General features: G+C 37.7%; 8 protein-coding genes across 18 annotated transcripts; 3 read left to right on the top strand and 5 right to left on the bottom strand.

Moving 5' to 3' along the window:
• Positions 1-22,270: 22,270 nt before the first annotated feature.
• On the top strand, positions 22,271-79,647 carry LOC133520379 (V-type proton ATPase 116 kDa subunit a 1-like). 5 transcript variants are annotated; one of them, XM_061854761.1, is made up of 14 exons: positions 22,271-22,423; positions 39,340-39,473; positions 55,202-55,369; positions 56,401-56,727; positions 59,395-59,571; positions 64,917-65,129; positions 67,542-67,692; positions 68,588-68,961; positions 69,696-69,805; positions 70,133-70,260; positions 70,814-71,031; positions 72,943-73,114; positions 74,623-74,791; positions 75,557-79,647. In XM_061854761.1, the coding sequence occupies exons 2-14, from the start codon at positions 39,357-39,359 to the stop codon at positions 75,699-75,701; spliced, it is 2,469 nt and encodes an 822-aa protein (XP_061710745.1). In that variant the 5' UTR covers positions 22,271-22,423; positions 39,340-39,356; the 3' UTR covers positions 75,702-79,647. The 5 variants fall into 5 exon arrangements, with proteins under 5 accessions (XP_061710745.1, XP_061710746.1, XP_061710747.1 ...); XM_061854762.1 differs by lacking the exon at positions 22,271-22,423 and adding an exon at positions 22,541-22,700; XM_061854763.1 differs by lacking the exon at positions 22,271-22,423 and adding an exon at positions 22,841-22,861.
• Positions 79,648-80,863: 1,216 nt separating this feature from the next.
• On the bottom strand, positions 80,864-104,088 carry LOC133520383 (katanin p60 ATPase-containing subunit A1-like). Of its 4 annotated transcripts, none has more exons than XM_061854774.1 (8): positions 103,535-104,088; positions 86,398-86,609; positions 85,051-85,373; positions 82,855-83,034; positions 82,430-82,572; positions 81,972-82,081; positions 81,490-81,616; positions 80,864-81,339 (listed from the first exon to the last, which is right to left on the bottom strand). In XM_061854774.1, the coding sequence occupies exons 1-8, from the start codon at positions 103,681-103,683 to the stop codon at positions 81,141-81,143; spliced, it is 1,443 nt and encodes a 480-aa protein (XP_061710758.1). In that variant the 5' UTR covers positions 103,684-104,088; the 3' UTR covers positions 80,864-81,140. The 4 variants fall into 4 exon arrangements, with proteins under 4 accessions (XP_061710758.1, XP_061710756.1, XP_061710757.1 ...); XM_061854772.1 differs by having other exon boundaries at positions 85,051-85,535; positions 103,535-104,082; XM_061854773.1 differs by lacking the exon at positions 103,535-104,088 and adding an exon at positions 87,401-87,763 and having other exon boundaries at positions 85,051-85,535.
• Positions 104,089-108,930: 4,842 nt separating this feature from the next.
• LOC133520381 (venom allergen 3-like) lies at positions 108,931-115,942 on the bottom strand. Of its 2 annotated transcripts, XM_061854766.1 has the most exons (11): positions 115,175-115,942; positions 114,581-114,730; positions 114,061-114,157; positions 113,803-113,917; positions 113,305-113,389; positions 112,749-112,905; positions 111,817-112,236; positions 111,592-111,735; positions 111,245-111,460; positions 110,744-110,820; positions 108,931-110,402 (listed from the first exon to the last, which is right to left on the bottom strand). In XM_061854766.1, the coding sequence occupies exons 1-11, from the start codon at positions 115,298-115,300 to the stop codon at positions 110,124-110,126; spliced, it is 1,866 nt and encodes a 621-aa protein (XP_061710750.1). In that variant the 5' UTR covers positions 115,301-115,942; the 3' UTR covers positions 108,931-110,123. The 2 variants fall into 2 exon arrangements, with proteins under 2 accessions (XP_061710750.1, XP_061710752.1); XM_061854768.1 differs by lacking the exons at positions 111,245-111,460; positions 111,592-111,735; positions 111,817-112,236 and having other exon boundaries at positions 115,175-115,924.
• Positions 115,943-116,042: 100 nt separating this feature from the next.
• LOC133520385 (nuclear envelope integral membrane protein) lies at positions 116,043-133,631 on the top strand. The gene is made up of 8 exons (XM_061854776.1): positions 116,043-116,360; positions 116,659-116,780; positions 117,578-117,791; positions 119,259-119,425; positions 120,385-120,600; positions 121,786-121,910; positions 124,841-125,002; positions 131,686-133,631. Exons 1-8 carry the CDS (start codon positions 116,285-116,287, stop codon positions 131,849-131,851), a joined length of 1,248 nt encoding a protein of 415 aa, XP_061710760.1. The 5' UTR covers positions 116,043-116,284; the 3' UTR covers positions 131,852-133,631.
• Positions 133,632-134,592: 961 nt separating this feature from the next.
• Positions 134,593-141,220, bottom strand: LOC133520387 (ras suppressor protein 1). Its single transcript, XM_061854777.1, has 4 exons — positions 141,040-141,220; positions 139,738-140,111; positions 138,673-138,787; positions 134,593-136,398 (listed from the first exon to the last, which is right to left on the bottom strand). Exons 1-4 carry the CDS (start codon positions 141,188-141,190, stop codon positions 136,178-136,180), a joined length of 861 nt encoding a protein of 286 aa, XP_061710761.1. The 5' UTR covers positions 141,191-141,220; the 3' UTR covers positions 134,593-136,177.
• Positions 141,221-141,648: 428 nt separating this feature from the next.
• On the top strand, positions 141,649-168,418 carry LOC133520382 (sphingosine-1-phosphate lyase). 3 transcript variants are annotated; one of them, XM_061854770.1, is made up of 13 exons: positions 141,649-141,771; positions 142,722-142,859; positions 149,124-149,255; positions 150,793-150,876; positions 152,983-153,050; positions 153,984-154,124; positions 156,046-156,279; positions 157,431-157,640; positions 158,551-158,671; positions 162,382-162,499; positions 164,730-164,876; positions 165,559-165,679; positions 166,706-168,418. In XM_061854770.1, the coding sequence occupies exons 2-13, from the start codon at positions 142,724-142,726 to the stop codon at positions 166,817-166,819; spliced, it is 1,626 nt and encodes a 541-aa protein (XP_061710754.1). In that variant the 5' UTR covers positions 141,649-141,771; positions 142,722-142,723; the 3' UTR covers positions 166,820-168,418. The 3 variants fall into 3 exon arrangements, with proteins under 3 accessions (XP_061710754.1, XP_061710753.1, XP_061710755.1); XM_061854769.1 differs by lacking the exon at positions 141,649-141,771 and adding an exon at positions 141,788-142,036; XM_061854771.1 differs by lacking the exon at positions 141,649-141,771 and adding an exon at positions 142,109-142,230.
• Positions 168,419-171,879: 3,461 nt separating this feature from the next.
• LOC133520377 (dynein regulatory complex protein 11-like) lies at positions 171,880-192,015 on the bottom strand. Its single transcript, XM_061854759.1, has 20 exons — positions 191,866-192,015; positions 191,500-191,666; positions 190,490-190,701; positions 190,109-190,292; positions 189,887-190,012; positions 189,708-189,819; positions 189,483-189,631; positions 189,187-189,346; positions 188,760-188,927; positions 188,328-188,476; positions 187,758-187,920; positions 187,459-187,562; positions 186,446-186,591; positions 185,855-186,012; positions 184,219-184,324; positions 182,597-182,717; positions 181,500-181,605; positions 174,191-174,204; positions 173,108-173,177; positions 171,880-172,072 (listed from the first exon to the last, which is right to left on the bottom strand). Exons 1-20 carry the CDS (start codon positions 191,947-191,949, stop codon positions 171,932-171,934), a joined length of 2,640 nt encoding a protein of 879 aa, XP_061710743.1. The 5' UTR covers positions 191,950-192,015; the 3' UTR covers positions 171,880-171,931.
• Positions 192,016-202,981: 10,966 nt separating this feature from the next.
• LOC133520368 (uncharacterized) lies at positions 202,982-204,697 on the bottom strand. The gene is made up of 2 exons (XM_061854748.1): positions 203,445-204,697; positions 202,982-203,375 (listed from the first exon to the last, which is right to left on the bottom strand). Exons 1-2 carry the CDS (start codon positions 203,825-203,827, stop codon positions 203,006-203,008), a joined length of 753 nt encoding a protein of 250 aa, XP_061710732.1. The 5' UTR covers positions 203,828-204,697; the 3' UTR covers positions 202,982-203,005.
• Between the last annotated feature and the right edge of the window lie 48,694 nt (positions 204,698-253,391).

Below are 253,391 nucleotides of genomic sequence, written 5' to 3'. Positions count from 1 at the left end.
GTTACGTTGTATTGGCTTTCAAATGAAAAGTATAATAGGGGTGTATAAAGTTGTTCCACGCACATTGTCACGGGTTTAAAAAAACGTTTTGTCATATACTTTATTAAGGGATTATTGGTTGATAGCTGTACTACGACCTTATTAAAAGGTACGAAATGCTATTTTTCGTTGGCCAATATATAATATGAAAGGGTTTTATGGTAGTTTCAAAAATGTCAGCTGCGTACACGGATCGTACGATGACCCCTTGGGTTGATTTCTGGAACATTTCTTACACTTTCTTTTTAATAAAAGATTATTAGTTGTTGATCAACAATGTTGACTAGAAACATACTAGTGGTAGATGCAGCTGATAAAATAGCGTGTCGTTGGCAGGATTGGTCCTTAGGATCAAAGGATGGATTTAAGACAGATTTAGCTGCCCCATAATGTGGCATTGGATGGAGCAGGTCAGATCTACTTTGACCTGCGTCAAGTAGGTCTGATTGGCATAACCTTTTGTAAATAATATAGCTTTTAAGTTAGACTTCTGAACTAGAGATATATTTAATTTAATTTTAATTTAATTTAAGAAGTGGAGCCACCAAGATTTTGTATGGAAAATTGGGGGGCTTTTAAGTTTGGTAGTATATTCATTTCTTCTTCTTCTTCCTCGCGTTGTTCCGGCGTTTTTGCCACGGCTCATGGGAGCCTGGGGTCCGCTTGGCAACTAATCCTTATAATTGGCGTTGGCTCTACTTTTTGTCCAACTCTAACCTTAATTGACCGAAGAACTAGCGGAGGTTTCTCTTTTAATTCTAATTTTTTTTGCTTTCGTATTTCCGGATGATGCCCTCTACAGGTTGCAATTCTTATCTTAACCGATTCTCGTGAAATTTTGTGACTAGATTCTATGATTAAATAGTTTTTGGTTTTTTTAAGCAGAAATTTCATAAAGGACTTAAGCGCCAATAGTGTATATAGCACTTAAGACCATTGTGATTTAACCGTGTTAACGACTCCACGAACTAAATATTTTTCATTTTTACATTTTCTAAGATTGACGCGACGTCTACAGGTCACAGAGCCACTAGTTGTATTTAGGTATAAATTATTCCCCTAATTCAGGGGTTCCCAATCTTTTTCATCATGCGGCGCAGTTACAAGTTTAGTATTTTGCAACGGCGCCCTTGTAAATTTAAAATCACGGTCGAAAAAGAGTGACACGACGCTATATTATTTACCGATGCGAGCGCTCAAATAGGTACCCGCGAATATTTGTGGTTTCAGATAATGATAGAACTCACGGCGCCCCTCTTTACTTTCTACGGCGCACCAGGGCGCCGCGGCGCACACTTTGGGAACCCCTGCCCTAATTATTGGCACTTTTATTATTTCGAGTAGTAAAAAAAGACAAGGGATTAAATAAATTTTCGCCGAACACGTCAACGGACAACCCTAGCAGCAGATGAAGTTATCGAAACCAGAGATTTAGATGGCGTAGACACCGCACGTATTCTCAAGTTATATGAAAACTTCACGGTTGCAATACGACAAATACTAACAAGAGTTCGAATAATATTCATCATTATTATATTTATAGTATGTATTCTATAAATATGTGGTAGTTTATATGTTGATATTATTTATTTATGTAGTTTATAAGTATGGTTTGCTTTTTTATTCATGTAATTTTTTTTGTCTTATCAATTCTAGGTATCTCTGTTTGGCCCTATGGTTGACTGGTAGAGAATGCCATTTGGCATTAAGTCCGCCATTTGTACATTGTTGTACTTATATATTTTGTACAATAAAGTTTATAAATTTAAATAAATACGCCGAGATCTGACAAATGTTCATCGAACTGTTTAAGTAGAATAGAATTGAATATATTTTATTTAAGTATATTGATTGTATATCGTCCTAAAACAAATGAGTTACACTTACAATTAGATGAGCTAAACAATGATAGGTACATTTCTATGCAAGTCAATACAGGTCTATATAACTGTAAGGGTGTCATTAAAGGGTTAAGTTCGCATTGCTGGCAAGAGCTTTCTTTACACAAAAAAAAGTACTAAATAACTTAGTTAAGAATGAATTGGCTGAAAGATTTTTTGTTGGAAACTGAAAATCAGCAGTCTCGCTGAGTTTCATCCGTTTTACAGCAAAATATTTCTATTTTTGTATAATAAAATAAATTAATAAATACTTGGGGACAATCATACACAGATCGATGCATGCACTTAATTTTTGTGTTGGTAACTAAATATCTTTTTACTTTATTTTATATTTATTTTAAATGTTTAGATACAAAGAATTAATATTTTTTCATCATACTTGCTCAAAAAAGATCTTTTATGCAGATGTACTGAAGGACAAGGCCTATATTGTTTCCGCGGGAGTTATAAATAGCGAAAAAAGCTATAACTTCCTAGGGAGTTACAGATTCTTTTTTTAATTATGTCACTAATTCATACAAACCAAGCAGCGTAATAGTACATTGTGCAACGAGGGGGGTAAGTGAAATTGCTCTATTTTATTAATTTAATAGCCGTTTAAAATATTTTTATATGATTTTCAATCGTGGCTGAATGCCGAATAGGTGTGTGCCTTCGTTCGGACGAATGTTTGAAATATCACCGTATTTGAGAATTATTTCGCTTAAAGCTTAGTTTTTTCTTCGCAAGTGTGATGAAAAACATTGTGTGTAACTCTGGAGGTAAGAATATTGCAAACTCGGGTTGTTAGTTTTAGTAATTACCACCCGGGCTTCCAAAATTTAACTTACCCCCCCTCATTGCACTATATACTATTACATCCTGTGCGTGATCCAAAATTCTCTGTGTTTAAGGCAAAAATAGAGCAAACATTTTAAATGTATACAATATTTAATAACATTGTTACTTTTACTTGTTTCACATTAGAGGGGTTGTTACATCTATTATTTCATCGGACCCTTTCTGATATCTTGCTGGCCAGAAAAACAAATACTTTTTTGTCCCTCTCCGCAAAACGTGATCTAATTAAGCTTTTTGCCAAAATTTTCCTTTTTGATGCAAGCTATTATCGCTCACTGCACGTTTTTTTCAACAGGCAACTAATAATCATTCCAGACAATTCTAACAAATCCAAAAACAATAACGTTTGCCTTGTTTTACCACAAAGTTTATATGGCTACCTGCTGTGTCTATCATGAAATCAGCTCGGTCGTATCAAAATCTTACATTGTAATTGTCAAACTTACATATATATGTGAAGTTTTATCTCAATCAAACAATATGAATACACAAAAAAAAAACATAATAAACTTAATACTAGATTACAGGACGATATTATAATAATTACTAATTACACAATTAAAGAAAAATGAAATTAAGACATTAACAACGAAACATTTTTGACTAAACTAAAACTAGAAATTTAGCTACTAAAGAGTTCATGACATTAGGTACGTACTACTAACCTAACCAAAATAACACCCTACACTAGAAATTCACCCCACGACCCCCCGACGCAAAAGTACCCATGACACTTGCCGCGTTGCCACGTTGAACGGCTATGGATAATCTTTGCATCAGATAATTGTTTTTCGATCTTGCAAAATTTGACCCGATCATTACAAATATTGCAAGTTAAGTAAATAAAAGCATGTTATACAAAGGATATGGTATATGTAATGTTTTAATTTATAAAATGATAGATAAAATAACAAAACCCATAAACTATGACTAAAATTCAGCATGAACTAAATAAATTAAAACTAATAAAATCAATAAATAATCTATCTTAGGTCCCCTAGGTCTGTCCCCTGCGGAAGGGTGCCCATATGGCTGGCCACATTTCCACGCTGAATAGCTTTGCCTATTCTTTGGCATAGGAATGAGCCAGGACGCCCGTAGTCTCAATCAGCCTTGTAATACTTAAGCTTAACCCCTTCACACTGCGAACAAACGTAGTCTATTCCTCCTAAGTCTATCAAACGAAACCATCCGTCAATTGCGCGTCGCCTTCAATTTGCCTTCTTGTCGGTTTCCCGCCACCCCTAGAGCCTTGACGGAAATGTAGCTACAAGTCTATATCGTCACGTTACCGTCACGTTGTCGTTACGTCACACACGTTTGTGTATGGAATTAGCCTTCTCGTAGATTTCCCGCCTCTCCTAGAGCCTTGACGGAAATATACGGTAACAGTCGTAAGTCGTTACGTTACCGTCACGTTTCAGATCGATACATGGATGACGACCGATCTGGCCTAGTGGGTAGTGACCCTGCCTATGAAGCCGATGGTTCCGGGTTCAAATCCTGGTAAGGGCATTTATTCGTGTGATGAGCATGGATATTTGTTCCTGGGTCATGGGTGTTTTCTATGTATTTAAGTATTTAACAATATTTATATATTATATATATCGTTGTCTAAGTACCCTCAACATAAGCCTTATTGAGCTTACTGTGGAACTTAGTAAAATTGTGTAATAATGTCCTATGTCCTATAAATAAAAACTTTATTGCGTAATTTATCAGAACCAAAAATGATGAACTTGTAATAAAAATACGACTTTGGACTTTGGTAAACAAATGATTTAATATATAACAAAAGAACTGGGTTTTTTTTTGTCATTACTCAGCATGTGCTGCAGCATTTCCCGCCACCCCTAGAGCCTTGAAAGAAATATACGAGTCGTAAGTCGTTACGTTATCGTCACGTTGTCGCTACTTCACACTTGTGTACATGCTATTATTTACCTTCTCGAGGGTTCACGCCACCCCTAGATCCTTTAAGGAATGTGCGAGTCTGTATCGTCACGTTGTCGTCACACGTGTCTGTATGTGCAATTAGCCTTCTTGTGCGTTTCCCGCCACTCCTAGACCCTTGACGGAAGTATACAAGTATCTAGCGTCATTTTACCTTCACGTTGTCGTTACGTCACACGTGTCTGTGTGTGCAATTAGCCTTCTTGTGTTTATCGTCACTCCTAGAACCTTGACGGAAGTATACAACTCTGTAGCGTCACGTTACCGTCACGTTGTCGTCACGTCATACGTATCTGTATATGCAATTAGCCTTCTTGTGTATTTGCCGCCACTCCTAGAACCTTGACAGAAGTATACAAGTCTGTATCGTCACGTTACCGTCACGTTGTCGTTGCGTCACACGTGTCTGTGTGTGCAATTAGCCTTCTTGTGGATTTCCCGCCCCTACCCCTATACCCTTGACGGAAATATACGAGTCGTAAAGACTGTGTCGTCATTTTATTAACCTGATGTCGTTACATCACGTTAATTCGCAAAATGAAATCAGAGCCCCTAGTGTACATTTATTCGATAGCGAAACGTGACGTACGCGTTTGCGTTAAGTGTCATTTTGTATGGGATTTTGAGTTTCGAAAACGTCCCGCTTGGCGCGCTGTTTCTAAATCCCATACAAAATGAGACTTAACGTTAACGCGTACGTCACGTTTCGCTATCGAATAAATGTACACTAGGGGTACAGGTTCGAAAACAGGCGATTAACTAAAAGTTTATATTATTTTCTACTTTTCGTTTGTGACGTTCTCAGCGTTAAGGGACCTTATTCTCGATATGGACTTATTGATATTCCGGTCCATTCCCATAGTCCACATACACTAAGCTAACGATCCATGCAAAAATGATGTATGTAATTAATTGTATTTTCACTTCTCATGGTCGTAAAATTACATATTATGCTCTAGAGCATAAAGCAAAATAATCTATTACGATCCTTATTAACTTAGCAATAAAGTTCAAAATCTGACTTACAAACTGCCAGCCATGCAGTGTTTTAACTCAGGCATAAATGTCAATTTTTATCCTTCGACAATATACCTAATATAAATTGCTTATAGAAGTAGATCGCATTATGCCCTTGTCGTACAATCTACTATTTTTAGGGTTCCGTAGCTCGAAAGGAAAAAACGGAGCCCTTATAGGATCACTTTGTTGTCCGTCCGTCCGTCTGTCTGTCTGTCAAGAACCTTTTCCTCAGGAACGAGTGGAGGTATTAAGCTGGAATTTATATCAAATAGGTACTCAGGTCTACTGTCCCTTGGAGCTGTGAAAAAATCAAACTTCTAAGCCAACGCAATCAAAAGATACAGCCGTTTATACCGCAAATTTCCGCAAATTTTCGACACTCGCAAGGGAATCAAAAGCTACTTCCCGTGAACTCAGATTCTTGAAATTTGGTACGAAGCAACGTCTTATGTTTATGTTTATTATAGCACAGATAAAGGAAAAATTGTGAAAGCCGCAAATTTTTGTACGGAACTCTGTGCGCGAGTCCGTCTCGCACTTGACAGGTTTTTTTTTAATAGGTACCTATATGAAAGTCACAACTGCAAAAAAACCCATTTTGTGGAAATTTTATATAAATTGACACACTCTTAAACAAACTTTATTTTCACTAGACTTAAATCGACCGGGATGTAAACCGTGATTACCTTTTATATTGTTTTTATTGAGTTCCCGATATTTCGACGCAGTTTCACGCATCTTGTTCACGGGTAACTGGAGATAGCGGGTGGGTGTCAAAGTTGTGTAGACCGCGCTCGGTCTACCCTCATACGTGCGCGTCGGCTGCGTTCATCACAGTTTATATCCCGGTCGATTTAAGTGTAGTGAAACTAACCGTGAATCATTCAAAACTGTTAAACTTTATTCTAGTAAGTTTGTTATTTCTGTACCCCTAGTGTAAATATTTTCGACAGCGAAACGTGACGTATGCGTTTGCGTTAAGTGTCATTTTGTATGAGATTTTTGACTTTCCAAAACGTCCCGCTTGGCGCGCTGTTCAAAAACCCATACAAAATGAGACTTAACGCAAACGCGTACGTCACGTTTCGCTATGGACTAAATTTACACTAGGGGTACAGTTAGTTACAATACAGAGTTGTCACGTATTATTTCGTTTTCGCCACGTTGTCGTTACACAACATTTATAAGCGAAAATATACTGTGATCACGTTGATCACGTTGTCGTTACGTTATTGTCACGTTGTCGTGGCGTTATGTGTGCAAAATTAAACCTGGAGCCCAATTCAGATTGAACAACTTGTTCCGGTTTTTGATAACAAACAAGCATACGGCCCGCCTGATGGTAAGCAGTCACCGTAGCGTATGGACGCCTGGTTTTGATAGTCGATCGTCTTGGTCATCTTACGCACGACTTCCACTTCATTTCGCATCCACCAATCAGTGTGAGCGATCTTCAAGTTTGTATGAAAACATTCAAAACCGTATTTGTTAAGAGCGATTCCTAGCAACTTTTCAAATCTCGAATTTTTTTGATTTGAAAATGCGACATTACGAAATTGCGACATTGTTATATCGTTGATGTCGCTGGAAGTACGAGTATCAATTTCCTTGATAAAATGACGTTTGTCACCGCACTACTGCCGCGACTATGACGGTCAATCCGTTCTCATTTCATCAAAGAAATTGACAGATACATCGGAAACATCGACCGCACTAATATCGCAACAGTAATGCAGTTGAAGGTGACCCCGAATGTTACCTTTAGGGAAGCCGATGGGACCGTGCGAAGTGCATGGTGGGGGTTAGTAAAGCGATCACAGCGCATAAGGTGGTAAAAATTTGAACTAACTGCGGATAGCGTTCTTAACATTCCGTACAATTATATGGCTCGAAATGAAACTTTGATTTACGATTAATCCTAAAATATTGATTTAAATTGTATGGTGTAAGGGACCATTGTAAGCTGTATGAAATGCTTAATATAACTAACGTATTTATTTTAATAATTGTTAATAATGTATCCATGTAAATAGCTTTGCAAATGCCACGTATTACGTGATCTTTTTCTAGAAGTTACGAATATGTATAGTATGTTATCCTTAAAAGATAGACATTTAACATCGGGGACTTTTTTATAGACCTATGAATGAGAAACAACCCCACCATACATTGTGTTGTTATAGCTCAAACGGATTAGGCAGCGTTTTCGATTAAGAGCCCTTAATCCTTGGAGCGTTCTCCGATTTCACGAAATAACGCTCGATAGATGGCGTTGGCGCTCGGTACGCGAGCGCCGGCAACGCGACGCGCGTTTCAATGCAGACTAGAATAATCTTGATAGTTTTCAATATAATTTCAAGCAACATTAATTTTAGTGTCATATGATATCATATGGGCACTCTTTATTTTATTGTATATGCACAGTAGTTTTTTTTTTATGTACACTACTACTAAGTGTACATACTACAGAGTGTACTATAACCCTTGCTCTTTATTCTGTCTCTTTCACACCAATGGAAAATGAAGAAGTTACTAAATGACTGCAGGTATAAATAAAGTATATTAGTGCGATAGAGAGACAGATAGTGTTTCGTTGTCGTATCGTAAACGATTGGCATGTTGGCCACACACTTGCTTAGTGCCTAGCCAAAATACCAATCGTTTGCGTATATTAGTGCGATACAGAGAGAGTAGTGTTTCGTTGTCGTATCGTAAACGATTGGCATGTTGGCTACGCACCCATGATACCTAGCCAAGAAGCCAATCGATTGCGCATATTAGTGCGATAGAGAGACAGATAGTGTTTCCTTGTCGTATCGTAAACGTTTGGCATGTTGGCTACGCACCCATGCTGCCCAGCCAAGATGCCAATCGTTTGTGCATATTAGTACGAGAGAGAGACAGATAGTGTTTCGTTGTCGTATCGATTGGCATGGTGGCTACGCACCCATGCTGCGTAGTCAAGATGCCAATCGTTTGCGCACATTAGTGCTATAGAGTTTCAGTGTTATTTGAAATCACGTTAGGGTTTGTATTATTATTTTTGACCCGAATGAAGTCCATCCAGGTTCTTATGATGGAGTCAGGAGTTGGTCACCAGAACTCCTAATCTACTCATTATAATTCCATCGTGCTTGGGCTCAAAAGATTTGCCCTGACGAACACCATCGATCTAGATGAGGTCCAGGGTCTCATGACGGAGTCAGGAGTTGGTCACCAGAACTCCCCAGAACTCCTAATCTACTCATCATAACTCCATCGAGTTTGGGCTCAATAGATTTACCCTGATGAGCACCATCAATCTAGATGAATTCCAGGGTCTCATGATGAAGTCAGGAGTAGGTCACTAGAACTCCTAATCTACTCATTATAATTCCATCGTATTCGAGCTCAATAGATTTGCCCTGACGAGTACCATCGATCTAAATGAAGTCCAGGGTCTCATGATGGAGTCAGGTCTTGGTCACCAGAACTCCTAATCTACTCATTATAATTCCATCGTGTTTGGGCTCAAAAGATTTGCCCTGACGAGTACCATCGATCTAGATGAAGTCCAGGGTCTCATGATGGAGTCAGGAGTTGGTCACCATAATTCCTAATCTACTCATCATAACTCCATCGTGTTTGGGCTCAATAGATTTGCCCTCACGAGCACCATCAATCTAGATGATGTTCAGGGTCTCATGATGGAGTCAGGAGTTGGTCACTAGAACTCCTAATCTACTCATTATAATTCCATCGTGATTGGGCTCAAAAGATTTGCCCTGACGAGTACCATCGATCTAGATGAAGTCCAGGGTCTCATGATGGAGTCAGGAGTTGGTCACCAGAACTCCTAATCTACTCATTATAATTCCATCGTGTTTGGGCTCAAAAGATTTGCCCTGACGAGTACCATCGATCTAGATGAAGTCCAGGGTCTCATGATGGAGTCAGGAGTTGGTCACCATAATTCCTAATCTACTCATCATAACTCTATCGTGTTTGGGCTCAATAGATTTGCCCTCACGAGCACCATCAATCTAGATGATGTTCAGGGTCTCATGATGGAGTCAGGAGTTGGTCACTAGAACTCCTAATCTACTCATTATAATTCCATCGTGTTTGGGCTCAAAAGATTTGCCCTGACGAGTACCATCGATCTAGATGAAGTCCAGGGTCTCATGATGGAGTCAGGAGTTGGTCACCATAATTCCTAATCTACTCATCATAACTCCATCGTGTTTGGGCTCAATAGATTTGCCCTCGCGAGCACCATCAATCTAGATGATGTTCAGGGTCTCATGATGGAGTCAGGAGTTGGTCACTAGAACTCCTAATCTACTCATTATAATTCCATCGTGTTTGGGATCAAAAGATTTGCCCTGACGAGTACCATCGATCTAGATGAAGTCCAGGGTCTCATGATGGAGTCAGGAGTTGGTCTCCAGAACTCGTAATCTATTTATCATAACTCCATCGTGTTTGGGCTCAATAGATTTACTCCGACAAGCACCATCAAATTACCATTATGATGAATAGATTAGGAGTTCTGGTGACCAACTACTGAGTCCATCATGAGACCCTCGACTTAATCTAGATCGATGGTACTCGTCAGGGCAAATCTTTTGAGCCCAAACACGATGGAGTTATGATGAATAGACTAGGAGTTCTGGTGATCAACTCCTGAGTCCATCATGAGACCCTGGACCTGATCTAGATTGATGGTGCTCGTCAGGGCAACTCTATTGAGCCCATACACGATGGAGTTATGATGAGTAGATTAGGAGTTCTGGTGACCAACTCCTGACTCCATCATGAGACCCTGGACCTCATCTAGATCGCTGGTGCTCGTCAGGGCAAATCTATTGAGCCCAAACACGATGGAGTTATGATGAGTAGATTAGGAGTTCTGGTGACCAACTCCTGACTCCATCATGAGACCCTGGACCTCATCTAGATCGATGGTGCTCATCAGGGCAAATCTTTTGAGCCCAAACACGTTGGAATTATAATGAGTAGATTAGGAGTTCTAGTGACCAACTCCTGACTCCATCATGAGACCCTGGACTTTATCTAGATTGATGATGCTCGTCAGGGCAAATCTATTGAGCCCGAACACGATGAGGTTATGATGAGTAGATTAGGAGTTCTGGTGACCAACTCCTGACTCCATCATGAGACCCTGGGCCTCATCTAGATCGATGGTGTTCATCAGGGCAAATCTATTGAGCCCAAACACGATGGAGTTATGATGAGTAGATTAGGAGTTCTGGTAACCAGCTCCTGACTCCATCATGAGACCCTGGACCTCATCTAGATTGATGGTGCTCGTCAGGGCAACTCTATTGAACCCAAACACGATGGAGTTATGATGAGTAGATTAGGAGTTCTGGTGACCAGCTCCTGACTCCATCATGAGACCCTGGACCTCATCGAGATTGAAGGTGCTCGTCAGGGCAACTCTATTGAGCCCAAACACGATGGAGTTATGATGAGTAGAGTAGGAGTTCTGGTGACCAACTCCTGACTCCATCATGAGACCCTGGACCTCATCTAGATCGATGGTGCTCATCAGGGCAAATCTTTTGAGCCCAAACACGTTGGAATTATAATGAGTAGATTAGGAGTTCTAGTGACCAACTCCTGACTCCATCATGAGACCCTGGACCTCATCTAGATTGAAGGTGCTCATCAGGGCAACTCTGTTGAGCCCAAACACGATGGAATTATAATGAGTAGATTAGGAGTTCTAGTGACCAACTCCTGATTCCATCATGAGACCCTGGACCTCATCTAGATCGATGGTGTTCGTCAGGGCAAATCTTTTGAGCCCAAACACGATGGGATTATAATTAGTAGATTAGGAGTTCTGGTGTCCAACTCCTGACTCCATCATGAGAACTTGGACTTCATCCGGGTCAAAAATAATAATGCAAACCCTAACGTAATTTCAAGTGAAAATGCGTTTTTCAGAAAATCGCAGCCAAATAACACTAGACCTTACTCATAGTGTTGTGTTCCTGCCGGTGAGTAAGGTTGCCAGAGCTCAACGAGGGGTGGGAGGGGGTTAGGGTCGGCAACGCGCATGTAACTCCTCTGGAGTTGCAGGCGTGCATATGCGGGCCGTATGCTTGTTTGCCACCGACTTAGTATTAAAAAAAAAGTAACACTGAAAAGTGAAAATCCATCAATAAGCGAGTCTGTTAGGCATACTGTAAAAAATTAACTTTTATTAAGATTTTGTAAAGAGATGTGCCGACTACGGTTTTGGCCGACTAGCCGACTAGCCGACTAGTCGGCAGTCAGGTGGCCGACTAGTCGGCCGACTAGTCGGCGTAGCCGACTATGGTCTTCGCCTAAGTTCGGGCGTAATCGGGAACGTTCGGGTCGCCTGATTCGCTGCCGCACGTGGTTGCGTTTTCATGTTTTGACTAGTTTTGTTTACCTTTCCGATTCACTTGTTGCTCCGGTGTGTTATTATTAGAAAAACATACAAAACGAATCGTAATTGTTGTTTAAAAGTTTAAATAAACAAGTAGTGATCTTTATAAACATTATGTCTAAAAGAAAATCACGCGTGTGGACATTTTTTGACGATGTTGAAGGTGATTCAAGTAAAGTAATCAATGCCAAGTACTTATTTCGTGAGGTGGACTGGTACCAATCGGCAAACACTTCGAGTATGGTGGTTTTTTATTTTATTTCCTTATTTTTTTGGAAGATCTAGGCAGCCGACTATTCGGCTCATTTTGCCGACTAGTCGCCGACTATAAATGTAGCCGGATAGTCGGCTTTCCCGACTAGTCGGCGACTAGTCGGCACATCTCATTCCAAATCATTACAAATTGTAATCGTAGTATATATCACTTCTCGGAACTCCGTAGCTGATTACGATCGCAACGAATGCCTGACAATCGAGCACAGGTCCGTCCTCTAAGCGCGCTCCGCGCGGACTGAGAGCGGGGCGTCGCTGCTGCGTGATTTATACGTGTTTAAAAAATATATAAATTTACGGCAATGTAGGTCCCATAGTTACGATTTTTTTTTAATAGGTTAACATAAAGTTACAGTTTGCTATAATATTATTTTTAAAGCAAAATATGCGTACAATTTGCGGAAATAAAATATAATAAAACCCTGTTTTCGCCAAAAAAATGAAGAAAACTCGGAAGGTATTTTATCAGTTTTTTCAAATGAAGCTTCGATTGTTAATCATTCCAGCCCCTCGTACGAGATATGTTGAATCAAATTGTAGTCATTCATGTACCAAATGATTCTTGTTTATAGCAAAATTGAGAACCGAAACGCCACATCTCACTGCAAAATTTGGAAAAGACTCCCAAAAAACCTCATTAAAAAAGAGGTTTAAAAGAGAAAATGAAAATTTGAACTGTTGGAGCCCCTAGTTTAGGAAACGATTATTTAAGTACGTTATCAGTTTTTGAATAAATACTAATAGTTACGTCGTAATCTTGAATGAAAAAGGAAGCATTTTACAAAATACGCTCGTCTGTAGGAATAAGGACTCTTAAAGCTCCTAGCCAGCGTGATTTTTTCCGACAACTTCGTTATATTTCAAACAATTTACACAAAACCTTAACAAGTTATATACTTAAGCCTTCCTCAAGAATCACTCTATTGATAGATGAAAGTCGTATGAAAATCCGTTCAGTAGTTTTTAGTTTTGGAGTAGTTTTATAAGATGTAGTGAATTGACGTTTTCCCCTAGACTTGCGGACACTAGGTTGCGTGACAGGCGTGCATTAGCAATAATTCCAAAATTGCTAAACACTGCTAATTTTTTTTCACAATCTATACTAGAAATTATTTGAGATGAACATACTTGACAGTAATTTTCATGCAAATTTGAATCTTCTCGTCTAGATAACAGGTCAAAAGTTTATAACTTAATCACTCAGCAATATTATCTGAAATGAAACTTTGTATAAAGATTAAATTAAATACAGGTGGGGGACATTTTTATTTGCATTATTAAGAGTATGAGCTTATTTAAGGGCCCATCAACGTGCTCACTAGCGCCACTGCTAAATAATTGTTTTTATTTAAATTTAACGATAGATATTTTAAAAAAAGGGGGCCGCTACGTACTGTATTTCGTATTTAAATACCTTTTGAATACATCGTTCGATTTCGATTTCATCATTTGGTTCGTCAATCTATGCGTCCAAATTTACAACGGCCGCTTTTGTTTTGAATTCATAGATTGATGAATCCAGCAACATAGAAACTAGTTTGATGTATTCAAAAGGTACTTAAATACAAAATACAGTACGTAGCGGCCCCCTTTTTAGGGTTCCGTAGCCAAATGGCATAAAACGGAACCCTTATAGTTTCGCCATGTCCGTCTGTCTGTCTGTCTGTCTGTCTGTCTGTCCGAGGCTTTGCTCCGTGGTCGTTAGTGTTAGAAAGCTGAAATTTGGCATGAATATATAAATCAATAAAGCCGACAAAGTCGTACAATAAAATCTAAAAATTTAATTTTTTTTAGGGTACCTCCCCTACATGTAAAGTGGGGGTGAATTTTTTTTTCGCTTCAACCCTAGAGTGTTTTCGAGAAACATTTTTTGATAAAGTGATTATATTCGGAGATAATCGCTCCGAAAGAAAAAAAAATGTGTCCCCCCCCCTCTAACTTTTGAACCATAGGTCCAAAAAATATGAAAAAAATCGTGGAAGTAGAGCTTAAGAAAGACATTAAATGAAAACTATAGCGGACATGATCAGTTTAGCTGTTTTTGAGTTATCGCAAAAAGTTTTCCCTTCATAGTAAAAAGACTTACCTACTTTAATTAGGTACTGATTATGCAAATTTGCCTATTTGTTTAACTCGGGTGAAAGGTACCGTTTCATCCCTTGGTTAACAATTTACTATACTTTAAGCTCCAGTTTAGCTTATTGTGACGGAAGAGTAACTACGGAACCCTACACTGAGCGTGGCCCGACATGCTCTTGGCTGGTTATTTAAATACCTATCGTCAAATATAAACAATCACAATTATTTTCCAGTGGCGCTAGTGAGCACGTCGAAGGGCTCTTGCAAAAGTTGTCCCTAAAAAAAACTGCACCAAATATAAGCAATTTAGTACAGTAATTAGGTTACGATTTATGGTGGACAGACAAATATTTTAATTGACCTAATTTCTAAGAGCTACACACACTCCCATTTCAAAAAAAAATCTAAAAGTCAAAATCGAACCTGTGTAAGACTGTGCAGACAGCGCCATCTATTATGAAATGTACAAACCACTGAAGCGTTTCACGCGCTTATTGTGGATTGTAACCTCCGTGGAGTTTATGTCGCTGTTCTAGTTTCTGCCGTAAAGTGTAGATGGCGCAAAAATACTTTTTATAAAATTCGTACGCCTCTGCTGTAAATAACTTATAATTAGGTATTTTATGCCTTCGACTTGGTCTAATAAAACGTTAATAACTAGAAAAACATATACATTTTATTTACTAAATCATCCATTCCTGATATTTACGTACTAAAATGCATACATTTTACTATTACAACGAAATAATTTATACACACAAGAATTTATAGGTACCTATGTACGCATCAAGTACTTAATGTCAGCTTGGCTTGGCAATCAGCGCTGGTCTTTCATAGGGCCAATCTGTTTACCCGAAATAATTGCAGGTTGTTCAGCTATTCTCAGTGTGGATACTCTGGATTGTACTAGATTCCCCTGGTTCCAGTAGCTAAGGCAATGGTTTCATTTGCTAAATCCAGTTAGACGTTAGACGTGACTATGGAAGGTAGAGGCAAGGAAAAAAATCTCCGTATATCAAAAAGTGTCTGACAAAAAACCATAAACAGGTGACGCTACAGTACCTAGAATACTTGAGAAAATAATCTAATCATAGACAGCGCACTTCACTCCGTCAATAACGCCTAAGTTCTTAGCTACTCTAGCGCTACTCTGGAGAGATTTGGAACTATTATTTATAGCTGACAGCTGGACACTTTTGCAACAATTCTGCCTAAGGAGTTTCTGTTCCTTGCCTCTGCCTTCCATACACGTGACCTTAATAATCAGTCTGACATTACAACCTATATTTAGGGTTGTCATACGTCCCGTATTTACGGGACAGTCACCGTATTTAAGTGTCGCGTCCCGTATTTTTTTACTTGATAAAATCCGGATGCATACGGCAGACGTGTCCGGCCCAATCCAGTTAATGACCAAGTTTGGGCGCCGTAAGTTACAATAGGCAGAATACACATGTATAATAAAATATAAAAATAAAAAAGCCTTTAATTCCACTCTAATAACAATGATTAATAAATATATATCTCTAGCTTACATACTTATTTTTTTTTATTAACTTAATTTAACTACTAACTAGCACTATGATTAGTGGACCTCTTCGCGAGTAAAGGCCTCCCCCAGCCGCCGCCATTCTGAGCGGTCCTGCGCTACATCTTGCCATTTGTGCGGTATGATGTTGGTGACGTCATCGACCCATCTTGTGGTTGGTCTGCCAGATTTTCTTTTTCCATGTGGCCCTTTCCAAAGTGTTACACGTTTGGTCCATTTTTTACACATGTATAGGTGGGCCAAATTGGCTACCGCGAATGGACACCGCAGCTTAGCCGGGGCAGAGGCAGACCAAAAAAGAGATGGCGGGATGACCTCAACGCTTTTTGCAGCGACTGGCGGGAGCCTGCACCAAACCGTGATTACTGGCGGAAGAAAGGGGAAGCTTTTGCCCAGCAGTGGGACACAATTAGGCTATTTAAATAAAAACGCATGACGTTCGCGGCCGCTTTAGTGTCGCGATAAAGAGGAAACAGTATAGTTCGTGTCATCCAGGATGACGCGCAGATCTGCCCAATCTAACCTTTAATAATATGACAATACGAGTCAAGACACGCGTCTTCGTGAATGACACGATCTAAAGTGGTTATTGTTCCATATAAACATTCTCGACATTTCCGTCTGTTTTTTTATCTAAAATAAATGAACTAAAAATAGGCCTAAAGCTTCCTACGTTACTAAGAAAACTATCAATACATAGAAATATAAATTACGCAATTATAAATTACCGGTTTAGTTGTGTACTACATGCAAGTAAGGTAAGAAAACATACAAAACTATGAAAAATATGACTGGAACCAATTTTTGAACCGCTTGTAAAATGTTCTATGTTAAACAAATGTTGTCCTAAAATTTAACTTTTACCCTAAAAACGGCTTTAAATATGTTAAATTAACAATAGTTATTTTAACACAAAATTTATCACCAAACAAACACGAGGAAACTACTAATCCACTCAAACATTTAATAATTGCATTATGAACTTCGAGGTAAATGTTAATCTTACAATAAAATTGCTTTGAAATATTAGAAATATGCTATATAGGCCTGGATACAAACTTTCTAAATGCCTCAAAATGGTGTTACATTCCTATATAAGTAACTCCCAATAGTTTATTTTCGGTTAGTACCGGTTGTAGCACATCACTATTTATAAGACGTAAAAAAACTAGCAACACATGAAATGTCATTTTAGTCTACGGGATAAAAAAATAGACGTCCCATAATTGGCAACATCGCCATCAAAAAGGCGTTTTGTACAAGTAACAATAAAAAAATGTTTTTTTTTGTAAGTGGCTTTAACTCTAAAATTAAGCGAATTTTAAAAAAGTTTATAGGACACTTTAGTCTTTAAATATGATCAGGAATATACTGTTTAAATATCTCGCAATGCTCACGGGCACCGAGAAAAGCGTTTTTAGGGTTCCGTAGCCAAATGGCAAAAAACGGAACCCTTATAGATTCGTCATGTCCTGTCCGATTATGTCACAGCCACTTTTTTCCGAAACTATAAGAGCTATACTGTTCAAACTTGGTAAGTAGATGTATTCTATGAACCGCATTAAGATTTTTACACAAAAATAGAAAAAAAACAATAAATTTCGGGGGTTCCCCATACTTAGAACTGAAACTCGAAAAATCTTTTTTCATCAAACCCATACGTGTGGGGTATCTATGGATAGGTCTTTAAAAAGATATGAATTGTTTGCGCGAGAGACACTTCCAAAGTGGTAAAATGTGTCCCCCCCCCCCGTCCCCCCCCCGTAACTTCTAACATAACAGAATGAAAAATATAAAAAAAATGTATGATATACATTGCCATGCAAACTTCCACCAAAAATTGGTTTGAACGAGATCTAGTAAGTAGTTTTTTTTTTTATATGTCATAAAATTATAAAAAAAATTTTTTTTTGATCAAACCCATACGTGTTTGTCTATGGATAGGTCTTCAAAAATGATATTTAATTTAGGTTTCTAATATTATTTTTTTCTAAACTGAATAGTTTGCGCGAGAGACACTTCCAAAGTAAAAAAATGTGTGTCCCCCCCCCCCTCCCCCTTGTAACTTCTAAAATAACAGAATGAAAAATCTGAAAAAAATATATGATATATATTACTATGCAAACTTCCACGGAAAATTGGATTGAACGAGATCTAGTAAGCAGTTTTTTTTAATACGTCATAAAATTTAAAAAAAAAAATTTTTTCATCAAACCCATACGTGTGGGGTTCTATGGATAGGTCTTCAAAAATGATATTTAAGTTCCTAATATCATTTTTTTCTAACCTGAATAGTTTGCGCGAGAGACGCTTCCAATATAAAAAAATATATGATATACATTACCATGCAAACTTCTACCGAAACTTGGTTTGAACGAGATCTAGTGAGTAGTTTTTTTTAATACGTCATAAATGGTACGGAACCCTTCATGGGCGAGTCCGACTCGCACTTGGCCGCTTTTTTATGTTTGTGTATGTTAGGATGGGTCCTACCCATACATAATTATATCCCATACATAGGATCAAGGATCGTACAGTCAAGGTATTAAATATCGACTCGGACAAAGTGCCAAAAATATGTACACACTACTTTAATATATAGGCAATAAGATCGTGTATACATATTTTTGGAACTTTGTCCGTGTCGATATTTAATACCTTGACTGTACCTACTAATCCTGCAACGCGTATGGGCATTTTGCGGCATAGTTGACCCCCGGTCTAATTTGGTTTTGATGTTCATTTATTTTATGAACTCCAGAGGGAAGCTTTGCGATCTTAGCGAAATAACGGTACTTTTTCTATGAAATTCCATTTCGGGAGAAAACATTTTCCACCAACTAAATCTTAACAAATCACTTTGTTTTGATGTCGATCGCTTCAACATTATATATTCTAGATGTATAAGTTTCGCTTTAAAAAAAAAAAATTGCAAATTTTGAAAAAAAAAAAATATATAAACCTACCTTTTCATTGTATCAATAACATACTAAAAATCACGGAGAATGGAAAATATTTAGAAGGGGAAAAGCGTTTTCTCTTTTTGTATGAACGATGTGGATACTTCCCTCTTAACGTACCTACTCAAAGAAGTTTTTGGCCCTACATGTATAAATTATATGAACTCCATATTATCCTGGACAGTGCCATATAAATAAATAAATAAATATTATTATAGGACATTATTACACAAATTGACTAAGTCCCACAGTAAGCTCAATAAGGCTTGTGTTGTAGGTACCTAGACAACGATATATATAATATATTATAATTATATATACTTAAATACATAGAAACACCCATGACTCAGAAACAAATATCCGTGTTCATCACACAAATATATGCTCAGCTCAGGATTTGAACCCGGGACCGTCAGCTTCATAGGCAGGGTCACTACCCACTAGGCCAGACCGGTCGTCTCCATATATTATCCCAGGTTCTATTCGTACTAATCCAGCGACGCATATGAGCGTTCTGCGGCATGGTGCATTGACCCCCGGTCAAAGGGTAGCACGCTAACCTGGCGTGCCTCGCTCTAGGCTTATTATTAGAACTGCTAGAAAAACACTGCATAATCTAGATTCTTAACTTTGTATTACCACTTAGAGCGAAGCCTTATTTGAAATATTTAATAGCTTTTCTAGTTTTACAAGCTTTTTAACTTGCCCTGTGGGTTAATGTGACGATCGGTCTGGCCTAATGGGTATTGGCTCTGCATATGAAGCCGATGGTCCTGGGTTCTAATCCCGGTAAGGACATTTATTTGTGTGATGAGCACAGGTATGTGTTCCTGAGTCATGGATGTTTTCTATGTAGGTATTTAAGTATTTGTATATTATATATATCGTTGTCTGAGTACCCACAACACAAGCCTTCTTGAGCTTACCGTGGGACTTAGTCAATCTGTGTAAGAATGTCCCTATAATATTTATTTATTTATTTTATTTAAGTTATTGTGGGTCAAATCTTGAAAGTTTTTGGAAAGGAGCTAAAATTTTGCATACCTACATATGTAAAACACATGACTATGCAATATTATGATGACATGAATCTGATATATCTGTGATAAACCAGGGATCGGAACCGGTTTTTTGCAAAAACATCGAAATAACCATATATATTTCGGTTTATTTTATACTCAAAATATAGGACTCAGTTGTGTTTTTAGATAACGACTTCGTATTATTAGATTGCCCGATTAGGAATGAAATAATTAACAAAGAACGAAAAAATACCGTTTTCGTTCCCATACAAAAAATACCGGTTTCCGATCTCTGGATAAAACATCGAAAACGAATTGTATCGCTTTTCAGTGAAGGAAAACATAGTGAGGAAACCGGACTAATCGCAATAAGGCCTAGTTTACCCTTTGGGTTGGAAGGTTAGATGGTATTCGCTTTCGAAAAAACTAGTGCATACGCCAATTCTAGGGATTAGTTGCCAAGCGGAACCCAGGCTCCAATGAGGAGAGTATAAGCAGAGCTCACGTGTATTTTTTCATAGTGAACGAAACTAAGAAAAACAATCTACCACATACTTGTTCTCGGTTTCGTTAAACATAAATCTTCACTTGGCACTTCAAAATAGCGAGTATAAACAAGATTTACTCTATACAATACTATTTATATTAGAATTACGTCGAATGAAAAAATAAAATAAAAATACACGTGAGGTGGGGGAGGAGGGGTTAGCCAAGAACCTCACCAAATATCACCAAGGGGGAGGGGGGGTCAAAAAAGTAGCCGAAAAAACCTCGCGTGATTTGTGCACAAGCCCTAATCAGAATTCGATACCGAATATGCCCTTATAGGGAACCCATTATTTTTGTTACACCCTGTTTTAAAAAATGACGTAGATAATCCATATTGTAATATTTTACACCAAATATTATATTGAAAAAAACCAGCATCATACTTAATTTATTTTTAATCTATAGATAGACAACAATGAAACATTTGTAGTCTTTCCTAATCATTATCTGAAAATTTGTCTAAAAGCGATCACTTTTCGGAAATAATTGACAGTAATTCCTAATAAATCTATCAAAAGCCCAATGAACCACGCTGAATCTATTATTTTTACGAATAGATAATGCAAATAGGAGCGTTCCATATTTTTATACTGTAAGTACGACCCCACTCCTACAAACCGTTTTATAAATTAAGGTGCGACTGTTTTATGCCTAAGCTTCGCTATGCGTCCGCTAGCTGGCGCTGGGCGCGGGTGCACGGAGCGGGCCAGACCAGACTGGTGCGTTGCGTTGCGTCGCGTCGTTGTTCTTGTTGGCTGATATCGTTATTTTTAACCCCCGGCGCAAATACCGATTTCGATGCGGTTTTTTACGATAAAGCGAGTTTTTTTTTGCGGTAGTTCTAACTTTAATTGATAGAAATCGGTCCTGCAGTTTCAAGGGTATCAGCTCTTTTCCAAAATGATGTATGGTATGGATTTTTTTTCTGGTATATAGCGAAGAGAGTTTTTATATTTTTGTAATTTAATAGTTATTAATAGTAAAATATAGCAGCACGTTTAACCATTGTCCACAGTCCGGTAGTCGATAGTTTAGCATTACAACCATACGGTTGTAATGCTTAAATTTAAGTACAAGCCTGCTTATTCATAGTTTTTACGAGTCTCGGGTGAACAGCCACATCTTTGAATCACAATAAGTACTTCTTCATGAAATGAGTATGGAAATATTTTTATCCTTTCTTAATAAATACAAATATCAACTTGGATGTCATGTTGACATTTGTGTTTGTCCAACAATGACACAAATTTTAACTGAAATAATCTTGAGGAGCGTAGATAGATAGGTATATACATATTTAATTATTTTTGCATATTAGCGCATTCATTTTCTTCCCATAAAAAAAAATACCTTGCATGAAACTGAGTCGAACTGCGTAAAAAAATTTTGGGGATCATTCACACTTGTTCACAACAATTCACAATTTTAACTGCGCCAAAATTATTTCCATATAAAAATCCCTATTAATCTTCAATTATTTCAGATTGACCCATAATGTCTTAATCCTAATATATAAATAAAACAGCATAAGTACGTTTATTATACATGCAATCGATTTTTCCATTGAAAGCAATAAAATTGCATGTTTATGACCTCAGATCAGCACCCTGGTGATTTACCAATAAATAATTTAAATTAACAGTGCATAATTTTGATTTAAAATAGACACAAATCGTTGCACTATAATCTCGCGAGCGTACCAACCCCGGTTCACAGCGCGGCACACCACAGTTCGCCGCGCCGCCGCGACCGCGACGCCCGTGCGTGCCAGTTACTCGCACCACTACTCGACTCGCGCGACACTTATGCCATAAGTGAGTATACAGTGACAAGTTGACAACCATAGTGCGAAAAAAGTTGAATATCGAAAACGGCCGCGAATTCGAAACAAAAGCGCGTTCCAAATTTAAACCGTTGGATTTGAAATGATTACTCGTGTAACGTAATAGAGAATTATTCCGATTCAAGATAATCGAAATGGAATGCATTAGCGCAAAATACTAATAGGTTCCTCTAAAGTGTTTTCGTCAATCAAGCTTTCCGATAATTGTGTATTTAAATATTATCAAACAGTATTTGGATGACGTCCAGGTACGAAAATACAATACCTAACTGTCTCGGCGCTCGTCTGGGTTAAATAGTTCATCCGGGAGACCTAAGATTAGGACCAGAACAAGCTGGATGTCCTGTTGTCGTAAATATCACTTAAACCTAGGTCAATTATCGTCCTATTTCTATCTCGTTCTGGTCAGGTGAGTGCGAGAGGGATAAATTGGGGATAAGTGGGCTGCCAAGTGCTTTGCAACAAATGTGTGGTATGTGTTCTCATTCTTTCGCATAGTTGCATCTCTGTCGGCCTGAGAATGAATAATATTGTTATGTCTAGGTATCTATTTGTAGTAGAGTTGGGCCGAATATGGAGTTTGCCGAATACGAATATTCGGCCGAATGTTGGGTCCTAAAATCGAAATATCCTTCATTTCATTCAACATGTCTTATCATGTGTTTTAATGACAATGGGAAAACGTAACCATGGTTGCATTTTTATCGCTTGTCACTATACCTGGCACTTTCGCACTTACATACTTGTTAGAACGAGACAGGCTATAGCGACCGTGCTACAACTGCTGTGGAAGAGACCTTTCTTGAAAAGTTCTGATGGAGCTTACATATTACATCAGTATTGCAAAGAGACAAACAATAAAAATATTTACCGAATATTCGGCACTTTTACCGAATAATTCGGCCGAATACGAACATTGGAAAATTTGCCGAATATCGAATAATTACCATATATTCGGCCCATTTTTCGGCACTGTGATCATATTTGATTTATTTTTAAGCTATAGAAAAAGTTTATATAGAACAATGTAGAACTATAATACCAAGTGTAGCCTGAAACTGGACCTCCTCTGGCCAAATGACCACCTTGTAATTGTTTAACCTCCTAAGACCCTGAGTACCTACAAATTTTTGTACATATTTCAAACTCTATTTTGATCTTATATTATGTAACTAAGGGTTCCAATTTCAAAAACAAAACAATTGCTTCTGGGTCTCAGGAGGTAAGTATGAGTAAATAAGTAAGTAAATATTTTTTTTACCATACCAATTGGTAAAAGCCCTCTTGATTGTTCAAAAACGAATGAGAAAGTTGCATTTTACCCACATATTGGGCAAAGTAATCAGATGCAAATTTTGAGTTATTTCCTTATGTTAGGTTAGCTGGTGGAATTGACTTTTAAATGATACATTTAAATAAACGCTATATTTATTAACAATACTCATACTCATACTCAATAACAATATACATAATGGATATATATACAGATGATTACTATAACTAGCTTATATCTAAAATAGGCCCTTGAGGCATTGTACCAAGGATGCTGGCGGCATTTCCTCGTTGTATCGCAATACTGATACGTTGAGCGAGGAAGCCGCCAGCTCTTTGGTCACCAGTTACGTCAACCAGACGTTTCGTGATTTCTCCAAAAAACTTGTGCGCGCTGGGACCCCATGGACCTAGAGTTTCAACGGTACTCAACAACGGTTTCATTGGTCTCTCTCTCTCTCTCTCTCTCTCTCTCTTTCTCTCTCTATACATTTAATAATTTTTATATAACGTTCATATGGATTTCATTTGGTTTGTGTTTTTTGGTATGTCATACTTAGTATTTTCCTCGCGTTGGTGTGGTGAAAAATTCTTTTAAAACAAATAACTCTTACCTGTTGCACCAATAATTATAAATTTATTCTACATATTAATTTTATAGGAAAATAGAACCAGGTAACAACAGGCGGTCTTATCGCTAAAAAGCGAACTCCTCCAGTCAACCTTTGGGTAGCAGGAAATGTAGAACTCATACAAAAATATATATTTGTGTAAGTATAGTATCATAGTAGTCTCAACTTGTGTCTATTTCCATATCAACTCTTTACAATCCTGCACCAAACTAACTATTTCTGTTTAGCCCAATGGTTGACTGGTAGAGAATGCCTCAAGGCGTTAAGTCCGCCATTTGTACTCTTTTTGTAAATTTGTGCAATAAAGTTTAAACAAACAAACAAAAGTCAACAGGCAGTGCAAGGATTAATATATTACATTTCTCTAATTAATACCCTAAACAGAGTAATTAATGTGCTTATCTACAAAATTGAACCTTGACATTTTAATATCGTACGTGGTCTGTCTAAGATAAAAAGTTCATCGGGCACTGATAATTCTTTGTTGTGTATTCACGTTTTAAGACGTTTGTTAATAAAAAAACAAGTTTTTGGCAAAATGTTAAAATGTGATAATAATACTCGACGTGTGACAAATACCGGGGCTAATTCGAGTTTGTTATTCGATCTATTTCCGATATGATACTGATCTGTCTGTGTCAAAAGTGACTTTTTGGTTGAAGAAATATCAGTTTTAGATGTTTACAAAAATGGGAATACCATTTTGGAGAACAATCTTTATCACGGGATGTAAGAATATAAGATCAATTTAACAGCCGTTTAAAATATTTTTACATAATTTTCAATCGTGGCTGAATGCCGAATAGGTCTGTGCCTTCGATGCCTCACCTGCCAAGAAATTACAAAATGGCGGACGAATGTTTGATATGTCACCGCATTTAAGAATTATTTCGCTTAAAATTTAGATTTTTCTTCCCAAGTGTGATGAAAAACATTGTGTGTAACTCCGGGGGTAAGAATATTGCAAACTCGGCTCTTTAATTCCCTCCAGCCTCCGGCTGTCGAGAATTACCACCGTATCCAAAATTTCACTTACCCCCCCTCGTTGCACAATGTACTATAGTCACCGGCAATACTTTACGGGGTGAATATATAGGTCATACTGAGACTGATACCACGAAATCGCGAAAAAAAAACTCTCCCATAGAAAATGTCAAGGTCAGAGCCAAAATGTATGAAACTGTAAATTTTTTTCGCGTTTTCGGGGTTGGTCCCATAGTAAAAGTTGGTCAGTATGACCTACATCATCCCGTAAATTATTATAGGCGTTTGTACTCCTAACTCTTTCAAAAAGGGCGATCATTACTTTAGGAGGATTGACTGAAGATAGACAACCAGTCACAAATAAAGCCAATGTATTCAAAATAATCTCAAACCCTTATATACAATCCCTATAAACATTTCGATAGCGTGATGTAGAAATCGCCGCTCCCGGTACAGCGCCATCTCACGGGATATTTGGTAACAGTTTATAATAAAGAACTTGACAAAAGTATGGACGCGAACAATAGGTGACTAAATAAGATCCCGTAGTATTCCTTTTCTCCATATTGCTCCATGATGGGAAGACAAACAAAAATGACAAAATTAAGAATAGGGAGGAACGATTATCATCAGCTCCTTGTACTTTACGGTTATAATTGTTATAAATACCACCATAGTGTTCGTAAAAGACAAAACTCCATAGAAGTCAATATGGTATACCATAGTCGTGCCATTCACGAAGACGCGTGGCTTAACTCCTATTGTCATGTTATTAAAGGTAAGATTTAATAAATCTACGCGTCAACGTGGATGTATGATTCTGCTGACGTCAGAACTCTCGGATTGACACTGTTGACAGTTAGGCGATAAACAACAAATGACAAATGTCAGTTGACAGTTCGTATCTTCTACGTGTGTATGTAGTTATGTGTCAAACCGTAAACTGTGACGTCACACAATTTTCAAAGAGCGTTTTGGGCGCGAAAACTACTAAAACCTCTAGTTAACAAAAAAACTTTAAAAACTGTATATTATGCCTATGTTCAAAGTGTACTAACTTATGCGATTACTATTTGGGGAAATGCAGTAGATGTAAACCGGGTATTAATTTTACAAAAACGCTCGATTAGAATAATATGCGGGGTAAATTGGCGCACATCTGCGAGGACCTACTTTGTGAAGCTTGAGATAATGACGGTCATATCATTGTTTATATACAACTCTGTGTTGGAAATTCACAAGAATGCAAGCACTTTACTTAAGCGTTCGGATTGTCACAATTATAATACAAGGAACAGTAGTAAACTAATACTTCCATCACTTAGATTAAAAAAGTGTCAAAAACAGGGAATTTTCATTAAAATAAAGCTATTTAATAAACTGCCCACAAATGTCACAGATTTACCTTATAATGTATTCAAAAACACGGTCAAGACTTTTTTTCAAAACCATGCCTTCTATTCGATTACTGAATATTTATCATTACAAAATATTTTAATTGAAGCAAATTGTAAATAGATTTTTAATATTATTAATCGTATTTACTTCGTATAGTAAATTCATAGTGTAGAATATTGTGAAATACTGACTTACCATGTAATGATCATGTTACATTATGGTTAATAAATAAACTAAAACTAAAACTAAAAACATCTGTCAAAATATATTTTGTTAATTTAACATATTTAAAGCCGTTTTTAGTATAAAAGTTGAATTTTAGAGCAACTTTTAGGTAATATAGAACGTAATACAAGCGTTTCAAAAAATTGGAAACAACCCTATTATATTAATGTCCCGCCCATGTGCGAGATCAATAAGTGCGAGCGGGACAGCAATATAATTATGCGTGTGTGAGAGAGATAGGAAATGGCTGGTCATTGCACGAAATTCTGCTTAGCGTTTAGCGTCCTTATTTTAAGAAAAAAAATCCATTGCGCTTATTCTATTTGACAGTTGACAGATTTCATCCATGCCATTCTGGTTTGCTAATTATGAATGTCAGCGTTTTATAAATACCAAATGCAAATATATTTTTTTACGAGTTGACATTCAAAGACTTTTTTAAGCATTTATTTACATACCAGAAGCGAGACATTACAGAGGCAGTTAAAATAGACAGGTTTTTAGCATATTTAAAACCTAGTAAGGTAGAAGTACTAGTGCTCGACGCTGCACTAGTACTCGACATGGGCACTTTATGTCAAAGTGACAAGGATTAAGTTCGAATACAGAAAAATCTTCGTTGTTCAAATTTAACCTATATTTCCATGAAATAAAGTGCCCATGTCGGTGACTAGTGCAGCGTCGAGCACTAGTACTTCTACCTTATTAAAATGAAATTCGAATTGTTTGTAAAAAGTTCGAATAATGGCACCGGATGTCATAATTCGTTTGTGTGATATTTTTCTTTGGTTAGGTATGGACGTTTACTATATATGACTACTAATCTTGATTATTTAGGGGCTACGTCTATCGGATTATCCTTTAATAAATTAACTGTTTATGCAGCTACCTTATACATACATCACTAATTATCTTCGTTATTTACCGTAAAAAAAAATGCATGTGGCTTTTAATATTAAAAGCAATAATTTATGGGATGAATATTTAAACCATACTGAGCAACTTTTACTATGGCGTCCAACCTCGCACTCGCGATTTTTTTTTTATTTATTTATTTAGAACACAAACAGTCACATATACAAATGGATTTGAAGTACAATGTAGAGTACTGAACATACTTAAGAATCATAGACCTGGAGGTTCATTATTAAGTACATAATGTTAACATACATACTAACAGCATAAAGAAAATGAAATCATGAGCCATACTTAAATTCTTAAATGTACTGTCCCAGCCAAAATCCATGGGAGAATCTTTTTTTTTCGCGATTTTGGGGTTGGATTCATAGTAAAAGTTGCTCAGTATTATAACCTTTGTATAGATTCACCTCGTACATGAATGCAGGTGAAATTAACAACCTGTACCCCTAGTGTAAATTTAGTCGATAGCGAAACGTGACGTACGCGTTTGCGTTAAGTCTCATTTTGTATGGGTTTTTGAGCAGCGCGCCAAGCGGGACGTTTTGGAAAGTCAAAAATCTCATACAAAATGACACTTAACGCAAACGCGTACGTCACGTTTCGCTGTCGAAAATATTTACACTAGGGGTACTGTTAGTTAGTTTGTTCGTTAGGCATTTTCCGCAAATCGACAACCATTGTGCCTATTTTGCGTGAAAACGAGGTAGCACTACTCTAGCCACCCCAGCTCCTCCAAGAAACCTAGCAGTGTCTTCAGGTTGCCTTTAGTATGCACGGAGTCCGTAGATTTTTGTTCCTGTATACCTTTGTTTACAGTCTAGAAGAATATGTTTCGCTGTTGCCTCTTCCACACACGCTCTGCACATGGAGCTGTCCGTTTTACCCATATTATGTACATAGGTGTTTATTTAATGTGTTATGTCCAGTGATCGGATTTTCCGGTGCAACACCGTGGGATACCAAGTAGAAAACGTAATATGGATATAACCAAAGATCCCGGATTTCGTTTGAAAAAAATTATATCGATATGATAAGTATACTTAGATAATGTAATAGTTTTGGTATTTTTTTATTATATGCATATTATAAAAAACCTATAACTAAGAGTTAAGATGAATAAAGAATATACTAACGCTTATTATTTGCACAATACACATACATTTATTTTCCGAAAATATTTGTTTTACGCGACAAAATGTTACTAAAATTTACTGAATGTAATATAGCCAGTAACTTATTCTACAATATAAGTTGTGGAATCCCGGGGTATATCCATATTAGCATAATGTTTGAGGTCATTCACCCCGTGTTGCACCGGGAAATCCGATCCCTGGTTATGTCCTGTAATTAACAATGTTTACTAACTACTATTCTCAGATATACAGCGTGTGGCTGTTAATATTAAACACATGCTGCACCTTAGGATAGTAGTATATTTAAGACTTGGCCCAGTTATTAGTGTTCAATGTAAGATCAAAACACTTCAATCGTACAGTAGCATCTAACGCGATGGATTATCAGTAGCAGTATATTATGATGTATTACAATATTGATTACAAATACGAGTAGGTACAAATCATTTATTAATAGCTATTTATAGCCATCGAAGGTGTTATCATTAAATAAGTAATAATAATAAGGCAGATGCTTCAAGGCGGTGATCTTGAACACGGCGCGGATAGTCCGGCGGTTCCTCTCTCTGCAGCCCTGACCACCGGCAGCTTGGGCCCTGCCCCGCTGCTGGCGGCACCCTAGTATAATGTGTTTTTATATTTTACTTTTATATACATATTGTAAAAAGCATAGCCTAAGAAAAAAGATAAACAAAGAAATTAAAAAAAAGAAAAACTGTTGTGTTATCATTAGTTACGTTATTTAGGAACGGGCACAGCTTGGCTGGCTTAAGATCTATCCAGCGGCGTAGAAGGTAAATTATAATTAGGGTGTGATTAGCTAAAACATGCATACTTTTAACATAACATATTATTTTAATTTATCAATCAATCAAACAAATATTTATTCAGCAAATAGGCCACAAGGGCCCTTTTACATGTCACATTTTTAACATCAATAAACAAAATACAATCATAAATATGGAATATATGAAATATTAGATACTTTTACAGTACATATGGGGCTACTTTATAGCACTAGTGCGAGAAGTAGCATATTACGTTACTGTGTCGAACATTTAAAGGGCCATATGTACTGTAAAACGTTGTACGATACATGTGCGAATAGGTAATTCGCAACTCGTGTCGATTTAAAACACTCCCTTCGGTCGTGTTTTAATTTATCGCCACTCGTTTCGAATTTCCTATTTTTCGCACTTGTATCGTAATGTACTATATTAGACATGTTATACAGTCTAAATGTCGAATTACACAAAAAACCATGATAAAAAATAATACAAGTAACAAATAAGTACTATTTTTTTTTTAGAGATGTGAATGTCTCTAAGTTTCAGAGATAAAATATAATTTAAAAAAAAACCGGTCAAGTGCGAGTTCGTTTACCTCGCGCACCGAGGGTTCCGTACAAACTCTCGATTTTCTCATGAAAGACTTTTGACCAGAAGTATACAATTAGTATAATTGTGTACAGCGCCATCTATGGGCGAATTGGCTAACTAATTTGTGCGATCTGTATGTATGTTGGTTTTTTAGGGATAGTTCTTTATCAAGTGAACCGATTTCACTAATTTTTATTTCGTTTGAAAGATGGTGCCTTTAGTGTAACTTCATAGGAATTTCAACTATAATAAACACCCGCAAACGGAATTAAATTGCAAATTAAATTACACAATCTTTTTTTGTTAATTAAAAAATTAATTATCAAGATAGAGGTCTGATTTTATTTTTCCTGTAATCTTTATGTAAAAAAACATAATTTTTCGTTCGTAAACTTCGGAGATAAGGGGGGAATGGTATTTTTTTTTTCACATTTCCTTCATAAGTCAAATTTGTTTCACTATGAAAAAGAAATAAAAAAATGTTTTGTAATGTTCAATTTGAGCTCTTTCAAATGATACCCCACTTGGCCTAGTAACTAGACTTTGAAATTTTGCCCCCTCTTTATATTGGGAATTTTCCATAATTAATACAAATAAAATAAAATAAATACACTTCCAATATGTCTGGGTTAACGTTGTTAATTACTATTCCAAATTTCAAATCAATAGCTTAAGTACTTCTCGAGATATTTAGCAATGTGACAGACGGACGGACGGACGGACAAAGTCGCACCATAAGGGTTCCTTTTGTACCTTTTTGGTACGGAACCCTAAAAAGCAATCATTAAATTATCCTTAGAGATGTAAAATGCTGGCGGCACCCTAGCCTAGGTTAGGTTTTTTAATAATCATAATCATAATCATAATAATTTATTTATAAAACCAATTTATACGTCATAACACAACACAAACACATAACATGTTTATATGTATTTTGTCCTTGTATTTTACTTATATATCCATAATTATTATAAATACATTGTTACATATAAAAATACGCAATGTAGGAGGACTATATCTAATCACGCATAAAATCCCTCTAAGATTAATTACATTGCACGAATTTGAATGGAGCAAAGTGAAGGGGTTGTCATTACAAATACAAACGTCCAAGTTTGACATTTTGATGCCATAGCCACACTTAGTCACTGCGAATGCCATGCAGAGTTAGCTTGGTCTGACTCTAACATAGTTCGTGTAATCCACAATGACGTGCAGATTTATCAGATGTAACCTTTAATAACATGGCAATATAATTCAAGACGCGTCTTCGTGAATCACACGATCTAGGTTTAGCCGTAATACATATAATACTCGTAGCCATTGGGAAATAAATAGGATTAACGGCCCGATTCGAAGAATGATTAAGACACGTTTAAGATCTTGGAAAGATCTTTAAAAGATCAATAACTAAACGATATGTCAAAATTTTATTTTGATTCCACTGTGATCCCAATAAGATCTATCTACGATATTTCTAACGTCAAAGTGACATTGGTCGCCCGAATCGAGCTGCTTCTGTCAATTATACGACATACAAACGATATCTAGATGAGAACTTATCTAAACCAGAACTTATCGTTATCGTATCTCATTCTTCGAATCGGGCCGAAAGTCATTCTTTCTATAGGTCCGTGTCAAAATGTGACTTATGTGTTCTATCATATCGTCATTAATTCGATATCGGGGGGATAATAAATAGTGGGTTGAAAACTTGACTCGTAGCAAAACACTTCAATTATTACATTATGAAGTTAACTACCTACGCGAAGGATTATCATAGGTAATATACAAATATATTACGCACCTATATTACGGCGGACACTGATTATTATTGTTTACATGTGTTTGTACATGACTTTTTAAGTGGTGATTGTACACAGAAAGACCCAATGTAGGGAGACTGTGGGTATAATATTAATAAAGATGACTAATTCAACTGCTGGTGATGAAAGGAGTATTTTCCTTTAGCGGACTAATTTCACAATTAGGTAATTAGCCAATAAAAGATCGACTGTACCTATACAATATATATAACACAATATTAAGCACACAGAGTTTGAGTAAAAAAAAGTAACGAAAGCGGACAAATATTTCTCGAGTTATTGATTATTAAAACTCAATATCCGCCATCTTGGATTAGCGGCCATTTTTGTTAGCTACCATTTTTAGATGGCACTCATGGCTTTTTAACATCATAATAAATAAATAAAAATAAAATAAATAAATATTGTAGGTCATTATTGCACTAATTGACTAAGTCCCACAGTAAGCGCAATAAGACTTGTGTTGAGGGTACTTAGACAACGATATATATAATATATACATATTTTATAAATACTAAAATACATAGAAAACATCCATGACTCAGGAACAAATATTCGTGCTCATCACACGAATAAATGCCCTTACCAGGATTTGAATCCGGGACCATCGGCTTCATAAGCAGGGTCACTATACTCACTAGGCCAAACCGGTCATCAAAATAACCCTATCTAACTGCTGTGAAAAGGAAATTTGGTACCGCCAAATTATACCGAAATTTTGCTTGGCCCGTGGAAATACTCGTATTTACTTCCTCAGGTTAACGATTAATCATTCAGTGGCAAAGTAGTCCAAGTTTCTTGTCATACAATAAATTATTGTTTCCTGTCAATTCAAAACAAAGGTAGCATTCGGTCTTGCAATATATTAATAGAAACATATGAAACGAGATGCGTATCAGTTGTATGTATCATACAAAAGTGGCAATTTTCGATTCAAAGTAAGTGGTATCTAAAGTATGAAGTTATATATTTTGTAATTTAGAGAGAGGAAAATGAATTGTTGGCATTTTTACGTTTTTCATTCCTTCGTTCATAATAGATAGTACCTATTTATTCAAAAAACGATCGCTTCAACGTGTATTTTGCTCATAATTAAAATCTCAGCAAATGAAAAATCGGTAATTAAACTCTTTGATAGAAATTTCAACAGGAAGTTCTCCAGAAGCCAATATAAACTGAGAGGTCATTCACCTATTACCCGTATAATTTGGGCCGTTAATAATTTTTTGGCAGCCAAGGCCATTTGACCTTGACTGAGACATTGAATTTGGAAAGAGTTATGTGATTGGGTGGCAATTTGATTTGTAGGTGACCGACGCACGTTTGGCTGGATTTTAAAACGTTTGGGCCCAATGCCTCCCCGTTGTCTGTTCTCAGTACAAAATTAATACTCAAGCCGTAGCCATTTAGGTGGTGGGCAAGCTTTATATGTGTGCATTTTAGGGACATGGACTTGTCGATTGGCGACACAGCGGAACGGAATAGCGATTAATTGAAGCTTCGATATATTCACTAAAAATTAACACCATAGAAATGCTAATGGATAATGAATACTTTATGATATAATAGAATAACTCAATGATTGCGGAAAATATATTTTAGTTGGTTTTGGCCGGTGTCCCATGGGATTTCCGCCGTTGAGTATTGTAATATCGAACTCACAAAATCATACTGGCTAATAAAAATATATAAATATGTGTTATAATGGTTATCTGTTCATTTTAGGTAGTTGAAATCCTTTTAAGTAAAATTCAAATTGTAAATAATGCCGATAGTTTATCCATCTGTCTTATCGATATGGCCACAACTTTTGGTTACTCATAGTACATAATAGGCTGTGTGTGTGTGGCTACGGTGACAGCTGGCTTAGACTCCATCTTTAGGAATATTATATCTATGTTTTGGCCAGAAATAACAGATTTAGTTTCGACTATTAACCATTGAACTATTTAATAAAAACTCAATGCTATGAGCACTCATTGGACTATAATTACTACGCTCTTATAGTGCAGTAAGTTCATGTTCTTCTCTCACTCTTACTGAGCTTAAGTGTGAGCGAGATGGGAGTGCGTGCCCGGGAGCGCGGATATCATGTTTTATTTTTATTTCAATTTATTTTTTTGTGTGTTTTAAAAATAATAAAAAACAAGCGCTGAGTTCCCTGAAGCATAATATTGCTCATTTTTAGAAATAAATAACAAAATAAATAAATATTACAGGACATTATTACACAAATTGACTCTAGTCCCACAGTAACCTCAATTTAAAAGTTCGCTTTAAAAGTAATCCCATACATCTTATTAGAGAGATTTATGTTAAATTGTTTAATGGCGGTTTCGATGTAATTCTAAAGGTTTTTAATTAGGTATGCAAATTGCGATACAAAAGCGGGACATGCTAAACAAACGTGTAAATCTGATAGGTAGTTAATTAATTCGTTTACGATTTTATTTGCCTTTGATAACACTAATAATGTACCTAATTAACTTGGTAAATTGTTTTTAAGTCCAATTGGCTAGTTTTTTGTAAATAATGTAAATGGACCTTGGTTTTCCAGAGGATCAAATGTCTATATAGGAGTCATGGCATTTAAGCAACGCAAAGGTCAGAAATGAGAGTTAAAGTCTGACGCTCGCACTCGACGATTGAAACGCCTCTAACGAAATGATATTGTAATGTGACTTCACATTACATTGGTCTGTCCTATTTTGACCCTGAAATATTGCATTTATGTATATAGTTGTTATACAATTTATTTTTCAATAAAATGTAAGGTTTCTTTTAAAGTTTGGAGCCTTGTATTTTTTTACAATCTCAATATGTCATTTAGCTTAATTTTGTTATAATATTCAACATGTGTCAAGTACCCAATTAGAAGTCAAATTTTAATATTTTTTGACTTGTTTAAATTCACTTTTAGTACTTATTGTACCAATAGGAAAATTACAATACCTACAATACATATTTTACTGCTCAACGTGACTATGTATCCTAATGTATCCAAATTCAAGGGCATTGTTTTATAACTTTTTTTTTATACTACGTCGGTGGCAAACAAGCATACGGCCCGCCTGATGGTAAGCAGTCTCCGTAGCCTATGTACGCCTGCAACTCTAGAGGAGTTACATGCGCGTTGCCGACCCTAAACCCGCCCCCCCCCCCCTCCTTGAGCTCTGGCAACCTTACTCACCGGCAGGAACACAACACTATGAGTAGGGTCTAGTGTTATTTGGCTGTGGTTTTCTGTAAGGTGGAGGTACTTCCCCAGTTGGGCTCTGCTCTAGATCTGGAATGACATCCACTGGATGTGCCCTACCACACAAAGCGAGATGAAATTCACAATGCCCATACCTCTCTTTACCTTATTCCTATGGCCCCATTCTATATAGTTCAGATCGTCATCGATCTTCATAAGTACATAGGGTACCTACCAAATTTGAGCCCGATCGAACTTCATGAAAAGTTTCTAACAGCCCGATTCGAAGAATGATTAAGACACGTTTAAGATCTTGGAAAGATCGATAACTGAACGACATGTCAAAATTGACGTTTATTTCGATTCCGCTGTAGTCCCAATAGGATCTATCTACGATATTTCTAACGTCAAAGTGACATTGGCTGCCCGAATCGACATGCGTCTGTAAATTACACGACATACAAACGATATCTAAATGAGAACTTATCGTTACCTTCGAATCGGGCCGTAACTTAGGCTTCGGTCGTTCTCATCTTGGGTGTGAACGACTTAGGCCTTAGCTTTTCAAGCTTTCCACACACAATAACAAACCCACATAAACCATAGCAAGTGAGAAGAGCTCTTAAGTACCTAACAAACGAACACCTTAAAAATATCCAAATAACTAAGCACTTTCTTTATTTTACTACCCACAATTAAACACATTAACTGACGGCACAAGGTCGAAATTACAATAACCGCGATTGATGGTTTTCTTAAGCCAGTGTTTAATTATTATGAGCTGACAAACTTTAACAGTTGGCGAGTTGTCGTTCTGAGAAGTTCATGCGAGTTGAGAGACGTGTTCTTGGTAATTAAATTGTTTATTTACAATATAAACATTGTTCGATGTGATGACAACAAATTAATATATTTGACATTTGTATTAAATAGTATTTTGTACAGTACGAGATTGAAAAGCTTAATTATATCACTATTGTATACAATACTTTTTCTAAGAGTCATTTAAAATAATAGTTTACATAAAACCAAAATAATTAATGAATATTGGTACTTACCAATATTCATTAATTATTTTGGTTTTTGGTGTTATCTCAGTAGACAAAAATGTAGTACAAAAGACATAATCGCGCGACTATTTATTCTCGCCCCACGCAATTATAGTTTGGTATATATATAGCCTTTAGACGGACCGAATATTTGACATTTTAAATTATTATTATATGAATACATTTCTTTTTTTCTCTCTTTTTCTTTTTTTTTTCTCTTATTCATATTCATATATAGATACACAGGCTTACTAGATATACAGGCCATGTAGATGATTTTAAGATCCTATCAGAAGAAGCAGTCGCGTACCTAGGAAGGGCGAAATTCTAATTATAAGCTTATCTATGTAATCCAGTGACATAGATATGCCATACGATAATAAACAATTCATATATATATATATATTTATATATATATATATATATATATATATATATATATATATATATATATATATATATCTTTTTTTTGTGTGCCCGTTTGCCAGGTGGCAAAGGCCTCCTCCAATCTTTTCCATTCTGGTCTTTCTGTGGCCACTCTACCCCAAGTTATTCACATCAGGCAGGTCACATGATTAGAGGAAAAGACAAATGGAGCAAACTAGTCACGCAATGGTACCCAAGGGATGGAAACAGGAAGGAAACTAGACCAAAGAGAAGGTGGGAAGACGACATAAGACAGGTCACGGGAAATAAATAGTTTGTAATAGTTTTCTCTGATGTATTGTCTGTTGGTGATCCTAAATAAATTTAAAAAAAAAACCCCGAAAACACAAAAATCTGTCTCAAACATTTCGGTGACTATATCAATGTGTCTATGACACAGCAGATTTTTTTTCGCGATTTTCGAAAAGGTGTTCTTTAGGACACACTCAACCTCTCAGAGTCAGAGTCAGAGTATGGTCAGACATAAAAACCGGCCAAGTGCGAGTCGGACTCGCGCACCGAGGGGTTCTGTACAAACCTGTAGGTATATATTATTATATTATGTAAATAAAAATTTAAAGTTTTCGCAATTTTTCCTTTATCTGTGCTATAATACGTTGCTTCGTACCAAATTTCAAGATTCTGAGTTCACGGGAAGTACCCTGTAGGCTTTGATTCCCTTACGAGTGTCGAAAATTTGCGGAAATTTGCGGCATAAACGGCATAAATCTTTTGATTGCGTTGGCTTAGAAGTAAGTTTGATTTTTTAACAGCTCCAAGGGACAGTACACCTGAGTATTTGATATAAAGCTTGATACCTCCACGCGTTCCTGAGAAAAAGGGTCTTGAAAGACAGACAGATGGACGGACGGACGGACGACAAAGTGATGCTATAAGGGTTCCGTTTTTTCCTTTCGAGGTACGGAATCCTAAAAAAAAACACCCAGCTGATGGGGCCCATTTCTCGTACGGTATTAGTCTAATATTATTAATGTGTTGCCATGGTAACCCATACGATTTGGCAGTTCGTAGAATAATAATATTAGTCTAATATCGTCCGAGAAATGGGCCCCTGCTGCTTTGTTTATAAATACTATACGTATATAAATACCTTCCTACATTCTCTCAATAAGTAGGTACCTAGCAAAGTATGAATTGTCTAAGCTTCCTACGCCACATGTTAAAACATTCAGTTTCCGACATTGTTCCGTATGCTTACGCATTATTTTCGAATCTATCATCGCATATTTCTATATGTTTATTTTTTTCGAATAAAATACAGCCGTGTTTTCCCAAAAACTCGTATTACTTACATTACAACTCTTTGCAAATGCAATGGGGTTGGCTTGTGGAAGTGTTTTACAAATAGTGCTAGCATAGGTTACCTGACAACCTACCTTTTGGACCCGGGTACGTTCTTAAACTACGTCCAAAAGAGAGGTATGGGCATTGTGAATGTCATCTCGCTTTGTGTGGTAGGGCACAGCACGGCGGATGTCATTCCAGATCTAGAGCAGAGCCCAACTGGGGAAGTACCTCCACCTTACAGAAAACCGCAGCCAAATAACACTAAACCCTACTCATAGTGTTGTGTTCCTGCCGGTAAGTAAGGTTGCCAGAGCTCAACGAGGGGGGCGGCAACGCGCACGTAAACGGGCAACGGGCCGTATGCTTGTTTGCCACCGACGTAGTATATAAAAAAAAACCGTATGAAAAGTTTCCCTGTTTCAAATTCGTGTTTTTATTTATTTCATTGTATGGGTGCTAGCTCTTTAAGCTAAATCCTTTAGAACTAAACTAGGAACCTGAAAAACCTATGTCAGTTACTAGCGCCACTGATTGACGTAGCCAGAATTCATCTTACGGTTTTTAGTCCATATGCGCGACATATTTCTTATTAATTAATTAATAAGAGGTTAATATGAATTGTCATTGCCATTAATATTTTTAGCTATTAAGATCGTTGACATTTAATATATTTTTGATTTAAATACCTATCTGATAAAGTTATTTATAACTTAGTATTTATTATGCAAATATTTTTGTATGTATTATTATTATTTTTTTTTGATTTTGACATTCGACAATACGTAGGTTGGCCCTAGCTGTGTATACATTGACATCTCTTTTTTGCGTGACATTGTTTTATTTATTAATTTCACATTTTTTTAATTCTGTTCTAAAATTGAGTTGACGATCTTTAACCTCTTGTGTAAAATACTGTGTCTTTTTCCTTAAGAAATAAATATATCTAATCTAATCATATAATGTTCGTATGACGACTGCAAAATCTGCAATAGCGTACTAACGATAGTTATAGTGTTATAATGATTTATTATAGAGCTATACGGAGATTTGAATTTGATTGACGTAGCCAAGAGCTCAATAACAGCCTAGTACGTTGCGTGCGTTGAATGAAAATACTTGAACCGCATTTGTTTTCCAGGTCAATAAACTTCAACCATGGGGGACATGTTCAGGAGCGAAGAGATGGTGCTATGCCAGCTCTTCGTGCAGCCCGAGGCTGCATACGTCTCCATGTATGAGCTAGGGGAGGCCGGGATCGCGCAGTTTAGAGACGTGAGTAATACTAATACAACAGCTGTTGATGATAAGGAGCGAAGAAATGGTGCTATGCCAGCTCTTCGTGCAGCCCGAGGCCGCATACGCCGTGTACGAGCTAGGGGAGGCGGGATCGCGCAGTTTAGAGACGTGAGTAATACTAGTACATCTGTTGTTGATGTTCAGGAGCGAAGAGATGGTACTATGCCAGCTCTTCGTGCAACCCGAGGCCGCATATGTCTCCATGTACGAGCTAGGGTAGGCCGGGATCACGCAGTTTAGAGACGTAGTAATACTAATACAACAGCTGTTGATGATCAGGAGCGAAGAAATGGTGCTATGCCAGCTCTTCGTACAACCCGAGGCCGCAAACATCTCCGCAGTACGCTACTCCATGTAAGCTGACGTGCTTAGGCAACATTAGTAGAATTTAGAGGTATAACCTAAGCAAACTGTTAGATAAATACTATTTGGCAATGATTACCTAGAACAAAAATAATTCGGAGCAAAATGAGCCATTTTTGCAACAAGAAAGCAATCGTATACAAAAGATCTCACTACTTAAATAAGTCAAAGTGCATCAAGGGACTACCAAGTAAAAAAAAGCGGCCAAGTGCGAGTCGGACTCGCGCATGAAGGGTTCCGTACCATTTATGACGTATTAAAAAAAAATCTACTTACTAGATCTCGTTCAACATTTTACCACTTTGGACACACATTTTACCACTTTGGAAGTGTCTCTCGCGCAAACTATTCAGTTTAGAAAAAAATGATATTAGAAACCTCAATATCATTTTTGAAGACCTTGGGTTTGATGAAAAAAATTTTTTTTTTAATTTTATGACGTATTAAAAAAAAACTACTTACTCGATCTCGTTCAAACCAATTTTCGGTGGAAGTTTGCATGGCAATGTATATCATATATTTTTATTCGATTTATCATTCTGTTATTTTAGAAGTTACGGGGGGGGGGGCCGGACACACATTTTACCACCACTTACATTTTTCCGGTTCCGTTTTTTGCCATTTGGCTACGGAACCCTAAAAATGAAAGCACTTTACACTGATTTAATTTATAATGACATTTTAAGAATAGAATAGAATAGAATTTGTTTTATTCATAAACACACAAACAGTAATAGACATACATAAAAGAGAACATTTTACGGAATGGTGGCCGCTTTCGGATGAAAGAAGCCCCTGGCGTCCGTTGGCTCGTTGGGTGGACGACATTCGGAAAATTGCGGGACACTTCTGGATGCGATTAGCTCAGGATCGGGACAAGTGGCGTACTGGAAGAGAGGCCTATGCTCAGCAGTGGGCGATAAAAGGCTGATATGATGATGATGATAGTGAGAGTAAAGTGTCACGAAATAGCCTCATCTCAGCATGTTGCTGGCGACTTCCAGCGCTGAACTTCCGATCATCTTGAGACCATCGAGTGCGAAATAATCACGGAAGGTAACAGACAAAAAGAAAGAAACATAAAATAAACATGACGAACATACTTAACACTAAGTTGAAATAAAATTGCACGGACAAAACGAACGTACCGGTCTGTACCGGTCCGGTCGGATCGTATCGTGGCGCGGCATTAAGCGTGCATAACTAGCGCCAGGCGGTAGCTACACGAATTAAATCCAATTTTCATTAGAGATTATATCACAGAATTTTATTTGATAGACCAGACTTCCCGAGAGTCCATCGCACCGGCTTCAACAGAACAAAGTGAGCGAGTGTCATGATAAAAATCATATTTTAATAGAAATATGAAATTACCATGTTTTGTCATTCCGAAAGCCACGCAGAGTTAGCGTGGTCGGACTCTAGCGCAGCTTGTCGAATTGTAAACCAGGGTGCGTAGCCAACATGCCAATCGTTTACGCACTGCTGCACTAATATGGAAGAGTATACAGGCATTGGCATCTTATTTACGCACCCAGATGAATGTTACTGCGCCCTACATCTGACAATACTCGTGACGTAAGCAACCTAATTGCCAGCTGCTCAAGAATCTTCAATTTAAACTAAACATCTTCAATGGCTTTCTTCGTCATTTTTTATCTGTCTAAAAATACGGACAGTTGAATAGTCTACTTATTCGAATATCGATCTTATTCTAAGTATGTTAAGGTTGGTTTTTGGTATTTTGAAAGTGATACGCCGGTCGAATGGTATCAGTTAGTGATGACCTTTGCTCCCGATAGCAGTTATTGTGTTTATCTGGATAAATATTAGGTTAAATAGTTATGTAAATGAATACAGAACCCCTAGTGTAAATTTATTCGATAGCGTGACGTGACGTACGCGTTTGCGTTAAGTCTCATTTTGTGTGGGATTTAGAAACAGCGCGCCAAGCGGGACGTTTTGGAAACTCATAATCCCATACAAATGAGGCTTAACGCAAACGCGTTCTTCACGTCACGCTATCGAATAGATTTACACTAGGGGTACTGATGGTACTAGTGGTACGCCGAAAAAACGCTGCGAATTGTGTTAAAAGCATGAAAATCAGTGCGATTGATGTTTAAGCCATTTGAGTCTTGAATCAGACCCGTAGAACCAAATAGAAATGGAGAGGAGTTATGACGTCATCTGTTTTTGTATGATAAAAAAAAATGTTCAGAAATCTATCGTGTGTGGTATCGAATGAAAGGGCTTTTTGAGCTTATTCTAAAAATATATCACATTAACACTCACTTCTTTTACTTTTATTAAAATAAATAAATAAAAATAATTTTCAAAACATACTAAGTTTGGTGTCTAATCTAAGCCGGTACGAGTATTTTATGTGTAGGTATAATTACCTCTCTTATACGATTTTTTCTTTTATTTTACCTCTGTAGCTCGAAATATCTTTAAGACAAATAAAAACCTATACTTAAGTAAGAACTTAAGAACCTCTCTAAGTGCATAGCCTCTATAAGACGAAACCTCGTTAACACGAACTTTTGCACATTTCTCTTCAGATGTGTGCTATCGAGGTTCTGTATAATTAGGACATGAAACCTAAATGAACGCCGTAATTTACTGTTAAAGGCCGCTGAAAGTGCCGCAAAGGTCAACGTGCCATCGTTAGTGTCTAAACTCGGGTACAAAATGTGATTTGGAGGTCTGCAGTTGTAGATAGTTGTGAGACAGCTTAGTCGTTGGACTAAAGTTAACTGATAAGCAGGCTTCGGAGTATTTTTAGTCATATTCATACCACAAAGTAAATAGCGGCGGCGCCGGTGCAGAGAGTTCGCTCAGTACAAAGTGCCATTTTCGCCGCACGCACACAGACGTGACATTTACGCACACAGACGTTACATTTACAGGCGTTCTCGGGCACTCTCGGGCAGAGCTTAGTTGGGTTGGGCTGTGCGCGCGTTGCTCACTTGACGTCCCCGCCGCTACGTAGATACCTACTGTCATGTACGTCAAAATGCAGTCTCTAAGGAATGTAAACATGATAAGATGTATGTATAAACGAATCGATGTATGTATGTCTGAAAACTTATATTACCTACTCCTTTTTAAAATTTGAAATTAATACAGAAGCAACCCTAGTGAGTTGGGCAAGTTTAGGTATGTATTTTCAAGCACGGCGGGAACGTACCTTCTGTTTATTTTTTATTTTGTGTTCATACTCACCCTGATTAATTTAATTCATAAAATAAGTAATAACTATGAAAAAATACACCATCATCCTCATTGACGAATAACAAATAAATAATACCTATGCAGGTACTACCAATAAATCCATAGAACAATCAATATCTACAGAGCACGTAACTATAGGAATGAGTTTGGGTGACTATGTATAGTTCTATATTGCAACAATATAGTATGTACTCTAGGTTCTTAAATAAAATTTTGGAGCGATGAGACTGCAATATACTCGTAGGTAATATTAATTATATTTTTATAATGTACAATTTAATTCGTATCGTGAGGAAACCTGCACACATCTGCGAAGAAATTCAAAGGTGTATGTGAAGTCCCCAATCCGCATTGGGCTAGCGTGGGGACCATAGCCCGAGCCCTCTTGCACATGAGAGGAGGCCTGTGCCCAGCAGTGGGACGTATATAGGCTGAATTATTAATATTATTATTATTTACAATTTAATTACATATATGTAAACAAGTTTTACATATAAGTAGTCAGAATATTTTAAAACGATCCGGACGAACTTAATCAATGAGGATGAGTATGACTTTCATTTTAATGTTAACAACGACTCCATAGCTCACTTTAGTCTTACTATGCTAAAAATACTAACGACCAAGTTAAATAAACAAATAATAAATAAATAAATATTAAAAGACATTATTACACAAATTGATTAAGTCCCACAATAAGGCTTGTATTGAGGGTACTTAGACAACGATATATATATAATATAAATATTTATAAATACTTAAATACATAGAAAACACCCATGACTCAGGAACAAATATCCATGCTCATCACACGAATAAATAAATGCCCTTACCAGGATTTGTACCCGGGACCATCAGCTTCGTAGGCAGGGTCACTACCCCCTAGGCCAAACCGGTCGTCAAGTTAAATGTCACCAAGTTAAATGGCCGTTTTGTTTCTTTATTTTTCAAAATCTTCACCTTCTTAATTTAAATTTTACCGAATCCAAACAAGCAATGCAAAAGCCACAGACTAACCACAATAAAACACAGTCTCAAATCAGAGCTGCGGCCCAAAAATACGAAATATGCGTCAATCGATATGACAGGTCACGGCATGGACGCTCCCAGCAGCACGCAACCGCGTAATAATCAGGTCTTGGCCTTTTTGCAGATTGAGATATGACCTGGCTAAAATGTGGTGTGACAATGGCCAGCAAACTTTTTTTATACCACGTTGATTGCAAACAAGCATACGGCCCGCCTGATGGCAAGCAGTCGCCGTAGCCTATTTACGCCCGCAACACCAGAGATATTACATGCGCGTTGCCGACCCTTTAAAAACCTGTACACTCCTTTTTTGAAGAACCCCATACTGTAGGCCCTCGGGAAACCTCGGTAAGGAGCTCATTCCACAGCCGAAGCGATCGTGGGATGAAATGAAACTGTTTTTGGCGTACATTTCATTTTTGGTACAAGCTTTTATCGCTGACTGTACTTTTCTTTCCACAGGCAACTAATATTCATCGAGTCAATTCTAACAAACAAACACAGTTGTTTGTTAGAATGTTGTTTTTATCACAGAGTTCCCATGGTCACCTCCTGTCCCCATCATTAGGCCAACTCCATGTCATCATAATATTAAATTGTCATCCGATTTACTGATGTATACAATCAGTTCAATCGGAAATCGGGAATTGGGTCAAATTTAGCTTCCAATATTTGACCCACACTAACTAACAGCTTGTTATGATGGTGGCACTTGCAGACAAGCGTCATGATGACGGTGTCTGCTTCTGAATTGGTGTGTGAATTGCGCTTGATGTCAAATTGACTTTTTTTATCCATCATACGCCTGGGTGCCTAGACAAGGTGCCAAACGTTAACGCTGCGAGTCCAAGTAAGTAAATAATCGCTGCAGGGTAGATGTTTGCGTATCGCTGCGAGCGTGGCAAACCATTCGCCGCGCTCGCGCAGCGGTGGACTCTATTGCCTTACCTAGGCAATAAGGGTGATGAAATTTTGACTAAAATACAAATATCTCAGTTCTGCAATGGAATTCGACTTGGTGCCCATAGAATTAAATTATGAAGATTTAAATACCTATTTAATAGCCCTACGCTCATGTTTGTTGGTTTTGGGTCCATTTTGACCCATGGTCTGTTCATGTCATTTTAGAATGTGGTTTCAAGCGACAGAACTAACTTCGGTTGTATGTTGGCTAGGTTCATGTGAGTCTTAACAAGTGTTCGTATGGTGAATTACATGTATTACTTTTTTTTTTCCTCCATAAAAAAATGTATTACTTAATTATTTGGATGTTTTGACCTTGGTACCTCATTTCAAAGTAGTGAAGTAATGACGTCACTCGAAAAACCCAATCAATACACAAATCCAATAAACAATTTGCATAATGTCTAGAATAAAACCCCTGTCAAAGTAATATTAGCATTCGTATTCCCCCAGACACGCACTTGGCCCATTTTTCGTGGGACACGTGCGTGTCCAGAAATAGATGGGGTAATGTCACAGCATATGGTATGGGTGTTTAGTGCGTTGAACTCTGGTGTTTTCGAGATTCAAAGGGTCAAAGGTTTGGTGAAGAAGTGATTGTTACAAAATTACTCAAACTACTTTTTAAAGGTAGGGGTGCTTAACTGCTTAGTGCGTTGAACTCTGGTGTTTTCGAGATTCAGAGGGTCAAAGGTTTGGTGAAGAAGTGATTGTTACTTTTTAAATATTATAGGACATTATTACACTAATTGATCCAACAGTAAGTTTTGTGTTGTGGGTACTTAGACAAAGATATATATATAATATAAATACTTTAATAAATAGAAAACACCCGTGAATCAGGAACGGAACGGAAAAATCAGGAAAGGAGCACGGAAATCCGTGCTCATCACATAAATAAATGGCCATCGGCCATCAGCAGGGCCAAACAGGTCGTCAAGCAGTAAATTTTATTAATTTTTTTGTTATGGGACGGCAGTGTTTCTTGGGAAATGTCACAGCATAATGGGTGTTTTAGTGCATTGAACCCTGGTGTTTTTGAGATTCGAAGGGTCAAAGGTTTGGTGAAGAAGTTACTGTTACAAAATTACTTGAACTACTTTTATTATTATAAACAGTAAATTTTATTAAAATAGTTGTAAGGGGAGAGAAGTGTTTCTTGGGAAATGTCACACCATAATGGGTGTTTTACTGCGTTGAACTCTGGTATTTTCGAAATTCGAAGGGTCAAACGTTTGGGTGAAGAAGTGTATTTCAAGATGGAGTTCGTGGTCGTTAAGGCTGCAGTGAAAATTGGCAATACCAACATGTCCACCAGAAACATCTACTACTATAAACTTAGCTTATTTGAAAGTGCTTGTTACTAGGACTACATGAATAATAGTAGATTATACAACTAGGGGAATCCCGCGACCCGTTTCATTCTAGGCAATATTTTAGGTCTTTTTACCGCATTTTTTTCAAGACTAAAGAAAATCGTACTCGGGCCCGCGCAGCCAGCTGCAGCAGTGGCATTTTGTATGGCAGTTTTGGACTTTATTGATAAGTCAATAATGGTGGTAAAAGATGATTTTACTTTATGCTCTAGACCATAAAAAGCAACTTTTTGCCGCTTACACGCAACATAAACCTCAATTTTACGAGCATGAGTGAGTGAAAGGAATGTTTTTGAAGAAGTAATAATGTACCATTTTAACCAGCTTTGAAAAGAAGATTTTTGATTCGTTGCGATACTTTTAACTGCCCTCCGATTTCTCGAACACGGCTAGACCCATTAGGTATTTTTTTGAGCATCTTTGGATCTGTTGATAGGGTTCTAGAGTAGTCTAAAGAATTATTAAAGTATGATAGGCACATTCATAGATATTTGTCAATTTTTTGTAAAAGGAAGCAGTGTATTTTCTGTAGCAATAATTATAGCTCTAGTTTTAAGTAGTTTAGTTAATTAAAGCATAGCCGCGTGGGTTACAACGGAAGAACAGCGAGCTTTGCCAGCTACATGCTGAGTTGCGACCCTTTTATGGCATTTTGCGCTAAATGTTATACATTGTATTGTCAACATCACGTTTTGTCATAAATAAATGTATTTTCTTTCATTATTTCGATACCCCATTCGGTAAAGCCTGCTGAGTGGGTAAACAATAGCATCATAAACAGTTTTGTGAAGTCTTTTCGTTTTCGTTTAAAATCATTTTGGTTTCCATGCTCATTACTTTCGTGTTATAACGTAGAATTAGAGTACGTTTACAAACAATTCGAAGCAACCAGCTGTGTCATGTCATGCGTGACGAGCGAAGATTACTGAGCTTTTTCATAATTAACGACGCAACGGTGGCAATGCTTCAAGTGTCCGTTGAGACTAACCTCGTTGAGAACATGCTATCATTAAACAAGTTGGAATTTGCTCCATTAGATATTTTTTTATACTTTTTAGGGTTCCGTACCCAAAGGGTCAAACAGGACCCTATTACTGAGACTTCGCTGTCCGTCCGTCCGTCCGTCACCAGGCTGTATCTCATGAACCGTGATAGCTAGACAGTTGAAATTTTCACAGATGATGTATTTCTGTTGCCGCTATAACAACAAATACTAAAAACAGAATAAAATAAATATTTAAGGGGGGCTCCCATACAACTAACATATTTTTTTTGCAGTTTTTATAAATAATGGTACGGAACCCTTCGTGCGCGAGTCCGACTCACACTTGCCCGGTTTTTTAATAAATTGGTTCAGGCTTACATCAATGGGTTCAAGTCGGTAAAACTCCTTGAGTTTGGACTTGGAGGAATTAACAACTGAAGACGCCTTGTCTGTAAGTAATTTTCTGTACAAAACAGTCTGCCGATTTTTGCGGAGGAGGGACACGTCAAATGTATGGCTATTTGTATGTACTACGTAACGTATAAATAGCCATGTCAGATAAACATCAGTCCATACAATAAATATGACCATTGGCCGAGCTTTTCAACAGAGGGGTAAGCTTTAAAATAATTCTACGGATTACACTCTCCGAAACATGTCGCGCGAGTGAGTAAAATACGTGAGTGTAATCCGTAAAATTATTTAAAATTAGGGATCAGCTCTTAAAGGCGACTCCAGTTGTTAAATCCTCCAAGCTCCTGGATACCCCTGTTCCTTTTTATAGCTGATTATTATTATCAAAAATACAAAACCCTAAGTCCCAATCAAAAGTTCAGAACAAGCTCTTGGAACCATCGATTGCCATTAAAAGCAACGTGCCCTTTCAGAGCCCATTCTGACCGAAACGCTGAATAAAAGATCACCTTGAATTACCAAGGCAGTCCAGTTACTAGGTACTTGATTAAAATGGAATTAGCAGAATAGGTTTGTTGACAACTTTTGTAACAAGCATTAGTGCAGTTTAAACTTAGGGTTTGCTAACCACTTAAACCCATTTCACCCCTATTGGGATACCCTTCTCCAATTTAGGAGGGATTTAAATCTTCTCGAGCACTGGTGTTAGGGTTAGTGGTGTAGCTTTATTTGACGACCATGATAAGCGCATTGCAATATGCCTAATTGGAAAACTACCTATCTTTATCTAAGAGGAATTTATATCCAAACTTATAAACTTTCACATTCATAACATTTTTGACGACCGGTCTGGCCTAGTGGGTAGTGACCCTGCCTACGAAGCTGATGGTCCCGGGTTCAATTCCTGGTAAGGGCATTTATTCGTGTGATGAGCATGGATATTTGTTCCTGAGTCATGGGTGTTTTCTATGTATTTAAGTATTTATAAATATTTATATATTATATATATATCGTTGTCTAAGTACCCTCAACACAAGCCTTATTGAGCTTACTGTGGGACTTAGTCAATTTGTGTAATAAAGTCCTATAATATTTATTTATTATTTTATTTTAAAACGTGACACTAACGTTCTTTAAGGCGCACATTGCTCAACATATTTCGCTCCATAGCGAGGAGCTTCAACATTACTATCCTGCGGCCAAAAATATCGTGCCGTTGAGGCCATAATAGCAAACTTTACCACATTATCGATGAAATTATCTATGTAATTGTAATTATTAGATAATTTCACGGAAATATATAACTAGACACTAGTTCGTGTCATTCACGATGACGCGCAGATTTGTCAAATGTAACCTTTAACTACATGACAATAAAAGTCAAGGCACGCGTCTTCACGAATGACACGATCTATATTGGAATTAGTCAAAAGCATCAAATCTACTAATTCATTGATAACCATTTACCATTTGTCCCTGTCCGTCATTTTGACATTTCTGTTTGTTAGAAAGAGACAAAATTTAACAAAAAATTGAAAGATGGAGAAGATACATAGTAAGTAAGTAAATATTCTATATTTCTCCAATAACAATATATTTTACATGTAAACTTACAATGAAAATTAAGAATAAAACTATAACTATGAATTATATGAATAAAGGGGTTAATGTATAAACCTATTTCATTCTACAACACGAATGTGAGGGTGCGCCCGGCCAGCCTTCCTCTAATATTATATTCGTACAAATATTTTGCCATATTCACTGAACCCTTTTAGCCTAGTTGAGGAAATTTCCCGCTATCTGGCAATCTGGCGAAGTGACATGTTAATGTTTTTGTGTGACGTAACATGTTTTTAGTATATTTTTAGGCCAGCAACCCACTTAAAAACGGGTGTTTTTCACGTAAATCGTTGTAAAATGAATTCTTCTTCACCCATTGTTGACTAATTTCGTTTGGCATAAGATATATATAGCTTGGGAAAAGTTGCTTTCGTATATTTGTACAGACGTTCCATTCTATCATACTCGTAGATCTATCAAGTCGCGTGAATGTGTGCAGGCATCCCATACCCTGTGTTTTTTACAAGCTTTTATTTAACTTGCCCTGTTAGTATACAGGGCGTCCCACGGCTTTGCCACATGGAGGGGAAGTACCTTAAATACTGCAGATAGGAAAGTTCACTGAAGGAAGACTTCATTTTTATTTTTAAAACAATACGAACTGCATTCAAAGATTTTTTTAAAAATTGCCTGTCTGAACCGGGAACCGAACCCGCTAAACGTGGTAACAAAAAACGTGTAATTTTTCTGTACTGATCGAAACCCTCAATCGTAGGAATTTATGTCTTCTAAATAACGTAGCATTTTAAATAAAAAAAGACTAGACATTTTCACATTTAATAAAATCATATTGATACAATTGTTCTCTTCTATGTCCGCCATCACGACGTTCAGCCAACGCAGAAAGACCTAAAGATTGCTACTTAATTAAAATTTTGGCAATCGTATTGTGGTCTAACTGTACTCTCTTTTCCACAAGCAACTACTCATCGAGACAATTCTATAAACCCCAAACACAATTAGGTTGCGTTGTTTTATCTCAGAGTTCCTATGGCTTCCTCCTGTCTCCATCATCAGATCAGCTTGATGACACCATAATATTTCATTATCACACGACGTACATATGTATGCAAAGTTCTTGCGTCATCGGAAACCGGGAAGCGGGTCAAATTTAACTTGCAAGATTTGTCCCATACATACTAACAGGGCAAGTTAAATAAAAGCTTGTAAAAAGCGCTACAACTTTTCAAAAACCCCGTTCTCTGAGCCTGCTGTACCTTAAGTTGTAGGTATTATAACACTTCATAAAACAACTGGTAACCTAGAACCAGAAGAACACTAATACAAACCTAGCCTACACCAGTGTTTATTAGTGGTCTAGATCATTTGTCCTAATGGAGGGGCCAGACCATAGCTGTAGCATAGTTGCTATGGCCTGGCCCCTCAATAAGGACAAGTGCTCACACGATCCGACGCCGTATTTTAATCAATTTAAAACGTCAAGATAATTTATGACATGAGCACACGCTTGCACGTTAGGGAGCAGTTACACTTACATTAAAATTTTCAATAACGTTAAATAAAATGTCAAAACCATTTATGCCTTTGCTTTAACGACCTTTGAAGACGAATTTTGAAGTTCCGTATTTTTGACCATAGGTATTGCGTTCTTGTAACAATGGCTGTTGTAACAAACTGGAAAGGAACTAAAAATGAAGGCAGCGTTGTAAAAGGTCTGGCTGTTCCACGGTTGACAATTTTGATGAAGTTGATGCTATTTTATCCTATTGTTTTGGGAATCTTTGATTCATCTTGAGGATCTTTTGTGTAATTGCCACCTCAAGAGCTACCTTATTGTGCCTAATCAAGAACTTTTTCGACCATCTCCATCTGTCAGATGATAGAGCTAAAGGGCAGCTCTTTGACTTCCTTCGGTTCCAGATAGCCTGATCCAAGATCTTTCATTCTGTGCTTGGCGAGGGCTTGCCATTCTGAACGCTAAATCACCATTACTATTTCAATGTATTCGATATTGTTGTAATCATATCAGTAGCCTTCTCCAACTCTCTCCACAGCCCTCAGTGTATAGAAACTGCAGATAGTTGGCGATCGGGAGCCTTCTTCTTCTACGGTCTCTTGTTCGCGGTCGTCTCTGGCTGTTGACACTCGTCGAGAGCCTCTTCCGAGAGTCTCGGCAAAAAGCGACCCAATCGGAGAAGAGCGAGATGTGACGAGTAAAAGTAATACTAATGCATTGTCGGCTTGTCTTGAGGTCTCTAGATGAGAGTGTAGCGAGCATCAAGAACTTTTTTCTGTCCCAGTGGCCGTCTTCAAACAAACTCAGTATAAAACGCTTGTATCAACATCGCCTTACCGCCTGTTCTCGCCTATGAAAATATTGTTTTAATTGAAATGACAATGGACCGCGTCATCCAGTCACGAGGGCACTCATACACGCCATAATAACCTTACTGCCTATTGAACAGTCACCGAATTTGCCTGAGCATACGTCGGTAAAACATCCGAAATTAAACTTTAAACTGTTGAACATAGGACCTTAGTCATCCGCATTTATAATTTGGTGCTATGTTACATGATATACAGCTGAATTATTGGATTTTGATCCTTAATATTTGTTGGGTAAAGTCGTTCTCAAGTACATAAATAATGTCAATCTAATTTCATGTCGCATACGGCCAAGCTGTTTTAATTTGATCCTTAATCCACTAGTAATGAGGTACATATTACTGGTGTTGTAAATATGGCATGATGGTTCACTTCATGTGAATGATCATGTTGGTGTAACTGATAGTCGGGAGTTAATGAATGGCGAATTCGTCATGTCAGAGGTTAAAGTGTTATGTTATTGTTTAGAGGGGAATGTAATGAGTAAGTGCATTTTCAACCTACAATACTGACATTTTCAATTACTTTTGACTTTTGGTTGACTGATACGGTATGGTTTATCGCCATACCTAATAATAAAATAAGTGCGTTTGGTTTCAAACTAAAAGTTTTCAGTAAACGGGAAACAAAAATCAATTTTAAAATGTTATTATAAACGAATAATAAAATAAATTCACGAACCAATATGCCTTCACCGAATATTGTTTTCTGAGAGAAACTACATATATCATTGTAATGTGTGCTTGTAATAGTTGAAAAGTTCCCCAGATTCCCGGATCAGATGATCAGATCCTGACCCAGTAGCAATGGAACTAACAAATAAGAAGTTTATTAAATAGCCGTCATCATGAAATCGAGGAAAATTCATTAAAAATATCCCGACGAATTACAAAACTCCCCCTTCTTAACCTGAAAGCCGATAAAAACGTCACAAGGAAACTGTTACCTTGACCTTTAGTTCAGGTATCCAATCAGTTCCCGATCTTCAGAAAAAAATAACACTAAATTTTTACTGTTCCCTTTGTCTAAACACCTCAGTTAAGTCCTTAGCATTTCGATATTTTTGTATATCCCAGTTCCTGATCTTCAGAAAAAAAGTAACACTAAAATTCTACTGTGCACTCTTTCTAAACACCTTCCCAGTTAACGCTTTCGATATTTCGATATATCCCTGATTATGACCAGAATATGATCGACAGAGGAGCAATAAAACTGGAGGAGACTCAATAACAGCGTGACCAATTGATGAGAGCTAATTTTAGACGAGGTGCGGCGTGCAATAAAACATTCCATATTTATCGCTTTCCGCGCCTATCGATGGAATAACTTATGAGTGTTATGACAGGAGAGTCCCACTTGTTCAAGGACGCCTCAAGTCCTAAAATCAGTAGCTACTTAGTAGTGCTTCAAGTCTACTTTGTTGTACCTATAATATACCTGTACTTTGCTACAAAGCTGGATTTAGGCACAGTTATTGGCGAACTCTTTTTTATAACTTGCCTGATATCACTAAGCCCTATAATATTATTTCAGAAGGGCTTTTACTTCTATAATGTTCTGAAGACTGGGAAATAAAAACACATGATCTTGAAATCATTTACGCTTGTGAGGTCTTACTACATATTAGTATTATAATAGTTAAGTATCCTGCAGCCGTCCTGTGTGCTTGTCTTGTAGCAAACTATAAGACTGCTCTATAAAAAATAATGTTTTAGCTTGTCGAACGCTGTTATAAGTTAAAGAATCTACAACAATGCTTTTATAAGAACGGTATTAGTAGATAATTACTAATAATATCTTTACTTTGCTTGTTGGGACCTGTCTCGACTTTAGTACACGCTGGGCTCGCTGTTTCGTCCGATATAGTTAGTTAGTGTTACATTCCTTCGACATCTCCTAGCGGTGGTATTTCCAAAAGTAAACTACCTAACTAATCCTTGTCAATCTCTAGGGCTTGCATGCCACATTTTAGTAAAATGGGATCATGAACCAAGAAAAAATCATATACAGGCAGAAGTTACTTTTGCATTTACAATACATATTAGTATCAGTTTTGGGGATGCAAAACAGTAACTAAAAGTGCATCAAAAACGATTCGATTTTAAAACCCACACTTCACAAGTCCTTGGTGTGGTAACTATTATACCATTGGATATTTTTTGCAGTAAAAATTATAGATTTCGGCTTTTTTCTCAATGATATAATATTGTACAAGAGACATTATATATTTACTTATATAAATATTATATATAATTTTTCAGGTAAGGTTATGATGGGTAAAAATAATATAATTTATTTTTTTCGGGGCTCGAGGAAGTATGAGAATTCCCTTCAAGTGTTTCTCTTGCCACAATGTTCAAGTCTTAAAATTTGCTTACAATAGATTTAAATATAAAATGTAAATAAATAATAAATACATATAAATATTTGGGGTAAATCTTACACAGAACGACCTAGGCCCAAACTAAGCAAAACTTGTACTATGGGTTCTAGGCGACGATACACATGCGTATATAGATAAATAGATACTTACATACATAGAACACACCCACGACTCAGGAACAAATATCTGTGTTCAGCACACAAATAAATATCCTTACCGGGGTTTGAACCCGGGACCATCGGCTTCATAGGCAGGGTCTCTATCCACTAGGCCACACGGATCGTCAAATGTTGATCCGTATTTTTCTTGGGTATTTTGTAAGTACCTATTGTCAATATTAGGCCAGATTCTTCTTTCGTTTTATTACACTGTACCTGTGTTGGCGAGTTGACGTCGACATAAACGCGCCTGGTGCCGCAAAACGGCGTTGCCTCGTCCCTGATGGCCGTCTCCGTTACAGATGTCAAATTAGCCGCATCCTGGATATGCTGACACGAATACACAATGACTCCAATAAACCACTGTTACACTCATAAACTACGCATGTACTTTTAGATGTCCGTGATTTTAAACATAAATACTTGACAATACTTGATTATCATTAATTGATGTGAAGGTACATGAATTTAAACTTAGTGTACCGATTTAGCTGAATTAGCTTCGGAGTTTGTTCTCGAAATTAGAAGCAGGTTGAAATAAGAAAGAGCAGAGATAACAAATTTCCTGTGTTTTTTGTCAGGTTTCTTAGATCCAGTCAGAGAAAACTTGAAAAGAACACTTTTTCTAAAACTTTAAATAAGCCTTTCTGTTTCTGCTAGAGTTAGAAACCTCAAATTAGAACGAAAACCCCGTAGGTAAATAATCGTTCTAAAATTAAAATGGCGCTGACAGTAATATCATATTCAAATCGTATTATTTTGAGTGCTTCCTTTCCACACAACAATACCTAACATGCCAAATTAACAGTGTATTTTTTTATCCGCAGCTGAACCCCCACGTAAATGACTTCCAACGTCGCTACGTCACAGAAGTACGGCGTTGCAGTGAAATGGAACGGAAGCTGCGATGGGTCGGCTCTCAGCTACCAGAACCCCCTCCACCACCTAAACCTGGGCCTAGGAACTTGACTCCAAGGGAAATTAACATACTTGAGGTAACCGTATAAACTATTCAGTATCAACTAGCCTTAGGTGAAAGACTTCTGGCTACGCCATAAATGTACGGGGTTGCAGTGAAATGGAACGCAGGCTGTGATAGATGGGCTTACAACCTATCACGGGTCACTTCACCATCTAAATCAACCTAACCGTATACATCCATAATGCTCCGTTATCCTCACGTAAATTACTTTGTATCACGTCGTGTAAGTCCAATAGTGAATCCTGTTACCAATACTTAAGTGTGGAAAGCAGACCTGGTAGCCTAGCCAAGATGTTTATAGTACGAGTATAGTCTCGTAATCAAATTGTATTTTTATACTTTCTTGTTTAATACATGTTAATTATAAGATGTAATGTTTTGAAAAGATGTGCCCCGCCGTTCTTGCCGGTCCATATTGGGATAGCCTCCTTCAATTGAGGGGGAATTTAAATCTTCTCGGGTCAGAGGTGTAGGGTTAGAGCTGGTGTAGCTTTATTTGACGTTCATGAGCGCATTGTAATATGCCTATTTGAATAATAAAATATCTTTATCTTTATGTCGATCGTTTGCGCCGTAGCGAATGTCACTCTATGACACATATACAGAAGAGTGTTAGAAAGACATTACCGTTTCTTTCGCTATGGTGGAAACGAGTGGCATCTTTGCTACCCCCTCTGGTAGGAGACATATTCTGTATAGTATAGTGACCGTCTCCGTATACCCTACACGAAGCGGTAAGCAATGAGAAACATTGCTGGACTATGTGGAGGGTATATTAATGACTAAGTACTACAACCTCCCAAAAAGCCTCCCCGCATTTGATTATAACGGCTGTGACGCGATATAATGTCATTATTTTTACCTCATCCGACGTTTTAGCTGGGTTGCACCAGCTGTGGTCACAGATGACGATGACGACGACGGATGACGGATGACCACAGCTGGTTCAACGCGGCTTAAACGTCGTATGAAAATATATCGCGTTAAACCCGTCATAATCACCAAATATAATGCATGTTGACTATAAAAATGTTTCTCTTCCAGGAAAGAATCGACTACATCGAATCAGAAATCCAAGAGATCACCCGCAACGCCCAAAACCTAAAAACCGACTACCTCTCCCTCATCGAGCTGAAACTCCTCATCGAGAAGATGCAAACCTTCTTTCAAGACCACAGTGCCCAGAGGAAGATATCAGCTTCAGTCCAGATATATAATGGAGAGGGTGTGTTGGCCCATCTTGGGTTTATAGCGGGAGTAGTCGCGACGCACAGAGTGCACTCGTTTGAGAGGATGTTATGGAGGATCTCGCATGGAAATATTTTCTTTAAGCAAGCACATATTGAGCAGCCGCTTAGGGACCCAGTAACGGTGAGTTGACTTTTGGTTTTGTAGTTTGTTTAATCTAGTAATGGTTAAATCCGTTAACCAATTGCAACCTAACACACATGACAGATGAAACAGGGAAAGAATTCAATTATTTGTAGTTTTTTGACTGCTTAATAGCAGTACCTAACACAACCAGCTTATGCTGTTTATGATTTGAGTAGCATTCGCGTCACCACAAGGGACCAACTTAATGCGACTAATAAAATAAAAAACCGGCCAAGAGCATGTCGGGCAACGCTCAGTGTAGGGTTCCGTAGTTACTCTTCCGTCACAATAAGCTAAACTGGAGCTTAAAGTATAGTAAATTGTTAACCAAGGGATGAAACGGTACCTTTCACCCGAGTTGACAAATAGGCAAATTTGCATAATCAGTACATAATTAAAGTAAGTCTTTTTACTATGAAGGAAAAACTTTTTGCGATAACTCAAAAACAGCTAAACTGATCATATCCGCTATAGTTTTCATTTAATGTCTTTCTTAAGCTTTACTTCCACGATTTTTTTCATTTTCAGATTTTATTGTACGACTTTGTCGGATTTATTGATTTATATATCCATGCCAAATTTCAGCTTTCTAGCACTAACGACCACGGAGCAAAGCCTCGGACAGACAGACAGACAGACAGACGGACATAGCGAAACTATAAGGGTTCCTAGTTGACTACGGAACCCTAAAAAACACGATATTACAATGGCTTGCTCGGACGACTTTTGAAGCTTGTTTTTCTTATTTAATAACCACGACATTGCTTGACACTTCATATGACCAAAACAAAAAGAAAATAACTCACTTTCTGTCATTCATATAAGACTTCTACACAACTATCCCGTTCGGTCTCGGTTGCCAAGTTTTTAAATCACATTAGTGTGGGTTGGAAAGTTTTTTGCATAATGAAAACTAATTAGTTTTTTCTTACTTTTTAGTGCCATAAAATTAAAAATCAAGCTCTTCACAAAAAATTGGGTGCTTCAGAGTATGCCGCACATATAACGTTACTATGAAGGAAGGGGTACCTTCTAAAAATCAATACTTTTGTTTGACATGTAATTAACACACACCTCTGCATTTTGAGCCGCGTGGCAATAATGTTAAAAGCAATATGAAATTTCGTGTTTTTTTTTACATCAATGTTCGAGATTCGTATCAGGTTCGAAACTACTGCGATTAAAACACAATCAAAGTCAATCAGAAATTGTACACGTCAAATGTGCTTCAACTATATATACTATTACTATATATATAGCTGATACTATACTCATACTCCTTTAAATAAATAAAATAAACATTATTACACAAATTGACTAAGTCCCACAGTAAGCTCAATAAGGCTTGTATTGAGGGTACTTAGACAACGATATATATAACATATAAATATTTATAAATACTTAAATATATAGAGAACACCCATGACTCAGGAACAAATATCCATGCTAATCACACGAATAAATGCCCTTACCAGGATTTGAACCCGGGACCATCAGCTTCGTAGGCAGGGTCTACCCACTAGGCCAAACCGGTCGTCTGTCGTTCTTTATTGATAAAGTTACAACTTTTACACGTCAAAAGGGTAATTAATATTCACAGAATTAGGTTGATATCAATTGAATTATTGATAATATAGCGAATTCATTGATAAGTAAAAATATCACTGCTAAACATTTCGAATTGCATGCGATTAAAAGTTTTAATAACACATATCACAAATTGCTGTTTATTTCTAACTCCTCTATAACTACCATCAGTTATAATGACGTAGAACTCAGGACGTTAACCTGAGCGTTATTATTGATTTTTTGAGTTATATCGTTAGCTTTACAAGCTAGAATCTTTATGCCTTTAACTACTTGTAAAACGCTTTATTGTGTTGCGAATCACTGGGTTGGACTGAAATGGATTCCGGATGGTAATTTTATGGGAATAAAAATAAAATCTTTGTTTACACTTTCAGACACACTTCTCAAGTACTTCTTAAAGTCTTCCTTATTCATAATACTTAACACATCTCTATTATTTAATTTATAATGTTTTACTTTCTTTATAAACTGATGTGTCAACGAGATAAAAAAGGGCACATTATTAATGGTTGTTTTAGGCTTGATGGACGTTACCTATTACGATGAAGCTTAATGTAATGACATTATTATTGACAATATACTCGCAGAAACTGGAATGATACTAAGAAAATGATATTAAATTTCGAACGAAATGAAGAAACGGCAATATTACAGGTCATTCATGTCATTCTTAATAATAGTGTCGTGTCTTCCCAAAAATTAGGTAGGGACTTGATTTTTACCATGTGAGACGGTATCCCGACTAAGGTACCTACGCCTAAGAAGGCCCGGTTCTTAAGCTTGCTACTTTCATAATTTCATACTTTTATAAGAAATGTGAATGGGTTTTAATTTTGCACCAATGTTCGCTACTTTTGCTAGTACCGTACCTAGTCGCATCCGGTGCAAAAGTGACCATAATGCTTGCGGGATTACGACGCTGTATGGCAATGGACAGCCTTTGCAGTAGAACCCCAGTTCATATTAAAAAAAATAATAACAAAAGGTGGGCCTTCGTAAGCGCAAGTACCTTAACCAAGAATACTTTAATCGCTGCCTTGCTTCAATTAACTTAATATTATTTCTCATCCCCAGGGTCACGAGCTCCAAAAGACAGTGTTTGTGGTGTTCTTCCACGGCGAACAGATCAAGCTCCGAGTGAAGAAAGTCTGCCACGGCTTCCAAGCGACGCTCTACCCTTGCCCTGCCACGTATAAGGAGCAACTGGATATGCTGGCTGGAGTAGCCACTAGGATACAAGATCTAGACTTGGTAAGATAATGATTACTCCAATAGTGAGCCGAAACTGTTCAGCTCCAAATTAAGGTCTCCCACGGCTTCCAAGCAACGCTCTATTGTTGCCCTGCCACGTTCAAGAAGCAACTGGATATGCTAGCTGGAGAAGCAGATAGGATACAGGACTTAGACTTGGTAAGAGAACATTTGTTCTTTTCTCCAGAAACTTCCTGCCTCACGCGAAAAAAATGCTAGACAACCAGTTGAGGCATAGATAGAAGGAACTCCTAATAAGGCCATTAGAATATGTGACTAGGTAGATTAGGTAAAATAAAATGTTACTTCCTGTTCATTATGGTGTTTCCCGGTCGTATCTTAAATCAATAGTTTATAAGGTGTTTTATTTTCATAGCTCAAGATACTTAGAAAAGTTGGTACAAAGCCATTTCTATGGACGCTTCGCCACTATTCAGTATTCAGTCATTTATTGCCCTCATAGGTACATTAAGGTGATCCATAAGAATTCTGATCAGCTATGAACCCTGTAAGGGCACTGCAAAACGTAACTTACGGACTAGTAATAAGTAGCTATGAATCACTATTAAACGTTACTTACTTACTTACTCCGTTGGCTCAGCGACCCAAAATGAGACTTGGCCTCTGACACAAGACCTCTTGCCAATTGTCGACTCGAAGCTCGCGCAGATCCGCCTCCACCATGTCGCTCCAGCTATTAAACGTTACATTACAAAAAATATTTTATCTACACACATATCATAAATCCTCTATGATGCCTTCAAAATCCGTAAATAATCTACTACTAATCCGTAAATAATTTACTATCTAGTAAGGCTGCCTTCGACTGAGATTGAGATGTGTGAAAATGAGAGGAGAGGTGCGGGAATCTACCAATAAGCATTGGTTGGTTCTCCGCTGGATTCCTCTCATCTAAGTTTACACGCAGAAAACCGCAGCCAAAGAACACTGGATCCTACTCATAATGTTGTGTTCCTGCCAGTAAGTCAGGTTGCCAGAGCTCAACCAGGGTGCGGAGTATTAGGGTCGCAGGCTACCGAGACTGCTTACCATCAGACGGGTCGTATTCTAGTTTAGCCTAACTAAACCACTAACAGCACAGCTAAACATATTCAATTATTGACTGATGTAAGCAAGAGAGCTTGGCATGTGACTGAAGTAGGTACATACGTCATACAAATATTACCAACGTATTACTTAACTTAATAGTGCAATCGTCTCGGTCGATGTAGACAAAACAATTCATAATAGCAAATATAATATAATATTTCTGATAATCCGCACACTTATAATGTCGATAAAGAACAAACGTAACACAAGCGTATCATAATAATACTATAGTAGATTGCGTTAAAATCGTAAATTACGTACTGGTTTTCTAAACAAATACCGGAACTGGGAATTCCCTGTTCTCGTCAGACAAACTCGATACCCGTAGCATTCCCAATTCATGAACCGTGATAGTTAGACAGTTGAAATTTTCACAGATGTATTTCTGTTGCCGCTATAACAACGAATAGGTACTATAAAGTACGGAGCCCTCGGTGGGCGAGTCCGATTCGCACTTCTCCGGTTTTTAAGTTTATCGCTAACATACAGACAGACACGGCGGGGAACTTTGTTTTATAAGTGTGTATTGATAGTAGGAGTAGGTGATCTCCTGGAAAAGAGTTATAAATTTATCATACTCCATACTATATGGCTATTATTTTATATATCTTATTGTATAATAGATGCAAGATTCCAGAGAGTCTGGAAAGCGGTTGCATTTCGTGTAGAAATATAGATGCAATTCACATTTGTAATTCAAATAGCACTCTACATGATAGACTAAACAACAATGAGTGGCTCTCGCAGAATTTTACCTACTGCACTAACATTATTTCGTGTAACAATTATTTCGGTTCGATTTTCTATCGATCAAACTTTTTATAAATAATCGTGTACTTAACCATTTATAGGGTAACCGCTATATGCTGACACATGTCAGAAAAAAATATACGTTTGTGAAAATGCATATTAGAAAGGTTTTTTATTTTTTGTTTATTGACTTGAATATTCTGCGCACTAGGGATGTTACTCTGTCGACACACAACACTAACGATATTCGATTTTTCGACTGTCGATATTCGTTCTCGCTTACATATACTAATGATTGGATCCCATGTGGATGAGATCCCCAAACCCTCGTCCCGATTGAAATTGCAATGTTTTTTGATTACAATGGCTTCCCGTACTTTTCTGCTGTAGAACTAGCGATCCGTGGAAAGGGTTTTAGGGTTATGCAGCTCGATCCAGTGGTTTGGTCCTGACTCCAGTAAATACTCAACCACAGCAGACTTGTTCACCTGACGATTTTTGATAGCTGTGATGTTCCTTAACTCTTTCTGCTACGGTGCGCTTTGTTTCCCCGATATAGGAACTACCACAACTGCAATCAATTTTATAAACGCCAGGTGACTGAGAAGGAACAACGTCCTTTGGCGACGTTAGGCCTGCCACTTTGGATAAAGGGGGTTCCCGTTTGTGTTAGTTAATAATGTGTAAAAATCCTGAAAGTTTAAACCATCAGTGTTGTGTCACCCTACCCGTTTTAAAAAGACTATAGTAATAAATTTAGTTTCACCGAGGCAGGCAATATACTAGCTAGCAACATTAAATTCTACCTGTAAATGATTTAATTGAAAAGCCAGTGCATATATTTCTCCTGAAATGGCAAAACATTAATCATTGACCAAACGACCACTCAAGACTCAAGAAAGCATTGTACTCGTCTTTCTCTTATCTACATGAAGTCTCCAATAAGCCTTATCGGCTCTTTCGCAATAATCCTTTCATTGCTTCTGAGGAATTGTAATGTGGAGTCGATGTTATTTGAGACATTAAGGCCGATTCTATCTTAACAATTTGATATGGTTTTAATGTCAGTTACGTCAGATACGATCTTGAGTCATTGAGCTTGACTAACTCGACTTATTCCCTAGAAGGGACACAGGTCGTCCACAGTGCGCCGCCATCTGGATCGGTCTTGAGCTTCGTGCTTGAGTTCGCTCCAAGTCTTCCCAATAGCTTCCGCCTCTGCAATAATGGTTCGGCGTCAGGTCTGGTTTGGACCGCAACGTTGCCTCTTTCCTTGAGGATTACGGTCTAGGACTTGCCTCACAATAATAAGTGCGAGTGATAGAACGATTGTAGGGGGCAAGATGCCAATCGTTTGCGCCGTAGCGTAAACTACCGTTTATTCTAATGTTATTGTCTCCGATACCCAAAGGTTGTCTGGAAGCGATAAGACCGCCTGTTTTTACCTCTATCCAATTGTCTTTTTTTTTTGTTTCTGTATATTTACTGTAAACTATGGGAGCTGTGCATTGTATTGTTTTGTCCCTATAGTTATGCCGTTCTGGAGAATGTTCTCCGTTTTGTATGGGGAATGTTCTCACGCGAGAATAGTAAATAGAGAATATTCTCGAAAACGGCCCAACTATATTTGTCCCTCTATCATTCTTCCATATTAGTTCGACAAAGAAATATTAGCGTTTCGTTCACTACGGCGCAAACAATGGCATCCAGATTTCATTTTGCTAGCCTGTTTCCTGTATTTAGCATATGACTAGATAGATTATGCCATAAAGAAAATTAATAGACTAATAAAATAAAAATTGCACCCATACGTAAATAAGAAGAAAACAGAAGAAGTTAAGACAGAATCAGCCTCTGTGTGGAGGGTTTATCATCGAGTTATCTTGGAATGCAGCGTGTCACGACATAACATTTAAATGTCTTTATGATATTTGCTTACCTGGAAATATACAAGTACCTACCTAGTTTTGAGAGGCATTTAGATTTCGTTGTAGTGTAGTATCCTACCACAGATCTTCTAAGTATTACAAGTTTGCTTATAAGTGAATAAATAAATAGTATACGGACTTTTTACACAAATCAAAATTCGTTGGCTAGTCTAAAAGATATAATTAAAAGTATGTTGTTTTAATATATGAGTACAGATATCAGTTACTTTTTCTATCAGATTCAAAAATTTGCATTAAGTAGCTATATTTATATCAGTTAACATAATTTATAATTTATGAACCTCCAGGTCTTTTTGTTGTGGTACATCGTTTGTATTGCATTGTTGATATGTTTATACGACTGTTTGGTTTCTAAATAAATTAAAAAAAAAAAAAAAATCAACACATCTTCCTGTGCGACTATTCGCACAGGAAGCTCAATAAGGCTTGTGTTGTGGGTGGTAGACGACGTGTATAATAACTACTCATATACATAGAAAACTTCCATAACTCAGTAAATATCACAAATAAACAAATAAATGCCTAACCAGGACTCGAACATGGGACCTCCTGCTTTGTAGGCAGGATCACTAATACAGACAAGGCTAGGAGGCCTATCAAATATCAAAAGTCCGACCAAAATCGTAACGATTTCAAGTGCCATGAATCATTGAATTCAGAAATAATATTTTACTTCGTAAATTATTTACTTATTGTTTCCTGGATTGGATGTCCTTGGATTAGGGCCTTGTATTTCGCCTAAGGTTCCATCTGCCTGGTTTACAATATCTCTATTAAACTTTGTTCCGTTTTTCTTCATAGGGTTTTGTTTTATTGATAAGGTACATTAAACAGCAGGCATGTGCAGATTACCTACCAGTATTTTGGTTGTTTGCGGTATGGTGATCCGTCAAAAACTGATAAAATGGACATATATGCTTGCATTGAATACACACGTAATTGCTTGCTTAATTATTTTGACACTTGGAGAGACTTTACACTTCCAAATCTTATTAGTATTAGTACTCTGACATTGGGGACCTTTTAGATCTCCAGATTTAATGTGTTTTTAACCATAGAGACTACATCTCTATTGTATTGTAGTAATTATTTATTTTAAGATTATTATAATGCAATGTTAACCCAGGTATTGGCTGTTGTATTTAATTTTATAAATGTTGTTATGTATTTTTCATGTCACTATATGATGTTACTATAAATGTTGTATTGACTTGTAAAAGAGCCCTTGAGGCCTACTTGCAGAATAAATTTTAGATTTTGAATTTTGAATTTGAATATACATTAAAAATAACAGAGGTGTATATGATTGATATAATGCGTTGTTAAGCGTTATGAGTGGATTGTTAAATAATAATAATAATAATAATAAATTCTTTATTTCAAGTTTAAAAACTCATACAATACAATTAAATAAATAAAACAATAAAACAATAATATTAAAGTTAAAGTTGAAAAGCAAAGACAAACATTATCAAACCCATCGTAAATAATCAATTCGACGTCGTATTTTCCCTAACTTTTTTTAAATAATTCCAGGTGCTACAACAAACAGAAAACCACCGTCGCCTGGTCCTCCAGAATATCGCTCGGGACATCAGTACATGGATGGTAGCAGTTCGCAAGGAGAAGGCCATCTATCATACGCTCAACATGTTCAGTATGGATATCGTCAAGAAATGCCTCATAGCGGAGTGTTGGGTTCCAAGGAGAGATCTTGGTACGCTGCAGAAAGCCTTAGATGATGGTGTGGTGAGTCAGTTTTATTTTTGATCTTTGAAAAAAGCCATTTATTGCACAATCCCACAATAAACTGAGTCATCAGCACCTTGATGATCGCAGTACGTAAATAGAAGACCATCTACTAGGTACCACACCCTGGACGTGAACATGCTGAGCATCGGCATCAGCAAGGAGTCCCTCACATTACAGCGGTTCCGCGGCCGGCTCCTTGACACAGCGGGGTAACGAAATGGACGCAGCCATGATAATGTGTTTCTTCTAGTTTTTAAGATATATTTCATTCATCTATTGGCCTGTAATAACTATTACAAAGAACAAAGATTTTTCATTCATTTATTAATTATCATTTAGATTATGGAGTGGTAAATTTCTACACCTAGGAAGGGAAAAGGGAAATTAAGAAGGTACTTATCTTTTTTTCATCGCGTTGTCCCGGCATATTGCCACGGCTCATGGGAGCCTGGGGTCCGCTTGACAACTAATCCCAAGATTTAGAGTAGGCACTTGTTTTTACGAAAGCGACTGCCATCGGACCTTCCAACCCAGAGGGTAAAACTAGGCCTTGTGGGGATTAGTCCGGTTTACTCACGATGTTTTCCTTCACCGAAAAGCGACTGGTAAATATCAAATGATATTTCGTACATAAGTTCCGAAAAACTCATTGGTACGAGCCAGGGTTTGATCCCGCGACCTCCGGAAGAAGGTACTTATCTACGTAGATATAACTAAACAAAATGCGTCAAAAGGTGATCTAGCTGCGCTTTAGGTGACGTAGGTTTTTATTGAAATAAACCTATCGAGATGTACAGTCAGCATCAAAAGTAGCGAATGAAACAACGCACCAAAAGTATCTGATATTCCGGATAACTTACTAATATAGATAAATCTCTAAAATTCACGGACAGTATGTCTTTTACTGACTATTGTTCTGCATGTAGAAGTATCACTTTGTGTTAAGCTGTCACAGAATGCTTCAATACCTTACAGGAAATCCGTGGATTTGTGTCTATTTATAATGAATTTAAGAGAGGTATGGGCATTGTGAATGTCATCTCGCTTTGTGTGGTAGGGCACAGCACAGCGGATGTCATTCCAGATCTAGAGCAGAGCGCAACTGGGGAAGTATCTCCACCTTGCAGAAAACCGCAGCCAAATAACACTAGACCCTACTCATAGTGTTGTGTTCCTGCCGGTGAGTAAGGTTGCCAATGTTGCTCAACGAGGGGGAGGGGGGTTTAGGGTCGGCAACGCGCATGTAATTCCTCTGGAGTTGCAGGCGTACATAGGAACATAGGCTACGGAAACTGCTTACCATCAGGCGGGCCGTATGCTTGTTTGCCACCGACGTCGTATTAAAAAAAAAAACAAAAGGTCGGCTGTCTAATATATCCAGATAGAATGTACAGTTATGCTTGCTTACACAACTATGGCAAAAGGATTCAACGTAGTTACATTGACTGCAAAATTTTTATAAAAGTAACAAAATATACACATATTTATGTAAATTTACAAAAACGCTAAAATAACTTTTCTTATATTTTAATAAAATGCCTTTTTACGAAGCTGCAAGTTCCTAGCTTAAAATAAAACTTTCGTCACTTTTCTTTTATAATAACTTTCAACCATATTCAAACTTTCGTCCCCTTTTCATCCCCTTAGAGGTTGAATTTTTCAACATCGCTTCTTATTTCTTATAGTAGGTTCCCTAACATAAGTATCCACTTTTCTATACGACTAGTAAGGTAGAAGTACTAGTGCTCGACGCTGCACTAGTACTCGACATGGGCACTTTATGTCAAAGTGACAAGGATTAAGTTCGAATACAGAAAAATCTTCGTTGTTCAAATTTAACCTATATTTCCATGAAATAAAGTGCCCATGTCGATGACTCGTGCAGCGTCGAGCACTAGTACTTCTACCTTATGGTTACTTAAGTTGGGGCACCTTATAAATAAATAAATAAATATTATAGGACATTATTACACAAATTGACTAAGTCCCACAGTAAGCTCAATAAGGCTTGTGTTGAGAGTACTTAGACAACGACATATATAATATATAAATATTTATAAATACTTAAATACATAGAAAACACCCATGACTCAGGAACAAATATCCATGCTCATCACACGAATACATGCCCTTACCAGGATTTGAACCCGGGACCATCACCTTCGTAGGCAGGGTCACTGCCCACTAGGCCAAACCGGTCGTCAAAACCGTATACACATTATAATTGTATACTGATGTGCCAAATTCAAGCTTCCTAGCTTTTGTAGTTTAGACACAGGTTTTGGCTCCACGTTGATGAGTCATTTAGTCAGTCAGTCAGGACACACGCATTTAATTAGATATATTAACTCACCTTTTCTTGTGTTTGCTGATAGTTCTGAGGTTTAATATTATTTATTTTTTCCTCAGAGAGCTACGGGCAGCCTTATCCCCTCAATCATGCACCACGTACCCACAGTAGAGGTCCCGCCCACTTATAACCGCACCAATAAGTTCACTGCCGGCTTCCAGACCCTCATTGATTCCTATGGAATTGCGAGCTACAGGGAAGTCAACCCAGGTAACAAGACATGATAATTTACAAACTTTACACATTTTCTTTTTACTCAACATCACTCCAGACACACACACACACACACATATTTTGAATATTTTGAAGCTTATGTCGATTTAGTTTTGACAACAATTAAATACATTAAATATTCCAATATTTCAATTATTATAAAGACACGAAATTAAACGCCAACGTAGTTATGCTATCAACAACGTTTGGTACTAATAAAAAAGCGGCCAAGTGCGAGTCGGACTCGCCCATGGTTCCGTACCATTTATGACGTATTAAAAAAACTACTTACTAGATCTCGTTCAAACTAATTTTCGGTGGAAGTTTGCATGGTAATGTACATCATATTTTTTTTTAGATTTTTCATTCTGTTATTTTAGAAGTTACAGGGGGGGGGGGACATTTTTAGGGTTCCGTAGCCAAATGGCAAAAAACGGAACCCTTATAGATTCGTCATGTCCGTCTGTCTGTCCGATTATGTCACCGCCACTTTTTTCCGAAACTATAAGAGCTATACTGTTCAAACTTGGTAAGTAGATGTATTCTATGAACCGCATTACGATTTTTACACAAAAATACAAAAAAAAAAACAATAAATTTTGGGGGTTCCCCATACTTAGAACTGAAACTCAAAAAATATTAGGATAGGTCTTCAAAAATGATATTTAGGTGTCTAATATAATTTTTTTCTTAACTGAATAGTATGCGCGAGAGACACTTCCAAGGTGTAGGGTCCTTAAGCTTAGGAGAATATTAAGTAAATAACAAAAACGTATATATATTGACGAAGCCTGCGTTGTGGATCTTGCCTCTGTCTTGATATGATTTTAAATGTGTTTTTAATAAATGGTGTTTGAAATGAATAACAAAAAAATCTACATTTTCTTTCCAGCTCTATACACGATCATAACATTCCCTTTTCTCTTCGCCGTGATGTTCGGCGACTTCGGCCACGGCATCATCATGACCGCCTTTGCAGCCACCCTCGTCATCATGGAAAAGCGCTTCCTCAAAGTCAAGAGCGACAACGAAATCTGGAACATCTTCTTTGCTGGCCGCTACATTATCCTCTTAATGGGGATATTCTCCATGTACACTGGTTTAATATACAACGATATGTTCTCGAAAAGTTTGAATATTTTTGGGAGTAGTTGGATAAATTTGTATGATGAAGAGACCCTGAATTCATCTCATGCGTTTAATTTGGAGCCGGCGGAAGCGTATGTGCAAGTGCCGTATCCATTTGGATTGGATCCAGTGTGGCAAGTGAGTTTTCTTAATCTATTTTTTTTTTTATTATATACACCGTGGGCCAATTAAACCCGACAGATTTCAAAGGTGTATTCTTGACCGCATTTAGAGACTAAAATGTCATAGAATGTTTTCTGAAATCGGTGTTGTTTTAGAGATAATGACAATTTGTGTGAAAATTTGTCTCTTTTATAACTTAGTCAAAAACGCCTTTTTAGCTGTGACGCTGCCACTATGTGACTTGGTTTAGACATACCTACTGACAGATATTAAAGTTTTAAATTAAACTCGCAATTTTCGTCTGTAAATAAAAAAAAAAAATTTTACTTATTCGTTGTAATGATTTTTTTTCACCAAGGTGTAAAAATAAATAACGTGTCGTGTGCAGAAAACGCAAAAGCATTTTTTTTTTCGGCAAAAATTTTTTTTGGCGAATTTGGCCAAAACTCATATAAATTTTTTTGGTCCTTATGACCTCAGGAATGCGTGGTTAAAATCTGTCGGGTTTAATTGGCCCACGGTGTATTATACCCAATTGGATATTAATATATGAGATTATCCTGAAAAGTAACTGTTCAAATAGATAGGTACGTGTCATTAAGGTTGAATCAAAGGATCAGGTATGGTAAGGGTTGTTGTGGATCTCGGCAATTGGTGATCAATCATTAAGTAACCATTGTTTCTAATAAGTAACACATTATGTATTTCTATTAATTTGAATAATATTTAATTTGGTTTTTATTTTCCAGTTTGCAGAGAATAACATAATATTCCTAAACTCATTCAAGATGAAACTATCAATCATATTTGGAGTGATACATATGGCGTTCGGTGTAACAATGAGTGTGGTAAACTTCAAGTAATTACTGTATTCATAGAAAACTAGACCAAATATGCTCGAAATTCTCTTAGAAGCCCTACATCTTATTATAATTTTTGAGGTTGGCATTGAAATTGACGTTAAATTTGGACTATTTGTCTACTTCATGTTGTTTGTAAATTAATAGATATAAATGGTCATCATTCAAAAGCAGATAAAATAATTGATTCGAATGTCATTGATTTTTTTTATAGTGTTATTACTGTAAATATGAAAATGGTATTCAAAGAGCATTTTGAGTGTAGTAAAAATGTAATTAATACTTTGAACATGACAGCAGAAGTAATGAATGTTTTCATTCAACAGCTTCCTGAGAAAGCAGCAGATGATATACTTGCAGTACATACCGCAGATACTGTTTTTGTTGCTGCTGTTCTGGTATCTTTGTATACTGATGTTCATGAAGTGGACGATGTATTCGGCAATTGCGCCAGGTACGTAAAAATCTTTGAATTATAATATTAGTTAATTATGAGAAACAAAACAATACTAGAATTCATAAATGGAAATAAAATAAATGACTAGGTAGTTAAATTTTTGTACCAGGAAAAGATAACCTTGACCATCATGTCATGATTGATCAAAAAAAGATTAATCTTGATATTATTCAGGCTCGCTCGAATTTTATCCTTATTTAACAGGCCGCCATTTTAGTAGTTATTGAAACTAAGATATTATTCGGAAATTTTCTCAATTTTGACTCTGATATGATGGAATTACGAATGACTTCCGGAATTATTCGACATTCTTAATTAACCGAAAGGTTACAAGTGAATTCAGACGGTACCAGCGTTACTGCTTTGCGTTCAATTGAATCGCAATGCTGCCGCCTGCATTGCTGCAGAAAATAACGAAATTAATGTCGATTCTTGGATTTTCATTAGAATCCGAATGTGACCTGAATAACACATACACACACCCACGGACACACACTGAAGACCTTACCAATTTTTCTTATAGTGTCTGTAACACTTTGATATTTTCCAGACCCCGCCTACAACACGCACTGCGCGCCCTCAGTCCTCATCCTCTTCATCAACATGATGCTCATGACGGAGACAGTGGCCAAGCCGCCATGTAAAGCGTACATATTCCCCGGGCAGGGCGCGCTGCAGTCCACGTTCATTGCTATTGCTCTGCTGTGTGTACCCGTCATGTTGTTCGGGAAGCCGATCTACCATATCATGGCGGAGAGGAAACGAAGGGTGAGTAAGCTGCAAAGTGCTCGCGTATCCACCTTTTGTGACATTTTCTGTAAAAGTAGTATGCAGCACCCAAGCATATGCCGCCAAAGAAAGATGCATACCACCACGACCAGCAGAGTGTTTGTGGTGTTTATACTTTTAACCACCTCGGCGCTGTTGCTGGAGCCCCCGGCAGCATTCTGGGCGAAGACAACCTCTTGTTTTGTTTACGTTGACCCCATCTTGTTTCATAATTTTGATTGTTCACTGCGTAATGTTTAGTCCTTGATAAATGAATTTAAAACTTTCGCGCGGTAGTCACGGTCGCGGTAGGCAGCGCGCAAAGCGCTGCGATGGCAGGATCGCCAGGTGAGGAGTGGTGTCAATTGAGACAACTTGTTGGTTGGAAGTATAGTTTAATAATGAAATATGATCCTTAACCTACGGAATATATATAGAAAGATTATGTGAAGGTGTGTATAACGTATAGTGCACACCACAAGAGATAACTGATCCCCTGCAAACTAGTATGAAGTTATATGCAGGGAGGGTCAGTTATCTCTGTAGTTTACTATACATGGTTTAATATTCATCGTCATCAAACGTTCCCTAAATATTGATGATCGTGATAATTCCTTCTCTTCTAGATGTTGCACCTTAGGGTCATGTATCTTGTTAAGTGCAATTCTAATTGGATGTCCTTTGCCTTGAGCGCTGCCTCTGGCTTTAAATTTATCTATCATTATGTGTATGTTGACGACCGGTTTGGCCTAGTGTGTAGTGACCCTGCCTACGAAGCTGATGGTCCCGGGTTCAAATCCTGGTAAGGGCATTTATTCGTGCGATGAGCATGGATATTTGTTCCGGAGTCATGGGTGTTTTCTATGTATTTAAGTATTTATAAATATTTATATATTATATATATCGTTGTCTAAGTACCCTCAACACAAGCCTTATTGAGCTTACTGTGGGACTTAGTCAATTTGTGTAATAATGTCCTATAATATTTATTTATTTATTTATTTATGTGACCGCGGCCGATGAAACGTCCCACTTTCTCGCTTGCCATAAGGACGAGACTTTCTTGTATCTTTATACGAATAACCTGACAAGGCGTCTAGAAAGCGACAAAGTGGGACGTTTTGCCGGCTCCGGTCACATATACAAAGTGGGACGTTTTGCCGGCTCCGGTCACATATCTTTTTTGTCTAAGTCTAAGCTATCTGGAGAACGTTATTACATAAATGGGAACAAGGAGACGGAAATATTATGATGTTACTACTTGTGTTCATTTTCCCCTAAGAAATCGAAATTTGACTACCAGTCGCAACATCGTCTCTTATCGCACAAGTATCCATAGTGTAGCCATAAGAGTCATTACACTTTTTAAAGCAAAATTGCTTATGAGAAGTATGTACTTAATCATTTTAACACGTTCACTGTCCGTGCCCCGTATATGGATCACGGCAAGCCTCAATAACAAAGTCGTAAGGTTAACAATTCAGCTTTTTTATTTTTATACTACGTCGGTGGCAAACAAGCATACGGCCTGCCTGATGGTAAGCAGTCTCCGTAGCCTATGTACACCTGCAACTCCAGAGGAGTTACATGCGCGTTGCCGACCCTAACCCCACCCCCCTCGTTGAGCTCTGGCAACCTTACTCACCGGCAGGAACACAACACAATGAGTATATAGGGTCAAGTGTTATTTGGCTGCGGTTTTCTGTAAGGTGGAGGTACTTCCCCAGTTGGGCTCTGCTCTAGATCTGGAATGACATCTGCTGTGCTGTGCCCTACCACACAAGGCGAGATGACATTCACATTGCCCATACCTCTCTTTAAAACACTTGGGACAGTGAATGTGTTAAGAATTGTCAGTTTAGTGTAAATGATTGTATTTCAGGCATTTGAAATCTACGTAAATGTTTTCAGAAATATCAGCAAGGCGTGGAAAGCGGAGAAGCTACAGAGACGGACCCCCATGACGGAGGCATGGGCGAGATGCTGATCACGCAGGCCATACACACCATCGAGTACGTGCTGGGCACCGTGTCCCACACGGCCTCGTACCTGCGGTTGTGGGCGCTCTCACTCGCGCATGCACGTAAGTTACCATAAACGCTACTGCAAATATGTGGACAAGTTTTTCCTATGTAAAACCTACTAGGTACTACTGTGACGCAACGACCTGAAGTACACCAGGCCACTGTTTCTGACCAGTCGACTAAGCGGACACCGTCGAGACCGCTTAGCTATTTTTACGGGGGTCTATTGTTTCCCATAAAGTTTTATGTCACAATGTAGTAATCCTGCGGAGTTAACGATTTTATTATTTAAAATTAACATATTATAAGTATACTTGTTTTATTGTTGTTTTGCACTGCCCAATAGCCTATTTCTTGCCACCGGTTCGCTATCTGAAGGTTGTCTGGAAGAGATCGCTTTATAGCGATAAGTCCGCCTGTTGTTACCTACTAATTTAAGTCCTGTCTTTGTTTGTAATATGAGATTTTCTTTAGTAGTGCACAATAAAGAATTTTATTATTATTATTATTATAATGTATTGTTTGTCTGCATTTTCGTTAGCCATAATTTGTTTTTTCTCAGAAACGCGTAACTTTTCAGGATTGCCATAAAACAAACCTAACCTAGATTACGTTAGGTTAGCCTATCTATCTATAGGATAACCTTACGGAAATTTTGAGAAGTTAACGGTTTCAGAATTATGACTAATGATAATCTGACAATCTATGTTATCATGCCTTTAAATAATTATGTCAAACACCCTTCCCCCGTCTTTTTGCACTTCGTCACTCCATGCGGCCATGCGGTCTTCACAACGAGTATTTCACTTGACACCAAACGTGTTAATAATAGGTATTGTAAAGTTCTATGATAGCAGGCATAGCAGGATGATGAGTGATGTGACATCTTTTCACTCATCTTCAAGAGTAAAAGTTAAGTAAATAATGAAGACGACATGACTTAATTTAGTTTTAAGCTGATGCAAAGACTCGCGATGACTAGTGAGGTGTACTTACAGAGGCACTAGTAAATATAGTGAGACATTTTATAGTACATTGTGCAACGAGGGGGGTAAGTGAAATTTTGGATACGAGAGTGATTATCAAAGACCCGAGTTTACAATATTCTTACCCCCGGAGTTACACACAATGTTTTTCATCACACTTGCGAAGAAAAAACTAAATTATAACGAAATAATTCTTAAATACGGTGACATATCAAACATTCGTCCGCCATTTTGTAATTTCTTGACAGGTTAGTATTTAGTGTCGAAGGCACAGACCTCTTCGGCATTCAGCCACGATTAATAATTATGTAAAAATATTTTAAACGGCTGTTAAATTAATCGAATTATTTAATTTTAAACATAAACAAAAATATTAAATTATAAACGTCAGTATTTTAAAAGTAAAACTCATTTATGCTACTTGGTTTGTATGAAACATAATTTAAAAAAAAGAGCTTTTTTTTTCACAATCCATAACTCCCGCGGGAACATAATAGGCCTTTGTCCTTCAGTACACCTGCATGAAATAAGAACTTTTTCGAGCAAGTGTGATGAAAAAAAATTTTTTTTTTTTTTTGCAGAGCTCTCAGCAGTCTTGTGGCAGCGAGTGCTAGTAAACGGGCTGGGAAGCTTCCCCGTGAGGGGCTTCGTCATGTACTTCGTGTTTGCCATTTGGGCGTTCTTCACGCTCGCCATCCTAGTGCTCATGGAGGGGCTTTCGGCGTTTCTGCACACACTGCGGTTGCATTGGTATGGAATATTGATATTGATATGATATGATATGATTGATATGAAAAGAAATATTTCTGTATCTGTTTGTTCATTTTGTTAGTCGTTTATTTATATATTATGGTTTTGTGTGTATTTGTTTCTAATTGTATGTCAATTTTTATTGCAAATATAATAAATTTTATTATTAATTCTACTTAAGGCGAAGTTATTTCCAAAGGCCTTATTGTTTTCTATCACGTAAGTGTACGGTCTGCTCGGGTAATTCTAATATGAACTCTGATATGATAAAAATATGATCGATTTTCGGAATGACCTACCCGACGTTTGGAGGAGATTTGGAATTACCTCACTGCCGTACTCTTCTTCTTTGGACAATGACAGTTCCTTGAAAAACCTCAAAACTACATTTGCAGCAAAAGTTTGACATATGAGCATTTTTCCAACTAGCGATTTTCTGGATAATTGACGTTTTTTGCAGTGATGCAAGACACGCCTACATCAGAAGGCCCGAAGGCCTACTACGAAACGGGAAAATCGAAATTCATTCATTCATTATCTGCCTCTATCTCTCTCACTCTTGCATATTGGAACGATAATAGCACCAGCGGGCAGACCAGCTTAGTTCCCGCACCTAAGCAATATTATAATATAATGCAGTCGTTGTGGTCGAAATCAGCTAGAATAAGAGAAAGAGACAACGCTGGTGCAATTTGAATCCGAATCTAACTTTAAAAGAAACGTACGCTTTTTTGGGTAATACCCTAAATCGCTTTCTCTTCCCAGGGTGGAGTTCATGAGTAAGTTCTACGAAGGGCAGGGCTACCCATTCATGCCGTTCTCTTTCTCCGCCATCTTGGAGACCGAGGACGACGAGATGGGGCAGGCGGCCGCCGCGCCGCCCGACTCCCCCGCCGCCGCCGGCCGCTAGCGCCCCGCTCGCAGGCGCCGGCCAGCTCAGCTGGAGATATGTGAACATTGTCAAAATACAGACTAGGACCACAGATTCAAATACTAAGTACCTATAATAAATCTCATGTTTGACAGTGAATCACGTACGGAACCACTCATTATAAAAAAGCTTCCATTAACTATCTTCTTCCAAAACATTTAAAAAAAACTTCGATGAGACTATTCTTTGAATTTAGTAATTCTATGGCTTAATATTTCTGTAAATGGAAGAAAATACTCAGACTAACCTAACGAAATAAAACACGTTGTGGTATTTAATTTACTGCACTATAGTTGATGATTCTTCTAGCGTATAAGACGCATGACGTCTTCTCTTTCTTGATTAAACTATGACTTAATGACAGCTTGAAGCACACCCCGGACATTCGGATAAAATGTACCGTACGGTTAACTGACAAATCGAGATTCATGTAGGTATTCTCTGTCACTCCAATAATTGTGGAGCGAAAAAGGAAACGACGAGCGTCAAAAATTTCAATGTTCGCGAGTTGTATCAGTTTTTAGTTAAGTATGATTTTGGTTCGTTTTCTCGTTCCGTCGTTGGATATTTGTTTATATTAGCGTTGTGTGGTCCATCCATACATATCTTCTTGTACAGAAGACATATCGAGTTCACATATTTTGAGGTCTTTTTTGAGAAATTGAAAGCTGACCGGCTAGTAATAAGCATATCGCTTGTAAAAGACTTTCTTATATAATAAGTTCTTCAAAACACCGTCATCACACAACGAAGTAACCGCATATTATGGGTCAATATAATGCTCGATTTTAAAGATCACAAAATACTTGATAAAATTGTTAGGATTCTAGTGATATAAATGATGTTAAATTGTGAATTCATGTACCTGCACCAAATAAGGCCCATCGGTATATTTATTTTTTATTGTTATTATGTTTAATATGAACTTGCAGTGTTGTCTATGGTACTAGCGGACGTGGACACAAAATTTGAACCTTATAAAAGTATGAAATTTTGGAAGTTAGCACGCTTCAGAACCGGGCCTTATTTTGTGCATGTAATTTATATGCATTATGTGAATACTGATACAGATTGAACATAAACAAATGTTTGTGAGCATATTAGTGTGTATGACAATGTGTGACATGGTCAATAAACTCAAAAACATAATATATAACAGATCCCAGTACAATTTCATTCAAATCCGGAGAACTTTTTATCATATCTCACTTCAACATAGGGAAAGGGTCTTGAACGAGAACCTCTTCAATTGTTGGTTCATCTATTAGTATCTATATTGCTCGATTTACCTCGTACGGCCCAAACACTCCTTTAAAATTTAAATAGGTGCTTAGAACCTTTCATAAACAAACATTTATCTTGTTTCGTTGTTTTCTCATACAAATTAAATTCATCCTAATTTACTATACAAGGTTCAAATTAAAAAGAGATTTGTTTTGTATGGTGGGCTTTACGAGGTTAAGCAAGTGTGATAAATGAATTATAGATGGGGTTAGCGTTAGGACCCTAAACGCAAACATGCAATTTAATGTGCTGTATTTAACCTTTTCGCCGTCACGTCATCAAAGTATCATTAACGCCAAGCCACAAATTGCACGTAAACCTGTATAACATATCACGCCGTGGCACGTGGGGCACGAAATGGGACATATATGGGGCTTTATAGCAGGTCAGTGGCGGCAAAAAGGTTAAACATACGCAGATAAATAAAATAGTCAATAGAACAAAGTGAGGGAATGTCATGTACGTCATATTTTCATACCAATTTGACATTAGGTAATGATGACATTTAGAAGTAGAATTTTTGCCATATCGTGTTGTTTCAAATGCCATGCAAAATTATCTTAGTCCGAATCTACAATACTTAATTTGAAAGATTTTGTTTGAACGGAAATCATGAAATGACACCATTAATTTTAAGCAAAGTAATTATTGAAAAGACCTTTTTTACTTCTAGACTTAGTGATTCAACGTCTGAACAAATATTGCGAGTTGATTATATGATTAATATATTTTAATTATAAGCTAATATCGACGATATAAGAAATATAATATAAGATATTATCTTAGAATATCGTAAGTTAAGAAAGTTTGTTATTTTTGTTCAAATCTATTTTCTCGTTCGAAACCAAAGATTTAATGATGATTTTATATTTTAAATTTTTTCCTGTATTTTTAGTGCCTTTCGATAAAATATATATTATATGTAATAATGGAGAATTCATTTGGTTGAATAAGTATTCAGGGGCCTTATTTTGAATTTATATGATCTATCTAAGATCAGAAATTGTAACATATTAAATAAATTCTAAAGTATGTACTATACACCGTGATTTTATTGAATTCCGTTAACTTCTGGGTATCGGTAAATACGTGTAAGAAAACCAAATGGCATAGTTATTTTTTTTTTATTGTTTTATTTTTATAAAAAGTAATTAAATGTTGCATATAGCGTTATTGTAATACGGGCATGACATTAAACTAAACGAAACAATTGAAAACTGTGACATATCAATGTCATTCTGAACATGAATCGTACGAGATAGTATTTACGTTTAGTAATATTAACTCATACTTAACACTAATCAGTATGTAAACAGGCCCTAAGCCAAGTGTACATGTTCGTAAGGGCCTTATAAGATAAAAATCAAATATTGATTATCTCCGAAATGGAGTTAATTAGAATACCGGTGTCTTTGACAAAGTTACTTAATTTAAGCTCAGGGATGCACCCTTGAAATTAACTGAATTAAAAAAAACACGGTGTAGAATAAATTAAATTATCACTTGCCTCTTATATGTTTTCCGACTATAGCAAAATAAAAATGTAGGGTTAAAAGAACCCGCCGCCAAAAAACCGCCTCCATACAATCGAAGATACGCTCTCATTTTAAGCTTATAAATCCCACAGAGTAATGTTGCTGCTTTGAATTTGGAAGCTTTTATTTAATTATAGTTCAAAATTAGATTTGAATTTGTCATCAGGACTTACGAGACGCTGAAATAACATAAACATTAAAATTATATCGCCAGGTCTAGTCCAAAACTCACTGATTAATATCACAAGTTATAGTTAAAAGCCATAGTGAACCTTGCTAGCACCAAAATAAGGTTAATTATTGTTTAGTAATTGGTGAGTTTTGTTTGTCACCTGATGATATATTAGTACCTACATTATATATTAAGGGCGGTAAACAAGAATTTACGAACTAGTGTGAATTGAAGCCCGAAGCCGAGGATTTAATACCACGAATTCGTAATTCCTTTACCGCCCGTGGCACACACAATGTTTTTCATCACACTTGTGAGGGAAAAACTGTCTAATTTCGGACGTACCTACGTCTCCTACTCCTACCTTTCACGAACAATTGTGATGAAAAATATTATAAGTGTATCGATATTATTTATATACACGTTATCCGGGATAAGTTTTTGTTGCGAAAGTTAAAAAACAAAGTAAATATAGTGAGTATACGTTTTGTGTGCGCAATTTCTACTCGCTTGTATGGTAGGCGGTTTTATTTGACTCGTAAGGTAACATCCTAAAGCGCGCGGTTGTTTATAAATGCGACACATGCAGCGTTGAACGCAAGCGATCACGGAATTGTACGGAATGCAAGAAAAATGACAATGCGCTTACCGCGTGAAACAATATACGGTCATTAGATTATCTGATTTTAGATGGGCGTGCGTCAAACGCATCGCGTATCGCGTATGACGCTACGTTTGTCGCAAAAAAACCGCGCGCATAAACTTATATTTAAAATAAAAGAGGTTTAAACAAACGACAAACTCTTTACGGATTTTATTTAAAGTTTCATCTACAGTTTAATAGCACATAACGTGACACATCAAATACTTTTACAGACGATACTAAATCACTTATACATTTCACGAATCCATCAATAAACAAAATTTATACATACTTTTTGTTTTATTTAAATAATCACTTACCTTAGAAATAAGGCTTAACCTTTCTGAAACTAGGCATTTATGTACATATGAAGACATTTTTATATCGATATCATATGATGCCCATGTGCACCAAAGGGTTAAGCGTTATATTTGCTTAAATAAATATATTTTTTGTCCCCTTGAAACGAGTATATCAAAAGACGATTAAGAGTAATAATAATATCTAAATATAGTTGAAGTTGACTTTTTCAAAAGTTAAAAAGATTGGTTTTTTGTCGTAGTGTCTCAACTATAATCTGGCAAGCCTTTTTCGTTAATAGAAAAAGGCCACAAATTTAAAAAATGTAGACGCTCAAACTCAAACTTGAATTTCGCGGCTTTTTTACTGACAAAGTGGGTTTTCTAGTGTATACATATCGATAGTTCCACTGACTGTTCGAAAAAAATCAGAATAAAACCGGTAGATAAAAACCAACTGCACTGTACATTCTAAATATCAACTCTCATCTCTAGAATTATACTAGAGAAGCGTTATTCAATATCGCGTTTATGGTACATTCCATTTTTTACAACTTATCCACAGTTATATTGGTGAGCAATAAAGAATATTTCTATTGTATTGTATAAAAGGCATATTATTTTATTTTATTGATCACATCGGATCCAATAATAGGTACAAACTTTAAAAAGACAAATGAATAATAAAACGTATAGAGTGGTGCAAAATATCGAGGGCTTAATTTTTTGAAGTAATACGGTTAGTTATGGTATGGCAATACTGTATGGTGCCATCCTCTCGTTTAAAAGTTATGAATCGTTTACGCAAAACACTATTTGCGCATCCTATTATTTCCTTGCGCAGGCGATGGCTAATTATATTTTCCCGCAGTTGATACAGCTACTGCAGCATGTTTGTTAATTTCTTTGCAATTTCTGCCTCCAAATTAAGTTACTATTGGTCATCCTCTAAATTTAGCTGACTAACTTCTAACTTATTTCCTAATTGTCCATTCAGTCTAGCCTAGGCACCATCTGCGTACATTTCACTACATATATATTTAATTAAATAAATTATTACCTAAATCAGATTCTGCCTGTAGCCAATATATTTAAGAGACCTACGCTTTATTCATAGATTAGAACAAGACAACATATATGTCAAGTATCAAACTTGATCATTCTAAAGTTTACCGTAAAAAAACTCGCAATCATCAACAAAACACTAATCAATTTTACAAAAGTATTTATTTCAATAATGTAAAAAACTTTACCAACTTTTTCTTACAAGATCAACTGCTAATAGTCTATTTTTAAATATAGATTTGACTTTTCTACAACGTTTCATCAACGATCAGGACTTCAAGTTGAATCATATTTCATTTTGTAAATATTCTAAGACCAACTGTATAAACATTGGAGTCTAACACCTAACTGTTAGACAAAGACAGATGGTGCCTAAGTCCTGAGCTTCATGAGCAGCGCGTGGAGCGCGCCAGCCCTATGCTAGGAGCATCCATGGCGTTGCATCCATCCAGTGTACCTAGCCACATCGGCCTGAGAGACCGTACGGCGGGTTTTCTCTGTAGCGGCTACTAGATCTTCTTTGGAGACGGGAGCTTCGAGCTCAGAGCGTTTGAGGTGGCGGATCTGGTCGGGGGACTTGCCGGCGATCTTGCGGCGCATTGTCATCATGGCTGCGTCCCTAGAAATGGTAAAAATTTAGAGTTTGTACAGAGGCCTTTACGAATTAGGCAGCTACCCTCCAACTTGGCAGCTAGTTCCGCTAGATCCACGTTAGGATCTAGCGCCACATGTCCTAAGTTCAACTTTTGTTTAATTAATCTAATCGTACCTGCAGAGGTTGCAGATGTCTGATCCGCTGTAGCCTTCAAGTTTAGTAGCCAGTTCCGCGAGGTCCACGTCAGGATCCAGCGCTACCTCCCGCAAGTTCAATTTCAGTAGTTTCACGCGTGTGCTCTCTGCAAGGGCATCACATGTTATCAAAAAATATTCTATACTTAGACGAACGATACCACACAAGTACAATTCGAATCTGAGGTTCAAGGGAGCGAAATATCACTCCTACCTCACGCCATACCCCATCTTACCAGCTCACACAATCCCGCTTCCTCACGGCGCAAGCCCCCGAACCCATTGTTTTTTTATTCGACAATTATTTAAGTGCTACCGCTAGCGCTCGCGATTTATGATATTTCCATATCAGATTTTGTCTAAATTAGTTCAGCGGTTTAAGTGTAAAGAGATAACAGACAGATGGATGGAAATTAGTACTGACTGAATTGTAAAAAAATAAGACAAGAAAGGTACCCATACCATCAGGTAGTCCAATATAGATCCTCTTCTCAAACCTTCTACGGAAAGCCTCGTCGATGTCCCAGGGATGGTTCGTGGCTGCGAGCACCATGATGATCTTATCTCGGTGGCTGAAACATACCAATACCTCGTAGCAAGCTACAGGCTACATGTAGGTCTCTTTTCAAGAAACTACATTTATTCTTGTACAAAAGTTGCGAAAAGTATGGTACCTACTTATAATAAAGTCAGTCTAGTAAGTAATTTAGCATTTGTAGTTAAATCAAAGCCCATTCCTTCTAACCCAACAGACGAAATTTCTCGTAAGTACGAAGCCAATTAGTGTTAAGTGACGAAAGATCCTGAAGTGGCCTGTTCAATTGTCTTCAAATTCAGTATGCATAAACTTTTATTTGACATCCAGTTGGCACTGGCAGACTGGCCAATTGGTACCAGAGCTTTCTGTAAACCACACTTACAAGGCAGCAGCGAGTCCATCCATCTGTATCAGCAGTTCAGCTTTAAACCGACGCGAGGCCTCGTGTTCTGAATCTGCACCCCGCACCGCGCACAGGGAGTCGACTTCATCCAGGAATATCGTGCTTGGGGCGTGGAAAGCAGCCTGTAAACAAAAAAAAGCAAGTTTTTAATGTATTTACAGCCGAAACATTATGACCGCCTTTTTAAAATTCAACTCCTCAGAAAATTATAGAATTTGTCTAACAAAAACTATCTTTTTGGACACAAATGGGACATAAGAAATAGATTGGACTAACTCGAGTCGAGCAGGAGTCGGACCAGCTTCTTACGAATCTCCACGATACTTGAACGCTAATGATACATTAAGGAAGTTAGCAGTTCAAGCTCATTACAACATTCACGCTGATAATTATTATTAACTTACCATGTCGAACAGTAGTCGGACCAATTTTTCCGAATCTCCACGATATTTTGAAGTGAGTGTTGCAGACGATACGTTGAAGAAGGTAGTTCGGCATTCGGTAGCTACCGCCCTTGCGAGCAACGTTTTGCCAGTACCCGGTGGTCCAGTCAGCAATACTCCTTTCCATGGTCGCCGAATACCCTGGATTAATTAATATAAGTAGTAAATTGACCTAATAATGATCAACTAAAAAAGTTGTTAACATATTGGTCTTTAAACCACAGGGAACTTTTTCGTGAAGGTTGCAAAAGGTTGCTAACAAAAAGAACTGGTTTTTGCATTGCAGCGATTTTTAAGAGATAGTTAAGATATATACAATATGTATATATCTATATAGCCACCAAGTGGATGCCGGTAGAGGGACGTGGACGGGGCAGGCCCAGGCGGAGATGGCGGGATGACCTGGACACTCAAACAGGCTAAAAAAAAAACAATTTATCTTAACTAGCGCCCTGCGCAACAGTTAACATATTCCACTCGGCATATTGATGGTTAAAATGTAGAATATTTACTCTTAAGGCTATAAAAGTGTTGCCGTATTTTCTTGGTCTAGCATTTCTATTAGAATAAGGCGCACAGCACATAAATATTCACATGAATTAGAGCCTTATAATCATTATGCCAGGCTCTCTAATAGCCAATAATTAAGTGACATTGAAAATATTATAGTCACGCAAAAAAAAATACTCGTTCTAAAACCTATATTCTGCATTCAAAGGCTGCTTCGGTTAGTTTCATAACTAAACTAAAAGATTTCGATAGTATTTCTTCCATCAAATAACCAAAATAAATCAACTTAAGTTAGACAAGACAATCAAGTCCTAGAACATTTCCGACAATAGTAACCGATTTTTCTTATTTTCAATGTTTATGTCATTTTCAATGGGTGAATGGGTAAACCCGAGCCAACTCAGGCACGATACCATCTATCACGCAAATCTCCAATTTACCGGAAAGTAGGCTAAGATTGCTGTTTCTTTGGGTCATTACGAAATTACGAGTGTGCCACTTTTATACGACAAAAGTGAAGTCCTCAGATAACTCCAAATCGGAACTAATGTATAATTATGGAAAAGTGTTTTTATCTAACACAATATTTACAAAACACTAAATACAATATATGTGTTGATAATTTTAATTTAGCTCCTTGTTCAAGAGACCTTGAAACGTATTCGTGCAGACCAGAAAATCAAAATTAATCTTGTATTAACCCTTTACCAGGCCAAGGGATATATTTCACCCACATCTTATATCGGTTACCGTAGTCAGGTTTTAACTCCAAACCACCTACAAAATATTTTGTCAATCCCTGAAAATATTATTTTATGATCTTCATTCACAACACGCTTCTAAATTGCGTAATATATCTTTGGCAGCCGTTTAAATTCACTTGAACGCTAATTTCAGTAAACTACGGATAAATTCGAACACTTTTCATAATTTCTATGAAACAGAAGTACATAGGTCGAACAATTTTTTGATATTTTGTAGATTTTGAGTGTTGAAAGCTAATGTAATCGGAAACATTGCTAAATATTCATGCATTATTGTGTATGACCAGAATTAGGATGTGGGTTGACATTATCCCATAGCCTTATTAGAGTTTAACTATGTGGGAGCTATATTTCCCATGGCCCGGTAAATTGTCTTGTCATGTCATAAAAACTCACGTAAGTAAGTGATTTTTTTTCAGTGATTGATATAATGTTTCGTAGGAGATTTGGAGTTAAACCTTGACTATTATAACCGATATAAGATGTGGGTGGAATATATCCCTTGGCCTGATCAAGAATATAATAAGACAAAATCTAGTATGACAGTTCATTACTTAGACAGGCGATGGGATAACCTTAACCCACATTTTTATTTCTGGTTTAAAGGAAGATCTCCGACGTTCATAAATACATTTTTTACAAGGCGTTCAATACGGTTGCAACAGCATATAAAGTACGTATTAAGACACGCTGGTTCTTCGGGGCCTGGTAAAGGGTTAAGCAGAAAGGTCGACAAACGATACCGCAATAAAGTTCGTTTAAGTATCGTTTAGAAATAAACGGATAGTGAGAAATTCACCATCAATTTATTTCAAAACATTAAGGAAATTAGAGCTTACATTTTATTTTATTTATTAGCGTACTTTATAGTTTTTGAGCTTACCTTAAAGTAATCAGGCATTACAAGCGGCAAAACCATTGCCTCCTGCAGAACAGATTTGGCATCATCCAAGCCAATGACATCCCTCCAACGCACGTCAGGATTCTTCTGAAGTATATCCCTTTCCAAGGTTTCTACAAGATGCAGCTCATACCCCGTCGCGTCGAAAACTTTCTCATCCTTCTCTAGAATCGTTACATCCCCCCCTTCATTTGGTACATCGTGTTTTCTGATCATAGGCTTGATGGGTACCAGCTGTCTTACTCTTGAGGTCTTCGGCATTCTTTCAACGGATCGTGTCTTCCGCCCGCTGCTTACAGATGATGCTGTGGATGTTTTTCTAGTAGTAATTATAGAGGGTAATGTTGGTTGAAGGTCTGGGTCCCTTCGGCGTAATGTGCCGGCCCATCTTTCTGTGGTGGGGTCTACCTGTTTGGTCTGATCCATGGGCTGCTCTTGGAACGTGTTGACGTTCGTTGGTCTTACCACTGCAACAAAGTGTCAGATAAGTTGTCGTTATAGCCAAAACATGCATTCTTATGTTACAAATAGTCAAGGAATTTTCGCATCTTATCTATGTGAGAGTGGTAAGACCGTCAGAATTTTACAAGTCTAAATCTTTGCTGAGTCTCCGACATTATTACAAGATATATTAACTGCTCGATTTGTTTCTATCCATTTTCCCAGGATCCCCTACGCAATAACACCCACCACCTGTAACTAAAGGAGGACCCACGACAAGTGTTTGTTGAGCATAGTTGTAAATAAAAAACAGATCGAAACATATCAAGCGAAATACGATATAATAACATAATATAGTATCGTATAATTGACCATCTTATACATTTTGAATGAAAAAATGGGTAAATTACCTTAAAACGTACCACAATCCTTGCTGACAAAAAAATGTTAGGTATTTAAGATAAATTGAGTACGAGGTAGAAAAACGATCAGATTGCAGGGATCAAAAAGGAAATATCAGAAGAAGAAAAAAACAAAGATGGAACTCAGTAATGAGGAAAGCGTTCTTGTCCGATGGAGCCCGAAGCGCAAGCGAAACGTCTCCATTTCAGTTCGGGTAAAAATGCTTTCGTAAGGTCAATATGGCTAAATCCGACATAGGGTCAGTTCCGTACATGATCTTTTTTTTTCAAACAATAGCATACAATTGATAATGTCATCCACTAAGCAGCGAATGCTTTTAGTTTCATAGAAATATACCTACGCTTGTGTACGGAACCAGTCGACGTCGTCGACGAGTAGATTTTTTATTTATTTAGTTATTGGAAATATTTGAAAATGGCGGAGCCATGGAGTTCGAGATCTACAGCTCACAAATCTAGTAAACACCTTGTGTAGGCGGATGCCTAGTCCCAGTAGCAGCGTGTGTATCAGATTGTCCAGCCCGCTGTCTCCGCGTATCACTCCTCTCTGTCCTAAGACCGTCTCTAGGAGGTTCCTTATCGCGCCGAGTGCTCATGCGGGCGAAGCCGAAGGGCTGGAGGCTCTCGTGCATCATGCGGTCCATCATGCGGGCCATATGGTGGAAGCTGGATGATGGGCTGCGAAGCAAATAAAATAACATGACTGTTGGACCCGGGTACGTCCTTAAACTACGTCCAAAAGAGAGGTATGGGCATTGTGAATATCATCTCGCTTTGTGTGGTAGGGAACAGCACAGCGGGTGTCATTCTAGATCTAGAGCAGAGCCCAACTGGGGAAGTACTTCTACCTTACAGAAAACCGCAGCCAAATAACACTAGACCCTACTCATAGTGTTGTGTTCCTGCCGGTGAATACGCTTGCAACGAGGGTGCAGAACTGCAGAGTGTTAGGGTCGCGCATGTAACTCCTCTGGAATTGCAAGCGTACATAGACTACGGAGACTGCAGATGCAGACTGCTTACCATCAGGCGGACCGTATGCCTGTTTGCCACCGACGTAGTATAAAAAAAAAATACTGGTTTGTGATGCGCTTGTAAAACTTGTGGTTGAGTTCGTATAATTCTGCTTAGCCGGCAGCGTGGTTGGGTAAAAATGTATATTCTAAGAACTATAGGATGCTATACAATTTTTCCAAGCCAATAGCTTCAGCAATGTAATCAAAAAATATCTACATACATACCTCAGCCTGCACTTTAGGACACCAGAAGTAATATTTTACTAATTAAAATCGACTATGTGAGGTGTGTAAGAGTATTGTATTGTATTGTAAGATCGAGGATCATTATCGTTATAATTAGTTGGTAACCTATTCCACAAATCCACGCAACGCAAACTTGACAAATCATTCTTAGAAATCAGTTGTAGTTAATCTTCTTACTGTTAGAAATATTGTAACAGACCCCCTTACCTGTGTGGTTCATGTTCAAAGTACTGCCTCAACCCCCTGACATTGGGGTACAAGAAGTCACCGAAACCAAAATCCATCGCCGTTTTCCAAATCCTGCGGAATCTTGCTAAATTCATCGGAGAGACGTGAGAGCTACATTCAGTTTTGTCATGAAATCATTGCTTTGGTCAACTTTGGTTATTGTACGAATAAGCTGGGTGTGTTTGACAGTTTTGTTTGACGGCGGTTGCCTTGGCAACGGTGTTGCGGAAACGCTCCTTGACGTTGACCGTTGCGTACGGCAATAATCACTTTACCACCCTTTATGGCTTTTTTAATGAATTTATACTTTATTTCTAGAGGCATAAGAATGGTAAAAATGTTGAAGAATTAAGGTGGTTTTGTAGTAAGGAGGTCCTTGACTGGACTAGTTACGGAAAAGTAGGTGAGCATAATTTATCAGATCATCATTAGTTCATTACCGTTTGATTTCTTGTTCAGCGATATACTCTTTGGTTAGTTAAACGTATGGTAACCTGCTTCAAATGATCGTTTCAAGTATATATTCTTTTCAATTTACACGTAAACCTTAATTTTTAAGCTAATAGTAATACTCTGGATTTTTCACTATACCCAGCAGATAGGACCGATACAGACGGAATGCAACTTGATGGCAACTGCACGCCGACTGCACGCCAACTGCAACATCGAACCACGTTAGCGTAATCAGAGTCTAATACTTGTTTGGCTTTATTTTTTTGCGGTGACATAATAAGAACAATATTCTGGTTTTTATCACAAAGCCCAGTATTTATTACATCTCTAAAGCCTAGTCCATTTTCTTACATTACATCAAATCCCGTTCAATCTGTTAATTGGGCTACCTTGAGAGAAGGATGGAGATCGGAACGTAAAAAAGGGTACTTGGGTCGCCTAGCAGAAGGACGTCCTATCGGACGCCCCAGGTATCGCTGAAGCGACATGGCGGAGGCGGATCTGCGCGAACTTCGAGTACACAATAGGGTTGTTTCCATCTACAAATCTTAGGGCAGAATTGTATTCCAATGAATTCTTTTGGATCATAAGAAAATTATAAACTACTTTTAGGGAACCTGTAATGACCATATTTTTGTAAATATTTAATTTAAAATATCTTTTGGCACACGTCACGTGACCAAGCTCGAAACGTCATTGAAGATTCTGATGACGTCACAACTCTCGGATTGACACTATTGACAGTTAGGCGATTAACAACAAATGACAAATGTCAGTTGACAGTTCGTATCTTCTACGTGCGTATGTAGTTATGTGTCAAACCGTAAACTGTGACGTCACACAATTTTCAAAGAGCGTTTTGGGCGCGAAAGCATCTGCCAAAATATATTTTGTTAATTTAACATATTTAAAGCCGTTTTTAGTATAAAAGTTGAATTTTAGGGCAACTTTTAGTTAATATAGAACGTAATACGAGCGTTTCAAAAAATTGGAAACAACCCTATTGGCGAGAAGTCGCACAGGATCGAGAAAAGTGGCAAGTCTCATTTTGGGTCGCTGAGCCAACGTGTAAGTAGTAAGAACTTTTCTTCTTCCTCCTTCCCTTATACCACCTATGTGGTGTCGGGTCTCCTTGTCAATTTGCGCCAGGACGGTCGGTTCTGGGTTGTCTGTTCTTCGATGTTCATGTTGTAAGTAGTAAGAACATCAAACCTCAATAATCTTACAACGGGCAAAGGCAGTATGTATGCTCGGTATACACCTTACATTGCATGAAATTATCTTGGCGCTCTTAATAAGGCCCAGCAAGTTAGAGTTCTTTTCTCACTCTCACTTAGCGTAAACGAGAGCGAGGTGGAATTGATTGTGGTTATGTTGTTTTTTAATTTTAATTTATTGTACGTTTAAATTAAAAAAAGTAATCAATACATTCTCTCACACATGATATTGCCAATTTTTAGAAACAATTTTCATATTTTTAGCTTTTGTGCTTAAATTGTTAGCTACATATTTTGAAAGTGCATTTTAGACCTGAGATAATACCTATGTTCGTAATTTTTTTATATCGCGCGAAAGTGAAAAACTCTGGATTCAAATCGACACAGTCCCTCGAGAAAGGCCTCAAGATTGCTTATTAAGTTAATGGCAGGCGTATTGTAATCCAAAAAAGTGGCTGTGACATAATCGGACAGACAGACGGACATGACGAATCTATAAGGGTTGCGTTTTTTGCCATTTGGCTACGGAACCCTAAAAAGTGCTATGACTTTTTAAAAATTCCATTCTTGAACTGCACCTTGAATATATAAAGTTGGAGCTCGGTCGGCTCGGTATTCCGGCGTTCAACAATCCGGAAAGACATTTGAAATGCAACTCAGGTGACCCTCAGGCAGTTTACGAAGCCAAACGCCGGAATACAGAGTATTCAGAGCATTTGAAACATACATACATATCTATACATATATAATCACGCCTATGTCCTGGAGGGGTACGTAAAGAACACGGATTTCCACTTGCTACGATCCTTCGCTAAGATCTTTCGCTTCCTTCACTTTCATAACATTCCTCATACACGCTCGCCGGTTTAGGGTGCTCTTGACCTGGCCTTTCTTCAGGATTTCCCCGATTTGCGTTTAATACGTTGAATATTTTTATATAAAGATTTTATTTCCCATACAAATCCAATTCCGCAGTTCCCAAATCGCCAGGGGGAATTTTTTTCAAGGGGAATTTCCCTATTAATTACCGAGCCGCTACTGTACCTATACCGATTGGACCCGGGTACGTCCTTAAACTACGTGCAAAAGAGAGGTATGGGCATTGTGAATGTCATCTCGGTTTGTGTGGTAGAGCACAGCACAGCGGATGTCATTCCAGATCTAGAGCAGAGCCCAACTGGGGAAGTAAAACCTTACATAAACCTTACAGAAAACCGTAGCCAAATAACACTAGACCCTACTCAGTGTTGTGTTCCTGCCGGTGAGTAAGGTTGCCAGAGCTCAACGAGGGGGGGTTTAGGGTCGGCAACGCGCATGTAACCCCTCTGGAGTTGCAGGCGTACAGAAGTTACGGAGACTGCTTACCATCAGGCATACGGCCCGCCTGTTTATTTGCCACCGACGTAGTATAAATAAAAAACCTATACGTTCTAAAAGTACCTACAACCGCCGATCAAAGGTAAAAGAGTATTGTCACCAAAAGCCTAAAATTAAAAAGCTATTGAACACCTAACCTTTGAAGCAAACAAAGGGTAAATTCAAGGCTCACTTCTAGGTCAACTGGCAAGGGACATTCGATTATAGCCCTAATGACCATTCGGTCATTGTAACCCATGTGTGTCAAAGGTTGTCGAAATTTATTCGGGATGCCTTTGATTATCTTTGCTGACACCGTTCCGTAAACGTATCGTAGGGAAAGCTATGAGTCATTGATGATCGAATCAAATAAATTGTTGTGATAAAAATTTGGAATGCTTGGAGTTAATATTGGGGATTAGGGGTTGCTTGGGGATGGGGTGGGAGGAGGTTACCCAAGCTGCCCAGGACCGGAGTCAGTGGAAGAAAATGGTTCGAGCCCTACACCCCAGCAAGGGGTAACAGGATGAAAAGAAGAAGAAGAGTTATTAATTTGTGGCTGTTTAAATTCTGAATTAGTTTTATGACTTCAAGATAGCTTGTTAAGTACTGCATTGGTCATACATAGGTCAGACTTAGCTTCCTTAGCATCGTCATCTCGAGTGAAGTCCTGTTCCGGGGCCATTTAGAGGGTAAGGCTTGAAAAAGCTCGGGGTGCTCAACAAATCGAGACAGTATTTCACGCCGGCCCTACTCCTACAGCTTTATAAGGCTCAGGTTAGACCACATATGGAATACTATTCTCATCATTGGGCAGGGGCACCCCCGTACCAGCTTCTCCCTCTGAACCGCATCCATCGGAGAGCGACTCGAATTGTCTGGAGTCAGCATATTTCAGACCGGCTTGATCCTTGACGCTGCGTAGAGATATCGCCACGCTCTGCATTTTCTATCGCAGGTACTACCAGTGTACCTATAACGGGAAGTGCTCCGAGACATTGTTCGGATTAATTCCTGCCGCTTCTTTCCGCCATCTCTCTACACGAAAACATTTCCATCTTCACCACTTAGATGGTTGGCATCAGTCCTCAACTGTGCATTTATCCAGAAACTTTCTCCTTCGCACAGCTTGTGGAATAAACTGTTACCTGCGGCATTTCCAGCAGATCGATACGACCTTCAAACCTTCAAGGACAAAGGTTACTCTCATCTCAAAGACTGACAACGTACCCTAAGGGGTTGTAACCTCTGGTGTTGCAGGTGTCCATGGGCAACGGTAATCGCTTACTATCAAGCGATTTGTCTGCTCGTTTGCCTCCTATATCTTCAAAAAAAAGAAAATGTTTCAATAATTGTCTACGTCTGATGGTAACTACATAGAATTAAACTGTGCGGTTTCAGAAGGATTTCCTTCTGCAAACGCTACGACTGTTTTATGCCAAGGTTTTCCTAAAGCACTACGGTATGGGGTACTTCAAGAAAGTAGTGTACCTACCTACTGATATTAAAGGATCAAAAAACCAGCTATGATAGGCTATCCATCAGGCTAGCCATATGCTTGATTGCCATCATCGTAATTTTAAAAAAATGGCCTTTGACAAGGTCTACCAAGCTTAAAGAACTTGAACATACCCAATATTTGATCTTTGTTTTAAAACTTTTATTAATGTGTAAATATTACACTGTATTTGTAACACTCAAGTCTCATACCAGCATACAAGTATGGCTAAGGGACAGAGGAATACATCCAGAATTAACATCAACGTCCTTAACTTTTAGGAATGGGAGAGACTAATCTGTATCATGTCGTACTCCCTTTCATGACACATGAAATCATCTGATCATGACGCCCCTAGAGTTGATCAAAGACACCTAGTCTTTCTAAGATTGTATTTACTTGAGAAATTGGGACAGGTTCTTAGGTACCACGTCACGGGTAGCCTAGAAGTCGATGGTGTTAGCCACGAACGCTGAAAATGCCGGTCCACCCTCCGCCACTGCATCTTTTTCTTAAAAGGACCCGGTCTTGGACCCGGGTACGTCCTTAAACTACGTCCAAAAGAGAGGTATGGGCATTGCGAATGTCATCTCGCTTTGTGTGGTAGGGCACAACCAGAGGATGTCATTCCAGATCTAGAGCAGAGCCCAACCTTACAGAACAGCAGCCAAATAACACTAGTCCCTACTCATAGTGTTGTGTTCCTGTCGGTGAGTAAGGTTGCCAGAGCTCAACGTGGGGGAGCGGGTTTAGGGTCAGCAACGCGCATGTAACTCCTCTGGAGTTGCTCTACTCATGTATATTTTAGAAACATTCCTTCATTCAGTTAGTTTTCCTTTTGAATTTAAGGGCATTTCCGTAAACCTAGTCGGTAACTTATTATATGTATGTATATCACTAATTCACTATACACATATAAAACACATTACCTAATTACTTTTATATTTTTAAACACTGAAGGGCCTATAAATTAAAGTACAAAAAAAACCTACGCTAATATGCCAAAAATAATTATTTCATGACAAAAATTCATTACAACATTTTGGAAGAGCTGGTACTCTTCAAACTAGTAGTTCGATGTTTATCAAACATAGCCAGGAAACCGCAACGAAAATCTAGAGAGACCACCGAAACGTTAGAGAGCTACGATGCCACAGACAGACAGACATTGACGTCAATAACATCCCTCTTTTTGCATCAGAGGTTAAAATGCACTAAACATAATCCAATCTCCACACATCCAATAAAACCATATGTAACCCCAAGCCTCATAAGTACATACGACTTTTTGACTTTACAATGTATGTCCTTCCTTGAAGCCATCGATTGTATTAGCTATGAATGAACAGTGCAATGAACTCCGTACAACGACCTTTGGCACACATATCGTGTAAACAGCCGGATGAGGTAATAGGCGATCAGTAGGTCTTCAGGGTGTCTATTTAATTAGCATTGAATTAACGGCATAAAAAAGTGCATAAGTAACTGAGTTTGTAACTGGTTATGAGAAAAGAGTAAATTTTCTTATTTTGTACCTGGTTACCTGGTTACATACGCGGCCGAAAGGATTTTCACCATTTCTCGTAATATCAAACAATTTCATGAAATATGTTGATAGTGGCGCAAACAATAAAAAAACCTTACATTTGACCGAAATATATTTCCACTCAGCATTTTTTTTTTTTTTTTTTTTTATGGTAGAGGAGGCAAACGAGCAGACGGATCACCTGATGGTAAGCGATTACCGCCGCCCATGGACACCTGCAACACCAGAGGGGTTGTAAGTGCGTTGCCGGCCTTTAAGATGGGAGTACGCTCTTTTCTTGAAGGTTTGAAGGTCGTATCGGTCCGGAAATTTCACCAAAAATCAATGTTACTATTCAATAACCCTTCAATAGTAAAGGCTATTAAGGTCATCACGAGTTGTTGTGCCCATAACACTACAAAAGGGAACCCTTTACCGCATATGCAACCATATATCGCAGTTACAATATTCAACTCTATTGACAGCTAGTAAAGTTCAAATGCGTTAAGGGGTTAACTGTACCCTTAGTGTAAATTTATTCGATAGCGAAGTCTCATTTTGTATGGGATTTAGAAACAGCGCGCCAAGCGGGACGTTTTGGAAACTCAAAATCCCATACAAAATGAGACTTAACGCAAACGCGTACGTCACATTTCGCTATCGAATAAATGTACACTAGGGGTACTGGTTGCTTATGGACACTAGGTATAACACAATCGAAATAAATCAAATCGTAAAGTCCAACTAATAACCGAACAATGTCTTGTACTAACCGTACACTATCTTGTATGTATTATTATATACAAGACAAGACAGTGTACGGTTAGTACAAACCTATTATAGCTTTCAATACCTTGACACCGGCTATAAATTAGCCATTTTAAACCATAAAAAATATTTTATTTCACGTCACGATACCCTACGTGCTTAATTTTATAATATTTCAAGTACATATATGTATTAGAGATTAAATTTCATTTGTTTAGGAGTACAGTGTATCCCCCCGCGGGTTGCCCACCTTGTCGTGGTGGAGGGGCTTAGTAGCCGTGGCTTGGTCACCCACGGTGAAGCGAAGACGCAACCAGGGCCGGCCTGTTTGAGGTGCGGGCTGGCCCGAGGAGGACGCTCCAAGTGGGCTTGGTGAGCCCGCTTGTGACGCGTTGGAGGTGGACCGTCGAGGAAGAGGAGTGTCGGTATTGCGGTGAGCCGTTCTCCCTATCCTCGACGGCCGAGGTGGGATCGCAGGGGAAGAGGCGTGATGGTATCACGATGCGCCACTCTCCCTATCCCCTGCGACCTTGGCGGGGCCGTTCCGCAGTAACGGCGTTGGTGGGACTGCAGAGGAAGAGGAGTGTCGGTGTTACGGTGTGCCGTTCTCCCTGTCCTCTGCAGCCGAGTTGTGGTTTGCGGCAGAACCATGGACCTCATCTGTCGCCGGGCGCTGGGAGTTTTCTGGCGCCCGTGGCCTCCTTGTGGCGGGCTCGGGGGGGTCCGCTACACTGCAGGACGGAGGCCGAGGAGGAAGGCGCGTCGAACCTTCTGGCGCACCTAGCGTGAAAGGCCTTCGGGCATCCGCGAAGGAGCCGCTCGCGGGCGGCTGCCGCCGGTGGGGTCGCGGATGAGTACGCAAGTGTTCCCGTAACCCCACCAATAAGGCGGCGAGGTGGCATATGGGGGGTTTTTAGTGGGTATACCGTCGGCCTCATTAGCCTAGACGGGAGTCCCACATAACCACTCGGGTCACCCCCCGCACCCGGGTGGTATGCGTAATGCATTTTCCCCCCTAGAAAAAAAAAAAAATTAAAAACTGCTATCTCCATAACTTCGCACTAGAATACTTGGTCTTGTAAACTTTAAAATCGAATATCTCAAAACTGTACCTTTTCATGGTGAATTTTCAAAAACCATAAAAAAAAATACTGCATTTAGAGACCTGATTCTTTATGGATATAAAAGAGCATGTTTTTAACTATATGCTGGTAGCTACAATTTAATACCGACAGTAAGTTACCTGTTGATTTGATTGAGAATGACACAAATAGTCCCACTGGACTGAAGCCATTTAATTTTTAAAAACTGAACTGAACTGAAACTCGTTGGCTTATTAGTCGCTCATGGTCGCACCTAATATGCGCCCTAAAAATATACAATTCGAACACCCACTGGTCGATATTATCTACGACCTTTAGTTTAATAAACCAATTGTTTATTTAAGCATATTTATATAATCTTGCGTAACGCATTAAATAGCTATAAAAACAGAAGTGTCAATCAACTAAAACAAGTGAATAACGAGACAACGCAATTGCCAATGTCCATTAAACTTGACATCCATCCCACGGGACAATTATTCTACCATTAAATCAAAAAGTCGTATCTCATTAGGAATATCGTTTGTACATACGACCTTTTGAAACAACAGAGATTACGTCCGTCAAAAGGCTGAAGACGTTAAGGTTTTGAACAACGTTTCAATGCAAATGAGACTCAATGTAAACGCCTTAAGGTTTATTTTTCTGGAGTCTGGTCCAATTGTCTGAATGATGCAGCAGTGGGCGTAAAGGACGTCTGCTACGAATTAAAATGTGACCTAATTTCAAGGTATAAGGTATATAATTCCTTATCAGCATTTCGAGATCTGGTTGTAACAAGGAACTTTATAAGAAGCGATTTTTGCCAATTGAATTTACTCACGATATAATTTGCAATGGAATAAAGGAATATAGCGTGTGCACTTACGATGATTGACAAAGTTAATTCCATGAAATTACATTCCTTTTTCGTATTTCCCTTGGGAAATACGAGCATTGTTTTGTTATTTATTTCTTGTTTAGTTAATGTAACTATGCAGAAATATACATCAGAATATGAAATGATGTAATTAAAATTAAAAGGAGTGGGTACCCTTTCATAATCCGGTTCGAAGGACCAAAAATATAATGAAAACCAATTGTTTGTAAATAAGCCCCCTTTCATAAAACTTAGCCAACCTTTATTCAATAATGTCTCTTTCTAACAAATACATACTTATGTCAAAATGACAGATAGGGACAAACGATTGTTGGATTTGAAAAATGTTTATGAGTAACGCCATTGAACATAAGTCTAACCACGCAGCTAGACTATATGATGCTCCCACATTGACTGTTATATCATAAATAAACATTTGGGGACAATTTTACAAAGATCCCTACTCATAGTGTTGTGTTCATGCCGGTGAGTAAGGTTGCCAGAGCTCAACGAGGGGCGGGAGGGGGTTTGGGTCGACAACGCGTATGTAACTCATCTGGAGTTGCAGGCAGGGATCGGAATCGGTTTTTTAGAAAAACTTTGAAATAAACATATATTTCGGTTTATTTTATACTCCAAATATAGGACTCGGTTGTGTTTTTAGATAACGACTTCGTATTATGAGATTGTCCAATTAGAAATGAAATAATTAACAAAGAACGAAAAAATACCGTTTTCGTTCCCATACAAAAAATACCGGTTTCCGATCCCTGGTTGCAGGCGTACATAGGCTGCACGCGGTCGAATGCTGATAGCGACCCTGCGGCACCCAATCTAAGGCGGAGCCGGCATTCGTTGGTGGTTTTAGACGGTAGTCCTTTACTGGTTAGTCCGTCATCGCCCCTAGTTTCCCCCGGACTAGGTGGCATGCGTAAAAGCATTTCCCCAACGTTAAAAAAAAAAAAAAAAAAAAGGCGTACATAGGCTACGGATACTGCTTACCATCAGGCGGGCCGTATGCTTGTTTGCCACCGACGTAGTATTAAAAAAAAAAAAAAAGACGTGGCCTCATTATCACTAAGCAAAGCTTGTACTATAGGTACTAGGCGACGATATACATCTTATACATATATAAAACACCCATGACTCAGGAACAAATCTCTGTGTTCATCACACAAATAAATGCTCTTACCGGGGGATTAGAACCCGGGACCATCGGCTTCATAGTCAGGGCACACACTAGGCCAAACCGGTCGTCAAAGTAATAAATATAATAAATAATAAATATAAATAAATATATATTATATGACATTATTACACAAATTGACTAAGTCCCACAGTAAGCGCAATAAGGCTTGTGTTGAGGGTATTTTGACAACGATATATATAATATAATATATCAATATTTATAAATACTTAAATACATAGAAAACACCCATGACTCAGGAACAAATATCCATGCTCATCAGTCTCATCACACGAATAAATGCCCTTACCAGGATTTGAACCCGGGACCATCAGCTTCGTAGGCAGGGTCACTATCCACTAGGCCAAACCGGTCGTCAACAATGTTATATAAAATCGTGTAACAAGGACATAATAACACTATCTGAATACTATCATATTGGTCCTGTCACAATATGTTATACAGTATGTCTCCCTCCACGGGGCGTATGCAGGATTCGATTCTACTCGCTAAATCGAACAACTTTTATAATAATGTGATTTGGATTTTCCATAGAAAACAAGAAAAGGGCGTACTCCCATCTTAAATGCCGGCAACGCACTTACAATCCCTCTGGTGTTGCAGGTGTCCATGGGCGGCGGTAATTGCTTACCATCAGGTGATCCGTCTGCTCGTTTGCCTCCTCTACCATAACAAAAAAAAACATCGACATCAGATCAAATGTATATAAAAGCTAACATTTTTTTCTCGATATCGGGGTTGGTCCCATAATAAAAGTAGCCCACTATAGCGAGGAGAATCGAGCCCTGCATTTAAAACCCCATGATGGGAGACACCTTTTATAACATTTTTAACCAGCCAATGTATGTAGAAGCATTAGAGAATTGCTCCTGACGTCTGCTATATTCTATACTATAGTGCAGGGGTTCCCAAAGTGTGCGCCGCGGCGCCCTGGTGCGCCGTAGAAAGCAAAGAGGGGCGCCGTGAGTTCTATCATTATCCGAAACCACAAATATTCGCGGGTACCTATTTGAGCGCTCGCATCGGTAAATAATATAGCGTCGTGTCACTCTTTTTCGACCGTGATTTTAAATTTACAAGGGCGCCGTTGCAAAATACTAAACTTGTAACTGCGCCGCATGTTGAAAAAGATTGGGAACCCCTGCTATAGTGGGTAAAAACTTGGTAACAATCTTCACCAGTTAGGTATAAAATGTTACGAAAATAACCTTAATCATCAGTCATAACCTTCAAGGTCTTAGCTGTCAAACTCATTTGTTTAAAGAACCGCAAAACCCTCAAGGCTAAACTTTCACGCAACACCCTTATTATACACTCTGTATAATTCAGATCAGATACGATGATATATGGACACCCCGTTACATTCCCGACATGATTGTATGTAGAAAAAGTTAGAACCATTTCGTTCTAGAGCAAACCTTTGGACGCCTACGAATTAACATGTTAGTTTACTATGACAAAGTTCTAATCATTTCAGTCATTATGAGGATTGTACGTACAAAAAGTTAGAACCATTTCGTTCTAAAATAAAACAATTGACGCTAAGGGAATCTACATGTTAGTTTATTGTGAAAAAGTTCTAATCATTTGTAGGTAATTTAGGTGCCATGGAATGGACGTCTAGACGGCTAATGGTAATAAAGAATGGCTGTGGTGGATCAATTATGTATATGGTCAAGGAAAATTTGATGCAATTGTAGTCCTTACGTGTCAAACAATAAGTTCCAATGTGTGCACCTAAACTTGTATAACTTGGTTGTATGTAGAAAGGTGTTTTTGGGTTACTTCTGTGAATTTTGGTGAGTCATAACCTTTTTTTAATGTTGTATACTTTATTCCAATCAAAATTCGTGACAAAAAGAACTACTTAAACTTTTACTAATTTTTTTCCCGCAAACGCCCCGTTTACACCTGGAGACGGAGCGTAGAAAATGAGCTGCGAGCCGTAGGATTGAGCTGGAACGATGCCAAGACGGTTACTCAAGGTAGAAAAGCGTGAAGGGATCTTGTTTTTTTTTATACTACGTCGGTGGCAAACAAGCATACGGCCCGCCTGATGGTAAGCAGTCTCCGTAGCCTATGTACGACTGCAACTCCAGAAGAGCTACATGCGCGTTGCCGACCCTAAACCCACCCCCCTTCGTTGAGCTCTGGCAACCTTACTCACCGGCAGGAACACAACACTATAAGTAGGGTCTAGTGTTATTTGGCTGCCCAATCTTGTGGAGGCCCTATGCATCTCCGGGATGCTACATGCCCTACAACATTTGACTTATGCAATTAAACAAATGTATTTATTATTAAGTATATTGATTGCAGGTGACTATACCATTTATAGGGTTTTGTAGTCACCTAGAAACCCTTATAGTTTCGCCATGTCCGTGTGTCCGTCCGTCCGCGGATTTACTCCGTGATCGTTAGTGCTAGAAAGCTGCAATTTGGCATGTCATTTTTTTGCTTTGACCAATAGTGTGGGGTATCGTTGCATAGGGGACGAATAAGGGTCTTCAAATGCAATTTTTTGATAAAGTTAACATTTCCGGAAATAGTCGCTCCGAAAGAAAAAAATATGTGTGCCCCTCTAATTTTTGAACCATGGGTCCAAAATATATGAAAATATCTTTAAATAAAAGCTTAGTAACTACTTTAAATGAAAACTATAGCGAACATGATCGGTTCAGCCGTTTTTGAGTTATTACAAAAATCTTCTCTTCTTAGTAAATAAGTTTTTGGCAAAAATTTCATTTTTGGTACAAGCTTTTATCGCTGACTGTACTTTTCTTTCCACAGGCAACTAATACTCATCGAGCAAATTCTAAAAACCCCAAACACAATTAGGTTGCGTTGTCTCCATCATCAGATCAGCTCGATGGTACCATAATATTGCATCGTCACCCAACTTACATATGTCTGCAAATTTTCAGCTCAATCGGAAACCGGGAAGTGGATCAAATTTAACTTGCAAGCTTTGATTACAAACAGACAACGGTCAGGTGAAAGTAAATAAAAGCTTGTAAAAAGACGTACATAGCGCTGCGAAAGGTACGCCCTTATGCTTGTAACGTACCTACATGATACTTCCTAATTAATAGCCTCCATTTCGCAGAATAGTAACTACAAAAGTTACAACACCCTACACTGAGCATGGCCTGACATGCGTTTGGCCGATTTTTAATCAGTACATTCTTACATAATTACATAAATGGCACCTACAAATAATTTGGTCCAATTCCGTTTAGAATAATTACCCACAGGGCTTTCATTGCGAACCCTTTGTCCAGTTTTCAGTAAGTTTACATTTTGAAACTTATGCCAAGGAGAAAAGACTGCAAATTGAAAAAGAAACTATTGTACAATATGCGCCTTACGAGTAATTGGGGAAGGCTCACGCGATGCCCGAAGGAGGTCAAATTGTGCCCTGTAATAATGAAGTTTGTATTTAACAAGTAAAAATCTAAACCTTACGAACAATTATGAATACTTCTCATATTATTTTTATATACCTAGGAGTTGTATGGTTTTAAATGGTCATACATTTGATTTGTTTATGAGTCACCATTGGTAATCCCTATTGGAACGACATAAGGCCTAAAATAGTTAGTTTGCTTCTGTTGTGAAACAAAGAACTATCCCCTTATTCATACCTAAACTTTTAGGAGCCTGAATTAGTTAAATTATGTTTTATCCCTTTCTTGCGGATTCATAAGTCAAAATGATAGATAAAGACAAACGATTCATAGTTAGTTATTATTATTATTCATAGTTAATTCAAGCTTGTAATGCGTTGATGAATAACGCCACTAGCCTTTTTGGATTATGTAGTAACGAGCCTTGGAGACTTGAGTAGAAAATTGCTCAATTCAAGCCATTCCTTATTTAAGTTACCTACTCGGGCATTTGATGGTGATTTATTTCCAGTCATTCAGACTCATTTTGCAAGCTGAAACAAGGCTGAAACTAAAGGATTTATTGCATCAAGTGCCTGTCAGTATTTATTTATTTATTTTAAACTTTATTGCACATTAAAAAGGGTACAAATGGCGAACTTAATGCCTCATGGCATCATCGCATTATTGTCTTTAATTATAGAAATGAGGTTGACTACAAATCAGGGGCGTGCACTTCATAAAGACAAAAAGACACTGCCTAAGTAAGCACACGTAAATACGCCGAAATAAGTATATATTTAGATTTTTAAACTTATGAATTTAACTTCATAGCGCGAGGTCTACAGCTCACAGGGCCACCAGGTTAATTGTTTGTCTATCCAGCCTCAAAACTCTGTGCACGCCACTGCTACAAATGTGTCGTTTCCAACCAAAAAGCCCCACTTTGTCGCTTGCCATAAAGACCCTTTGACAGGCTATTCTCTAAATCTCGTCCTTATGGTAAGTGACAAAGTGGGACATTGACTACACTTGTGTTGCAAATGTATACTGATGATAGTGAATTTTAGTTAGATTGCTTTATATTATATAATTATCGACCTGTGCTATCATTATAAATATGAAAGTTTAAGTTTCATAATATGTATTGCCTAGTTGGATGTTTATTCCTCAATAACGCAAAACTAATATGCCAGCGTACATGGAAAAGTATGCGGTACATGGAAAAGCTAGGAAATTAGTAAAAAAATCTTAAACAAGTAAATTTCCAAAATGGAAATTTTCGTTGAGTTTTCCGGAATTCGTTCTTCAAATATAGTCCTGACATGACCCTGAGACTAAACAGCTAACGTGTGAGCTTAATAGGCTAAATGGAAAGCCGGGTATGCTCCCATTCCTCGCAACTCCGACACTGAACTCAATCTTTATTTTTTCAGACCTTCGACCGTGACCTTTTAAAATCAGACTTTCGGCTTTTCCAAGTGCTACTTTCACTCGCCAACATCCCAAGTTTAGTGAAAGGCTCAGTAGGATCCAATTTACAACTTTAAATCTTCCACCTTTCTCTGAGACTTACCTACCGTCCAATATCCTATGCAAGCTGAATGAAAAGGAGGGTGCGCTCCCGTAGCTCCCAATGGAACTTACCATCCATTATCCCAAATAAAAATAAATATATTTTTAATCCTGAAACTTACCATCCAATGTCCCTAACTGAATGAAAAGCAGGGTACGCTCTCATAGCTCCCAACGGATCGCCGAACCCGAACTCAATCTTGACATCTTCTGGGCTGTTGCCGCAACCTTTTTGTTTAGGGACATTCCACAAGAGCGTCATGTACGTGACGCAATTTTTTTAACACTTTTGATAAAGCTAAGAAACCTATATTTGAAATGATAACGTTTGATAACTTTGCTTTAAATTCAATGGTATATAGCAGTAAGTAGTTGTTGTGTAGTAGCAGTTCTGTCATGCGCGTCACTTCCCCGACAAAGTATAACATAACTAAAAGGGAATGCAAAAATATTGTTACAGACTGGCTTTTAGATCAAAATATTATATATAATACGAAAACGCTGAAGATATTATGAACAAAATTACTTAAGTATCTGTTGAACATTTTTGGCAATTTTTCTGCATACACACACATATACCAGTTTAGAAATGTAAAATTTTCAGTACCTATTAATGATTTTAAATGTTTTTAAATTTTTACCTAAATTTTTGGAGATCAGCGCTGTTTATCCTAAAGTACAGGTTATACCTATTTGGGAAGCAGTTTCTAAATTAAGGAAATTTGATGTTTATGAAAAAAAATATACAAGAAAGTAGACCTTTTGGTGGAATGCCCCTTTACCAGCCAATCTGACACTTTCCAGCCAATGTCCCAAGCTGAATGAAAAGCCGGACGCGCTCCCATAGCCCCCAACCCCCAACTGCTTTCCGAAACCGAACTCAATCTTGACATATTCAGATCTTCTGAAATATCACTAATTCTTACCGAACCGAGTTTCATGCGCGGTTTCTTGTCGGGGCCCAATCATTGTCCGGGTTGTGGTGTAGGATAAAACTGGTGGTAGTTTTTGACCTTTATAAGTAGAAAGTTTAGGGAAGAGGCTCCATCCTAAAAAAAGTCATTGAAATGATTTTCTGTCTTTTTGTCAGAATTATAAAATTTGTTGTGGGTTGGAACCTTTTCCCTAAATTATGTACAAGTTGAAGAAAAAGGATTTTCATTTACCAGCCAATGTCCCAAGCTGAATGGAAAGCTGGGTGCGCTCCCATAGCCCCCAACGGGACTCCGAACCCGAACTCAATCTTGACATCTTCAGACCTCCTCGGCCACGAGCCTCTCGACTCCTTCGCTTCTCCTTTGTCGTCGTTCGTCATTTCGTTGTCGTGATGTGCTTTTGTTTTTGAGGCTAGCTGATTTTCATTTGTTTATCTTTGTTGGAATGAGCGCAAGTTTTTTTTTTCTTTTTTTTTATATATGATCCTTATATAATTGTTTCTGATCGGTAACGGATGTTTTTATTATTTATTTCAAAGTATTTTTGCTTACGAATAGTCCATATTAATAGAAATAGTCCATAAAATACATAAAAAGCAGCTACATTAAAAAAAATAGACTTTTAAAATCATTTTAGAGTTTTAGTAATTTTTAACCAAAATGCTACGACTGCTGAAATGTAAACCACTAGCTAGTATATTTTTAAAGTAAAACGTTGCACTATTGAAGCCTCCAAACCGTAGCGTGCTACGAGCCTACGAGCGTGCTACGAGCTACGCGCGCCGACACCGACTGACGTTTGGACCGGCCGATGACCGCTCGGCGGCGCCGTTGCAGTATGGGTTGAAATGTGGGTTTTCTGCAAAGTTACTAAAAGTTTTGATAATAAAATATTTTTTTTATCTTCGTATAAAATTAGTGTTAACCATTTCTTTTCAAATACTAATTGCATTTTGTTTCATGATAGATCAGTCGATAGCCAAAATGCTCTAAATGAATTTCACACATTTTGTGAAAATTTAATGAAAAATTGCGTTATTGATTTCGTGCAAATTATAAAAATTATGCGCGTGGTGGAAACACATTTTAGGCTTCACTTCTAGTCTATCACTGCCCAGAGATAGGTTAACATTCAGTAATATATGTGGATTTCCGTCAGATAAGGGTCCTTGCACATGGAGCATAAGCACCCTTTTGGCATGGAATGCCACATATGTATAAATCTATTTCTCTTTGACGACCAGTCTGGCCTAGTGGGTAGTGACCCTGCCTATGAAGCCGATGGTCCCGGGTTCAAATCCTGGTAAGGGCATTTATTTGTGTGATGAGCACGGATATTTGTTCCTGAGTCTTGGGTGTTTTCTATGTATTTAAGTATTTATACATATTTATATATTATATATATCGTTGTCTGAGTACTCACAACACAAGCCTTCTTGAGCTTACTGTGGGGCTTAGTCAATTTGTGTAATAATGTCTTATAAAATTTATTTATTTATTTATTATTTATTCATTTATTTTCGTTAACTACTGCACAAATATACTATGGCGTACTAATAGTACTAAATTCGAATATAATTCTGCAAAATAAAAAACACAAACATTTGAAATCGAGACATTTCGATAAATGACCCATTCCACCAATTGCAACCACAAGCCCATTACTATTTAACACTCGACCCAAATTAGACATAACTAAGACACCGCGACAATACGGTGCTAAACCTGGTTACATATTAAATTTCTCGCTCTTCACAAACAAACCAGAATACGTAATTATTGTAACTATTTGTAACTTGGTTACCTTATTTAAGTGGGAATGGCGTAATTAGGCCTACTTGAGTAAATTAGTCGGGTTACTAATCACTATTTGTTTTCCACAAGACATAACATCATTAGAAATAGGTCACGGAAGTCAACACTGTTAGCGACGCTCATATTTTGTTATATATATTTTGCATGAAAATTTTTTATTGACAAGAACAATATACATAATGGATATATAGGGTAACGGCGCCTATTAACGCGGGTATCAAAATCGACGTCTAACACCGCGGTGTTTACAAATACGCATTTTGCAAGCAAACAGATCTATTATCTAAGAAATAAAGCATACACAAAACAAGCTCATTCATTGGTCTATCGTGCCCATTAGTGTGAATTTGTGTGAGTGTAACAAAAAACTCGCGATTCGTCAGTTTGTGCGACGGCGGCGCAAGAACCGGTTGTTCCATACAGACGCGTGACTCCACAGGTAAGTGCACTCCAATCTTACTTAGTGTTTTACGTAATAGTTATGGCAAATATACTAGTGCAATGCCTTTTAAGAGGTTGTGTATTGTTTTCTACACGATTTTGAATTACTTTTAACTTAGTTTTTGACCGGGAAATACGTTTAAAATTGAAAATAAAATACAGCGGTGATAGGCGCCAATTACTTCTGTGGTAAGTAATTCCGTGGTATGCCACGTTAATAGAAAAAGTGGTAGTTTTGTTATTTACTCTTTAGTTTTGGTACAAATTATCAATTTTATAATTTCTTTTATTTATTCCAATCTTGATCTATTCACGCTATTAAAGAGCTATTTCCGTGGTATGGAAAGTATTCAACTAACCCTTAATTTTTAACAATAACTTCAGCACCGATTTCCTTGTTTCTATGGGAACCCTTAATCTGTCAACTTTTTTTTATTTTGAGTTATAACCTAAAATTTACTTGCCAGTTATGTGATTTTGTCTTTACAAGAAGCTTGTAATATACATGTTTGATTTGATTTGAAAAAACATCTGTGTTTTATTCTTTTTATGGGTCGGAATTAGGTTTAATTAAACTCCCAATTAAGCCTATTACCGATGGTATGATCAGATTACCCTCGGTAATAGAATGTATAGAAATCTATTACCGACCCAGAGAAATATCGAATGGGTCGGTAATAGGCTCTTAAAGAGTTATCTATTACCGAGTGACTATTTGGTATTGTATTGAAATATCGCATTTAGGGTACCGCAAGTACAGATTTCGTTGATAAAATTTAGACTTCAGTTATCATTATCAGATTTAAATTCTTCTGTTTTCTGATTCAGTTATTACTCTGACAGACAAGGAAGGGTACCCAACTGCCGGACAATTCCGATTAGATTTTTTTTTATATAATTTTATTTATACAGTAGTCCAAAATCTCAGACATGATTTTTTTTAGCTATAAGTATCAGCAATAAGAAAAGTACTGTGATTTGTTAGTTATAAACGGGTAAATTATAACACATAATATGTGAGAGACTTTATTTAACTTAATTACCTTATCAAAAATATTAGAATTAAAAAATTTCATGTTTTTATATATAGTCGAAATTTTATAATGTGGACGTTTACCATTTCACTGTGGTAAACTTTCACTCAGGTGGTAAACGTCCAGCTTATAAAATTTCGACTATAATTTACGCTGTGCCTTATGAGAAAATGTTACTTACTTGTTTTTTTGTGCAGCTAATTATGTCAGTAAGACAAACTCTTATCAATCTTTATAGCATTTAAAAATTACTTTATTTAATAACAGGCAGGCCTATTTGTCATATACGTCCTTAGTAAAACTTTACTAACAATAATTTTTGTTGTTTTACATGTAAAACATTCAACTTATAACTTGTTATACAGGTACTCGTGGGTACTTGGTAAGTTAACTATTTAATAGTATTTGATTGTGCCAAAGTGTAATTATAATCTCTTCGAATATATCTCTTATTTTTAAACATACTCCTATAGTTTTATTTTTTATTTTTGTGTCATTATTAAACTTAATGACACAAAAATAATATACAGAACCCACGTCGTTATTATTGTTTTTACCCTCGGTATTAGGTTTCGAATTTTGAGTTTGGTTTCTGTTAACGAGTGCAGAAAAATCATGCCAATTGTACCCTCGGTAATGAAAGCTCAATTCGCGATAATAGAATCACAGCCTGTCCCTTGCCACGGTAATAGAAGATTTTGTCATTTTGGCTTCAAAAAATATTTTAATACATATAATAACCCAAAATGAATCCAAAAACGTGTGAAACGGAAAGTTCATTAAATGCTCTGATGAAAAAAAAAAATTCCTGGCTGTTAGACAGCATTGATACCCTTAATTTTTGGATCTCTTTTGAAAAGTTCCTTAACTACCACGGTAATAGGTGCCTTTACCCTACAGATGATTACTATAACTAGCTTATATCTAAAATAGGCCCTTGAGGCATTGTACCAAGGATGCTGGCGGCATTTCCTCGTTGTATCGCAATACTGATACGTTGTGCGAGGAAGCCGCCAGCTCTTCGGTCACCAGTTACGTCAACCAGACGTTTCGCGATTTCTCCAAAAAACTTGTGCCCGCTGGGACCCCATGGACCTAGGGTTTCAACGCCAGTTTTTGCATTGCTAAATGTTGTTTGAATAAATAAATAGGTAGATTAAGAAATCTAAACTTAAGGGTAGTTTTAACGGTGGCCGCGAGCCGCTAATCTGGTTTTGTATGTGCGCTGTATAACAGTGAGTCGGTCCATGCTATCCGCGCGAGCGCCCGTACGCACAACTGTCAGTTTAAAGTTCTATTTTTTTGTACGTATTTATTGTGTGTTTCGAAATATAAGCTGTTTAAAAGTTCTCTTGTGTTCACCATTTCGTCACGGCGAGCCCCTATACCCAACAAACACATTGAAAAAAAAAAAAGAATTAAGTGCTTAAGGTGTAATAGTGATATATCTATCAAACACTTGTTAATTGATTGCCCGATGTATAATACAGAAAGATTAGTTGTTAACCTGCCCAAATGTTTAAAAGATTGTTTAATTGCCTCAGAATGTACTATAAAATTTCTTAAACTAGTTAACTATTATGACTTGATTTGATATAATTGTATATTTATAGTGGTCGCTAATGACCTTAGCTGTTTGAGCGACCTTAAATAAATAAATTAAAAAAAAAAAAAAACACATTGAAGTTCACCCATTCGTAACACAATTTTTAGCGTCAAAGACGGATTGCCAAAGCTTTATATAGAAAGGCTTGGAGGCCGATTCAGATTTGACCACTTTGTTATTGTTCTGATTTTATTTAGATACCACTAAAGATCGCTCGCGCTGATTGGCGCATGCGAAATGAAGTGAATATTGGATGCGCTCCAATAACAAAGACGATCGTCAAGGTCATATCAAAACCACGACAAATTGTTTAATTAGAAGTGATCTCTTGAACTGCGTCGTGGTAATGACGATTTTGACTTTTTACAAGCTTTTATTTAACTTGCCCTGTTAGTATGTATGTTTGTTAGTGTGGGTTAAATCTTGAAAGCTAAATTTGACCCACTTCCCATTTTCCGATTGATCTGAAAATTTGCGTACATATTGTAAGTCGGATGACAATGCAATATTATGGTACCATCGAGCTGATCTGATGATGGAGACAGGAGGTGGCCATATAGTGACTCTGTGATGAAACAACGCAACCTAATTGTGTTTGGGGTTTTTAGATTTGTCTCGATGAAAATGCCATAAAAGCTTGTACTAATAAATTGTTTAGTACTTATTTAGTCAGACCCAACACAGATATTTCTACATGTTTATCAAAGGTTATATGAATAAAACAAATCAAAAATAATAACACGAGCTTTAAAAAAATAGCAAATACAAATACAGTACATAAATAATACAACGAAATTACAAAACTTAAAATCACAATACATCACTAACAAATATAGGTAAAACGGATTAAACAATTGAAATATTATTTATTATTTTTTTGTTTGTTTTGTGTTGTGTTCCTGCCGGTGAGTAAGGTTGCCAGAGTTCAAAGATGGGGAGGGGGGTTTAGAGTCGGCAACGCGCATGTAACTCCTCTGGAGTTGCAGGCTTACATAGGCTACAGTGACTGCTTACCATCAGGCGGGCCGAATGCTTGTTTGCCACCGACGTAGTATTAAAAAATACCACGACGGTGGCAAACAAACATACGGCTCGCCTGATGGTAAGCAGTCACCGTAGCCTATGGACGCCTGCAACTCCAGAGGTTAACACCGCCCAATGTGAGACTGTGACAAGGACAAACAATAACAACGCTTTCTCTGCTACTCCTACTGAAAGTTCTATAAGAGCATTTCGTTCGGTCATCTCCGGTGAATATTTATTTGCCACAGCCAAGTCGATGCAAACTTAGCTTCAGGTCAATATGGTGAAGGCCGTCTATCAGGTAAGACCGTCTACAAGCTCTTTTGCTCTTCTAAGGACCAGTTTCATCCACCACAATTAGCGGACAGATGAACGTCACTCAACAGAGAACTGTGAACCTTCCCATAAATATAATTTAGCTAACGCTTTATTGGTGACAGATGTTTTGGTGCAACCGACCCTAACTCTTGCGTTTGTACACATACTCCACTTACACAAGTTCGGTAGAGTAGAAGGACCGAAGCTCTTTCATTATGGCTGTATCAGAGCAAAGTACGAATACAAATAAAATAGTTCTTGCCCTATGAATGACTGTCTTCCAAACCAAAAATTGTACATGCCGGTTTTCCCCACATTGACCTTAAGCATTATTGTATGTATGTTACCGATATATAGCTATGAGCCGTCGTTGCCTAAAAATAAATAATGTTTGATTTGATTTTTGATATTTGATTTAGCGTACATGGATTCTAGTTACAGTTCGACATGAAAGAGTAGAAACTTCGCATACAAAATTGTCGTCATGTTTAAGTATATTATGTCAGAAATGTGAGTTACGAAAAAGTGGCCCTGATTTATTTTCTACTATTTTACGTCGCACTGTAGTCTAGTTCATTTACGTTTACAAACTGTTTGAAACTATGCACCCTAACACCAACACTATTAAACTAAGAGTGGTATTTGATGCATCGCTTCGTTTGAATATGTTTTCATAGCTTTTTATCAGTGGAGCGTATTTTGTCAGTATAGCCATTATTGGAGCTGAGTCGGGTGTACCAATTTCTTTCAGTTTTTGGGTTTCGGTTAGCTCTTTAGGTAGCTCTTTTTGTGGTCTTCGCTCATTCTCCCTCTGCTCTGGTATGTCTATAGATTCTTGTGGTTGACGTAAATCCCGGCGAACCTAAAGCGATAAACTTAAAATCAAATAGAGTAAAGTATCAAATATTACTAACAAAGTAAAACCTATGTTCCAACATTGACCCAGACTGGACTTGAGAGACAGATTACAAATAAATCTAACCCATGTCATAATGGTACAATCACACTGAGATTGGAGTCGTTTGCCGTTTGAAAATAATTTCGGTTGAGTAGCAATCTCATACTGCGTCCGCAATAAGCGCACAACTCAATATAATTGCACACTTACGTTTTGAAAAACATTATATAAATATTTTGTGCAATAAACTGACGATATTTTATAAACTAGAATGTGATCAGATAAATATCTGTTTTATAGCTTACCTTACTGGAAACCGGTGAAGATGCGAGAGCTTTCTCCATATCCTCCAATGCTTCTTCAAGTTGTCGCGCCGTTTCAGCTGGAGAAGAGAAGAAATATTAAATATCTAAGAAAACATAAACATCTTAGTAAAAGTTACTACAGTGACATTATACTAAAGTATAATAGCAACCACTTTTTATCTTCCCGTTACGTCTCACTGATGGTAAAAGAAAATAACTCCTCTCAAAAAATGTTCGGACTATGGTCGATATATGATAGGGTACTTTTCGATTGTTTCTGCAAGCATAAACCTTCTTCAATTAAGTAATGCCAAAAATTTTCCTGTACCTTCCAGTAGGCTCTTTATCATGGCATTCTAATAAACGTCTATCAGCCAGTTAAATAGGATTTCGTTTATATTTGCTGGAACATAATTCTTAATTTCTTTCTTGCTCTTATTATGATAACACCAAGTTTCATCAATTGTTTACAAATTCCACATTCGTATATTTTTTACTTACGGTCTGACGGATTCTGGTCAGTTTTTTCACTTAAATTTAGCAGTCTTTTTAGGATATCATTTTTAACATAGGGAGTCGTAGTTCGGACGTCTGCGTCTGGGTAAACAGTGACATTATTTATTTCACTGTCATTTATAAAAGTAGCTGTCGTTGGTTCCAAAATGTATGTTGAAATTATTGAGCTTCCTGTTGACTTTATAGTTTCTGTGGCGAGTTCTGCAATTGTAATTGCTAATTTAATTAAATTTGTGCGCTGTCGCATTATTTTCAATAGAATTATAAGAGACGTGGCAATAGTAACTAGTTTGCTATCAACATTACATTGTAATACGAAAAAATATACGGACCGATTACAACTGATGGTGTTGCTATTGTTACATTACTTTCTCTCACAGCCGCAATATAATCCCTTTCATTTCTCTCTACAATATCATCAAGATAATCATTGTAAACATTATCTTCTTTGACAGGCACTGAATTTGCTGTTCCATCTGCAACATTGGAATTGTCATGAGTATCGTCATATTCATTATTTTACAGATAAATATTATCTCATTCATCATGTGACTTACTTTCAGCATCCTTGTTTTCTAGATTAAGCTCCTCTATGTTATATGATTTAGGTCTTCCAACTGTACTTAATATTTTTTTGGTTACTCGTATCGTAAATGATTCGTTTACTTTTTTTGTTGTTACATTTTCGTGACTGTAATCAGTTATCGTATAATTGTCAGTGATATTTCTCATGACTTCCTTATAATCTAGAATTTTGGTTTGAACTACATCATTCTTCTCTGTGAAATCAAGTTGGTATTGCTGCTCAGTTTGGCTATTTATACTTACTGCCACCATTTTTGTCAAATATATTTGATCCAAACTACCATGATAGTTCAAAGAATCATTTTTATCTATTTCCAGTATTGTATCCAAAACTAACTGTTCCTTTAATACTGTTGCATTTCTGGTGTCATACGTAAAGGTCGCGTCGTGATCTATAAAAGTAATATAATTTTCTGCTCAGAATCTCCGTCTACCTTTTTCAATACTGTAAGTATAGTTATGATCATGATTATGTTTGTACCTAAGTATAATCGATTTATGAAGTCTCAGGTCAGTACTGTACAAACAAAATCAGTAAGATAATGCGCATAACTCGTATTTAGTATTAAGCAGTGGCTGTAGGCCGGATACAGCGACAAACCACATCCCAAACTTACCGGATACCAGGATATGTGGGCGCCGGGTGCCCTGAGGAGGCCTTCGTGTCTGCGACACTTTCTTTTTACCTATATTTCGAATAATTCTCGAAAGACCAACGATCAAGCCAAGCTGATGAGGGGTTCTCGGGACTACCTCGCCGGCTGTGTATAGCTCAACTGAAGGGACTCACAACAACACTACCAGTAGTTCCGTGCACCACCAATTATAATTATAGCACCAGTTGTCACAGCTGGCTCTCAAAATCGCGAAGCAGTTTAGTGTAACTAGAAGTACCAGAACTCACGAAAGGTACAAAGTCCAGAAAATACCGGGTCAGGCCCAGAAAGAGCCGGACAGACGGATGCAGGCGCTCCTGGGACCCACAACGGACCCTCCGGTCCGCGCGGCGCGAAGTTGCATACCAGGCGTGTCACTGTACGGAGACGGCCGTTTTGTTCTATCTGACCTCACAAGAAAACAAAAGGTATTAAAATACTATTTCAAATATTTAAAAAAAAATCATTTATTATTAATATGTCTTGTCCATATTATGGAGGAGGGAGGCGTGCGTTGAGCCGAAGCCAGCACCTAGAAGCCTTTTTGACACTTAAACATTTAAAATATTATTACGTTGTATTTAATTTGTGATCTACTTCTGATAATTACTTGGAAGACTAGTCGGTCGGGCTGAGGGTTATCGGAAGACTGTTGCGGCACGATCAGCTAACATTTCAAAAGTTCACGAGGTCTTCCGCGAACATCGAAGAGTGATAAAGACCGGGCGATAGACACAGTTGAAGTTCTCGATAGACCCTCAGTACTCTCTACGCTTACTACTTACTAATTTTAGTCAAACTTACCATAAATCGACTTCTAGCGCAGCCAACTAAATACGTGTGCGCCCATAGCATTTGCGCGAAGTCCATTGGATAGTTCTTGTCATCCCTAGTCAAATATAAGATGGTTGAAAAATTCTGTGTACAATACAAAGATGTCACGAGTTGCATACTATGAAAAAACTTTTCGATTGTGTCGTTTAGATTCGATTCAGGTATTTATTAATTACATAAATATAAAACTACCTCCTTCTCTTCTTCTTCTAAAACTACCAGCAGACGTATTTATGTGCCACCTAATGGGAAATAAGTGTTATCGTCCTGGGCTCCTGGGTGATATAACGGCCATCAGAAAGGAGAATGAGATATCGTCCTTTAAGTATCTAACCTGAATATTCGCTTCTTGCAGAACCAAATTTAGTAGCTGGGACTCATCACCACGTCCCCCCACTGCTTCCAGTCCACCTTCCTTATGCCCTGAACCCACAAATATCGTGTGCTGTCTGTCGTGTGTTGACTTACGTGGGGATGGTATTCTGCCGACCCTGCAAATACCACATGTCGACCATGGACTCGGGCCGGAGGCCGGGCGCTTCTCCGACCACTGACGCCACGCACTGACCTACTGTTATTGAATCTGGAAAGTAAGATTAGAGTCATATTCACATATTAAGGTATGTGTTAGTGAAGTATCCCCTCATACAATTTTAAAGTTTAATGTTAATAAAACATATCATTTTATCTTCTTTTTGCACTCACTATACAAGGAAGAAAACTTACAGAGATCTCTGCACACATCATGTCCCTCAGGATAGCTAGGCGGGTTGCATTGATCTGCCCATACCTGCGCTTCTCGAGCTAACTCTTCGACCCAACGCTACAAAAGATAGAATAAAAAGGTAAGTTTTCCCGGGCAGCTTTGCAAGTCGAGATCCATTGTGATTATTAACAGTGGAGCATTTTCTGACGAACGACAGGAATTGCCTAAAAGCAAAGTGACCGTGATGGCAAGACTCCAACATGATTTTCATATTCCAAGAAGTGATAGCAATTTTTTTTAATTTACCTTCACAATATTGAAAGTTTTCTTCAATACACAGAATCATTGCATGCATGGCTAGATCTTTATCTTCTAATCGTATTACTTCATACCTATACCTATACTATCGAACAGCAAATACCCGCAAACTAAACTGACGGCGTTGAAGCAGGAGTGAAAGAGATTGTAATATACTCTCGGTCGATAATTTGGTTTGCAGATGCGGAGTATAGTTTGAGCATGTCGCTATACCAAACCCACCAGTTTCAGCATATTGCTAGCTGGAGGCATTTGTAATTTGCCCAGGGCCGCCTCGTTACGCCGACGGTTCATACGACCAATCAAACGCGTCTTCTCCTCGCCCGTGAGGCGGTCGTTTATATAACCGGTACATTTGGGGCCTGGGCCTTCCTGTAAAGGATTATTGATTACAGTATGTACACATTATTGGTTAATTGTCGTCCAGGAGCTAGGTGGCTCTGTGGATGCTGTCCGAAATTTTGTTTATTGATTCAAATTGTACTTATAAGTAATTGGCTCTCTAGTTGGCTGCGCTGGAGACAGATGCCTGTATACAGTCGTGAGAGGCACAGGAGCCAGTATCGAAAGATATAAATAATTTGTCGACTATAAGCAATAGGTATGTGGCAAGACGACAAACGCTTGCCCTGTCATAACAAAAATATATTATTCACTTAAATATAATAGGTACTTCGTGTACTGCACTGCAGCTGACGCAAATAAACCTGCAGGAGAGTCATGACATATCTTCCGTTGATTTCTTATTTGGCTTCAGACCCGATCTCATCATGAGAGCAAAATACTCAAGCGGTATACTGACAAAATAATACTCACGGTATACTGACAAAACGTGTGAGAATTGGACATCCCACACATCGCAGCCCCACAGTAATCTACCGACGCGCCGGAGCAACAGATGAAAAGAGCAGCCAAAACAGCCGCTAGCCCGATCGCTAACATCTCATTCTAGACATGATGTGCAGTAATTTTAATGTAGAATGTTTGTTTGGTAAGTTGAAATTAGACAAATGTCAGTTTGGGCTGGTCATAGTTTGAGGCCGAGCAAAAAGTTCTATTAACAATCCGTCGTATGCTGATGTGGCTGAGGCCCAATGTGAAGTGCGAGTGCTACTGTACCTACCTACTAAACTCAAGTAGCAAATGTATCTCAATTATATACTTACTTTACTCTTTGCCTCTACCTAATCGGAAACCTCGTTGCTATCCTCTTTAGATCTTATTGCATAGCCTAATAATATGCTGTCTTCATAGTTCAATTGTATACAATAGAAACGGATTACTAAGCAAAGTATTATCTTGGCTGTACATTATTAGCGCCCTTTGGCCCTATCACACTATCAGTACTACTACAAGTTACTCAGATATTGACAATGTATGACATAGAGTCTGTGCGGAAAGAGAAGAGTCGTGGAATGTATGGGGCCCAATATATTCCACGACTCTTCTCTTTCCGAATAGACTCTAAATATTGACGCGTATCGTAGATTAAAATTTTAACGATTTGATGACCGCTCGATAATACTATTTGACACAAGTCTGTTTGCATATCTGTATCACGAATTACTGGAGGCCTACCGCAAACCACGTTCGACGTGTTGCCTCTCTGTCGCACTTGTAAATTCGTACGTAAGCGAAATAGGGAGGTAACACGTCGAACGTGGTTCGCGGTAGGCCCTCTAATAGTGTATTGTCCTCTACGTGTAATACGGACCATAGACCTTGCATTGTCACTTGACTTGTCACTGAAACGTCAAACGCAAACCGCCGCTGACCAAGGCGACCAAGCTCATAACGTAACTAAAACTAAATAACTAATAAGTTAATCAAGCAAGTTTTTGTCAAAAATTTAATGAAAAGTGCTAGTGCATCGTGTTGATAGTTATAGGAAGACGGTTATGTACTTTTATTAACAGTTAATTAAACATGAAGAGATTACAACGGTTGCCAATTTTGTTATTTTTAGTGGTATTTTCTCAAGCTCACTCCGTGCCGTATGATGGTATGGTATTATTTTACGATTCTTTACTTGGTATATTAAAGCTCGATTTCTAACACTTAAAGCTAGGTAAGATTTAGAGGTTATGTTTTCGTACATTAAACAAATTCCATATTATTGACTAACATTTTGCAATTTCAAAGAGCTGTAGGCATTCACGCGTTTACGGCATCAAAAAGCATGTTATAAACTGCTAAAAGCTTAACTGAACATAGTTAGACTTAGTTATTTATTCTATTCTGTGCTAAATATTGCAAGATTGGTTACAGAAACGTAGCTTATTTCTTTACTTTTATTACAGTGCATTGGCTGAGCGGCTCACAGACCATAGACCGGGATATATCATCTACAAAACAAAATATAGACATTTATTGCTACCGAGGCATAACTAAGAACATATTGGCTCTGTGGCAAACAGCTAAGGTAAGTTTGTTCAAGTAAGGTACAAAATTGGGCTTATTATATTAAATTATTTACATTTTACACATAAAAAGGCTCTTAGTCACAGTTGAACCTCTTTAGTCTAACCTTAGTGGCTTCTGTTGACATTTTTGCATTATTTTGGCCAAATGGATCATTATTTGGATATATATATTTGCCGTTACTTATGAATATCGATGTTTAAACATGTACAAAAATGCATATCCATAAATACATGTTGCTTTTCTTGGTCAACCTACCTTACAAACAAATGTTTTACATTATAATAATTACTTACAAAGATGTTTATTCAAGAAGTTTAAACATAGGTACACAATAATAGTATTTATCAATTCAATCAGCATAAAATGGAAAGAATAATACTTAGGAAAAGCTTGCTTTAAAAAATCCCTAATGCAGAATTAAGATGTAAAAGTCGTATGAGAGATATACTCCAAGCCGCCAAAGAGCTGAAATGAGAGTGGGCAGGGCACGTAATAAGATACAGTAACAACAGATGGCCCCAAAAAGCCATGTCCTGATAAGAACTATTAAAAGGGTGCAGAAACGACCGAGGACCTGATGGTGTGATGAGCTGGCCGACTTTGCGGGATTAACATGGAACAGACAGGCTATGGTCAAACGGAATTGGAATTAGATAGGGGAGGCCTTTGCCCAACAACAGGATTCTTTGTACTACTAGGCTACACAGTAACAGTTTTATAATTAAAACAATATCCATTGCCACTAAGCTGTACTAACTGATAACATTTTTTTTTATATCAATATTTTTCTTACAGTTCCACATAAGGATAAAGAATGATGAATTCAGCCAATACATCGGCAGCAGCCCGGCCGAGGTGTACAAAGAGTACACAGAAGACAGCTACGGCTGGTCCGTGGTCAGTCCGTTCCATAAGAGGACCTACAGAACGGTGGCTATAGATCTGTTCAATAATACATGCATGGCCATCAATACTAAACATAGGCACAGCATAGAGTTGCAGATTATTAGTAAGTACAATGTGTTTAATGTAGATGTTAAATCAAAACTCATTTTACAAGGCTGATTGTTCTTTTGACTGATATTATCATATTTAATTTTCAGTTAGTCAGTCAGTTAATTTTTTTATGACCCATATGTTTGTTACCATTTTTACTGATATTCAAAAAGGAAGAATATTCTGTAAGACAATAATCGGTGTTTGGGTCACATTTATGAATGAATGAATGAATATTTTTATTTCATGTAACACATGCACACATATTTTTATTAGTAGAACTTACAAACTAAGGGGTTAGTAGGTACAGCAAACACTAATTTAAAATAAAACAACACTGATGGGGGAATGTAATCCCTCACAGTGCGACAAGTAGGGACAGTCAACCCTATCCGCTATCATTCGTAGGATGCTGTTGGGACTGCCACGCACCCGGCGCACCAGGGATGCTGCGCGTGAACGCATGGTAGTATAAAAACAGTCCACGCGCGCCGTCACGAACATCCCCGATGCGCTACAGAAACGGGGCAGCCCCATCAGCACCGGGAACGCATTGTTGTACTGGACCCTAAGGGCCCCATATGCCCGTTGCGTATACTGCGCCCACAAATTGCAAGTGTAGAGGGTAGTGCAAAATGCCCTAAACAGTGTGACTTTAACCTCTTTTGAGCACCTTGCAAATCTGCGGGCGATCATATTCAACATACATTTATACAACATACATTTATTTTTTGTGTTTTTGAGACACGTTAAACATTCTAACTAATTAAGTGCCAAGAAAAAAAGAAATCAAATTAGTACGGAAAATGTGAATTACGGGGCTACCAGACCAAATTCGCTGTTTTTACGTCGCTATAGCATGCTTGAATGTTGGATAAACAATTAAGTTCTGTACACAATCATTTAGCTTGATTATTGTTCTTTAATTATTTCTGCTGATATTTCAAAAAACATACTGTATCACAAGTAAATAATTTTTCCGTTAACCCTTTCCTCGAGTCAAATTCTCCCTTATTATGCAACGCTTAGATATGAAACTTTAACCATTAGTGAATAATCATGTACACTTCAATAACATCTACCGATTTTTTAATTATATAAAAAGTTTTTGAAAAATCGATACTATTCAACTTCGTGTGTTACCCCGGCGTACGGATGACTGCGCGGGCGACGAGAGGCAGTTGCCGCTTGGCCGTCGTACGGGTAACCTGTGTCACGCGACGCGCGCGCAATTATTCTCTGTCAATTTTGAGTGATGGGATACTGTTTATTTATATAATTTTAAAGTGAGTAAGTCAGTTTCAAGTGAGTGATGCAATAATTTGTTTGCTTATGCAAATTAAAATTGTCAAGGTTAAGAACGAGGAATGGGGGTCGAGGGAGTTGGAACGCGAGAGGTTATTCAGATAGGAGTCGGCCGTAACAAAGCACAAATAGTTGTCTTGTAAAAACGTCAAACAAAAATGTCCCTTGTTTCCAGGGGTGGATATCTGGCGTGTGCTGTTAATGTTCCTAGGCGCATGCACTGTGTTCTCATCACGCGCGCTCAGCGGGAACCCGGTATTCTTCTACCTGTGCGGGGTTCTTGTGGGCGTGTCAGCTTCGTTCATGGTGCTGGTTTATTATATCAGCAGGCTTCTACCTAGGGTAAGTGATTCTTTTAGTAAACATATCGACAGATAGCCCGTCAGGGGTGGTCTGGAGCGTGCTATTAATGTTCCTAAGCGCATGCACGGTATTCTCATCGTGCGTGCTCAGCGGGAACCCCGTGTTCGTCTACCTGTGCGGGGTTCGTTTGGGCGTTTCGGCTTCCTTCATGATGTTGTTGTATTATATCAGCAGACTTCTACCCAGAGTATCGGAAATGTATCACATGATCACGGTGGGTTGTGACCAAATATCACGTGTAATTTTTCGTACATGCATAGCACGAAATTTTAATTAGGGAATTTATAAATTTACTAATAAATATGTTCTAATTCAGAGATTATGTATAAATACTTAAGAATATGCAATGGAATAGCGTTGTGAGTGGAGTTCAATGATACCATAGTATTTATGTGATCTAGTGTTTACCTACCTATCAGTGGCGGCGCGTCAGAAATATTCTTAGGGAACCCGGAGCAAATTTTGCTTTCCTTTTCTCCATGAACTGATCGTGAAAGTATTCAACGGGCTGAAATTAGACAAGCCGGTGAGAATCGAGTTCTTTGAACGATCCGCCACTGCTACCTATGTAATTATTTGTGTCAATGAATTCCTAATGTGATAACCTGGTTTAATAGTTTAGTAACAAAAGCACACAATTTCGCATAGAGCAAAAGGCAATGGCGGATTACGGCTACGGATTGCAACCTTACGATGACGGTACAGCACATTACAGCCCAAAGAATATGCAATTTCCTAGATTCAACGGGCATTAGTTATGAACTTAGAGCCGCCACAATAGATAATGGCTGGTCAACGTGGCACTCAAAGAACTCCATAATTCAATAATACATAAATAATTCGACAAAAACAATTGATTCGTCAAGAATGGCCAATTTAAAGCTAAAATTTGACCATAAGATTTTTTAATAAACTTAACGAATAGTATTTCTGTGCAGAAAACCTTGACATACGGCGTGCTGATCGGCGGTTGGACGGTCGGCGTGTACATCTTCCAGCAGATATGGGAGAACATCCGTAACATCGTAATGTCATACCAGACATATCTGTTCTGGTATACGCTGGTTGTGGGATTCATCAGCTTCCTGGTGTGCTATAGGGTGGGACCACCGAGGAATCAGCGAAGCAAGAACCTTGTCATGTGGACACTGCAGGTAATCATTAAATTGAATACGCGAGGCTTAGGCTGCGATACGCGTCATACTCGTGAACGGGTGCTGTTTGTGGAGACCGGTCTGTTTAAGCTTACACGGGCTACATGTTATGTTATGTTATAAGTATGTAACTTTACTTTTGCGTGGCATTACGGCCAGACACTTCATTCGGTTCTTGTCTATTTGTCTGATTTACCAGTCTGGCCTAGTGGGTAGTGACCCTGCCTATGAAGCCGATGGTCCTGGGTTCAAATCCTGGTAAGGGCATTTATTCGTGTGATGAGCATGGATATTTGTTCCTGAGTCATGGGTGTTGTCTATGTATTTAAGTATTTATAAATATTTATATATATTATATATATCGTTGTCTAAGTACCTACCCTCAATACAAGCCTTATTGAGCTTACTGTGGGACTTAGTCAAATTGTGTAATAATGTCCTATAATATTTATTTATTATTTATTTATTAATTATTTATAATAATTATATATAACGGGCGACCCTTTACATCTCTAAGGACAAGTTAATGATCGTTTTGAAATATTTTTTTTATCTCTGACACTACGAGACTTTTACATAATATCTTCCATACATTTAGGACAGACTTATATGATGTGACGTCACATCACCTTTTTATTTTGTTAGAGGCGTTTCAATCGTCGAGTGCGAGCGTCAGACTTTAATTCCATTTCTGACCTTTGTGTTGCTTAAATGCCATGAGTCCTACATAGACATTTGATCCTCAGAAAAATCAAGATCGTTCGACATTATTGACAAAAAACAGTCAAGTAGCCAATTGTAGTTTTTAATTTTTGATTATTTACATTGCTTGTAAAAAAATTACATGTAAAAGTGTCTCTGTGGCCTATTTATTGAATAAATCTTTTATGTTTACTAAAAGGTGCATTTTATAAAGATTGTATTGTTAACCCGCATAACTTAATCAAATATTAAGGAGAAAAAAAAACAACTTTTGACCGCGCAACTACCGCATATTGTACGGAACCTACATTAGCTGTCAAATTCGAATTAATCTCAACTGTACACTCTCTAATACATCAAATTTTGAGTATTTTTGTCACTCGCGCGACATGTTTCGGAGAGCCTAGGTCTCCATTTTCTTTTTCACGCCTAATTTTATAGCGACAAAACTTGAAATAACTTGAAACTTCAAAATTTTGTCAGGGCATTGGCGTACTGATGATGTTCTTCAGCAGCGAATATCAGGAGGCTTCCACGGCCGTGGTGGCCGTCTGCCTCATAATAAAATACTTCCCGCAGTCCGTGCTTAATTCCATATATGGATACTGGTAAGTGTTTGTGGTCAGAGATCGGAAAAGGTGTACTACTAGGGTTTTGACAACCGGTTTGGCATAGTGGGTAGTGACCCTGCCTACGAAGCTGATGGTCCCGGGTTCAAATCCTGGTAAGGGCATTTATTCGTGTGATGAGCATGGATATTTGTTCCTGAGTCATGGGTGTTTTCTATGTATTTAAGTATTTATAAATATTTATATATTATATATATCGTTGTCTAAGTACCCTCAACACAACCCTTATTGAGCTTACTGTGGGACTTAGTCAATTTGTGTAATAATGTGCTATATATTTACTTAGCTGTGGCACGGCGTCCATCCCCATTGAGCTTGCCCAATTTTTGGAGAGCATAAGTACTTAAAAATAGTTTTGACTAGCCGCCACTGTTATTTTCTTAAGTCCCATGGCTAAATATTTCTGTAAGTAATTATTGCCATTATTATAAAGTTAAAACAATCATGCAAACCTACTCGTATCTTCAGACAGTTGGTAATGTAACTACAGAGGGCCTACCGCGAACCACGTTCGACGTGTTACCTCCCTATCACACTTACGTACGAATTTACATTAGTAAGGCCTCCATGCCATACATTCCGGAACGACGCAGGACCTCAGAGTTGGGAACATGGTCCTGCCACTTGATCCTGAGTATAGACCGCAGACACCTCAGGTGGTAAGTGTCCAGTTTATTTATGTCTGTTTTGTAGAGGCACCATGTCTCTGGTCCATATAAAAGGACAGGGATGATTGCAGCGGCAGCTCAGATGGTGCGGGCGCGTCCTTCGAATGGATGACCACCGCTTGCCTAAAGCTGTGCTCTACTCTGAGTGTATAATACCAATAATAACTTATGGTTGCCAAACTTATGGTTACAAAAAAGCAGCACCAAAAACTTAATGTGTGTCAAAACCATATGGAAAGAAGCATACTTAATATAAAACTTAGAGACAGAGTCAAATTGTCCATAATTAAGGAAAAATCAAAAACAATAACTAAAATAATAAAACAACAGAAGTGGCGCTGGACAGGCCACATGATGAGAGAAAACATAGATAAGTGGACAAAGGACCTTGTAGAGTGGTGCCCTAGATATAATAAAAGAAGGAGTGGCCCACAAAAGTTTAGATGGTCAGATGATTTGAGTAGAATAGGAGGAGGTAAATGGATGCAAACAGCAAAGGAAAGAAATAAATGGAAAGAAATGGAGGAGGCCTACGTCAAAGGACGAGTTGAGGTCAATGTTGTGAAACAAAATTAATTACATTAATTGTGATAACTGAAGACTTCAATAATAAAGGCTATTTACATTACTCTGAGTTGGCGGTGGGTAAGCGGAAGCACGGTGTCAGCACCTGCGCCACAAGGACGTGCTCAAGCGGCATCTGAGCGCTTGCGCCATCGACCCTGAGCGTTGGGAGGAGCTTGCTGGAAGGAGGTCTTCTTGGCGTTCTACCATCCATAACGGTGTCAAAACATTCGAAGATAACCGCCTCACTAGCCTAGAAATAAAACGCCAGTTACGGAAAGAGAGACCTAAGCCCTCCTACGTGTACACGTTCAACGCAGCTGGCCAACTTTATTGTCACGCGTGCAATAGAGTATTTAAGAGCAAGTTCGGCCTGGCCAGCCACATTAGGGCTCACGCTAGACAATGTCCATAATGTGTTTATTTGGGGTCGCCGTCATCGAAAACGATGAGGAGGACTATATATATATATATATATATATACGAATTTACAAGTGCGACAGAGAGGCAACACGTCGAACGTGGTTCGCGGTAGGCCTCCTGGATCTACTTGATGCAGTCACGAGTAAAATAGCACACCGTTTCGGACCCGTGGTAGTACTTACGATATTTTAATATTTATTAATTTCTTACCCCCCTTATTCATAAACGTCTACTAAAGTTACGAAGCCCCTAATAATCGTTTGTCACTTTCCAACGTATTGGTATGATGGAGAGGGACAAACGATTATTAGCGGCTTCGTAACTTTAGTAGACGTTTATGAATAAGGGGGTTAATGTCTATATTAAGCCTATAGTTCGTTTTTTTTAGAAAAAAGGTAAACAATCTTGACACGTCTTTTTATTGAAAAACCGCTTTTTAAAAATCGGTAACTATTACTTAAGTAAAAAAAAAGCGGTGGTGGCCGAGTGGATATGACGTTCGACTTTCAATCCGGAGGTCGCGGGTTCAAATCCTGGCTCGTACCAATGAGTTTTTCGGAACTTATGTACGAAATATCATCTGATATTTACCGCTAGCTTTTCGGTGAAGGAAAACATCGTGAGGAAACCTGCATACATCTGCGAAGAAATTTAAAGGTGTATGTGAAGTTCCCAATCCGCATTGGGCTAGCGTGGGGACTATAGCCCGAGCCCTCTCGCGCATGAGAGGAGGCCTGTGCCCAGCAGTGGGACGTATATAGGCTAAATTATTATTATTATTATTAACTATTACTTATGAAAGCAAAATAATCTAAAAGATCGTTTATGATTTATAATTGGTACATATTTGCAGTGGCTTATATTTCAAAAGTATTTTTCAATAGAAAGACTCGACAATATCGCTTGCTCTCTTTCTAATACTACACCATCGGACTATAGGGAGCGTGCATGAACTGTAGGGGGCAGCACAGGAGCCGTCAGATTTTTAGCGCGAGGCGTAAATGTGATGTTTATTGTTCCGATGTAGCCCACAAGATGGCAGAACCTACTATGCACAAGAAAACACGTGACGTTTGAATGTACATGTTTATGGTTCCGATTCAGGCCACAAGATGGCAGATCCTCCAACGCGCACGGTCCCTATAGTATTTAGTTTTGCACGCTTTGTCAGTGAAACATAACTTTTCAAAGTTCGATATGATCCTCAATAATCCATATTCGACTGTATTCCGTCAACTTTTGGTTCATTTTTAGGCGACGCAAATTCCCGCCGAAGCCGCGACTGCTGACGAGTGAAGAGTACTACGAAGAGGGAGCGAGAGAGACAAAGCAAGCTCTCGAGAATTTGAGAAAGTATTGTTCGAGCCCAGATTGTGCGCAGTGGAGGATTATGCTCAAACTTAATGACTCTAAAAGGTACATAAGTCCGAATACATTAAATATCGTATAATTCTGAAAATCACCCATATTTTCATCTGATTAGATTCCATTTTCGTAATTACGGGATGGTTTTTCAACGCTGAGCCATACTCTATCGAGGTGAATAAGTCATACCAAAGAGAACTGAATGTTATAGAGAGGTAAAGTCTAAGAAAAAAACGTGCTCCTTAGTGACATCCAAAATTTATGGAGATGTACAGCGCCATTTCGTTTACCTGTCAAATTCGAAGCACGAAATTGTCTTAGATTTTACGCATCTTACTCAATGTATCTTATTTTTACTATAGAATTGAGTTTATATTTGCTAAAAAAATGTGTGCTTCCTAGATATTGGCTAATCTGATGTCATCATTTTCTTACGCATTTTTGGCCCTAGTGAAATCTGGTCAGTATAGCAAAATTTACCAGTGCTCGGGGTGTTACCTTGAGGTCAATTATTGATAACTGCTTATTTAATGTCGTATTTTATCTTTCTAAGGTCCAGCTAGTGTTGGTCAAGACTCGAGTTCTCTGAGTCCGAAACTCGACTCAGTTTTTCAGACTCGCATATTAAGTCTCGAGTTTTTTTGAACTTGTTAGAGACCCGAGCCTTTTGTAGATACTTGAGTCCTTTTCAGAGGACAATTTTTTTTTTCGCAAAATTTCGAAGTGCATTTAATTGGTCCCTTTGGACCCGGGTACGTCCTTAAACTACGTCCACAAGAGAGGTATGGGCATTGTGAATGTCATCTCGCTTTGTGTGGTAGGGCACAGCACAGCGGATGTCATTCCAGATCTAGAGCAGAGCCCAACTGGGGAAGTACCTCCACCTTACAGAAAATCGCAGCCAAATAACACTAGACCCTACTCATAGTGTTGTGTTCCTGCCGGTGAGTAAGGTTGCCAGAGCTCAACGAGGGGCGGGAGGGTGTTAGGGTCGGCAACGCGCATGTAACTCCTCTGGAGTTGCAGGCGTACATAGACTACGGATACTGCTTACCATCAGGCGGGCCGTATGCTTGTTTGCCACCGACGTAGTATAAAAAAAATTGGTATTGGATCAGGCACACAAATAATACAATAACGCATGATTCCTTTACTTTTATTTAGGTAAAACCTATGAAATTGTTGACGGGAGTCTTTATTCGGGGGCTCGAGTCCTTTTGAGTTGCTCTTAACTCTTCAAGTGGCATATATCGCTTTTGAGTTATTGGAATTTTGATTTTTTTTTTTATAACGATAGGCAGGCGTTTGACCACGATCTCACCTGATGGTAAGTGATGATGCGGTCTACGGCGGAGCACGCTTACCTATGAGATACCTATTTACCCTAGCCTTGAAGAGACCCAGATTGTACTCATGCGGAAACACAGACTCGGGCAGGGCATTCCACTCCTTGGCAGTTCGCATAAGAAATGTTGAAGCAAAACGCTTCGTGCGTATTTGTGGAATACCTACCAATCAAATTTGAAATTTAAAAGACATAATCGGTCGGGAGTCGACGGCCTACTACTAAAAAAAAAATATATTAATACTACTACTACTCCAAGGGTTAAAAAAGACTCAACAAAGTACTCGCATCGGAACTAAAAAATACACGGGAGTTTTTTAAGCGCCGAGTTTCGTAAAAACAAGTCGAGTTCTTCAAATTCAGACTGAAAAGACTCGAGTTCCCACCAACACTGACATCAGGGTGTCAACAATGCAACAAATACACTTTTCTGCCCTCCGGGCGGAAAGCGTCAACTTTGCTCCCGCTGCGCTAAACGAAGTTGCCGCTTTCCGCCTCCGTCGAGCAGAAAAACAGTATGCGCACCATGGGAAGAAACGTAGGATATTCCATCCCGCGTGTTTGCCACCCTCGCCTTCGGCTCAGGTGACAATTTTACACGCGGCACGCAATTTCCTACTTTTCCTCCCTTGGGACACAAATAACTATTGTAATCTCAGGGATTGCACTCTAATGGAAGCGAAAAAACTGCTTTTCAAACTGCTGCACTCACAGAATTATGCCGAGACAGAAGACATGTTTGACAGAATTATTTAGTCTGAATTTTTAAGTTTATTAATAGCCTTAGTTTGTAGTTTAGTATACTAGCCGTAATTTCTTACCAAATGTTACATTTTAAATCGTAACTAGTTCTGATATTTAAATTGTAATTGGTTCCCCGCGATACAGGCGTTGCCTAGTGCGGAGACCCCTGGTATAAAATGTAAACAGAAAACTGAAATAAAAGATCTTTACTCTTACTCTAAATATCCAATATAGGCAGGCTAAGCTAACTTTGCAGCGTATTTGATAGCAGAGTGTGCAAGTGTTATTTGAAACGTCATAATTTCATAGACGTTTGACGTTTATGGTAACACTACCACAACCTGTGCTATCAAAAAATAGCAAAATTGATCACCGCTGTGTGCGTATGTGTATAACATTATATTCCATATTACTGTACACGGTAAACAATAAATGTTTTCTTTTCAATTAAATTCTATTTTATTTTATTAGATACACTAAACAGATATCGTACAATATCAGACGTTTGACGTTTATGGTAACACTACCACACTCTGTGCTATCAAAAAATAGCAAAATGGATTGCCGTTGTGTGCGTATGTGTATAACATTATGTTTTCTTTTCTATTCAATTCTATTTAATTTAATTTATTTTACTTTATTAGATATACCAAACAGATAACTTACCGCCACCTATCAAAAACTTAAATACAATTAGTACTTTTAAATTAAAACTCAAACAACATCTTCTAGAATATCAAAGCATGCTACCTCCTGGTACTAGAGTAAAACCGTCGTATCTGTAGTGGTCGAAATCGTTCTTATGCGCCGTTCAACTTTGTTAATCTCGGTACCTACTTATAGTAAAATTATTACATTCATGTTATTTATTTCCTCAATATATACTTTATTACCCAACGTATTTATTTAGCCTAAACATTAAACCTACTTTCACATATGTCATAGTATCGTACAGTATAATCTTATAAATATATCCATAAACATAAACATATATTTGCATACCTATATTATTTTCTACACAAACTTAAACAGTCTTAGCCATACAGTTTCCGACAAGCAGCAAGTAAATTCGTATTGTACGAAGGGTCGGCCTGAAAACCAGCGTTGTAGTAGGTAAGCCTGCTGCAACACATGCTGAGGTTCGCTCCTTTTTAGCATCATAATTTTAAAAGTTTTTTTATATCTACATGTTGTTTTGTAGTATCGCCTGTAAACATTATTCAATGTGGTGTTAAATAAAAAAATTCTATGTCTATGTCTAGATACCGTACACTATCATGAAACATACAATTGCATATTATGGCTTAAAAACTAGTACGAGATCCAAACCAAGTGAACAAAGCATGATTTACAAGTAAGCAAAACACAATAGTTATTTGTTTTACAAGGGAGCAAAGATGTTGTTTAACCGCTCGTGCTGATATTGATACCCGAGCACGCGAAAGGTTCCAAAATTAAACCGCGAGCCTCCGAGTGAAACACGCAATTTTTCACCACACCAACGCGAGGAAAGTACTAACTATGCAATACCAAAAAAATCTAACTAAATGTAAATGAACGTCATAAAAAAAAAATCATTTAAAACCAACCAGCTAACATAAGGAAACAAAAACAACTCAAAATTAACATCTGAATACTTTGCCCCACATGTGGATAAATGTAACTTTCTCATTAGTTTTTGAACAATCAGTTGGTGTGGACGGTGTGGTGAAAAGTAATTAGACACCATATTATAGCTGGAGTAAAAAATATTAGAGAATAAATAGTACATTACTATAGAGGACGGGAAACGAAGGGTTGCAGGCCAAGAGAGGTATGGGCAATGTGAATGTCATCTCGCCTTGTGTGGTAGGGCACAGCACAGCAGATGTCATTCCAGATCTAGAGCAGAGCCCAACTGGGGAAGTACCTCCACCTTACAGAAAACCGCAGCCAAATAACACTTGACCCTACTCATAGTGTTGTGTTCCTGCCGGTGAGTAAGGTTGCCAGAGCTCAACGAGGGGCGGGAGGGGGTTAGGGTCGGCAACGCGCATGAAACTCCTCTGGAGTTGCAGGCGTACATAGGCTACGGGGACTGCTTACCATCAGGCAGGCCGTATGCTTGTTTGCCACCGACGTAGTATTAAAAAAAAAGTAGATATAGACGGCCGAGCGTAGCGAGGTCGGTTAGGGAGACGCGGCCGGCAACCCCGTTTCCCGCCGAGATTTGTATAGTGCTTTTCTCAAACTTGCAATGAAATAATTAAAAAAAAAAGGATGCTGATAATGATGATTGTTTCATGTCTTAATGTGGTGGTTATTCCGTGCGTGGGGTATTCCCTTCAATAGAAGGGGAACAAAAATGTAATTATTTTTGCGCTATCACGCACGCCATTACGCTTTTTTTCTTCTTCTTTCTTTTTTTTTTCTTTTTTATGTTTTTTGTTGATACCGAAAGGGAAACGAAAATTTGATTATTTTTACGCTACGACGCACGGTTTAGGAGATACAGCCCTATAAAGATTTCTGCATGACTGAAAAAAATAAAACTTTTTGGGGCTGTATCTCTTGAACCGTGCGTCGTAGCGCAAAAAAAAAAAAAAAATTCATGTCAACATTTCATTACAAGTTTGAGAAAAAACTATCACAAACTATTATCTCTATTCTATCAAACATGGTGCAGGGTTATACATATTTCCTTATTTTTGTGCATTAGGAAGAAGGTAAACGGGAGAACTTCAAGTTTGAAGTTGCTGATTATTACATTTCACTTTTGAAAAATAATTCACAGCAAATATGACACAATTTTTTTATTTTTTATTTTATTGATAAAAATGTTTACATGACATTACAGTTGAACCAATGCGTCACGAAACTTAAACTAACTAATAATTATAAGTATTAACAATTATAAAACAATAATGGCACATTAACAAATTAAATTGGGACAGTAGAGCACCTAGCATCCATCGCCTCACAGAATCTCAAGCATTCACTATACACTGCCGCCCATCGCCAAGCAAATAGATCGCATTCAGGCGTCGATGCCAGGAGCGCGCCAATTATAAATCATATCTTTTGCTTTCATAAGCAGAGCCCGGAATTCTCGTAGCATTTTTGAGCTGTCATAGGTACTTCTCGTTTATCGAGTTCCGATTATACATTCTTCTTCTTCTTTGTTAGGGGCTATGTAAGGCTCTACAGCCTTAATATCACTGCGACCATTCCTGATCTATTGTTCGATCTGATCTATTCGACGACCGGTCTGGTCTAGTGGGTAGTGACCCTGCCTATGAAGCCGATGGTCCCGGGTTCAAATCCTGGTAAGGGCATTTATTCGTGTCATGAGCATGGATATTTGTTCCTGAGTCATGGGTGTTTTCTATGTATTTAAGTATTTATAAATATTTATATATTATATATATCGTTGTCTAAGTACCCTCAACACAAGCCTTTTTGAGCTTACTGTGGGACTTAGTCAATTTGTGTAACAATGTCCTATAATATTTATTTATTTATTATTTATTATTGTGATCGCCACCTACTACAACTCTCGAAGTAAACCTGCAACTTCAAACAGCTGCAGGATCCTCTTGATCTCGAGAGACCTTAACTCCTCCGGACGTAATATGTGTCTGCCCAGGATTGAGTCACGAGTGCGCATTAGGCAAGGGCACTCTGCGAGGATGTGCAGAGGCGTCTCCTCTGCCTCCATGCAGAGTCTGCACCGCCCCATGTCACGTTTCCCCATAGTGGGCATGTGCTTATTTAGGCCGCAGTGCCCAGTGAGCACCCTTACCAAATTGCGTAGTTGGTTCTTAGACAGCGCTAAGGCATTCGAGGCCGCCTTTTTGCTGAAGGCCTTGATAAGCGCCTTGGAATGATTCAAGCCTGTAGTTTCTCTCCAGAGCTGAATGGTTTTGTAGTGACATTAGGTCTTCCGATTATACATATGTATATCGATAAATAAAGAATACAATATGTAAAATATGTTTACGAGTAGAAGTAAACAACATGCAGTCTTGTCGCGATTTCGAAGATTCTATTCTCTTCGAGATAACCTTTGGATACCAACTTTTAGGAAATTATAAATATAAATTAAAATAATAATATTTTATTGTTCCTTATAAATAATTTGTGCACTGCTTATGTCTTTCAAACATTTTTCGTGAGAAATTGCAATGAGAACATTTTCAACCACTCAAAATTTATCTAAAAGAGATAATTCTTTAGCGATAAGAACGCCTGTTGTTTACCTCTAATCTTTTTTAATATTTATTTATTTTTCGGAGAACCAACAGCTATAAATTGCACAATAGTTATATTTATACATAACAAAGAGCCAATTACTGGTATAGGTTCCCACCGGTAGCAACAGGTTAACAAATATTTTGTGTTGTGCTAAATTATGTATCGATAAAATATGTATATCGGAACTATCGGAAGTCGACAAACGAGAAGTCCCTATGACAGCTCAAAATTGCTACGAGAATTCCGGGCTCTGTTCATAAGTAATATAAAGCATTTTTATTTAACTTCAATATAAAGATACGTCAAGATTTTTTACCTTTTTTCTAACGCTAAAAAACGAACTATAGCTTAGCATGACTCTATTTTATTTTACTTTTAGGGAAAACAGATACAGGACAATATATTGTAACAGGTTCGCATCATTCGTGGAAGGCGATTCCCACCTGAGCGACGAGGAGCTCCTCGACTACGAGTCGTACGCGTTCAGCGCCGAGCCGCGCCGCAAGCCCCAAGCCAACTCAACCAGGATCGGCCCCCTGGACCTCTCCGACGACGACATCACCGACGATGAAATGTGAACCTTGTGGTGTAAGTTATAAGACTGAATTTTGATTTGTTAGCTAGTTGAGTCTAGTCCTATTGTCGCAAGTATTTGACTTTTAAGATAATCTTTTATAGGGTTCTGTAAATTGGAACTCGGTTTCGTCATGTCGGTCTGTCCGTCCGCATGGCTAACTATTTCGCTGAAAGTAAACTATTAGGTTAGGCATATCATTATTCATGTTGAGGATGTAGTTTGCCAAGGTTAATTTCTTTATCTACACACATATCATAAACCCTATATGATGCCTTCAAAATCTGTATATAATGGCCAACATTACGATAAACCGTTTTGTTACAACAAATTTCTTATCTGTGATAATGTAGTTATGGCTATGGGAGGTAGAGGCAAGGAACATAAACTCCATATACCAAAAATTGTCCAACAAAAACCATAAATAGGTGGCGCTACAATACCTAAAATACTTAAGAAAACAATGTAATCATTTCTTCTTTTCTTTCTTCTTTCTATTATTTATAGCTGACAGGTGGACACTTTTGCAACAGTTCTGCCTAAGGAGATTTCGTTCCTTGCCTCTACCTTCCATAGTTATGGCTTCATAACTTAATCAAAATCGATTTGGTTGTACATTCAAATTTGGAACATCTCTGAATAAAAAAACAATTCGATTTGCCCTCTATTCTAATATCAATCGAGATGCCTTTTTGTTCGAAATGAAATGTCAATTGCATACAATTTTGACATATCTCGCATGTTAGTTCGTATCGAATGATACAGAAATAGGCCCCCGACTCTAGTTTGTCTCCGAATAAAAAAAAAATACGAATACGTGACATGCGTGAAAAACGTTTTAATTTACCGCCATTTGACGTACAGTTTATCTTTTAATTAGTCGAATATGTTTTGTGGTTTTTAAAGTAACTATGACAAAAGTTTCTGCGCGAGCTTCAAGTCGACAATTGGCGAGAGGTCGCACAGGACCGAGAAAAGTGGCGCAGTCTTGTGTCGGAGGCCTAGTCTCATTTTGGGTCGCTGAGCCAACGGAGTAAGTAAGTATGACAAAAGTTTCGTGAAAAATGAGCGATTAAAATATTTCGGTGACGCCACCACATACCCGCGTGGTCCGCCAAGAGAGCAATGATGCTTCGTTGGCTGTAATTTGGGTTAGTGAATATATTATAGAAAGATTATAATATGTGTGTAGATAAAATAGTGTTATGTAACTGTACATAATTAGGCATTAAAACACTCGTGTGATTTTAATGCCTTCTATTATGTAGCATTCACATAAACTACTATTAAAAAACTAATTCCACTTTACCACACCAGTAAGTATAAGTAAGGTCTCGGTCTTTAGCCGTTTAGCGTTCAAGCTAATTTGATTGCTTAATACTTACGATATTAAACAACTAAATTAACTTGAACCATTGGGGCGACACTTCTGCTTTCGGTCACTTTCGGCTCCGTTCGGCTCAGCATTGCTCCGTGCAATTATTAGGCTTGGCACAACTTGACGTCCCTTTGCGTGCACGACCACAGATAAGATAATGACTTGAATTTTGACAACCCTAAATAGCCGAAATGGATAGTGCCATACATTAGAAAGGGACAGCGTGATTCGTCCTTGAATCGCTGTCAAACCTCGGTTTTGTAGGAAGTGTAATTTCTGTACCGTTGTACTATTATTTATTCTGCGCTTGAACCCTAACCCCCTTATTCATAAACGTGTACTAAAGTTACGATGCCGCTGATCATCGTTTGTCCCTTTCCATCATACGTCTATAATTTGTCGGAAAGGGACAAACTATTATTAGCGGCGTCGTAACTTTAGTACACGTTTATGAATAAGGGGGTATATGTTTAAAGATAACCTAATTTTTTATTTAACTACATGACATTAATGATCTTTATTTGTCTCCATTTTGCAAGTATTTTTGTAATTGTAAATATGTTAACTAATCTCACAGTCTCATTAAAATGGAAGAATTAGTGTTTCTGCTCGTGTTTTTAATTTTACATTATTTATAGTACTGTTTGTAGTGTTTCTTTTTATTATTTTGTAGCTTTGTTGTCTTCTAACATTTCTAACACCTTCATTCAAATAAGTAAATCTGCAACAATCCTGAAATTTTGTATGATGTATGTATGGATACAAATTTTGTACGTACAAATAGCCATGTTAAATAATCCTCCGTCCATATAATACATAGGACCATTGGCCGAGTTTTTCGACAGAGGAATAAGCTATTAAAGGCAACTCCAAACACTGGACTGATATAATAATCGTTTTCTATCCTTGTACTGGTACAAGTGTTTTTTTCTTTGTTGTTTAATTTCATCTTTGTGTTTCTCTGAAGGCATATGTATGATAATCAAACACACGTAAAATAAAATAAAACAAACAACTAGTTAGTAATAATTTAATTGTATAAAATCCTTGTTGATTTGTAAAATAATTGTGTCTTAGGCTAGCACCATTTAATTATAAGAATAATTTTATTAAATTTCTCATAAAAATATCTCGTCAAGTGCACTTCAATTGATCCTCATATTAGTAATAATAATTAATATTTCTTGAGTGACATTGTTCAATTCGTTTTAAGATTTTTGTATGTTTCATCCAGATGAATAAAGTTATATTTATTCAAATAATATTGTTTTAATAATTTACACAAGGGGGTCATCCATTAATTACATCACACGTTTAGGGGGAGGGAGGGGGTCAAGAAAATGTGACATGTTGTGACAAGGGGGTGGGGGGGGGGGGGGGGGAGTCACAAACTTTGTGACGTCACTTTAACATCACCAGTAATCGTTTTTTTTTTTAGGCGTTGTAAAGTTAAATAGCGAGTATTTGGAACGATTATTCGTTATATTCGTTTAATTTTCTTTCCTAATCGGTTTTGTGTTATAGAATTACTTATATTTTCTTTTATCAAAAGTATTTTGATAAAATATTAATAATACCTAATTCGAAAAATGTGACGTCACACCGGGGGGAGGGTTTTTGCCAAATGTGACCAAGTGTGACAAGGAGGGGGAGGGGTCAAAAAAACCTAGAAATTCGTGTGATGTTAATGGATGACCCCAACCAACACATATTTGTTAAAAAAGTTAATACTTTTCAGTAATTATAATTAGTAAGATCATTTAGTTAAATACAGTATTTTAAAACGTTCTACATATATAACACAAACATTCATAACTCTGTTATTCATTATCTTATACATATTGTTTGAGATGTTATGGCACTGTTTTTTTATCCTTATGCTATGTCCACATGTAGCCATTGCACAAATTTATTTTTCTAATTTACGATTTCTGTTTCCGAAAATTAAGAAAATAAGTGACTGTTTTGACTATTGCAACTAGTAATCGGGCTCCATTATCCCTAATTTTCGGAAATATAACAGTATATATTTTAGTTTTGTTTTTGACACGTACATCTGTCTCCGAGTTAAAATTGTCCAGCATACTATAAAATTGGAATTGAAACTTTCTGTATATCGCTTATAATCCGTATTTAAGTGGCAGTTGTGCTTAAGATTCGTGAGCATCGGCGCTGCCGTTTAAATATAGAACGTATCTGTTGTACAGAAGGTTCAAATTCCTGACTGGTGTTAAAACCCGTTTGATCAAGCACGACACGCCTTCCTGGTTTTATCCAAGTCCACTCAGACCTGACTTAAGAATATGAACTTTATGTAAAGTTGTTACAGTCCATATTTAAGTATACAATAGCTTTAGAATTTGAACCTTATGCATAACAGTTACAGTTTATATTTCAATGACTGTATTATTGCTCCGTCATTTAAATATAGAACGTATCAGCTATGGAAGGTAGAGGCAAGGAAGAAACTTCTTAGGCAGAATTATTGCAAAAGTGTCTAGCTGTCAGCATAAATTATACTTCCAAATCTCTTCAGAGTAGCGCTAGAGTAGCTAAGAACCTAGGCGTTATTGACGGAGTGAAGTGCGCTGTCTATGACTAGATTTTTTTCTCAAGTATTCTAGGTACTGTAGCGGTGAAGGAAAACATCGTGAGGCAACCGGACTAATCCCAACGAGGCCTAGTTTACCCTCCGGGTTGGAAGGTCAGATGGCAGTCGCTTTCGTAAAACCTAGTGCCTACGCCAAATCTTGGATTCATTGTCAAGCGGACCCCAGGCTCCCATGAGCCGGGGCAAAAATTCCGGCACAACGCGAGGAAGAAGAAAAGATTCAAGGTATTGTAGCGCCACCTATTTATGGTATTCTGTCGGACACTTTTAGTATGGAGATTTTGTTCCCCGCCTCCACCTTCCATGTCTGCTGTACAAAAGGTTCAAACTCCTTGAATAATTTAAGACCTAGCACGACTGGCCTTCTTGGTCTTGTCGAGCGTCTGCGGCGGCGGCGGCGGGCGCGCCGACGCGTGCCGCGAGTGCAGCACGCGGTACGTCTCCGAGCGCAGGTAGTCCAGCACGTGGCCGGGACCCAACTTCAGCTGGTCCTCGATGGGCGGCACCCAGAAGTTGCCCTCCAGGCGGAGGACGGACTTGTTGCTGGCTAGGTCCATGCTTCCTGTGGGACGAGTTGTTTGAAATTTTGACTTATTTTAAAATTAGACTGGTCTATGGCGGTGATCTAACGAAGCATATTGAGTTATGGCACTAATGTGAACCTCTTTATATGGAAGCTTGAATTATTTCTGGAGATATTCAATGCAAATGCTAAATGGGTAGGTATGTAAACATAACAAAAGTGTATATAAAGTTACACGTCAACATGAGATTTACATACAAGCAAAAAAAGCAGATCAACAATTATAAAATAACAATTAATGGAAACTAAAGTATTATTGTTTAAAGTAAAAGTAAGTAAAGTATTATTATTACTTAGGAGATGTATAAGGTCTCTAAATTTATCTAAAAAAAAAACAAATGTTCTAATAGCAAAAGTTATCATTACGATTATTTTGGATCAAACTTTTAATTTATAACGGAGCTTTTAACATACGCCTGGGGTTAGGTCAGACTAAACATCCTAAGGCATACCCATTAAAAATTAAAATATATATACAAAGTGTAACACAAAAACCCCAAAGATTGTAACCACGTACTTCTGAGGCCAAAAAAAGAAAAAAAAATACCTATGAGTAAATAAATTTCGGCAAAAATTTTTTTTCTCTTTTTTATATTTTTTTAATATATTTGTACTCGTACATAATATGTTATAGTAAAACTGGCACTGAAAATGAATTTAGTATGCGATTTTTTTTTATAAAACCTAGTTTTTGCAAAGGTTACTTGTCACTTTTTAGGGTTCCTTAGCCAAATGGCATAAAACGGAACCCTTATAGTTTCGCCATGTCCGTCTGTCTGTCTGTCTGTCTGTCTGTCTGTCTGTCCGAGGCTTTGCTCCGTGGTCGTTAGTGCTAGAAAGCTGAAATTTGGCATAGATATATAAATCAATAAGGCCGACAAAGTCGTACAATAAAATCTAATTTTTTTTTTAGGGTACCTCCCCTACGCGTAAAGTGGGGGTGAATTTTTTTTTTTCGCTTCAACCCTAGAGTGTGGTGTATCGTTGGAAAGGTCTTTCAAAACTAATAGGGGTTCTCAAGAAACATTTTTTGATAAAGTGAATATATTCGGAGATAATCGCTCCGAAAGAAAAAAAAATGTATCCCCCCCCTTTAACTTTTGAACCATAGGTCCAAAAAATATGAAAAAAATCGTGGAAGTAGAGCTTAAGAAATACATTAAAGGAAAACTATATCGGACATGATCAGTTTAGCTGTTTTTGAGTTATCGCAAAAAGTTTTCCCTTCATAGTAAAAAGACTTACTTTAATTAGGTACTGATTATGCAAATTTGCCTATTTGTTTAACTCAGGTGAAAGGTACCGTTTCATCCCTTGGTTAACAATTTACTATACTTCAAGCTCCAGTTTAGCTTATTGTGACGGAAGAGTAACTACGGAACCCTACACTGAGCGTGGCCCGACATGCTCTTGGCCGGTTATTAATATCTATCAATAATGATATTTAGACTACGCCCCATAATGGCATCATCGCTATCAAAAAGGCGTTCTCCACTAACTTACAATAAGATAAGATGTTTTTTTACTTGGTATTAACTCTGGAACTAGGCGAAATCCAGAAAAGTTTATATGACATTTTAGTCTATAAATGTGATCAGAAATACACTGTTAAAATCTTTCGGTTTCCTGTGTATGTCTGTGAGAAAGTGTTCTCAATTGGGTAAAAAGTCCTGTAATATATCTATATTAAGTTACCGATACGTGAAAAATAGAATAAATGCGGGATGGATGAAATGGCGACAGGTCTCTGGAATAACTTGCGATCCACGAATGCCCCTTAAACTTAAGGGGAAAATCTACAGGACGATCGTGAGACCTGTTGTAATGTATGGATCAGAATGCTGGGCGACGAAAGTGACGGATGAAAGAAGAGTGCACGCAGCGGAAATGAGAATGTTGAGATGGATGTGTGGAGTGACGAGAAAGGATCGGATTAAGAATGAGTATATAAGGGGAAGTTTGAAAGTAGCACTGGTAGCGGAGAAGATAAGGAGTGGTAGGTTAGCGTGGTATGGGCATTTAATGAGGAGGGATGAATGCCATATAGGAAAAAGAATGTTAGGAATGAATGTTGATGGACGGAGAGCGGATGGTAGACCCAAAAAACAATGGATGGATTGTGTGAAAGAGGATATGAGAAAGAAAGGAGTGAGTGCTGAGGTGACGAAAGATAGAGGAGAATGGAAGAGAAGAACATGTTGTGCCGACCCCACATAACGTGGGATAAGGGCAGGAGGAAGAAGATTAAGTTACCGATCTCCGGCGGCAGCACGACGAGGCGGTTGCCCTGCAGGTGCAGCTCGCGCAGCCGCGACAGCTGGCCCAACTCGCGAGGGACTTCGATGAGGTCATTCTCGCGCATCGATAGCTGCAATACGTTGAATGCATCATGAATTGCTTATAGTCTGTTCGGAAAGAGAATAGTTGTGGAATGTATTGGGCCCCATACATGCCACGATTCTTTTCTCTTTCCGAACAGACTCTAACGGTGAAACTACAGGAAAACAGAACTAATGAAAATTAAAATGTTTCAAAAATGGAGAGTGAAACAAAATTTGGTGACAGGATTTAATTTAAAGTAATTAGAGAATAGATTAAGATGCACCCAAACGTGATGAGTGGCGGAAGATAGGGGAGGCCCTCGCCTAGCAGTAGGACACAACATATGTTAAAAAGGAAAAAAGCTACTAGATGTATACATTGACTGGTAGAGAATGCCTTAAGGCATTAAGTCCGCCATTTGTACCTTCATGTATTGTGCAATAAAGATTAAATAAATAAATAAATCTTGCGAATTTTTAAATAATGCTAATATGGAGTACAGGACATATCTCAAGGTATACAGATAACAGATGGACAACACTAACAACAAGATGGACCATCATCAGCCAAGAGGCAAGCTGGTAAACCTGTCAAACGGTGGACCGGTGACATAGTGGAGGTTGCAGGAAAAGACTGGATGTACAATGCCAAACAGACATTTATGGAAGAAATGGGAGGAGGCCTTTACCCAAACGGGATCCATACCTCTAGAAAGGAGAAAAATCAACCGAAACAACAATAGCATAAAAACATTTATTAACCATCTTCTTTCTTCTTCTTTCTTTTCATCCTGTTACTGGGGTGTAGGGCTCGAACCATTTTCTTCCACTGACTCCGGTCCTGGGCAGCTTGGGTAACCTCCTCCCACCCCATCCCCAATACACCCAACTCTTGCTCCACGGAACGGCGCCAAATAGATTTAGGGCGACCATGTTTCCGTTTTCCGAAAGAAACTAACTATAAAATTAAACAGTATCAAAAATGAAAATAACTTACAATTTGCAGATTCTTAAGGTTCCCAATTTCAGCCGGAAGCAGCTCAAAATCATTATCTCCCAAATACAGAGCCCTAAGACTCTCCATCATGAAGAAATTTCCTGGCAATGTCTTCTCATTCAAGTTATTGTATGTAAGATCCAATATCTCAAGCACTGGAAATGCTCCGAAGCCTCTTGGCAATGTGTACAGCCTGTTAAGCGATACATTGAGGATCCGGAGCTTGGGTAGTGAAGATAAGCTGACAGGCAGTTCTTCGATGTGGTTGTTGGCAAAATTCAGGATCTCCAAGTTTATTAAGTTGGCGAGAGCAGCCGGGACAGTTGAGATCTTGTTGTGGCTCAGGGATAGACGAGTGATGTTGGCAAGTGTGACTGGAAATAAATACTGATTTTTATTCCCTGTCCCTAAAGTCATTATGAGGTTTATTTGGGTAATTCCAAATACTTAATTCATTTATTTAAACTAAAAATAGTGCTCTGTATGATTCAGTAATCTTAGTATTTTTTGATGACTGTGTATTCCAGAATACCACCAAATAAGAAATATGTTATCAACAGGAAAACTTATTTACATATTATGTTATACCTTTAAATGAGCAATGCTTGTAAATATATATATTTTTATACTGCGGGGGTCTCGGAAACGGCTCTAGTGAATTAGATAAAACTTGCTATATGGGGGTTTTTGGGGGCGAAAAATCAATCTAGATAGGTCTTATCTCTGGGAAAACATGCATTTTTGAGTTTTTCATATGTTTAACAAGCAAAGCTCGGTCTCCCAGAGATTGATTCTTTCAAAGAAAAGCAACTAGATAGTAAAGTTTGTGGTATCCACAATCACGCACAGATTTTCAAATCTAACCTTTAATATGACAATACAAGTCAAGGGACACATCTTTGCGAATGACACAATCTATAAAAAACAAAATGTTACAGACTGGGATTTATAGGCACTTATTAAAGTACAATCAGAAACACTAAAAAATTGACATATTAGGAACATCTTGAATACTTTTCTAACAGATTACCTTAATCCTAAATACAAAATGATGACCTAACTAGATGATGAATGATAATTAAGTAAAAAGATATAAATGTTCAGTATATTTTGTTTAAATTTCTGTTTGATGTAACTGTTCCTCACTAATCAGTCATTCATATTTCAGTATTTAGGTTAGAGTGGGCGTCTATAGGTGCTAAACACAGACACACCCAAATGTCAAAAATACAACACAACTAAAACGAATGAAAGCAAAAGTGTCCAAACTGGTTCTATAAAAGGATATATAACTATACTCACACAACCCAGGTATCTCCTCCAGGTTAGAGATCCCTTTATCCACTAAATCTATCTCGGGATTGTTTATCTCCCGCGCTTCTTCAATAACTTTCTTAGCTTTAGACATCTTCGTGGTGTTTGGAATACAGGAAACTGGAGGATGGTGACTCATTATAATATTTTCCTCCTACACCGTATAACACGTTCGATTAAACTAATTTCATAACTTTTTGGTCATGTGCTGTTAAAAATTACTAATGAAATAAGAACCGTAACGTTATGGGATAAAGTTTATTTTACTATGTATTGTTTCCATATTATAACAGCCATCTGTTAAATTCGCGTAGGCAGCTAGCATTCGTTTTCGCAATTTTATTTTCTATCGGATTGATTTAAAGACTCATTTCGATTGCCGTAAAAGTGATTCATGTTTACGTTATGTAGCGTAGCTGTCAATGTCAGAATTGTCAGATATTATTTTCTGAACGCACTATGAATTTTATAGCTTCTAATAATTTACGCTGAAGACACTTTTATACATGAATCCTTCAAAAAGTAAGTAACTTAAACATCTATTATGCAACAGGCTTCTTGTAATTTTTCGGAGTAACTGAATTGACCTGTTTCTCGACGAATGGAACTTTGACGTTGACGTCTATGAGACTAATTTCTAAAATCAGTATCTAAGGTAAAAGAAACCGTAATCATTGTGCTTTAGGTCGAACATATTTATACAATAGCAATAACTACAAGGCAAGTAAACAATCTGGCATCTTGCGCACTTCACAAATTATCATTCATTTTCCATTTGTTTATTAATCGACCTTTGTTTCAATTAAAAAATACTTCACGTATCTTTGTGTACTTTGCAGTCGTTTTTATCTGGTTAAGCAAATAGTGATAATCTGAATTATTCGTAATATCATGTAGATGTAGATAAGCTCAGTTGACAAGTGAACTGATTTAGAGATAGCGGCCTAGGATAATTTGTGATAAGAATTTATTTAAATTAATACAGGTAAGTATTATGAGCCTCGTTAATAATAATTGACATCATAATCTTAAATCAATTATGTTGTAATAAGGATATATAATCGGCTTCGTTGGTGGCCCCTTTTAAAAGTCAACTTATAATTTTTAGTAAGTTATATTGACTGAGTTTGTAACAGTGTATTAAAGATTTGCTTCATACTCAAGAATCTTTTTAGCCAGGTAATCATGTCTTAAAGCATTGTAAGTATAGCACAAAAGCATTAAAGGAAAAGACATTTTGAAGATAAGAAGTTACTTTATAACCAAAATCCACTAACAGCTTTATTGTTTTATGCTGTTATTAACTGTCAGATGTCATATATGACTGGTAGGTATTCAAAGTGTCATGATTAGTGTCCTTTTGTTTCTTGAGTTTTTAAATGATACAATATTGTGTTATTGTTCCAACAAAAAAAAATACAAATTTAACCTAATTGCAACATTAACATTTTTACTTCCTATTCAGTATATTCATGTTTTTTTCTGTTTCAAGTTTCTGATATTACATCACTAGCAATTGAATTAATACATAGAGTTACTCTGTGAAGTTATTTTTTTAATTACCTATATCGTCCCATTCCTAGGCCTTACATATTTTTCTCCACTCCACCCTATTTGTTGAAATTTTGGATCAATAGAAAGAAGAAAAAAATATGATGATTTACTTTTAGACATGAGCGAGCGACCACAGCCACTGAAGGCCATAAACAGGCTGTTTGAGGGTCGGGAGCCATGGCAGATTGTCACCATGACTGCTTCCTCTGTGCTCGCGCTAGTGTGGGCACACAGCCTCTACAATGCACAGGAATGTGAGTAATAACATAATATAAAATACAGTGTAACCTCTATATAGCAACACTCAAGGGACTGGACATTTTTTGACACTATAGAGAGCTTGTTGCGGTGTTGCATTAATACCTTCAGTGCTCCAATTCAATTCAATTATCCTTTAACTCAATTTTTAGTTTTGTTTTGTTATTTTTTCACTATCTTAGTTGTCAGTAGTCAGGTTGTCAGGGTTTCCGACAATGGCCTCTAAAGCTTTCCAGTCTTCTCTATTTCGAACAGTTCTTATCTACTTTGGTGAGAAATTATCCTACCATCTCATTTTCGGGTGTCCCTCGCCTCTCGTAACCAATTCGGTTTAAAGAATCTTTATTGTCTAAGAAATTGCAATTAGTTATGTTATTAGTGCTTCAATTAGTAACTTGTTTATTTAGCATTTTCACATGCTTCAGCTCAATGCCACAGTGAGGAAGATAATGTGAAATTGTTATTTTAGTTGGAATAGGTAATTCATTTACGTTGGTTGGTTGGTTGGTTGGTTGGTTGGTTGGTTGACGTTGGTTGGTTGGTTGGTTGGTTGGTTGGTTGGTTGGTTGGTTGGTTGGTTGGTTGGTTGTGACAATAATTTATACATTAATTTAAACAACTGCAGCAACGCTAGACACACCTCTCTAAAATTGGCTCAGTGTAAGTTTAGGATTTGAGTAGTCTTAAGTGTCTAAACCAAACTTTAGACAGATATTCTAATTTGATTCATACATTCATCAGAACTTATAAAAAATATTATTATTAATAATAATAAAAATCGAAGATTACATTAATACAATGATGTATTTTTTCTTTTTCTGACACCAAGTTTATGGAGTCAAATTATCAAAGAAATGAATTTCCGAATAGCTTTCATTTTTCTTCCTTATCTATTCAATGGCATTGAAATAACTGTATTTGTTATAATGTTGCTCAAAATTTCCATGTCTTGTTTAGAATCATTTCGGTTATTACCACTTTACAGTACATATGGTGCTACTTTACCGCACTAGTGCGAAAATTAGCATATTACGTTACTGTGTCGAACATTTAAAGGGCCATATGTACTGTAAAACGTTGTACGATACATGTGCGAATAGGTAATTCGCAACTCGTGTCGACTTAAAACACTCCCTTCGGTCGTGTTTTAATTTATCGCCACTCTTTTCGAATTTCCTATTTTTCGCACTTATATCGTAATGTACTATTTTAGCTTTTCTAGTGTGTTAATTACCTGCATAACATTTAGAATCATTTCGGTTATTACCACTTTACAGTACATATGGTGCTACTTTACCGCACTAGTGCGAAAATTAGCATATTACGTTACTGTGTCGAACATTTAAAGGGCCATATGTACTGTAAAACGTTGTACGATACATGTGCGAATAGGTAATTCGCAACTCGTGTCGACTCAGTCGCATGCGCGCAGCGGTCGCGAATAGATGCGCGAACGCTAACGGCTAGAATTATGCCGATACGACGCGACGTGAAAATGTCGAATATTGTAAAATGTAACGTGTGTAATATTGTGATTGACGAATTATTAGCGTTCATACAAAATAAACTTTCGTTAATTGATGATGACACCTTAATTCGTCTATGTGTCAGTGCGTTTTCAAGTGAGGAAATCAAAAAATCCAAATGTTTGTTATTCGAGTCTGTTACGACGGATCAGCGAAAAATCTTGCGTAAAGATAGGGGTAAGGAAGTACGAGACCTTGAAGACATAGTATCTTTACTTAAATCAATCGATCCCGAAACGGTGCCAGTGTTTGTCGCACGAAACCTAGAAAAGTTGCCACCGTTAAATCTAGATCACCTGGACTGCACGAAACTCTTGAAGGACCTGGATAAACTCCAAAGAGATGTGGAGTTAGTTAAAACTACTTATGTGACAAATTTACGGTTTGAGGAGTTAAGAATCGATGTTCACAACATGAAGTATGCGTCAGTACCTCAAACACCTTTCGGAAATGTAAATGTAAGGCGAGGGGCATGGATGCATGATAGTGGACCAGTCGGATTATCTACGTTTAGCCAAGAGTCGGTGGAGGATAAAAATGTATATTCTGACTCGGAGACATCGTTAAACATACCGACACAAAATTTATCGAAAGAACCGTTACAAGCGTTGTCTTTTAAATCGAATTGTAGCGATGACAAACCGACATCTGATGTATCAAAAACCGTAGATCAAACATTATCTAACTCACAATTACATATCGATTCTCAAAAACATCCAAAAACGCCAACTCAATCCCCGTTAAATAATAGAAGCAAAGCGAGCGATAAGAGAAATACGGGTGTCGCGAAGGTAGTTACAGCGGAGGCGGTGACGTCAGCGCCAGTGCCGGCAGGTTGCGGAACCGGTCCTAGTATTGATAATGTTGATACGAGTATGCAAGTATTGCAAGCGGGCGATAAGCAGTTGTTTTCGCATACACCTCGACGCGTATCAATTAGCTCGGTGTGCGAAAATGCTAACATAGTACCTGACCGGCAATCTTTTTCGGATATTTTAAAGAAAGAAGGTGAATGGCAAGTAGTCGGGCGCTCGACATTGAAACCAAATTCACGTTATAGATTTTTAGGTAAAAAAGGTTGTGCTATCGCTAGTGGCGGGAAGTTCAAGGCCGCTGACCCGAAGTTACCAATGTTTATAACAAAAGTACACCCCGATACAACTGAGCAAAACATAGTAGACTATATTTACGATAAGACCACAGAGCGAATTACTTTAGAAAAGCTCTCAATTAGAAAAGAAAAGGATCACAACGCATATAAGTTTTGGGTACCTAAAAGTAAGTTAGACTTGTTTTTGAATGAGTCGTTATGGCCTCAAGGTGTAATTTTTAGAAGATTTGTGAATTTTAAATTCAGAAAAATGGAAGGGACTGGCAATACGGCCCTTGGCGGCGCGAATGAACAATTAAATGGGAGATAACAACTCTTTATATAAATTAGTTACCTTTAATTGTAAGGGTGTAAAACGGTCGATCGATAGTGTACGACAATTATGTCAAACATCGGACATAATTGCACTACAGGAGTTATGGCTTATGCCGGATAGTATCTCATTTCTTGGCAGCATCGATGATAATTTCGGCTATACTGGAACATCGGCAATCGATACTACGACCGGTATGCTGCAGGGCCGACCATACGGAGGAGTCGCGCTACTTTGGAATAAAGCGGTGTTTCGTGACGTATCCATAGTGCAATGTGGTAATCCGCGAGTGTGTGGTATCAGTGTATCGCTCGGGCAAAGATCATTCCTGGTGCTAAATGTTTATATGCCAACAGACAAACTGGACAACTTGACTGAATTTACGGACTGTCTTGCGCTGGTAAGTGCTATTGTTAATAGTAATAACGCCGAATCGGTTTACATTCTTGGAGACTATAATGCTCACCCGGGTGAGCGCTTTTACAACGAACTGGCTTGCTTTTGTACCGATCAAGAGTGGGTTTGTGCGGACGTTGAAGCACTGGGCCGGCAGTCTGGAACTTATACATTTATAAGTGAAGCGCACGGATCGAAAAGGTGGTTAGACCACTGTGTGACTACAAAATCTGGCGCGCCTTCTATTACCGATATTTACGTCAAACTCGATGTCATGTGGTCCGACCATTTCCCATTAATTGTAGAATGTAATTTTAATTTTGTTAAGCCTAAAATGTTATGTAATAAAAACTTAGTAGTAAATAAAGTTATATGGGGTGAAAGAAATTCGGAACAAGTAAAATTATATAGCATCCAGTGTCATGACAGGTTAAAAGAAATAGATTTTCCAGAGCCTTTCCGGGACTGCAGTGGCCACTTGTGTAACAACCCTAGTCATCTTATCTTAATTGACAAGCTGTATAATGAAATTATAACCGCTTTGAGTGATGCTGCAACTGTTTCTTATAATTTAAAATTAGTTCGAAATAGAAAACGTGTAATAGGCTGGAATAAATATGTTAGTGCGGCTCACAGAGAGGCTAGGTGTAAGTTTAATCTGTGGAGATGGTGCGGTGAACCGAAATCGGGGCATATTTACGATGATATGCTGGAAAGTCGAAAGATTTTCAAATCGCGTTTAAAGTGGTGTCAGAAACACGAGGAGCAAATAAAAATGAATATCATTGCGGAACATCATTCTAGGCGCGATTTCCGTAGTTTTTGGAAATCTACCAATAGATTGAATGGTAAGCCCGGTCTGCCTGTGAGTGTCGATGGGGTGAGCGAAAGTGGGTCTATAGCTGAGGTATTTAGGGAACACTTTACAGTTAAGTCACCTTTAGGGCCGTCGCAGACTTGCATGGCCGACTCTGGGACCTGTGGACGGGAGACGACCGCTCAGTTTACAGCAAAGGATGTAAAAATGGCTTTAAATTCTATTTCTAGAGGGAAGTCGCCTGGCCACGATGGTCTCAGTGTTGAGCATCTGCATCATGCCGGTCCGCACGTGAGTCGAGTGCTGGCGATGTTTTACTCGTTTTGTATAGGACACACTTACTTGCCGTCTGAAATGATGAAAACTGTAGTGGTTCCTATCGTAAAAAACAAAACAGGTGATGTGAGCGATAAGTGTAACTATAGGCCCATTTCGCTTGCCACCATAGTGGCGAAGGTGCTAGACGGTCTGCTCAATTTCCAACTAGACAGGTGTTTAAAAATTCACGACAATCAGTTTGGGTTTAAACCAGGCCTGTCGACCGAAACCGCTATTTTGGCATTGAAACAGACCGTTAGGTACTACACAGACCGCCGAACAGCTGTCTATGCCTGTTTCTTAGACCTTTCAAAGGCATTCGACCTTGTGCACTATAACATCTTGTGGCAGAAGCTTGACGACATCAACTTGCCAGCTGACATTAGTGGGATTTTTAAATTCTGGTACCACAACCAGGTTAATGTCGTCAGATGGTCGGAATCTTTTTCTCAGCCATATGGACTGGAATGTGGTGTACGCCAAGGTGGGTTAACCTCACCGAGGCTATTCAACCTATATATTAACGCACTGATAGAGGAGCTCAGTAACACTCGTATTGGCTGCCATATCGATGGAGTTTGCGTAAATAATCTGAGCTACGCCGACGATATGGTGTTGCTGAGTGCCTCGGCGTGCGGACTGGCTAAGCTCATCTCTATATGTGAGAAATACGCTTCTAGCCATGGTTTGCTGTATAATGTAAACAAAAGCGAATGCGTTGTCTTTAAGGCCAGAGGTAAAGCTACACCCAAGTTTCCAAGTGTCAAACTAAATAGCCATCCGCTACGAATAGTGGATCAATTTAAATATTTGGGACACATGGTTACCTCTGACCTTAAGGACGACGTAGATATTGAACGCGAACGCAGAGCGTTGTCCGTCAGAGCTAATATGATAGCTCGCAGGTTTGCTCACTGTTCCAAAGATGTAAAGGTCACCCTTTTTAGGGCTTACTGTACAACCTTCTACACAAGCAACCTGTGGGCTGATTATACTCGTAAACGGTACAGCGCTCTGCGTGTTCAATATAATAACGCTTTCAGAGTGCTGATGGGTCTGCCCAAATTCTGTAGTGCATCGGGGATGTTCGCGGAGGCGCGGGTAGACTGCTTCTACACCACCATGCGCAAGCGAGCGACATCCCTTGTGCGCAGAGTGAGGGCCAGCTCCAACAGCATTCTGAGTATGTTAGCAGAAAGATTGGATTGCATGTATTTGAATAACTGCTGCTTGATACACGCACGCAGTAATAAATAATTGTACAGTGTAGTTATTAAGTATAGTTATGTATAGATAGTTATAGTTCTAACACTTGGATAAGATTTACTAACACAATGATCCCCGATGGTCTTAAATAAAGAAATAATAATAATAATAATAATAACACTTAACCTAGTTTGGTGTCTAAATGAAGTCATATTCATAAGTATCTACATAATATATTGTAGATATGGTAATGCTCTAAGGAAGTAGAATGTACTTTTATTTTCGTTTTATTTTAAATAGGTACAATTTAGGTATTGTGCTTCAAAAAATGTGTTTAACTCCAGATTGTAATGATGTATGTAGAGGTAACAGACATACATATTAGTTACCTTCACATATATAACACTAGTAGGGATTGTCAAATCAACATAATATATATTATTTTAAAACTTATATTAATCCCATAATAATAACAACATTATAATTATACTTTAATTTTTCTTTCTGTTCTTAGGCCACAGCTGTATATTCAAGTCTTATTTATTTCTATTACCAACTTTTTTAAACTTCCAGCGGTCACAAGCAGACTTCGCAAGGAGTTCTTCAGATGGCTGCGATCAGTGCCGTTCGTGCGGCGGAAGATTGATGAGAAGATGGCGGAAATCAACAGAGATTTCCGCGCCGACGTCACCAAGAGGCTGGCAGGTAACATCATCGGCCACATTAATATTCGTAACCTTATTGCAAGGTCCATAGATGGTCAATTAATTACGGTTAGTACAGGAGAGGCCATTTTGTTTAATAAACATTATATAATGCTTCTTAAATGGCACACATATTAGACCGCGAGCCAGCAACAGATTTCCATGAAAACTCGTAGAGTGGTTAACGGCTATGTATGATGACATTGATGACCCTCATGGACGTCAGTTGCCGCTCCGTTGGTGGGTTGAAGAACGGCAGCCACCGAAACACGTAAAAAATAGATAAATTTAGTCATCGCTTCCTGTTTGATAGTTTGTGATATGATAGTTTAGATGCCATTGTGAATTTAAAAATGGTCAGCCGATTGTATCGCAGTGGAAAGACCGTCAGCTGGTTGCATGAACATGTAAAAAATGTGCGCTTTACCTCTTTTTATGATAATGATAACAAAAACATGAAACATGTACTCGTACCATTCTGTCCTAACTGTTAATGTTAATAATTCTGTTCCCTTATATCATCTGACAAAGTATTAGCCGGGAGGCGATGACTGACGATATAATGCTTTCCTGCGAAATTCCAGAAGTGACCCTACACACTGCAGAGCATAAACTTCTTTTGAAGCCCGGGCCTGAGCTAATCTCTAAAAGTGACTCACGATCTTCCGAATGTTACCCGTCCCGACCTGACGAGCTAACGGATGACAGAGTGGGTTTCAGACGAAAGTGAACCTTACCCTTATTGAAGGAAACATTACATTTAAGGTTACTAAATCGAATAGGCAACGAATGTAATTAAATATTCGCATACGAACGCAGTTGCATGATGCGTTTGGTGCATTGCACTGAGCAATTGAAATTAATTAGTTCGAAATTGAAGAGTAAACCAACTTCATCTGCATATACTCTAGCAACTGCGATTTACATTATAATTAAGTAGGTACAATAATAAAAAATCGTGTAGTTTACCATACCTATACTTTAGCCTAGTTTACATGACCTAATAATTGTATAAGCAAAATAATTTTCATCACACTTGCTCGAAAAAGATCTTATTTCATGCAGGTGTACTGAAGGACAAAGTCCTATATTGTTCCCGTGGGGGTTATGGATTGTGATAAAAAAGCTCTAACTCCCTTTTTAATTTATTATGTCACTTATTCATACAAACCAAGTAGCATAAATGAGTTTTACTTTTATTTTATGTTTAAAATTATTTATTTTCATTAATATAAAATATTTTACATATTTTTCAATCGGGGCTGAATGCGGAATAGGTCTGTGCCTCCGATGCCTAACCTGTCAAGAAATTACAAAATGGCGGACGAATGTTTGATATGTTACCATATATAAGAATGATTTCGCTTAAAATTTAGTTTTTTCTTCGCAAGTGTGATGAAAAACATTGTGTGTAACTCCGGGGGTAAGTGAAATTTTGGATACGAGGGAATTAAAGACCCGAGTTTGCAATATTCTTACCCCCGGAGTTATACACAATGTTTTTCATCATTTAATGTACTTACTATTGAATCTTGCAGGCTTGACCATCAGGAGGCAGTTACCAGAGAAGGGTCTTACTGCAGAGGAGGTGGCTGAAGAAGTTAGGGATCACCTCACATTAGGTAAGTTCAATGACCGAGCGAGCACGAAGCGCGAGCGAAGCGCCTCTGTTTCCACTTGGTCCACAATGCTTTCGTATTTCCTCTTGTTCTACTATACAGGTCGCATTTTTTACCGATTCTCGTGGATTTTGGCTGGCTGGGATACGCGTCATACTCGTAAACGGGTGCAGTTTGTGGAGAATAAGAAACCATTTATAATAATAAAAAAATACACATAGGTCACAAAGTACAAATATTAACTTTTAACCTTTTGACCGCCAAAGACGTCATATGACGTGCGCGGCTACAGCCCAATATCAACCTTCATGCGTACCGACAAGGTTCACGATTACGCGCCGCGTGCGATAGGCGTGGCGTTCAAAAGGTTAAAAAAATTGGCATGCGCGGCAAAAGGAACGGGCTCAGCATATGCTGCATCAGCCATTTCATTACAAATTGACTGCGCATTGACTGATTTTCAGTCCGTCCCCTTCACTGAACCACATTGATATGACATGCGGGTTAATGGATTTTTTTTATTACCAGAGATAGCTTGTATGTACAATTATACCGAGGGGTACAAGGAGACCGGTATGTTTAAGCTTACACGGGCTACATGTATGTAACTTTACTTGTGAGTGCCATTAACGTGAGACACTTCATTCGGTTCTTGTCTGATTTAATTTCTTGTTTTATAATTATTTATATAAGAATTCAAGTCTTGGAGACCCTCTACATCTCTAAGGATAATTTAATGATTTTTTAAATATTTTATCTCTGACACTTAGAGACTTATACATCTCTAAAGAATTTTAGTACCATTTGTTGGTTTAATTTTTTTATCATAGTTTTTTTTTTTGTGTAATTTGACATTTAGAGACAGTATACATCTCTAATAAAGTATATATTATTTCATAGATTCCATATTTGTAATTGTATTTTGTAATTTTTATTGTTTGTAAAAATTTACATGTAAAAGTGGCCCTGTGGCCTATTTGCTGCTGAATAAATATTTAAATAAATAAGTAAATATTATAGGACATTATTACACAAATTGACTAAGTCCCACAGTAAGCTCAATAAGGCTTGTGTTGAGGGTACTTAGACAACGATATATATAATATATAAATATTTATAAATACTTAAATACATAGAAAACACCCATGACTCAGGAACAAATATCCATGCTCATCACACGAATAAATGCCCTTACCAGTTTTTGAACCCGGGACCATCGGCTTCGTAGGCAGGGTCACTACCCACAAGACCAAACCGGTCGTCAAATTTGACTTTGTGTATAATATTTGATATTTGACTTTGTGAGCAATTTAAATAATAACATGTTTTTTTTTATCGTTTTTTATTTTATTTTCAAAATGACAGAGACATGAGTGTTCACGAGGTCTACACCTGAGAGACCCACTATAGCAATGTTTTATCGATAACTTGGCCTACGGACCATTGCCAATAAATACACCATTTAAATAATAAAGAAAATATAAGACTCCTAAGCTATATTTGCGCAGAATTTGTGGTTGCGAATTGTTGAATTGACACTAAAAGTATTTTAATTAACTTGGTCTGACTCTAGTACTCATAATCAAAGCCAAAGAGGTAATTTTAAGGTTCTATTTTAAATGATTCCTGAAATTTAGACGACCAGTCTGGCCTAGTGGGTAGTGACTCTGCCTATGAAGCCGATGGTCCCGGGTTGAATTCCTGATAAGGGCATTTATTTGTGTGATGAGCATAGATATTTGTTCGCGAGTTGCGGGTGTTTTCTATGTATTTATATATTATATATTTATATATCGTTGTCTAAGTACGTTCAACACAAGCCTTGTTGAGCTTACTGTAGGTTTGTGTAATAATGTCCTATAATATTTATTATAGGGAGCGTGCATGAACTAGGAGGCAGCACAGGAGCCGTCAGATTTTTGGCGCGAGGCGTAAATGTGATGTTTTTTGTTCCGATGTAGCCCACAAGATGGCAGAACCTACTATGCACAAAAAAACACTTGACGTGTAAATGTGCCTGTTTATGGTTCCGATTCAGACCACAAGATGGCAGACCCTCCAACGCGCACGGTCCCTATTTATTTATTATTCCTATTTTATTTGTTGTAGGTGCTTATGACTGGAAGAGTGGTACAGTCTCTGGTGCTGTATACCACTTAAGTCAAGAGATATCCAAGGTAAGTCTAGCTAGAGCCAAAGAGAATCTGAAGTAGAGGTTTATTGTTAAATATCCAAAAGTGGCGCCATCTTACCGGGCACCACCTAAAGGTTGTGGCGCCTTCGCTCGAAACGATGCCGCCATACCTTTGGCCTTTGATCTATTAGATGGCGCCACTTTTTGATATTTAACAAATTTAACACATATCAGTGAAAGAATAAGGATTAAAGTCCAATAGCGTTCTAAAAGATTTAAACGTGTGTCGAGAGTTAGCCGTAAATGAACTGTAGCTAAAAAAAAATCTTAGACAATACACCTCTATTTCAAATTCTCTTTGCTAGACCTCACTTATTGCTGGCTAGATATAGTAGTGGTTGCCAAGCTTATACGTAGTTTTCCTGGCAGTACACCAAGTTTAACCAATTTTTATTAAACATATGCGTCTGCGAGCGATAATACTTTTTTTTTATTATAGTAAAAATGTAAAAAATCACCGCATCCGGCAGGACTTGAACCTGCGACCTTTGGAAACCGTCCAACCGCTTTTAGCCTACTGACCGACGGCTTACCAGAAGCGCGCGAATCTTTCCATTCCTTCCTATATATCCTTCCTATACACGCCTCGGGGGGCACCTAGCGACATCTACCGATAGCCTGTTCCATGTTAACGGCACCATTACACATTAAACATCTATTTTTTTATTATTACACCATTCATTCAATATAATTGTACAATACAAAAAACCAATAATCTTAAACTAATCTACTTGAACAAACATTACTAACCGAAAAATAAACTAAACGATTAACAATCAAATAAATAAATACCCAATACAGAATTTTTTATTATTTTTATTTACGTCTTAAATTACTTACTACTAACCTAATTTAAATAACACACTAAAACACAAGTTAATTTAGAAAGGTATATTAAATTTAGTTTAAATTTTAGGTGGCAACCGACGCATACTCCCTAACAGCATACACCAACCCGCTCCACGCCGACGTGTTCCCCGGCATCAACAAGATGGAAGCGGAGGTCGTGCGCATGGCCGCCAATTTGTTCCATGGGGATGATGAATGCTGCGGCACTGTGAGTAACATTTCCAGCAAAATTCTCCTTAAAACCCTCGCGTCACTCATTAAAACATTCATTTTTCATTTATTCACACACTCATTCATATAATTATATAATTATTTCTTCATTCATTCATTCCTTTACTTATGCATTCATTCACTCATTCGCTTATTATTTCACATCTTCATTCATTCAATCTTGAGTATTGAAGCGCTTTGACCACACTGATGAAAAAAAGTTAATTGAAACACAAATGTGCCAGCGACGCATACTCCCTAACAGCATACACCAACCCACTGTATGCCAACGTGTTCCCCGGCATCAACAAGATGGAAGCGGTCATGCGCATAGCCGCCAATTTGTTCCATGGCGATGACGAGTACTGCGGCACTGTGAGTAACATTTCCTATAAAACATTCCTTTGAACCCTCGAGTCACTCATTAGTCCATTCATTCTCTCTCTCATTTATATTTATTAATTCACACAATTCATTTACTCTATTATTTATTCATACACACTTATTCATTCAAATATTCATTCGCTCTTTTATTCCCATATATATACACTTTTTCATTCATCCATTCGCTCATTCATTCAAGCTTGAAAGCGCTTTGAGCCCACTGATGAAAAAGAAAGTCCATAAAACATAAATGTGTCCTGCGACGCATACTCCTTAAAAGCATCGACCAACCCGCTGCACGCCGACGTTTTCCTCGGCATCAACAAGATGGAAGCGTGTCTAGCGCGTGGCCGCTTATTTGTTCCACGGGGATGATAAATGCTGCAGCACTGTGAATAACATTTCCAGCAAAATTCTCCGTAGAATCCTTGCTGCGCTCGGTAATCTTTGAAAACCTCGCATCACTCATTATTTTATTCATTCACTGATTTGTTTTAAATATTCATTCATTAGCTTATTCATTCATTCACCCTTCCATTCTTCGTTTACTCTTTCATGCATGTATTTATCCAGACTTATTGATCCATCCATTCATTCAATTCTTAAGTTACTCATTCATTCACTTAACCATCTTCATTCATTCATTCACTTATTGATTCAAGATAAAAGAAGATACGTTACCCATCAGTCCCCAATCCGCTCCACACCAACGCGGTATAAACAAGGTCAATTAAACATCTTTTCATATTAGTGGATAATATCTGTCTCTATTTTTTCTATGTCCTGTACAGCTATTTAATTCATTTTATTTTTATTTTTATTGTTATCCGTAAGGCGAATCCCTTTTGCTGATTTGGTTTCAAAAATTTGCTTCGACAACGTTTATAATACGAAATATTCGATATGCCTACATAAAAGGCAGCTAAAATAGTACATTACGATACAAGTGCGAAAAATAGGAAATTCGAAACGAGTGGCGATAAATTAAAACACGACCGAAGGGAGTGTTTTAAATCGACACGAGTTGCGAATTACCTATTCGCACATGTATCGTACAACGTTTTACAGTACATATGGCCCTTTAAATGTTCGACACAGTAACGTAATATGCTACTTCTCGCACTAGTGCTATAAAGTAGCCCCATATGTACTGTAATAACCATTTTGTTTTTGACCTGACAACGCGTTACCTCGCTCTGAGGCGTTCCATTTAAGGCTTGAAGTGCAAGCGAGAGCGCGCAACGAGCGACAAAGAGGCACAATCGGCCTTCGCGTTCGGCAGCAATTGTATTTATGCGTACAAATAAATGTAACTTGATCAATTCAATTGTGATTTCCATTTACCTCCTTCTCTATATCCATACAAAATATCTATCAAACAAATAAAAATAAAAATTTATTTTGAAAAATGAAACCATTCCATCAGTATTTTCTTATGACGTTGTCACGTTCAACTATCGTCAGTAAACCGACTTTACAGACAACCGTTTTTTTTCCCGCAGTCGAAAAAATATTAATTATTAATATGTTTTCAGGTAACCACAGGCGGCACAGAATCCATAATAATGGCCTGCAAAGCGTTTCGAGACCTCGCCTACAGCAAGGGCATCACCAACCCTCAAATAGTCGTTCCATCTACGGCACATTCAGCGTTTGACAAGGCCGCTCAGTACCTAGGCCTGGGCGTGGTCACGGTCAAAGTAGATCAGAAGACTATGACGGTCAATGTGGAGGATGTGAGGAAGGCGATTGGCAGGAGGACTTGCTTGGTAAGCAGATGTTCCAATGCCTTTTTGAAGTACTTGATTTGTTCAAAATTATCCTTTAGAAACTGAAGCTATCGCTCCGGTTTTTTTAGGGTTCCGTACCCAAAGGGTAAAACGGGACCCTATTACTAAGACTCCGCTGTCCGTCCGTCCGTCCGTCTGTCACCACTCACCAGGCTGTATCTTATGAACCGTGATAGCTAGACAGTTGAAATTTTCACAGATGACGTATTTCTGTTGCCGCTATAACAACAAATACTAAAACGTACGAAACCCTCGGTGGGCGAGTCCGACTCGCCCTAGTCCGGTTTTTTTAAACTGAGTATCCTCTTAAGAGCCGTAGCATACCTTAATATTTTTTTGAAAACTTTACTCAGTTTTATATACTCCTATAAATACCTCTCTTTGTTAGAAATACCTAATCGTCAGAATTCAAGATTAGATCGACATACTAACGCTATTTCATTGTATGTTGTTTAAAATTACTTTAAGACAAATTAAATATTAATTCAGTGTCCTGAAAATAGGACATACCATTTGAGATTAACGGGCTCTCAAGCGAGGTCGGCTATATAAGCACATAGCCCTTCAAGTGGCATACGTCATTTTCGAGTTGTTGAAAAGATATTTTTTTGTCAACTAGTTAAATTTCTCAACTCAGAGCTCAACGAGGGTGCCGGGTGTTAGGGCCGGCAACGCGCATGTAACTCCTCTTGAGTTTCAGACGTACATAGGCTACAGACACTGCTTGCCACCAGGCGGGCCGTATGCTTGTTTGCCACCGACGTAGTATAAATTTCTAATTTGATTAACTTCTGTGGCCAATAGAAGTACTGATCAATGGTGACCTATAGTCTGTATCTTTAGGTATTTAAAAAAAGGTAAACAAACAATTTATACATTTTCGGGTAGTTATAACATTTATTGGTTAACCAACCAAATACAAAACCGCCTGGATCTGTCACTAAACGACCTGACTTTAAACCTACATTATTTCATCATGTAATGTTTTCATCTACCCTCAACTGCCTTAAGGAGCCATTTGAGGGTAGATTTTGTTTACCTTTTTTTAAATACCTAAAGATACAGACTATAGAATAGAATAGATCTGATATCTTGCCAAGTTTGAAGCCACATTTTGTTCTCGTCAACAGATAGTCGGGTCAGCGCCCAACTTCCCGTACGGCACCATGGACGACATCAACGCGCTGTCCGACCTGGCCCTAGAGTACGGCGTGCCGCTGCACGTGGACGCGTGCCTGGGGGGCTTCGTGGCCGCCTTCATGCCGGACGCCGGACATCCGGTGCCGGTGTTCGACTTCCGGCTGCCGGGCGTGGCGAGCATGTCCGCTGACACGCACAAAGTGACTAGATAACTTATTCAGTCTTTCATCCGTTCATTCCCTGGCTGATTTTCTCGTTACTTCATTTACTGTTAATTCGATCATATATTCATTCACTCATTTTTTCCGTGCTCATCCAGTTAATCATTCATTCACCCTTCGTTCTTTCATTCAATCATTCCACTGCTCATTCATTAATCCATTCATTTATATGAGCCTGAAAGCGCTTTAACCCCATCGGTACATAGAAAAAAACACTTTTTTCAATAGTGCCATCTAACTGACGACTCAGGAATGGTATGTGTACGGACGTTACTGCATGGAACCTAGTCCTAGAATACGACGTCCCCCGCCCAGTGGACGCGCCTCGGAGGCTTTGTGGCCACCTCCATGTCCGCTGATACGCGTAAAGTAAGTCAATCAACCGATTGATCTGTCTCTCAGTCGTTCAACCTCTCATCCGTTCCATCATTCATTATTCATTCATTCTTCATTGCTGGTTAATTTAATAATGCACTCAAATCAAACACTCACTTATTCGATTAATCATACATTCAATCATTCACTCAAATAATTCATTCACTCATTAGTTCAATCATACATTCAATCATTCACTCAAATAATTCATTCACTCATTCATTCAATCTTTCATTCTCTCATTTATTCACTCAATCATTCCATCATTTATTCACTCATGTGTATTCATTGATTTCACAAATTTTGCTCAGAGTTATTATTTCATTTTCATGTCTAAAAATGTAAACGTGCAATACAATTGTTTACAGCTTGTGAGTATAATTAATGACTCATCACCATTATACGTTGAGTGATGAGTTTAAACAGAAACTATTACAGCCCTTAATATTGTGTACGTTCACAGAAGAGATGTAAACCAAACTGTTGTGTATAAACCTTATTATTTTATTATTAGTATGGGTTCGCGCCTAAAGGGACATCTGTGGTGTTATACCGGAAACCTGAATACCGTCATTGCCAGTACACCGTGACTACAGAGTGGCCCGGAGGAGTGTATGGGTCGCCTACTGTCAACGGTAAGTTCTGAATACCTGAATACTGTTATTGTCTATACAGAATGGCCCGGAGTGTATGGGTCGCTTACTGTCAACGGTAAGTTCTGAATACCTGAATACTGTTATTGTCAATACAGAATGGCCCGGAGGAGTGTATGGGTCGCCTACTGTCAACGGTAAGTTCTGAATACCTGAATACTGTTATTGTCAATACAGAATGGCCCGGAGGAGTGTATGGGTCGCCTACTGTCAACGGTAAGTTCTGAATACCTGAATACTGTTATTGTCAATACAGAATGGCCCGGAGGAGTGTATGGGTCGCCTACTGTCAACGGTAAGTTCTGAATACCTGAATACTGTTATTGTCAATACAGAATGGCCCGGAGGAGTGTATGGGTCGCCTACTGTCAACGGTAAGTTCTCAATACCTGAATACTGTTATTGTCAATACAGAATGGCCCGGAGGAGTGTATGGGTCGCCTACTGTCAACGGTAAGTTCTCAATACCTGAATACTGTTATTGTCAATACAGAATGGCCCGGAGGAGTGTATGGGTCGCCTACTGTCAACGGTAAGTTCTGAATACCTGAATACTGTTATTGTCAATACAGAATGGCCCGGAGGAGTGTATGGGTCGCCTACTGTCAACGGTAAGTTCTGAATACCTGAATACTGTTATTGTCAATACATAATGGCCCGGAGGAGTGTATGGGTCGCTTACTGTCAACGGTAAGTTCTGAATACCTGAATACTGTTATTGTCAATACAGAATGGCCCGGAGGAGTGTATGGGTCGCCTACTGTCAACGGTAAGTTCTGAATACCTGAATACTGTTATTGTCAATACAGAATGGCCCGGAGGAGTGTATGGGTCGCTTACTGTCAACGGTAAGTTCTGAATACCTGAATACTGTTATTGTCAATACAGAATGGCCCGGAGGAGTGTATGGGTCGCCTACTGTCAACGGTAAGTTCTGAATACCTGAATACTGTTATTGTCAATACAGAATGGCCCGGAGGAGTGTATGGGTCGCCTACTGTCAACGGTAAGTTCTGAATACCTGAATACTGTTATTGTCAATACAGAATGGCCCGGAGGAGTGTATGGGTCGCCTACTGTCAACGGTAAGTTCTGAATACCTGAATACTGTTATTGTCAATACAGAATGGCCCGGAGGAGTGTATGGGTCGCCTACTGTCAACGGTAAGTTCTGAATACCTGAATACTGTTATTGTCAATACAGAATGGCCCGGAGGAGTGTATGGGTCGCTTACTGTCAACGGTAAGTTCTGAATACCTGAATACTGTTATTGTCAATACAGAATGGCCCGGAGGAGTGTATGGGTCGCCTACTGTCAACGGTAAGTTCTGAATACCTGAACACTGTTATTGTCAATACAGAATGGCCCGGAGGAGTGTATGGGTCGCCTACTGTCAACGGAAAGTTCTGAATACCTGAATACTGTTATTGTCAATACAGAATGGCCCGGAGGAGTGTATGGGTCGCCTACTGTCAACGGTAAGTTCTGAATACCTGAATACTGTTATTGTCAATACAGAATGGCCCGGAGGAGTGTATGGGTCGCCTACTGTCAACGGTAAGTTCTGAATACCTGAATACTGTTATTGTCAATACAGAATGGCCCGGAGGAGTGTATGGGTTGCTTACTGTCAACGGTAAGTTCTGAATACCTGAATACTGTTATTGTCAATACAGAATGGCCCGGAGGAGTGTATGGGTCGCCTACTGTCAACGGTAAGTTCTCAATACCTGAATACTGTTATTGTCAATACAGAATGGCCCGGAGGAGTGTATGGGTCGCCTACTGTCCTATACTTTCAATAATATCCGTTTCATCCTACTAAGGCCCAAGGTCCTACCTATGGCACTTATTCAGCTCGATGAAATTTAAATAATATTCAATTGGAAATTTGGAACAGAGTTGCATTTGTTTTGTTTCGTTCAGTTGTCAACTCTATTTCCTACATTATGGGTTCAAATTGCAGTGGCGAATTTTGGATGTTTTATTTGTATGGCTGGGTCTTAGGAGGTTATGGAATGGCAAAAAGATGTAGGTAATAATTTTTTTTTTTATACTACGTTGGTGGCAATCAAGCATACGGCCCGCCTGGTGGTAAGCAGTCTCCGTAGCCTATGTACGCCTGCAACTCCAGAGGAGTTACATGCGCGTTGCCGACCGTAACCCCGCCCCCCTCGTTGAGCTCTGGCAACCTTACTCACCGACAGGAACACAACACTGAGTAGGGTCTAGTGTTATTTGGCTGCGGTTTTCTGTAAGGTGGAGGTACTTCCCCAGTTGGGCTCTGCTCTAGATCTGGAATGACATCCACTGGCTGTGCCCTACCACACAAAGCGAGATGAAATTCACAATGCCCATACCTCTCTTTTGAACGTAGTTTAAGGACGTACCCGGGTCCAAAAAAATTATTTGATACACAGGATTATGGGAAAGGAAATTTTGGATATCTTGCAATTGATAGCGACATTGAACTGAGCGATATAGTACATTTAAATGCAAGTGTGCAACGTGTGTCATCGCAAGCACACGTACACTGAACGACGTTTTTTATAACATTTTCGAAAAAATTACTATTAAACAAATATTGGTTACGTGAGTATTACACTTAGAGACCTTACGACCTGACTTAGTTACGATTTTTTTCTTGAATTTGAATGATATTGTTAATTCAGCATTATACACTACGTTCAGCGATGATTTGCTAAAATTAATCACGTAACTCATTTCATACAAAACACTCTCATAGTTGTTTAAGTTGAATTATTTTAATACAACTAAAATTTAAGTGAAAATACTGTAAATAACGGGCGCCGGTTATACTTTTTAATTTTTATTTTATATTAACGACAGCCAACGTGGCAATGATAGTTTCATTTAGCCAATAAATAAATAAATATTTTAGTAAAATATCGTAATTTAGGTTTTTATTTACATAATAACAAATAAACGTGCCACCGTAATGCCATAGGCGTGCTTGTAGACTTTATAATGAATGCGTAAATCTTTCTAATATTGATGTTTTTCATTGTAATATAGTATCTTTAAAGAAAGCATTTGTTTGTGAAAAAAAATAATTAGGTATTTATTTTATCTTATATAATTAAATATAATACCTGTATCAAATATATACCTATATAGTGAATGGCACAATAGTGTATGGCGTATATAATTGTAGTACTTAACTCTGCAGGTATTTAAGTAAGCTAAGAATTTATTATAATTGTTCAGTAACTATATATACATATATAAAACTCAGATGCTTTGTAGCAAAAAAAAACTGTTTAAAATCTAGCACTCTTATATTTAATTAAGGAAACCGTAGGTCTAGCTTTAAAATGCAATAGTTAATAATACCGCATATTGTAAACGACCGTTTGTTTCTTAATAAAAGAAAAAAAAAAAATATTTAATGTATATTGTATAATAATATTTTTGAAATAAACGTGTAATGGCGCAAAAAAAAATGTTTTTGGGTATCCAAACTTTTTGATGTATGATGATGATGGATACGTATGGATTACGGTCACAAATAAATTTAAAAAAAGTTGGAAAAGTAAAAAGCACTAGTGCGGTAAAACCAACTTTGCGAACGCTAAACAGCTAGGTTAAGTTGCACTTTTTGAGCAGCTGTATTAAAAAATATTTTCTCCCAGAAACTAAATAGAAATATGTGTCTCCTTCTTTTTACAGGCAGTAGAGCGGGAGGGCTGATCGCGGCGTGCTGGGCGACCATGATGTTCGTGGGGCGCGCGCGGTACGTCACGATGACGGACGAGATCCTGCGAGTGACTAAACATATCGAGGCTGAGTGAGTTGACACACCTTATAATTACAATAATAATTTAGCCTATATACGTCCCACTGCTGGGCACAGGCCTCCTCTCATGCGCGAGAGGGCTCGGGCTATAGTCCCCACGCTAGCCCAATGCGGATTGGGGACTTGACATACACCTTTGAATTTCTTCGCAGATGTATGCAGGTTTCCTCACGATGTTTTCCTTCACCGAAAAGCTAGTGGTAAATATCAAATGATATTTCGTATATAAGTTCCGAAAAACTCATTGGTACGAGCCAGGATTTGAACCCACGACCTCCGGATTGAAAGTCGGACGTCATATCCACTCGGCTACCACCGCTTTTTTTTTGACACACCTTAACTTTTGTAAATATCCGGGTAGAAGTTTAAAATCGGCTTTCTCACACAAAGTCTCAGTATTGCGATACAACGAGGAAAGTGCAGTATTCAGATGCGTGAAAAAACTTTTATTTACCGCCATTTGACGTACAATTTATCTTAATTCGTTTTAAGTATAAAATAAATATGTTTTGTTGTTTTTAAAGTAATTATAGCAAAAAGTTTCGTGTAAAATGAGCGATAAAAATATTTCGGTGGCGTATCCACGATACCACATATCCGCGAGTTCCGCCAAGAGAGCAACGATGTTCCAACGTTGGCTGTAATTTGGGTTAGTGAATATATCATAGAAAGTTTCTAATATGTGTGTAGATAAAATAGTGTGTGTAACTGTACATAATTAGTCATTAAAACACTCGTGTATTTTAATGTCTTTTATTATGTAGCAGTCACATAAACTACTATTAAAGTGTTAAACGCTGATGCACGTCTAAAATATTATTTATTGTGGATTTGTATTGGCTAAGCCACAAATATGTCCGTGTCCGTCTCGTTGTGAAAACAACGAACGCAAACAAGCGGCCAGATAGTTATCATATTTGGAGTTTGCTACTCTAAAACACACTCTTGACGACCGGTTTGGCCTAGTGGGTAGTGACCCTGCCTACGAAGCTGATGGTCCCGGGTTCAAATCCTGGTAAGGGCATGTATTCGTGTGATGAGCATGGATATTTGTTCCTGAGTCATGGGTGTTTTCTATGTATTTAAGTATTTATAAATATTTATATATTATATATATCATTGTCTAAGTACCCTCAACACAAGCCTTATTGAGCTTACTGTGGGACTTAGTCAATTTGTGTAATAATGTCCTATAATATTTATATATTTATTTATAAAACACTAACATTTTTTAGGATAAAATGGATGCCCGCCATCTTTGAGATACTGTGCTTTTGATAACTAATACTTGGACCAGTAGGGCTACACTCCTCCTTTCGGCTTTTCCCGGCTCCGTTCGGGTCAGCATTGCTTCGGGCAATTATTAGGGTTGGCACAACTTGACGTCTCTATACGTGCACCACCACGGATAAGATAATAACTTGAATTTTGACAACCCTAAATGGCCGAAAGGGACAGTGCTATGACATTGTATATGGTTCGAATGTATGCATTAGATAGGGACAGCATGATTCGGTTTTGTAGGAAGTGTCATTTCTGTACGTTAGTATTATTTATTCTGTGCATGTAAATCGTAATTATTGCATCTCAAAGAAGTTCGTTAATTAAAGGTTATCCTATACAGATTACTAATGGGCGGCTGACGGATGCAAATTACGTCAAAATAATGTTGAACGATATACGTAATATGAATACGACTACAATCGATTTAAATAAAGACAACATAATTCCAAAAAATTATAGTGTTTTATTCTTGAAATAATTAATCATATTTTTTCTTTATTCGATTTTTTCAGTCCATTCCTTTTACAGTTCACTATACACTTATACAGGGGAAATGACCTCTCTACATCTACAGTACTCCTAGTGTAAATAAATTCGATTTCGAAACGTGACGTACGCGTTTGCGTTTAGTCTCATTTTGTATTGGATTTAGAAAGAGCGCGCCAAGCGGGACGTTTTGGAAACTCAAAATCCTATACAAAATGAGACTTAACGCAAACGCGTTCGTCACGTTATGATGTCGATCAAATTTACACTAGGGGTACTGATGTAAGAGGTGCGTATTCGTAAAGTGATACTTCATCATTATTTGGAACTTACTGATATAATAACAAAAAATGCATAATATTTTCATACATAAATATTACTGGAAACTTATTAAGTCTTATCCATCTTATGCTTTCGTCACCATATTGCATCCATCGGCCGCTCTTTGCAGATTACGCACAGTAGAAGGCATATTCATCTTCGGCAAGCCGGCGACGACGGTGATCGCGTTCGGCTCCGACAAGTTCGACATTTTCAAGATGGCGGAGCTGCTGCACAAGAAGGGGTGGAGTCTTAACGCCCTGCAGTTTCCTTCTGGGTAAGCAATTAATATAGCAATCTGTAAATAGGATTTTTAATTGTGTATTTTTTTTTATGCTTAATCGATCGATGTCCAGTCCAGTTCGCGAAACACTTATTTCATAAAACTGTAATTTAGGTTAGCTGGAAGAGATCCCTTTTATGGATAACTTCGCCTTTGTATATAACATTTTTGTTGTTGTTTTGTTTTGTCTTTTTTATGTTAACCTGTTTATGTGCAATAAAGGGACATACATACATTCATTTTGACGCTTGGAGAGACGTTACATTCCCAAATCTTATTACCTATTAGTGTTTTACTTATATTGGGGACCTTTCACATCTCCAAATGTAATGTATTATTAACCCTAGAGGCTATAATCTTCACCATGTTGAGACTCCGATAATAGAGGCGTGCTCAGGTATTTGTGAGCACGTCGGCCGCTCCGATATTTCCGATAGCGACTGTAGGTGTAGTAGTGTGTAGTGTGTCAGTAGTCGGAATGTAGTTAAACGAAACTCGCACGCAAGTCGTCGTCTTGACACATCGAGTGCCGAGAACCCGCTCGGCGGGCGCTCTGTTCGTAGTCGCATTCCTCTACGAAAACGCTAGAATCTGCTACGCATGTAGCGCTACGAAATCGATGGCAGTGAATGCGTTAAATCTCTTTAGAAATTCGACCTTACGTATTTATGTTTAGGATCCACATTTGCGTGACGCACGCACACACGCAGGCCGGCGTGGCGGAGCGCTTCGTCGCCGACGTGCGCGAGGCGGCCGGCGCGTGCCTGCAGGCCTCCACCGGCCCCGTGCAGGGCAAGGTGAGACTTATTGCCCCTGTTATAAGGTGCATGTTAGTTTATACCACTAATATACTTTTGACGACCGGTCTGGTGTAGTGGGTAGTGAGCCTGCCTATGAAGCCGATGGTCCTGGGTTCGAATACCGGTAAAGGCATTTATTTGTGTGTTTTCTATGTATTTAAGTATTTGTGTATTATGTATATCGTTGTCTGTACCCACAACACGAGCCTTCTTGGCTTACCGTGAGACTTAGTCAATTTGTGTAAGAATGCCCCTATTATATTTATTTATTTATACTGTTTAGCCAGTGACGTACGCGAGGTCTTTAGGCCTCCTCATTAAAAACGATAAAACGCTCGACTTTAAACATTTAAAATAAAATTTTCATCTGTCCTATTCGGAAAGTTCACCTTTCATAAGCTGTTAGCCGGGTGGAAAGTATTTTTTTTTATTAGTACTTCGAGCAACGGCTAACAGCCATGTATACCATATTATTCAGTTAAAAGCTCTCATATTAGCTTCCGCAATTTCAGACCAAGTATTATCGAAATTAAATGTCAACTGCATTGCATTGTAAATTTATACTATGTACTTCTATGTAATATTTAAACGTATGAAATCAACAAATATTTGTTAATAAATCAATATAAATGACGATGAAAGTTTAAAATATTATCATTAATTTATTCATTCAGTTTCACTTTTTTTAAGGCGCGTATAATTCGCAATTCGTGTCGATTTAAAACACTCCCTTCAATAATACATTACGAATAATAGTACATTACGATACAAGTGCGAAAAATAGGAAAATCGAAACGAGTTGCGATAAATTAAAACACGACCGAAGGGAGTGTTTTAAATCGACACGAATTGCGAATTACCTATTCGCACATGTATCGTACAACGTTTTACGGTACATATGGCCCTTTAAATGTTCGATATAGTAACGTAATATGCTCATTTTCGCACTAGTGCGGTAAAGTAGCACCATGTGTACTGTAAATAACTATTAAAACAGAGAAACCACTGCCTGGTTGTAAACAGATGGCGATCTACGGCGTGGCGCAGGAGATCTCGGACCGCAGCCTCGTCTCCGACATTACCAAGTACTTCATCGACTCCATGTACTACCTACCCACGGCAGAGGATAAATTATAATTCGTTCAAACACCATTTTAAAACCATAATTTTAAACGAATATGGGACTTATCTTAAACTTGCGTTTTTTTATCGAACGTCAGCCGATCGCTGACAGATCGGCGAGGAATTGTTTCAACATCTTTCTGCGCGGGTTTTGCGAACTACCCGCATTTTATCTTGATTATTCATTTGTACGCTAGGCACAACACTATGCCTACCCACAACACTCACGATATCTGATTTTCTAGTTACTGGCATATATTTCAATGTAATTCTTTTATATCCATTAGTTTCTGATTTTTTTTTTCGCAAATATTTCGCGAAAAAATGCCTTAACGGCAAATATTTTATTAAAATACTGTCGATTGGGTTCTAATGTTGCCATATAAAAAGGAAAGACATTGTTTAATATTTTATAGAACAAGTTGTTTAACAATAAATTATAAATTCTACTTATAATACGGTTTTTATGTAATTGTATTGACTTTTTGTATACATTCCTATTTTTTTTTGTCAGGGACTATTCAGACCAAGACACAGAATTTAGTTGAATATAAGGGATAGTGTGTCTGTTTATAGGTTTCACGTTAAGTGACATTTTTCGTAGCTAAATGTTATGGAAGGTAGACGCAAAAACAGAATCTCCATATACCCAAAAGTGTCCGACAAAAAACCATAAATAGGTGGCGCTACAGTACCTAGAATTCTTGAGAAAAAAATCTAATCATAGACAGTGCACTTCACTCCGTCAATAACGCCTAGGCTCTTAGCTACTCTAGCGCTACTCTGGAGAGATTTGGAACTATTATTTATGCTGACAGCTGGACACTTTTGCAACAATTCTGCCTAAGGAGTTTCTGTTCCTTGCCTCTACCTTCCATAGCTAAATGTAATCTGTACTTAATTTTCTTTTCCGATAACAGGATCAATATCGGCCTTAAGGACCAAATACATCCACACTTCCCGATATCGCGCCCGAACTCAATCCCGATGTCGGGCCTGATAATCGTTTTCCGTTTCACGTAATATCAGCACATCGTTAGCAATATTTGAAATAATAAAGAAATGGTTCATTTGCAAAAATATGAAACATTGAACATTTTTGGCAATTAAATTAAGACAATATATTTTGTACATGTCAAATATTCTAAAAGATGTTCTGATACTTAGTGCAACGGACAAATACTTTTACTTCTAGATGTAATTGGCCCTTTAAAACCACTTAATTTTTTGGCCGCATTTTTGACGAAGTAATTATACACGGTATTAATTGCTCACGAGGAACCCGAAAAGTAAAAGTATGTAGTAGATATTTTATCTTAGTTTCGTTCACAATAAAAAAATACACGTGAGGTTTTCTTATACCCCCCCTTCCCCAGCGTTGTGTCGTGATTTTTTTCGTGACCCCCCTCCCTCCCTATCGAACCTCGTGTGATTTGTGCACAAGCCCTTAGCAATGAAAGGGTTGAACCCTTTAGCCCTAATCACAACGAATAACCTATGCGTGTTTTTGTAATCACAATTTTTTACTTTGTAACATAATGTACCTAATCTTTCTATGTCTGTTGTTATTACTTGTATTTATTGTGATAAAAATATAGAAAAATGTTGTGTAACCATTGTTTTATTTTCTTATGACGAACGGTCTGACCTAGTGGGTAGTCACCCTCCCTATGAAGCCGATGGTCCTGGGTTCGAATCCTGGCATGTATTTGTGTGATAAACACAGATATTTGGTCCTGAGTCATGAATGTTTTCTATGTATTTAAGTATTTGTATATATCGTTGTCTGAGTACCCACAACACAAGCCTTCTTGGCTTACCGTGGGGACTTAGTCAATTTGTTAAGGTCCGACCGAGAACGCTTTTTCTGTGTCGGCCGAGAACGAGACCGAGATTCAATGGGATTCTCGGCCGAGACCGAGACCGAGAATTTATAAAACACGATTTTACAATCAAAATGTTTTAAAAATAATAATAGTAGCGGATGAAACAATGCGCCAAAAGTATCTGATATTCCGGATAACTTTTCCAAATATAGATAAATTTGTAAAATTTACCTACATTCAAAGGTATATCTTTTAGCGTCTTAATTGTTCTACATATAGAACTACCACATTTTGCTATTCCATAATTGTATGGTCCGCTACTTTTGCTGACTGTACCTACTGAATAAACTCTAAACCATAAAATGATTAGATAACGAGCCATGGAAAGTAAATATGGCGCGGTTAATGAGAAGTGTTGCCGAGCGTGTAAACGAGAACGGATAATTGCGAACGGGTTAAAAGGGTGCGGCGAGGTGACCATGATGTTAGGATTGTCAAGACTGCGGTTATCAAAACTAGAAAGTAGACTTACGATCGAGTGAAAACAAGAAAATAAGGGATACCTAAGTTAGTTATTAGGAGTCACGAAAAAATTAAACATTACATTCAAAGGTTCCGGCAGAAAATCAGTGCTTTACGTGAAAGAGTGAAGGGTATCACTAAGCCGTGACCCTTTTTTCCTGCAGCAACGCACACAGTATATAGGTAGGTACATTTTTAGGGTTCCGTAGCCAAATGGCATAAAACGGAACCCTTATAGTTTCGCCATGTCCGTCTGTCTGTCTGTCTGTCTGTCTGTCTGTCTGTCTGTCTGTCTGTCTGTCTGTCTGTCTGTCTGTCTGTCTGTCTGTCTGTCCGAGGCTTTGCTCCGTGGTCGTTAGTGCTAGAAAGCTGAAATTTGGCATGGATATATAAATCAATAAAGCCGACAAAGTCGTACAATAAAATCTAAAAATTTAATTTTTTTTAGGGTACCTCCCCTACACGTAAAGTGGGGGTGAATTTTTTTTTTCGCTTCAACCCTAGAGTGTGGGGTATCGTTGGAAAGGTCTTTCAAAACTAATAGGGGTTTTCAAGAAACATTTTTTGATAAAGTGAATATATTCGGAGATAATCGCTCCGAAAGAAAAAAAAAATGTGTCCCCCCCCCTCTAACTTTTGAACCATAGGTCCAAAAAATATGAAAAAAATCGTGGAAGTAGAGCTTAAGAAAGACATTAAATGAAAACTATAGCGGACATGATCAGTTTAGCTGTTTTTGAGTTATCGCAAAAAGTTTTCCCTTCATAGTAAAAAGACTTACTTTAATTAGGTACTGATTATGCAAATTTTCCTATTTGTTTAACTCGGGTGAAAGGTACCGTTTCATCCCTTGGTTAACAATTTACTATACTTTAAGCTCCAGTTTAGCTTATTGTGACGGAAGAGTAACTACGGAACCCTACACTGAGCGTGGCCCGACATGCTCTTGGCCGGTTATTTTTTATTAATTATTCCATTTTGTATGTGTGCTTATTTCTGTATCGATTTATTTTTGTGCCATTTTTATTGTATTTTTTTATATTGTGTGTTTATGCAGCTGTCAAATAAATGATTTATTTGTTTTATCTATCAAAGATATCCAAGAAAAGTCATTTAGGTACTAAACGGAGGACTGGACTCGGACGAATTTGTAAAAAAAATGGAGTTCCTTTTTTCTGTGAAACATTTTGTAGCAAAAATATTTTGCTATGGAACCCTGTATCTTATCATATCGTTATTCGAAGCTATTCACGACATGTCGTGTTGTGTGAAGCATTTTCGCTACGTACCGGGAAACCCATTTTATATGCTACGACGTAGAACTATAACCGTAGCTCAGCGCTGAAGGTGTTAAGTATTTCGTAGTTTTATTTACGGAAAGGCATCATTCACGGATTAATTGGAATTAAAATCCAAATAAATAAGAGAAAATAAGTGAAGACAAAGTCATACCGTGTGGTCACCGCACGTCACCACTGAAAGTTAGCATTTTTGCTCAATAAAGAGCAGAAATCGCGGCGTCAGCACTCAGATAAAAATCGCTAAAATGCTCAAACACCCTCCAATGGGAAGGGCGGGACTTATTATTTGCATTGGGGAGATTCGGGCAGTTTGAGCGGATTATCGTTGGGCGTTCTTTATTATTATAGCGATTTTTATGAAAAATAACTGTAGATAAGTAGCTTGTCGTGCTGGTAACGCTGCGCTGCATTATTCGCTATGTGCACGACTGTCACGCAACCTAGTGTCCGCAATTCTAGGGGAAAACGTCAATTCACTACATCTTATAAAACTACTCCAAAACTAAAAACTACTGAACGGATTTTCATACGACTTCCATCTATCAATAGAGTGATTCTTGAGGAAGGTTTAGGTACCTATATAACTTGTTAAGGTTTTATGTAAATTGGTTGAAATATAATGAATATAATGATGTTGTCGGTAAAAATCACGCTGGCTAGGAGCTTTAATCGAAAACGCTGCCTAATCCGTTTGAACTATAACAACACAATGTATGGAGGGGTTGTTTCTCATTCATAGGTCTACAAAAAAGTCCGCGATGTTAAATGTCTATCTTGTAAGGATAACTTACTATGGGGATTCTTAACTTCTAGAAAAAGATTACGTATTATGTAGCATTTGTAAAGCTATTTACATGGATACATTATTAACAATTATCAAATTAAATACGTTAGTTATATTAAGTATTTCATACAAATTACAATGGTCCCTTAAACCATACAATTTAAATGAATATTTCAGGAGAAATCGTAAATGAAAGTTTTATTTCTAGCCATATAACTTGTACGAAATGTTAAAGACGCTATCCGCAGTTAGTTCTAATTTTAACCACCTTATGCGCTGGGATTGCTTTACTTACCCCCACCGCGCACTTCGCACGGTCCCAATACCTACCTACTAGATTTCTGTAGTCAACTAGGAACCCTATAGTTTCACCATGTCCTTCTGTCTGCACGTCCGACCGAATCATAGGGGCATATACATAGGTATAGTATACTTTCTATACTTAGATATTCCATACGATACGCGTGCGCTCGTGAGGAACAGAGCATACGTAATGCGACGAAATTAAAAACACGTTTTAACATTCTTGACAACATACCAAAAACAACCTACGTAAATTGGTCGGGTTCACTGTTACCCACCAGGGAAAGCTTTGGAGTTATAGGTACCTACGATATTTATTCATGTAAACAATATAACCACTCTGTAGCAAAATAAGCTTTTTATTCAATTTCAGTCAATTCAGCACTGCCAGCTATTTCTTATTTTTCTTCTTCTGTAGTTCTGCGTACTTCTCCACCGCTACTTGGAATTCACGGGCTTCCTCAAGCTGCTTAGTCTCCTTCTTGCCCCAGAATGTCTTCTTTGAGTACCATTTCAAATATTGTTCGTAGTCCTGCCAGTTGAACGAAAATTTAAGTAATAACATTAAGTATACAGGACGTCCCAAGACTACGGGACATCAAGGGAAAGTACCTTAAATATCGTAGAGAGGATATTTTGCTGAAAGAAGACTTTACGTTATTTTTAAAAGGCAGTAATTCTGCATTTAAAGATTTTCTAAGAATTATTTGCTTCGTCTGGGAATCGAACCGACTTGACAAAACTATTCTCATTTTATGACAAATACGGAAAATGGCTGGAGCGTTATTTTTTTTCGCACGATTCCATTGCGCGCGCAATGCAAAGGCGCGAACGAAATCCACAAACAGCCAATTAAAAAAATGAAAAATTCGACGGATGGAGATCAAATCGATAAAATGTTATGTTTATTCATTAATGTAATTTAAGAGATAATTTAATCTATAAATTATGTTTGGTGTGATAAAACCTCTTTGAACTAACATATGAAACCTAATAGTTAGTAAAAAAAAAATGTATTACTCGACCAAATTAAGAAGGCTATTATTATTAGCAAACAGTTACCTTCTTAACTTAGTCGGATAATATAATAAAAAGCACAGAAACCACGCAAAAAACGTTATTTTGGTGTTACTTTGATAGAGAAATATAACGTTTTTTGCGTGATTTCTGTATGAAACATAGTTTTTCTATCAATTTAGCGCTAACTAATAGTCGAAAGTAGATAGATGCGCACATATTTATGTAGTAATAGTGTGTAATAACTTCATAATTGTTTTTTGTATGGAAATCGAACCACCTCTAGGATTATGAGTCAAAAATCGGTGGAATAGAAAGGTCGTTTTGAGCAAGTGTGTTGAAAAATTAGTTAATGCACTTAACATTAGGAGGGCAGTAGGTAAATATCGGCCCGATTCGAACGATACGTAAAACATTTGCTAAAGATACGATATACGATATGGATTATAATCAAAATTGAAGTGATATTCAATCCATATCGTATCTTTAGGAAATTTTTGACGTATCTTAAAGTTCGAATCGGGCCGTTTATTTTTTTAAGGGAACTCACATGTTTTTCTACTCCTGTCTGGGTAACATACTCGAAGATTTCCTTCACAGATAGACCATACGCCGCCATTCTGTGAAGAAATTCAAATTCTTGAGCAAAGTAAATGATACTGCCTTGGGTGAGACCTGAACTCATGACTACTGGATCACAAGCCCAGTGTTCTTCCATCTGATCTACCAACACAGCAAATATTTCCACCATAATGAGCCTTTTAGGCAGGCACCCTAACGATGTCTAGTGACACGTCCATAGTGCTGTGTCGCTCACACTGGAGTGGCGTGCAGATTCGCGTCAATGTTAAGAGCAAAGACTACAAAAGACTACAAAAAGTACCGTTATATTTTTATACATACATTTAATTGTTAGTTGTTCAAAAAAAGCGTTACTGCAAAACTTAAAGGATTTGATGCCATAGGGCATTTTCTCTTCTTCTTTGTCCGTCCCTGCTCCCGTTATCTGAAGTCAGGTCTCCTCACACTTCTGTGCAAGGCCTGTCGGTCCCGGATTGTCGGTTTTGGCAATTGGACTTTCTAAAGGTCTCTCTCGATGTTGGACCATGTTAATGGCGGGCGGCCGCTACCCCGCTTGTGTTCTGGTAAGTTTAGAGCGATTTTTACCACATGGTCTTCACTGCGCCTCAATACATGGCCATATCATCTAAGGCGAAACTCCATAGGGCATTTTCTAGCAACTGATATTCTCCTAAGGTCAGACGACTTCTGATATCAGATCGGATAATATGAAAACACTCTGACGCGAGTTAGGTTCTAAATTAATTTTTGTATCAAGCAGAAATGCTGCAAAGGAAACAAAGCTTAGCAATAATTACTGCTTATTGCATATTATTAATCGTTACTGCTAAATTTCCAATGTCACTTAGAACTCCGGTGGCCATTTAAGAATATAATGCTCTTACGGTAGATTTCGCTAGGCGTCTCCCTAAGGCGATATAGTGGAAATATTCGCTGTCATCGAGTGAAGTCTCAGTAGCTCAGGCTAGTGCTCCAGAGTCGCGACTTCAAGTCTCGCCCGAGACAGTGAATTTTTCCACTTTTTTTTAAAGTTTTGAAGTTAGCTCCTCACTTGACGATGCGATCTGGGGCCTTATTCGAGATGCACAACTGTCAAATTTCGCGTCCACATCAAATCAACACTTGATTCTATCGCATGTTGATTGTATCAAGTGTTGATTCTATCAACTGTGGATATTATCATTTGGAACAATCAAAACTCATTCATAGAAAAAATAATCAAACAAAAATCAACTTTGTTTATTACTACTATATAGTTTGAAATGGCTCTGAACTCGAAGTGGTTCGGTTTGATTTGATTGTCACCTGACTGTGGATTGCTAATGTCAAATTTTGACAAGTGTTGATTTTATTGCTAGACTTTTTTGTCCATGGGCTTGGGCACCATCTTGGATTTTTTGACGTACGACAGGGAATACCCTTCCTTTCCTACAATATATGGCATAGAGTAAAGAGTCTTTTTTTTTTAAACATAAGTTTACAAGAATCAGCGACATCTTGTATTGGATAGGATAAGTAATGCGCTATGAACAATGCGGCGGCGAGTAGTGAAACTGTACCTGACAACGTCAATCAATTAAAAAGTGACCACACAGTTGATGGTCGATAAAGGCGATTATTAATTGAATTTTAACGACAATAAAGAACTATTGACATGCGATCTTTTTGTTGAACCCACACCTACACGTCGAATAATGCTCGCTCCACATATTCTCCTATAAACGCTCAAAATTGTAAAAAAAATTGATGCAATTTACTCCGCACCCAGTCTCAAGTTGCTTCTAAACCACGTTCACGAACCAAGTTGTAACCTAACACATCTGTAAATATAAGGCATATGATTTAGAGATAAAGTCCGTTTTTTTTAAATTACGAGATGGTTCATGAATAACCTTTATTACTATAAAAATAATACTACATTTGTCAAAAAAAAATTCTGTATTGCGCTATTACATAATGCATAAAATTGATATAAAGATAGGTACCATTGTAGCTCGCTCACTTGGTCTATCAACAACTATTTTAATGTTCTTTGTACTCGTATACGCTACCCCATTGTATGTACAGTCGCCATCAGATATATCGGAACGCATGTATGAGATCTCAAATTATTAAGATAAGACCTACTGTACTGTCTATATTACTTACCAAGACCTAAGTACCTATTATTTATATGTACCTACACAAAGAGAATTCCTATGTTAAAAGGAGATTAAATACATATTTTGTTATTCAACTAAAAATAAAATTTATCTTTTTCAGTTAACACATTTTTTTACCGATGTCTTTAAAAAAATAAAACATTAAAGTATTATGTGACTATATTTCATTGTCTTCGGTGTAGATTATTTACTGATGTTCCAATTTCCTGTATCAGTTTGGTACCAGGAAATATAAAAACTACACCTCTTCAAAAACTTTGCTGGTAGTTCGACATCTGTAAGTTTAAATATAAAACATGATAAAAACACTTAAGTCAAAAACGTATACATAAAATATTTGCCCTATATTCTGGTCGCTCGGTAGGGTACTCAGAAGGCTGGGTGCATTTCCGCGCTGGTTAACAATTCTGATCCTCTGGTCACCAGAAGCCTATATAAGGCGCTCTCATAGAGCCACGCTAGTACCCTAGAGTTTCAAATTCAACCCCAAGTGCCACAAATATGTAGTTAAGGGTTTAAATTCTGGATCAAGAACATATTGGAATACTGTTCGCTAGTAAGGCCATAGGTATTAGAAAAAAATAATAGTAGGAGACGGCCGTGGTCATGGTAGGTGGTACAGGTGGGCCAGGCAAGCTCTGAAATTATGCACCTATTTTACTATAACTTTGTTCACCTGTGTATATTTACTGTTTCCATGATAATCATTTTTAATATGTAGCCCGTGTAATCGGGCTGTATCATTGGTCTCATATTTTTTAACACAAAATCATAATTTTAATTCAATAATTAATGGTGTTTTACATATTAATCATTAATGTACCTATTTTGCAAAATTTTCTTGCATATAATAATATTGTTTACTTCAATTGACGTGTTTATTATTTTCGTTACTATGTCAACGTTAATACTTAAAAAATTATAACGAGAAGGTTGAGTCCGCAGTACAGTTACAGTTTACGTACATAGTGGCATTAGCACAGTCGGATTAGGACCAAACTCGAAATGTCTGAACAGTCATGAAATTTGGTATGTATATACGTTAAAGGCCCCTTTTTCATGCCCACACCATTTGGCATTTGGGGACCTCGAGGAACCGCAGCCATCTTGGAAAATGTGGACCATCCAGGAGAAATTCGCGTTTTACTCTAAATCTACGTTCTTTATTCAATAATCGTGTAAGGCAACATTCAAGCTTATAAAATTCTACATAAAATAGTTTTAGACATCTTTGCGAAAAAAAATGATCTTGCTTTAAAAAATACTTGCTAAACCCAGATTTAGCCCTTATACCCTTTCATGGGATATTCTCTTAATAGGAAACTTGGAAGAATAAAATTCCACTTTTAACTATACATTTGTACATAATCTACCTCAATATCAATATTTTACTTGACTGCAACTTAACCAGAAAGTAGGGTTATGGGTATAAGTACTGAGGATTCAGGGCAGCCTGTAGCTTAGGATACTGGACGGATTTTTTAAATGACGTATTATTTAGCCCTAAACTTTTTTCTTCCGTTAATTTTAGTAACTTTGTATTGCATAGCACTTGTATACTAACTGTGGATCTACTGATGTCTGTTTTACTGTACTCCGCTCAATAGTTTAGGCGCTAGAAGAAAAAATATGATTTAATATTCGGAGTCCTCTCAAGGCGGCTGTATTGATTTTTCTTTAATAGAACAAGTAAAAGTAGGTTGTGAATGGCAAGAGGAATCTAACGATATGTCATTTAAAAAAATCCGTCCAGTATCCTAATACCTAGCCACTGGGTGTACTGAAACATCAGTACTTACACCCATAACCCTTCTTTCTGGTTTAGTCGCAGTAGAGTAAAATGTTAATATTGGGGTAGACCACGTACAAATGTATAGTTAAAAATAGAATTCATATTCCTCCGAGTTTCTTTTTAAGAGAATGTCCCCTGGAAGTGTATAAGCGTTAAACTTAGATTCAGCATAGTATTCTCTATAACAAGATGTATTGTTCCGCAAAGATATCGAGGACTTTTTTGTGTAGAATTTAATAAGTTTTAATGTTGACTGTTGTGTTGATGGTACACATTTTCCAAGATGGCTCGGATTCCTCGAGGTCCCCAAATGTTAAATGGTTTGGGCATGAAAAAGGGGCCTTTAATTTATATACATAATAAATTTCATGACTGTTACAGAGATTTCGAGGTTGGTCCTAATCCGATTATGCTACATTGTGCGTCCGCAGCAAATTCGGTTCTCCATACAAATGTAGTTTCGCTCTCATTTAAATCGGCTAGCTAGATTGCTCTGAAACTTTGTACTTACAATTGGATATGGTATGTCTATGCCTATAATTAATTTAAAACATAAATGTGAAATGAGAACCAATTAAGTTCAATATTAAGAATATGTGTCGTTGTTGACTCGCCGACAACGGAATTGAGATCTATATGGGTGCCATGTTCTGTGCTGTGTAGACAATCCTGAAATTATAAAGGATTTGTCTTGGCTAGTTTTTACGTATAGGCTACGTATCACCGAAACGTCACAAACACCACGAAGGTTCGGCTTGTACGGGCCCTCGTTTTTCCTATATTCTTATACGCTGCGGAGACCTGGACTATCCGAAAGACAGAGGAGAAGACGATAGACGCCCTAGAAATATGGTGCTGGAGGAAAATGCTGGGGATATCCTGGACCGAGTTTCGGACTAATGTCTCCATCCTTAAAGAACTCCGTATGAAGCAGCGCCTTCCGACTCTCGTAAAGACCCGCATACTCAGTTTTTTCGGTCACGTCTCGAGGAGGAACAACGACTCCATAGAGCGTCTAGTGGTGCAGGGTAGAGCAAACGGAAAAAGACCGCGCAAAAAGGCCACCTATGCGATGGACTGACCAAATCAAATCTGCCATGAAGGGTCCCCTGAACGCATTTGCCAGAATGGCCCCCAACCGCGAAAAATGGCGAGAAATCGTACGGCAAGCAACATCTGCGCCTGATATCAGCAGTTGACCACGACGCTCTGCAAAGAGTACAACGACAAAGAAGAAGAAGACGTATCATATTTGTCTAAAATTTGGTTTGTTGGTACACACATAAGGGATAGTCTCTAGCTAGGTACGGGGTGCCACACTCGTCAGCGCGACGGCGATATTTTTTACCTTTTACCTAAAAATCTCAAATTTGTGTACGGGCTCAGCTCCTGTTTCGTCTTAAGCCTAAATTTAACAGATTCTGACTCACAGGGGGCTTTGAGCATGCTGTTACGTTCGTTTTCAAATTTTGAAAAAAAAAAACTAGCCTAACAACACAATAAATGCTGGTTTTTCCGCATTCTTCACTATATCTCCCTGTCTCACTACTATCTGACCTTCTAACTCAGAGGGGAAAATATACCTTATTGGGGATACTCCATCTTCCTCATGATAATATATTTTACTTTATTGAAAAGCAATCGGTACATGTTACAAGATGCACATTGTTAAGAGCCGGGGTTAGAACTCACGACCATTGGTTTTAAAATGAAGCTTTGTATATAATTTGTATTTTTATAATAAATCTGTTTTCTTGTTGACATTTTGTGGTATTGTATTGCTTTATGTTAATTGTCAAGATATTTTTTTCATCCTGGACAATTGTCACATGCGTCACATGTACGTTTTTATGATAGATCTACATCGACGCAACTGCATGTCATTGTCAAAGAGCATATAATCACTACGTTTTAAGAGACGGGATTTCCATACTAGCGAGTAGAATCAGTTTGTTTCGCAAATCATTACCAAAATGTACGACAAAGAACTGTCAAAGAACCATAGTACCAACATAAGCGATTTAAATAGTGTAGTACGCTACACGCTTACGATTCTTATCGATATCGATAAAATGGGGAGGGTTGAAACATAGGCTCCTGTCTACAAATTTTGTACTCGAAATCAGGTTAGCATCGAGTCCACATTTAAGTTGTATGTTATATAGTGGATAGTTCTTAATTGGACTACTATCTGGTCGGGCTTAATGTGGACCCGAATTATTTTAATACAGTTTTTAAGTCGTGTTTTTTTTATTTTATTAAATGCTTGATTTTCATAATGATGTGCACATACATGTTTGAATAAATGTAACTTTTCTATGGGAAGATGTATCAGGTCTTCGTTCCCAACAAATTTGGCCCACTGCCTGCATCTGAAAACATACAGCCTTGGAAAAACATGACTTTATCTACAGTTTATATTCCATGTGTTTGCTAATGAGATGATCAACTGATTATTTCGCGCTAATATGCATCTATAAATCATGTTTTTCGGCATCCAGTTATCAACAACCCTTTATCAATGCTTTAACTTTTTATGTATTTATATGTCTGTTAATCATGAGAACGGGTCTGGCCTTGTTGGCAGCGACCCTGCCTATGAAGCCGATGGTCCCAGGTTCAAATCCTGGAACGGGCATTTATTAGTGTGATGAGCATGAATATTTGTTCCTGAGACATGGGTATTTTCTATGTATTTATAAATACTTATAAATTAGGTCTATGTACATATATATACACACATTATTACACAAACTGACTTAGTACTATTTATTTATTTTATGGGTATATATATATATATATATATATATATATATTGTTGTCTAAGTACCCACAACACATGCCATTCATACTTTAGTACTAAGTCAGTTTGTGTAATAATGTCCTATAATATTTCTTTATTTATCATAAAAACAGAGATTAATTTTCTTACATTTTAGGTTAATATATTAAATAATCACTAGATAAAAAAAATATGTTAACTAATGACCATTAATGCATAAGTAATAGATAATTTATGCATTAGTAATCTTTGACGAATTAATTATGGTCATATTGCATGCTAGTTCTAAGGAAATTTCACATATTTAATTTAATTATTTACACTGATATACAAATAAAACTACAGTTATCGATAGTTATAGTACATCCCTAGTTCACAACGAAAAATAATGTAAAATATCTAATTTTCGATGTGTTTATAGCCTGCTGACCCAAAATAAGGTCAAAAGTATCTAGAGCAATACTTACCAGTCTTCATCCAAGGGAAATTTCGCCATAAAATCCCTTTTTTCGTGATTTTCTTGAGTGGCTCACTTGCCACATATTTCACACTTAGTAAACCGTTTTCTCGCTGGCATTGTAACAAACTCGCTCTTTACTCTGATCACGGTTGACTATTTTCGATTTTTTCACTAAATAATAAAGAAATTACACGAAATACCCGAACAAAACATTGAAGCCTTCAAAACAAACAAAGCAATTAGGCTGACAGTAGACATGATGTAAACTTGACAGAATAAATAGCACTGACGTTTTCTTTTTCTTCGTTGGCAATGATTTGCGAAACAAATTCCATACAAAACTTTTTTCTTCCTAGTTGCGTCAGCCTGATCGGAATTTGGCAGCTAACTCCATCTTGCGTCCAGTAGAAGAATCAAAATCGTACAGAAAAACTGCTCTCTGCCTTAGGATCCCCTTTTAAATGTCATAAATCCAAACATGGCAGCCATACCCATCGACAAAAAAGTCTACCGTTGATCTAATTTCATTTGACAGTTAACTAATACGTATTCGACACACTTATATTTGACAACTAGAATCCTGACTAGAGCTGGGACTGCGTACCAAAAGTACGTCTCTGTTACTCGTACCAAAAGTACGTCTAAAATACCAGTTTTACGAGTATGACCCCCAATAGGCAGTTTACGTATTTGCCGTGCTTAGGCGTCTTACAAATAAGGATTATTTATACAAATATCGACTTATTATTTCGGTAAGGGTCGGAAATATGGTGACGTTTTGAGTGAAGGCTATGAATCTATTGTCATATTTTTGTTATATATTATTACATTATTTTTAGATACAACAGACACCCAGACGACCATCTGTTAACAAAATTTTATTTTACCTAAAGTAACGATAAGAATGGAGGTACGAGGTGATAAAAGTTTCATATTTGTTTTATTTCAGAAATCAAAGTCCGTACTTTTAAATACTCGACAAGCTAAAAGTAGTCTATTACAAATAACCTGTTCCAAAAACTATTCCGGTACAACGCCCCGCCTCTAGTGTGGATATTGTTCACTGACAGGTGGTGATAATAGCAATTCGACAAGTCACAATATTTCTCACATCAAATGGAAATCAACACGAAACGTCACTTTTAGCATGTCGAATAAGGGCCCAGGCGTCAGAAAGTCCTGCAGCGTGGTCTTGAGGAATGCGAAGCCATATCCTCTGAGCATCCGCGCCAGGGTGTGCACGTCCAAGTCCCGAGGAAGGCAGCGGTTACTGACACAGAAAAGTTGTAGTTGATCCTCAAACTTTATTAGCCTATAGGTACTTGGGTGATAAAACCAGTATAAAATTATAGTCGCCCTTGAGAAGTAAGTATTAGTTTTAAATCAGAATGAAACAAGCTTAACCTTTAACCGTTGTTATAAATCATACCAATATATTGATTATTCTATTACCCAAAATTTTAATTATTTCATACACCTAATTTTTGATCTGTTTTCTGAAAAAGGGACGTATTTATAAGACTACATATACAATGTGGTGTGTTGTGCACGTATGATGAATTTTATTGAGAAATCACCCCCCATACCTATATTTTTTCTCATCCATTTCAAAAATGCACCCTTTCAAAGTTTTATGGTGCGAAACACTACTGCACTTGGATAATGTACCATTATATGTCCATTTACCTATCGGACATTTAAAAAATAAAAATTATTTGATAGCTTATGAATTAGGGCATACATTTAAAGCATAAATGTCACAGAGTATTTTCCACAATTACTCAGGAATTAATATCAAAGATAAAAATTGTTTTTAAAAATTTACTTTTTTTTTACAATTCATCTTTTTTTTCGAATACGAGGTCGTTAACCTGTACTTTTTTATTGTTGAATTATAGTACAGGATATCAGCTAAAATATGGCATCAAAATAATAGTCCTAGGTATAATATTTCACAAGTTACAAGAGTCCAAACAAGACCTTCTGTAATGAGCATCAACTTAGTTCTAAAGAATAATTGCCCGCCGCCCGAATTATCATTTGGAACTAAAGCAACTTAGTTCGACGCACATTACAAAAGGTCATATAGCACGATGAATTTTATAGACAAAGGGTGATTTGTGACGAAGTTAACGGCTCCACTATACGTGGACAAACACAATATTTTTTGAGCCGGACTGTGGTGTGAGGTTAGAGAACCGGTGGTAGTTTTTGAAATTCATAAGGGCATTGTAATAAGAAGAATAAAGACTTTCACTTACCTGATTACCCAATTGTTTAACAGCTGAACGACCATTGAGTAAGACGTGTCAGGAAGCAAAAGTACTTCTGAGAACTGCTTGAGGAGTTTCCCGGTCGTCAGCCAAGGCTCAGAGCAGCTGCCTGAAACAGATGTTAGGTACCTACGATCACCATCAACAGTTTTTAGCTATAGTTCGTGTCATGTACGATCTTAAATCTAACCTGACAATACGAGTCTCCGTGAATGACACGATCTATATATTTACCTAGATAATAGTCATTTTGATAAGCCTATAAATTGTCCCCCTGCTGAGCAAAGGCCACCCCCATAGACTTCCAATCATCCCGATTAAGGCAAGTCAGATACTCCGTTCAGTTGCTGAGAAAAGGTCGTCTCGCCATTCTTCGCCTAGGTCGACCACTCCGTGGCTAGTTTAGCCCGCCTCTGTGGGTGCATACGTCATACACGGTACATGATCATTGATCATCATCATGGCCGTGGCATTGGTATCATCATATATACAAAGGAAAGTATCGGAATGACAGATGCAATCATCTCTATCACTCTTCCATATTAGTGCGACAGAGACATTGTCGCTGATGTGGTGTAAGTGAATTGGTTATTTGTTGATCAAACTGATGGCTTTAAAAAAGTGGGCAAGAAGAGAATGTATCCAGGCCCTTATGGTTTTTGTCATTAAGGTAATATTATATATGTATGCATGGATGACTGTAGACTCCCTAAGTCCGTTTTCTATTCGGAACTCAAGGGCGGGAAACGTAGTCACGGGGGACAGTTTCTGCGATATAAAGACGTTTTGAAGGGTCATATCAAAGCTTGCGACATCCCATTAGAGCGTTGGGAGGAGCTTGCGGTTGAGAGATCGGAATGGCGCAATAAGGTAGGAGAAGGTGTGAACACCTGGACCAAAAGCGCCTTTAACGGAGGTCTCGACCTAAGCCGTCCTACGCATACACATATAACGACCAAGGACAGCTTTATTGTGCACAGTGCGACCGGGCATTTAGGACTAAGTTCGGTTTTGCGAGCCATATACGTGCTCATCAGAGGAAATTGTAAAGGTCACCATTGTCGGATACGACATGGAGGACTCCTCTTATTCTTCCTCGCGTTGTCCCGGCATTTTGCCACGGCTCATGGGAGCCTGGGGTCCGCTTGACAACTAATCCCAAGATTTGGCGTAGGCACTAATTTTTACGAAAGCGACTGCCATCTGACCTTCCAACCCAGAGGGTAAACTAGGCCTTGTTAGGATTAGTCCGGTTTCCTCACGATGTTTTCCTTCACCGAAAAGCGACTGGTAAATATCAAATGATATTTCGTACTTAAGTTCCGAAAAACTCATTGGTACGAGCCGGGGTTTGAACCCGCGACCTCCGGATTGCAAGTCGCACGCTCTTACCGCTAGGCCACCAGCGCTTTTTTAAACGACATGGAGGACTATATATGTATATGTATAATATAACTGGGCAGAAATATTAGTACAACAACTGGAGCTGTGGAGATCACGGGGAGAAAGGCCTTCGCCCAGCAGCAGGGGGACACTATAACGGGCTAACTAAGGTACTCGTAATATTGCCAGGTAAACAGTTTAGAATTGGCTGAAAATTAATAACTCACCAATAATAGTGATATTCTCAGCTTTGTTAAATCGTTTCAAGAGTTTTTTCATAAGGTATCGTTTTATCAGTTCTGCATTCGGAAAACCTCCGATAGATTTATTTTTCTGAAATAGAAATAAACGCTTGGTTTCATCTATATTTCTCAATAAAATTTGCTATGAAAGTATATTCTTGTATTTTCTCTCATTCGTTTGTTTGAGATACTGAGGCTCGGTCTAGCGGGAGTTATCCTTAACCCATTATACATTAATGCCTGCACCTACTTTTGAAACCCACCATTTTTCTAATGCTGTTAGGTAGAGTTACAATAGAAAATCGAATCAAACGTCGTAAATTTGTTAGGTGTACTCAAGTAGGTGCTAATGAGTTAAAATATAACAGGTGCATATGTGACCGCGGCCGGCAAAACGTCTCACTTTGTCGCTTGCCAGGTTATTCATATAAAGATACAAGCAAATCTCGTCCTTATGGCAAGCGACAGAGTGGGACGTTTTGCCGGCCGCGGTTCCATATGTACATCTGAATTCATTATTTGAAGATATTGTTTTGCCCAGGACTATCTCATTTCGAGCATAGACAGAAAATCATACTGTCTGACGCCAGTACTAGCACCCAAAAGTGTCGAAAGATGGCAGTAAATTTACTGTGGCTACAATGTTTGCTTTAACAATCCAGCTCTATTTCAAATTCTCTTTGTCTGAAGTAGCGTTGCTACTGGCCGGTGACACAAAGAGGCCAATAAAAACAATAACTGGTATAATACTTTAGTATCAATAGAATCGCGATTAAAACCGGCACAGTTATATAAATATATAAATAATATTCAGTGAAAACCCTATTATAAGTATTCCCCGATAATAAGAAGGCCAGCAAGAAGCTACCATCAGCAGAGGCTTCTGCCAGAAGGAGGACCCGCAACCACCGGCAAGCTAAGCTAATTTATTTCGGTTAGCATCATTGACATATAATATAATATATGTTATTACTAGACAGGCTATCGAGAACCATTGAGGTATAGAATATAGAACTAGAGTCGGCACCTCTAATGAAATGTTTCCGCGCCTCAATGAAGTGCCGGCACTTCACTGCGTTTAGTACGCCTCCGACTACTGGCGAGATGCCACATATGTGACAAAATTTTATAAAATCAATAAAAAATAAAAATGCCAATGTGCGTTATGAAAATATATTCTAACAATATCAAGAAACATAATAAAAGCAATATATTAACAATTCACTGCGGAAAAACTCTTGTTTGAAGCTCATTTAGATTATTTTGAAACGCCACTTTGAACACTCGCGGTGGTACGCCATTTTCTTTGGCGCATAGATTACATTTCCTTAAAAAACGAGTTTTTTCGCGGTGGATTGTTATTATATTGCTTTTATATGTTTATTGATATTATTAGAATACATTTTCATAACGCACAAAGGCATTTTTATTTTTTAAATCTCGCCAGTAGTCGGAGACGTACTAAACGCAATGAAGTGCCGGCACTTCATTGTGGTGCGGAAACATTTTGTTACAGATGCCGACTCCACAACACAAATAGCACACATTTGTATACAGTTCACTGGCTTTACGTCTCAAGTCTCAACTCAACTACAGTTGAAACAAGTGGCTAAAGAATTACCTTTTTATAAAATAGTACGTGAACATTTTTCATGTAGATCACTGCGGGCTGAGCAACACGAGCACAAACTGCTAACGCGTCTATTAGGTTCAGCAGGTAATCTGGTGTCACCAAATCCACATCAAAAGCCGAAGGGTCGACTTCCAAGAGTGTTGCGTCTACAGAGATTTTTTTTTGTCAAAAATGTCATTTTTGATACAAGCATTTCTCGCTGAATATACTTTTCCTTCAACAATCTTTGAACACTGATTCAGACAATTCTATCAAACAAACACAATTAGGTTGCGTTGTTTAATCACAGAGTTTTTATAGACACATCTTCTGTGTCCATCATCAGATCAGCTCGATGGTATCATAAAATTGCATTGTCACCCAACTTACTTCAATATGTGAAGTTTGAGCTCAATCGAATACTGGAAAATGGGGTCTTATTTAGCTTACAAGATTTTGCCCGAACATTGCAAGTTAAATACAAGCTGGGAACTGGCCGCAAAAATATGTGACACGCTCTTATGGCTCTAAAAATAAGATCGTGTCAGATATTTTTGCGATCTTCGTTGTGTAACATATTATTGCGGTGACTGAACATACCGTTGACAGAAGCCAAAGCGTAGACCAGCGTGGACCGTCCGCTGCCAACCGGACCCACGACCAGGATTCTGTGGAGCCCGTGGCTGACTTCCCGGCAACGCTCCCACCAGAGGCTTCTTATTTCACCGGCGAATGGGTGCGCCTCTCTGCAATGCAATTTATGTTAGGACAGTGAGAAGAATGTGGTTCAGATAGTCAATAAAATTCGTACAAAGCAGTTCTGTTTTAGTAATATAACTGCTGCTGCTGTAGTAGTAGTGGTTCAGATTTGACTTTCAGTAATAACATAAACATATTTAGTTAAAGAAAAGATGAAAGAATAAGAGAGATAAAGAGCATGATTATGATGATGATATATCAGGATGATTTTAGATACGTGGAGAGAATGAATGAAAGAAACAAGTAAGGCAACATAGGTGGTTACAAGGGAGGGATGGGAATGGGAAGACAAAGACCCCGTTGTATTTATTGAAAAAACTAGAGTCAGATTCAAAGAATAGCACTAACCACTAACCAATGAATATGCATGCAGGTACATAGTACTTAGGACCCGGGTACGTCCTAAAACTACGCCCAAAAGAGAGGTATGGGCATTGTAAATGTCATCTCGCTTTTTATGGTAGGGCACAGCACAGCAGATTGTCATTCCAGATCTAGAGCAGAGCTTAACTGGGGAAATACCTCTACCTTACAGAAAACCGCAGCCAAATAACACTAGAACCTTCTCATAGCATAGTGTTGTGTTTCTGCCAGTGAGTAAGGTTGCCAGAGCTCAACGAGGGTGCGGAGTGTTTGGGTCAGCAACGCGCATGTAACTCTCTAGATTTGCAGCGTACATAGGCTACGGAGACTGCTTATCATCAGGCGGGCCGTATGCTTATTTGCCACCGACGTAGTTTAAAAAATGCAGGCGTGAAAGTGAACGAAGTAACGGACGTTGTAAATCCAGAAATAGTTAAAGGTCTTGAGAAAGTGTAGTTTAAAAATAATGACTAGATAATACAAAAACTTACATGTCTAAGCAGCGACAGTCGTCACCGACCATATTGTGATCTCCAAGGAAATCTTCTAACTTTGTCTGAGAATACTCTTTGAGAAAACCACTTTCCGCCAAATACTAACAAAATAAAAGATAAATTACAAAATATTTAATTAGGAACTAAGAGAATGCTGTTGCTTGGTGATTACTACTAAAAAAAATGATAATTGTAGAGGCTTTCTTAAGATCTACATTTGTATTTATTCTTGATATTTTCAACGTTTAATTTGATTAGAATTCACTGTTTTGTTAAACTAAAAGAAGATTTATTACCTCCATTTTTTCTGAGACAACCTCATTGTCAGGTTCTTTGCTTTTCTTTATCTTTTTCTTCTTTTCACGCTTACTCTTTTTTTCCGGCATTGATTCTGGCATTTCTTCTTGCGCATTTTCGTAATCTTTTTTTAATGCTTTGTTAAGTTTCTTCAGTTCTTGCCTGTAGATAACCATTGAATTGAAGTCAGAAAAAATCTTGGATTTACTCGTTTCAATTGAATGTTAATACTTTTGTTAGGTTATTATGTAGTTAGTATATTGACTAATTTAGAGCAACACCTTTGCTTAATACAAAAGGGGTTGTGCTTTAGACAACACAAGACAAAGTAAAATGACAACTTGCCAAAACAAATTAAATTTTGATTTGTCAAATCAAAGGTTTAAAATTCAATGGAAATGGAGCCTTTTATAGGCCTCTGGATAGCTAGGAGAGGTAAAATAAGACAATAAATAAATGTACATCAAATTGCATCAAAATATTTTAAAGAATGTTAATATCCAGAGAGCAAGATGGGACTACTTATATATGTTGAAGCGGTAACGTGACGTCTTAAAAGAGTAAATTACTTCATATCGTCATCTACTTGAGTGGCGATTTCTAGCTTCACTTCTGCAATGAGATTTTCTTCGTCTACTTGTTTGACGTTTCCTTGTTTTACTTCCATCGACTCGTCTGCATCCAGATGGTCCCATAATTCGTGGTAATGGTCTAAAGCCTAAATCATTTCAGAAAATGTTTAACCTTTTTTCCGCCAACGACTTGATACAAGGTCAGTAGATTTCGTACCCCATACGCCACGACGGTTTGTATACGTGCAATTTTGGACGTGGCGTTGATGACACTTTATTACTTCATTGATGTGGCGGCGAAAATGTTAAAATAGATACTTCAATAATATTTGCTGTTAGGTATCAAAATAACTACTTACATGGAGACGTTTGCTAATACTTAACCAGGAAAAATGCTTTTACACGTTTTTAAATCTCTAAATAACGAACCTCGATTAATTTATGAAACTTTTTGTATTCTGGGAAGTTATATCCTGGATGCATATTAGGATTTTTCATCATCTTTCTTTTTAACTGCTCTTCTAGTTTCTTTTTCTTATTTTCTTCTGATTTCAACCTTTTCTGTTCCATTAAAGCGGCCTTCTTTTCTAACTTTGTCTAAAAAAAGTAGCAGATTATAAAAAAGTCAGAAAGAAGGCAATTATATTTATATACTGTAATAGCTATTTTAACTATGAAATTCCTGTGAGACCCGAACATATTAAGATTATTTTAATTATTTTAAATTAATTACAATTATAGGTTTTTTTTAATAATAATTTTAATAGGTAGGTAGCTGGTTAGAGTCAAATCTCATTTCTTTTTAAAACGTATTACTAGAACTTAATATCATATCCTTAACTACTGCATTTTGTACCTCTTGTGCTGATTTGTTTTTATTTCGTTGTTTTGAATCAATATACTCTTTATATTGCTCGTACCAGTCTTCAGGTGATGGTATTTCTCCTCGCCAAATAGCAACTGACCCACCATTATTAATCTTTGGTATAGTATGGAAGCGACCGATTTTTTCGTACCTTGAACAAATATCTATATATAAGTACACATTCACGTTTTGATCACAACTAATGATGAAGATAGCATTTATATTTTAAATATGTTTAAATAATATATTGTGTTGAATAGATAAGATGACTAATAAGGAAAGTTTACCATTCTCTAAACCAATCTCTGATGCTATCTCGATAATATTCTTCAATTTCGTCATGTTTTTTCTTATAAAAGTCTTCTTTTATTTGCACGCATTGATGTTTCCAGTCTTTTTCCATTTGTTTATATATTTTTACCCGTCGATCCTTGACCTTAATGATTTGGTAAACTTAAATTAAATTTTAATCTATAATTGTATGCTTCAAGCAACCTTTTAATAATGATTACCTCTTTTACTCTGTCTCTTTCGCTGTAGCTAAATTCTCCGCAAGGTTTGATTCCCAATACTTCATTAGTTTTACATTCTCTTACTTTCTTTCTTTTCAATTCCATGTATACTCTGCAACGTTTTTTGTTATTAACATTAAACAGTTAATTTTTCATTATGTTAAATGTTATTAAATTACCTGCCAACTTTTTGTATTAGTTTTGCGGCTCTTATTTTCAGCTCTTCTCTTAGTAAAGTTCCTAGTAACTCCTTTTCCCACAACTCTCTTTTTTGCATTCTTTGCAAGTTCAATTGAGTCACTCGCCTAGAAATTATCCATAGCTTCAAAACACATCGTTTTTATATTATGAACAAATAAGCAGCGTTTACTATTAATACCTAATTTGAATTTTCCACTTACCTAGTTTTTTCGTGCGCTTGTATCAAAGCTACCATTTCTCGTTTCTTAAGAGCTTCTTCGGAAAGTTCCTCGATTTTGTCATACCGAATGAATTTGTCCCCGGTTGTCTCGTCGTCCTTTTTGTCATTATCATCGTCCCACCAGGCATCGATTGATTCTTTTTCTGAAATTTCTTCTTCTTTCGCTGCAACAATGTGAATAATGTCACAAAGTCAAACTCTACTCACTAATGTCTGAACCTGTACATCATTCGTTTTTTTACGTCTAATAATTTTAATTCTGTATTTACAAACGATAAAAAGCAATATTTTTTAAAAGCGATAGTTTTATCCAAGATTGAAGTTAATTGACTTACTTATTGTACCCAAAAAAGTACCTTACCTAGCTCTAATTCTTTTTGAAGTATTTTCTCTTTAACCGCATTGAAGGCATCAGTTATCACCTCTTTGGTATTTTCATCCCTGCCTACTCTGACCGGGATATCGTGAAATTCTGCATCATCAACGGTCAAGTGATGACGGATCGCACCTTTACTCAGAAATTGGGCCTGGCATCCTTCTAGTTTTCGCAGCTGGTGTTTTAATTCAAGGATTCTGTCATATTTAAACGAAATTAGTCTACTCCGTTTTCAACAATTCTTTACAGCGTAGCTATACAGATTTATTAATTTACACTTCCCATCACCATCATCAATATATCAGTTGAAAGGCGTCTGCTGCTTGACATAAACTTCCCCCTAGAATCGCTCCACGTTCGGATGTGCATTGCGCTCACCCAATGGTTCCCTGAGATTTTAAGCTGGTCCAGATTTGAGATCGTTGTTAGTCAACATTGTTTTGGTTCGTAGTTGACACTCAAGAAACATAACCTAGCAGCTATCATCGGAATGCCTATTTTAACTTAATAATGACTAGAATCTTAGACCGAAAAAAATAAGCGCTGGTGGCCTAGCGGTAAGCGGTAAGAGCGTGCGACTTGCAATCTGGAGGTCGCGGGGTCGTTCGAACCCCGGCTCGTACATACCAATGAGTTTTTTAGGAATGTAGGAAATATCATTTGATATTTACCAGTCGGTTTTCGGTGAAGGAAAACATCGTCAGGAAACCGGACTAACCCCCTAAGGCCTATTAGTTTACCCTCTGGGTTGGAAGGTCAGATGGCAGTCGCTTTCGTAAAAACTAGTGGGCCCCAGCTCCCATGAGCCGTGGCAAAATGCTGGGACAACGCGAGGAGGAAGAAGACTAGAATCTTAGATTTATTGTAATGTTTTGACTTTACGTAGTAATCTTGATGATCAGGAAAATATCTTTATATTTCTTTCGTTTATATTTCTAAGAACTTTTCCTTTAAGCCTGTCTAAAAAGTTATCTGTAAAAAAGAAAAGATCTCACCGGTCCACTACTGCATATAAAACAGCATAAATATCCTTCGTCTTCTGCATTTGCAAGTTCTGTTGCGAGCATTCCAGCACTTCGTTGTAAATGCTGATGTAAGCTGCTAACATCCCGGTCAGGCGCTCGACGGCCTGGCAACGTCGCTGGTCATGTGCTTTTATGATCTAACATTGAGTAAAGAATAACTTTTGAGCAATGCACCTTATTCTCAAAGGTAGGGACATAGTTTAAGACCAGGTGAAGGACATAGGCTAGTATTTACCAATAATCATCATCATTCCATGAAGACGAAGGCACAGGTAGAAACTAGTAATTCTATATCTCAATTAGACACATTAATTAACATTTATTTATGTTACCTACCTGATATTCTTGATCAATTTGTATTAATGATTTTAACTGCTTAAGTACCATCTTCCATTTTTCGAAGTAAAAATTACTAGACATTATCGATTTAGAAAACAATTCTACATAATATTGTATATGACATCGGCTAAAATTGTTGACGTTATTTTCTAGTTGGTCTTGCTTAAGAATATTTAAATCTCAATAGGTTTGCACTAACATATCTATTATATTATGAATCCATTGTTCGTTTCAACAAGGTGACTTTGAATTGGTGTATAAACTAAATTATAATATAGGAATGCCTTTACCATATTACAATTTCTTATTAAACGAAGCATCATATCCAAATACAAATATACCAAAATTTTCTTCTTATACCTTTAAACGAGCAATTCTTGTATATATATATATTTCTGTGATCTCGGAAACGGCTCTAACGATTTCGCTGAAATTTGGTATATGGGGATTTTTGGAGGTATACAATCTATCTAGATTAGTCTTATGTTTGGGAAAACGCGTGTTTTCAAGTTTTCATGCGTTTTTCTTTCGACGCAGAATATGGTCGCTAATTTCGTATTGCCGGTCACTGTCCGTCTGGTCCAGCGGGTTAAGACGCGGACTGCTAAACGAGTGTTACGGGTTCGAATCTCGCCCGGTGACTAACTTTTGTTTTTTTTATATGTTCAAGTTTATATATAATTTTTTTAATTTTGATTGTTTTAGACAAATTTAATTTAGTAAAAAAATGTAGTTAAGATTATTACCTACACCACCATATTACAATAAATAGTTATAACCGAGCAAAGCTCGGTCGCCCAGGTACTACTTTATTAAAACGGACCTCAGCACCATCCGATCAATACTTAAGTGTCGTCTGAAGAATACATTGAATGTATTTGTAAAAATATCTCCCTTGTCAAGACAATATGTAATTTAAATACCTAATCAATTTCCAATAACCCGTCAGCATCGAGCCGAGATAATTTCAAATCAAATCGCATTGATCTCACATCGTCAAAATATTCAAATTTTACGCCTTTTTTTACCTAGTGCAGTTTTAAACTTTAAGAGGTAGATTTTATGACATAAAATCGCTTGAAAATTTGTGTATCAAGTGAAAATATCGCACGCTGTACGCTAATATCATCTGTCACGTATCAAGTCTTCTCTCTGATGTAAAACAGTATTTTTTTACTTATTTTCTTTTGTGTCACCCCTGAGATGTATCGAATGTTATAAGGTGTCTTATGAGTTCGACAGTTCCATTAGAGTTAGTGTCGGTTACGCCCGCGGGATTGGGGAGAATTTTAAATTTTTCAGAGAGACATGTAACCTGAGTGTAATGAAAAGTGCTCAAGTCAACATTTATGACGGGAATATGTTGGTGCGTATTTTCAAAAGATGTACCATCCTACATTTTCTATTAGAGAATTCTCATAGAATGGAAGACGATAGTGATAGATTGGCCTTCATCAACGTAAAACCCCCTGTTCGCATTGTTACGTAACTCAATGTAAGAATTAAGGTTTCAATTTTGATCAGGAATACTAGATAAAACCATATATATTAAGTATGACTCACGCTAGAACGGTCCCGGTCGGGGCCGTGTCTGACACTTCATTTTCTATAGAATGATGATCACAGATCACCCGTTATACAAAGTCTAATTATTTAGGTTAGTCGGCTAAGGGGGCGATTTAAAAACACCTTATTATCAAAATAAGAAGCAGAATCACTCTAACTAAATAGCACATATAACACAGACTTCACAAAGGCAAACAAGAAATAACCGTCAATTTTAAGCACCAAACTTAATCACATTCACATCACAACGCCCGTAAAGATAGCTAACCGCAGATTTAAAAGCATAATGAACTCCAAACCGCAGTGAAAGGGCAAACGACCCCCATTCCCCGTTATCAGTCGGAAAACTTTACATCATACCCAATGAGGGAAATAACCGATCTGTGACAGGAATGCTCGCTCTATTCCTTTCCTTTGACGCTTTCAACGCCCTTCTTTACCATGTTTTACTAATGCAGTCTGAACCCTAACCTCTCAGTTTTAAGGTTGTTTACCTTTTATAATGTTGACGGACGCAAGCGCAATTTGGCTAGGTGTTTTATCGTGCAGCGCCACAGTTTCCGGGCGCGCTGAATGCCGCCTTGTCAGCGGAAGTAGTAAAGCCTTCCGCAGACAGCGAAATGTGTCGCTGCGCCTTTTTATTTTGCTTTTGCGTTCTTGTTTAGATTTTTTGTCGTTGGTTTGAATGTTTTTGGTATTTTAAGCCTGCATTTAAATTTAGTAATTGTGTATTTTACGGAGGTGAAAAACGAGTTTCGTAAATTGTGTCCAGTACCCCTAGTGTAACTTTGATCGACATCATAACGTGACGAACGCGTTTGCGTTAAGTCTCATTTTGTATAGGATTTTGAGGTTCCAAAACGTCCCGCTTGGCGCGCTCTTTCGAAATCCAATACAAAATGAGACTAAACGCAAACGCGTACGTCACGTTTGGAAATCGAATTTATTTACACTAGGGGTACAGATCTTACATTAGGTGTATTATGACCCTGTATGATTAAGATATTCAAGGCTCAATACATAAATAATATTAGCTAACTACAAATACACATATTTGCATATACATAACATAGACACAGACTGGGCTGCATGGAGACCAGATAGTCACGGTCCTCAGACATAACGGAACGACTAGAAATAAAAAGACAGATATACTTATATAATACATGCTCGTATACTGCATACTGTTCAGCATGAAGCATTACACAAATAGATATAATTATATGAATACCATATTAATCAAGTAATAATAATGTATTCCTTAGCTTACAATCTAGAATAAATAGATTATGCTAAGTAAAAAAAATTGAACTTTGTAACTAACTTTATTATAATAAACAGTTTTTTTTATATAACACCTTAAAACTCTCGCGTTTAGTATGCATATTTATGTCCTTAACGGGTCTGACTCGATTAAATTATTTTACCTTTTATCCGACGTTTCAACCAGGTTGCACTAGTGGTCACGGAAGATTGACGGCTCAGGAAAATGTCAATGGAGATATTGGTAAACAACACTAAACTAACCGATATTAGTTAATATAAAATATAAATGTTCGGGGTAGACACATAAATTGATTTACCCGTTTTTTAAATGTTTATTGTCCACGGCATGACACGCAACACTAACAATATCCGCACACAGGTCCGAAGATAGATCCCTTGGTTTCAACGTCACTGGTCCCCAAGTTAACGTGACCACAGCTAGTGCACCTGGCTGAAACGTCAGATAAAAGGTACAAATAGACATCACGTATCAAAGAGCATATAATCACTACGTGTCACGTATAAGGAAGGCCTGTATCAAATTAAATATCCGCTACAACTACTTTTATCGACAAGCACAAAAAAATCCTATAATCCTGTGTGTATAGGCATATTGTTGGGATAAGGTCAACTCGGCGAAGACCGGCATACTTTATTTAAAAAGAACTTAATTGACAAATTTTAGCTATCCTGTTGCCTGAAAGTAAAATTTTCTGAAATTAGTTGATAAAATATTTCGTTGGTTTCTAATTAAACTTGCCAAATTCTCATTTAAGGCATCGGATAGTGAAATAAACACTCGTTTTTAAAACACGTCGCAATGGACGAACTCAGCGCCAATGTCGGCTAAGATCGTCTAATGGCGAATTTACCTACACATAGGCAACCTACGTAATTATAGATGTTTGTACGAGTGCGAACTACAATAACAAGTGAATGTAGACTCTAATATGTCAAGAATAGGGTTTATTATGGCTGATTTCATGCAAAGTTTCGTTTGTCGGGTAAGACCGGCATACATCGCCATACAGGGGTCGAAAACACGCAGGTAAGTATTAATAAAACAATGAGATCAAACATTGAGATCAATACAAATGTATTTTAATCAATACAATTCTTAAGTAAAATACTAAACGAGTATTGATTTAAGTACTCTTAAAAATTGAGGCCAAGAATACCACAAAAAGTAGCAAATGTATATTGCATTGAAATGGAAATGATAACATTCATCAGTGAAATAAACTGCTGATTCATATAAACTATTTCGAGGTAGACAGACACAAAATGCTTAACAGCTGACCAAGGTTGGTCCCTTACTGTTTTCACCTTTAAGATATGGCATTTTTAGTCTCACGATCTTAAATTCCATGGCGACTGCTCTATCAAGAATTTTATAAGTATGTCCATTGTCCACGACCTTTTCTTGTCACATTTTGAGCAAGTATACTAGTTAACTATATATTATATACTAGTGGCTCTGTGAGCTGTTGACGCGTTAAGTTTAGAAAATGTTAAAATGATAAATATCATTATCACAGTTAAACTCATAATAGTCATAAGCGCCATAGACATTATTGGCGCTTAAGTTCTTTATGAAATTCTACATTTAAAAAAAAAAAACGAAAATAAGATCGACAAAAAAGTCTATTAAATCTTAAAATCTGGCCACAAAATTTCACGAGAATCGGTTGAGAGTTGCGACCTGTAGAGCATGCAAAATGCCCGAGTCAAAACGTAGATCTTCGCTAACGCTACGGTCAATAATAAATAAATAAAAAAATACAGAAAAGGTTGGCAACTTCTGAAAACGGTAAAGACCGGCATATGACGATATTAGCCTCCAAACTTTTGACGGACTTCGACACTACTACATTTTGAGGTTAGTTTTTTTCCACCAGAAATATCTTCGTGATATAACCAGTTTAAGGTTATTGTAATATAATATTCATATAAATACATTAATAAAGAATAGACTTACCTGTATCGATCTTAAAAACACTTCAGTATAATCACTTAAAAAATTTTTTTACGACAGCGTGTTGTACTCCTAATACGAGTTGCCAACCTGACTAAACTTGAAAGGCCGGTTTTTCTCTTCATGCTAAAGGTAGCGCCATCTGTGTAAATTTATAAGAACTAGAACTGTTTTATCATTACGTAAATTGTGTTGCCATCCTCGTAGCTGTACAGAATTTGCTGTAATTCTTGTTAGACGGCCTTCGCCGGCAGACGGTCTTCGCCGAGTTGACCTTATTACCGGATTATTGTAAGGATCATAATTTATAAATAACTTATATTTTAACTATTTTTACTATTATTTATGATATTGACTCTTACTTGTCACTGGTTCCCGCCATTTTGAATTGTTGTAAAAAGGCGGGTAAGCAGTGACAAGTGGCCAGTTCGAGTACGGACAAGTTATAGTGAAGACGTCTAGGAATATTTATTGTAAATTGGTTATTATTAGGTTTGTAATAAACGAATAAACTTAAAATACTGGGTGTTTATTTAGTGATCTGCGATTTCAGGGTTGGTCTCATAGTAAAAGTAGCTCAGTATGACCTATATTATATATAATACATATATTCACCCCGTAAATTATTGCAGGTGAATCAATAAACAACCTCGTTTCCATCATCAATCCGGTAATATCCCAACATCTACACAACAATATGTATGCCTAGTTCATAACATAAATAAAATCAGCTGTCACAAAAAATGCTAAAAACCCAGTTTAGTTTCAAGCGATGTAGACGTTGAGCAGCGTTGTATCAAGTTGCCGATAGATGTCTCTGGGGGTCTCATAATGCCACGCCGAAATGTGTCCACAATATAATGCTACATGAACAGTATTTTAACTCTTAGTTACAGCAGGTGTTATTTAAATTCATAGATACGTCACAAGTAAGCTGCACTATTTTGCCCGCCACGATTTATTGTATGGTTCGGATACATGAGGTATTACTGCTGCAAATATCGAAAATCCGGCAGCAACATCGATCTTAACATTTGCGGTAGCAATACTGCTGGTGCAGTCCGAATATGAACAGTAACTGAGTTTTATCGCATACAAGTACAAGAGGCCTCCTTTGAACATTTTATATGATTCAAAAAGTTCTTATATCTTAACGAATAAAAGAAATTACATGATGAATAAATTCTTTTTTTGGTAGCTAAATTAGCAGCGGTAACTTTCTTTTGCTAGCTCTACGTCGGTACTTACTATGTAGGTAATTGAATAATAATAATATGAGTTTGCTTGAGTAGTTATCCTAGCTAATAACGTGGGAACGATCCAGATGTTAACCGACGGCACGTTATTGTACTGAGGCGATTATATGCAGTAGACACTCGGTAATGGCACATGAAATTTTCCCCTTATGCGGAATTGTTGGTACTCCCGGATTTTTCGATTTGTATGGGAAATAAAAGCTTCATATAAAAAATAAACTCTACATATCAAAATATGCAACTTGTCCTATTTTTAATCCAGCATTCAGCTGCGTAAATTGTCGGATTATACAGCGGGTCACTTGAGTCGTCAATCGACAGACTACAGCGCTTTCCGGATTGGCCAGGGCCAGAGTACCGAGACTACCGAGTGCCTACTGTACTGGAAAATAATCATAACTATGACGTCGCTTCGCATGTCCTACTGAACGGCCCCGCAGGGAATACACCTACCGCGTTATGAGCTTAATTATTTCGCTGCTGTAGTCCTCTAGGAACCGCAGGGGTACAATTAAAAAAATATGGAAATTTTGTTTTTTATACAATCTTCTGGTGTCAAAAGTACAAATGCAAAAGGACTTAAATTTGCAGAATCGAAAAATTGGACACCAATCTGATATTTCAATATGTCACACAGAACACTGGCTAAGCCAGGCTGGATGGAGACAGGCCAAACAGGCCATGGCCGGCCATCAACGGAAGATTCACGAAGTCGTTCCATCAACTCTATAAGGTATGATTAAGGATGGTAACCAGTGTCATAATAGGTCATTGATCATTTAACAAACATCTTTCTAAGGGCGTCCGCACGCTGGCTGGCACGGAGCAGGTGAGCGGGTTATTGAAAAATAGTACTGATCAACGCTTACTGTGCGCCCGCTCCGTACACGCACCCGCGCCAGCTAGCGGATGCCCTAATACAGGTGATATGCGTGTTGGAATTAACGAAAGTAGGTAAATCTATCTTACTCTAACAAGTATATTTTTATACTTTCTCTTGCACACATGTAAACTATTGAATAAAAAACAACAGCCCATAGTTCTTAATCTTAATGACTTCTTCGCTTGTACTTTTTAGTCCCTTGGTAGCTATGAATAGGAGCACATCTTGCCTTAAAATGTTGCGATAATAAATTCCAACTCTAATATCCCATGTGTTTTTTTAATAAATAGCCCAAATCCAGTAGGCATAAGCTTACAGACAGTCCTCTTTGACGAGGTGGTATGGAGACAGAAGAGACAAAATCTTCAATTTCGTCTTCCAACCTTTTAGATAAAAAGTCCACTTCGGCGAGACCACCAGTGGTCGCAGAACAAAGGAAACGAAACTAACCCCCCGTTTTAAAACTCACATTAGGAGCAGTGGCGCTGGGAGCTAATAAAAGAGATAACAGCGGTAGATCACATTTTAGCGCAAAGTATCGCGGGCGACAAATCGGCCGAAATGAGCCATTCGGAGCTGGAAGTACTGCCATTTATAAAGAGCGCGCACTTATGACCTGTGCCGCAAGGGACGAGAGAGAGAGAGGCAGAAAACCCGGCTATTGCGGACTCACTCATGGTTACTTTTTAGTATTCGTTGTTATAGCGGCAACAGAAATACATCATCTGTGAAAATTTCAAATATCTATCACCGTTTATAAGATACAGCCTGGTGATAGACGGACGGACGGACAGCGGAGTCTTATTAGTAATAGGGTCCCGTTTCCCGTTTGGTTACAGTGAACGGTATGAACGTGACCATTGTTGACTGACACCAGTTTTGTATCAAAAGACCTTCCGCAAAACCGCACCCTCAAATCTTGGTTTCCAACTCATTTGGATAAATGATATACTACTTAATGCTTATTAATGTTTAATATTCCCCCCAAAACGACCAGTTTCCTGAGACTCACCACCACTGACAAGACGGTCCACTGTAGTATAGAGCTCTAACTACGCTATAGCCATGCGTTTGCAAGAAAGTGCAAATTAGTTAAGCAGTATTACAAACTTCTCTGAAAATCGCTTTTCGGTCTTTTAGCTCCATAAATTAACCCCACGATCGATCCTGCGCTGGCAGCATGGTTGCAGTTTTATCATTTGTCACCATGTCTGTCACGTTCTAACAACTATGTAAGTGCGAAAGTGACGGGCTTAGTGACAGGCGTTAAAAAGCGACCGTGCTATCGCCCCTGCTCATGTTAGAACGTAAAAAATACTATTACAAATTTAAATGTAAATGAGCTATAAGTAAAATTATCGTGGAATAAATTATCAAAAAAAATAATATCGAAAAGCCGGGGCCTCTAGCCAGCCTGCAGGAGTGTTCCAAGTTGAATGTAAGAACTTCACTTCACTCTCTTGTTCTAAGATTTGTACAGTCAGCTGCATGCTGCAAAAATATGTATCGAGAGAATCGTCTCATAAATATGGTACTACGCTCTTATTACACTGGAATAAGATGCTATGGGACATATTTTTGAGTAAGATGTGTACACCCATATTTTTACACTTGACTGTACAATGACATGTTATCTCATGGAATGTACGCCAACAGCTTGCAGTCTACTCTTTCTCATTATATACGAGATGCGTCCACTGGTCAGATACCGCTCCGCTTATAACCTAGGCCACGCCGCCAACAACAATATTTCAAGGCGGCGGACATTTTTATAGGTATTTAGCGAAAACGTCGCTCCTACAGGCCAATTTGCAAGTTGTTGGCGCGATAAATCGCCCCGAGCGCACTTCGTAGCAAAAAGTGCAATTTCTATATATACTTAAGCCAAATATATTTATGCATTTAAATGTTTTTTCTATAAGAACGAGTGTAAATAAGCACATGGCACGCATACTAGTGAAAAAGAAATTTGAAATATCACACAATATCCTATTGAACGCCAAACCACAGAATAAGTAATAATAGTACTACCGAACAGAAAGGAAACTTCCTACAAAACCGAAGTTTGACATCAATTCAGGGTCGAATCATGTTGTCTCTTTCTAATGATTGGAACTATCCCTTTCGGATATTTAGGGTTGTCAAAATTCAAGTCATTATCTTATCTGTGGTCGTGCACGCAAAGGGACGTCAAGTTTTGCCAACCCTAATAATTGCTCGGAGCAATGCTGAGCCGAACGGAGCCGAAAACGCCCGAACGCTCTAGTTTCCTCCCCCTGGCTAAACTACATCGTGAGTCAGAGCCGTGCAGTCATCATATGGTTCGGTCTTTAACCCAAAAAAAGATGACCTTAAAAAAGAAAAAAAATTGAAAACGTTATGCTTCCGGCAGGACTTGAACCCGCAACCTCAGCAATCTTAACCAATTGAGCTATGGAAGCCTACCAGGAGCTCGCAAATCTTTCCATTTCTATGTATCCCTCTCTCATCTCCCATCTTAAATGCCGGCAACGCACTTACAACCCCACTGGTGTTGCGGCTGTCCATGGGCGGCGGTGATCGCATACTATCAGATGATCCGCCTGATCGTTTGCCTCCTATAACATAAAAATATATGTATTCCTGTCAATTTCATAACATATGTACTTAGATTTTACGCAGTTTATGCAGCTTGGACTTGTCATTAGAATTGTACATTGCAATATATATACGAGTAGCTGTGTGAAATAACTATTAAATGAACAATTTTTAAAGCCATATATCCATATATACTAAAAATCATTTTGGAAAAGAGCTGAAACTCTTCAAACGGCTAGATCGATTTCTATCAAACATTACTAAGAACCACCGCAAGGAAACACGCTTTCAATTTAAAAAGACGCATCGAAATCGGTCCATCCTTTTAGTGGGGTCGTTATAGGACAATACCAATATTTTTTTCATTAAAGCATGAGACTTGGCACGCTTGTTACTAAGGTGGACCAGAGTCGAAAACACCCGGGAGGCAGCGGGAGACACCCCTCTAGGGGGGAGGGGGAGGGGGTGAAGTTTTCCTACGCCGCGCGCACTGTTGGTCGTTATAACTACTAAACTATAGCTACTAGGGCAAGTGTGGTATCATTTTCGGATAAATAAAAGATGGTCAATCATTTTCTAAAACAAAAAAAACACCTTTACATAGAAAAAAATTGAAATACGGCCCAAAATCTAAAATCTTTTGAGTAAAAAAAATCTTTCAAGGTCAATAAATTTTTAATGATTACCGATATCGGATTAAAAAATATATATTTAAAAAGGCGCATTAATACAGATTCCAAAAATATAAGTAACATTGCAAATATTTAAGAAAAAAATTGTTTAAAAAAATATAGAACACCGCGCGGCAGAGTCGTAAAAAATTCTTAGCCAATTATGAACATCAAAAACGAGTTTTACAGTACATATGGGGCTACTTTATAGCACTAGTGCGAGAAGTAGCATATTATGTTACTGTGTCGAACATTTAAAGGGCCATATGTACTGTAAAACGTTGTACGATACATGTGCGAATAGGTAATTCGCAACTCGTGTCGATTTAAAACACTCCCTTCGGTCGTGTTTTAATTTATCGCCACTCGTTTCGAATTTCCTATTTTTCGCACTTGTATCGTAATGTACTATTATAGGTTGCTAGTGTCCTGTAAGCTGTAACTAATAAGGATGGAGTTTTCATTAGATATAGTATATCATCATATCAGCTCATATATGTCCCCACCGAGGGGCTCGAGCCTACCCTGCATTAGGGTGATCGGGCCTTAGTCGATCACGCGAGCCCAGTGCGGGTTGGTCGACTTCACACACAAGCTTCGAGTTTCCTCGCAGCCGTGTGCAGGTTTCCTCACGATGTTTTCCTTCACCGTAAGAGCGTCGAATAAACGTACATATGAAATCGAGATTCGAAAACACATTGGTATGCGGCCAGGATTCGAACCACGACCTCCCGCACAGGAGGTAGCGGTCTTAAGCATTACGCCACCGACGCTCTCTATATATAGTATATAGCTCAATTTTAATAATTATTTGATAGAAGACATTTTTTATCGTGTGTATAAGCATATTTAAACTTATGGCTCAGCTGGGCACGATTTCAAGTGACCCAAAATCTATAAATAAATTAAACAAACAGTATAGAATTTTACTTAAAAATGTTTATTATTTACATTGTCCCCCACAATCGCAAAGCTCCGTGCACTTAAGTTGCCGCTGAAAGCACCGGCACCTCGAGCCGCCGCACCTCTTTTTGCATCTGCACCGGATCATTTCCAGGCATGCATCTGCAGCTACGGGCAAGTCTGTCCATGTAGGTTGCCAGCTTTCACTGACTTTTCTCCATCCCCAGTTAGATGGACAGGGAAGATTTTGATTCGGTGACATCTGACCCCATGCATGGACTGCTTGGAACACTGCCCGCAGGAAATGCTGGTATAGAGCAGCTTTCGTCGGAGGTATATTCTCCAATTGGCGGTCTTTTTTCGAGAATAGGTGCTTTCGGGCTTCGTTTACGGTTGTAAATGAACTGGCTCTAAACAAAACAAAAAATTAGTTACTAGACTATTTTATTGTATTGCTAGTTTTAAAAAGTGCTTATTACCTGTCATATAAAATGACGACAAACTTTTCGATTACTGTAAACGCCTCGCTAGTACTCCCCTCATATGCTGCCAGAAACCCTTCTGTGGCATTGGGAAATGCGTTCCATGCATCTATTGCACTTTTTTTTCCTTTCCCGTTAAAATAGGACACAGTATCACAACCTGTGAAGGCATGGAACAGGGGGAGGACTTTCGCTTTTTGTGGCCCTGTAAAAGAAAATAATATGTTTTGCCCGAAAGCACCTATTCTCGAAAAAAGACCGCTAATTGGAGAATATACCTCCGACGAAAGCTGCTCTATACCAGCATTTCCTGCGGGCAGTGTTCCAAGCAGTCCATGTATGGGGTCAGATGTCACCGAATCAAAATCTTCCCTGTCCATCTAACTGGGGATGGAGAAAAGTCAGTGAAAGCTGGCAACCTACATGGACAGACTTGCCCGTAGCTGCAGATGCATGCCTGGAAATGATCCGGTGCAGATGCAAAAAGAGGTGCGGCGGCTCGAGGTGCCGGTGCTTTCAGCGGCAACTTAAGTGCACGGAGCTTTGCGATTGTGGGGGACAATGTAAATAATAAACATTTTTAAGTAAAATTCTATACTGTTTGTTTAATTTCTTTATAGATTTTGGGTCACTTGAAATCGTGCCCAGCTGAGCCATAAGTTTAAATATGCTTATAAACACGATAAAAAATGTCTTCTATCAAATAATTATTAAAATTGAGCTATATACTATATATAGAGAGCGTCGGTGGCGTAATGCTTAAGACCGCTACCTCCTGTGCGGGAGGTCGTGGTTCGAATCCTGGCCGCATACCAATGTGTTTTCGAATCTCGATTTCATATGTACGTTTATTCGACGCTCTTACGGTGAAGGAAAACATCGTGAGGAAACCTGCACACGGCTGCGAGGAAACTCGAAGCTTGTGTGTGAAGTCGACCAACCCGCACTGGGCTCGCGTGATCGACTAAGGCCCGATCACCCTAATGCAGGGTAGGCTCGAGCCCCTCGGTGGGGACATATATGAGCTGATATGATGATATACTATATCTAATGAAAACTCCATCCTTATTAGTTACAGCTTACAGGACACTAGCAACCTATAATAGTACATTACGATACAAGTGCGAAAAATAGGAAATTCGAAACGAGTGGCGATAAATTAAAACACGACCGAAGGGAGTGTTTTAAATCGACACGAGTTGCGAATTACCTATTCGCACATGTATCGTACAACGTTTTACAGTACATATGGCCCTTTAAATGTTCGACACAGTAACATAATATGCTATTTCTCGCACTAGTGCTATAAAGTAGCCCCATATGTACTGTAAAACTCGTTTTTGATGTTCATAATTGGCTAAGAATTTTTTACGACTCTGCCGCGCGGTGTTCTATATTTTTTTAAACAATTTTTTTCTTAAATATTTGCAATGTTACTTATATTTTTGGAATCTGTATTAATGCGCCTTTTTAAATATATTTTTTTTAATCCGATATCGGTAATCATTAACAATTTATTGACCTTGAAAGATTTTTTTTACTCAAAAGATTTTAGATTTTGGGCCGTATTTCAATTTTTTTCTATGTAAAGGTGTTTTTTTTGTTTTAGAAAATGATTGACCATCTTTTATTTATCCGAAAATGATACCACACTTGCCCTAGTAGCTATAGTTAAGTAGTTATAACGACCAACAGTGCGCGCGGCGTAGGAAAACTTCACCCCCTCCCCCTCCCCCCTAGAGGGGTGTCTCCCTCTGCCTCCCGGGCGTTTTCGACTCTGGTCCACCTTAGTAACAAGTGTGCCAAGTCTCATGCTTTAATGAGAAAAATATTGGTTCCCATACATTGAGTGCACCTAAAAACCCCACTATTTGGAGAGCCACGATGCCACAGCCAGATATACATCGGCGGTAAACATATACACCCCTCTTTATGCGTCGGGGGTTAACCTTTTGAACGCTTTCTCTCTCGCATCAAAATCTCAACTATTGAGAAACGAATTTAAACCTTATCTGTCAACAGTACGAGTATAATTGCTTTGACAGCGTCTGCCATATGTCTGCCATGCAGTGCCGGATTAAGACATTTTGATGCCCTAAGCATTTCTAGACTATGGTGCCCCCTCATCAAGAGTACATTGAATTTTCTTGTTAAATTGAGTGACGTTTATTGCCGCATTACTGCTGAGAATAGAATTTTCAATCCAACACATCATTTTATCACGGAAATTGACAGTACTGCAGCAGTAATGTTCCAACAGTATGTAAGGTCAAGTGTTAGCAAATGTTGTGCTTCGCATAAGGCCGGAGGCGAGCCAACCAATGTCCAAGTGTGAGAAGACATAAAAGGCATAGGCCGTTCTCCGCACAGGGTTTTGCAACCTCTAGAGCTTTCCTGCGAAGCTCATTCATGTGAGAGCAAAGGCAGAGCTTCAGTAGGAGCTTAGCCATTAGGGGACTTAATAGGGTAAGATTTAAAATTACCACTGACCCGATGTTTCAAAAACTGCGTTGTCCCCATGGTCTCGGAAAAGACTGGGTAAAGTCGACATCAGTATCTTGACGTTGGAGGTAATTTTAGAACTTAATCAAACGCGATTAAGTCCCGTTTTCTTAAATAATAATATGTCACAATTAGGCCAATAAAATCAGTTTTTTTTTCGAATTTGGTCCTAAAATGCGTGTAATCCGAGTTTGCTCCATTCCTGGAGGTGTGCATAAATGTTTCCTCTTTTTCAGTTTTTTTGCTTGAAAATCGAAAACGGTACGTCCGGCGTAAAATTTGTTCTAATTATGATTAAAACTGATATCTGAGGATCCGAAATGTAATTTAATTATGTTCTTGTAATAAAACATTGATTTATTGAAGGTATGATGAGTAATATGTATTCCTAGTCTAAATTGTATAAAAAGGTCGACATTTTTTATTTTTGGTAAAATCATGTTAAAAATCCAAAAACGCGTTCTTACCAGTGTCTAATCCACGAACTGTCCTATGTCCTTCAAAATCAAGTGGTTTCGAAAGGAAAAAAATATCTCCTAAGAATCCCAAAATGTATGCCCCCTGGGATGGAGCAAACTTGGATTACACGCATTTAGAATGAAATTAAAGTATTAAAACATTTTCCAGCTTGCTGGGAATTAATTCCTCAAAACGCTATTTTTGGATTTAATTTGATTGGCCTAAATCGTGAAAGTTTAAATCAGTGTTTTTAAAGGCAAAGTATAAGGCTGAGCTTTTCATAAGGCTGAACGCGCGGAGCGTTCGATCTGCGCTTACGGATGAGGCATGGATGAGGCCAAAGGTCGAGCTGGAAGAAAGCATTTGAATTTGACTACTGGCGAGGTATGAATGGCTGAACGTCCGGAGCGTCCGATCGCGGTGGGTTATCATACAATACAACTGATGGCGAGGCAGGGGCGTAGCTACCGCCGTATCTGCCGTATCAATTATACGGGGCCCCCGGGCCACGGGGGCCCCCAACGTACGTTTTTGTGAGAAATCTTTACCCTTCCTAAGGGCCCCCAAACAAATTTTTATACGGGGCCCCGCCAAGGCACGCTACGCCACTGTGGCGAGGTGTGAGCAAGGCAGAAGGCCCAGCTTCGAGAGAGGACAGCTTAGATTTGGATCCATGTTAAGTGAAAGTAAGGCAGTTTGCACAATGTAGAAGGCCTAGCGTCGCATAAGACCTAACGGCGAACTGCAAAAGAGTGGCTTGAAATCATTGATATAAGTAAAAGGGGTAGATATGTGACGTTAATAGTTGACAAAACTAAAATCTGGTCCAGCACCCATACATTTGCAAATACTACACACCATTATAATGTACATGTGCACAACGAGCAACAAGGATAACCAAATATAGTTAACAGTGCTGCGCAAGCGAGACCCCTATATTTTGCGTATTCCTCGAGGTGCAACAAAGAAAAACAAATAACATTATACAAATGTGTAGGCGAGACGTACATACTTCTTACATTGTCGTCTTAAAGTGATATTAAATCATTTCGATTTTTAAAAAATATCAATGATTTGATATTACCTAATCTTAGACCGTCTCTCTCAAGCAAATATCTGAGCGAGCGAGTTACACTGAGATTAATATCAAATTATTGACTATCATATTTTTAAAGCATGAAATTGACCCTCGTTTTTAACCTCTGAAACCCTGGTCGACTATTCACTATGTTCAACTAACGTGTCGCCTCGAGAAAACCAGTATAACGATATGATCTCAGTTGATAGGGATCTCGAGGTTTCAGGGTTTCACTTCTGATGGTTTTTCGGAAAAGACAGGTACGCTTGACAAGAGCCAATATTGTAATCACTGGTAATTCGTAGTTACTCCTGGTATTTATATATTCCAATCGTTCACCGAGCGCACGACTCAAGAGAACCAATATAAAAGTGTGAACCTTGTTTATTTATAGCTACGATACGTATACGGATTCACTTATATTGGACAAGTTGTAAGTCATGGGAATAAGCGCCTTCAACGTCGGTCTTTATTAGGTAGCGTCAGGAAACAAATATTTATAGAATATATACGAAATTAAAATAAATAGGTACTTTATTTATTTTATGGAAAATAATTATTTTTTCGCTAACACACTAAATAAAATATGTAAAACCGTATGTATTTTATATGTAAAACCAATAGTTTATCTATACAATTAAAAAAAATATGCGTAGAGGGCGGTATAAAAAGGAAAATTATAATGTATGGAGAGAAAAAAATTGTATCAAAAACGAAACCGAACATCATTTTTAATTTTCACAATTCAACGCTAGGCATTTCCACTGCTGCGGCTCGTTTTAAAATAGAAACAAGTTAAAGTTTTTTCTCTAAACATAATAGTTTTAATTTTTTAACGTTCATACTCATTTTTAGTCAAAAAATTTGCCAAAAGTTATATTTTTTTAAATCATTCCCTATCGAAGGCGAAATTAGCAATGTCCCACTTTTCTCGATTTGAGACGGCAGCGTGCCCTTACATTAGAATGTTCAATTTAAAGTATTCGTTCTGATTTTCATCGTTTTCATTTTCATCACCTTAGTTGCTCTACAAAGAGGACAAATTAAAACAAATACTCAAACGGTAAATACGTAGTTAGGGAGTTTCGTTCTGTTTATAATCAGCAGTTCCACTACACTAATTGCCAGTTTTTGGATGAAAATGCTTAATTTGTAAACAAAAACCACAAAAATCACTATATGTGTACCTATAAGACTTTAAATGTTCCCTCAATTCTTCATGGATTCCATCATTAGAACTTTGAACCCGGGACGGGACCATCGGCTTTATAGGCAGGGTCACTGCTCACTAGGCCAGACCAGTCGTCATACATTTTACTTGACAAATAGAGATGATTATTATTTATTTCTTTTGTTTATGATAAAAGGTTAAATTTGATTGATCTAATATCTGTTCTAAATATTTTTACACAGTTTTCAACATACATAAATACATCTTAAAACTACACTATAACTCGCATATTAAAATTGTAAATCTAGCTCTCGTTAAAAATGTTGTCCATAGTTTTCCTATTGTTGTACAAGTACTATTTAGTAATTTTTGATGGACTATTCCCGATATTTGGATTTCAAGTTAATGCAAGATATTGTTTTAACAATACTATCAGAAAAACTGAATTTTTGGTTAACAACCGGTTATTCGTATATTAAAATAAAAACCGGTTACATTCTATAGTTTCAAGGAATAGGAGCACATGATTTAAAAAGTTGCATTATTTATAAAAAAAATTGCTGACTCTACAATGCATGAAGTGGGCAGGCCTACTTGACACTCGGATAAACGTGTTACTCACATGGGTAATGCATTATTTAGCTGTCGCGCTCACTCAATAACAAGGAAATTTTTAATTTTATTTAGAAAAAATTATGTTTTCAAATGTTATAACAGTACTTACGAATGAAAAGTGATACCGTGAGCTTTGTTTTTGTGCTTGGAGCTATTGAAGCACTGGAAAAAGGCGCAACACGGCATTCTTTGGCAATATTTTATCGAATTTGATGACAATGTTGACACTTCAGCGTCACCCGTACGACTAATTCAATATAGGTCCCGGAACCTATATTTTGTGGCTCACGATCGAGCGCCTGGTACCTCATCTACCCCTATTACGTACATCAATGCTTGAAATCGAACCTATGTAATCACGGTTCTCCTACTGCTCGGCCTTTGGCTTAAGTGGAAACCAAAACTTAATAAGTTGCTTTTGGTTTTGTGCCTTCGCGGGGCCCTTTATAACAGTTTGACAATTAGGTCGCAGGATCGTGGTTCTGCAGCAACTCGGCCAGGCCGACACATCTGGCGTGCAAGAGAGCAAAATTCGCTCCAAAATCGGTAATCTACGTCGAGAAAATCGGTTGGCCACAAGCCAGACGGTAAGATATTTTGGCTATTAGCTTTGAGGGCCTCCGCGAAGGGTTGGTGATGTGCTTACGTGTCCTCACTCTATTACGACCCTTCGTTATTAGATGGGTACTTGCACACGTCAAAGTCGACAAAAAGTTTCGTGTACATAAGTACTACGACTGCGATGCAGCCTGCGCGTTTTTTTCTTACGATTTTGGTGCCCCCCTAGACGTGGTGCCCTAAGCAAGTGCTTATTTTGCTTAATGGTTAATCCGGCACTGCTGCCATGACCCCTTTAGTGGTCGTTGGCGTGGTGGCTTGGTCGCTTGGCGTTCAAAGGGTTAAAAATGTTTACATACAGAGCGTATTACTTAAGGCAACAAAACTTATGATAGCTGACATAGAATTTTTACAGATATATGTTCTACAAATGAATGCGATTTCAAAATGTGTTGTTACACTTATGCTTACGATGGGGGCTTTAACAACAAAGTGTGGTTGAGATAATTTTGAACAACTGCCGCTTCGCTATTTCTACTAATGACTACATATGATTAGTTTGCTAGTGTTTAATGTCTTGTTCATCGTTTCTATTAAAAGATCGTTGCAATATTTCACCACAAGATGGCGCGAGCTTCAACGCCCGCAACTTTGTAGCATAAAGTTTGGAGATAATGTGCAAAAACTGCTTCTGGATGATTTAAAGTGCTGAGTAAATCAAATTTATTTTGCATGAGCATCTTTGTGTGTTAAGATCTCTTAACAGGTTATTTTTGTAAGTGTAAGTACTAGAGTCTGCCTATAAATATAGGTTTCCGCGTAATTAGAAGCTGGATATTTCCTTCCTACCTTTATCCAGTATCGAGTCTAACAGTATGGTACACTATCAGTTACTCCATCAAAATGACATTTTACAACAGTGTTGAAATATACCTGGGTTTAACCTTTTGAACGCTTTGTATCATAAACACAAACATCACTCAAACGCCAAGATCCCGGACTCAAGAGAGCTAATGTAAACCTTATTCGAAAGTGTAAAGGTTAATTTGACAGCGTCCGCCATAACACCTGTTGTCCTTGGCGCTGTGGAGACGACGATTAATGACGACTTTAGGTGTTCTTGGCGTTCAAGACGTTAAAACAGCCATATTGTTTTACCCATGTCATGGTAGCATGGAGAGACGAAGTGCAGAAATACCTTAGTGAACTCGGCGCCGTCGATTGGACAGAAACTGCTTTGGACAGAGAAGCATGGAGGCCCAGATCGCTGCGCCACAGCAGTAAGTAAGTAAGTATGATAAGTAGCAAACATCGTAGGAGACTTTAAGTGAGAGTTAGGACCATCCAAAAAATTAGAATTCACATTTGGATTGTCTATGGTAACAGAAATCTAACTAAGCTGACTAATTTCTATTAGTACCATAGTCTATTAGTCCTGGAATCTGTCATCACTCTCTAACAGATTGAGCTGACAGATGTTAGAACGATTTTCCGAGACTAAAGATAATCCGACTCTGAACTTAAATGTGTGTGTGATGGCCCTTCTAGAAGACATTTTGACCAAAAGCGTTCCCAATCGCTCCATAAAATCTCTAACTCCTCGCACATATTCCAACTAATTCCATTTTCAGAGCAGATCCATCAGAGCAAACCACTGGTAATCTCTCCCGCTCTGCCCCGTAAATCAGAGAGAGACGACGTTTTTACGAGCTCTTAATCAAGAAATATACGATTGCGCGCACGATTAAGCGGGATCTCGCTAATGCAGTTGTTCGGCTGATATACGGTCTTTGTTGCAGGGGAAATGTAATGAACGTTATTAATGTCAAATGTGAGGCTAAATGTCAGGTTTAAAGGTCGAAAATAGAATGATATTTTCAGTTCTATGGTGGCTGTGACAGCTGTCATGCTAATACAATTTATGACTTCAAAAATTATATTACTGGAGTGACATATGTCATTACGTGCGTAAAACTTGGATATATGGAGTGTGGAATTAATAGGAATTAAATCTTTTATGGTAGAACTGTTGCAAAAGTGTCCAGCTATCAGCTATAAATAATAGTTCCAAATCTCTCCAGAGTAGCGCTAGAGTAGCTAAGAACCTAGGCGTTATTGAAGGAGTGACGTGCGCTGTCTATGATTTGATATTTTTTCAAGTATTCTAGGTATTGTAGCGCCAACTATTTAATGTTTTTTGATGTCATTTTTTGGTACATGGCGATTTAATTCCTTACCCCCACCTTCCATACTTGGATATATACACGAAATGTCCTTTTAGCTAAATTTTTTTTAGTCTATGGTATGTTTAATCAAATCTTTGGTATGTTAAACCTCTGCTGTCGTGGGTGTCGATGAGCGGCGGTAATCGCTTACCATCATTTGATCTATCTGCTCGTTTGCCTCTTGTATCATAAAAAAAACATTTAGGAAATGTATCACGACCGAGTGGAAAACCTATATTTATAAATAAATAATAAATAATACATATTATAGGAAATTATTACACAAATTGACTAAGTCCCACAGTAAGCTCAATAAGGCTTGTGTTGTAGGTACCTAGACAACGATTTTTTTTTTTTATACTACGTCGGTGGCAAACAAGCATACGGCCTGCCTGATGGTAAGCAGTATCCGTAGCCTATGTACGCCTGCAACTCCAGAGGAGTTACATGCGCGTTGCCGACCCTAACCCCCTCCCACCCTCGTTGAGCTCTGGCAAATACACTTATATATTATATATATCGTTGTCTAAGTACCCTCAACACAAGCCTTATTGAGCTTACTGTGGGACTTAGTCAATTTGTGTAATAATGTCCTATAATATTTATTATTTATTAAATACTTAAATACATAGAAAACACCCATGACTCAGAAATAAATATCCGTGTTCATCACACAAATATATGCTCTTACCAGGATTTGAACCCGGGACCAGCAGCTTCATAGGCAGGGTCACTACCCACTAGGCCAGACCGGTCGTCAAAATATTTGCCACACTAGATCAGATTTCCAAGATAATAGTAGCATAAAATTATAAGAAATTACTTAAATGTGGTATACTGATAATAAGTCTTGCCTTAAGAAATTTGTTTTAAGCTTTGTCTACCAAATAATCCTGTGTCATCAACGACTTAATCGTCGGATCAGCTCAAACTTGTCACTACTTAGCAACATGTTACATCTTCTGCACGTTTCGCTCTCCACACGCCGCCCGAATGAATTTGTCAGCCGTGTCAGTCGGCGTTTCCCCAAGACCCATCCCAAAAAGGCTTAAGTTTATAACAGTTTTGGTACCACTTAGGTTCTTTTTCGTAACTGGGCAGAGATTTATGGGCCAGGGAATGTGAACTCAGAGGAAATTCCCTTTTTATTCGCGCGATATGTTTTATTTGGAGAGACGGATGGCCTGGAGGCGATGAGTCAAGTTCAAGTTTGTCTTTTTGATTAGTGCGGAGGCAGGATTTATGGCTGGGAGTCGAGGTTGGTAAAGGAAATGAGTGTGGAGGTATGAGTGGAGGTATATGTATGGTAGAAACAAGCGGTAGATGAAGTATACTTCAAACACAAGCGTAAAACTTTATTGGTGTGGATATATATAGGCCAAACACATCAGTAAACAAATTTTGAAGATAGAATACCTCTTAACCTTAAATATTAAGATTTGCAAAACTTACACAAATGTCCTTTCATTCTACATAATTTGAGTAATTGGTATAAAAAGAAATGCACTCATTTTTGTCGAGTGCGTGAGAGCGCCAATAGTCCGAGACTGAAATGATGCCTTTCACCCTAGTTAAACACTCTACTTTTAATTCTAAATAAGAAAAGTAAAATACATGTGAATTAAAAAAAAACATGACTAAGTATAGTAATTTATAGTAATCCTTGCGTTCTCAAGGATTGCTATAAATAAAAGGACTTTCAGTTAAATTTTTTGGTAAAAGTATCATGATTTATGGAATGGGGAGTTAAATATCAAAATGGAAATTGTAGAGCAAACCATTTAACATCAAATTGTGAAAAGTAGGTACTGGGAAAGTAAAATGCTCTAGTTTCTGCACGTATTATTTTCTGCACACTTCTTAGAATAACAACGACCCACTTTCAGATTATGAGAAATGAACAATTTTATAACTTGAATTATCTTATTAAAGTCTTAAATATTAACATTGTTTCATATATCCATTGTATAGCCGGGCACAAGAATTAATTCTGAATTGTTCATACTCCGTTTCTTCGTCTTTATGCAGCGAAATTAATGCCCCGCGAAGTAACTTCCTACAGACGATTTAAGGGCTGAAATGCGTCTTTCTTTTCAAGGGGACTCGTTTTATATGTACACTTCTTCCTGAAAGTCGTTTCCTTGAAAGTTTTAGCAAGCTGCCTACCATCAGCAGCAACACTGTTCTATTTTGGCTTCTTCCAGAAAAATTGTCACGGACCACCAATTTCAGTTACTTCGTACAAGGCGACTTCCCATGTAGCTTTCTGAGTAGGTTTCCCACCAAAACTAGCTTGTCATGATCGTTGGGATAGTAACTAAGGGTCCTCTGGTAGCTTGCAATACGCTGCTAAAGTTGAGTATTGAGTAGGTATGATTAGTTACCACAGGTCATACACGAGGTCCAGGGAAGCGTAATGAACCCATCGTTTACCTCCTTTCCTTCTTTATTAATGACAAAGACTGGTTGGATAATCATAGGCAGAAAATACTGCCAGACCTCCTCCTCCGGACAGAAGATACCGCTCTGGTATAGGACTTTACAATCATCGCAGACGTTGCGATCAGACTAGCCCCAACATTCAATCTTCCCGACGCAACAGCATCTGCAATAGATGATGTGACCAATGATGATTTTATTAGCCCGCACCAGATATATAATCACAGCTCAATCTCGCTTCCCAGGTCCCAAATCCAAGATCAGGAAGAAGGACATGAAGCGCGAAAATAAATCGTAAAAAGCACGTCCGTCTAGTGTTAGTAGGAACTCAAGTCCCGAGTCAAGTCTTTTATTCAGTCTTTTAGCGTAAATTAAAAGGACTCGAGCCTTTAGATAAAGACTTCGTCAATAATATTGTAGCTTTTATCTACTTATAAACATTGAACAGAAAGAAAAATAGCGGTTATTGAATACCTAATGTGTACCTAACCCATGAGTTTCATGTCGACACAATGCGTTTAAAAAAACTTTTTTCATAATTTGCGAGTTTTCTTCAAAAGACTCAAGGATTTTCAAAAATCTTTACAAAAGACTCAGGTCTCGGTAAAGACTCAAATTTCGACTTAATTAATATAGAAATAGAGTCTGAAAAACTGAGTCAAGTCTCAAAGCAGAGGACTCAAAGTAGCACTTCCTATAGAACTACCAGTTGCACGGTACCACGGTACCCTAACGCGAACATTTTCCAAGTTTCTTTATTAAACCCGTGTTTATGGTCGCATAAATTTGCTTTATCTTTATGAATATTCAAGAAAGTCGTTAACACAGCCCGTCGACTTTTTTCGCTGAATAATGACTTTGATGTGGCGGTTGAGATAGACCTGTGTGTTCTCATTGGTGGAGAGACTTCAGAGTCGACTTCTTGGGTGAGCTAGTGTTAAGTGATCTTAAGATTTATGAGGTTCTTTATGTCAAAAATTGTTTTTATATTGCTGGCTTTTCTTGCTTATTGTCGAGGAGATTTATCTAGAATCGTTGGCGTAGCTATTTGCCTAAAGGTACCGTCCGGATTTAGACTACACGAGCATTATTGCAGCAGTATTGAAGCGCGACATCACTATCGACTGCAGTGCTGACACTAATGTCAAAAACCCAAGCAGCATCATCGATTTTTACATTTTCGGCAGTAATGCAGTCGGCAGTAATATCGCACTGCAACACTGATGCAGTAATACTACTGATTGCATCACCTACTGCAGGAAACGTCAAGATGATTATAAGGAGAGCGTGTTTATTGCATCCTAAACACCCCATCACATTCGGCAGCTGTACCCCAGAGATCAACACCCAGGGTAAGAATCGAATGGCAATATCCGTAATACGCTGTTTTGAGATTGTCAGCGGTCAGACTGGGCACTAACCTGAGCACAAATCTAGACAGGCTGAGGCCGCCTGAGGCCAATCTGTAACAGGTTGACTGGATGTGACAAGCCCATGACCATGACTCATGCGATTACTGCCTTTACACATGTCTTAAGTATTTCAGAATCCAGCATGCCAACTTTACCCATGTCTAAATAGTTTTTTTTTTATACCAAGACGGTGGCAAACAGCGTACGGCCCGCCTGATGGTAAGCAGTCACCGCAGCCTATGGACGCCTGCATCTCCAGAGGTGTTACATTCGCGTTGCCAACCCTTTCAAAACCTGTACACTCATTTTTTGAAGAACCCCATACTGTAGACCCTCGGAAAAACCTCGGAAGGGAGTTCTTTCCACGGAGCGTCCGCGGGAGGAAATTCCTCTTGAACCGTTACCTTCAGCGTTTGACTAGATTAGCGATTGGAATCGCATCAGCGATTTATCGCGACTAAGTTATGGCTGAGCACGGCTCCGGCCTAGGTCTTATTCAGATTTATGTCCTAGCTAGGTTTCACTCGTGACTTACCTCATATATTACTTTAATAGAATCGGTGCGTTGTATGTATGTAACGTAGTAAAAATAAAATCATACGGTCCAGTGGATTCATATTATACTTGAGAAAGTTACTCTGTTTACTCGTTTCATTTGGCTTTAATAAAAAAAAAAAAAAAACTCTTGTAGTTAAAAAATGAGTGACTAACAATGCGTTCGTAAACCGTCTTATAAAAACGTATTACTTATGGACTCAACAGAAATAGGCATAAGAAGAAAGGTTTCTAAAACATACAATTCTCGACAAATACTAAACTTTCTTGTTTCGTATAATGTCCCACATTGATACTCGTAATTGTTTAATCGATATGATATATCCAATTAGAGTTGAAACTTCGATTAACACTTTTAATGACACTTTAATTTCCAACCTCGTTGAATATTTAAAACATATTGAAACGTTCTGTATTTTAATCGACTCCTTATTCCACGTATTACCTACGTCGTATGTACAGTCAAGGAAATTGATTCTTTAGCAGTTAACGTGTCACATTACAATGGACAGTTCTTAGCATAAGTATGTACAGCCAAATTTACTTGAACCGCAAGTTGCTAAAGAATCAATTTCCGCGACCGTACTTCTTGTTTCACGTGAACTTATACCTGACTGTGACTGAATTAATTTCATTATCATCAAGTAAGGTATAATGAACTAAAAAAAGCCTTTCTTTTTCTAGTCAAAGAGCTATAAAACCAAATATTATTAAAGAAAAACTAAAGCTTAAATAGTAAAACGTATGAAAAAGTACAACCGTAGCGTAGTTGCTTTCTTACGTATAAAACACAAATTTCACTGTTTTTTGCATGCCGATTAATAATATAAATATCACTACTAACCCTTATTTTTGGCTTGTCTATGTTGGGTTGCTTCACTATTCGATAATAAGAACGCTACTTACACTGCTAAACGTAAATAAAAGCCTAACACATCTTTCATGTTCATACACATTTAACAAAATTTTGCTCGTACGTTTTCAACAGGCGTTGTAAATCCAGCAACTTTAAATAATACTTTAGGAATGCCCTGCCCGAGTCTGTGTTTCCGTATGAGTACAATCTGAATCTCTTCAAGGCAGGTAAATAGGTATCTCATAGATAAGCGTGCTCCACCGTAGACCGCATCATCACTTACCATCAGATGTGATCGTGGTCAAACGCCTGCCTATCCTCCATAAAAAAAGGTAGTCAAATATTTTGTCTAAACATTGGCAAGAAATAATAAGTATTCTTATTAAAACATCGTAAATGGTGGAAAAAGTGTGCGACAGCTATTTAAATATTGTAGAGAATTACGGCGGGTCACGGGGCAAAGGTACAACGACTTTGACTATCTCATGTCGACAGTCGACACCCGGCATTATTTAACTTACAATGTTTATTGGTTTGTTTAGAAATACGAAGTTCTTGCGAACTATTTTTTTGTCCCTCTTGCAGTGGAAACCACCGGTTGCTGGTGTGCTGAGGCCAAGGCCTTTTTCTGGGAAGTGGGGAGACGGATGCGGGAGAGAGGTGTGGATCCTCGCTCTGGGACCTTCTTGATGGGAAGGTTATCCATCGCCGTCCAACGTGGCAACGAGGCGAGCGTCATGGGTACCTTAGCGTCGGGAGGATCGCGGGTGTAGTGTAGCTGTCGGTATTTAGGTTAGAAGTATTTTAGGACTATGTTTTTTTTATCCGTATTTAGTTTATTTTTAAATTGGTATTGTATTTTAATGTAGCTTAGTTAAGGATAATCCATCTCGAACTTTAAAATAAAGTAATCAATTGTTTAGAATACATGCAAATGTAACCAATACAAATCAATATTAAAAAAAAAACATCAAAACAATGTTATAGGTAGGTTAGGTTCTCGCCATTTAGGCCCCATACGCACTATGCGGCCAGCCGCGTGCGGTTGCGGCGGACCGCTTAGTGCGTTCAGTATTTATGGTTGCGGTTTCATACATTCTTAACCGTCATGGGGCTGTCCGCACGCGGCTAGCCGCTTAGTGCGTACGTAACCTTAGGTACGTAGTATCTATATCATCCCGATGTACTTACCACATAATAAATAATTAGTACTTGTAGCCGCCGTGCAGGTCAGGATGTCGACGACTCAAATAAAACTTCGATCGATAATAAAGTGAAGTATAATTTTCCAAAAGGTACTGGTTTAGGGTTCTTGCCAAAACGGTTCAATGTAGAAAAGTGGGTGTTGATAGTATGGAGGATGATGAAAGAGTGATTTGCAATATATGATCAGTACAAAAAGGTAGTTTAAATTTAGATGCTTCTAATTTATTGGCCGCGATACAGAATATGTGGCGCGCTCCTATTGGTGCTTTTAAAAAGCCTCCGAATACTAGCCGAGCCCGACGGCTGCGTTTAGCTACTGCATTGATTTTTATACAATAATAGTTGCATTCGCAACAGTACTACCGCACAGAAATGTCATTTCCTACAAAATCGAAATTAGACAGCGATTCAGGGACGATTCATGTTGTCCGTTTGTAATGTATGGCACTATTCCTATTGTATTGCCGACCGGTGTGACCTAGTGGGTAGTGATCCTGCCTACGAAGCCGATGGTCCCGGGTTCAAATCCTGGTAGGGGCATTTATTCGTGTGATGAGCATGGATATTTGTTCCTGAGTTATGGGTGTTTTCTATGTATTTAAGTATTTATAAATCTTTATACTCGTATATTATATATATCGTTGTCTAAGTACCCTCAACACAAGCCTTATTGAGCTTACTGTGGGACTTAGTCAATTTGTGTAATAATGTCCTATAATAAACTTTGTCGCCTGTCGACTGTCGCGCCCATCATGCGCTAGCCGTGCTGGTCTTATGCTACCGATTCGCGAGAAAGCTCTATGTCGCGGCGTTAAGGCCCCGTAGGTTCATGTTCTTCAGAATTGAAAAAATCAAAAATTATACATTCAAATCGATGAAGTCACTAGACACAATTCTCAATATTGCTAATAAAATTTTTGGCAATCGTCAAGTCAATCTAAAAAAAGCGGTAGGTAGGTATACGATTATTCGAAAACTCCGCTTTATTATGAACCTACGACTAAGCCCAAGCTAAGTTGGCAGCGATTTTGATAGGCCAGACCGTGCAAGTGTTATTTTAAACGTCAAACTTCTATGAAGTTACTAATATATCTACACCTACTCGTACAATGGCGAATCGATACGCTAGTGATATATAGTTCAAATTGACGACATAGGAACTGCCACGTGTATTGACAATTAGACTGTCAACTCTATAGACCTGCTTAATAAACAAAAGATCTTAAGTCCCATCCAACTGGCGACTAGTTTTAAACCTTATTTAAACTGCTTTAAATTGAAATTGGAATGAGTTGATTGGAAGATGTTGCGTTTTGTTATTTCATCGTTAATAATCGGTAACTCGTTAGATATTTATGACGAGGAGCTTGTCGATATGCCGATTGATCGAATTATTTAAATAAAGAGTGATGTGAGTGTTTTAACGGTGCATTTTATTAGCTTTGTGCATACTTAAGCTGGACTGTCATGAAAAACATATATTTGTTGAATAAAAAAAGCATTTGTGCTACTAGTATTTATCGCTGTCTATACTTTTCATTCGATTGTCACCTATTATAGATCGTGCCATTCACGAAGACGCGCAGATTTGTCAATCTAACCTTTAACAACATGACAATACGAGTAAGGGCACACGTCTTCGTGAATGACACGATCTATACTCATTGAGACGTAAGTAACTTTGAGATTGCATTGGTTTACAGTTACTAGAAAAACCTTTGGTTACCACCAATAATCAACTCGATGTTATCATAATATTGCATTGTCACCGGGACTCTATTGCTTCCAAAATTTTTTAAGTCATAATGTATTGTTTGTCCGCATTTTCGTTAGCCATAATTTGGTTTTTCTCATAAACGCGTAACTCTTTAGGATTGCCATAAAACAAACCTAACCTAACCTAACCTATCTATAGGATAACCTTAGGAAATTCCTGAAAAGTTAACGGTTTCAGAGTTATGACTATCATTACATTATGAATTTCGATAATAATGCGAAAGAAAGGGATCTGATTGTCCCCACCACAGAACAGATAATTATTTCCGTGCCCCCGCTATAAATTTTAGACCTTATCGAATGTTAGGAAGTAGTGTTGGTTAAGTTGGTTTGAAACTCGACTCAGTTTGTCAGACTTACATATTAAGTCTAAACTTGAGTTCTTTTCAACTTGTTAGAGACTCGAGTCTTTTGTAGGGACTTGAGCCCTTTTCAGAGAACTCTCAATTTTTTGTTTGCAAAATTTCGAAATGCTTTGTCTTTAAGTAATAAGCAGACAAATAATACAATATCGCAAAATTTCTTTGCTTTTATTTAGGTTAAACTATTGAAATTGTTGACGGAGTCTTTATTGGGAGGCTCGAGTCTTTTTGCTCTCTTAAAAGACTCAATAAATGACTCGCCTCGGGACTTAAAAGACTCGGAAGTTTTTTAAGCGCCGTTTCGTAAAAACGAGTCGAGTTCTTCAAATTCTGACGACCGGTTTGGTCTAGTGGGTAGTGACCCTGCCTACGAAGCTGATGGTCCCGGATTCAAATTCTGGTAAAGGCATTTATTCGTGTGATGAGCATGGATATTTGTTCCTGAGTCATGGGTGTTTACTATGTATTTAAGTATTTATAAATATTTATATATTATATATATGTCGTTGTCTAAGTACCCTCAACACATGCCTTATTGAGCTTGTGGACTAAGGGACTAAGTCAATTTGTGTAAAAATGTCCTATAATAATTATTTATTTATATTTATTTAAATTCAGACTCAAAAAACTGGAGTTCCTTCCAACACTACTAGGAAGAGGTTTTATGTTTGCCTTCAAAAATTAATACACACACTAACTAACAGGGTGAAGCTACATAAAAGCTTGTAATAAGAACTAGTACAAATGGATTCGCTTCAACGTTACTGTTTAAGACCCAATTGCGTCCCCTTTTATATTAGAATAATTCAATAGAGGGTTGCATTCTACGCCCCACATAAGCTGGCTACCCAAAGGTAACACGAGCTTAGCAAAAAAATCTATTTCACGCCATGAATAAATCCCTCAAAGTATTGAAACCAAGAAAGAGATAAGCGAAAATGTGCTCTATGAGTCGATACTCGATTCGAACTTGTATATACGTTCAAAATTTGCTTTAGATACGCGCGTTACGTCAGTGACGTTTCATCAAACAAAAATTTCAGTTTTGAAACTGACATCCGATTCATATCGTATCTAGAGCAAATTTTTGACGTAAGTTTATAGAGTTGTGGAAACCGGTCTGTTTAAGCTTACGCGGGCTTCATATTAGATATAAGTATGTAACTTTAATTTTGAGTGGCATTATTGTGAGACACTTCATCCGGTTCTTGTCTGTTTGTCTGATTTAATTTCATGTCTTTTTATTATTTATATAAGAATTCAAGTCCTGGAGACCCTTTACATCTCTAATGATATTTTAATTATCGTTTTTTTTTTTAAATTATATTTTATCTCTGACACTAAGAGTTTTTACATCTCTAAAGAATTTTTTGTATTTGTTGTTTGTATTTTTTTTTGTGATAGTTTTTTTTTGTGATTCGACATTTAGAGACTGTACACGTCTCTCATAAAGTATCTACTATTTCAATGATTCCATATTTGTAATTGTATTTTGGTATTTTTATTGATTGTAAACATTTGACATGTAAAGGTGCCCCTGTGGCCTATTTGCTGAAAAAAAAATTGCATTCAAGGGTCCCGAGATACAGGCTCAGCCTAGTTTGGGGTCCGCCAGTATACCAATTATGTTTTTCTGTGTTCTGTATAGGAAGAAATAATTTTTAATTTTTTTTTTTAAATGTTTGTTTGTTTGTTCGAATCGGGCCGTATGTCTTTATAAAACAAGTCTGCAGACTGCAATAACAATAAGTAACCTTTTTGTGTTCGTGTTTTGTCCAGAGTTTTGAGTGGGACTTTGTTATTGTCAATGATATATTTTAATGTCACGTTTGTCATTTAATCACTTTGGCGCAGTAAATTGAGTTGGTATTGAGGCAGATGAGAAATGTCAGAAAAATGAAGAAGCGGTATTATTATGAACGGCTACATTTGGCTTTGACGAATTTCAGATGTCATGCCACATTGGGGTTTGTCATTGTGCATCTCGTTTTGTTGTTATAATTATTTCACTGTAGCCATTATAGGTTTTTGTTTAAGTTTTCATGCAATTTAATTTTAATGAGTCTGTAGTCGTTACTTTATTGCACATAAGCAGGTTACCTAACATAAAACAGACAAACAAAAAGAAAGTTATGTACAAAGGCGAACCAACTAACCTTTGTCGTTGTCCTCTATTATTTTATTATTTTTATTTTAAGAGATATTATCTGCTTACGCAAGAATATGCTAGTGATACTAGTCGATGTTGTTGCCGTTGGTGATGTCATTAATGACAAAATACATGTACTTACTTTTTTTATGGTAGAGTGGCAAACGAGCAGACGGATCACCTGATGGTAAGCGATTACCGTCGCCCATGGACACCTCCAACACCAGAGGGGTTGTAAGTGCGTTGCCGGCATTTAAGATGGGCGTACGCTCTCTTGAAGGTTTGAAGGTCGTATCGGTCCGGAAATACCGCAGGCGACAGTTCATTCCACAGTTTAGCAGTGCGAGGCAGAAAATTCCTGAAAAAACGCACAGTTGAGGACTGCCAACCATCTAAGTGGTGAGGATGGAAATGTTGTCGCGTAGGGCGATGGCGAAAAGAAGCGGCAGGGATTAATCCGAACAATTCCTCGGAGCACTCCCCGTTGTACATGCGATAGAAAATGCAGAGCGAGGCCACACCTCTACGCAGCGCCAAGGAGTCAAGCCGATCCTAAATACGCTGGCAGTCGACAATTCGAGTCGCTCTTCGTTGTATGCGGTCCAGAGGGAGAAGCTGGTACTGGGGTGCCCCTGCCCATAGATGAGAACAGTATTCCATGTGCGGGCGCACCTGCGCCTTATAAAGCTGTAGGCGTTGGGCCGGTGTGAAATACTGTCTCGATCTGTTGAGCACACCGAGTTTTTTTTAGGCTAATTTAGCCTTACCCTCTAGATGGCCGCGGAACTGGACTTCACTCGAGATGTCGACGCCAAGGATTCCGATACCGTGTGTGGCAGTCAGGGGAGTGCTCTCAAAACGAGGTGATACGACAAACTCTAACTTTTTTGCAGTAAACGCGCAAACTTGTGTCTTGGTAGGGTTGAAACGGACTAAGTTAAGTCGACCCCATTCAGAGACTTCTTTTAGGGAAGTCTCAATTTCAGACACAAGTTTGTTTTTCACAGTCAGTACTTATAGTTTAACATGTAACTAATAGGTAAACACAAATCAAATTATGCATATAAAACGGAACATTTGGCTCTTACTTCTACGCCGCTACAACTACTTGAATTATTAACAAGCAAAACTCTATGTTCTTATATGTAGTACAAACAAACAGCCGCAAAAACACCCCAAGCGACGGATTAAGGGCCCCACTCCATTGTGAAAAAATCTCATTGTCGAGAGCTAATTACGCGCTTGAATGCCACCTTTTGACAGCCATGTGACGCGCCCTGACGGATTTGTTATTGCGTGCACAACCCTAAACATATCGTGCTTTCAAACGAGTTTTAACTAAATGCGATCGAGATAAGGTTCCATTTTGAATGATAATTTTTATTTCCTATTCATAATTCTCTAAATGTCAACACAATCCAATGTCAATCTTAATGGTAGGAGATATGGTTGTTTTTTGATTGATTTGTGGGTACTTCATACCTTAATAGGCTTGTTGTATCGGGTCGATCTCGATTTGATCTCGCTAGTTCATAACTGTGGTTTATTTTTCTATTGTGCTGTGATTAGGTTACTTACAATTGTTAAATGGAATTATACGCCAACGAAAAATAATACTGGAACTTTTTTGATTTGGAATTATGTTTCAGTTAATTAAAAATGTTATAAAGGGGTTTGAAAGCCTATACTTCTTGTTAGTGATTATTATTTTGTAAAGTGTAATTTTTATAAACTGAAGCTGTAAAAAATATCAAGAACTTAAAACTTAAAATTATAAAACTTTCGTAAAAACTAGCGTCTGCTTTAATGATTTTTAGGTAAGTAAGTACCTACTTGTATGTACCATATTCTTGGAAATAAAGTATTGAATTGAATTGAAAGACAAACATGGAGCAGCTGAAGTATTTACAAATGTATGATGACAGTATTTCCATGGCTCTTTAGAAATTTTAGAATGTATTATTTTCAAGAACACGCCCGATAAACCCTGTAATCCGAGCTAATAAAAGAAACATCTATTTTGTGCAACTACCAAACAGTGGGGCCAAATCTTATTTGTACACAACTAAACAACAATGTGACAGCTATAAAAACTTAAAACATAGTAACTACCATACTATCGAATACCATATTCAGTCTTATTATCATTATCTTATAGTATAAAATTCAAGCAAAACATTTTTGTAGAAAGGCCTTTTTCAATTTTATATTCTGCCGTTCAGGCTGTCCGCAGCGCCGCAGCTTTGCATGAATACCAACTTAAATTTACCGTCCAAATTCAGCTAACGACCTAATATCTTTATTGAAAAAGTTGAAAATCGAATAACTCACTTAAATTGACTGTAATTTTAATGTGGTATGGACTGTGACAGTTGACAATAAGGTGTCGGATAACGTTAATTCGATTCGGTCAGGGATTAGATCACATCGTTTTATGTAAACCAGCCTTAACCTGATCCCTGGTTTCACATCACTGTTATCAATTGAGGGGCCATTTTAAACTAGCTCGTAGGTATTTGATGAAGTGCGTGTAGGATAAGAATGGGGACAATGTGTCTATCTGATATTTTCCGGTTTTGTTATGCGGACGGACAACTCGATGGGGTGGCTAGTGGCGTAATAATTTTGTGTGTCATTTAAAATTATTTTCGTGCTCACGAGGGATAAGGGCAGGAGGAAGAAGAGCAGGCCTCAGCAGTGAGACGAGAAAAACTGAAGATGATGTTTAAATTAATGATCCAGAATATAATTGACGTATCTTTTATATATACAGCTATAATTTAATTGGTATTTAACAAAACATTCCCAGCTGTATGGTAACTATTTATTGCTGGAATGAATACCGATCTTATTTGGAAATTACAGATTTATAATATTTTATTTATAAAGGGATGGTCAATTGACTCTTTGGACCAGTCACGTGGTCTGTCACGTGGCTGGTCCGACGGATGACTGAGGGGGTAGATTGGCGGGAAAAGCCTGTTTAAAAACACAAGCGAGTACCTAAACAAGGCATTCTGTTGAGAACCTTGGATTGAGACGGATCTCTTGAAAGAGCACTATTGCTAGCTATAGTTATAAAAATTTAAAAATTTACTCTGCAAGTACACCTTTTTTACAAGTCAATACAACATTTATAGTAAAATTATATAGTGACGTAAAATACATAAAAAACATTTATTAATACAATATAGTAAGGATTGGTGGATATATGTTATTATGTAATATAGTTTTAGGGGTATCAGAAATTATATTTGGATAACATGGATGTACTGTTTTAATCCTGACCTAGCGACCCCAATACTTCATTACAATGCTGCAAATAAATATCACAATGTTGAAATAAACCCTGGAAATCCTGGCTTGCGAGGAATGGCTATGGTTGTGCAACTGTCATACATACGCGATGAGAGAGAATCGAAAAGACGAAAACAGAAATATAGACGTATACAAAATAGACACATATACGCACATACATATAAACACATCTATGTTTTGGACTTATTGATTATTCTTGATATAATCACCCAGCGGAAACCCAAAAGTGGTCACGCTTTTTAATTTCTAGCCTACCTTATTTGCACTCATGAAATGATCACATACTCGTACAGTCACGTCTATAAATATCGAAACAGACAAAGTGCCAAAAATATGTATAGGTACACGACCTTATTGCCTTAATATTAAGGTAGTGTTTACATATTTTTAAACGTGACTGTATCTAAGTGATGGCTTATTTACACATTTAAATTCCTAAATAGGTCCGTGGTACAGGGTGATATTGGCAGTCACTGTGCGTATGTTTATCATACCTATCAATAACCTTAACGAGTGAAGATCTGTACGTACATATTCCTAGCCATTCATCATCGAATAGGGGTTCAAGAGTGAACCCTCCATCGACGCTAATGTATGCGCGGGAGACAAAAGAATGATCGTGTTGTGGGTAATTGATATCGCATACGATCTGCATGGATTATGCTCGATTATGCGGCGACACGACCCGAATCAGAGGTCGGGGTAGGGTTCCGTGAAAAATATTATCTATGAAAAAATAATTGTCTTAATCTTAATACATCTTATATAGATCCATATCTGAAGCAGAAGAAAATATTGTAAGCTACTTAATGGTGTAAATGAGACTCGTAACGATGGGACTTTTTTTTCTTTTTTTCATTAAATATTTTAATTTTGACTTGGCCTTGGCAACTTTTTCTTTCTTTTAGCTTCTGCTCGCTACTTCCTCTACATATTATAATAATATTATTTTCGAGACAAAGCTAATTAGTAATTACTTTAGCTACGTACTTTGACATTTAGAATATTACTTGTGATATTAGTTGAAAAAATGGGCATTTACTGGGATTGAAACTATCATCGACGATAGATGCAGTGACAGAAAAATAAATTAAGGTCAATATGGAGAATATTCTTTATCATGGATAACCATTTACTTACACGCTTTTTCTTCTCTTCTAACTCTTGCTTTTGTACAGTCACGGAATGTGGAGGTTTGTCACTTTTGAACCTTAGTGCCATTACATAGAATTGAAAAGGGACAAATCTTCCGTAAACGCATAGTTACTCCTCTTACAGAAGGTCGGTAGAGCAGCAGGAGCGAAGCTCTTCCTTTCTGACTGTGACTGAGTAACGTACGTATAGAAAATACGAGAGTTCCCTGCGCCAGTCTTCCCTATCATAAATTATATATGCCGATTTTTTCCACATTGGCCTTATTGTAATCATTTTAAAGCTACGTTAAAAACAGAAGTACCAAATTTGAGCCAGATTTCTACGGAACCACATCCTCAAGCCTGGTTCAAGATTCGCGTCATGTTTGCAAGTCAAATGCCTGCTATTAGCCGAGCAGCTCGGGAGTGATTTTATGGTAATCGACGATTATCATGCTAAGCCGCGGGCTCCAATCATATTCGACATTTATACCACACAATTATGTTGTTTTCTTGTTTTTTCGAAACGAGGAAGGTGAGATAAGGCGGGGAAAGGGTTAGTAGTGTTGATAAAGATTAAAGACTTGGGCCCAGGGATCGGATACCGGTATTTTTTGTATGGGAACGAAAACGGTATTTTTTCGTTCTTTGTTAATTATTTCATTTCTAATTGGGCAATCTAATAATACGAAGTCGTTATCTAAAAACACAACCAAGTCCTATATTTGGAGTATAAAATAAACCGAAATATATGTTTATTTAAAAGTTTTTCCAAAAAACCGGTTCCGATCCCTGCTTGGGCCTTTTGAGTACGCTTCTTTAAAACTTGACTTAGTTTTTTAGACTCTATTAATTAAGTTGAAACTTGAGTTCTTTCAACGTGTTAGAGACCAGTCTTTCGCAGAGTCATTTTCAGAAAACTCTCTATTATTTATTTTACAAATATCTTCATATAGCATTGTTTTCACATAACATTCATGAGTTTAGTTTACAAATCATACAATAACGGCCTTTACTGTTATTTAGATAAATTATAACCTACAAAATTGTTGCCTAAGTACCCTCAACGCAAGCCTTATTGAGCTTACTGTGGGACTTAGTCAATTTGTGTAATAATGTCCTATAATATTTATTATTATTTATTATTTATTTTGATTGCGTTGGCTTAAGAAGTTTGATTTTTTCACAGCTCCAAGGGACAGTAGACTTGAGTATTTGATATAAAGTCCAGCTTGATACCTCCACGCGTTCCTGAGAAAAAGGGTCTTGACAGACAGACAGACGGACGGACGGACAGCAAAGTGATCCTATAAGGGTTCCGTATTTTCCTTTCGAGGTACGGAACCCTAAAAATATAACGATTCAAGCCGCATCGCCTCTTTAAAGTTTTAAAAAATCTGGATAAGGTAACTGGAAAAGATGTTGTTTTAAGGTAGTAATTTTTACAAGGAGTTAAAGTTTTGGGAATAAATGAATAACCAGATGCCGCAATGCAAATTGGCAGTTCCTGAGCTGCTGGCAGTACCGATCGAGACAAATACTTTTAACTTTTTTCCTTTTTTTTAAGATCATGTTTTCGTTAGTAAGTAGACGGCTACTCTGATCAAGCTTATCGGACGATAATTTTAAAATATGTTTAGTTATAGAAGCCACTTTAATTGTAGACAAACGGTAGAAATTATGGAATCTAATGTAAACAAATCTAAGTCTATGAAAAATCCTAAAGCACTAAGTTATTTAGTACCGATTCGCATAAAGAGTATATGCGAATTTTGGAACAAATGATTTCAATTCAATTTTAATTAAACTTTATGGTCAAGGTGGGGAAGACCACTTATAAATATGTTGACTGAGAAGACAAAATAGGGTAAAAACTCTCATATTTATATACAAGCACGTCACTCGGACACTGCCAGAAAGGAAGAGCTTCTGTAAGTGGAGTTCTTCTCTTCTGTAAGTGGACTTCGTAAAGACGGTCTTACCTGAGAAACGGTCTTGACCACATTGACCTTGCGAGTAAAAAGATAAGTAACTATCAAGTCAATATCTAAGTGAGATCACTTACTATATACGGCCCGATTCGAAGAATGATTAAGACACCTTTAATATCTTTAAAAGATCGATAACTAAACGACATGTCAAAATTGACGTTTATTTCGATTCTGCTGTGATCCCAATAAGATTTATCTACAATATTTCTAACGTCAAAGTGACATTCGTTGCCCGAATCGAGCTGCTTCTATCAATTATACGACATATAAACGATATCTAAATGAGAACTTATCTAAACCAGAACCTATCGTTATCGTATCTCATTCTTCGAATCGGGCCGTTAGTCTAGTAGCTCATCTTGAGCTTTAAAATGAAATAAGCAAAGCACGTTCCTAACTTAGCACAACAATACTACCCAACATCATCCACACTTCGCATTCGCAACCTTCTCAAATCCCTTAAATTTCAATAAAACCTATCTTCCTTACAAAGTACCGAACCCTATGAATAACAAACACTGCCGCCCTTTCCGTAAGAAGATTTTATTAAAGAGTGTTTTTTAAAAGGGCAGCCATTTTGAATTGCACGTCGCCATTCCGTGTCAGTGAAAATTGTAAATTATTGCGCGTGGAGTGGCAACGCTTCTAACAGAGTTTTAGGTGGCTTGAAAAAATGAAAAGGAGTTATTATTTCTGTCGGACCGTATTAAGTAAAGTACGGTTATGAGAATGGCCAGAATCTGCACTTTAAATGCCGTTTGAACGTTTTATGTTTAGTTTACGACTTGGCTTTCATAAATGCGAATTTTGTCGGCAATTTTGTTTCGGCCTTAAATTTTAAGTTGGTAGTTATTTAGAGTCATACCAAGTTAACTCTGCATGGGATTTGCAATAACAAAGTGTCATAATTAATGGCAAATTCCTTTGAAAATATGACGTTTATAATGACATTCTTTCACTTTGTTCTGTTCAAGTCATTGAGTTATTGTTACGAGTACTATAGAAAAGCCAAACCAAACAATAAAATTTTACTGTCGCAATTGCAATCTGTACCACGCGACCAAAACGTCGTAAATGCCGTAAAATTCAAGGCGTTTAGGTCGCGAGATTCACGCTCCGCTTCTATGGTTTGTTGTCAATACAACAACTCATGGCGCAAAATACTGGTTCTTTGAGCCGGTTCTATACGTAGTAATAATAGTTGAATGGTTCAAGTAGGTGCAAAATTAGCTTCGCTCTAGTTAGTAATATCAATGTTGAAGGTTTACTCGTAAAATTGAAACTTGTGTTTTTATAAATCTGCGAGCCAATTTGAACGTCCACTGAAGTCAGAATGGTGTCTAAATAATGTAATTTAGCTATCATGGGTCATCATGGGCGGTGAGCCTTCGCGTCAATACATATACTAGACCAGCGGTTGAACAAAAATGGGTTTCGATAATATTAAAGTTTTTTCTTTTTTGATATGTCATTGGGAGTATGTTAAATAATACTTTGGTAAAAAGTTAGAAATTTTAAGGTTGAGCTTTCGGTTATATTTAAATATTTTAATTTTTGCTAATAACTAAGTAAATATAGAATTAAAGTTACAGAAAACTTTAGCATATCGAATAACACTTCAATTTATGTACAATTTTCAGTTTTTAGAAATCTGGAACAGCTGCTTTCTGGTAAACGTAAAAACACGAGTTATTTTGTAAATATAGAATTAGAGTTGCTGATATTGCAAAATTACGATATTATGGATCAACTTAGTATTCTAGTAAAAAGTTAGACATGTAGACAATGTGCTTGTCTAGATATTGATTTCAGGTTAAGCAGTATAGCTAATATTGAATTAAAGTTTGTAGAGTTAATAATAATCGATTATCAACAATGATCTCAGTTACTAAACAAAAATTTAGAAATATAAAATCACGGCAACACTCATTACTGATATGTATGCATTCCTTGCTTATATAAATACGTTACGTTTCAAACGCGCGGCAAGTTTGCGCGCGCCGCGCGCTGTAGCAGGAGGCAGCGAACAACGGTAGTGGGGAGCGGGGTGTCCTTGTCTGCGTCTACGGTCCATCAAAAAAATTCCTAAAGCGTGTTTTAAATTAATAGCAATAGAAAATTGTTATTCTGTTGTTACTATAATAGGTATTGCCCGCGATTTCGTTCACGTAGAATTCGTTATCGCGTTACATGAATATTATTTATTTATTTAAACTTTATTGCACAAACAAAAAAAAAAACACAAATGGCGGACTTAATGCCAAAAGGCATTCTCTACCAGTCAACCATTGGGTCAAATAGAGACAAAAAAAACACATTCTCATACAGATGACCACCCTTCCTTGTACCATTTTAAAAGCCAGTTGCAGCTTTTCTTTCCCGATTTTTTTCAGATGTTTGGACTTGGTATTTTCATCGCGATAGTTATTTGTTTTAAGGGGAATGTTGTTGTTAACCGCTAATGCTAATATTGATAACCGATAGTTATATAGAGATACGTTATAAGGTATGTGCACCCTCATGTTATTTATTTCTGATAAGAAATAAATGTAAGACAAAATTCACAGTGATACATTTCAAGTAGGTTGCCTTGTAAGATTGCGTACGGATAGTTTTTTTGTTTGTTATTTCATCGTATGATATATCAAATGAAAGCTTATTTGAAAGTTACCGTATTAAAAAAGTTGGTCCAGTTAATGGTCGCCTAGATTAACCGATTTTTATATAAAATGTAGGCAACCATGGACTGGACCAACTTGTTAAAAAGGCAACCTAGTACAGTTAGTAATATAGTACCTGGGCGACCGAGCTTTGCTCGGTTATAACTATTTATTGTAATATGGTGGTGATAATGTACATAAACTTAAAAAGTAAAATGTGAACTGACAATTATTATTATTTACAATCGATTTTAACCTTACAGCACTTGTCACAGAGTAATGCCATCTATTGTCGATTTCTCTTATTACATAGGTCATTTATTTTAACTAAATTAAACTTCTGTAAAACAATAAAAATTAAAAAATTATATATAAACTTGAACATATAAAAAAAACTAAAGTTAGTCACCGGGTGAGATTCGAACCCGTAACACTCGTTTAGCAGTCCGCGTCTTAACCCGCTGGACCAGACGGACAGTGGCCGGCAACACGAAATTAGTGACCATATTCTGCGTCGAAAGAAAAACGCATGAAAACTCGAAAACACGCATTTTCCCAAACATAAGACTAATCTAGATAGATTGTATACCCCCAAAAACCCCTATATACCAAATTTCAGCGAAATCGTTAGAGCCGTTTCCGAGATCACAGAAATATAATTATATATATATACAAGAATTGCTCGTTTAAAGGTATAAGATAAAATTACTTTTCTTTTGATATATCATGTGACGTTTTCGTTTACACACTAAAAGCACAGTGTAAAAAGTAACAGTGGGCCGACGCCTTTGATGTTTGCGTAAATGCCGACACCGCTCAAGGTCTCCGTACCTACCTAGGGTTATCACAGACTTACACAACTGCCCAAAAGAGGATGGAAATGTTTTTAGTTTTCATGTTGTATGATCTATGTGTACTAATTTTACAAATGACGTCCATTTTGGAAATAAAGATGGCGGACGTCACTTTTTTGAAAAAGTCGTCATGGGTGTTGTTTTCTGGGTTTTTAGGGGTGTGGATTTCAAAAATGGCATCTATTATGAAAATAAATATGGCGGACGCTACTTTTTGAAATGGGTGTCGATGTGTGTAGCCGTGATATCAACCACATTTAATTCTAAAATGGTCTCTATTTTTGAAATCTGCACCAACAAGAACCGCCAAAATTGACGTCATTTTTGTAATTGGAACCCCGAGGAACCTCGGAGATGACACCCATATCGATTTTTAAGAAAAATTAATGTCCGCCATCTTGGATTTCAAAATGGACGTCATTTTCGTAATTGGAATCCCGAGGAACCTCGGATATGACACCCATATCGACTTTTAAGAAAAAATAATTTCCGCCATCTTGGGTTCCATAATGGATGTCATTTTCGTAATCGGCACCCTGAGGACTTTCAAAAATAATGAAAACATCAAATACTACATGATACATATACAAACAGAAGCAAGAAACAATTTCTTGCTTTTTAAAGTCTTAAACTACTCATAATTTCTTAAAATAAGTTATAAAACATGTCCGCCATTTTGAATTTGAAAATTGATATCATAATTATGATATATTTTTGTTTACACTGAGACAAATAATTAGCACATGTCGTATGAAATATTTTAATTGTGTGTGTTTTTTTTTTTTTTTATACTACGTCGGTGGCAAACAAGCATACGGCCTGCCTGATGGTAAGCAGTATCCGTAGCCTATGTACGCCTGCAACTCCAGAGGAGTTACATGCGCGTTGCCGACCCTAACACCCTCTCGCCCCTCGTTGAGCTCTGGCAACCTTACTCACCGGCAGGAACACAACACTATGAGTCAGGGTCTAGTGTTATTTGGCTGCGATTTTCTGTAAGGTGGAGGTACTTCCCCAGTTGGGTTCTGCTCTAGATCTGGAATGACATCCGCTGTGCTGTGCCCTACCACACAGAGCCAGATGACATTTACAATGCCCATACTTCTCTTATAATGCCTGTGCTAAAAATGTGATTGCGAACTACCTGCAATAACTATACAGTACCTGGGCGACCGAGCTTTGCTCGGTTATAACTAACTATTTATTGTAATATGGTGGTGTATAGGTGATAATCTTAACTACATTCTTTTACTAAATTAAACTTGTCTAAAACAATAAAAATTAAAAAATTATATATAAAATTGAACATATAAAAAAAACAAAAGTTAGTCACCAGGCGAGATTCGAACCCGTAACACTCGTTTAGCAGTCCGCGTCTTAACCCGCTGGACCAGACGGACAGTGGCCGGCAACACGAAATTAGCGACCATATTGTGCGTCGAAAGAAAAACGCATGAAAACTCGAAAACACGCGTTTTTCCCAAACATAAGACTAATCTAGATCGATTGTTTACCCCCAAAAACCCCCATATAACAAATTTCAGCAAAATCGTTAGAGCCGTTTCCGAGATCCCGGAAATATATATATACAAGAATTGCTCGTTTAAAGGTATAAGATAATTAGGCATTAAAACACTCGTGTGATATTTTTAAGAAACTCACTTCGTTCGTTTCCTAAGCCCACACTCGTGTATTTTAATGCCTTTTATTATGTAGCAGTAACATAAACTACTAATATATGTTGAAAGTAAGTACAGGCGGCTAACACAATGGTAACAAAAGACAAAAGTTTTGAAAATGTAATTTTCATCATCGTCACTTGGCTGTACATTTGAGGGCCTATCGCGAACCACGTTCGACGTGTTACCTCTCTGTCGCACTTGTAAATTCGTACGTAAGTATGACAGGGAGGCAACACGTCGAACGTGGTTCGCGGTAAGCCCTCTGATGCCACCTCCATTAGTCTTTTGTACGCCGGTATAGCCTTCGACTCAATGTATAATCTACACTTTTTATGGAAACGTAGTTCCTCCTTCCGTAGAAATATTTAACTTTCCCATCACCAAGAAAGATTATTTGCTCGCAGTTATTAACTGCTCAATTCCTCGTTTTTTCTCTGTTACTAAGTCAGTACAGTACAGTACACATATGAAACATTTTTCACTCATTTTGAAGTCATAATAACTTTTATTCTATAATTAAATTCATGTAATGTCCGCATCTAATTTATGTGCACGATAAACAAACAAATGAATGATTTGAAAGAAAAGACAAACAGCGCTTGCGAAGCTGAGCGGGGGGCGCGGGCGGGGCGAGGTATCTATCGCTCACTAGGTCGGCTACGATAGGCTCCCGCGCGCCGAGCCGACATGTTGACGGACCAGCGCGGCGTGGTTATGAATTTCGCGCCTTTTTAAGTTGATTTTACTATTACAATGCAAGCTACACACAGATATTTCTACCTTTCCATAAAATGGCTGCATATATTATTTTATAGTAATAGACTTATCTCTACGGACTTTAATTCAATATTAGATCTTACAGGACAAAAAACGCATATTAATTGTAAAGCACATATCCTATTCTTCTAATTTTTTGCCTTGCCTATTAACTTAAGAATTTAGATATGATATTGTGGATTTTTCAAACTTTAATTCAATATTGACAAAATAATAAGCTAATTTGAGTTTGACAAAGTAGCACGTTGATTTTTTTTCTAAAAATTTGATAGCATAAAGCCTCATACATATTATAAAAGACGATGCTTAAATTTTGTACTTTAATTCAATATTCAAAATTCATCAATAAAAATACATAAATACCTTATTTATATCTAACGCTCGTTCTAAATTTTCTTCATATATTACAAATATGCTTAAAAATATGTCCCGTACCAGATAAACATCACTTTTCACTCTTTAGAATTATCGAAACTTATAGGGCAAAAATCCGGTCCCACTATTGGTCTATACGGACAAGTCCGAGCGAGATGCACGATAACTAAATGACATGATTTAGATAAAATTCTGATGTTCGTGTACGTCCGAATTGACCAATCGGCCCGATTCAAAGAATGATTAAACCACGTTTAAGATCTTGGAGAGATTTTTAAAATATCGATAACTAAACGACATGTCAAATTTGACGTTTATTTCGATTCCGTTGTGATCCCAATAAGATCTATCTACGATATTTCTAACGTCAAAGTGACATTGGTTGCCTGAATCGAGCTGCATCTGTCAATTATACGACATACAAACGATATCTAAATAAGAACTTATCTTGCCGCGTAGCCAACGTTACAATCGTCAGCGCTCCGTAGCGTAGCGTAGTCATCTCTCTCTATCACTCTTCAATATTAGTGTGACTGTGACAGTTGCGTTTCGTTTGCCACGGAGCGTTAACGATATGCACGTTGGCTACGCGGGCGGAACTTATCGTTATCGTATCTTATTCTTCGAATCGGGCCGTATGAGTCTAGGCGCCTGTATACTCTTGTTTGTCATTGTGGTATACGAAAATAAAAAAGTCATTTGTTTGACGAATAGGGTCAGTTTGTCCTACCCTCTAGACCATAACGGCAGAAAGTTTCACGAACCATTTGACCTAAGATTAGTTTCCCCAGACTTTTATGAATCTGTCCCGCGGCCGTTTCTCAGCGTAATGGCGCAGGGTCGCGATATTTCTGAATTATGGCCCGCAAATACACCCAAAAAATGCCTAGAATCCACTTTAAGAGTCTACTTCGGATAATTTGTTGAGAACATTTGGGGGCCGTGTTTTGGGGAGTTATCTTTTTGGCCAGCGACGGCAAACCTTTGGTAAGCATGCTATTTTCTTAATATTATGACCACGACGTCCTGTTAGAAAAACTTGACTTCTTGATATATATTGGAGGGTTTACAGCACACTGATTTTATGTTAAACTTGAAACGCATCACACACGTGACTGTTTTTAACTTTAACATCAGAGGCAGGTATAAAGTTTTTGCAGCTAAATACTATACCTAAACTTTTTACTCAATACTGCTGTGTTCGTAGTGCCGAGCTCTTGAGTCCTGAGAATGAGCGATGATGTCTATCACTCGGTATCTACTAGGGGTTAGACTTAGAACTGATGGATAAAGTATATAATAAAATACTAATCGAGTTAAAACAAACTGCGAGCGACGAAAATTTCAATAAAAAACTTAAATCTAAACTGGTGTCTGATGCATACTATTCTGTCGATGCCTTTTTCGAGACCTAGCACTGTATCTAGTGAGTAAAACTATGTACATATGTGTATATATATATACATACAAAACAACGGGTTCGTTAACTCAGCCTTGCCTCTCAACTATGAGAAATATTAAATAATAAGACTTAGCTATAAGCACAATGGTACCTGACATGTAAAATTTTATTTTATCAATAAAGTATTGAATTGAATTGAATTGAATTGATAAGTATGTATGCACTTACGCAATTTGTATAATTGAAATATAACGACTTTAACTTTCACTTATAATCATAATTCAACTTCAACTTTAACATTTATTCAGAAAATTGGCCACAAGGGCACGTTTACACGTCAACATGGAATTTACATACAAGCAAAAAAAACACATCAACAATTATAAAACCAATGATAGTAAAAAATAATTTCATTATACCTACCGTGACGTAATTATACATATTATGATTTATAGATATATAAATACGTAAATACATAGAAAACATCTTGCCGAAGAGGCCCTTAATTAAGTAATTTTAACTTCTGTTTGCCTTTTATTACGCGTTCACAAAGCGATATCTATCCGAAACAAAGAATTACTCAAGCATTAATAAATCAAACATTTTAATAACAACAGTTGGAGATCAAAGGCTAATTGAAGAAAATGTTATTTTTAAGACATTAAAGAAGTAACGATGAGAGACGAGGGGTGTTTCGAAATTAATTCTTGAGAGGTAACAATTTGTCTTGTAAGATTAAGAGTGCAAAAACTGGGGCCTTAATAGCTTAACTTTTCATCTGGTGAAAGAATTAGCAAGGAGAGCGGATATAAACAACACTTAGAATGTAATGAAAACACTAATGGTGGCTACTTAGTACTAATACTACTAATACACAGTAAATTTACTGCCATTTTTCAACACATGATTAAAACTTTTGGAACGCCATTTGACTTCGATCCTTATTCTGTCACTGATATTATTATGTGTTAAATATCAAAAAGTGGCAGCATCTAATAGTTCAAAGGCCAAAGGTATGACGTTGGAAATTTAACACATATCAGTAAAAGAATAAGATCAAAGTCAGATGGCGTTCTAAAAGTTTTAATCATGTATATAAAGATGGCAGTAAATTTACTGTGGCTACAAAATTTTCTTTGACAATCCACCTCTATTTCAAATTCTGTTTGGTTTTATAAGACTTACAAGGAAAGGTACCCAACTGTCCGGTTCCGATTTGATTTATATTTATATATGTTATAGAGTAGTCTAAAATAACAGGCACGTTTTTTTTTAGCTGTCCAAACTCAACCTATTGGGAGAAATCGTCCTCCAAAGTACTAAAAAATGTTTTGTTGCGTGTTTTTTCATTTCCTGTCTATTTTTAAATGTATGGTGCACAATAAAGAATATTTACTTACTTACTTACTTACTTACTTAAAAAATGACAAAATCTTCTAACTCCTATAAAAAGTGATGCTCAAGCAACTTGCTAGTTAATGGCTGGTTTGAGTATATGTTTGAAAGCAGCAAACAATTATGAGCACGTGTTTTGTTATATCGGCTAAAACTAATTTTTTCCTAAAAAAATCGATATTCGAAGTTTTATAATATCTTATCGCTAAAGTTACACATAAAGACGGGTGTTTTTTAGGAAAACTTGAGTTTAAGCAGATATAACAAAACACGTGTACATTATTTTTTCCTGTTCTCAAACATATACTCAAACAAGCCATTAACTAGCAAGTCCCTTGAGCATCAATTTCTATAGGAGTTAGAAGATTTAGTAACTTTTTAGTACTTTGGAGGACAATTTCTCCCAATAGGTTGAGTTTGGGCAGCTAAAAAAAAAATACGTGTCCGTTATTTTAGACTACTCTATAACATATATAAATATAAATCAAATCGGAACCGGACAGTTGGGTACCTTTCCTTGTTAGTCATAAAAATAATTTGGACTTGTACCTACCAAACGTAATAATAATGTTACAAACACGTTACAAACTTGTGTTTGACTACTATTATCGCTTTTGTCAATCATAGGCTGTCCTCTTTCTGCGTGTGTCATGTCCGAGAGTCATGACCAGAGTTAAGTTGTTCTATGACGCATCAAGCTTCAAGACTCACCAGGAAGGCAGAATATCAGTTATGCAATAGAACAAACTAGGCTAAGCTCCCGGAAAATACCCGGATGAAGACTCATTTATTCCCAATATGATTGGTTACATCTAGAGAATCATATATTGAATTGAAATATTTATTTCGAACTTGACGTCCATAGGGTTAGGTAACAATGACTTATGTATCTAGAGTTAGTATTACAGTTAATTAGACAAAACAAACAATTGGACAAAATAAACAAAACAAAACATTACATAACATTTATAAGTTTCGCGGCAGCACAGCAACAGGTGAATGTAGCTGCAAGTACCGCTTGACTAGGGGCGAGTCCCAACGCTGCACCAGAGTACCGTACTTAGGATGCTGTTCGTGCTGCTTCGGCTGCGAGTGAGGAGTGACGCGCATTGCTTCCTCATGATGGCGAATCATATATGTAATAGCTATTTGGTATTTAGTGTCAAAATCAAAACAGCAACACTTAAACAGTAACCTAACCTTAACTTAAACATTTTACATTATGTACATTTATAAGATTTTCTAGTCGTACATGATACTCTAGTGATTTTTTATTTCTTAAACATTACAAAGTTGTTGAATGAGATTCAGTTTTAATGCCATCTGAGTCACTTTTTGTGTGTCGTTTAATTGTACAATCAAGTATTTAACTACTTTCTTTCCTCCTAATTAGTTCTTAAAGACTTTTATCTCCTTTGACCTTATGTATGTCTGTTTCACACAAGCAATAAACGTTAATAACAATCCGTCACAATTATACTTGACGTTATCGGCGTTATTAACGCCGTCACCTTGCGTTAAATTAACGGTTATTGTCTGGGTTAAAATTAACTGTTATTTGCACTTCTGATAACTGTCTTGATTAATTGCAACTTTTGATATATGTGTATATTAGACTTGAATGTTTTTATTTAGTAAATACCTACTTAAGTACATATTCTTATCCAATGTCGGATATATAAGTAAGTACACATTTTTATGGAGGTAGGTGCTGTAACTATATGTGCGCTATTAACTAAGTGGGAAAGTGTACACTAAGGTCGTGGGTTTCACCCCGGATTTTTCATCGAGTTTTTTTGGATTATTAAGATTAAGCAGACATTACAGAACATGAGACAAATTATAATAAAGCAGTATGGGTTTAGCAATTGTGAAATGGTGAAAACATTAGAGATTTTGTAGATTGTAGCAACGTGCATCGTTTTTAGGGTTTCATAGCCAAAATGGCAAAAACAGAACTCCTATAGTCATGTTCGGCTGTCCGTCCGTACTGTTACGGTCACCAAAGGCCGAAAAAAACAGCGCTCATGCCTGTTTAACGCAGCAGGCGAATTCGCGTGACCCGGTTCAAAGTAATTTTTGACATGTATGACTATCTCTGTAACATCCTAATATCGACAATAAGATCACAAACAAGTTACTTCAGTCCTTCCTTCCAAGTAATACAAACCAACTCTCAAAGATCAAAATAAAATCAATTACGTGATTATTGAATCATCCAGCGACGAGTATAGCAGAGACGCCATTTGTAATCCCAATTACGGCCGTCACCGCCACCGCCTGTAATAATGATAATTGATGACGAAATTTGCGAGCTTTTTGTGAAGACCGCCTGTATTTCTTTGGGACGCGTTTTCGTTGATGCACGATAAGTTGACTGACATCAAAATTTTACTGTGTTATATTATTTGTGTCATAGTATAGCCTGACAAGCGACTTACATATTTCAGTACCGGATGGTGACATAGAATGCCAGTACCATCAACGACTAATTTCAAAACATTGTTTATTCGAATACTAAATAATCATTCGTCATTTTATTGATGTAAATGTTTTATTGTATTCAAAATATTTTTTCTTGCATCTTTAACGCCGACGACCGGTCTGTAACTCTGTAGTGGGTAGGGACAGTGACCCTGCCTACGAAGCCGATGGTTCTGGGTTCGAATCCCGGTAAGGGCATTTATTTGCGTGATGAACACAAATATTGGTTCCTGAGTCATGGATGTTTTCTATGTATTTGTATATTATATATATCGTTGTCTGAGTACCCACAACACAAGCCTTCTTGGGCTTACCGTGGGATTTAGTCAATTTGTGTAAGAATTTCCTATAATATTTATTTAATTTATCCTAATTAGTTAGCGGCCATTTTTAGGGTTCCGTAACCAAAGGGTCAAACGGGACCCTATTACTGAGACTCCGCTGGCCGTCCGTCCGTCCGTCCGTCCGTCTGTCATCAGGCTGTATCTCATGAACCGTGATAGTTAGCCGTTGAAATTTCTACATATGATGTATTTCTGTTGCCGCTATAACAACAAATACTAAAAACAGAATAAAATAAATATTTCTTTCCAATCTCGAGGTTCTCATCCAATCACCGAAGTTAAGCAACGTCGGGCGGGGTCAGTACTTGGATGGGTGATCGTTTTCATAGATAATGGTACGGAACCCTTCCTGTGCGAGTCCGACTCGCACTTGGCCGGTTTTTGGCATTATTGTGGTAAAGTCGTTTGTAATGGCGAAACCTTTCCTTCTTTGTTTACTTACATCGATGACTTCTGATGACTTTCAACGTCTGATGTTGTCAGAGTCTCCTTGCCAGTGAAATAAATGAGTAGGTACCAATGAAAATACGGAATAGGACGAAAGCCACACTAAATCTTGTCAAGGTATATACATCCAATGGGCTACAGTAGCACCCACCAATCATTTTTTTTTCGGTGGCAAATAAAAAAAAAAGCATTTATTTCGGACAAGATCCATAGGTAATACAAAAACACAAAACAACAAACAATCAAAATATTTACATATAAATTACAAAAAAAATGAATTAAAATAAAATATAATTGCAAATGAGCATACGGCTCGACTGATGGTAAGCAGTCTCCGTAGTCTATGTACGCCTGCAATTCTAGAGGAGTTACATGCATGCCGACCCTAACACTCCGCACCCTCGTTGAGCTCTGGCAATCTTACTCACCGGCAGGAACTCTATGAGTAGGGTCTAGTTTTAGTGTTATTTGGCTATATATCGTCGTCTAACACAACACAAGCCTTATTGTGCTTACTGTGGGACTAGATTGACTTGGACAATATTGGTCAATACTTATTTCATATTGCATGTTGTGGGGATCCTTGACGGTAGTCCCCCCCAACAGTTTTTTGACAGATATGATGTCAATAACCACTCACATGATTCCAGCAACTAAGGTTTCAACATTTCGCACCTCTAAAATGATCGTTGCAACTCGAGTTGCAAACGGAGTGTATGCGGTTATTTATTTCTTATCTGTGAAGAGCTGCACAGATATGGTGTAAACATTTATTAAAATACAGAATACCAACGTGACAATATTTAAAAAATGTTTCAACCACATAGACATAACCACAGTATTTTTTATCTATGTTACTTTGCAAGTTGTTCGGGAAAGTGCGAGTGTTAAAAGTTCCGCGTGTTTTAAAATGCCGTAAGTATTCAAATTTACATATTTCTGTTAGTATTATATATTAAATTACTCCGCGTTTATTGGTCTATTAGATTAAACTATATTTTAGACCTACTTAATATTGATGACCATAAAATCTCACTTCAAACCAATAACTCTGTAGATTTTTGGCGTGTTTCCTATTTTAATGCCCTAGATTTCTATGATTACCAAATATATCTTGAGCAACCTATAGTCATTAAATAGTTCGATTATTAAATTACATTAATAAACAATAAAATGCATTAAATCACTGTGTATTATCCAGGATTAGCGAACAAACCATGTGACGGAAAATTGTAAGTACAAACACAGCAACTGTGGTTGCTTAAAGCATTTTTGCACATCGTAAGGCATGTGGTACACTAGACGTTGCATACGCGTTTTGGGGTGTTTGTTACTACTTACTTATAATTTCTATTTACTAATATTTCTTATATATATTGCCCGGATCCTGGGGTAGCTTGCCGTTTTTCGTCTGGTAGTGAATGTGTTAAAAGTTCCTATTTCTGTTGAACATCTGCACCGCGCGACTGTTGTGCTCCGCCCTAAATAGGTAGCCATCTTTGTTTTTGACATGGCGCAGGTCAGTTTGCCGGCCGCCGTGTTGTTTATTTACGTTTGTATTCAGTATAATTTCATGTGTTAATAGTTACTATTTGCTTATTGTGCTTAATTTGTTGTGAAGTGTATGTTATGGTGCATATATTATACGTGTTAGTGTAGTTATAAGTTAGTTCGGTTGTTAGTGATCGGCCGTTTTAAAAACACCAAAGTTTAGTAGGTATGTAAATACTCTTTTGTTATTTTAAGTTATAAAGCCACTATCATTGTCATAATTACATAAATTATGTATTTTATTTCAAGGTAATTAGTGTCTTAAACGGTTATTTACTATATTTTTGTACTTCAGTGTCTAAATTAGCCACAAAAAAATCACGAATATAGCACATAGTTACACGCCAGGTGGAGCAATTCGAAAGGTCCTTATCAGAATTTGAATCAATTTTACTCTGCAATTTTATAGGTGAGCTATCAAGGTGTTTAGTATCAATTAAAAGCTTATTAAGCCTTCTTTAAATTTAATTAAAAAAAAGATATGTTATCGATTTAGATTTTTTATTAAAAATAGTTTTCTACTATAACTCGGAAATTATTCCTTTGGGTAAACTTCGTGAATTTTTAATAATTATTTTTATTATAACAGCAAATAGCTAAAGTAAGAAAATAAATTTCTTTGTTTCTTTACCATTATAAAACCGGAAGAATCATTCCAAATGCTTAAGCAAAAGCAAAGTTATCGATTTTTGAAGATATCACGACACTGTGCCGTCGTATCTGCGAAATGGCAGAGCAATTCAGGGCACCTTTCGTTAAAATCGGAATCATGTGAGTGGATAAGACAATTTTAGGTCATATTTTGTCAATTTTTCTTTGTGTTTGAGTTACGCACTGAGAGCAGGGGTACTAGTTCAAATAATGATAACACTGCGCGTATCTAGTGCGTAGTGCTAGATTAGCAGGAGAAACTAAGAAGTGCAAATAATGAGATATACACTGTAAACACTTAAATCTAGTCCAGGAAGGCCAAACGATATAAGTTACAAACTGAAATTCTATTTTTTCTTCAATCTATTTCATAGTAAAATGTAAGTGAAGTATTATTTGTGTAGTGAAGTAAGAATGAAATACGGAAAAGATAAGATAACGATAAGTTCTGGTTTAGATTTCTCAATTAGATATCGTTTGTATGTCGTATAATTTGACAGAAGCAGCACGATTCGGGCAACCAATGTCACTTTGACGTTAGAAATATCGTAAATAGATCTTATTGAGATCACAGCAGAATCGAAATAAACGTCAATTTTGACATATCGTTTAGCTATCGATCTTTTCAATCTCTTTCCAAGATCTTAAGCATCTCTTAATCATTCTTCGAATCGGGCCCTTAGTAATAAAATGGTGATTGTGTTAAAATTAGTACCTGTAGTGTAGAAAACTGAATATAGTTGTATAGTTTACTAACCTATTTATATATCTAGTTAATAATATTACTAACAATCTATGGCTTATATGGTTCGAAATAAAGATTCTATTATTATTATTATTTATTATTTATAAAATCGAATTTCTAGTGACCCTGCCTATATGAAGCCGATGGTCCTGGGTTCGAATCCCGGTAAGGGCATTTGTTTGTGTGATGAGCTGTGAGTCATGGGTATTTTCTATGTATCTTAAGGCAACCCATATCGGGCATACAATATTTCATTTGCTACTTAACTAATACTACATACTTAATTGTTAATTTATAATTGGTTTCATACATAAAGTATTCATGTAAATTATAAATTCTTCGAGAAAAATTGCCCGTATTTAACTTTCCAGTGGAAACGTGCAGCGCCTGCCGCCATATTTCTTCATAACACGGCCCTGTTTAATTTGTAAATCGCTTGACAACTGATTAAAACTCTTCTAAAAATCCGCAACGCGAGGGGCGCGTCTACCCATTTTTCTTCATCGGGATATTAAATATTTTAAGCTGGATATTACATTTAAACAAGGGTTCGGTACAATTTTCCATTTATTTTGTACTGTTATTTCATTTCATTTCATTTATTAAGAGCCCTTAATCCTTGGAGCGTTCTCCGATTTCACGAAATAACGCTCGATAGATGGCGTTGGCGCTCGGTACGCGAGCGCCGGCAACGCGACGCGCGTTTCAATGCAGACTAGAATAATCTTGATAGTTTTCAATATAATTTCAAGCAACATTAATTTTAGTGTCATATGATATCATATGGGCACTCTTTATTTTATTGTATATGCACAGTAGTTTTTTTTTTTATGTACACTACTACTAAGTGTACAGACTACAGAGTGTACTATAACCCTTGCTCTTTATTCTGTCTCTTTCACACCAATGGAAAATGAAGAAGTTACTAAATGACTGCAGGTATAAATAAAGTATATTAGTGCGATAGAGAGACAGATAGTGTTTCGTTGTCGTATCGTAAACGATTGGCATGTTGGCCACACACTTGCTTAGTGCCTAGCCAAAATACCAATCGTTTGCGTATATTAGTGCGATAGAGAGAGAGTAGTGTTTCGTTGTCGTATCGTAAACGATTGGCATGTTGGGTACGCACCCATGATACCTAGCCAAGAAGCCAATCGATTGCGCATATTAGTGCGATAGAGAGACAGATAGTGTTTCCTTGTCGTATCGTAAACGTTTGGCATGTTGGCTACGCACCCATGCTGCCCAGCCAAGATGCCAATCGTTTGTGCATATTAGTACGAGAGAGAGACAGATAGTGTTTCGTTGTCGTATCGATTGGCATGGTGGCTACGCACCCATGCTGCGTAGTCAAGATGCCAATCGTTTGCGCACATTAGTGCTATAGAGTTTCAGTGTTATTTGAAATCACGTTAGGGTTTGTATTATTATTTTTGACCCGAATAATGTCCATCCAGGTTCTTATGATGGAGTCAGGAGTTGGTCACCAGAACTCCTAATCTACTCATTATAATTCCATCGTGCTTGGGCTCAAAAGATTTGCCCTGACGAACACCATCGATCTAGATGAGGTCCAGGGTCTCATGACGGAGTCAGGAGTTGGTCACCAGAACTCCCCAGAACTCCTAATCTACTCATCATAACTCCATCGAGTTTGGGCTCAATAGATTTACCCTGATGAGCACCATCAATCTAGATGAAGTCCAGGGTCTCATGATGGAGTCAGGAGTAGGTCACTAGAACTCCTAATCTACTCATTATAATTCCATCGTATTCGAGCTCAATAGATTTGCCCTGACGAGTACCATCGATCTAAATGAAGTCCAGGGTCTCATGATGGAGTCAGGAGTTGGTCACCAGAACTCCTAATCTACTCATTATAATTCCATCGTGTTTGGGCTCAAAAGATTTGCCCTGACGAGTACCATCGATCTAGATGAAGTCCAGGGTCTCATGATGGAGTCAGGAGTTGGTCACCATAATTCCTAATCTACTCATCATAACTCCATCGTGTTTGGGCTCAATAGATTTGCCCTCACGAGGACCATCAATCTAGATGATGTTCAGGGTCTCATGATGGAGTCAGGAGTTGGTCACTAGAACTCCTAATCTACTCATTATAATTCCATCGTGTTTGGGCTCAAAAGATTTGCCCTGACGAGTACCATCGATCTAGATGAAGTCCAGGGTCTCATGATGGAGTCAGGAGTTGGTCACCATAATTCCTAATCTACTCATCATAACTCCATCGTGTTTGGGCTCAATAGATTTGCCCTCACGAGCACCATCAATCTAGATGATGTTCAGGGTCTCATGATGGAGTCAGGAGTTGGTCACTAGAACTCCTAATCTACTCATTATAATTCCATCGTGTTTGGGCTCAAAAGATTTGCCCTGACGAGTACCATCGATCTAGATGAAGTCCAGGGTCTCATGATGGAGTCAGGAGTTGGTCACCAGAACTCGGAATCTATTTATCATAACTCCATCGTGTTTGGGCTCAATAGATTTACTCCGACAAGCACCATCAAATTACCATTATGATGAATAGATTAGGAGTTCTGGTGACCAACTACTGAGTCCATCATGAGACCCCTGGACTTCATCTAGATCGATGGTACTCGTCAGGGCAAATCTTTTGAGCCCAAACACGATGGAATTATAATGAGTAGATTAGGAGTTCTAGTGACCAACTCCTGACTCCATCATGAGACCCTGAACATCATCTAGATTGATGGTGCTCGTGAGGGCAAATCTATTGAGCCCAAACACGATGGAGTTATGATGAGTAGATTAGGAATTATGGTGACCAACTCCTGACTCCATCATGAGACCATGGACTTCATCTAGATCGATGGTACTCGTCAGGGCAAATCTTTTGAGCCCAAACACGATGGAATTATAATGAGTAGATTAGGAGTTCTAGTGACCAACTCCTGACTCCATCATGAGACCCTGGACCTCATCTAGATCGATGGTGCTCATCAGGGCAAATCTTTTGAGCCCAAACACGGTGGAATTATAAGGAGTAGATTAGGAGTTCTAGTGACCAACTCCTGACTCCATTCATGAGACCCTGGACTTTATCTAGATTGATGATGCTCGTAGGGCAAATCTATTGAGCCCAAACACGATGAGGTTATGATGAGTAGTTTAGGAGTTCTGGTGACCAACTCCTGACTCCATCAGGAGACCCTGGACCTCATCTAGATCGATGGTGTTCATCAGGGCAAATCTATTGAGCCCAAACACGATGGAGTTATGATGAGTAGATTAGGAGTTCTGGTGACCAACTCCTGACTCCATCATGAGACCCTGGACCTCATCTAGATCGATGGTGCTCATCAGGGCAAATCTTTTGAGCCCAAACACGTTGGAATTATAATGAGTAGATAGGAGTTCTAGTGACCAACTCCTGACTCCATCATGAGACCCTGGACTTTATCTAGATTGATGATGCTCGTCAGGGCAAATCTATTGAGCCCGAACACGATGAGGTTATGATGAGTAGATTAGGAGTTTGTTGACCAACTCCTGACTCCATCATGAGACCCCGGGCCTCATCTAGATCGCTGGTGTTCATCAGGGCAAATCTATTGAGCCCAAACACGATGGAGTTATGATGAGTAGATTAGGAGTTCTGGTAACCAGCTCCTGACTCCATCACGAGACCCTGGACCTCATCTAGATTGATGGTGCTCGTCAGGGCAACTCTATTGAACCCAAACACGATGGAGTTATGATGAGTAGATTAGGAGTTCTGGTGACCAGCTCCTGACTCCATCATGAGACCCTGGACCTCATCTAGATTGAAGGTGCTCGTCAGGGCAACTCTATTGAGCCCAAACACGATGGAGTTATGATGAGTAGAGTAGGAGTTCTGGTGACCAACTCCTGACTCCATCATGAGACCCTGGACTCATCTAGATCGATGGTGCTCATCAGGGCAAATCTTTTGAGCCCAAACACGTTGAATTATAATGAGTAGATTAGGAGTTCTAGTGACCAACTCCTGACTCCATCATGAGACCCTGGACTTTATCTAGATTGATGATGCTCGTCAGGGCAAATCTATTGAGCCCGAACACGATGAGGTTATGATGAGTAGTTTAGGAGTTCTGGTGACCAACTCCTGACTCCATCATGAGACCCTGGGCCTCATCTAGATCGATGGTGTTCATCAGGGCAAATCTATTGAGCCCAAACACGATGGAGTTATGATGAGTAGATTAGGAGTTCTGGTGACCAGCTCCTGACTCCATCATGAGACCCTGGACCTCATCTAGATTGATGGTGCTCGTCAGGGCAACTCTATTGAACCCAAACACGATGGAGTTATGATGAGTAGATTAGGAGTTCTGGTGACCAGCTCCTGACTCCATCATGAGACCCTGGACCTCATCTAGATTGAAGGTGCTCATCAGGGCAACTCTGTCGAGCCCAAACACGATGGAATTATAATGAGTAGATTAGGAGTTCTAGTGACCAGCTCCTGACTCCATCATGAGACCCTGGACCTCATCTAGATCGATGGTGTTCGTCAGGGCAAATCTTTTGAGCCCAAACACGATGGGATTATAATTAGTAGATTAGGAGTTCTGGTGACCAACTCCTGACTCCGTCATGAGAACTTGGACTTCATCCGGGTCAAAAATAATAATGCAAACCCTAACGTAAAATCAAGTGAAAATGCGTTTTTCAGAAAATCGCAGCCAAATAACACGAGACCTTACTCATAGTGTTGTGTTCGTGCCGGTGAGTAAGGTTGCCAGAGCTGAACGAGGGGTGGGAGGGGGTTAGGGTCGGCAACGCGCATGTAACTCCTCTGGAGTTGCAGGCGTACATATGCGGGCCGTATGCTTGTTTGCCACCGACTTAGTATTTAAAAAAAAGTAACACTGAAAATCTATCAATAAGCGAGTCTGTTAGGCATACTGTAAAAAATGAACTTTTATTAAGATTTTCTAATCGCAGTATATAGCACTTCTCGGAACTCCGTAGCTGATTACGATCGCAACGAATGCCTGACAATCGAGCACAGGTCCGTCCTCTAAGCGCGCTCCGCGCGGACTGAGAGCGGGGCGTCGCTGCTGCGTGATTTATACGTGTTTAAAAAAATATAAATTTACGGCAATGTAGGTCCCATAGTTACGATTTTTTTTTTATAGGTTAACATAAAGTTACAGTTTGCTATAATATTATTTTTAAAGCAAAATATGCGCACAATTTGCGGAAATAAAATATAATAAAACCCTGTTTTCGCCAAAAAAATGAAGAAAACTCGGAAGGTATTTTATCAGTTTTTTTAAATGAATCTTCGATTGTTAATCATTCCAGCCCCTCGTACGAGATATGTTGAATCAAATTGTAGTCATTCATGTACCAAATGATTCTTGTTTATAGCAAAATTGAGAACCGAAACGCCACATCTCACTGCAAAATTTGGAAAAGACTCCCAAAAAACCTCATTAAAAAAGAGGTTTAAAAGAGAAAATGAAAATTTGAACTGTTGGAGCCCCTAGTTTAGGAAACGATTATTTAAGTACGTTATCAGTTTTTGAATAAATACTAATAGTTACGTCGTAATCTTGAATGAAAAAGGAAGCATTTTACAAAATACGCTCGTCTGTAGGAATAAGGACTCTTAATTGTATAGTCATGTACATACATTATTAAGGTGTTGCAATACAATTCAGTAATTCGTCACGATCATCATCCGAATTTACAAAAATATTTCTCAAAAGATTGTTTCGTTTTATTCTGAAGTTGGAGCATTTACGTCCTGCTTGCTTTATTTTTAACTCTTTATTGTAGGTATAAAAGAAACAAACATGATAGGGCAGGCGTTCTATGATAATAAAGAATTATTATCTAGCAATAGTTCCTAGTATTCAACTAAAAATAATTATACTATTTACTATTGTATTTAAAATATTCACATGTATTTATTTACTACCAAAAAAATGAATATGAATATGATATAGAATCAGCAGGTACAACAACCAACTACGCTCTTCCATTTGTCCTTTATCTGAACACAGCAGCGGTATCATGGTCGCATTTTTATCACCTGTCATGCCATGCGTCACTTTCGCACTTACATACTTGTTAGAACGTGACAGGCATGGTGACAAACGATATAGAGCCGACCATATTAGCCCTACAGGACAATAAAGAATAATCCCGAGATTATACAGGTGTCTAAGATTCTCAAATAACTCAAATAGGTATTTGTCTGTCGTGTATAGGTATAGGTATAAATAAAATATTCTTAGTAAAAGAATTTTGCAATAAAGAACAACAAGCCCCTATTGTAACAGTTATTTCCGCAACTTACAGTCCAATTGGAATGTACGCTGAAACAGAATAATATTTGAATGATGTAATAGCATCATCATCGGGCGAAATGCACCATAACTAAATATAGTTATAGTTCATTTTACCCGCGCCAATACATGCACGACAATTGTTCGTATTGGCTAATGGGTTTACTAAATGTTTTAAGTAAGTACCATCGATTTCAAAAAGATTGCTACGCTGGCGCTGCTTAAAAATTTACCACGCTCAAAAGCCTGCGGATCCCTACGTGAAAGAAAAGTGAATAACAAACACCGTTAATTTGCGCTTCGACGGCACGTCAGGGTTTTGATGGCGACAGCTGGTAATGAATGAATGAACTTTTGAAGAAAATTCAGATCCGATGAAAATACAGTCCTTTTTTTTGAAGGGACGGTATTCGTAAGAGCTGGAGAAAATGTGTATTTGTCGGAGAAAATTTTAGAAGGATGCGATATTAATCTGTAAGTGTTTTTGTATAACACTACATAGACTGTGTACTTTTCCTACTTCGAGAGTATTATCAGATATTGTATAAAAGTATGGGATAACGGAACGAACATAAACTCTATACTACTTTTGCAAAAAAAGGCGCTACGAATTATTACTGGATCTAAAAACATACCAGTTACTCATCGTAATATGTTTATAAATCACAAAATCTTTACCGTTACTGCATTGTATTTATATCGAATATGTGTGTATACCTATGTCAATCAAAATGATAGGAAAGCTGAAGAAACTCATAATTTTAATCTCAGAAATAAATCGAAATTTGTTCAGACTAAATCTTACTTTATCCACTTCAATAACAGCCTTAACAATATCGCAATCAAAATTTTTAATAAATTAAGTACCGACATAAAACAATGCCGTAATCTAAAAACCTTTGACATAAAAGTAAGTGATTATTTTATAAATAGACCATTCTACACTATTGACGAATATTTTGCCAACGCACTTGATTAAATTGTTTTATGGATACATTGTAAGGTTCACTTTTTATTATAATAATATTTGACATTCATATACCACAAGATTGATATAATATATTGTAAATAATTGTATATACCCGTATAACTGTATTTGCATGTACATGTACTTATCGCAAATAAAATAATCTGAATCTGAATAAAACAAAAGTTGTATCTCATGTAGATAATAGTTTATGTGCAAAGATTAGAAAAAGAGACCGCATTTATGAGGATTAGGGCTCAAACAGAAAATTTGGTTACGTATAACCCTTAAGATATTGCCCGGATTTTTACATTTGCGACAGCAACGCAGTCGGCAGTAATATCGCAAGTAGTCTGAATCCGAACAGTGCCTTTAACTTTCAGCATGTCTACAGGAGAGAAAGGATCCTAATTGCATAGTATCTATTTTTCGGGCATCCATATCAAGGATATCTAGGTTATATGGAGAGTTAGATTAGAGTCTCTTCTGTCTCTATTTACGATCAAACTTAATCTAGTCTAATCAACCACTAGGTAATTAAATCCCATCTGGTATTTTCGTTTGTAAGGTTCACCTTGACCAAGACGCGTCAGCGCCTGTTTTCCACATCATTATTGTCTGTCGCGAACCATTAAGTGTCTAGCATAAGAACTTAAGTACCTCTTCAACATTGACATTGAATTCGCAAAATTTGTGCTCAAAACTAATGAGTCCTGCAATCTTTATTCTAACTGCTGCCGACGAGAGGGAAGCATCTTAGTTGACCGCGCTTTTGATATTAGAACTGTAAAATATGGACGTGGAAACGCCTAAGAAAGATGTCACAAAAAGTGGGGATAGTGAAGACTATCTCGAAAAAACGATTGGTGCTTTTGGTGCGTGGCAGGCCAAAGTGTGCATACTTGCTTCTTTGACGAGATTTCTCGCCATGTGGAACATGTTAAATATAATGTTCCTGACATATGACAACCATTTTACTTGTGTTGAATTCAACGGGTCTGAAATAGCCAATGTGACACCTTCAACGTGCTATGATGATTGTGTTCAGTACGAGTTTGAAAAGGGATTTTTGTAAAAGGTTTTGTGGAGGAGTTTGGACTGATTTGTGAAAGAGCCTGGATGGCCAGTTTTACGCAAACTATACTCATGTTTGGCTTGCTGTTCGGTGTTTGGTTGTTTGGATGGATCTCTGACAGGTGATATAAATTTATTTAATTAAACATTAGGTACCTCTGCTGCATTCCGCTTTAACTTTTTTTTCCTAATCTTATGCGATGACATAAATTAAATAAATTTAGAATGACAACCTAAATATCCAGAAAGAATCCTTTCAGCTGTTTCTAAATTAAGAATTTGGATGCAGATCTATGAATAATATACGTTACTTACCCTTTTAGAAATTGTTTATAACATGCTGAAAATCCGAGAGTTCCTTTGAATGTGAGCATTCAGTTTTTACTACTTTGTGTCTGCGAC

This window comes from Cydia pomonella, chromosome 8 (genome assembly GCF_033807575.1).
Source record: "Cydia pomonella isolate Wapato2018A chromosome 8, ilCydPomo1, whole genome shotgun sequence".
Taxonomy (NCBI): Eukaryota; Metazoa; Arthropoda; class Insecta; order Lepidoptera; family Tortricidae; genus Cydia; species Cydia pomonella.
The sequence above is the reverse complement of the archived record's forward strand: the minus strand, read 5'-3'. Positions and strand labels throughout refer to the sequence as shown.

What these genes read in the sequence shown, in the direction of transcription:
- LOC133520385 (XM_061854776.1), top strand. Translation starts at nt 116,285, where the DNA reads ATGAAGAGATTACAACGGTTGCCAATTTTGTTATTTTTAGTGGTATTT. An exon ending in TCACTCCGTGCCGTATGATG is followed by an intron (nt 116,361 to 116,658) that starts GTATGGTATTAT and finishes CTTTTATTACAG; the next exon opens with TGCATTGGCTGAGCGGCTCA. An exon ending in CTCTGTGGCAAACAGCTAAG is followed by an intron (nt 116,781 to 117,577) that starts GTAAGTTTGTTC and finishes TTTTTCTTACAG; the next exon opens with TTCCACATAAGGATAAAGAA.
- LOC133520368 (XM_061854748.1), bottom strand. Translation starts at nt 203,827, where the DNA reads ATGGACAGGGAAGATTTTGATTCGGTGACATCTGACCCCATACATGGA. An exon ending in GTCGTCATTTTATATGACAG is followed by an intron (nt 203,376 to 203,444) that starts GTAATAAGCACT and finishes TGTTTTGTTTAG; the next exon opens with AGCCAGTTCATTTACAACCG.
- LOC133520377 (XM_061854759.1), bottom strand. Translation starts at nt 191,949, where the DNA reads ATGTCTAGTAATTTTTACTTCGAAAAATGGAAGATGGTACTTAAGCAG. An exon ending in AAATTGATCAAGAATATCAG is followed by an intron (nt 191,667 to 191,865) that starts GTAGGTAACATA and finishes ACTCAATGTTAG; the next exon opens with ATCATAAAAGCACATGACCA. An exon ending in TTAAACAATTGGGTAATCAG is followed by an intron (nt 181,606 to 182,596) that starts GTAAGTGAAAGT and finishes TTTCTGTGTCAG; the next exon opens with TAACCGCTGCCTTCCTCGGG.
- LOC133520379 (XM_061854761.1), top strand. Translation starts at nt 39,357, where the DNA reads ATGGGGGACATGTTCAGGAGCGAAGAGATGGTGCTATGCCAGCTCTTC. An exon ending in CTACAGGGAAGTCAACCCAG is followed by an intron (nt 67,693 to 68,587) that starts GTAACAAGACAT and finishes TTTTCTTTCCAG; the next exon opens with CTCTATACACGATCATAACA. An exon ending in GCTCTCACTCGCGCATGCAC is followed by an intron (nt 73,115 to 74,622) that starts GTAAGTTACCAT and finishes TTTTTTTTGCAG; the next exon opens with AGCTCTCAGCAGTCTTGTGG.
- LOC133520381 (XM_061854766.1), bottom strand. Translation starts at nt 115,300, where the DNA reads ATGTTAGCGATCGGGCTAGCGGCTGTTTTGGCTGCTCTTTTCATCTGT. An exon ending in GCGCTAGAAGTCGATTTATG is followed by an intron (nt 112,906 to 113,304) that starts GTAAGTTTGACT and finishes TTGTGAGGTCAG; the next exon opens with ATAGAACAAAACGGCCGTCT. An exon ending in TGACCAGAATCCGTCAGACC is followed by an intron (nt 110,821 to 111,244) that starts GTAAGTAAAAAA and finishes TCTCTTCTCCAG; the next exon opens with CTGAAACGGCGCGACAACTT.
- LOC133520387 (XM_061854777.1), bottom strand. Translation starts at nt 141,190, where the DNA reads ATGAGTCACCATCCTCCAGTTTCCTGTATTCCAAACACCACGAAGATG. An exon ending in ACCTTAAGAATCTGCAAATT is followed by an intron (nt 138,788 to 139,737) that starts GTAAGTTATTTT and finishes AACGTATTGCAG; the next exon opens with CTATCGATGCGCGAGAATGA. An exon ending in CGTGCTGCCGCCGGAGATCG is followed by an intron (nt 136,399 to 138,672) that starts GTAACTTAATCT and finishes CTCGTCCCACAG; the next exon opens with GAAGCATGGACCTAGCCAGC.
- LOC133520382 (XM_061854770.1), top strand. Translation starts at nt 142,724, where the DNA reads ATGAGCGAGCGACCACAGCCACTGAAGGCCATAAACAGGCTGTTTGAG. An exon ending in CCTCTACAATGCACAGGAAT is followed by an intron (nt 142,860 to 149,123) that starts GTGAGTAATAAC and finishes TTAAACTTCCAG; the next exon opens with CGGTCACAAGCAGACTTCGC. An exon ending in CGTCACCAAGAGGCTGGCAG is followed by an intron (nt 149,256 to 150,792) that starts GTAACATCATCG and finishes TGAATCTTGCAG; the next exon opens with GCTTGACCATCAGGAGGCAG.
- LOC133520383 (XM_061854772.1), bottom strand. Translation starts at nt 103,683, where the DNA reads ATGACGAACGACGACAAAGGAGAAGCGAAGGAGTCGAGAGGCTCGTGG. An exon ending in TCCGACTACTGTTCGACATG is followed by an intron (nt 82,573 to 82,854) that starts GTAAGTTAATAA and finishes TTTTGTTTACAG; the next exon opens with GCTGCTTTCCACGCCCCAAG. An exon ending in CTATATTGGACTACCTGATG is followed by an intron (nt 81,617 to 81,971) that starts GTATGGGTACCT and finishes ATGCCCTTGCAG; the next exon opens with AGAGCACACGCGTGAAACTA.